Source organism: Tiliqua scincoides, chromosome 10, assembly GCF_035046505.1.
Source record: "Tiliqua scincoides isolate rTilSci1 chromosome 10, rTilSci1.hap2, whole genome shotgun sequence".
NCBI classification, from domain to species: Eukaryota; Metazoa; Chordata; class Lepidosauria; order Squamata; family Scincidae; genus Tiliqua; species Tiliqua scincoides.
The window spans coordinates 16,082,578-16,357,991 of NC_089830.1; the positions used below are offsets into that span (position 1 = coordinate 16,082,578).

The 275,414-nt window shown below is 47.3% G+C and overlaps 4 protein-coding genes and 2 pseudogenes across 7 annotated transcripts; all 6 read right to left on the reverse strand.

Moving 5' to 3' along the window:
* Window positions 1-1,037: 1,037 nt before the first annotated feature.
* SESN2 (sestrin 2) lies at window positions 1,038-63,344 on the reverse strand. 3 transcript variants are annotated; one of them, XM_066638662.1, is made up of 10 exons: window positions 62,987-63,344; window positions 21,469-21,534; window positions 16,354-16,551; window positions 15,447-15,629; window positions 14,653-14,865; window positions 13,538-13,688; window positions 10,548-10,663; window positions 10,038-10,228; window positions 7,077-7,221; window positions 1,038-5,680 (listed from the first exon to the last, which is right to left on the reverse strand). In XM_066638662.1, exons 1-10 carry the CDS (start codon window positions 63,170-63,172, stop codon window positions 5,594-5,596), a joined length of 1,536 nt encoding a protein of 511 aa, XP_066494759.1. In that variant the 5' UTR covers window positions 63,173-63,344; the 3' UTR covers window positions 1,038-5,593. The 3 variants fall into 3 exon arrangements, with proteins under 3 accessions (XP_066494759.1, XP_066494758.1, XP_066494760.1); XM_066638661.1 differs by having other exon boundaries at window positions 10,548-10,666; XM_066638663.1 differs by lacking the exon at window positions 62,987-63,344 and adding an exon at window positions 46,047-46,352 and having other exon boundaries at window positions 10,548-10,666.
* A 4,443-nt stretch (window positions 63,345-67,787) lies between these two features.
* On the reverse strand, window positions 67,788-91,659 carry FAM76A (family with sequence similarity 76 member A). Of its 2 annotated transcripts, XM_066638905.1 has the most exons (10): window positions 91,550-91,659; window positions 88,824-88,888; window positions 86,689-86,743; window positions 85,042-85,194; window positions 84,081-84,241; window positions 81,686-81,772; window positions 81,034-81,165; window positions 75,062-75,197; window positions 73,022-73,123; window positions 67,788-69,876 (listed from the first exon to the last, which is right to left on the reverse strand). In XM_066638905.1, the coding sequence occupies exons 1-10, from the start codon at window positions 91,628-91,630 to the stop codon at window positions 69,790-69,792; spliced, it is 1,059 nt and encodes a 352-aa protein (XP_066495002.1). In that variant the 5' UTR covers window positions 91,631-91,659; the 3' UTR covers window positions 67,788-69,789. The 2 variants fall into 2 exon arrangements, with proteins under 2 accessions (XP_066495002.1, XP_066495003.1); XM_066638906.1 differs by lacking the exon at window positions 81,034-81,165.
* A 2,641-nt stretch (window positions 91,660-94,300) lies between these two features.
* Window positions 94,301-180,212, reverse strand: ASAP3 (ArfGAP with SH3 domain, ankyrin repeat and PH domain 3). The gene is made up of 26 exons (XM_066638582.1): window positions 179,884-180,212; window positions 159,039-159,111; window positions 156,476-156,621; window positions 151,889-151,963; window positions 142,787-142,836; window positions 141,124-141,250; window positions 128,184-128,269; window positions 126,643-126,718; window positions 126,367-126,453; window positions 124,552-124,661; window positions 121,824-121,893; window positions 117,584-117,671; window positions 116,345-116,393; window positions 115,147-115,334; window positions 111,324-111,457; window positions 108,924-109,018; window positions 107,740-107,920; window positions 106,458-106,543; window positions 105,693-105,808; window positions 104,814-104,881; window positions 103,655-103,762; window positions 102,388-102,612; window positions 102,009-102,283; window positions 99,941-100,112; window positions 98,380-98,502; window positions 94,301-97,829 (listed from the first exon to the last, which is right to left on the reverse strand). The coding sequence occupies exons 1-26, from the start codon at window positions 180,007-180,009 to the stop codon at window positions 97,755-97,757; spliced, it is 3,009 nt and encodes a 1,002-aa protein (XP_066494679.1). The 5' UTR covers window positions 180,010-180,212; the 3' UTR covers window positions 94,301-97,754.
* A 25,982-nt stretch (window positions 180,213-206,194) lies between these two features.
* Window positions 206,195-251,296, reverse strand: E2F2 (E2F transcription factor 2). The gene is made up of 7 exons (XM_066638552.1): window positions 251,076-251,296; window positions 219,906-220,011; window positions 213,673-213,892; window positions 213,392-213,550; window positions 212,937-213,051; window positions 211,180-211,336; window positions 206,195-207,890 (listed from the first exon to the last, which is right to left on the reverse strand). Exons 1-7 carry the CDS (start codon window positions 251,274-251,276, stop codon window positions 207,643-207,645), a joined length of 1,206 nt encoding a protein of 401 aa, XP_066494649.1. The 5' UTR covers window positions 251,277-251,296; the 3' UTR covers window positions 206,195-207,642.
* Window positions 251,297-260,928: 9,632 nt separating this feature from the next.
* LOC136662064 (5S ribosomal RNA) lies at window positions 260,929-261,042 on the reverse strand (annotated as a pseudogene).
* An 11,713-nt stretch (window positions 261,043-272,755) lies between these two features.
* On the reverse strand, window positions 272,756-272,864 carry LOC136662054 (5S ribosomal RNA; annotated as a pseudogene).
* Between the last annotated feature and the right edge of the window lie 2,550 nt (window positions 272,865-275,414).

Sequence of the window (275,414 nt, forward strand, 5' to 3'; positions counted from 1 at the left end):
TGGTGGGGAACATACATAGATGCTTTATGATTTGATCCATCTAACCTAGCACTCTTTGGCAGCCCATGAATCTCCGGGGTTCTGACAGGGATCTCCTGCCAGGCTTATCTGGAGATGCCAGGGACTGAAGCTGGGACTTTCTACATGCTAACGCAGGTGCTTTTACTGTTGAGCAAAAGCTTCTCCCCATGGGAACAGTGTGGGATTGGGACAAGGACAGAAAGTGCGATCAGGACTGACTCTTCCACAAGGCCAACTAAGACTGTTGCCTCAGGAAACAGATTGGCAGACCTCCGCCTGTCCGCTCGCCTCTGTTCCTTTTCCCAATCCAAGGATTAGGAGAAGTAAGAGAGGACAGAGCAGAAAAGGAAGTGTGGAGGCAGTGGCAAATGTGGTGGACTAGAGTGTCAGACACTCTAGCCCACCCCTCCTCCACACTTCCTCTTTCAGTCCATCCACCCGCTGACTTTTCCACTCCAGTGAAAGAGATAGGAAGAGAGGCTGGCACAATAGCAAAGGAGGGCAGCATTTGACACGCCACGTAGCCCTGAGAGCAATTCTCTTCATATCAAATAGGGAGCAAGGAAACTATTTTAGCTTAAATAACATGTAACACACCAGTAAAAGGTGAGACCAAGTCCTCAGGCCAAACAGGGACAAGGATGGCAAGGAAGAACAGAATATGTACTGGCTTGTGCCAGTGACAGCTTGCCAGCAAGGGAGCAGCTGCAGCCTTGCCAAACAGCAGCACGTGGACTCCAGCTGCCAGCCTAAGCGTGTCCTATTCCCATAACAACCCTAGCCAGATAAGGAGGCATTGTAGGCCACTCTGCGCCACTGGGATACAACGAAGGAGCAACGTGGCTCTCGTTTCAACCAGATGAACTTTGGCCTCATCCAGCAATCGCGCCCTCGGATTCATAAAAGCCGGCTTTGAGCGAGAAGCAAGGCGGCACCCCCCTCCCCCCCGATTCAGTCGATGTCAACCCAGAATCGAATGGAGGAGACAGCTTTGGAAACAAGAAGGCAACTTTATTTTTTTTTCCAAAACAAAACAGAATTGGTAGCAAAGTCACAACATTGGTACAGTCAAGAGTAAACACATTTTTAAAAAATACACATTATAACTTATATGGAGCAAAGGTTCAGCCAAGGCAGTGGAGGGAGGCCTGCCAGGTCTGTATTGCTGTTCAGCTCTGGGGAGGGGTGGGGCGGGACGGCTTCCGGGTGGCAATCCAGAGTCATTTCACAGCAGCCGGCACTAGTGCAAAATGCATTGGCACACCAGGAAAAAGCTACAGACGTTCTGCTGTCTCTACCTGCCCCCCCCATCCCTGATTATACTGCACAAAACCTGCACCTCTCACGGTCAGCAGAGGGGGGGGGGGGAAAGTGTCACAAAGAGACCGATCCGAAGTGGACATGACAAAGAACAAACAAACCAAAAAGTAAATTTGAGATTGACAACACAATCAAGGCTTTACACTGTTTAAAGGTGAAGGGTATATTCACTTGGGAGGGGGGCGAATGGAAGGAAGAGGGATGAAAACCAGCTTGGAGGAAGAGTTGAGGCCAGCTCAGCTTTTCCCAGTCACAGAATAAGCCAGCCATTGAAATTCACAGTGCAATCCCTTTTCCCACCTGAAATGTGCAATTACTCAAGGGTTCAATAGAAAAGTAGCATTCATGTTCTGTGGGACTTCTGCAGAGCAAGCCACTCCAGCAAATTTTTAGATTCTCACAGAGTGATGTCCCGTCTCTTCCTTCCCTGCTCCCCCCACCCCATACACTCCAGTTTCACTTTGAAATGCAGGCTGTATATACAAAATTCATACATGGCTACCGTACAGAAGCTTTAAGCAGAGGAAGCCAAGCAGCTCACATTAAGACCCCAGCCTTCTCCCCTGGTTCAAATCACTCCAGTGAGACAGAACGTTCTGAAGGCACCTGTAGAGAGTCATGCTTCCAGGAACCTTCAAAATTTTACAAGGGGAAATAAATCCACCAAGCAAAATACACCTCCCAAGAATAATTAACTCGACACCAAACTAGATTCCTAAATGGAAATCTGTGGCTTTGTCACAAATTCACTTCAATTAACACACACCCCTTTTGGGTGGCATCTGATAGATGACTCAGGGTACCGAATGAAACTGGCTCTGTGGGCGAGTTATTCATGGATGCTTCTTGGTCATACAAGGCCTTCAGGTCTCCTACCTCTACCAGCTTTCAGTGGCATGAACACTTCCGAGGGATTGTACTGACAATCACATATTGCTGGCACTTGGACTAGAGGCCTCCAGTCTCAGCAAGGCTGAAAAGGAGGTGAGAGGAAGGGAGGTCCCTTGGCCCAGGGTATAGGACAGTCCTATAAATGTCACACTTTTTTCTTCCAGTTTCATAAGGCCAAGAGGAAAATTCTTCCTTGCCATTATGGCTGGCTACAGATGGAAGAGTTGGGAATCTTGGCCTAGGAGGAACTCTTCTCAGAAGAACAGCAGGGGACATAACTCCGAGGGCCACCCGTGCCATCATTCCAATAACACGACCAGATTGGACACCAAGAGAAAGCCTGAAGGACAGTCCTTTGGAAGAGCCAGTACCAAACTGGCCACAGCTGTGGCTAGTTAATTTAGCTTTTGTAATCAGAACCGAAGCATTCTGAGTAGACCAATTTTGAGAAACGTATATCCTCTCCTACTAATACAATGCCTTTCAGCCATTTTTAAATTCTTTGTTTGAGCTAGGGACCTATCTTCAAATACCGTCTTAAGCTGGTATCCATTGTGCAACAGCTACTGCAAGCTGAGGGAAGATTTCCTGCTCGCTTTCTTGAGTTCAGGACTTGCTACTCATCCAAGATTTTAAAAAAGTTCACCCATCTCTCTACAGTTTGCTTTAAAAAAAAGGGGGGGACTCCCACACATCCTTTTCTGTTTTCCCCAGCAGAGCTAACTGCAGCTGGGGTGATCATGATTGAGAAGACGGCAAGGAAGGACAGACACGTCCCACTGCCCACACACTGCACCATGATCTGAATCTCTCTGGGGCTGCATTTTGCAGAACTGTTAAAAGGGAGACAGGAGATCCAATGAACCTCTTTCTGGATATTAAGGAGTGGAATTTTTTAACCACTAGGATTTAAAAAGGGGCAGAGACAGAACACACCCAGAAGTATTGCAGGCATGTTCCAGGGGTTCACAAAAGTAAACAGTCACGGGGTAGCAACCCAAGAGATAAAAATCACAAGGCTGCAGATCACAGTGGCAAGACCACTGCATCACCTCTGATCCCCACTTTTTGAAATGTTAGACACTTTGAAACAAAGAAAACCAGCTCCAGCCTCTCTCCCGTCCACAAGATCAAATGAGGTGGTCGCCTCCGGTGACAAGCTGACAGGTGCATTTCTCTGCAGTGTTTCTCTTCTTCCCACTCCTTGGATTCAAGAAGGGAAAGGGGGAAGGAGTGGCAAAGGAAGTGTGGAGGAGATGAGTCATGGGTTAGAGCTCCTCCACACTTCCATTCCATTCCTTCCTTCGTGAATCCAGGGAGCACAGGGAGGAGAATCGGCATACCACCAAGTGGGGGAGTGGTGGCATTTGGTGATCCACCTCGGGTGCCAGAGGTCACGAGCCAGCCCTGATGCAGGAATTGTGGCCTGGCAAGAATAGTGTGCGTGCCCACCAAGAGCACCATTCCAGGGTATCTCCACTTTTGTTTCACTTGAGGGCTCCCCATTTCAACTGGGCAATTCAGCGTCACCTGTGCACTGAACACTGAAATGCAAGAGACATGAATAGGAATGTAAGAGAAAGTATTCGTGATGGCCATTGCCAAAGTTCTCCTCATTCCTTGGTCACCAATGATCTGAAGGAATCCTACCAGTCCACACATTAAGCAGGTTGGATTATTGGCCTGGGTGACAGATGGAGAATCAGGTGATTGAACCCTCAGATGGTCAGCACCACTTTGGACAGCAGTTGGGATGGGGTCATATCCTTGAATGCTTCCTTGCACAAGAATTCCCTGTAAGTTAAAAAAAGCTAGCACTTCAGGAAGGAAGGTTCTAGCCCATCCTTCCATGCTAGTTTTCTACTTACAGGGAATTTAAGTTTTATGTACAGAAGGGCATTTCAAAATGACATCTCTCACTTGCAGTCTAAAAGAATACAGGACCATTCTATTTCATTCCACTGCCCCACACAGTCCAGGCCTAAAACTTTGAGGAGTCCCATTTCGTCCCCAACTCTGGTTTATCTGGGGGGCAGCATTATTGCCTAACTGAAGAGTAGATAAACTCCCGAGAGTGGAGACATTCCCATGTCTAAAGCAAACAATTCAAGTGGTTTTTGAGAAGTAGGGGTGGAATCTAGAGAATATAACAGTTTGACCATTTAAATGCTTCAAAAGGACTGAAGCAAGAGCAGATCCTGGGGTCTGTTCTGTGAGAAGACAGCCAACCAAGAGCACACATGCACGCATTGGGGGAGGGAGCCTTTAAAAAAGGGGAGGGGAAAACGCCAGATATATTGCAACACACCTTGCCCTCCCCCACCTTCACCAGAAAGCATCCTCTCATTCCAAACCAAAAACATATTCCAAATTGGCTTCCTCAACTGGGGGATCTTTCCATCCCTTTCCAGCTATGAGATGCTTCTCCCCACTTTTCGTGTAGCCAAAAGACAACTCTGGGCAACCAAAACCCTCTAGTGTTGACCTAGTTTGACCTCTTTAAGCCAGCCACCAGTCAACTCAGGGGCTGGGAGACCTGCATTTGACAAACCAGGACAGTGTTTTGAGAGGTCAAAGGCCTCAAATGTGAAGCTTAGCAAACAAGAGATGTAGTGTAGCCACCAACTTCAGCGGCACAAATCTGAAACCAGTCATGTCTGAAACCCTCCCCACTCAGCACCTTTCCAAGTCTTCAATCCATCATAACAACACCCTCAAAAGAGTTATCGGTCACCGGTTCGAAACATTCAAAGCCTACAGTAGGCACAGGCCAGAGAAAGAGCAGCTCAGCGAAATAACTATTTGGTTAATCGTAACTTGATGGCTGCTTCAACAGCACCTCCGTTGCAAAGGCTGCAGCCACAAGAGCAGGCATTCATTGCGCTGATCATCAGTTTTTTTTGGGGGGGGGGCAGCTGGGAGGAGCAGAAACCCACCACCAAACTTGCCAGGCCAATTGAGGGATGTCCATTTGAGCAAAACAGAACTTTCAGGTATCCGGACAGTCGCTGGGCAGTCCCAGCTGGGAAACTTGACTGCTTTGCTCAGTGGCAGGGTCAAACCATATTGCAAGCCAACGACAGCAGCACCAGAGTCAACAGAGAAGGGAGGGCTTGGCCAGAGTTTGGTTTTCATCACACACGAGGCCAAACAGCTTGGCCTCTCCCCCATCCCTTGGCTCATCTCTTCGCACACAGTGCTCTCCCTGTTCAAATACACACACGTGCAACTCCAAATGCCAGAGGTAGGGCTGAGGAAACAAAGGCTTTCAGAACGCATTCCGGAAACAGGTCTCTTGGAAGAAGCTCCCCTGTCCAACAGCTGGTCTGTGCCTTGAAGGGTGAGGGAGAACAGAGCACCGTCAGGTCATGTAGCGGGTGATGGCTCGCAGTGCGTACAACAACGCAGCCTGCATACGGGCCTCCAGAAGAAGTAGATTGATGTGGACCTGCAAGACAAAGAGGGGCCAGTCAGAACCCAACTGGAGAAACAGGAGATCCCACAAGGTAATGTTTCATTCTATTCAGAAGTGGGAGACTTTTCCTTTTGACCTCTACCCAAAGCCAACACAGAGACCCAAATAACTTTTCCCCTACCAAGAGAAACTCTTTATTTCCCAAATGAGTTTGGACACATATCTGAATATCATTCATGTATACAGCGCTTTAAAAGGTCAGGTCCCTGCCCTGATAAGCTTACAATCTGAATCAGTGGTTCCCAAACTTTTTAGCACCGGGACCCACTTTTTTACACTCTATTGGGACCCACCTAGGTTTACTAGACTTTAAAAAAGGAGATCTAGAAAGAAACAATTTTATTTATTTATAAGTAATAATCAGAAAAAAAGACCCTCACACATTTATCTTCCTATACTGTATTTATATATGCTTGCAAACTTTAGGAGCTCAGCTCCTTGTGGGGCAGTTAGCAGCTATCTTGCAAACTGCAGGAGCTGAGCTCTTTGCGGGGTAAGTAGCAGCTACAATAGCTGATTTTTGAATAGCCTCAGGGTTGGAGGCAATGAGTGATTTGACTTTTCCATCACCCTTTGGTGACCCACCAGTGGGTCCTGACCCAGTTTGGGAACCACTGATCTAGATCACAACACAAGGGAGACAACAGAGGAAGGGAAATGGAGGCCAGGTAAACAAGGGAAGAATATATAATTATTTCAACTGCAGGTACTTAAGTTGAGTGATAGTGATGGGTCGGGTCAAGCCAAGCCATTGTGTCTTAATGGAAAAGGCTATTTTTAAAAGAAAAAAATCTGAAGATGCAATGCATTTCAATACACCCCACGAACTAAGTCTGTGGGCAACCTCAGAAGACTGCCTGAATTTCTAAGTGGAAGGAGGCAAGGATTCAGTTCTGAGCAGTTTCTTGTCTGACCCAAGACTAGCAAATCCAGAATTCCACAATATAGCAACAACAAAAAAACACAACAACACAAAGAAATCCTGCAAATGGGCTCCAAGCAGCATAATTTATGCTGGTGGTGGGATTCTGAAGCATTTTTAGCACTGAGGAGTCCAGAATTGGTCGAGGTCAACTTGTACATGCCACCTTTGCCAGAACTGAAATACAGAACTCTTGGGTGAGAACAGAGAAAAACAAAGTTTAATGCTGAATGGAAAACCCCAAACACACGTGGGTAGATTCAAAAGGTCTTTGGGAAAAAGATCAATCTATTTTAATATGTTTTGGACCACCCATGAAGCTACCATTCCCTGTACTGGCTTCTGTGCAGACAGCGGGGATTCCATACCAGCTTTTTAGCCCTGGAAGTGGGCAAAAAAAAAAAAAAATCACACACACCCCCCCAAGTACAAAAACGTCTGCTTTACCTTCTCCGAGTGTTTGAAATGTCTCCAGAAGTGCGTGTACATTCTCTTGGTAGTTTTCTCGGGGTAGCAAGCCACAGTTTTGATGTAGATTTTCAAACTGCGCTCCAGGAGTTGGTTCACCTCCCTGTAATCGTAGTCGTCGTACCTGAAAGTTGCAGAGATATAGAAACTGCTCAATATGGATTTATTTACCCATCGCTGGGCGGGCCCTAGGTGGGCAGTTGTTTTCCCTAGCTCAGGGTTGTCCAAACATTTTGGCAGCAGGGCCACATCATCTCTGTGACACTGTGCCGGGGGCCGGGGAAAAAAAAAAGAATAAATTTACATTTAAAATTTGAATAAATTTACATAAGTGAATATATTTGAGATTGAACATATGAATGAATGAAGGTATTGCAGTAGCTTAAGGCCTATAAAAGGCCTTGCACAAAGCAAGGCCAGCCTTTCCTTCACTGCCACTGCTGCATCACAGACATGAAACAGCAAGTAGTGGAGGGAACCCTCGTCCCATAGCTCAGGTGAGAGGTCGAACAGTCGCCCTCACATTGAGAGCAGTTGCGTCAGGCCAGCAAGGGCTCCAGCAAGTCTCTGGAGGGCCAGAGGTTCATTGGAGACTGGGTGCTCCCCGCGGGCCGGATTGGGAGCCCCCGAGGGCTGCAAGTGGCCCCCGGGCCGGGGTTTGTGCACCCCTGCCCTAGCTCTACTACTCAAGATCCTTTAACTAGTGATCAAGGCAGGCTTTAAATCAATTTGGCCAAATTGGACCTCACTCCAGGCCAGCAAATTGTTGGAGAGATCATTTCTAGGCAGCACAGTGCCAAGCTGGCAGAAGAGATGCTGCCTGGACCAAGTGAGCGCTGGCAAAGCACGCATGTCCTGCCCAGTCTCAGAGTCAGGGTCGGCCCTAGGATGATTTGATGAGTTTGGCCAAATCGAACCCCCTGCTTGGAGGGGTCCCAAACTGACAGCTGGCACCTTGTTCTGCAGGAGACACTCTGGCATGGAATCTTCCGTGCCAAGTCATCACAAGGAGAGGGCAGCAACCAGAGCGTCGCTGCTGGATGGCTCTCCCACCTGCCCCTGGCTCAAAATAGCCCCCCCCCCAAGATGTCACTACCACCTACTTCCAGGTGCCGCACTCTGCACAGAGCGTCATCAGCCCCGGGCTTGCCACTTTCATTCATTCTGGTGAGTAGTGGGCCCCTCGCAAAAAAAAAATGCAGTTGGGCCCTGCAGCTCCCACGGCTGGCCCTGCTAGAGATGTGGGGAGCTGAACCTGGGACTTCCCAAAGGTAAAGCTGTTACTGAGCCATGGCCCCTCCCCCACGGAAGGGCCCAGCTACTGCAGTCCCTCCTAAACAGAACCATGGCGCTTTTCCTTCCCACCTGTTCCCATGGCAGACCCAGCAAAGGTACGTAGCAAGAGGGCACGCACTGCCACGCCCTTCAAGCATGCCTAACACACAACTTCTCCATCAACTGGGATGGAGTCACACCAGTTTGGCAAGAGCCAGGGGAGGCCAGCCATGTAGCAGAGTCAGTCACCCAAGTGGATCCCGCCAAAAGAATGCAGCTTCAGTTCCAGATGGATATTAAAAAATAATTATAATAACAATAATAACCAGGCTACCAGTTTGAAAGGCATCCTGTGGGTCTCTGTGGGTGAATTTACATGCAGTGGCCAAATGAAGGCAGTGCCAACCTGCTTCCTCCCACTTGCCTGCTCTGCTTAGTCATTTCCTGATTTGTGGCCAGCAAAGCCCAGTTTGAGAGTTCAGATGAAACCACAAAGCTGGAGCGAATTAAGCAGAGTGCGAGGCAGAAGAGGGAGGGAGCAAAAGCATATAGACATGGCTGGCCCATTGGGGGAAATGATCTAAAGCAGGGGTGCCCAAACCCCAGCCCTGGGGCCACATGCAGCCCTCAAGGCTTCTCAATGCGGCCCTCAGAGAGCTCCAAGTCTCCAATGAGCCTCTGGCCCTCCGGTGATTTTTTGGAGCCTGCACTGGCCGGACGCAACTGCTCTCAACGAGAGGGCAGCTGTTTGACCTCTCACGAGAGTTGTGGGATGAGGGCTTCCTCCACTGCTTGCTGTTTCATGTCTGTGATGCAGCAGAGGCAGCAAAGGAAAGGCCAGCCTTGCTTTGTACAAGGCCTTTTATAGGCCTTGAGCTATTGCAAGACCTTCATTCATTCATATAAGTTCATCTTTAATATATTCATTTATGTAAACTTATGCAAATTTATTCAAATTTTAAATGTAAATTAAATCTTTTTTTCCTCTGGCCCCCGACAGTGTCAGAGAGATGATGTGGCCTTCCAGCCAAAAACTTTGGACACCCCTGATCTAAAGCACAGGTGGAAGATATTTGGGGGGTGATGACTGCCCCCCCAACTCAGGAGGTCACTGTTGGTGCTCATGCTCCATTGCTGTAAATAAGGTGGAGACATTCTAGGTCAGTACTCTTGACTTCCTCTGCTTCACCCCCCCCCTCCTCTTTTTCAAATCGAGCAGGTGGATTGGACCTTTACCTTCCTGGGGATGGCAGTAGTGACACCTGGGTGATATGATACTAGTAGTACCACTACTGCCATGCAATAAGGGGGCTAGTGGCTTTGGACATGCCATTTCAGGTGCCAAAATGACACAGGCCAAGTCCAGGGCTTGTTTTCATAAGCAGCACCAAACCACCATCTGGAGCAGCATGTAAACCGATCTAATGCGCTCCATCCCAAGCGTTAACCATTCATCCAGGCAAAACTCCAGAAAGGGACCGCAACTCAGGCCAAGAGGAAAAGCTAAAAGGAACAGGATACACAGAAAAAAACCTGGTGTTTAAGAGAAGGCTATTTGCTTCAAGGAAGGTAACGCTACTGTCTGCTGTGGAGTAGGCCCCTAAGAAAGCATTTGCTTTGGTGGGGCGCAACAGGCGGGGGAGGAGAGGATGTCAGGTGTCTCACCGAATGCCAAAAACGCAGTGAACATAATTCCAGATGGCCCGCCGGAGCATGGACGTGTCCACCCCACTGTGCATGGCGATTGTGTTGTACGTCAGGTTGTAGACCACCTGGAATTTCTCATCCAATAGCTGCCCCACATCCGGATACAGGCGGTTGATGAGTGAATAACCATGGTCTTCCCAGGTATAGTCCTGCAGGGAGAAGAAAATTGAGACCGCTCCAATGAGTGGCATGGCACTCGTGTTTTGCTAACTCCAGGATGCAAGCCTGCCATTTCAGTGCTGCACATGCCCAAATTGCAGAGTTTAACCCATTTCTGCCCAGCCCACAGGTGGACACATTTGGTCCCTGTTCCGTATATACGACGTTGGGCAGAAATGGCTTAAAGATAAAATTTACACTTTACTGGGGAGGGAAGGGGTTTTTTTTTTTTTTTGGAAGGAGGCTAGGAAAAGACCCAATACATGCAAGCAAAGCAAGGGTCCTAAAAGACATGCAGGTAGCAGGTACCTGAGCTCGGAATGTTGGGGGCGTCTGTTCACCTCTCCGAGTGAAATCCTTGTATCCAAACTCTGGATCCTCCACAAAACACAGGACGTTGGGAGGCAGAGAGTGTTCGGCGATATCTACTGGAGATGGGAAGCAAAGAAAGCGACATCATGTATTTTAACTAAGAACCAGCATCCTATCATCATCCTCTCTAAAATTAGCCCCTGAGCCACATTCATCTTAATCAGTGGTCTCCAAACTGGAGACTGCTGCATGCTGAAGACAACTTCCCCAGTGTGACCAGAGCTCACTGTTCTGCCGGGGAGCCTCTTTGTTCAAGATCTCCACGAACTTCACGCTGGCCAGCCACATCTGCCCAGAAATCTGGGCACAAATCCTGCTGGGCTGACCAGAGGCGGCTGTTTGCTGCAAGGTTTGGGGGAGATCGGGTGCAAAGATGAGAGGTAAGAACAGAACAGTAAGCTCTCACTTCTTCCCCACCCCCAGTTTTTCTTTTAACAAGGCATTGATGTGTTGCATACACAAATGCATAATGCCTAGTTAGACTGCCGGAAAAATACAGTCAGTTTTCGTTATCCACTAGGGTTCGGTTCCAGGAAAACCTAGTGGATACCGAATTAGCGGTACTGAATCATTGAGACTATGGGGAAAATGGGGTTCGGTTCCAGGGGACACTCTTCACCGTACATACTCTCTATGAACTAGAGCAGGGGTGTCCAAAGTTTTTGGCAGGAGGGCCACATTGTCTCTCTGACACTGTGTCGGGGGCCGGGGGGGAAGAATTAATTTGCATTTCAAATTTGAATAAATTTACATATGTTTATACATAAATGAATATATTAAAGATGAACTTATATGAATGAATGAAGGTCTTGCAATAGCTCAAGGCCTATAAAAGGCCTTACACAAAGCAAGACTGGCCTTTCCTTTTCTGCTGCTACTTGCATCACAGATGTGAAACAGCAAGCAGTGGAGGGAGCGCTCATCCCACAGCTCACTGAGAGGTCAAACAGTTGCCCTCACACTGAGAGCAGTTGCATTGGGCCAGTGTGGGCTCCAACAAAACATCGGAGGGCCAGAGGCTCATTGGAGACTGGGAGCTCCCTGAGGGCCACATTGAGAGGCCTCGAGGGCCGCAAGTGGCCCCAGGGCCGGGGTTTGGGCACCCCTGAACTAGAGGGTAGAGCCTCTGTTAGCCCGAAGATAACAACGGAAGGTTGCCAGTTCGAGGCCACCGGCAGTTCCCTGAACGGTGAGACCTTGAAGCAGCTGACAAGCCGAGCGGAGTTACTCCACCTGGCCGCCCTTCAAGTGAGAGATGAAGGAGCTGCTTGTCAGCCTGCGTGGGAGGCAACTGGAGGCCATAATGTGATACCAGATCAGAAAAGATCCATCTGAAATGTTGTTTGGTTCTTGAAAGAGAGAACCTTCTATGATTGTAAAAATCCCCTCGGGGGTTTAGAGATAGCCTGCCTATGTGAACCGCCTTGAATAAAGTCAGAGGAGTAATCCGATGACCAGGAAGGCAGTATATAAATACCTAGTTATTATTATTATTAAAACTTTATGAACCTGAATCTTAAGGTTGTGGCAATGGCAATTTCTCTGTGCTGGCTATCCCTCAACTCGCTGAAGGTTGCTGGTCCAAGAATGAGGCCTCAGAATTCAATAGTGGGGAGAGAGGTGCTTCACCTATCCTCCTGCTCCACCTGTCTTTTGGCTCCTTCCCTGGGCGTGCCCCAAAGCAGCCCTTAGGTAGCCTCCCACAGATCTCTCATCATCAGCTCCTGATCACCACCAGGGTTGTGAAGGTTCGCTGGAGTCCCCAAGATGGTGGGGCAAGTCTGGAAATGGACACAAATGTGTCTGAGAATTCTCCATGGGCTAGTACCAGTGCCTGCTCGATGCAGCTCCAGCACAGTATTTGTGGATAAGGAGAGGGAGGTGGCGATTCTGCCACTACAAGATAAGCAAATTTGCAGATATCAAAATTTGCATATAAAGAGAACTGACTGTAACTGTTTTATGTTTGGTCGCCTGCATCCATGCAAAGAGCACTCCTCTCCGTTCATTTACAGCAGATCTTGCTCCCAAGGAAGATTATCTACATCCTTGCATAATTAAGAGTTGACCCCTGTTTAGAAGATCTGTCCAAACCCTTCCACCCACCTGCCAATTCAAAGACCCCTCTCCCAGCAGTTAGCAATGCCCTCACTGGACCAGATATAAGACATAGTGGAAATGGAAAAGGTGCAAAAGAGAGCGACTAAGATGATTACGGGGCTGCGGCACCTTCCTTATGAGGAAAGGCTATGGTGTTTGGGCCTGCCTCTTCAGCCTAGAAAAGAGACGCCTGAGGGGGGACATGATTGAGACATACAAAATTATGCAGGGGATGGACAGAGTGGATAGGGAGATGCTCTTTACACTCTCACATAAAACCAGAACCAGGGGACATCCACTAAAATTGAGTGTTGGGAGAGTTAGAATAGACAAAAGAAAATATTTATTTACTCAGCGTGTGGTTGGTCTGTGGAACTCTTTGCCACGGGATGTGGTGATGGCGTCTAGCCTGGACGCCTTTAAAAGGGGATTGGACAAGTTTCTGGAGGAAAAATCCATTACGAGGTACAAGCCATGATGTGTATGCGCAACCTCCTGATTTTAGAAATGGGTAATGTCAGAATACCAGATGCAAGGGAGGGCACCAGGATGAGGTCTTTTGTTATTTGGTGTGCTCCCTGGGGCATTTGGTGGGCCGCTGTGAGATACAGGAAGCTGGACTAGATGGGCCTATGGCCTGATCCAGTGGGGCTGTTCTTATGTTCTTAACTACAATTCCCAAGAAGCCTTGCAGGTCTCTTGTTATCTGGTGCGCTCCCTGGGGCATTTGGTGGGCCGCTGTGAGATACAGGAAGCTGGACTAGATGGACCTATGGCCTGATCCAGTGGAGCTGTTCTTATGTTCCGATGCGTCACCTCTGCCTTACCTGAGGGAGTAACAAGCAAGCTCTCTGTCTTTTCCATCTCAAACCGGGTCTCCATCTCTTCCTGCGTGACCCCCTCCTCCTCCAGCTGGCACTCTTGCAGAAGCTTCATCCTCTCCATCAGCACTTCCACCTCCTCCATTGCATCTGTGCCCTGAGAATGGGGAGGAAAGCAGGATGGAAGGGGATGATGGGGGCAAAGGCAGCCATGGCAAAGCCCAAGCTTCATGTCCTTTTCTAGAGCTGCCTGGAATCTGATGTGGCTATTGTACAAATGCATTATATCATAGAGTCTTGTACAATGCAGTGGCAGTGAAGGATACATACATGGGAACATAAGGAAGTAGCTCCTCAGGGTTTCAGAGAGGAGTCTTCCCCTCCTTTACCTGGAGATGCCAGGGGTTGAACCCATAACTTCCTGCTTGCAAAATAGGCGCCTCTATCTTTAACCCCATCTCCTGATTGGAGTGAGCGGCACCCAAAGAGGAAAAGGACAACATTCAAATTATCTATGTCTCTGGCCTCGATGTGGAGGACTGGTAAGGCCCTGTAAGTAAGACCCATGGTCTACCAATGATCCTGCTTCGGACTTACAACAGCATTAACACTGCAGCAGATGAGAATTCTGCATTAAGCTGCATTCTCCTCCTCTTGCACCATCCCAATTTTTTTTTTTTTTAAATGAAGTCCAACAAGCAAAAAGAACAACCACCAACTGCTCCCACGGGGAGAAGGACCAAGTTCATACAGCCCTTAAGCCAGTGCTAGGTCCATTGTTAAAAAAAGAACTGGGCTATATTTTGCATGGAGCACACAGCTCTACATTCCATCACATGTTTCAGATCGGTTTTTCCAGGCAGTGGCATAATTATGCCATTTGGTAACCAGAGCAAACCATTTTTAATGCCCCCCAAAAACCAGATATGTATTTCTTCCAGCAGGCCTTCCGAGGCTCAGAGAGGCCACGTACAGCCTTCCTGAGTCTCAGAAAGGCATCCCCCTATGCTTCCCAGGTGTGGTGCCTGGGGTAATTGCCCCCCCAGCTCCTCCACAGCTACACCACTGTTTCCAGGGATTCTAAAAGTGTTAAGGAAACTAATCCGCCTTCCTTGACTTACACTAGAACTATTCATCCCATCCTCCGAGGCGGGGCTGCTATCGCAACTGCGTGGTGACGGGGGTCGGAAGATGTGGCCACCTTCTTGGTCAATCTCTAGATTGATGCCGCAACCGAACACAAAGGAGGCAAGCGAGTGGTAGTGAGTGAGGAGCACCAGGGCCTGGATAAGTTCTGCAAGGGACCAGCTGTTGTCACCCGTCTTCAGGAGGGCCTAGAGTTGGAAAAAAAAAAAAGAGACTAGAGAACGCTCTCCTGTGTTGACGTCAGGGAGGAATCGTCCTCTAAATGGAAAACGGATGCCAAAGAATTGCAAAGCCTACACCGACACAAAGATAAAGAATCACCCTTAGAGAGAGGCAGAAGCCCCCATCTAGCTGAATCCTGCAGCTCAGATCTGCTACCTGAGATCCCTCAATGTACAGTGGTGATACTAATACAGTGCTTAGCACTTCCTGTGTATTAGCCTAATGTAACTCTGATGCTACCCTACAAGGATGTTATCATATTGCAGCTGAGGATGAGGGGGACTGGCTTGCCTTAAGACTATATAAGGAGCTCAATGCAGAAGCAAGTTTTTAACTACAACTGTCCTGATCTTCAGCTCCATCTCTTTGCCACTCCAGCTCTCAAGCCACTAGCGAGTGAAGCCAGGGCTGGCAGCTCCAAGTCCCTTTCCTAGGAGTGGTTTCAGACAGCAACCTTCTAGCTCAGCTGAATTAGAAACAGCCAAGGGAGCGTTTTGCTGTGAGGCTCACAGCTCCAGGCATTTCTTGACCTGCCCACTGCGCTCACCTGGATATGGTCCTTAGTAATCAGCCAGGGTCGATGGGCCAGAATCTTGTTGATTTCATTGAGGTTCCTCAGCTTCTGTGGGGCATATTGCAAGCCTCGCAGCCACTCTGGATCCCCACCCACCTGCAGGAACTCCCCCATGTGGAAGCCAACAAGGTAGGAGCACTGGTGTCTAGCAGCAGCCTGAGGGGAGGGGGGGAGAGAATAAAGAGGAACACATACACACAAGATCACCCAGGAATTCACAATAGAATTGGTGGTTCAAAGATGGAGAACAAAGATGGGGAACAAAGGGCACTTTGGCAGGATTCAAGTGAGTTGGTGAGCCATCAACAGATTGGGAGGTGCATACACAAAGAACCATTGTCACCTATAAGACCTAGATTGGAAGTCCTCCTCCCACTGTGATATTAGACAGGTGGTGATTAGGGAGAAGCTAGGGATTTTGGGAGGGTGGGGGTGTAGGTCAATGGAAAATAACCTGCTTTTAATGCAGAAGGTTCCAGATTCAACCCCCTAGCATACAGCAGAGAAAATCCCTGCTTGGAACCTTAGAGAACTGGTGGTGCGATATCAAAGCAAATTTAGGACTATAGTCTGGAGGCACATGACACAGCCGCCTTGTTGAAGCTAAGCAGGTCAACATTAACCCAATGGGAGGCTGCCTGAGAAAGTAATGGATGCTGCCTTAAACTCCCTGATAAAAGAGAGGCAGAATGTAAAAGAAGTTTTAAAAGGTATTTATTGAAATCCCTTTCTAGAGATGCATGGAACTAAAGAAATGACATCTTGCACAGAAGGACATCTTTAAGGGGGAAACTAGTCAGGACAAGAGGCTCATACTTGAGACTCAAACACTGGTTGTCCATCAAATTCAGACACCCGAATCCCTGGCCTCCTCACTCACCATGATGGCAATGTAGTGGCGCTTGTGATATGGTAGAGGACCATCCATCCGCAGCAGGAGATACTGTGTCTTCCAGAAGCTTGTCAGATACTCTGGATGCAGCCCCATCACCATGGTTATATTATCCACTCTTCCCGTTGAAACAAATGCCTCAATGAAGAGGTGCCGCTGGGCACTCTCTGCTCCTTCTTGTAAGATCTAAGATAGGTAGAGGAAAGGGGAAAGACACTTGCTACTGACAGAGTGCTCTGAAGTTACTCAAAGCATTTTGTGTCCAATCGCAGTATATTTTTACATCCCTGTCAGGTAGGGATGTTGCTATTATCCTCTATATTGCAGAAAGATAGGGAGCTGGGCTGAGAGCTAGTTGCTTAGCATTACTGTATGGCAACCTTCAGTCTTGAAAGACTATGGTATAAGCCTACAGCACCCAGTAATCGCAGGTGGTCTCCCATCCAAGTACTAACCAGGCCTGACCCTGCTTAGCTTCTGAGACTGAGCTCATAACTTTGGAGAGATATGAACTGAGGACACAGCACCTTAGGCGCCTCTAAGCAAAAGCAGCTATTTGCTACTTGTGACTCTAGCAGTCCACAGATCTTCAGTGGTTCTCAAACTTTTTCTCACCGGGACCCATTTTTTAGAGAGACAATCTGTCAGGACCCACCAGAAGAGATGCCATGGCCAGAAGTGACATCATCAAGCTGGAAAATTTTTAACACCCCCAATACAACAAAATCAAAGCTAATTAATTAAAAAGTAAGTAAATTAAAAGTGTACAATAGGTTTAAACTTTTATTTAAAATAAAGAAGAACCCCCCTAACCCTCCCAAGCAGTCGCTGTTCTGGTTAAAAAAAATTCCCCCAACATCCCAAAGGCTGCAATCCTAGCCACACTTACTCAGGAGTAAGCCCCATTGACTGTCATAGTTAAACGCATATCTATAGCAGCCTGTTCAAAGTACAACTCTGTAACGTTTCCCTAAATGCAGTCACATACCAATAAAATACACATTGAAATGAATGGGTCCCATCTGAAACTGGCTTGTGACGCACCTAGTAGGTCCTGACCCACAGTTTGAGAAACACTGTTCTAGGCTATTACCACGGGTCAAAGACAAATAGGAAGCGGGAGCAATGAGAAGACTACTTAGCTCTGCTCTTACACACCTAGAGGGCCAGGCCACCCATGAGGCCAATAGAGGTGGCTGTGGTAACCTGACAGTGGGGGTGAGAGAGGAGAAAATCTAATAAAGCTGTGTTTCTCAAACTGTGGATTGGGACCCACTTTCAGGTGGGTCCCCATTCATTTCAATATTTTTTTTAAAATATATTAGACTTGATGTTACCATAGCATGTGACTGCACTGGGGAAATGCTACAGATCTGTACTTTGAATAGGCTACTCCAGTGTTTCTCAAACCGTGGGTCGGGACCCACTGGGAGGGTTGCGAGCCAATTTCAGGTGGGTCCCCATTCATTTCAATATTTTATTTTTCATATATTAGACTTGATGCTACCATGGTATGTGACTGCACCTGGGGAAATGTTACAGAACTGTACTTTTAACAAGCTACTATGTATATTCTTTTAACAACGATAATAAATGGTACTGACTCCTGGGTAAGTGTGGGTAGGACTGCAGCCTAAGATGGTTAAAATTCCGGTCATGACATCACTTCTAGTGGGTCCTGACAGATTCTCATTCTAAAAAAGTGGGTCCTGGCGCTAAATGTGTGAGAACCACTGGGCTACTCTGTATATGCTTTTTAACCATGATAGTCAATGGGACTTACTCTTGGGTAAGTGTGGGTAGAATTGCAGCCTAGGATAGTTAAAAATTTTCCTGTTTGATGATGTCACTTCTGGTCATGACATCACTTCCAGTGGGTCCTGACGGATTCTCATTCTAAAAAGTGGGTCCTGGTGCTAAAAGTTGAAGAACCACTGTAATAAAGGCTTTAAGTAACCCCAAAACTAGGCTACAGTCACTTGAGCACAGGACAAATGCTGCACACCCATCTTCTTCGTCAGTGGTAGAAAGGGGGTCACCCTCTCAGCTCCCTTAGGGTGCAGTCAACATGCAACAGTAGACAAACCTATTAGTCCCACGGCAGCTCATCTCTCCAACACAGTCCAGCTGTGTTTTCAATTCAGAAAATGTCCTTCCCACCAGCTCACCACACACCTCCCGTCCCTTTCCCCTCCAACAGGGAAGTTGCAGGTTGTCAGCTCCCAGAGTCAAAATCCCCCAGGGTGTTGTCTCTGGAAGCAGGAACCAGCTCAGCAGCCAGCATCACATTGCTGTCCAGGAACTCAGCTATCAACTTTCCAGCCTGACCGACAAGGGCTCGGGGGGGGGGGGGGGGAGACCCTGGAAATGAGGACAGCCAGAGAGAAAGCAGGTCACTGCCAAACTAGGTTCGCTGCCAGCAGACAAAAGCCAAAAGGTGCTGCCTGCCCCCGTTCTCTCCCGCCCCCCCCCGAAAGGCGAATGTTGGAATTTGATGAGTGGAATAGAAGCTGGAGAGATAGTTCACATGATGTTCCCTCTTCCATATTTTGTGTACAAAAACAGGGAGGGAAGGTCACTTGATAAACAAGGAGGTGATGACACCACAGGGCAATGTTACATGTGGGTCCCTCCCACCACAGCGGCCAGGAAAGGAACTCAAGGGCTCTCTCTCTGTTGCAATCAGCTCTCCCGTGCTCCAAATGTCAGAGACGCCTCCTTACTGAGTGGGCTGCCTGCAGAGGGTGGGGTGGCAACGAAGAACTGACACTTCCTGATCAATTGCAGCACCTGGGTCTGTCCCAACACTTGCCAAGGGGAAAGCACAAACACAAGCATAACCTCTGCTGCTTCGGTCAATCAACAGGCACACAGTGCAAGAGGCTGTGTGTGTGTGTGTGTGTGTGTGTGTATGTGTGTGTGTGTGTGTGTGTGTAAAGGAGTACAGAAATACATTATTTCAGTTTACAAGCCCTACTGTCTGTTCAGCAATTAAATTGTGGAGTCCTTCCCTCAAATGTTGCCCTGAAACACTGTTCTTATGTCTTCCAAAAAACCCCACACAAATACAAGAAAAAGCCTTGGGACACCTTAAAGCAGGGGTGTCATACAGAAGGCCCAGGGGCCGTATGCGGACCCCAGAAGCAATTTATCTGACCCCCATTGTAATCGGGCTCTCCCAGCTTGATAACTGGGCTCTCTCATATTCTGAAAATATGAACAAGTTTTGCACATGTTCCCTCCTGTCATTTGCAGCTAATGAGTTTCTATACGAGAACAAAGTACTTTTTTCCCCGTCATCCTCTGCTTCGGAAACTAAGCAGGGTCAGGCCTGGTTAGTACTTGGATGGGAGACCGCTTGGGAATACTGGGTGCTGTAGGCTTATACCATAGTCTTTCGAGACTGAAGGTTGCCAACCAACCATTTCTGCCTCACGACATCACTTCCTGCTTAATGATGTCACTTTCTGTTTCATGACATCACTTCCAGCCCTCAGCAGGCACCATGAATGCCAACTTTGGCCCTCTGCATGAAACGCGTCTGACACCCTTGAGCTAATGAGTTTCTGTGGGAGAACAAAGCACTTATTTCTGGCTACCATCTGCTTCATGATGTCACTTTCTGCTTAATGACGTCACTTCTGGCGCTCAGAAGGCACCATGAAGGTTAACTTCGGTTCTCTGTGTGAGACAGCTTTGACATCACTGCCTTAAAGGTTACACTCGTACATTTTGGCTCAACTCCCTCACCTAATCCAAAGTACATGCTCACAGTATAATTGCACAGTCTATCTCAACACCATGCCCCTCCGCTTCCTCTGCAGTCTTGCTTAGGTCTGTTCTGTTTCTCAACTGCAAGCCCCTCAGGGCAGGGACCTGACATCTCTTGTAAAGCACCTTTGGAACACAGGAAGCTGCCATTGAGCTCAGCATTGTGTGAAACTGAACAGCAGCAGCTACCCAGGGTTTCACAACCCAGGGATCTTTCTCTTCCCTGCCTGGAGGCGCCAGGGAGCAGACCCTTGTTCTTCTGTGTACAAAGCATGTGGTCTATGAAAGTGATGGGACAGCTGTAGCTAAGGGTGTTTCCAGTGAGTATACAGCACAAGTCTTGCTGAACACCATGGGCTTGCTTCGGAGTAAAATAAACAGTTTGTAAACTCCTCCAGCTATCGCTCTTCCCACTATGCACATTGATGGCGCTACATGAACAAATGACATAGGCTACAGGCCACCAAATCTTTTGTTATAATACATTATTAATTCAGTGTTTCTCAAACTGTGGGTCAGGACCCACTAGGTGGGTCCCCTCACCATGGTAAAGTTATTGGTGCTTCTCCCCAGTTTAAAACCAGGGTTTTTTTCCCCATAGTAATTCAATTCTGTAGGTTTAAGTTGCTATCTTAATGTTTCTTTGTGTTTGGCAGCATTCAGTTCATTGTAGTCGTTCACTCGAGTAGCATACAAATCTTCAACATCTCCTATAAGTTTAATTATTATTAGTAACAGTATTTATATACCGCTTTTCAACTAAAAGTTCACAAAGCGGTTTACAGAGAAAATAGTTGACTATGTAGTTGAGTTATTTGGGGGGAGGGGAAAGCCCTCCTTTCCTACAGAAGCCCACTCACCCCCTATCATAAGTCACCATTTCAGTAAGAAGCTGGGAAAGGAGGCTTTTGCAAGGAAGTCTGAGCGCAGCACTGGATGCTACCCAGTTAAGAGTTACTGACATTTACACATTCACTCGTACCTGTTATAGAATCCAGCCAGGTCTCTTGATACTTTCCCTCATTATGCACGCGCTGGTTCAATGTATTCATACACACACAGGTTCCCCCCCCCGGGGGGGGTGATAACTGACAAGTCAAGACATACTTCCCCCAGGTCTCCTCAAATCTCCCTGCAGCAAGTCCTTTTGCCCCGAGGTCATTCAACATTTGAAAGCGACCCCAGGTCCCCCATGCCTGTATGTCACTAGGCAAGTACAACAATTGCAAGCTGGACTTTTTTAGCAAACTAGGACTCAGGCTTTGGGGTGGGGACTGGGGAGGAGAGAGATGAGGAGGGAGACAACCAAGTTACACAAGCAGTGCATCTTACCTCTTCTACGGGGATGAAGGAGCTCGGTCCTCTCCCCAACTGCCGGGGGATTTTTATTCCTCTGTCCTGGGAACAGAAAGAAACGGATGTTAAGCACGCCCATTTGGGAGACACCCTCTGCTATCAGTCGTCCCTGCCGTCCTGCTGCCGGAGGGAGGACAGCAGCCAGAGACTGAACATCACACACACACAAAAACGGCTCTTGGGAGAGGGCAAAGCGGCAGACAAGGCAGGCAGGGAAGAGAGCCTGGAGCAAGGCTGCCAGATTTTCAGGGAGGCTCTGCTGATAAGACGTCTTTTCCTCAACTCCGCCTCCTCCAGAGCTACCTGCAGCAATAACCCCAGAGGGCTTGCATCAGCCACACCTGCCCCAGAACTGGTTATCCCAGCAGGCGCACTGAAATCTGTCACCCACTTGCTTGCCTCTGTGATCCTTGAAGATGAAGGGGAGGAAAAGGGCACCATTCCCTCCTCACTCCAAAAGGAGCATCCAATTCAAAAGGAGCAGCTGGTTAGCCCATATCAGATCCATCTTTTGACACAAGCAACCTGCTGATGAAAGACCGAAGCCCTGTTACAGGGAGAGATCTCTTCCTATGAGCAGAGCCTATGCTGACCTCAGCAGACTATCACCTTGCAATGCTCTGCTGCCAGGGAAGAAAGGCTCTTTGACCCAATTCCTTTTTCTTATTCCAAGCACCCATGGTGCCAAAGTAAAGAGCCTCTGGCAGCAAGACGGCCGAGCCTAGGAATCACCAGGGCCAACCTTGCTGAACTCTGCGAAATCATAGACTGAACAAATTGCCGATTCAGAGAAGGGAGCTCAGTGCTAGGCTGCGCTACAGGCCAGCAGCTTGGGAAAGGGGTTGTAGCTCAGTGGTCAAGAACCTGCATGGCACACAAAAGGCCACAGGTTCAATCCCTGGAATCTTTCCTGGAGAGGTGCTACCTCCAAAAATATGAACCAGGGGACATCCACTCAAATTGAGTGTTGGGAGAGTTAGAACAGACAAGAGAAAATATTTCTTTACTCAGCGTGTGGTTGGTCTGTGGAACTCCTTGCCACAGGATGTGGTGATGGCGTCTGGCCTGGGCGCCTTTAAAAGGGGATTGGACAAGTTTCTGGAGGAAAAATCCATTACGGGGTACAAGCCATGATGTGTATGCGCAACCTCCTGATTTTCGAAATGGGCTATGTCAGAATGCCAGATGCAAGGGAGGGCACCAGGATGAGGTCTCTTGTTATCTGGTGTGCTCCCTGGGGCACTTGGTGGGCCACTGTGAGATACATGAAGCTGGACTAGAAGGGCCTATGGCCTGAGCCAGTGGGGCTGTTCTTATGTTGTTTGACAGAAGCAACTCGGCAAAAGTCACATTTTGTGGCAACCTCGCTGTGACCTGCCTTCCGCCCAGCCCCACACCATCCCCCAAATCCTTAGCAATCCCCTTTTGTTACACTGTCCTTGTCCATCACTGCTCAGTACCAGATTCCCCCCCCCAATATATTTAAGTGTTGGCAGTCCTGCAACGCCCTTGGCCCCCCACCTCAGGTATCTCAATTTCAGGGATGCATCCAACCCAGCAGCCTTACTGCTGAACAGGCAAGCCTTAAATACCTTGTGGAACCAAATGGAGAGTCTGGGTGCCACCACAGAAAAGATCCTACCTCTTGTACCCATCCCTGAATTATCTGCTGAGCAAAAAATCATTTGGGAACAATAATTCTGCGATGACACAAGCATTTGGGGCAAGGAGGAGGAACAGATTGGAGACTGAAGATGGATGCCAAAAATGTCTACTAACTACAGTGCTTAATGGTGTTTAGTTCCTTTTTTGCAGGAATTCCAATACAACTTTATTGGGTGATTAATCAGACCGATTTGCCTGTTGCCAATCAAATAATTTTATTTTTTTTTAGAAGACATCCAATCAACAGCCCTAAGTTATGGTACCCAGCCTGCCAGCCTCCATCAGACATTCTGATGCTGAGCAGTGGTGTCACTAAAGTTTGTATCACCTAGTTCGGGAGGCCAGTACATCATACCTATGATGGATCTTCTACCATGCAGTGGGCAGGGCAACGCCCTGGGCAGTGGGCATGATGATATACCATTGCCCCTCACTGCCACTGGTTTTTTTGCTATAACTTTTGACAGAATGGAGATATTTTGACATGTTTGTTTCCTTGAACTCTGCATGAAATTACGCATTGACTGATATACAACATAACAGGATTATTTGAAAATACCAAGATTTAAATTTTTTTGGCCAGTAGTGGTGTCACCCCCCCTCTCCACGCATGTCACCAGGTGAGGCCCACACACCCTGTACCTCCCTAGCGACGCCACTGATGTTGAATCACGTTACTCAGTTACAGCTAGGAAAAGCTGAAACTTCTCTCTGGATCAGCTGCAGGCCTTTGTACAATGCAAAAGTGGACAAACCTGGGGGATTTGAGTCACAGGCATTCCACCAGAAATTCTAGTTACAGTGGATAGTCTAACTTTTAACTGGGGGCAAAGCATTCAGCCAAGAATGTTTATAGCACTTGCTCTCCCTACCCTGTTGTTGTTGTTGGCAACCTTCAGTCTCAAAAGACTATGGTATCGCGCTCTGAATGGTGGTTATGGAACAGCGTCTAGTGTGGCTGAAAAGGCCGATTCGGGAGTGACAATCCCTTCCACACCGAGAGCAAGTGCAGTCTGTCCCTGGTCTGTCTCCCAGGCTATGAGCCTTCCTTCTTTGCCTCTTTGCCTCAGACTGCTGGCCAAGTGTCTCTTCAAACTGGGAAAGGCCATGCTGCACAGCCTGCCTCCAAGTGGGCCGCTCAGAGGCCAGGGTTTCCCACCTGTTCCTCAACAGGTGGAAACCTCCCTACCCAAGTTATCGCAAAAAGATAATCTCAATGTTGTTATGCAAATATGCCATTTTTCCCCAAACAAAGAGTTAACAAGATGGCTTACACAGTAAAAATCTTTACACCCCTGTAAGGTAGGCCAATTACTCTCTCAGTTACAGATCAGCACCCCCCCAGGCCAACCATAGGTTGCCCAGTTAATTACTGGCTGAGCCATTTTGAACTGGGGGACCCCTTGGCTCAGTAGCGATCTTCTCAATCACTGCTAAATGAGCTCTCTCCTAGGAAATGAACAACTGCACAAGCACAGCAATTCCAAGACAGGCGCATGCAGGCGGCAACCACAGCTTCCCAATTTCTTCACTGCACCCAACTGCTCAGAGTAGTTGATTGCATCCAGTAATATGCAAAAGTTCGGCACAGCCTTGAGGCTTATAATGCATGTTTATGTGACTGTCAGCACTCATTTTGCTGTTCCCTGCAGAATTATGGGATGCAATTATAGGTAGAAGAAACTTTAGAAGAACTCACACAAAAAACCCGTTGATACCAAATAAAGGGTGGCAGGGAGAGAGAAACTATGACGGTTCACTATGCATTCTCCATGGCCATAACCTCAGAGATGTCCCAGTCACTGGGGTCACGCTAGCGAATGGACCAGTTTTGCAGGAACATAAGAACATATGAACATAAGAACAGCCCCACTGGATCAGGCCATAGGCCCATCTAGTCCAGCTTCCTGTATCTCACAGCGGCCTACCAAATGCCCCAGGGAGCACACCAGATAACAAGAGACCTCATTCTGGTGCTCTCCCCTACATCTGGCATTCTGACTTAACCCATTCCTAAAATCAGGAGGTTGCGCATACACATCATGGCTTGTACCCCATAATGGATTTTTCCTCCAGAAACTCGTCCAATCCCCTTTTAAAGGCGTCTAGGCTAGACGCCAGCACCACATCCTGTGGCAAGGAGTTCCACAGACTGACCACGTGCTGAGTAAAGAAATACTTTCTTTTGTCTGTCCTAACCCGCCCAACACTCAATTTTAGTGGATGTCCCCTGGTTCTGGTATTATGTGAGAGTGTAAAGAGCATCTCCCTATCCACTCTGTCCATCCCCTGCATAATTTTGTATGTCTCAATCATGTCCCCCCTCAAGCGTCTCTTTTCTAGGCTGAAGAGGCCCAAACGCCGTAGCCTTTCCTCATAAGGAAGGTGCCCCAGCCCCGTAATCATCTTAGTCGCTCTCTTTTGCACCTTTTCCATTTCCACTATGTCTTTTTTGAGATGCGGCGACCAGAACTGGACACAATACTCCAGGTGTGGCCTTACCATCGATTTGTACAACGGCATTATAATACTAACCGTTTTGTTCTCAATACCCTTCCTAATGATCCCAAGTATAGAATTGGCCTTCTTCACTGCTGCCGCACATTGGGTCGACACTTTCATCGACCTGTCCACCACCACCCCAAGATCTCTCTCCTGATCTGTCACAGACAGCTCAGAACCCATCAGCCTATATCTAAAGTTTTGATTTTTTGCCCCAATGTGCATGACTTTACACTTACTGACATTGAAGCGCATCTGCCATTTTGCTGCCCATTCTGCCAGTCTGGAGAGATCCTTCTGGAGCTCCTCACAATCACTTCTGGTCTTTACCACTCGGAAAAGTTTGGTGTCGTCTGCAAACTTAGCCACTTCACTGCTCAACCCTGTCTCCAGGTCATTTATGAAGAGGTTGAAAAGCACCGGTCCCAGGACAGATCCTTGGGGCACACCGCTTTTCACCTCTCTCCATTGTGAAAATTGCCCATTGACACCCACTCTCTGCTTCCTGGCCTCCAACCAGTTCTCAATCCACGAGAGGACCTGTCCTCTAATTCCCTGACTGTGGAGTTTTTTCAGTAGCCTTTGGTGAGGGACCGTGTCAAACGCCTTCTGAAAGTCCAGATATATAATGTCCACGGGTTCTCCAGCATCCACATGCCTGTTGACCTTTTCAAAGAATTCTATAAGGTTTGTGAGGCAAGACTTACCCTTACAGAAGCCATGCTGACTCTCCCTCAGCAAGGCCTGTTCGTCTATGTGTCAGGAGATTCTCATTCCTTCCTATCAGGCCATGCAGTTTCCTGCATTTTCAGAGGTGCGTGTTTCTAGGTTTTATACAAGCCAAGGCTGAGAAACCAACAAGAGGCTATCCATATACTACCTGCACTCTCCGGTCATCAGAGGGAGCCCTTCTGACTATTCCACCACCAGCAGAGGCGAGGGGAATGGCAGCTAGACTAGGGCCTTTTTGGTGGTGGCTTCTCTTCCCTTCCCCTGGAATTAAGAACAGCTCCTTCTCCAGAAACCAAATTGGCGGGGCCTTAAGACTTTTTTATTCCAAGAAGCTTTTAACTGCTGGCATCCTGGACTGGCACTTTTTTAAATTTAATTGGTGATCCATTGGTGTCAGATCTGTTTTAATTGTTTTAAGTTTATGTTATATGTCACTTTGGATGCCACACTGGGTGGTAGAAAAGCAGGGTAAAAATCCACAAAGTAATGATTTTGCATTTTACAACACGCCTATAGAATGATTCTGAAGTCTGTGATACTGAGGGATCATGCATTCACCAGAACTGGGTTGAATGAAAAAGGAGAATCAAGGAGGGGGGAAAAAATGAATGAGGTTCCAAGTTGCAGAGAAAATCATTGGCTGCCCTTCACTGCTTTGTCAACAGAGGTTCAGTTGCATGTTCCCCATCATCAGAACCCCATTCGGTGGCAACAGACAACAGAGTCTTTTCGGATGCAGCCCCCAAACTGGAACCTTCCAAGGTTTGTTTGGTGCTCCACCAATGGTCTTTCAGTGCCTGGTTAATAAGCCATTTTTTCTGGCCAGGTATTTGAGTTGGCTCGCGTTTCCCCTCTCCCCACACACCACCCCCATATGTTGGGATTTTTAAAAAAAGTTTCTGCTGATCTTGTGGTCTTTATTCACTGGTCTCCTCCCCCTTTGTGCTTGCATTTGATACAGTCCCTTCTGGGAAGAGACTGCAATGGAGGTGGAGAGGAAGACTCGGCAGCTGCGGCCACAGATGTGCTTCGAAACAGGTAGCCGACACTGCTTTCAGGAGTGTGCTTTATCCAAATGCTCAAACGGAGATATCTGTAAATAAAGTCAGTAGTAGTAGGCAACCTTCAGTCTCGAAAGACTCTGGTATCGCGCTCTGAATGGTGGTTCTGGAACAGCGTCTAGTGTGGCTGAAAAGGCCAATACGGGAGTGACAGTCCCTTCCACACTGGGAGCAAGTGCAGTCTGTCCCTGGTCTGTCTCCCTGGCTGTGGGCCTTCCTTCTTTGCCTCTTAGCCTCAGACTGTTGGCCAAGTGTCTCTTCAAACTGGGAAAGGCCATGCTGCACAGCCTGCCTCCAAGCGGGCCGCTCAGAGGCCAGGGTTTCCCACTTGTTGAGGTCCACTCCTAAGGCCTTCAGATCCCTCTTGCAGATGTCCTTGTATCGCAGCTGTGGTCTACCTGTAGGGCGCTTTCCTTGCACGAGTTCTCCATAGAGGAGATCCTTTGGGATCCGGCCATCATCCATTCTCACAACATGACCGAGCCAAATAAAGTCAATGCTGTAAAGAAACCAGAAGCTTCCAGAGATCTCTCCTCCAAAGAAGAGTTGCAGTTCCTAGAACATTTCACAGCTCAGAGCAAGCATGCAACAGTGTACTGCAAATGTGAGAACTAGCGAGCATGGGTTGCCAGGATGGGGGGGGGGGCTTACTCTGGACACCCCTGAACACAGCCCTGGTTATATAACAGACTCTATAAAAAAAAACCGGGGACACAGAGGGTTGCAAAACAGTTTCATTTACTCTCAAATGAAAGTTCGTGCAAGGGTAAAGGAATACTACCTTATTCTGCAAAACCTCAGAACTGCTGACTCTTGGAAGACATGATAAAAAAAAATGGATACAAGCCAAACTCTGGTCCAGAGGCACAATCAAGGCAGGACTCTGGCAGACTAACCTTTGTTGATCTCCTCTCTTCCCACTCCCCCCCCCACACACATCAGCAAGCCTAACTAAGTTGGAAAAATAAAGCCCTCCAGAACTGCAAACTCAGCAGACCTCTTCTCAGCTGGGCCAGGCGAGACGCACAGAGCTTTGATAAAGCAAGGGTGATAGAAAGGTCCGCTATAAGGAAGGAGGCAGGGGGAAAAATGGGGAGGTCAGAGGGTGCATGGCAAGCTGGTTAAACAATACTGTATGCTCAATCACCAGACTCCACTGTAAACCAATCACAACAAGATCTGCAAGGAGGTTTTAAAGCAATGCTCTTTTGAAATGGCTTGAACCATTTCCAAAGGTGGTATAAACCAATGCCGGTGGCCAAAAGGTTAATTTGTATTTCTTTCTAACATTTATGTCCTGCCCTTCTGAGGTTTTTCTCAAATTGTGGCTTACTTTTAATTACCGTGGTTTTAGATAACTCACTTTTGATTCCCTGCCAATTTTTGTATTTGCACAATTCTTAAGAGACGTGCTTGTATGCAAGTTGCGCTGAGAGTATTTTGCTGGAAATGGAAAGCATATATTTCAGGAAAGAAGGAAAATCCAATTTTGGCCCATCAGATTAGCACAGCGGCTCTCAAACATTCAGTACTGGGACCCACTTTTTAAAAAGACACTCTGTCAGGGCCCACCTACCTTTATGAGACTTTAAAAAAAGTGATCTAGAATGTAGTAATATTTTTTATTTGCAAAAACAAAACTTGATCCATTTCTCATAATGAGGCGGCCTTAATGAATAGCATCAAGGCTTGAGAGGCTTAGTTATGTGACCCAACCTTCACCTGCCCCCACTACCTGTCACTGATGGACTTGGAGAAAAAAAAAAAACAGCCCCCCCCCCAAAGATGCTCAAACATTAATCTCCCTAAATTTACACAAGCCTGCAAAATGCAAGAGCTCAGCTTTGCAGGGTAGTTAGCAGCTATCTGATTTTTGAACAGTCTCAGGGCTTGAGGCAATTAGTTACCTGATCTTTCCATCACTCATGTTTTCATTGGAGGCTCTGGGGGACCCATCAGAAATTGGGTCCTGACCCACAGTTTGAGAAATGCTGGATTAGCAGCCTTCACAGCAATGCTACCTTTTCTCACGCAGGGGTGCTTCTCGGGGCCAAGGAGGAAAAAGAGTACAGATGTATGCTGAAGCTGAAGACATTTTGGTGAAGGGCAATATGCTTTCTGGTGTGATTTGGGTGCAGCCAACAGGACAATACATAGGGCACTATTATCAGAGGCCTCAGAATCATAAATGCCATCATGCCCAATATCATGATGTTCTGCTCTGTACCATTTAAGCTGCAGCCATTGCCAACCCCTTCCAGTTTCATATTTGCAAATCACCATCAGGGATTGAACTTCTACCCTTGCCAATGAACGTGGGCAGCAAGTCCAGCTCTTTCTCCATTCTTTATCCTTTAACATCCTCTAACCACATTACACCAGAACCAGAACTATCAGAAAATCTGACAGTTTGTGGAAAAACAATTAAAAAATTAATAAAAAAAGAAAATCTACGAGGGTAAATATGATGTTTAAGGATGACCAGCACATTGGGGGGGCTACAATGTGGCAGGAGGCCCGCATTCCGTACGATACAATGGTCCTCTTAACATCCGAGTACAGTGGTACAGTAAGCTTTTTTCTTGGCCTACCAAAGCAAGGAGTAACCTACAAATCACACTTTCCCCTCAATAAGGTTTCAAAATCCTATATACACTTACCCGAGTAAGCCCCACTGAGTACAATGGGACTTGCTTCCAAGTAGAAATGCATAGGATTGTGCTGCAAGACAGCAAATTTCCCTGCTTCCCCTATATTAGCGATTTCCCCTATGAATTCAGCAGAAAACATTTGTCCAAGCAAAGCATTTGGTTGATGGTGCAATACATAATAGATAAGATCTTCTATATCCTGAAGGACAAAATACCATTATCCATAGTGGTTTCTCCCTACCTTCTCTCCAGGTGGTATTAATCTGAAGGGGAGAGCCACATGTGCTCTCCAGGCATCCAAAAATCCACTCACCAAGGGAGAAGACCCTCAGCTCTTTGGCGAGGATGACACCCAGGACCTCACAGATCATCCTCCCTCATTTTTCCTGCCATCTTTGAGAAAGTAAAAAACACTGCAGGAGTTCCCTCTGAGCAGCAGATGGCTTCCATCATTTTTTATCTTTCCATCCCAGTGCAGAGACAGAAGATGCTGCCTCTCTCCAAAGCATGACTAGAAAACGACTCACTGCGTGAAAGAGCGGAAAAGACACTAGCCACAAGTTATGGCCAGTAAGAAAAAGTCATGTTGGCATTTCTGGATCCCTTCCTTTCACTGCCCAATTCAAGACCCATTTGTTGCAATATCAACTAATATTGGAAGACCAATCAAAACTGAAAAGAGGCAATTTTTCAAGTGGCGCTCCTGGTATATTTAAGCAGGGGGAGAGTAACTGCCCCTCTTCACCCCAGCACGGTGTCTTTGCTAATGGCTGTTTCTGGTGGTTCTTCTACAACTTTGTGAGCCCCTTTGGGACAGGGGGCAATTATTCAAATTTGCCTGTAAACTGCTTTGTGAACTTTTTTATTGTAAAACAATATACAGTGGGCCCTAATTATCCACGGAGGTTCTGTTCCCAGAACTCCTGCAGATATAGAAAACTGTGGGTATTGAAACCTGTGGTTTTTGCCCCCACCCCGACCCAACTGAAGCTGGGCTCCATTCAGGCCCAGAGGGTTTCTGAAGCCCACAGAGGGCTCACACAACCACCCGCAGCTGCTACGGGCCTAATACCCAAAATAGCCCAAAAAAGTGACTTCCAGTTTTTATTGTAAAACCAAAAGTGATATTTTTATTGCCTTATAAAGCAGTGGTTCTCATACATTTAGCACCGAGACCCACTTTTTAGAATGAGAATCTGTCAGGACCCACCAGAAGTGATGTCATGACTAGAAGTGACATCATCAACTAGGAAAATTTTTCACAATCCTAGGCTGCAATCCTACCCACACTTACTCAGGAGTAAGTCACATTTACTATCATTGTTAAAAAGCATATACAGAGCAGCTTGTTAAAAGTACAGGTCTGCATTTCCCCAAATGCAGTCACATACCATGGTAGCATCATGTCTAATATATTAAAAATAAAATATTGAAATGAATGGGGACCCACCTGAAATTGGCTCACGACCCACCTAGGCGGTCCCAACCCACAGTTTGAGAAACATTGTTGTAAGGCATTATGAGGACCGAGCAAGCTGCGGGGTGGCTGCAAGGTGGGATATGCACAGCCTCTTCGGGCTTCAGAAAACCCTCCGGACCTGACCAGAGCAGTGCTCCTATCAGACTCTAAAGGTTGCGGGGGAGGCAGTTCAGCATTTGTGGATCAAGAAATCCATGGATGCCAAACCCACAGATAAATAAATGGGAACCCACAGGGCTCCCATATAAATATTCTTAATAATAAATAACCTCAGATGACTCATTCAAACTGTCCTAATTGGTTCTTGTATCTTACTCGCACAAGATATGCAGATAAGCCTGGAGTGCAATCCAAAGCAAATGAAAGATGAACCAGAATCAGAAGAAGGTCCTGAGGTTTCCTAGCCCTACGCTAACATCATACAAGGCAGATGACATTCACACTAGAGGACACATTCTAGGCACACATTCCAGAACCACTTGAATTTGGTTACAGTGGGACCAGGGTATCCATGGATCCAGCATCCGTGGGTTTGACTCGCAGCAGATGACAGTGGATATCAGGGTCCAAGTTTAAATGCCTTTAAAACAAAACCAAAAAAAGGCACAAAACTGGGGCTCCGTGACCCCACAACTGGGTCACACCACAACTTAAAAGAGATGGGTCATGTAAAAAAAAAAATCACAAGTGTTTAAGAAAGAAAAGAAAGAGGACCAACAAGGAAAAATCTGAAGAGAAAGAAATATATACGGTCAAAGGATGCCTCAAGTGTTCAAGGAATTAAAAACCACCTGACTCCAACAACACTCCAAAGAGCTCTCCTGCCTTTTGCCTAATGAAAAGTTCTGGTTAGCTTCACAAACCACGATCCATTTATTCCCAAGAACTTCTATCAATTCCTAAGAACGTGATCATTTTAAAATGACATTCACAGCATAGTCTCAGGGCACCAAATGCAGCAGCAACTTTGCTGGAGCTTAAGCATGTCTAAGCCTGGGACAGTGACTGCCTGGGAACACTTTATACCACCTTTTGAGTCCCCAAGAACAAAGGACGGCAGAAGAGAAAAGGTGATCAATAGAAGTCAGTGGATCAGGTTCAAGAAGACACAATCTATAGCCAGCCCCAACCAGTTACTGCCTGCAAGTCAGTCACAAAACAGCCAAGGTTATTCTCCTTACAGCCAAGCAGACATACCTTGATTGTAAACCTTGTTCAAAAGCTCCTTCCAATGCTCTCAACAGCAGCTCTGTCCTCATAGCTTACCATCCTCCGTGGCTTCTGTGCTTCCTGTTCTAACATTCTAACAATAGTACTGGATCTGCCCACTGATGTCTCACGTCACAAACCAGTTTCCTATGATGCAACCTGTTGTCATCGAGACAAGTGATGAAATGCACTCACTTAGTGCACCATTCTGGAAAGCAGGTAAATCAGAGGAACCAGATGGTCCTCTAAAAAGGAGAACAGCAGAGGCACTGACATTCCCCCACTCTCCTCCTCTTTGTCATCAGATTAATGCAAGCCCACTGTCCTGCTGTCACAGCAGCTGAACCAAAGACTTCTCCACGACAGACAAACCCTGCTCCCAAACCCCACACTCTGTCTTTTCTTCCAACACAGGCTTGAGGAAACCTCAATTGTAAATCCTGTGGAAGCAGAAAGATCAACTTGCAAACTGGTTCAAGTGCCAGCCTACCTGGCAGGGTGGCTGTGAAGATCACACACCAAGATTGCCAACAGTTGAGAGCTCTGCCTCAACTGTTTTTATTTAAAGCCAAGCATAGGGCTGTGTTGCCTGTGCACCTGCAAAACTGTGGTTTATTCAAACCTTGGTTTGTTCCCAAGCTCCAATTAATACAAAACACAGAACTGAGTAATTAACTATTTCACTACATGCTGAAAACAAAGGCTTTCACTCTCTTCTTGCACATGAAAAGAGAGGGTAAGGGAAGCTTGTGACTCTCCTGGCCTTGATCATATAGTAGTGGGAAACTAACGTTTCCCATTATGTCTGAATCAAACCAATGAGCCCTTGCTCCTTTTCCCTTATTATCAGCACAATCTTATACTTACTCAGAAGCACATCCTATTACGTTCAGTGAGGCTTACTATTAGGAAAGTACATAAAAAAACTGCGATCCAGTGTATTTTCTCCCTCTAAAGTAGTGGTTCCCAATCTTTATACGAAGGTAACAGAATAACTTCTTACCTACAGGCAGTGGTGTAGCCACGGAGGGGCGGTCCGCCCCAGGTACCAGCCAGGGGGGTGGGTGTGACACCACAAATGACCCAACATCACGAAGGTTACAAAAAACCCCATCATGCTATATACCATTGGATGCAGAATTTTCAGCAGAATGTAATGGAAAAAAACAGGCTGAAATATCTCCTTTCCATCAAACTTTATCGTCAAAAAACCAGAAACAAAAAAATGCATGCAGCCCTATGGAAAGTGAAACCGAGCCATATCGCATGTTTACTCGTGAGTAGGCAAACTTGCCTTAGTTCCTCGGAAAGGGCAGGCTGAGAGGAATCCAATGACACCAGAATGGTTCCTATCCAATGAAAGCAGCCCCCCAAATACACCCAACAAGGAGGTCCCTCCCCCCAAGCAGACGAATGTATTCAGCACTACAGAAAGGAAAACTAAGCCACATGGTTGCGTTTACTCATCAGTAAGCAAACGTGCCTTGGCTGCTGGTCAAGTCAGGCAAAGGGGAATGCAAGGCTAGCTAAATGGTCCCAATCTGATGAAAGTGGAGCTCAATAAATGCTCCAGAAGGCAGTACAGCCCTCCAAAGAACAAAACAGAGGCTTCAGCTGGTAAGGTGAATTTTTATTTGTTTTTAGACTTGTAAAGTTAGGTGGCTCCTGATAGTAATATGATGAAAGAAAAGAATTTACACTGAACAGGGCACTGGGGAGGGCTGAAAATCTCACTGATATTTTTGTGGGGGGTGTTATTGCAGGCAGGCTGAAGAGAAAATTCACTTGGTGAAACAGGGCTGACTTCCCCTTAATTATTTATTTTTCTTTAACTTAATTATTTATTATTATTATTAACAGTATTTATATACCGCTTTTCAACTAAAAGTTCACAAAGCGGTTTACAGAGAAAAATCAAAGAACTAAATGGCTCCCTGTCCCAAAAGGGCTCACCATCTAAAAGATGCAAAGGAATCCCAGCAGACAGCCACTAGAACAGACACTGCTGGGGTGAGGTGGGCCAGTTACTCTCCCCCTGCTAAAAAAGGAGCACCCACTTGAAAAAGTGCTTCTTACCCAATTAGCAGGGGTTATTTATAGTTATTTATTTTATTTTGCTTGATGAAGTCACTTCCAGAGGGTCCTGGACAGATTGTCATTCTAAAAAGTAGGTCCCAGTGTTAAAAAAGTGAGAACTACCGCCTTAACTCAAAACAGGCCAATGAGACATCCTCAGTGGGGGATGACACCCTAGTGACCAAAATTCTGGAAATCGTGGCTTTATGTCATGTTATATACTATCTGATGCAGAATTTCATCCATTGCTTGTGGGGAAATATTCACTGCATGTATTTTCTGGCCATTATTATTATTATTCACTTCATGTCGTGACTATTGCTATCTCTGTCTCACCTACCTCACAGGGTTGTTGTGAGGACAAAAGAAGGGGAGGAACCACGTACACCACCCTGAGCGGCTTAGAGGAAGGGTGGCACAAAAATGTGAATTAATTAATTAATTATATCGTATAGGATGACAAAAATTTCTGGGCCCCGGTATCAAATGACCTAGCTACGCCACTGCCTACAGGGCTGGCACAGGGTTGGCACAGGGTGGGGTGGAGACTTGGCAACGATAGCACTTTTGCGTTCGTGCCGCTGCCCAAGTAAAAAAAGGGGGGGTTCACACTTACCCAGCTGCAACAAAGGCGAGAACCCTGGTTTTGTGGCATTTCCAGTCAGTGCCTCTGGACAATTCGGAAACCCCCACTTTTTAAACTTTGGCAGCGCCGCAAACTCAGATGTGCTGCTGCCACCGTCCTACCAGTCACTACCAGTGACCACTCCTCTTAATGGGGAATTAGGTGTTTCCGGTTGCCCTGGGGGGGGGTAGCAACCCCCAGGTTGGGAAACGCTCCTCGAAAGAAACAAAGGATGTCGCTGGGTGATGTTTGAGAACTTATTGGCAAGTTTAGTTACTAAGGTCAAAATCTGACTTGCATTTACCCAGATGCAAGTTCAATGGAACTTGGTAGGGCTTACTTACCATGTAAGTAACATGGATTTTTCCTTTTGTTAATTTTTAACTTAAATTAACTTGTTAATTTTTATTTTTTTATTTTTTTTAAAGAAAAAGGATCCCAGCTGAAAACTTTTAAAGCTTGAACTGGTCAATGTACCACTGAGGCCTCCAGCCATCTGCACCCTGCCCTCCATCTCCTCCCCTCCTACTGCATTTATTGGAAAACAAAGCGGCTTCTCAGTTACTTTTCTCCTAACACATCAAAATCCAACTGAGATTACTCCCCCCCTCCACACCCCAGAACACAGAAACTGCATGGTAAAATGCCTTGGGATCGTAGTAAAGTTTATGAAAGGTATGTCCTCAGAAATAATTACAACTCCCTGAACCAGCAGCACATCCTCCTCTGGCTGTAATACCTATGCAGAAGTGGGGGGGGGGAACTGTTTTGGGTTCTCAGCTCACTTGATAGTAGCGTGCCCTGGGGGGACGGGACGACAAGAAATCCAAGCTTGCGTATTTTCACCTGAGAAGCGGCTCCACCAAATGAGATTCGACACTCAGGTTAACAAACAAGCCCCGGTGTGCTAGGTTGGGAGGGTGACGCTGCGCTCCGGCGATTCACGCTTAGTCAGGAATTGGCAAGAGCATACTTGATAAGCAAGTCAGGAAAGGTTAAGCAAATTATCAGCGGTGCTGAAAAACAAGATTATCATCGTTGTAAACGGGGAGGCCAAGAGGCCACAGAGCCTAATGGAGCCCTAATTGAGCCAAAGGAACCTGGGAAGTTTCTAATTCAAAAGGGCTACCGTGATCCTTCAAAACATTAGTATGGGGTGCAAGATACAGAAAAGCCACAACAGGACAATCAAACAGCAACCTGTACAGCTATACAAGAAGGACCACTGTTGCCCAATGATCCTGCAACCAGCTCCCAAGTCCTGATCTGTGGCCTGCCTCTGACACAGATTCAGTTGGCAGGCACCAGAGACAGAATCCATGTGGTGATGGTATCTTGTTTTTGCGGTTCTCTTCCCTGGAGGAATGTCTACCCTTTCCTTTCCTGCTTCTGACTGGGTGCTGAAAACCCTCCTCTTTCAAAAGGCATCAAATGGCCATTTTAACTGGTGTTGAAACCGACTTGTTCTTCTCATTGTTGGCATCCTTCAGTCTCGGAAGACTATGGTATCTCGCTCTGAATAGTGGTTCTGGAACAGAGTGCCCTCTCCAGTGCGCGAAGCCTGGGTAAAGTAGGTATGGAGGATAGGCTGTTACCCATGCAGCAAATCCCCCCTCTCCACGTCGCTGAAATGGTCCAATGGAAAGGCAGAAGCCAATACGGTTGGTTCCAGCGGTGTTGCAGGAGTTGCCAGAACGTGACTGTGTTCAGCCATGAACTGCCTCAGGGACTCCAGCTCCGGATTTTGCCTCGAGGTTGACTCCTGAAGCCTTTTCCATAACTGGATGTAGCCACAAGGCAGTGGAGGTTTGGGATCAGAGTTTTCCTTCTCTCAGATGAGCTGCCTTCCCAGGCTGACGAGTCCCATCTACCCGGTGGCTGTTTAGTCGCCTCTTACGACAAGTACAGCCAAACTGAATAGAATAGGCCCTCTTCTCATTGTATACCTGTGCTTTTGTTTTAATTCAAGGTTAGTCAGCCCAAGGGGGCTTGCCCTTAAAAGGAGGGACAGGTCTTTTAAATTAAAAAATGAGAGATGCCATACTAGCTCGAACATGTATCAGGGCAGCACAGCCACCTAAAAGACAGTGGGAGGTGCCCACTGGCCAGAATCCATGACGCTCTACTCTGCATGGCGACACATTAACTTTTGGAAAGTGCCATGCGGAGCAGAAAGATTTTAACATGCAGCTGGGGAAGAAAGGCATACCTTCAAATTATGCAGGGCACAGGTAGTTCAGGATTTTGGAAAGTCAGCACTGGTGCTCTGGATCAAGTCTGGATGCTTCTCAGGAGCCAGGGCAGTGGTTGCAAAATTGGCATTAAAAGAATCTAAACAGACACCTCCCGTCAACTATCTGCTGCTGGCCACATTCTGTACCCAAAGAAGTTGCTGAGCGCTTTTCCACGTAGCACAATGCAAAATTTCAAATTGGGACCCTGAGGAAACCAAGCGTGCCCAAGCCAAGGACACTCCAGTTCTCTCCCCCACACCCAGAGCTCTTTTGCACATGCCAAGAAGTGCTGAAATGTGCAGCACCACTTCTGTGACATTCAGAGGTGAAGCATGAGATGCACCACCGGAATGCACAAAAGGACCCTAGCTCTGTTCTGTGCAAGAGCTGGTGCGGTCCAGAGGAGAGCACGTTTGACAAACTTAAGGTGCAGCACAATCCTATATACATTTACTAGGAAGCAAGTCCCATTTGTATTCAGTGGGGCCTACACCCTAGTAAGCATATTTTGGATTGCAACCTTAGTCCCAGTGCACGCTTACGTGGGAATTACTCTAATGAGCATGTGAAAGATTGCAGGCATAAAGCTCCATGCTGTGGCACCCTCTGCTGGATGTTACACATCTATCTGCCTTTCTTCCATACGAGTAAACCCTGAGGTCCCCAGTCTGCAAGGAGCGGCTCCCAAGGGTGGCATGGTGAATGTGTGGGTCTTTGTGTGTCCCACTGCTGTCTAAGATGCAGCTCATGAGCATGTGCAACAGGGACTTCTCAGCAATGGCCTCTCTGAAACTTCCTCCCATATGAAGAACTGTTTGCTCCCTCCATCCCTATTGTATTTATTTTTCAAACTTTTATATTGCTCTTCCTCCAAGGAGCTCAGGGTGTTGTACATGGTTCCTTCCCTCCTTCTGACCTCACAACAACCCTGCCAGGTAAGGAAAGCTGAGATACAGTGACTGGTCCAAGGTCACCCAAAAAACTTCATGGCTGAGCAGGGAATTTGAACCCCCTGCTAACTGGGCACGAGGCACTTTTTCATGTGGCATTCCTCTTATATTTAGCAGGGGGAGAGCAACTGACCCTTTTTATTTCAGTACAGTGTCTTTTCTCGTAGCTGTCTGCTGGTGTTCTCCTGCATCTTTTTAAACCAGGGGTGTCAAACAAGGCTCATGGGCCAGACGCGGCCCCTGGAAACTTTTGATCTGGACTGCATTATAACTGGGCTCTCCCAGAGCTGTGCTGCTTCTGTCGAGGCTCTGAGAGGGACAGATGGAAGGAGGTCTCAGAAGGCAAGGACACTATGGGGATAGGGGTGAATCCAAGTAGGGTTGAATCTGTCTGAAAACCCTGGAGAGTGACAGACAACACCAAGTTAAATGAACCAATAGTTTATTTCAACATAAAAATCATCTTTGTTATTTGGCTCTCTTTTTGTATTTAGCTTCAGAAAATTTGCTGTTATCATATGCCTCAGCAAGAAAGCAGCCTTGAGACAGAGCCCTGATGTCTGTCCTCCACACTCTCAATGAACTCTAGACAAGACTCCTGCACTGCACACTTCAAGGGGCTACCTGTACAGTCAGTCTGGAAACTGCAAAAGCTTTGCAACTACAAGGAAGGGTCTGCATTGAATTCAAGGTGACTACAGGTGCAGCCGATTTATCCACGGATTTTTTATCTTCAGATTTGTCTCAACTCAGTGGGGTGGGGGAACCAAAAGCACACACACCTCTGCCCTGCACTGGTGTCTCCATCCATTTCCAGGCAGCCCAAAACACTGCAAAAAGGCTCTGCCTCACCCAGGCAGGGAAATAGCCCTGGAGCCCTGGAAGAGGTTCCCCTTGCAAAGGAACAGTAACACTCCTGGAGCCCCTGAGCCAGCAAAGAAGCTGAAGAGGGGAAGGGGGGGCCAAAAATCTCTGTAGCCAGAACACATGCAGCAAAGTGAAGCACTCTCACTCTCACAGGTGTGGTAGCAACAGAGGGGATTGCTTAAAAAAACCCAGGGAGTATTTGCCAAATTCCCTTGAGATGGTGCAGGCAATCACTAACACAAGCAACCCCCCCCCATGGTGTAGGCTATCACCGACACAAGCAAGCCTTCCCATTAAGCAAAGCATGAGATTTAGCCTACAATCCTCCCCACACTTTCCTGGGAGTAAGCCCCATTGACTACAATGGGGCTTACTTCTGAGTAGAAACACATAGGGCTGGACTCTTAAAAGCTCAACGGGACAGCTGGCAATGGGGAGGGCCAAGTACAGAGCGGAGGGGATTGATAACAGCTGCCTTAGTTTCCTTCCATCCGGAAGTGTCAGGCTGCAGTGTATTTGTGTAACTCTATTGAATTTAGCACAGCGCATTTTTTGTTAATCGCGCCAAGTCACGGAATGGAACCAACATGGATAAATAGGCTCCACCTGTACACATATGATCCCACCTACATCCCTGCCTGAGAGACCATTGACTTACACCAAGCCAAACTACCCACTTTGGGAGACATTAGCTGGACAAGTGGGGTGCAAACCTTAAACCATCTCACACCACACTGATGAGCTCCGGAATGTGTTAGGTGCACATCACAACTCAACACTTCAATAATGCTCCTATAGGAAGCAGGCGACAATCCCTTCTCTGAAGCCCTTCACATTTCAAATCTTGCAGCTCAATATGCATACACTGGGCTCTTCAAGCTGCTCAAGGCACACACAAACAGCAGCTGCAGTGAGAAGCCTGGCTTCTCTGTCCTTCTTCCAAATATACACTTACCTACTTCTACAATAAATACAAATTTCCTAGTGTGGTCTCTTCCCATAATTCTGTTAGGCCATCTGCCCTCTTTGATCATAGAAACCGCAATTAAACAAATCATACAGTTTGAAACCACACACACACACACACACACACACACACACACACACACCCATAAACAATCAGAGACACGGTGCTTTATGATACCCTGGGTACAAGCCAATCAGTTTTCTACAGGGCCCCTTCTACTTCAGTGGCAGAACTCATCCTGCCCCTCAGACCCACTTGATCCTGTACACACAACAACAAGAGGGTCTTCTGTTACTATGTATGTCTAGTCTAGATCAGGGGTGGCCTAGCTTGCTTAACGTAAGAGCCACAAACGATAAACTTCAGATGTTTGAGAGCCGTAATATTTAAGAAGCATTTAAATTCTTAAATATACTTATTCACCATTAACATTACTTGTGTTTTAATCCAGCCGACTCCCAGTTTATAAATTATAAAGCTTAAAAATTTCTTACAGACCTTTTATATTAATTGTGATGCAAAATGGAGCTCAGCCAACATATCTCTGAGAGCCGCACATGGCTACCCCGGCCTAAATTCTTTCCTTAGTACTGTTTGCACATTACAATAGTAGCACATGTCCACAGTGTACCCTGAAACATGGAAGCCTCCAGGGGCTTCCCAAGATCTACAAAGCCACGTTGCCAAGACAAAAATGAATATATATCAGTCTACCTTCTACTCCCCCCCCCCCCGAGTGTGGCAGTGGGTACAGCATCCCACCTACAGCACTGCTTTGCCCAACCTAAGTTATTTCCCTAGGTCAATAATTTTCAATCTTTTTCATCTCATGGCACACTGACAAGATGCTAAAATTTTTGGGGCACATCATCAGTTTTTTGATCATTGATAAGGCACACCATGCTGCTGGTGGAGGGGCTCACATCTCCAGTGGCCCTTCTAATAAATGGTCTCCCCAAACTCCAGTGACACACCTGCACACCATTCATAGCAGACCAATGTGCTATGGAACATTGGTTGGAAATCGATGCCCTAGGAAGATGCTGTAGTTCACTCATTTTCTCTCTACACCTCTGCCTTTTTTTTTTTAAATCATGGGACTGGGAAAAAGGGAAGGAACACAATAGAGGGTGGCAGAGCTCAGGCAGCCACAGGAGGAACCCCCACTGATATACCAACCAAGGTTGCCCCTTTGCCACACGGTCAGTAGTAGGCTGGCCATGGCCGCACTGACAAATACATGCAAGAAAGGTTGGCAGTGACCTTGCATGCCCTCACCCCTGTCCAAGCCACAGGCAAAAGGCTTTTTACCATCAACCCATTTGCCAAGCTGCAGAAGCTGTGTTACAGTTCACCCTTGCCCTTCAGGCAAGCTGAAACTGAGGAGATGCATAAGGAAAAAACAGTTTCTATTGCTGGTCACCGGGAGTAGGGGTGCATGCAAGGCGAACAGAGCCCCTTTGCCCGCCATCTGGAGCATTAGAAACTCTGTCCAAGCAGCCCGTTGCTGTCCGAAGGAAGGAGGAAGAGATTGAAAGCCCTTTGCCCATGCGTCCGTCCTCAGCGCCATTGCTCAACACTTGTGCAATTCAAAACACGAATACCGATAAACAAGCTTTTATGGCGCAGAAAGGTACTGTGTGATCACGGTCCAGGCTGGGGGTGGGGTGATGGAGGGAGACACAGAAGTGAAGCAGACAGCAGAAGCTTCAGATTATTACTTTTTCCTTGACACTGGATTAAAGGCCAGATTCACATGCAGTCAAAAACCAATACCAGTCAAAAACTTCTGTGTCCATTGGCCCATTGCACAGAAGGGGACCGGGCAGGGGAGTCAGAAGAGCCATCATTTAATTATTATAGCCCCAACCTTTGTCCAAGGAGCTCAGCACAGCATACACTGTACCCCCCTTTTTATACACTAAACCACCCTGTGAGGTAGACTACGCTGAGATATGGTCTGAGTTTGCTTAGTGAGCTACATGGTTGAGCAGTGACCAGAATCCCTCTAGCCCTAGACTAGGGGTGTCCAAAGTTTTTGGCAGGAGGGTTACATCATCTCTCTGACACTGTGTTGGGGGCTGGAAAAAAAAAAAGAATTAATTTACATTTTAAATTTCAATAAATTTACATAAATGAATTTATTAGGGATGGAATTTATATGAATGAATGAAGGTCTTGCAGTAGCTCGAGGCCCATAAAAGGCCTTGCACAAAGCAAGGCCGGCCTTTCCTTCGCTGCCACTGCTGCATCACAGATATGAAACAGAAAGTAGTGGAGGGAGCCCTTGCCCCACAGCTCAGGTGGGAGGTCGAACAGTCATCCTCATGCTGAGAGCAGCTGCATCGGGCCAGCACGGGCTCCAGCAAGTCTCTGGTGGGCCAGAGGCTCATTAAGGACTGGGGGCTCCCTGTGGGCTGGATTGAGAGCTCCCGAGGGCTGCAAGTGGCCCCGGGCCGGGGTTTGGACACCCCTGTCCTAGACCAACGCTCTAATCTTTGGGCCAACACCCCGGTGCCCCATGTGGCATCCCAAACGCTGTCCCCCTTACCTGATGGTGTGGCAGGGGCTCCTCCTGCTTGCTGGATTGGAAACCAAAGAGCAGGCAGAAGAAATGAGGAGCACAGAGTAGCTGGCTTGAAATAGAGGCACTCCTGCCACTACTCTCCTCCTCCTCGCTCTTCCAATCCAAGAAAGCATGGAGGGACCATGAAGGACACCTGCCATCCATTCAAGACCTGAGGCAGCTGCCTCAGTTGGCCACATGCACAGGCCTGCCCCAATTCCTCTGGATGGGCTAATAAAAATATAAGAGCCCCGCTGGATCAGGCCCAGGGCCCATCTGGTCCAGTTTCCTGTGTCTCACAGTGGCCCACCAGATGCCTCAGGGAGCGCACAAGACAACAAGAGACCTGCATCCTGGAGCCACTTCCTTGTACCTGGCATTCTGAGACAGCCTACTTCTAAAACCAAGAGGTTGCACGTACCCATCATGGCTTGAAAACTGTGACGGACATTTCCTCCAGAAATCTGTCCAAAGCCCTTTTAAAAGTATCTAGGCCAGATGCCATTGCCACATCTTGTGGCAAGGCGTTTCACAGACTAGATCTGTAGAACTGTGTGCTAGATGAGGCTCTGCAACTCTACAGGGACCAGCTGTGTTCAGATTGGGGGGCGAGGTCCCCTGCAACATGGAAATAAATCAGCAATTTTTTCCAGCGCCACATCCTGTGGCAGGGAGTTCCAGAGACCAGTTACACCCTAGGTGAAGAAATCTCTTTCTTCATTTCTTCACCCTTGTCTCACTTTTTCTTGCTCCCTCCACTTTTAATGTCCAGTTGTCCATGCCTGGAGACTTAAGCCCTGGGGATAGAAGTTTTTTTGCTCTATAAACATTATCACCAAGCTGGGGTCTCCACTGGGCAGTGCGAGACATGCCTGGACTTGTGTAGCAGCCAAGGGGGAATTCCACCCAATGAATGTCTTGAGGGAGGAGCCACTCCCATTGAGTCCACTTGAACGCCATGCTTGAGTTCAGGGGGCTGCAATCCAAATTCTGCTTCACTTAGAACATTGGGGGGGAAAACAGTTTCGCAGTACATACAAAGAGCAAGTCAGGCAGGCTCTCACAAGCTCCAGACAGACCAAATCAGTTTGGCAGCCTTTCTAAAGGGCAACACACCAAATTCTCTCTTGGGATTACTAGAGGCTGCAATCCTAAACACACTTTCCTGGGAATAAGCTCCATTTACTATAATGGGATTTACTTCTGAGTAGACAGGCATAGGATTGGGCTCTTAAACTGAAATCCTATACACACTTTCCTGGGAGAAAGCTCCACACAGTATAATAGGGCTTGCTTCTGAGTAGACAGGCATAGAATTGGGCTGCAATCCTATACACACTTTCCAGGGAGAAAGCTCCACAGACTATAATAGGGCTTACTTCTGAGTAGGCAGGCTTAGGATTGGGCTGTAAGGCTGCAATCCTAAATGAACTCTCCTAGGAGTAAGCCCCACTGACTATAATAGGGCTTACTTCTGACTAGAAAGGCATAGGACTGGGCTCTTAAACTGAAATCCTATACACACTTTCCTGGGAGAAAGTTCCACTGACTATAATAGGGCTTACTTCTGAGTAGACAGGCACAGAATTGGGCTGCAAGGCTGCAATCCTATACACACTTTCCTGGGAGAAAGCTCCACAGACTATAATAGGGCTTACTTCTGAGTAAACAGGCATAGGATTGGGCTGTAAGGCTGCAATCCTAAATGAACTCTCCTAGGAGTAAGCCCCACTGACTATAATAGGGCTTACTTCTGACTAGAAAGGCATAGGATTGGGCTCTTAAACTGAAATCCTATACACACTTTCCTGGGAGAAAGTTCCACACAGTATAATACGGCTTGCTTCTGAGTAGACAGGCATAGAATTGGGCTGCAATCCTATACACACTTTCCTGGGAGAAAGCTCCACAGACTATAATAGGGCTTACTTCTGAGTAGGTAGGTTTAGGATTGGGCTGTAAGGCTGCAATCCTAAATGAACTCTCCTAGGAGTAAGCTCCACTGACTATAATAGGGCTTACTTCTGACTAGAAAGGCATAGGACTGGGCTCTTAAACTGAAATCCTATACACACTTTCCTGGGAGAAAGTTCCACTGACTATAATAGGGCTTACTTCTGAGTAGAGGGGCATAGGATTGGGCTGCAAGGCTGCAATCCTATACACACTTTCCTGGGAGAAAGCTCCACAGACTATAATAGGGCTTACTTCTGAGTAAACAGGCATAGGATTGGGCTGTAAGGCTGCAATCCTAAATGAACTCTCCTAGGAGTAAGCCCCACTGACTATAATAGGGCTTACTTCTGACTAGAAAGGCATAGGATTGGGCTCTTAAACTGAAATCCTATACACACTTTCCTGGGAGAAAGTTCCACTGACTATAATAGGGCTTACTTCTGAGTAGAGGGGCATAGGATTGGGCTGTAAGGCTGCAATCCTAAATGAACTCTCCTAGGAGTAAGCCCCACTGACTATAATAGGGCTTACTTCTGAGTAGAAAGGCATAGCATTGGGCTCCTAGGCTGCAACCCTAAAGACTCTTTCCTGGGGAGTAAGCCCCACTGAATATCATGGGGCTTACTTCTGAGTAGACCGAGGCACAGGAGTGGGCTGGACCACAGCCTCAGTGAGTCCTCGCCTGGACAGCCTCGGCCACTTGGGACAGCTCGGGAAACCTCCGTTCACCCGGCGCTTGGAGAGACGCCTCTCTCCCCTGCTTGACCCAAGGACCGCAACAGCCTCGATCCCCCTCCTGCACCGCCCGCCCCGCTCCAAACCTCTCCGGCTGATGCAACCAGATCCCCGTTGTCAGAAGGGTCACAACAACAGGCGCCTTTACGCAACGCAGCCACTGGGCAGCCCCACACCCTCCTCCCCACGAGGCCAGAAAGAGCCCAAACAGCACAGCCCCAGGCTGCAGCCAAATGGGGCCACGATCCTCTCCACCCACCCGCCCCCAGGGACCTCACCTCTTTCCTCTTCAGAGGCGCACAGCTCTCGCAGCTCAGGTAGCCTTGCACCGCGGAGGAGCCGCAGCAACCCTCGGTCTCCGCCACGATCATGGTGCTGGAGTGTCCTCTGGAACGTGGGGAAAGGGTGACAAGGGACTTGGGGGGTCACCTGCAAGTTGCCTGCAGGAGTAGCGGCGGAGAGGGCGCGCGGGCAGGCAGGATTCGAACACAGAACCTCCAAGAGGCGCGCCGGGGTTCTAGAATGCCCAAGCGCCCCGGGGTTCCAGACCGCTCAACAGCTGCTCCATCCCTTCCAGCAGGGGCGCGCACATACACTGCCCAGGAGCAAGCAGTTCTGTTTTTCTACGAGCGGCTCCCTACATATGGACAGCGTGGGGCGGAGACTACAGTGCATAACGTCACCTGGGGGGGAGGTAAAGTCTGAGTAGCCCCATAGCCAATCATTCTGCAGCAGGAGGAGCTTTCCAGCTGCTGGAAGCTCAGACTTTCAGCAACCATCAGATAAGAGCAGCCAGCTTGGGGATCCTAGGAAAAGTAGTTTTTTTCCCCCCTCGGTGTGGGGTGTTTTTTTGGGTGTGCCCCCCCCCCCCGAAAAAAATCGTGGGAAAATTTGGCGATTCGTTCCCACGGTTGCAGACCCCTGATGTGAACGCAGCCGGTCCCTGTAAAGATGCAGAGAGCCTCAAGATTCTTTTCAGAAGTAGTCTGTGGAACTCCTTGCCACAGGGTGTGGTGGTGGCATCTGGCCTGTATGCCTTTAAAAAGGGGGATTTTTGAAACCTTTTTAAAACCTCCTGGTTTTTAGAAGTAGGCTACTTCAAAATGCCAGATGGGGGGGAGAAGTAACCCCCCCCTGCCCTGTTCAAAGGGATTCACTCCCTAGTGTGTATTTAGGATGGTAGATTTGCTTGTGTAATTGCAATCCTATGCATGTCATGTGAAATTGTGTTGAATGGGACTTACTCTTTGGCAACTATGATTGTAATCTTTGGTATGAGATTGCAGCAATTTCTAAGTATACCAAGTCGCCAGTCCTACACACTTATTCAGGAGTAAGTGCCATTGAGACTTACTTATGAGTAAACATGCATTGGCTGCTGCTGTCCATCAAACATAGTGGGACTTCATTCTGTGTAAATATGAACAGGTTACCCTATAAACCCCACTGAACGTAGCTTGACTTATTTCCCAGTATACACCATAGGACTGTTCCACATCAGAATCCAAAACCCCATTTCAAACAAAGCAACACCAAGTTAAACCTTTGGTACTTTGGGGAAAGCACATCTCTCACTTACAAGGCTTCAGGTGGCCTTGTCAATGTTTGAAATGTAATTTTTTAGGACACAATAAAGAATAAATGCGTTCAGCTTTACACCTGCCTATGCTGAAGTTAACGTTTACACTGCCTGAGCCATAACACAACTGGGATCAAAACATTCCACCAAGCCATACCAAAGGAGCAAGCTTGTAATAATTTCCTCCAGAGAAGCTCCACAGACACGTGTGATAGGAGCTAAAGGATGTGGTTTTAAGATAGTGATCTAAGTAATAAGTAGCCCGACCCACAATCTAGTTAAATTGGGATATATAAACGGGATTAGTCAAAGTCTCTGAGCCTTAAGTCTTTCACCGTGATGTTACTTGCCATTGTGGCTTCTGGGAGGGCACACCTTCAGGGATGCCAACCCCCCTTGCTTCGAGGTGCCACCATTCATGCCTGTCGCCTCCCCGCATTCTGAGGGCCAGAAAGGCTGTGTACCTTCTCCCACCTTCAGAAGGCCTTCTGGGGCCTGAAAATTGTCCTCCTGGTTTTCTGCTGAAAACCAGAAGTGACAATTTCCGGAGCCCAGAAGACCTCTGGGTGGGGGGTGGGGAATGTCACCCCTACCCATCTGCCACCCAGGATCACATGGTCCCCTGGACCCCCCCCCCCCCAGCCAGGTATACCACTGGTCTTACAGCCATGATTCTCTGCATATTTATCCAGAATTGCATTTCATTGAGTTGCACAAGACATCCTCAGCCAAGGGTTGCAATTCTTCAAACGCTTAAGAAGAAGCAAGGCCACCACCTTGAATCTAGCAAGGCTTACTTCTGAGTAAACATGAAAACGGGTGGGCTGTTAAAGTATTCCAGGGCAGCTGAAAATCCAGGCTATTGCAGCTTTAAACACGAAGAGGTTAATTATCTCCCTGTACTGTATTTACACAGCTATGACTCAGCCAAGAGCAGAAACCTCCTCTGAGTAACAAACAAGATAGGTGTCTATTCTTCTGTTCAGTTTCTGAGATGAGTTAAAAAAACAAACAGCCAGATCAAACTTGGGGGGGGGGGGGCTGACACTTCTTCCCCTTGGAATGTGCAAAACAACTGCAGGAAACAAATGGGAGAAGGAGAAAGAGAGTGTAGGAGGAGCCAAAGATGAGTGCTATTTAAATAGCATTTGTTCCTTGCGAAGACATGGAGCATAGCTCCAGAACTATACAGTTGCTCTCAAGGTAAGCAGGGTTGAAGAACCACAGGTAAAGAAGGAGTATCCTTATCGACAAAGTTTTCAACTGCCCTGTACGGTGGTGAGCAAGAATTTACACCTAGTCAGGGGTGACCAGGCATCCTCTTTTTCCAGGACATGTCCTCTTTTTGAGCCTTGTGTCTAGAAAATAACTTAAATGGTCTCCTTTTCCCTGTGAGCAGGCAGCACATAGTCTTCTTGGAATTAATTATAAATTCTATGTAATATAGTTTTAAATTTAAAAATAAGGAATATAGTGTTTAAATTCACCACATGAAATCCATATACGAATGTTTTCAGCTTTTATTTTGCCATGCCCTACATTTTTCTTGGATGTCCTACATTTTGGGGTGCCTTGACCTCTTTTGCGGTTATGACATCTGGTCACCCACTCTCCTAGTCCAAATTGGCCTATATGAAGCTTATAAGAACAGAGGCATAACTTGGGCAAAGCCTGAGGGACAATGTCATGACTGCCCCCAGGCTCTGCTTAGTCAACTCTGGCTGTGTTCTCCCCAGAGGTAGGGTGCTGTTGCAGTGCACCGAGTCCCTTTACTTCTGGAGGTTGAGAGCCTCCAAAGGGAAAGGGACGGAAAGGGGGGCATGAGAGGCTGCAGCAGTGAGTGCCCTGCTTTCCGGACAGAACCCAGAAGTGACAGCATGATATCGCTGCCCCTGGTGCCTGGGCAGTCCATTAACACCCTTGTATATGAAGCAGTCTTGAACTGAGCAAGATTGTGATCCATCAAGTCCAGAATTAGCTATTCTAATTGATCCCTCTAGAGCAGGGGTGCCCAAACCCCAGCCCAAACCCCAGCCTAAACCCCTCAAGGACTCCCAATGCGGCCCTCAGGGACACCCCAGTCCCCAATGAGCCTCTGGCCCTCTGGAAATTTGCTGGAGCCCGCACTGGCCCGATGCAACTGCTCTTAGCATGAGGGCAACTGTTTGACCTCTCCAGTGAGCTGTGGGATGAGGGCTCACTCCACTGCTTGCTGTTTCATGTTGGTGATGCAGCAGAGGCAGCAAAGGAAAGGCCAGCCTTGCTTTGAGCAAGACCTTCATTCAGTCATTTAAGTTCATCTTTAATATATTCATTTATGTAAACTTATGCAAATTTATTCAAATTTTAAATGTAAATTAATTCTTTTTTTCCCCCTGACACAGTGTCAGAGAGATGATGTGGCCCTCCAGCCAAAAACTTTGGACACCCCTGCTCTAGAGTCTCAAGTGGAAGACTTTTCCAACCCTTGCTACTTGAGATCTTTTTAATTGGAAGTATTACCATTGAGCTATGGTCCTTCTAATACACTCTAAAACAGGGGTGTCCAAAGTTTTCAGCAGGAGGGCCACATCATCGTAGGGGGCCGGAGGGAAAAAAATTAATTTACATTTAAAATTTGAATAAATTTACATAAGTTTACATAAATTAATATACTAGAGGTGGAACTTACAGGAATGAATGAAGGTCTTGCAATAACTCAAGGCCTATAAAAGGCCTTGCACAAAGCAAAGCTGGCCTTTTCTTTGCTGCCGCTACTGCATCACAGACGTGAAACAGCAAGCTGTGGAGGGAGACCTCATCCCACAGCTCACACAAGAGGTCAAACAGTTGCCCTCACTCTGAGAGCAGTTGCATCAGGCCAGTGCGGGCTCCAGCAAATTTCCAGAGGGCCAGAGGCTCATTGGGGACTGGGGTGACCCTGAGGGCCGCATTGGGAGTCCTTGAGGGCCACAAGTGGCCCCAGGGCTGGGGTTTGGGCACCCCTGCTCTAAAATAATCTCCCCTTACCTTGGGGGAAGAGGAAGTGTGGAGCGGGATAGAGTGCCTCTGTTCTTCCTCTTCTGCTCCATTCTCTTCCTTTTCAAATCCAGGAAGCGAAAGATCCTGTAGTCTTGCAGCAGCCGCTAGAGGTCTCCTTGGGGGAAACCCCAAGCCTTGCAATGGGGCTTCTCAAGTCCACACTGACTATTTTGCTGGCGCAGACTTGAGAGACTCCATGTTGGGCCTTCCAGCCTGAGACAAAGTTCAGGATCCTGCAAAGCAGAGCTCTGCCAGTCCCACCCCCTTCCTGCCCTGGTTCCCCCCACCACCCTGCCCTCTCCCACCCCGGAATGCTTCCCCTTCCCCCCCCCACCACCCAGAGCTCTTACCTACCTCTGGGTGGCATCCAGCCGGCGCTGGGCTCAGCACCGACTGGTGCTGGGCCGGCGCTGACTCGGAGCAGGGTATCATGGGTGCCACCTTACAGAATGTTTGCAACAGCCAGTGCCAGCGGTACACTTATACCACCAGCGCTGAAGAACTCAGGACTAGGCTTTTAATTATCCCAATTATGGAATTGGCCGTCTTTGCCACCGAACATTGGGTTGACACTTTACATAAGAACTTAAGAACAGCCCCACTGGATCAGGCCATAGGCCCATCTAGTCCAGCTTCCTGTATCTCACAGCGGCCCACCAAATGCCCCAGGGAGCACACCAGATAACAAGAGACCTGCAAGGCCTCCTGGGAATTGTAGTTAAGAACATAAGAACAGCCCCACTGGCTCAGGCCATAGGCCCATCTAGTCCAGCTTCCTGTATCAAACAGCTGTCCACCAAATGCCCCAGGGAGCACACCAGATAACAAGAGACCTGCAAGGCCTCCTGGGAATTGTAGTTAAGAACATAAGAACAGCCCCACTGGCTCAGGCCATAGGCCCATCTAGTCCAGCTTCCTGTATCTCACAGCGGCCCACCAAGTGCCCCAGGGAGCGCACTAGATAACAAGAGGCCTGCAAGGCTTTCTGGGAATTGTAGTTAAGAACATAAGAACAGCCCCACTGGATCAGGCCATAGGCCCTTCTAGTCCAGCTTCCTGTATCTCACAGCAGCCCACCAAATGCCCCAGGGAGCACACCAGATATCAAGAGACCTCATCCTGGTGCTCTCCCTTGCATCTGGCATTCTGACATAGCCCATTTCTAAATCAGGAGGTTGCGCATACACATCATGGCTTGTAACCCGTAATGGATTTTTCCTCCAGATCTTTCCTTTCATCAAGCTGTCCAAGAGCACCCAGAGATCTCTCTCCTGATCAATCACAGACAGCTCTGAACTCATCCGCAAACATCTGAAATTTTGATTTCTCACCCTAGTGTGCATCATTTATGTTTACTTACATTGAAGCACACCTGCCATTTTGTTGCCCATTGCCCCAGTTTGGAGAGGTCCTTCTGGAGCTCTAGACTTCACCACTTGGAAAAGTTTACACGTCCAGCCTTTTTATACATGGATTTTTTTATACATGGATTTAACTCAACAGGAATGGCCCCTGCAAATGAGAAGGAATGTGCTGATCCCTGGAGAAGGGGAAAAGTGCATCCCTTTAAAATCAGTTTAAAGAATGGAATAGTCCTTTAACAATAGCCTTGATAATGAGAGGGGGGGCAGCTGGCTGACCATCAAACCTTCTCTCTCCAGGCAACCCCTCCCTTCCCCCTGAGCAGGTGAAAGAAAGGTGATCACAGTTGCATTGGTGAAGGGAGGGGCTGAGTGAAGTGCCTTTCTAAGCCCTTTGAGGAGGACTGATTGATGGATTGTCTTCTTAATGACTCTTATCTTACATCACAAAGGTCAACAAGGCTGTTTTTAAATCACTGGAACAAATAAACTTTGTTTTTTTAAATTGATTTGTTATAGTGTGTTTTTTGCTATCCACTTGAGTGCTTGGAATGGAACCCACTTGAATAATGAGGCTCAACCTGTACTGTTATCTGCAAACTTGGCCACCACACTGCTTATTCCCCAACTCCAGGTCAGTTATGAACTGAACTGTTGGCAACCTTCAGTCTCGAAAGACTCTGGTATGGACTCTGAATGGTGGTTCTGGAACAGCGTCTAGTGTGGCTGAAAAGGCCGATTTGGGAGTGACAATCCCTTCCACACTGGGAGCAAGTGCAGTCTGTCCCTGGTCTGTCTCCCTGGCTATGGGCCTTCCTTCTTTGCCTCTTAGCCTCAGACTGTTGGCCAAGTGTCTCTTCAAACTGGGAAAGGCCATGCTGCACAGCCTGCCTCCAAGCGGGCCGCTCAGAGGCCAGGGTTTCCCACCTGTTGAGGTCCACTCCTAAGGCCTTCAGATCCCTCTTGCAGATGTCCTTGTATCGCAGCTGTGGTCTACCTGTAGGGCACTTTCCCTGCACGAGTTCTCCATAGAGGAGATCCTTTGGGATCCGGCCATCATCCATTCTCACAACATGACCGAGCCAACGCAGGCAATAAATTGAAAAGCACCAGTCCCAAAACTGATTCTTGGGCCATGCCACTATTCATCTCACTTATCCCCAGGAAAGCACATAGAGGATTGAAGCCTACATTCCTTTAAGTCAGATAACCTGAAATTTACATCAGTATCAGTGAGCGCCTAACTGAGCCCATCAACAGAAGCTGATACTAAGCAATTGAATTTCATGAAGGCATTCTCACAGACCTTCAACAGACCTTGGGTCATGTGGTTTCCCAGGGTTAACCAAATATTCCTTAAGAATGTTTGTTAACCTCTGTGTTGGTTGCACTCAATAGCGATGAGAAGCATTTAAAAACATTAGAAAAGAGACCATTGTGGGTGGGGCATTGGACTTTACACTCCAGTCTAAAAGATATTATATAGGAGTGAGTCCCAAAGATTTCATCATGTAAGACAGCTAGATCAGTGTTTCTCAAACTGTGGGTTGAGACTCACTAGATGGGTCGTGAGCCAATTTTAGGTGAGTCACATAGCATCTAGCTCAGCTGCCATAGAAAATACAGAACTGAAAATACAGGGTACAGAGCTGCTGGGCAGGACGGGTTCCCAGTGAGAGAGGCATGGTGCTTTGCCCTGAATAGGTGGGTAGATGGAACGCTGGAAAGGAGAGGGGGCTGTGTGGTAGGAGAAGGATCCAAGTCTGCTTTGACTTCGGAGCTGGAATGTTTGAATTACGAGCTATGCAAAATAACCCCACAAGCACAGGCCTTTGTCTGATCTCGCCTTCGACTGCAGCCATTTTCAACCACTGTGCCGTGGCACACTGGTGTGCCACAAGTGGTCCACAGGTGTGCCACAGGAATTTGGGGGAAGGTCATTTATTAATAGGGCTAATGGGAGATGTGAGCCCCCACTGGCAGCATGGTGTGCCTTGTCAGTTGTCAAAAACCTGGTGGTGTGCCTTGAGCATTTTAGTGCCTTATCAGTGTGCCATGAGACGAAAAAGGCTGAAAATCACAGAGTCTCAATTGATGAGGTCACTGCCAGCCATGATGACATCACTTCCGGGGGGGGGTCCCCAACAGGTTCTAAAAAGTGGGTCCCAGCGGTTGAGAACCGCTGAACTAGACTACGGCCCACCACTTAACACTGACCAGTTCCCATTACTGCTGGTTGCTAGAATTCTTACAAAGCATATTCAATCAAATAGACCTTGGTCTGATCCAGCAAAGTTTCTTAGACTGCAAGTGTGCAAACTCAGGACCACTAAACACAGATTAGTTATACATTAACTATTAAGAGATGTTGAGTATGCTGTGCCTAGTTGCAAAAGTTGCTTTTTCAAGGGCCCCACAACTAAATGCTTGCAAGCTGTCTCTGGTGAAATTGGCATTTCACAATCTGGCAAGCCTGTTGTTTACATGTCTGGAGACTACATGCTGCATGGTACATAATCGTCATTATATGGACATGGACGTCGTTAATAATGATGTGGATAAAAAAAATTCGCTCCAATTTAACTTTACTGCCAGCACAATGAGAACATAGAGCCCCGCTGGATCAGGCCAAGGGCCCTTCTAGTCTAGCTTCATGTTTCTCACAGTGGCCCACCAAATGCCTCTGGGAGCATAAAAGAAAACAAGATCCCTGCATCCTGTTGCCACCCACTTGCATCTGGAATTCTAAGTTAGCCTAGTTCTAAAACCAGGAGGTTGCACATGCCCATCATGGCTTGTAGTCTGTGATGGACTTTCCCTCCAGAAATCTGTCCAACCCCCATTTAAAGGCACCTAGGCCAGATGCCATCACCACATCATGTGGCAAGGAGTTCCACAGACTAATTACACAAAGAAATATTTTCTTTTGTCTGCTCTAACTCTCCCAACACTCAGTTTTAGTAGATGCTCCCTGGTTCTGGTATTGTGTGAGAAGGAAAAGAACATCCCTCTCTCCATTTTATCCATAATTGTGTAAATCCCATGTGCCTCAGCGCCAGCTTTCGCAAATGTCCTGGAAAGTACATTATGACAGCAGAAGAGTTTGAGGCTCCAGCAGGAAGTAAATAGTTTGTTTTAATATTATGTATTTAAAATTATGTTTTAATATTTCTGTGTCTTTTTGAAATTTAGGGCTCCTTTACAACATATGCTACAGGCTCTGTACTAGTTAACAGTACAAGCTGAAACTCATTCCACCCCCTGGTATAAGGCAAGGATGGCCAGTTGATACCCCTAAGCTAGGCTGGCAGCATCATGATGTGGTAACATTCTCTGCCACGTACCACTTGAGGCAGGTGGGAGAAATCACTTTTTAAAACCATTTCTGCCCAATGTTGCATATGCGCAATAGGGATCAAATGTGTACACCTGTGGGCTGGGCAAAAATGGGTTTAAAAAGGCAGGGGTCCCAGGGACTTCAGCTCTGCTTGAACAAGGAAGATTTAAAATCCGGAAAAGATCTCTGGGTAGCAATTGGCCCCAATTTGGAGAGTGTATGCAGCAAAGTCCAGAAAACAGAAACAGCTGCACAAACACCCCAGCACGCTCTTTCTCTCTCGCCTGGCAACAGCCTCCCTTGCTTGCAGGAGGAAGTCTGCCAATTAGATTAACATGTCTTTTGCACCTTGCCTGGGAGAGTTTCTCACAGCAGCCAATGAATGAGTAGTTGCAGGGAGAGAAGTGGCAGGCAGTAGTGTGTGGTTGGTGGAGAAAAGTCTGATCTCAGCCAATCTGGGTGAAAGGCACCCAAAGAGAAAAACCAGGAAGCTTTGTAGTCTAGTGCAGGCATGGGTGGGGAGGGGAAAAAAGGCAGGGTGCAGGCACCTTGGGGCTATTCTGAAACATGTTTCATCATAACATTACTCTGGCGAAACCAGGGTTACAAAGCAAGGAAGAAGGCGGTCCGTTAACACTTCTCCCTGCTGTTATGAATGGTGACCCTGCTTATCTTTTGCAGCTCTCTGACAGCACAAGCCTAGGCATAACCTCTCAGAAGTAAGCAGCATTGAATTCAATGGGACTTACTCTCGGGAAAGTGTGTATAGCAGGCATTTACAATAGATTACAACCACCAGTAGAGTGCCCAGTACGTCCCCATACTCCCTTTGCCAAATTGTTGAAATCATCATCACCAGCCCTCTTAAGTAGTACAAGTATGACTTCAAAAGATGTCAATAGCTTGGTTTTACTTTACATATGGATAGCTAGGAACAGAATGACTCAATCTGTATCAGGATTGGGGCAGGAGGTCTGGTCTAGAGGGTAGAGCCTCCATTTGCCTGAAGATAATATCCACAAGGTCGCCAGTTCAAGGCCACCGGAACCGTGCGACCTTGAAGCAGCTGACAAGCTGAGCCGAGTTATTCCATCTGCTCTGAGCGTGGGAGGATGGAGGCCAGAACATGAAACCAGATCAAGAAAGAAACATCTTGAATGTTGTGGTTCTTGAAAGATAGAACCTCCTTTCAATTGTAAAAATCCCTGTGGGGATTTAAATTGCCTGCCTATGTAAACCGCCTTGAATAAAGTCTTCAGCAAAGACCAAGAAAGACAGTATATAAATAACTGTATTATTATTATTATTATTATTATTATTATTATTATTATTATTATTATTATTATTATTATTATTATCCATAATGGTGATTGTTAACAATCTAATCCAGGGGTGGCCAACCTTCCAACTTTAGGGCTCCTGGACCCTAAACAATTATGTAGAGGAGAGAATTTCAGCAGGTGCCACTTGTCGTGTCACAGAGTTCACCAATGACAAGATGCACCTGCTGAAATGTCCCCCTACACAATTGTTAAAGGTCCAGGAGCCCTTGAAAGGTTGGCCACCCCTGATCAATACTTTTTTTAACAACTATTCAGATATCAAGTCCCGTACCCCCATTATTTGGTTCTTGTGCCCTCAAGGGGTATAGATACCCCTGGTTAAGAATGCCTGATGTACAGGATGGTAGCCTCAAAGCACAATCCTATGTATGTTTATTTAAAAGTAAGACTCACTGAGTTGAATGGTGTTTACTCCCAGGTAAGTGTGCATAGGATTACAACAACCATTTCCAACCTTTTTCATCTCATGGCACAATGAGAAGGCGCTAAAATTGTCAAGGCACATCACCAGTTTTTTGACAGTTGACAAGGTTCTCCTAATATATGACCCTCCCCACAAATGTCGGGACACAACAGTGTTCCATGGCACGGTGGTTGAGAATCACTGGATTGCAACCTAAGGATACTGTTGCAATGGTCAAGACTTCAAGATGGACACATTTCTAGTGGCAAAGGCGTATATTTCTTTCTCTCTGTTAAGGTTTCTGGGCCACTTTCCTTCTACAGTGGGGCCTTCAAAGAGGCAGGCTTACATTTAAAGTTGCAAGAAAACCAACCATAGCTAGGAACAGAGTGCAGGCAGCAGTGAAAATGCCATAGATAAATAGCAGCACAAAATGGCCATAGGTAGGGAAGGAAAGGAGATAATCACCAACTAAAATAAAAGGCCTGGAAAACTTGGAATCTTATTATCCTGATGGAAAATCTGGAGCAAGACCCTCCAGCAGGCCTAAATGTAGGTGCTGCTACCAAAAAGGCCCTATCCTGCATCGCCAACAATTATGGTTGCCACCCCTCCAGTTTACACCCAAAATGTGCAGCCCAGCTGACGTTCTGTTGTTGAGAACAGGTTCAAGAAGCTGTACATCCAAACAGAGAATCAACTGTGCATATGTCTGTGTGTGCACTGAACATCCCATCCCATCAGCTGCTTCTTTCTCCCACCTACCACTGGGTTCTCAATGCATGCGCCGTTAAAAAAAAATGTGCATCTGGAACCCTGCAGGAGGAGAAGTAACTGGAGCAGGGAGTGGAAAAAATAGCTGGTGGGGAAAAAAAGTTATGCACCACCACCCTGGCTGCAATTTCTATGCTCAAAACTGCAGTCTCCCATAAGTACTTTTCTTAACCACAGTGAACTGTCTCTCAAGGCATACTATAAATATGACACTTGACAGAATCCTAGGAGCTTGGAGGTCATCTAGCTCAACCCTCTGCTCAGGATAGGCAACTGCTATAGCGTCCCTAACAGGTGGCCATCTAGCCTCTGCTTGGAAACGTCCAATGCACAAAGCAGACTGTTCCAGTGCCAGACAGCTCTCAGAGGGAGGAGTGACAATCAGGAATTCATGAAGGGAGAGTATGTTGAAGGGTGAAGTCTACAGGGACTCAGCGCACTGGCATTACACCATAACCGTGATGGAGGGTGGCTTCATCATCTGAGTTTCGGAATCCTCAACTAAGTCCTTTTCTGGATTCCAAGGGCCAACTTACACATGCCCGATCTCGTCTGATCTCAGAAGCTAAGCAGGGTCAGGCCTGGTTAGTACTTGGATGGGAGACTGGCTGGGAATACCGGGTGCTGTAGGCTTATACCATAGTCTTTCCAGACTGAAGGTTGCCAACCTGCGTTTGGTGCGACAGGGTTGCCTCCTTCTGCATGAATACGAACAGCACACCCCTATGCATGTCTACTCAGAAGTACATTCCACTGTGTTCAATGGAACATACTGCCAGGAAAGTGTGTATAGGATTGCAGCCTTAGGGCCCAATCCTATCCAACTTTCCAGCACTGATGCAGCCGCAATACAGCCCCAGGGTAAGGTAACAAATGTTCCCGTACCTTGAGGAGGCCTCTGTGACTGCACCCCCAACACAGGAAGCAATGCATATCCCATTGGCACAGCAGCACCAACACTGGAAAATTGGATAGGATTGGGCCCTTAGTCATTTCACAGAAGAATTGCATAGGAAAGAGCCTCAAATACAGGGGGCCCCATATTTACGGATCCCGTATCCGCTGCCCTGCATCCCACCCCAGCCCGCCTTCCAAGGGCAAGGGAGCTGTGCTTTCCTCGCCTCCGGGGGGTATTCTGAGCTCTGCAGAGGCCACGTGCATCCACCTGCGGTCTCTGTGAGCCTCAGAATGACAGTTTAAAGCAAAAAAATAAAAGTGACTTCTGGTTTTCTGTCAAAACTGGAAGTGACATTTTTAATGCCTTGGTTCTGGCAAAAAAACCACTCCCCTTGGTTCTGGAGGGTTCCCTTTGGTCCAGAGGCGCACTGTGGATTCACGTATATGTGGGGGTTCCAGAACGGAACCTCCATGGATATGGGGGCTCTCCTGTATATCCTGGTGGCAAGGACATTTCATAGGGCAGACTACTGTGGAAAAGGGAGTCGGACCTCACGCTTGGCTACCCTGGAGTAGCTGCTTTTTGTGAATCTTCACAGGAAGGCAAAATAAGTTTCTCTGCAAAGTTTCTCCAGTGATAGTTAAGTTGTGGTTTTTTTTTTTTTTCAATTTCCACCGCTTTCTTTAGGATAGGCTACAAGGTCAGAAAGGCACCTTGTGACTCCCTAGAGCCAGCTAATGAGCCTTTAATCTTTTTGCTTTTATGGAACATTTGACCCCTCTTTGGGATGGGAAGAGCTTCCAATTGTAATAAGCAAGCAAGGTGTGGCTCATCAAACATTTGGGGGAATTAACCATTGTTTACAACAGCAATTCAGCATACCTCTTCAGGAAGCAAAAAAGACTTTGATCCAAACTCCACTGTGCAACACTGACCACCCAGGCATCTCACACTTGGCCAGGAGTGGAATGCTGTATTGTATCAGAGCAGGCTCTGCTCCAAAAAGAGAGTCAGTATCCCACCTAAAGCAGGATTTCTCAGTACCCATGTTCATATAGGCCAACATTTGTGGGCTTAGAGATAAGATGCTTGCTTGAAGGATGAGAAGTCTTGAGTCATCTTTCCCCGATATGCCTGCCCTCCCAGGAAAAGGGGAGATCCAGAAGGGCCACTAGGAAAGAATATGCTCTGAAAGGGCCGGCCCATTAGTGAGGCTAGCTGCAGCCGTTGCCTCAGGCAGCCAATAAGTTCTTATAAGATAATATCTCGCCATGAGGGAATTCAAGTAAAACAGGCCTTGTATTCCAGTGGTCCTTTATTTTCCAAGAATAGTCCCAGTTCCCACCTGTCCCTTGTAAATTATTCTCCCTATTTTGCTTTTGGGGCATCCCTAAAATTTATACATTATATGCATTTCGCCACAGTGCCAAATTTCCATCCCGGCCTATTTCTACAGTTCTGTTTGATCTGCACTGGCTGCCTGTTAGCTTTAGGTGTAAGTCAAGATGTTTGTTTTTTTTTTCAGCCTGAAAGTTCTAAACTTTTAAGATCAAATACTTTAAGGATCACATTCTTCTGTCTGTTTCTCCACTTACACATCAGAGATGTGGCCACGGTGCCAGAAGATTGGAGGATAGCAAATGTCACGCCTATTTTTAAAAAGGGAAAGAGGGGGGACCCTGGAAACTATAGGCCGGTCAGCCTAACATCCATACCGGGTAAGATGGTGGAATGCCTCATCAAAGATAGGATCTCAAAACACATAGACGAACAGGCCTTGCTGAGGGAGAGTCAGCATGGCTTCTGTAAGGGTAAGTCTTGCCTCACAAACCTTATAGAATTCTTTGAAAAGGTCAACAGGCATGTGGATGCGGGAGAACCCGTGGACATTATATATCTGGACTTTCAGAAGGCGTTTGACACGGTCCCTCACCAAAGGCTACTGAAAAAACTCCACAGTCAGGGAATTAGAGGACAGGTCCTCTCGTGGATTGAGAACTGGTTGGAGGCCAGGAAGCAGAGAGTGGGTGTCAATGGGCAATTTTCACAATGGAGAGAGGTGAAAAGCGGTGTGCCCCAAGGATCTGTCCTGGGACCGGTGCTTTTCAACCTCTTCATAAATGACCTGGAGACAGGGTTGAGCAGTGAAGTGGCTAAGTTTGCAGACGACACCAAACTTTTCCGAGTGGTAAAGACCAGAAGTGATTGTGAGGAGCTCCAGAAGGATCTCTCCAGACTGGCAGAATGGGCAGCAAAATGGCAGATGCGCTTCAATGTCAGTAAGTGTAAAGTCATGCACATTGGGGCAAAAAATCAAAACTTTAGATATAGGCTGATGGGTTCTGAGCTGTCTGTGACAGATCAGGAGAGAGATCTTGGGGTGGTGGTGGACAGGTCAATGAAAGTGTCGACCCAATGTGCGGCGGCAGTGAAGAAGGCCAATTCTATGCTTGGGATCATTAGGAAGGGTATTGAGAACAAAACGGTTAGTATTATAATGCCGTTGTACAAATCGATGGTAAGGCCACACCTGGAGTATTGTGTCCAGTTCTGGTCGCCGCATCTCAAAAAAGACATAGTGGAAATGGAAAAGGTGCAAAAGAGAGCGACTAAGATGATTACAGGGCTGGGGCACCTTCCTTATGAGGAAAGGCTACGGCGTTTGGGCCTCTTCAGCCTAGAAAAGAGACGCTTGAGGGGGGACATGATTGAGACATACAAAATTATGCAGGGGATGGACAGAGTGGATAGGGAGATGCTCTTTACACTCTCACATAATACCAGAACCAGGGGACATCCACTAAAATTGAGTGTTGGGCGGGTTAGGACAGACAAAAGAAAATATTTCTTTACTCAGCGCGTGGTCGGTCTGTGGAACTCCTTGCCACAGGATGTGGTGCTGGCGTCTAGCCTAGACGCCTTTAAAAGGGGATTGGACGAGTTTCTGGAGGAAAAATCCATTATGGGGTACAAGCCATGATGTGTATGCGCAACCTCCTGATTTTAGGAATGGGTTAAGTCAGAATGCCAGATGTAGGGGAGAGCACCAGGATGAGGTCTCTTGTTATCTGGTGTGCTCCCTGGGGCATTTGGTGGGCCGCTGTGAGATACAGGAAGCTGGACTAGATGGGCCTATGGCCTGATCCAGTGGGGCTGTTCTTATGTTCTTATGAGATCCTGCTCCCAGTTCCCCTACCAACTGAAGTATAAAAGAACTAGAGGCAGGAGCTTTTCAGTTGTGGTCCCCACCCCATTTGTTCACTCATTTGTTCATTGACCCACTTTTCAGCCTCTTAAAGCAACTTACAATTTAAATAAGTATAAATTTATAGCCCACTTCTCCAAGTTGATGGAGGTGGCCTGAGAATGCTATTTCCAGAAAAGCTGTTTTAGCTACATCTTTAAATTTGTTTTGCTGCCTGATTTTGTCTGATCTTGGAAGCTAAGCAGGGTCAGGCCTGGTTAATACTTGGATGGGAGACCTCCTGGGAACACCGGGTGCTATTGGCTTATATCATAGTCTTTCGAGACTGAAGATTGCCAACCATGTCTTCTCATGTGGTTGTCCCTAGAAGCTTTTGGGGGAGACAAACAGGGCTGCATATTTTCTACGGCTGCTTGGTGGGCGAATGGTCTCCATTTTTGCTGCATTGAAGACTTTGCAGTGCTGATCCTTAGATTACCACTGAAGGCCTTGCTCCTTTAATCTACATTCATTGGGCAGGAACCAGAGACAGGTCCTTCTTGACAGTGGCACCACAACCTCTCCTCCCAGGGAAACACAACAGGTTCCTTCTTTCCTAGTATTAAATAGTTGTGTAAAAACATTTATTCTGCCAGGGTTTTCAATGAATGTTGTTCTTCTCATCAGCTGCATAGGCTTTCAGGTTACTGTTTTTATTTCAGTCGGATATTTTTTATTGATGCGGTGTGTGAGCTGTTTTCACAAGAAAGATGAAACATACATTTTGACTGGAAGAAAATATCCCACTCATAAATTTAAGTCTGCGAGATCCCAGGAGATGAGCAGTTTATTTATATAACCTATGCCAGGTTAGAAGTCCCATCAACCAGGCAAAGTAACTCTGGGCCTGTGCAGAGCACCCCTTCAGCACTGAGCAACCACAGCCCACCTCCATTATAGGAATGTAAGGGATGCTGTGATTGGAGGCTCAGAACTTTAACCTTCTCAATGTACTAGTCCTCAATGAGGAGCTAAGCCTCTCTGTGTGTGTGCGTGGCATGACCAGATATAAAGGGGAACAAATTACTTTACTCATCAAAGTAAGCAAAACTCCTGGATTTCTAGGCAGGATTCCTAGATTGCTTTCAGCCTTGGAGCAATTGTGCTCTGGTTTACCAATAAGCCTGGAAAGATTTATAAGCATGTGCTGTGAAAAAAAGGACTGGAATAAGCTTCAGGTGGGTCATTTAGAGGGGGGGGCCTTGCACACAGGTCAGCAATTTTGCTGCCTTTCCAGCTTGCCTACCTGAGACCTTACCTGGGCAGTGTGCAGCATTTGCAAGCAGCGCTCTCTGACCTCTCTAAAAGGGCAGCTTCTGGAGAGTCTAAGCAGCAACACAAGCATCTGGTGGAGCTCCAGCATCGATGCTTCGGGGTGTGCATTTTTCGAGGCCTTGCAAGGCGGCTGAATGTAGCTTAGCAGAGCCTGGGCCAAAGCATCCATTGCTTCACCTCTGGTCTTTTCTCCTCGGCTCTGGAGGCCAACCCACTTCACTGGGTCTGAATTGGTCCGTATCACTGCTGCTGGCTGCTGGCTTCCCAGCTGGTGGGTGACCCTTGGCTGGGAATCTCTGGAGGGCTGTGGTCCTGCGGTGTGGCTCGTGGCATCAGCACAGAGCCCACTGATGGGTGTGCTTGTCATTTTCCAGTGCCAGGGTGTTCTGCTGCAGTGCTGTTGTCCCTCCAAGCTTGGATCTCCTAGAAACTTTTTAGCCTCAGTTCCTTACAACAGGGCAAACCCACTCACTGACATTCCGTTCCAGCAGTGACACTCCCCCCAGGCTGATATTACCAGGCATGCATTCAGTCCCCCCTCGGTGGATCCATTCTCTTTAAGACAAACACAGCCCACCAGATTTTTCAGGGACTAGAACTGCAAAACAAAAAAGCACCTCTGGCTGATGCAATCCGACTAATGCAGCAGGAAAGCCAAGGCAAAGCCACAAGCTGAGACAGGTAAAGGGAGAGCCTGGGGTGCTGGTGGAGTGGAGGGGGGGAAGTCAAGCCCTGGTGCATTCTGGGGGTTGTAGTTTTCCTTGAGAATGGGCCAACCAAACTGATCACACTTTGTTTGGTCAGATGCAAGCTGAAATATTCAAAAGGCTGGTGTGCTCCTCTGTCAGAGCAAACAGAAGCAGTGCCTTCATGGGGTTGCAAGGTTTCTTTTGGCTACAGTTACCAGATACAAAGTACCTGTACCTTTAACCATTGTATAGAAGAGGGGTTTTGGACAGGTGCAGCTCAACATGGAAGGGTTTAAAAAGTCACACCTGCCCAAATACCCTCTTCTATACAATGGTTAAAGGTACAGCCAGGCTGTTTGTCCCCCTTTATGTCTGGTCACACTACACAGACACACAAAGAGGCTTAGCTCCTCATTGAGGACTAGTACATTGAGAAGGCTAAAGTTCTGAGCCTCCAACCACAGCACCCCTTACATACCTATAACAGTACAGAGGCCCCAACACACACAGGCATAGGAAAACCAGATTCAAAGAGGGACAGAGTGCCTCTACCTTAACCATAGTATATGAGGGAATTTGGGCAGGTTCAACTTTTTAAACCCTTCCATGTTGAGCTGCACCTGCCCAAATTCTCTCTTCTATACAATGGTTAAAGGCACAGGCACTCTGTCCCCCCTTTGTATCTGGAAACCCTACTTTTTGGGGAGGGAGGTGACAGGGCAGGCAGAATGGGGCAAGGAAGAAGCAAAAGAGGGAGGGAGTGGGTGAAAACAACTGGGAAAATCTTTGGAGTCAGGGTCTATTGGGCTTTCTGATGCAGAGCCCAGGTCTACCTCCTCTCCCCACCCCTGGCATTGGCCGCTAGGTACAGTAATACAGAAAACCAAACACTTCTAAGCACCCAATTCTATCCAATTCCATCCAACTTTCCAGCGCTGATGCAGCCACGATGCAGCCCCGAGGTAAGGGAACAAACTTTCCCTTATCTTGAGAAGGCCTCTGTGCCTGCCTGGCCCTGCCAAATGCAACATGTGCCCCATTAGCATGGCTGTATTGGCACTGGGAAGTTGGATAGGATTGGGCCTAAGTCTCTCTAAAATCTTTTAGATATAGAAATTCATTGCAGAAAAAATAGCACCATTGTATTTAGGCTTACACTAGAATGGGAAGTGTCCTGTGTGTGCCAAAATAGTACACCACAATACATCTGGTACAGAGCAATCCTCAGCGTCAGTCCCGCTACCTGCAATGGGGCTCACTCTCAGAAGGGCGCACAGGAGTGCATCCTTAATCTCTTCTCCAGATCAGATGCCTCTCCACTGAAGAAGCTTGTGTTGTCCTCTGCACTTTGTTTTGTTACATAAGAGCAACACCTAGCCCACAATTTAAGAACCGCTGATCTAAGTTTATATAGGTGTGTGCCACTTAACAATGGGATACGGTCTACTATCCCCGTTGTTATGCGATTAGGTTGTTAAGCAAACATTCCATCCAATCTAGTGCCTTTGATGTGTAAACAGACACTTCCTTCCAGACACTTGCTGTCTGCACAGGCTACTGGAGATAGACTGCTTCTTTTTTTGCATTAAGAGCCTCTCTGTTGTGTAATAGACACACTGCTGCAGGCTATGGGAGACTTGATTGCCTCATTAAGAACCTCTTTGTTGTTCTTTTACCTCTGTCATATATTCGGTTCATTGTTATGTGGTCCGTTGTTAAGCCACGTGCACCTGCACGTCTGTATTTCAGCTTCATCGGGGAACAAATGGCCAGACAGAAAAGTTTCTCTGTTGTCTCTTGCCCCATTATTGTCAGAAAGCAATAACAGTGTTTCTCAAACTGAGGGATCAGGTGGGTGGGTTGCGAACTAATTTCTAGTGGGTCCCCATTCATTTCAATGTGTATTTTATTTTTAATACATATATTAGATTTGATGTTCCCATGATATGTGACTGCATTAGGGGAAATATTACAGATCTGTACTTTGAACAGGCTATGTATATACACTTTTAACAATGACAGTCAATGGGGCTTACTTCCAGGTAAGCATGGATAGGATTGCAGCCTTTGGGACATCTGGGGAATTTTTCTTTAAACCGATCAGCAACTGCTTAGGAGAGTTAAGAGGATTCTGCTTTATTTTAAATAACTTTTTACACTTATTATAAACTTCAATTTACTTATTTGATTTTAGTCATATGGGGGTAGTACAAATTTTCCTGCTTGATGAAGTCACTTCCAGCCATGACATCAATTCCAGGTTAATAACATCACTTCTGATGGGTCCTGACAGGTTGTCATTCTAAAAAGTGGGTCCCAGTGCTAAAAAGTTTGAGAACCACTGCAGTAACGATTCCCTGTTGTAGAAATACTACCAAGAATTCAGGAAAGGTGGCTTGTATCTTACTTTGCACAATCAAAGGAAAATAGAACTGATAACCCTTTGTCCTGCAATTTAATGTCATTTAATGTGCAATTTAATTTGCACCTAGCAGAGACTAGGCTAATGAGGGTGGCCTAAATCATCCTCCTATGTGCCATTTTAAGACAGTGACAAGCTGCAGACTTTGGGGGCTTTTCCATCATGCCCAACTTTGCTTACCCATCTACCCAGAGGCATTCTGGAGAACTCAAAAGCTTTCTCATGATGTTGTGATGTTTTAGGTGATATTCTTTGAATTTTGAGGAAGAACCAAGTTAAAAAGCCATATACAGCTGAATCAGCCCTTCAAATGAAGCCTCAGCTATGTGTTATATCCTGCTGCCAACCCATATCACCTTCCACGGCTCCCTGATGATGTTTCGAGACAACATGGGACTTGTCATTCTGCTCAAGTTCAGATGAGGACAATGAGGTATTCCAAGGGGCTGGAAAACAAGTGAGGAAGGGTTGAAGGGACTGGGTATGTTTAGCAAAGCCCAGTCATAACCAACTTTCCAGCAGTGATGCAGCTGCAATGCAGCCCCAAGGTAATGGAACAAACGCCCCTTACCTTGAGGAGGCCACCATGATTGTCGTCCCCTCCCAAGAATGCAATGTGTGCCCCATTGTCATAGCTGCATCACCTTTGGAGAGTTCCTTAGGATTGGGCTGTAAGAAGGACATCACTCTTCAAATAGAGCTGTCCCAATATCTGGAAGCCCATCACTCAGAAAGGGGCAAAGACTTGTTCTCAACTCCCCAGGGGGGAAGATTACATTTAGAGCCCAATCCTATGCCCTGGGGCCGCTGCAAGGAACGGCAGTGCCAAAATGGCCACTGCTATATCCTGTGAGGGCAGCGCAGCTGCTGGAGTCTCCTTGGGGTATGGAAACCCTTAACCAGTGTAGAACTGCAGCAGCCCCAGTGGGTCTCCTAGAAGCTGCGCAGAACCGAGGAAATCCATTTAGGACTCTGCAACTCGGGAGCGAACATAGGATTCAGCAGTAGCCTCTACTGCCAACTCCACCCCCTCCCCTCCCCCATTCCTCCAGCCCACCCTCCCCCACCCCAAAAGCCCCCCTGCTGCCTGGTGGGGTATTCACTGCCCCACACTTCAGTGATGGGTCCTCCCAGCGCCAACCAGCGCTAACCTCAGTGCTCTCAACGTATGAACCAGAGTGCTTTATTGGCACTTTTATGATGCGTAGAGCCGGCGGTGGGGGCAAGGAGCGTTCGCAGTGCTGCGCATAGGATGGGGCCCTTAATGGGCTTCAGTTAGGTAATGGTAAGAACAGTTTTGCAAAGGAATTAATGACCGAGGATAGTGGTGGGTTCTCCATTGCTGGAGCTCCTCTAGCAGGGGCTGAACAGTCAGTCATCTGCTGGAGATGCTTGAGCTCTGGATTTCTTGCATCTGCCAGGGACCTGGGCTAGGTGGTCTGCAAGGGCCCCTTCAACTCAATAATTATGTGAAAACAAGCCATTCAGCCCCATTTTTTGTAGAAGTGATGCTCTCAGCCAGTTTCTCTCATGAAACATTCTCACATGGCAAAATGATTGGGGCAAGTCCCTTTGGTAGCCACGGGGCAAACGTCCAAGCAAGCAGATGTAATTCTTTAAAATGGCTAAAGTGTTGTGATGAGAGCAAAGGAAACAGCATCAGTCAAGAAACCTTCATTACAGAAAATACTGTTTAATCATCTACGTACATCAAATTCCACAGTAGCACCAAAAGCTCTTTGTGCTTCACACCGCTGGCCTGTACCTGATCAAGTCCAAGCCAAAGGGGGAGGGGGAAATGGATTCTCTTTGCTGACAACCAAGAAAGGCATAGACAAAATATTAAAACATAAAACCACTGAAAGATTCTGTCCCTCCCCGAAAAACACTTTGTTTAAAATGTTTGTTTTGTACAAATTGAGGCATCTCTTAAAGATTGCCAATGTAACAAACATAGAAAGAAAAAAAAGTGTGACCATAAATCTCCCACTTAAATGCATGATCCAATTCTCACAAAGATATTTACAGAAAGAATTTTCTTATTTTTTTCGTAGTCAGAGGATGCTGATCCCACCTTCTTTTCAAAGTTTCCCTTGATCAGTTTTTCCTAAACACATTTTAAGTATAAAAAAAATTTTCTGTTGTCGCATTGCTTCTGGTGCAACAATTTCTTAACATGCCTAGTGTTTAAAAAGTAAAAATTTAAAAACAGAGCAAAATAACAAAAATAAATAAATAACCCATGGCAAAATACTCATTTCAATTGTCTTTTTCTCAAGTTCAAGGCTTGTAGGTCTTCAAAGTGCTATTGAAGAAACTCATCCTTATATGTACGTACATAAAAACTCATCTGCCGTAGAAGACCCTTATCTTATAAAAAGACTGAACTTCTCAACTTAGATTGCTGTGTTATTAAGCACTTGTGTCCACAGCAGGGTCTCTTTCTCCTGAGCTCGCTCTTCAGACGGAGCTTCACAAAGAGGGGCAACTGTGCTGGAGACCTACTTGCCGAGTTCTCAGCTGTCCTGCAAGAGGTACCCTGAGGGCAGGCCTCAAACAGCCACAGGGTTCATCTCATCTTTCCACTCATTAGGATAAGGGTCAGGAGTTTAGTTTCCCTGTTGACCTTACTGGAACTCTCGAAAGCCTCCTTCTCCAATAAAGTTGCAGCCGTTTCAGAGAACGTCCATCTCCTTTCCTAGAAGTGTCCCTAGTGTCCTTTTGTACTGCTACAAGTGAACTGAAGACAGGACAGCTGTCCTCTGGTTTGCTCCCTAAAAACTCTGCATAGCTGTACCTTTGAATTACTGAGGTATCACCACATTCGTTGAGAGTGGCCTCACCTTACATTTGATATAGTGAAAGGTTCCCCCCCCACGCACACTATAGAGAGGAGGAGAAAAAGAAGCCAAATCTTATTAATAGATAGAACCCTGAGGCCTCCCAATGGTTGCCCAAAAAAGGAAAAGTAAAAACTCAAAAAGCAGCAATATCATTAACATGATAAAAAGCAGAATAAGGAAAACCTAAATTAGTACATCTCCTTCCCTCCATATTTGTGTTCCCAGTTATTCTGACAAAAAACCCTTAATCTTCCAGAACTACAGAGGAATCTTTCACTTTTTAAGATATATACTGTACGTATATATATTTTTCAAAGAACTACCACTGTCTCAAACTCTGCACACCTAAGAGAAACAGGCTCCAAATACCAACCGCAGAGTTAATTATTTCCTTTTTTTTTAAAACGCAAAGAGAACAGTAAAATAGGCTTCAGCCTGTATAAGTCTAGGAAAAGAGGACGTGACAGAAGCTGGGGAGGGGGAACCGATTCCAACATCACTCTTGCTCTTTTGCAAACTGGATGGCAGTAATGATAAAACTCAATAAGGAAATCTCTGGGCTGACAGTGCTTGCTCAGGGGCCTGGAACAAGGTGGGTGCTGCAAGGCCTGCCACCCAATCACCTTCATCGTTATAGGACAGGAGACCTGGGTAAACACCCACATCTCAAGGATACCACCAAATGGCCACAAACAGGGTGTTTCACTGTTTCCACAGCATTAACAAATCAAAATGAGATTCTGGGAGATTCCGATAGAACCAGTGTGGGTTTCCAGCAAAAACAAAAACAAAACAAATACTCCTTAGTGTGGGAGGAGTTCCCATGTTGAGCTTAAGGGGAGGTTATGGCTCCAGACTTCTCTGGCTTTTTGCCCTTGGATAAAGCTGCAGCTTGTTTCAGGAGTTCTCTGTTCTTAGCCTGTTGAAAAACAGAGAAAGACATGCACTTTTCTGATGCACTGGAGCAGTGGAGCAGCTAGATGGTGCAAAGCACTGGTGCGTTTTACAGGGAGCCTCACTGCAGCATGCGAGTGGCCTCTGCCCTCCCCTTCAGAGCAATTCCAGGCATTCATTTTGCTCCCATCACCAGAATGGCTATGAAGGGGAGGGGGAGAAGCCGCTTGCATGCTGCAGTGAGGCTCCGTGCAAAGCTCAGTGCTTTGCACCCCCTCTAGCTATGCCACTGCACTGTACTGTTGCAACTCAAGAAGTGATGAAAGTGAGGCAGAATTCTAGATCTGGAGAAGAAGGAATCCAAGCAAGGCTGGATGCCTTAAATAAATTACCAAAAGAAATTTCTGCATCTAGAAAATTCTCCAATCTGTATATATGTATTTATATCTACATTAGTTTTGCAAATCTTTATTACTTTGCATGATTTATTCCAATTTTGCTGCTGGTTAGAGGAATGCCATGAAATCCTCCCTCTACCTCTTGAGATCTCAGCAGACACTGCACACACGTTTCAAATGGATCTTTTACAACCATGACGGCTAGAATTTGCTTAAAAATAACCACAATGAAAGTGAATATTATCAGGAGGCCAAGTCTTATGCTCAATCCTACATTCTGAATGTTTTTATCTCCCACTGGTCGCCGAAATGCGGCTAATATACAGCCAGAATCGGAAGCAATTTGATCTACCACATCCCCACTGGGACCAAGTCTGGTATCCCAACTCCATCAAGGAGCAATACAGAATGTTTCAGAGAAATGTACACACTCTTTGATCCAGTATTCCTTGTGATCTAAAAGCCCACCTGCACAGATCCTTGTGCTTGGGTGAGATTCCGACATGGGCTAAAAGGGAGGGGGGAATAAACATCGGAGAGACTGGATGTGCTGAAGACGGGCATTTTGGAAGCAAACATGATGAGAGGTAGACTGTCCTAACTGAATGGAAAGAAGCAGGAACAAATTTTGGAACCTGGGGCAGAGATCAATCTCACACACCTTGTTTACTTTCAGAGCAGACTGCTGCAACATCTACTGTGTGAGGCTGCCTGTGAAGTGTGTGGAAACTACCAGTGGTGCAAATGTTGTAGCAAGGCTGTTAAGAGGATCACTAACCAAAGTATGACTGTGAAACACAACCCTGGGCTCTCTGGAAAATGGTCGGCCCTTGACTTGAATATTCAAGGGCATCCACTGAAGTTATTCACTGAGGGGAAAGGAAGCAAGATAAATTCATTTTAACCTCAGGTTCCTGGCCTGACTTTCTGCAGCCTTTGTACCACTGCAGAACCAGACACATGAACCTCACAAAATGACAAGGGCTACAAGGATCTGTGCTGAGCCTGTATGGTAGCATACTGCGTTATAGAGTATACATTTCGGAAATGAACTACAGCAAACATTTCTTTGTCTATTTAACAAGAACACCATAAGGCTCTGGACAGACAGACATTAAAAACAGGAATCAGATAAGATTCAAGTCACACTCCCTGGGCTGCAATGATATTTTTCTAGGCTGGGATTGACAGGCAATAAGTTTGAATTTCTTTATTAATGTCTATTTGTCACCAAAAATAAAAAAAATCAGTAAATTTGGAATTAAAGGAATTCTACGCTGCAGTTCAGGGGATAAGAAATGGGAGATTAGAAATCATGAAGATGGAGGGGAGGAGTCCAAATGTATGCAGAACCAGCACATACAAATGAGACAATGTAGGGGGCTATATAACAGGGGAGAACATTAGCAGAAGCAACATTACATAAGAACATAAGAACAGCCCCACTGGATCAGGCCATAGGCCCATCTAGTCCAGCTTCCTGTATCTCACAGCGGCCCACCAAATGCCCCAGGGAGCACACCAGATAACAAGAGACCTCATCCTGGTGCTCTCCCCTACATCTGGCATTCTGACTTAACCCATTCCTAAAATCAGGAGGTTGCGCATACACATCATGGCTTGTACCCCATAATGGATTTTTCCTCCAGAAACTCGTCCAATCCCCTTTTAAAGGCGTCTAGGCTAGACGCCAGCACCACATCCTGTGGCAAGGAGTTCCACAGACCGACCACGCGCTGAGTAATGAAATATTTTCTTTTGTCTGTCCTAACCCGCCCAACACTCAATTTTAGTGGATGCCCCCTGGTTCTGGTATTATGTGAGAGTGTAAAGAGCATCTCCCTATCCACTCTGTCCATCCCCTGCATAATTTTGTATGTCTCAATCATGTCCCCCCTCAAGCGTCTCTTTTCTAGGCTGAAGAGGCCCAAACGCCGTAGCCTTTCCTCATAAGGAAGGTGCCCCAGCCCCGTAATCATCTTAGTCGCTCTCTTTTGCACCTTTTCCATTTCCACTATGTCTTTTTTGAGATGCGGCGACCAGAACTGGACACAATACTCCAGGTGTGGCCTTACCATTGATTTGTACAACGGCATTATAATACTAACCGTTTTGTTCTCCATACCCTTCCTAATGATCCCAAGCATAGAATTGGCCTTCTTCACTGCCGCCGCACATTGGGTCGACACTTTCATCGACCTGTCCACCACCACCCCAAGATCTCTCTCCTGATCTGTCACAGACAGCTCAGAACCCATCAGCCTATATCTAAAGTTTTGATTTTTTGCCCCAATGTGCATGACTTTACACTTACTGACATTGAAGCGCATCTGCCATTTTGCTGCCCATTCTGCCAGTCTGGAGAGATCCTTCTGGAGCTCCTCACAATCACTTCTGGTCTTTACCACTCGGAAAAGTTTGGTGTCGTCTGCAAACTTAGCCACTTCACTGCTCAACCCTGTCTCCAGGTCATTTATGAAGAGGTTGAAAAGCACTGGTCCCAGGACAGATCCTTGGGGCACACCGCTTTTCACCTCTCTCCATTGTGAAAATTGCCCATCGACACCCACTCTCTGCTTCCTGGCCTCCAACCAGTTCTCAATCCACGAGAGGACCTGTCCTCTAATTCCCTGACTGTGGAGTTTTTTCAGTAGCCTTTGGTGAGGGACCGTGTCAAACGCCTTTTGAAAGTCCAGATATATAATTAAGCCAGTCCCACAGTGTCCAGTGAATTGTGAATGTTCATCTGTGGACCAAGTGATGTACAGTTACCTGTAATTGTTCTGTGACTTCTTTGTGAGTCTTCTCCATTTGGTTCATTTTAACCCTCATCTGGGATTCCTGGTACTGCAGGTCAGCCTTGAGTTCCGTAATCTGCAGAACAAAGGAACAAGCGAACATGCTGTGGCCCAGAAGACAACAATGCAGTTTGAATTCTTTTGCTATGAATAAATGCCACACACAATACAAAGCATCCTTGCAGAAATCTGGCATGCTAAGCCAGGGACAGCTCCCGTCCCTGGGAATACACATGACAAAGTGTGTCACCCATTGATGGCTAGCTTGCAAAACTAAAGCAAGAGCCCAGCTCCAACTGGCCAAGTAGCTTGACTGGTCAGTCTGCTTCCATCCATCTTTCTACAACAGCAACTCCCAAAGGCACTGCGTGTAAAAATTGATAGGAGTGCAGGGAGCATCCAGTGAAGTCTTACAGCTAAAACATATCTGAGCAAGCAAAATCTGACTTTATAAATAACATAAGAACATAAGAACAGCCCCACTGGATCAGGCCATAGGCCCATCTAGTCCAGCTTCCTGTATCTCACAGCGGCCCACCAAATGCCCCAGGGAGCACACCAGATAACAAGAGGCTTGCAAGGCTTCCTGGGAATTGTAGTTAAGAACATAAGAACAGCCCCACTGGATCAGGCCATAGGCCCATCTAGTCCAGCTTCCTGTATCTTACAGCGGCCCACCAAATGCCCCAGGGAGCACACCCGATAATAAGAGACCTGCAAGGCCTCCTGGGAATTGTAGTTAAGAACATAAGAACAGCCCCACTGGCTCAGGCCATAGGCCCATCTAGTCCAGCTTCGTGTATCAAACAGCTGCCCACCAAATGCCCCAGGGAGCGCACCAGATAACAAGAGACCTGCAAGGCTTCCTGGGAATTGTAGTTAAGAACATAAGAACAGCCCCACTGGATCAGGCCATAGGCCCATCTAGTCCAGCTTCCTATATCTCACAGCGGCCCACCAAATGCCCCAGGGAGCACACCAGATAACAAGAGACCTCATCCTGGTGCCCTCCCTTGCATCTGGCATTCTGACATAACCCATTTCTAAAATCAGGAGGTTGCGCATGCACATCATGGCTTGTACCCCATAATGGATTTTTCCTCCAGAAACTTGTCCAATCCCCTTTTTTAAACTAAAATTTAAAATAAATTGCTTAAGTGCTTTATTTAAATTAAAATTAAAATTATTTATTTAAATTAAAATTTAAAATAAATTGCTTAAGTGCTTGGAAAACAACTGAACTGGCGCATATCCATAGTCTCACAAGCCAGTCCTGCTGTTCACCCTCCTCCCCTTTGCCTGTTGCACTGGGTGTGTATGGTACAGTCCCAGAGGCAAAATCAGGATAAGCCAGGCAGCAAAGCAAGAGCAGCAGGGAGATTCCACAGCACACTGGAATCAAGGTCACATGGTAAATGAGACAGGGTAGAAAGGAAACATTGGAGGGAACGAAAAGGCTCAGGTGTGATCATGACAAAAGATGATAAAGGAGTAACAGCAGAAAGGACCAAGATTAAAGAAGTGAAGGCATCACACAGGCCTCACTGCTCAGACTCAGCCTTGCAGAGTCACAGCTTCAACTACATTCTGTTTTATTCAAGGTAAGGACTAGCCCTCTTAAGTTCAACCCCCACTGAGGCAGAGCAAGGATCTCTCAAGGGATGGCCCTCAAGACCAAGCTGAACTCTGTGTCTGTCACCTCTGGCCCCACACACTGTCTTCCACTGGTGAGCAGGCAACACAGGGCAAAAGGGGAGCATGGCTCAGGTGGGTCTATCCTGGGAGGGGTCACAGTAAGGTTCCCAGCCCTCCTCCCTCTCAGGGCACAAAACAGAAATGTATAAAATGAAAAAGAACAAGCGAACAAGAGCTAAATCACTTTTTCAGACTGCATTCTGTTTCGACTATTGCGATTTTACTGCATGCACCTCATTCAATCCCGAACAATGCAATGCCCTGGGTTTGCTTTGTGAGAAAAGGTGAGGTATGCATATCCAAGATCAAATGCAATCACCTTCTTCTCCTTCTCCAGTATCAACTGATCTTTCTGGTGCAGCATTTTCTTGAGGGTGGCCACTTCCTCCTTCAGCTGGGCTATGATGACAAAGTGGTCAGTGCCCGGAGAGTCCAAGGCAAGGTCTGGAGAAAAACTATGAGAGACAAGAAGAGCCGGCTCATCATACACCCTTATTCCCCCTGGTTCCTATGGAGGAAAGTCACATGTGGAGGGTAAGACACGGAGAAGACAACCCAGTTCCTCAAAGCCACAGGCCAGGCAAGCAACTCAGGGATTGGCCAGCCGCGGCCACTCACTGAGATGGGCCATGTGATGCAATCAACATATGGACTGAAAAGAAGTTCACTCCAACCACCTTTTTGTTCAGCCTTTCCTTCCTTTTTAAAACTTTAACATGGAAGATTCCACCCCTTTGTTGGCCAGTGCAATGGAAAGCTTAGCCTGATATCTAATGTGTCTGCAACATTATGGGTTGTGTCCTAAGGCAGCGGTTCCCAATCTTTTTTCACTTGCATACCCCTGGGCAGCCCATTTCCATAAATTGTACCCCTCCTATTAGCAAACTGTTATTTCACATTTATATGTTGTAAAGGTAAATAAGTGGGCCAATAATGGAATTAAAAAGCAATGGAATATTTTTTTTTAATAAATCTTTTATACACCGCAAATGCTCAGTATGATCCTTAAGCTTGTTTGGAGGTACACAGTTTTTGGAAATCAGGTTCAACTGAGGTAAGATACAGTCTTAAACCTGGAATTGCATTCAGCTTACTCCTGTATTTCTCCATTACCTCCATATCCCGGTTTGTATAGCTGGCATGTTTCATTTGCAAATGCTGCAAGAGTAAAGGTTTCATGCAGCCACTGGATAATACTTCCCCACACACTACGCACTGGCACTTATGACACCCCTCACCTCCTATATATGAAAACCCATGCCTGCCTCTTCTTACCTGTCTGAAAAACTGAACACTATGGGCCAGTTTTTCAGTGCCAGTGCTGCTGTGCCTATGGGGTGTGCACTGAATCCTGTGGTGGGAAGGCAGTCACAGAGGTCTCCTTAAGGTATGGGAACGTTTGTTCCTTTATCTCAGGCCTGCATTGTGGCTGCACTGGTGTTGGAAAGTTGAATAGGATCGGACCCTGTGTCTTTTCACTGTTTTGCACCAAAGTGTGCAAAAGTGTGCAAAACACCAAAGATGTGTCCTGAAAAATTCTTGGTAACTGATCACTTTCCACGTTATGTTTCAGCTTTTTTACTGTGCTGGTTTTCAACCACCGATTCATATCTGATAATACATTAATTGATAACCAAAAACTAGTAGTTGGTGGGACTTTTGCAGTGAGCTAGCTGTCTTCCTTCCTGTCTTGATGGTCCTGCAAGGCATTCTGGGGCACTATGCCCTTTCTTGACATAATTCAATACTTTTTTGAGTACCCCAAAGGTCCTGGTGTGTATCCCTGGGGGTTACACATACTCCAGGTTGGGAACCATTGTCCTAATGAAGAGGGAGTGTGGAGGGCTGAGGAATGCCAACACCCTAGCACATCACACTCCTCTCCTGCTCAATCCCCCTCTTCCTAGGGAAATATTTCCAGGGGAATATAAACAGGTCACGTCTAAGGTAAGGGAAGGCAGCATTTGGCACACCACCTCAGGAGGTCTTGGGTCAGCTATCAGTGAGCATACTGATAATTCTTCATTAGGGATCCCAACACCTTACAGAATTATAGCTACCAGGATATCCTCAAAAGATGGGGGGGACGGGGACTCAAGAGTTTTATAGCATGCAGCCTTGCTCTCTTCCTCAGGTTCCTAGGATTTATGTGCTGATCACAGAGTTTCTTCATGTTGCATGCAGGATTCAAATGTTTAAATGAACATTTAAGGGATACATCTTAGCTCTTAGGTGGCTGATTTGGAAATAAGCAGGCATGATTAACAGTGCTGCATTACAAAGAAAAAAAATATCACAAAACTGACTTCAGTACCCTATGAACCACTGGAAGGAAAGGAAAACATAACATGCTGTTTGACTACTCCACACAAGGCCAACAAGTTTTGAAAAACAAGCACCTGTGGGACTCTGCAAGAATATACAACGCTAGACAACAGCTAGCATTCTTTGTTGACTATTCTCTTTAAATCAAGTCCTAAGCTTGCCTTTGTGCAGAGTTTGAGACATTTCCTGCTCTACCAGCTAAAATAAAGCTTGCTACAGCTGTGGCATGAGCCTTGCAGGTCTGGCTGGAGAACTCAGAACTCTAATTCCAGCCAGCTTCTCCATCAATCAGAACTCTTTTAATTAAATGACTATCTTGGTGTGTTTCCATCTGGTATTTGCCTACCCTCTAGTGGCAGTGAACCAAAATTGCAAGAGACTGATCCAGTCACTTGAACTCATTTCCAAGGAAAGTGGGCAAAAAATAAATTTATATCTGGGCTTTGCATCTCCTCTAGCTACACCACTGCCTTAAAGAATGGGGCTAGAACTCTCTGGGAAGAGCGGCTGCTTGGCACAAATAAGGTCTTGGGTTTAATCCCTGGTGGCAGTATCTCCACTTAGGGAAGGAAAGACCCCAGCCTGGAACTCAAGGGAGCTGCTGCCGGTCAGTGTTTACAGTGTTGAGCTAGGTAGACCAATGGCCTAACTCAGCCAGAGGTAGCTTCCTATGAGGGAAGGATTGCTTAAACCCAGGAGGGAAGGAAACAGAAGGAAGGGAGGCAGACGAGTTTTGTCTCTAATCCAGAGCAATGGCAAAGCTAGGACCTCTGGAACCCAGGGGCACATGTATTTTTGGCATCCCCATACATCCCCCAGGTCTAAGAAGGCCTCTGAAAACTGGAAATACCTTTCAGAGGTATCCAGGAGGCCATGAGTGACCTGCCTGCTTTGGGATTCACCATTGGGGGTGTGGGTTGGCACCCCCTCAAGACATGGTACCTGGAGCAATGTACCCCCTGTCCTCCTTAGCTATGCCACTGACCCAGATCTACCCCCTATCAAGTAGGAATGAGGCAGATCTTCACAGTAAAAGGGGTGTGTGAAAGAACTTAATTGTTCTCCTCTCACAGTCCTTTTTTCCTAGGCACTTTTTACTCATTTGGGTTCATTTCCAGTATTGGATCGGGGGCATGGGGGAGAAAGATCTGGCAACAAACTACAAAAGAAGGTTCAGTTCCCCTTCCCCCCCCTTTAAGATCAATCCCTCCAGGCAAACTTGATAATAGCCTGGTTCAAACTCTTCATATAGCACTACCTGGGTTTAAGCAAGCTGGGATGCTCTCACTGTATGTACTTTCAGCCTCAGACAGGATTTTGGCAGAAGTCTGAACCCAAAACCATCTGCAGCACTACATCCTCGTCACCTCTGAGCTCTGACTAAACACTATATGGTGCATTTCAAGTGCTCAGAGCAACTCACGTATACTCAGAAATTCTAACAAAAGCCCTGTAAAGTAGCGCCCCACACTGCAGATGGGGGTGGCAAGGCTGAAAGGGGGCAACTTGCTGACAGTTGAGTGTTGGGGGGGAAGAGTGTTGGGGGAAAATTAAATGTTATTTTTTTAAAGCATGCATTTCTAGTTTATGTTTAACTTTGCTGGTATTGGTATGTCTGTTTCAGTTGCTGTAATTGTTGGAACAGATTTGATTGTTAAAATGTGCTTTTAAGACTGTAATTTTCAAGGCATTTTTAATGACTTGAAATTTTTAAGAAAGGCAGGATAAAAATATTTTAAAACAAAATGCGATGTCACTGAGAAATGGAACATCAGTGCCAAGGAGTCTGTTTTTCACAAGGAATTTTAACGTTGGAAAGTCATAGCAGTGGGAAGTCGAGGAGGTGAGATATCTGAACCTCCTGCACTGGACAGACCAAGCACTGACTGGCAATCCTTCACAAGTACTCATTTTTAAGCTGTTGTGTTTGTAAGAGGGACTGGATTAAGGGGAGAATCAAAGGCAACTGAAGGCCAGGACTCATGCTGCTGGACAAGGTTTTATTTTTTCTTTTTCTGTGCCTGCTGTTTAATATAGATTGACATCAACATTTTTAGATTCTGCCTCCACCACTAGAATGGAACAATCTGTCAATAGTAATGAACTTGCAACATTATTCCAGTTTTTCTGGGCGCCTTGTTTTATTGTATGAGGAGGAGGGGGAAAAAAGAACTGCGCAAACAATAAATCAGTGAGGCCTGTCAATTCCTTCATAATTTCACAGCATACTTCTGCTGCCAGGCAAAAACACAGTCCTGCTCACATGCTGAACAACTTATATAGCCATCTTTGAATTATACAACTTCTATGTATCTGTAACAATTCTCCCTTCTCCCTCCCCCCCAAACCCAACTTCTGTCTAATGCTCTCAGTGCAATGGTTCCCAAACTGTGAGCCATGGCTCCCCAGGGAGCTGTGGAAATCAGCCAGGGGAGCCATGAAATCCTCACGAAAATCCCACCACCCTACACAAAGGATAGAATTGTAGACCTAATGGGGAGCCACGGCCAACTCAGTGCAACTGCTGAGCATTTACAAGAAGCCAGTGCAACTTCTGGTAACATTTTGCAGCATGGCTGGCTGGCGGTCACAACAGGATAGAATTTTCTAGGCTAGTTTTATCATTTATAGTCAACTACCTTGGAGGCAGGACACAAATAGTTACAACAGTGTTTCTGAAACTGTGGGTCATGTCCCACAAGGTGCGTCACAAGCCAATTTCAGGTGGGTCCCCATTCATTTCAATGTGTGCTTTATTTTTAATATGTTAGACTTGATGCCCTCCCTGCTACTTCAGATGCTGTGAATGAGAAATGTCACAACCAAGATTTAACCCAGTCCATAGTGCCTGGGCACCACATTGGGAGCAGTGCAGGCAAGGAAAGACAGAAGCTTTGATGGTGGAAGGGGAAGGGAAGAATAGAGGGGATGAGAATACATTCAAGTTTTCAGGGAGAATCCTGCATGTCTCAATAGCACAGAGGGACATTTTATCCTCTAGTTCAGTGGTTCCCAACCTTTAGGAGCCCGTTGACCAGGGAGGCAAAAACTGGAATCGTCAAGGACCACATGCAACCCGCATCCCCCTGCACACAAAAAATACAATTAAATTTGTAACAATTTGAGAAGACTTATTAGATTTATTATTTATAGAGAAGATTGGTGGGTTGGGGCTTTTGTTCTGGCTACGGCTGTGGGCAGTCCGTTCTCTGCCCTCTCTGGTGGTCTGTGACAAAGCACCTCCCAAGCGAGCACTCCCCCATGGACTACCAGAGAGGGTGGAGAACAGACTGGCCAGAACTACATCCAAAACTTTTAATGTTTTTTAAATTTCCTGGAACCTTGCATACCACTTCTCAGGGTCTCTCGGACCACCTGTAGTTCACAGACCACAGGTTGGGAACCAGTGTTCTAGCTGCTTTTTACAGAGTGTCCAACTTTTGAAAAGGTCAATTCAAAGACTCTGCAGTATTTGCCCCAATGTAACCCTTGACAATTCCATAAAGCTGCCTACTGTAAGAACTGCCTTACTGGGTTGGACCAAGGTTCATAAAGTCCCATATTCCGCTTCTTGCAGCTGCCAGGCAGATGCCTTTGGGCACCCACAAACTGGTGACCCACAAACTGAACATGAAGGTGATGACCTTCCCTCTTGGTGGACTCCCCAGCACCTGGCAATCCAAGGTACATGGCCTCCATAAATGGACATGCTGTGGCATTTCTGAAGTTCAGCACTCACAGACAATGACAAAGCGACAGAAAAGTTGTAACATGAAAATAAAACAGAGTCAAGTGAAGGCTAACAAGCAGTTACCAATGAATTAAGACACAGTTTTGAAGTTCTGGCCTACAACCTGGCCCAATGACCTTCTGGAGGAAATCCATCAGCATGGATTTGTTTCCATAAATGAGACAAATCCCAGGGTTGGGAAGGAAACAGGGGGAGAAAATGATAGGTGATCTCACTTCAGGATGTCAGTGCCTTGAGAAACAGGACAATCATGGGCACCGAGACTCTGTTGGGAAGCAGCCCACTGCACCAACACGGACGGGGCACTCTGGATAGGGGGGCAAAGCATCTCGGGAGAGGAAGGAACGCTGAGAATTAGAGAGGAAAGGGAGGAGTGAAAATATGCACATCAAGAGTGTCAAGCCTAACTACATCCCCCTCACTCTTTCTTGATAAGTGCCAGGAGACGCTATTATGCTATGTCACTTGCTACAGCCCTCTGAAAGTAATGGGGTGGTGGTGGTGAAAAACTGCTGAAAGCAGTTGTAGAACACAGGCTACCGCCTTCAGAGATGGCTGCTTCTTTCCTTTTCTCTGAACAAGGGAAAAATAAAAAGGGATTTTTGTATGCTGTTTAACAATAACTTCCCCCCCTCCCCTTATCCATTTCTATTCTGGACTGACTAATCTAAGACTATAGCCTGGAATCAAAAACCACATTGTACAACTAAATAAATACACCTATGGTCAAAGGTTTCCCCTGAAATGGCAAATTGGGGCCTGCAAGAGGAGATTTCCTTTTGAGCTGCTAAGCACTGTGACTTGCACTGAATTCAGTGAAGACAGATCAAGCCTCCCACCTGCACTTTCTAAATGTAACAGGCTCACCTGTCCCCGTTAGCCGATATGGCATCAAACTTGGGCTTCTTCTTTGGGATTTCATTCTGAATAGAAGAGGTGGACAGTGTTTTCTGGCTGCAAAAGGAAGAAACAAAGGCACAGGTGAGATGGCGGATGCTCGGCAGTTCCGGGCCAGCGTTCTGGATTACTCTCTTGTCCCAATCAGTGCTGCGTAATCCTTGAGACAAGGGTTCTTTGCTGGTTAGGAAGCCTTTCTTAAAACAACAACAACAACAGTATTTATATACCGCTTTTCAACAAAAAGTTCACAAAGTGGTTTACAGAGAAAATCAAATATCTAATGGCTCCCTGTCCCAAAAGGGCTCACAATCTAAAAAGATGCAACACCAGCAGACGGCCACTAGAAAAGACACTGCTGGGGTGAGGTGGGCCAGTTACTCTCCCCCTGCTAAATAAAAGAGGAGCACCCACTTGAACAAGTGCCTCTTAACCAGTTAGCAGGGGTTAAAAGAGAAGCAAAAGTGAGATGTCCTTTAGAAGCCCCACTTTAAAAGGCCTTGCAAATGATCTATTGCTACACACTGTATAGAAAGCTGACGAACTCAAGAAAGAACTCAGAAGTGGACCCAGCACTTAATCAATACAAATAGATGTGCAGGCTCTTTATTACATTCCAAAGTTTTGGGTTCTGTTAACTGGGATGGAAGAGACAACAGTGAGCACTTTAAAAGCACAGGACAATACATATTGAGAGCCAGGATGGTGTCAAGGTTTGGGAGCTGGCCTTAGACACAGAAGAGCTATGCCTGCCACGATGTCAGTATGCGCACATTCTGACAAACAGAATTCTGGAATGGTGAAAAAATATCAGGGGGAAGGGCAGTAACAGACTGGCAATTGTCTTAGAAGTTCTGTCTCTGGTCTTTGGTTACCGAAAAGCTCTCTCCTACAAACATAAGGTGCATCTACGACAGTGTTAGAGCATCGTGTCTCAAGGAAGAAGTCTGAAGTTCCCCAGCCCATGCTGACACTTCTCCTCAAGAAGATAGCTGCATGAGAAATGGGTAAGGTGAGCCAGACTGGGAGGTGGGACCAGCCTCTAGCATTTAGGTCAGATCCTAATCCCCCTCCCCCAGAGCAGCCCGGCATTACAGCAAGCCACTGGGATCTGTGCCAGTGATTTAGCTGGTGTAGATCCAAGTAGCCCCATTGAAGTGGCTGGGATATTCCAAAGTTCCCTTACTCTGAGTTGCACTATAGCCACCTCCTAACCTGTGCTGGATATGGGGCAGGACAGTTGGCCTGCCTACACCAGCGCAGGTCAGGATTGGGCTGATACTCAAATAATATTTGCATAATACATTTACATATTTTCCAGCTTTGAACATGGAAAAGTTCTGGTTTTTTTTGACTCCTGCTTTTTAATGAATCACGCTAGATGCATGCATACTAGTGATGTCACTTCTGGCTATTTTCTAGCCAAAAAATGAACACAGCCTATATATGCTGTCCTACAGTTCACTCCCTTGAAAGAACAACCAAGCTGCAAGATTAACACATCTTATTGAACCAATACCACACTAAAACACTCCAACACAGAGAGCTCTCACCGTCAAAAAATAACTTGGAGGGTTCATATAGACCACTGCAAAAGCACACCCACCATGTTTGAGGCACAAACCCTCTTCCCCTTCCTGGGGAGGGAGCTGTTTTTCTGGTTTGCAGCAACATCAGATCGGCACAGTTCTGATTTGTCAATCCTTGTGTCAGTTACAAAGTCACTCACCATCACCTTACAGAGCAGATTTTTTAAGCACAGACAATTTGAAGAGACATTAAAGCAGTAATTTTCAACCTTTTTCATCTCACGGCACACTGACAAGGCACTAAAATTGTCAAGGCACACCATCAGGTTTTTGATAATTGCCAAGGCACAACATGCTGCCAGTGGGGGCCTCACATCCCTATTGGCCCGATTAATAAATGACCTTCCCTCAAATTCCTGTGGCACACCTGTGGACCACTCGCGGCACACCAGTGTGCCATGGCACAGTGGTTGAAAATCGCTGCATGAAAGTGCCAAACCACTATTTGAGCCAAGAACAATGCAGCCATTTGAAAGGCAAAACAAAAACAGACAGTAGATTTGATGTTTGGAATGGCATTCTATTTAGGGTCAGGTAGGTATAGCCTTTTAGGAGCAAAAGTGAGGAGAAGTAGCACATACTTATACACACAATTTGACAGGCCAGTGAAAGAGGAATGGATTGATTACCACATTAATTTGGCCAGAAAAGCTGAGCCCATATTACCACTATGGGCGGGATCATCCTGTCTTCATATCTTATGGGGACAAGCAGGGAATAAAAGGAGTGAACTGCTAGGGAACAACATTGGAACAGGCCTAGTATGAGCGAACTACCTGTTGTAGTGGCTGCTGCTGCTGCTAAGCCGACCATACTGTTCCTTCTCTTGTAAGCTTGTCCGGGAAGAGGTGCTCAGGTGCTTACGCTGTTCTTTGGTCTTCTGCAACACTCTTTTATAGGACAGTGTGCAAAGCCAACACAGCAGTTTCCCATCCACCTGAGAAACCAGAAAGCAAAGGCAGCAACAACAACAACAACAAAGATATGATCAAAAATGTGCTATGAAAGCAAAGCCCATCAGCTCGGCTTGAACCGAGAAAGGGCTCTTCTGAAAGAGCGAATTTCTCAAGACAACGTTCAGTTTAAGCAAAGTATGCTACAGTTTTCCCACTCTCACCTATGCAGGAGGCAACAGTTCATAGGTAGGAATCAGAATTGGGGAGGAAGCCGATGGAGTTAGGTGTGCCTTTATAGCTTCAGAGTCCAGCTGGCTTGGAAGTGGAACAGCACCTTCTGGACATGGTATGTCCCAATGCACACTAGGAAAGGGATTTAAGCCTTTCCTCCAAAGGTGGAAGGAGAGAGAAAGGCAGCTCCTGAGCCAGAGGTGGTGTCAGGCCTTGGCCAAGCTCCAAGACAGGTTGGGATGCAGGTGGTCCACTTCGAGGGAGCCACAGATGGGGTTGAGACACTCCCAGAGGGAGGTGGTGGGAATGACCACTTGCAACAAAACATACTGCCTGAACAATGAGGTAGACCCCTCAGTCCCTATTGCTGAGAAAGCAACTGGGCACCCAAGTCCTTCCCTATCTAGCCAGACTAGGGTTTTATCCCTCAAGGCACACACCTCTTGTGGCTGTCATGACACCATTTAACAAAGAGCTAGGGTTGGCCAATACTCCCAGATGAGTACATCTGTACAGCATCTTTTAAAAATCCAATGTGTTCAATGATCTTTTGATGCTCAGAGTGTCTGGGCTTCTTCACATGCCATGCTGAATGGACACAGCTACTCACTTTTTTCCTGTCATCTTTCCTGTCAAAGGCACATTGCTGCTTGCACTGCTCACACGAATGTGGCGGCCCGTATTTCTTCTCCGAGTTTGTACAACGCTGGCACTTGTTGCCAATAAATGCAGCAATTATGTTGCAGTACTGGCATGGTTTGGGCTTTAAAGGGAGAGAGGGAGAGATCGGGAGTGAATTTTAATTCTATATGCATTTGTCTTCATCTGTTCAGATGTTCCCAATGGTGTTTTCTCTGACTTTTCTCAAGTAAGCTGGCTGAGTTATTTCGGAATGTTGCATGTATTCAACCCAAGTAATAGTGCAAGCCTAGGCATTTCTGCTCAGAAATAAGTTCCACTTACTTCAATGGAACTTATTCCCAGGTAAGTGTGTGATAGGATTGCAGCCTGAGGATTTCCTGTCCAAGCTAGTGGCATCATTTTCCTTGACTGAGGGTCCAATCCGATCCATCTTTCCAACATCAATGCAGCCCAGAGACAAGGGAACAAATGTTTGCTTAGCTTAAGGAGGCCTCCATGACTACCCCCCTCCTCACTGAAGGATTCAGTGCATGCCCTGTTGGCAGCGCTACATCGGAGCTGAAAAGCTGGATGGGATTGGGCCCCTAAACCCAAATTCTAACCAACTTTCCAGCACTGGTATAGCTGTGCCAATGGGGTATGTGCTGCATCCTGCAGCTGGGTGGCACTCATGGAGGCCAAAGTAAGGGAATGTTTGTTCTCTTACCTCAGAGCTGCATTGCCCTTATGGCGGTGCTGGAAAGTGGGTTAGGATTGCGCCCTTATTCATGTAAAATAATGTTTAATCAGCGCTAGTCTGATTATAGTCTTATGTGGTCACCTAGGAACACAGAACTCCCACAACATCTAAAATGCTGACTGTCCACCACCACTCGTTTTAAACAGACAAAACAAGTACATACAAGTGTTAATGAAAGGGCAATCTTGCCTAAGAACAACAAATCTTGTTGGATTAGATCAATCAACACCCACCTAATCCAACACTTTAGCAAGAAGCAAGCGAGACTGTCCAACAGAAATGAGATTTTGAGAATCTACCTTCTACCCATCCCTTTGTTAAGCCACTACAGCAGCAGATTTCAAACTCTCTGGGAGAGTTTGAGCTGCTCTAAGTCCCTGCAGGGGGAAGGCAGCAATGCGATCCCCAGGACTGAGTTGCTCAGGGGGCTGCAGGGGCTTGGCTGTACTTACCAGAGCCTCCTGCAGCCTCCCGTGGGTGCCGGGAGCCCTGCATGAGCATCTGCAGGGCTCCCCGAAGCTTAAGAAGTGAAAGTGGAGTGATCGTGCTCTTCCTCCACAAAACCGGAAGTGGAGCGCAATCGCTCCACTTTCACTTCTTAAGCTTTGGGGAGCCCTGCAGACACTCACGCAGGGCTCCCGGCACCCACGGGAGGCTGCAGGAGGCTCTGGTAAGTCCAGCCGAGCCCCTGCAGCTCCCTGAGCAGCATAAACCTGGGACCATGTTGCTGCCTCCTCCCTGCTGATGCCCCTTAAGGGGGCAGAGGCCAGGGCCCTCAGGCTGGGGCATTGTGACGCCCCAGTTTGAAAAGCCCTGCCCTACAGGAATTAAATTATACATTTTCAGATCAGAGAGGGAGAATATGTCAGCACCTACCGTCCCATAAAGTTTCACGTTCTGAGCACACTTCTTGCATATCGTGTTGGTTTTGCTAATAGAACAAGAAAGATAATTAAACGTGCAAAAAGGAAGGAAATGAGATGTGAAATAGTTTGCATTGACAGAACGGCTTTCATGAGTTAAAAGAGATACAACTCTGTGGCTTTTATGAGTTATATACCAATTATATACCATGTAAAGCAGGGGTGTCAAATTCATTTCATACAGTGGGCCGGACAGCATTCAAGATGCCTGCTGAGGGCCAGAAGTGATGTCATTAGGCAGGAAGTAATGTTATTAAACAGGTCAAAACCAGAAATAAGCACTCTATAGGAACTCATTATCTGCAAATGACAGAAGAAAAAATACACAAATCTTGACCATATTTCAAGATAAGGGAGAGGCCAATTATCATGTGGGCCACCCTTTCAGCAGTGACACCTCAGCATGGCTCAGCAGCTGAGAACTCGAGGGCCAGATGAAAAGCTTCTGCAGGTCACATCCGGCCTCTGGGCCTTATATTTGACACCCCTGATGTACAGACTCTGTTATGATTGCTGTGTAATCTGGGCTCAATTTCTGGAATATTTTAATTGAACAAGTTACAGAAAATGTGTAAGATATAAATAAAAAATGAAATTAAATTCCACCAAAATTATTGCAGGCTGAAATGCACTGAAATGCCTCCCACAGAACCCTGCTGAAATGAAAGGGACTGGTTCAACTCATCACAATTTAGGAGCAAACATTTCCACTGCATTTGCATCAGAGCAACTCAGGGATCTGCATCCTGCTGAGTCAGGTCATTGGTTGACCTAGTTCAGTATTGCCAGCACTGACTGGCAGCCCTCCAAGGTTGCAGGCAGGAATTCTCTCTCTCCCAAAGAGACGGCTAAGGATAGAACTTGGGAACTTCTGCCTACAATGCATGAGCTTTATCACTGAATTAGGTCCCCATCCTAAGCAATTACCACCATAAGTTTGGTGATACAAGTTTAGTGATCGCTACAAGTTTGATTAATTTTATGTGTTTCTGCAGCTCATTTTTATGTACTTTTAAAATCTATTTTTAAATTAATTTTATGTACTCTGACATCACTGGCGGTGCTAACATTCACAAAGGGCTGATATCTGGTGGATCACTTCTCACTGAGACAAAATATCACAAAACAAAGACACAACCATTTTGACATTACTAATGGTACAATCCAATGCACACTTACGGGGGAGTAAGTCCCACTGAATACAATGGGACACACTTCTGAGTAAACAGCACAGGACTTAAAGGCACAGAATCATATAGTTGGAAAGGACCTTCCAGGCCATCTAGCTCAACTCCCTGCTTGAAGCAGGAAAATTCGCTCTAGGTTCTCAAACTGTCATGATGCTCCAGCCTGAGAAACCCTGCCTCTGGCCACTTAAGCGGTGGAGAAAGGCAGCAATGCAATCCTCAGGATCGTTCCACTGTTGGGGACGGGAGGGGGCTTTTTTATTTACCTACAGCTGTGCAGGAGTCCTGAGTGGTGTGGTGGAGCTGAACTGACAGCATTTATGCCGCTTATGAATCTGACCAATGCTGCAATTCTAAGACCATAATCCTATGGAGTTATATCTAGAAGTAGAACTCCCAAGAAAGTGTATAAAGGACTGTAAACTAAGGACACTTCCTTGGACACAGGCTCTATGAGTTTCAGCAGGACTGCCAAGTTAACATACTAGCTAGTTAACAAACTAACCTCAACTAAGTTTATGTGTCACTGACTTCGCAATAACTCCCAAGTCCTGACTGACAGCCCAATCCTATGCATGTCTACTCAGAAGTAAGTCTCATTAAAGTCAATGGGGCTTACTCCCAGGAAAGTGTGGATAGGATTGGGCTGTGAATCACCCTGGCAAGGTAGCACACCACACTTATAGCTAAAACTAGTTCTTAAGTGTTTTGGAGTCCTGACAAGCAAAGGCACACATAGAATAAATACAAAGAGCTAAACAAGAGGCCCTTGTTTTGGAAACAAGAACAATTCAAGGCAGCTGCTTAGCTCATATTAAAGAAGGCTGTTCAATCTCCCCGCCCCCCCCCCCACAGTCCAGTGCTTACACAGTCCAGTGCTTATCCGGCCCCAAACATTTACCTCTCTTGCTGGAATTCAGTTCGACAGTAAGTGCATTTAACAATGGGGTGTGCAATCCGACATTCCTGAAAAAGAATAGATTTTTTTTGTATGTCTAGATTTCAATGAAAAGGAAAAAATATTTAGTCATCACTAATATCCCATAATCTCAAGGAAAGGGATACTAAGAAGGAGGATAAGAGAGAGAGAGAGAGAGAGAGAGAGAGAGAGATACTTCCTAATAAAGATGAAGATGTAATGTGGAATCCCAGTTGAACTGGAAGCCACAAAAGCAAAGAATACAGCATTTCACTCTGGTTTCATAGAGCAGAGACTGGACTGTTTAGCTCTGGCATTCTACAGACAGAGTTATAGAAGGAATCATCTGCAGCTCATGGCTTACACACCTCAGTCATAATAAGCATCCTTCAGGGTTCACCCATATATCGTGCTGGTGTTAGAGATTGGAGGAAAAGTGCACCACAGGTTACCAGCCTGGCTTTGGAAGTACACTAGGCTATTTCTGAATGCAAGAAGCAAGGGAATAGCAATAGGATACAGGTAACTTGGTGTCTTGCGTGCTCCTGGAGGCATCTGGTGGGCTGCTGTGAGATACAGGAAGCTGGACTAGATGGGCCTCTGGCCTGACCTAGCAGGACACTTCGTATCTCATATCTGGATAGCTGTGGATATCTCATAAGGATATGAGATATCCAGATATGAGATATCCAGAAGGAGACACCACAGATTCTCTCTAGTGTACAACTATATTTTCAAAAGGATTCATAGTCAAGCTCATGGTCCCCTATATTCCCCATGCATAGCTGGTGATCGTCTTGATTCACACAATCCATGCTCATCACCACACGTTTCTCCCCCACTTAGAAAGTGTTGTGTCTGACACATGTGTGCACAGACAAATTATAGGGGCAACCGAATTCACTCAAGCTGGACAAACAAAAAATGTGCTAAGGAAACCACTGGCCCATTTTAAGTTGTCTTGAGAACACACAGAGGAAGCCAAGAAACATCTGCTTACCTAATTTCCAATCACCCTCCTATGCAGCAACTCACACTTACATTCTTCCACAGTCCACAACCTGATCCTACCCATGTTTACTCAGAAGTAAGCCCCACTGAGTTCAGTTTCTCCTGCACAGGACCACAGGCAGGAAACTTACAGCCAAATTTCTTCCATTTATCTATCTCCTTCCATCCTCTGTCTTTCTCTTTGCAGCATCTCCTACCCTCCTAATATGGGGGGGGGGGAAGGAGAGCAAAAGAAGCCAGGTCCAGATATCCAGTATGGGGTACAGGATAGAAATGGACCCAGATGGAGGATGCCTGGATTTAAACCCGTACTAGGTCAAGAAACTCATCTTGGGCTGGTGTCATTCTCTGAGCAAGACCGGTCCATTCACGAGGCCAACTGAGGCGGTCATCTCTTCATCTCCCCTGCAGTTTGGCAGGGGATACTCAACTCTATCCATCCACTCACCTCCACTGCTGCTGCTGCTGCTCCCATACCCTGGATTGGCAAAGTAAGGGAAGTGCAGAGGAGAACAGAGTGGTGGGCTAGAGCCCCCGACACTCCATCCCCCCACTCTGCTCTCCTCTCCACACTTCCTCCTCCTATCCGAGGAGTGGGAGGTGCAGAGGCTGGCACATAAGAACATAAAAATAAGAAGAGCCCTACTGGATCCAAGACAACAAGAGACATGTGTCTTGCTGCCACTCCCCTGCATCTGGCATTCTATGTACACTTGCACCCCCCAACGAAGACACCAGACTGAAGCTTGGGCTTAACTTGGGCCACTTTATAAAACAAAAAAGATCAACTTTTAAGACACAAAACCTACTGAACACACAGTCCCTCCCTTGCCAATCTGGGGTAGGTGAAAAAACCGCCATCCACAGCCAATTCGGATGAGAGAAAAAAATTCCCACCTGGCCCCCATGATGAGCAACCAAGCAATCTCAGGCTGCACATACCCATCATGGCTGCAACCCGTGATGGAGTTTTCCTCCAAAAATCTGTCCCATTCCCTTTTAAAGGCATTTAAGTCAAACTCCATCACCACATCCTGTGGCAAGGAGTTCCACAGATTAATGACACGCTGGGTAAAGAAATGTTTTCTTTTGTCTGTTGTAACTACAAGTAGGCCAACAACAAGGTTGCACGTACCCATCATGGAGTGTAAACCTGTGATGGTCTTTTCCTCCATCAGTCTGTCCAATCTTTTTTTAAAGGCAGCCAGGTCAGATACCATCACCACACCCTGTGGCAAGGAGTTCCACAGACTTCCTCTCTCAATCTGTCCAATCCCCTTTTCAAGGCGCCCAGGCCAGATGCCATCACTCAATCCTGTGGCAAGGAGTTCCACAGGCTAATTACATGCACATGCCCATCACAGCTTGTAACCTGTGATGCACTTTTCCTCCAGTTCCCTTTTCAAGGCACCCAGGCTAGACCATCCTGTGGCAAGGAGTTCCACAGGCTAATTACATTCTGGGTAAAGAAATGTTCTGACTCCAAGCAGGCTAAACAACAACAGCCCTGCAAGGTAGGCCAGTATGATTCTCCTGCTTGTCTGGAGGGGGGAAGAGGCTTGCCTGAACTCAGGTCACCTGAGGAGAGGTGGGAGGAGGAGGGAGGGTTGGCTCACAGCTCCCGGTCTCAACCGCCACGGCCCCGCCCCTTTCCACTGTGGCCCCGCCCCCAGCGCCTCCTCCCCCGCGGCCCTGACCTTGCAGAGCTGCTGGCCTTGGCTGAGCGCCTCGAAGGGAAAGCGCTGGTGGCACTTGGTGCAGGCGTAGAGCGCCGCCATCCCCGCAGCCCTTACTGACAGGCGCGGCCTTCGCCCAACCCGCCGCAGCGGCCCCGCCCCTGTCCCCACCTGCCCGCCCGCCCGCCACGCGACGACACTATTGGCTCAGGGCGACGCCGCTCAACGGGCAGAGGCGGGCTCTCCAGCAGTGCCTGAAGGCGCATTGGTTCTCCAGAGACGTCACTCAAGTGGGGAGGGCGAGCGGGCGGGTTGTGTGTTGTGGGAAGAAGAGCCGGAGAAGAGCGGGAGGAGGGAGTCGATGACGTCACAGGGAGTGCCTCAGTCCGGGGTGGGCGGGGTCACGTGGGCAAGGAGGCCTCCTCCAGTTTTGCCCATAGAGATGGGGAAGGGCAGAACGGCCCGCGGAGCAGTCGTTCTCGGTGGCTGTGAGGGCAGAGCGGCAACCCGCTAGCTCTGGGTTGCAGAATGCGGGGGAAGCGGGAAGGGCTGTGAGGTGTAATGGGCAGAACCACCAACTAATTAGTGGGTCACTTGAGAGGATCCATTAATGTTTGAGAGCCACTGCTATACACACCTGCATGCACAGCAATTAAATAAAATCAATTAATTATTAATATGTTTAATTAATCAATTTCTCAATTAATCAATTTCTCAATAAATTAATCCTCAATTATTATTATTATTAATTAATGCTTAATTAATCAATTCCTTAATGAACTAATCCTCAATTATTAACTATTATTATTAATGTTTAATTAATCAATTCCTCAATTAATTAATCCTCAATTATTAACTATTATTAATTAATGTTTAATTAAGCAACTCCTCAATTAATCCTCAATTATTTATTAATTAATTGCTTAATGCTTGAGGACAGTGGCTACACACACTTGAATGTGTAACCCTTAATTAAATTCAGTTAATTAAATCCATCAATTGATTATTATAATTATTAGTTTAATCAATTCCTTTAATAATTAATAAATTAATAATTAATTCCTGACTGGAGGGCTTCATTACCTGCAGATAATGAGGCCTGACCTGTCATAGCATTTGCTGGCTGTATTTCGAGTAAAGGGGTGTTGGGAAAAGTTTTCAATCAGCAATGAATGGATGAACCTCACTGGCTATGAAGCTGCAGCTGTGCAGAGCTTGCCCTGGAATAGAACCTTTGTGCAAATGTCCTTCTCCAGACCTCCTTGGTGGAGTTCGCTTCATTCCTGGTGCCCCAATAATGTGGAATGACGGAAGGCAGGACTGTTCCAAGACCTGCTGGCACCTGAGGTAACATGCCAGATGCCCCCATCCGATGATGAACACTGCGAACTCATCAATGTTTTAGCTCAGCCCCCTTCTCCCCCCACATATCCCCTTCCTCTTCCCTTTCAAATGCAGGGAGTGGGAGGAGGAGGAGGCAAGCAGGTGATCAGAGCATCTCTGCCAGAGCTCTGCACCTCCCATCATTCTGCCACCTGAGGGCCCAATCTTAGCTCTGGTGCAACCTCAATGCAGCCCTGAGATAATGGAACAAACATTCCCTTACCTTGAGGAGGCCCCCATGACTGACTCCCCACCACAGGAAGCAGTGTATGCCCCATTGGCACTGCTGCACCGGCACTGGAAAATTGGATAGGATTGGGCCGTGAGATGACTGTTCCAGTTGGCCTGACGGCTGGACCAGCCCTGCTGTAAGGTGAGAATAGGAACCCCTTGTCCAGGTGGGTCCCCATTCATTTCAATATTTTATTTTTAATATTGGATGCTACCATGGGATGTGGCTGCATTTGGGGAAATGTGACTCACCTGTACTTTTAACAGGCTACTATGTATATGCTTTTCACAGTTATAGTAAATGGGACTTACTCCTGGGTAAGTGTGGGTAGGATTGCAACCTAGGATTGTTTAAAAAATTTTCTGGTCATTTCCAGTCATGACATCACTTCCAGTGGGTCCTGACAGATTATTCTAAAATGTCAGTCCTGGTACTAAAAGTTTGAGAACCACTGGTCTAGAAGTCTCACCATGGCTTCCTTCCCTTTTTGTGGTTCAGTTCTTCTGTACGCAAGAAGACTAGAAACAAATTTTCAGATAAATCACTAATATACTTAGGAAGTGCTGAAAACCATATTCTGTCATACACAGATAGCACACACCCATCCCAGCCAGGTTTTAAGATTTAGGGCACAATTGGCCTAGATGTCTTTAAAAGGGGATTGGACAAGTTTCTGGAGGAAAAATCGATTACAGGTTACAAGCCATGATGTGTATGTGCAACCTCCTGATTTTAGAAATGGGCTATGTCAGATGCAAGGGAGGGCACCAGGATGCAGGTCTCTTGTTATCAGGTGTGCTTCCTGGGGCATTTGGTGGGGCCACTGTGAGATACAGGAAGCTGGACTAGATGGGCCTATGGCCTGATCCAGTGGGGCTGTTCTTGTTCTTATCCTAACCAACGTTCCAGCATTGATGTAGCTGCCATGCAACCCCAAGGTAAGGTAATTAACATACCCTTACCTCGACGAGGCCTCCTTGACTGCCTCAACCACTGCAGGATGCAGTGCATACCACCTTGGCACAGCTATGCCAGTCCTGGAAAGCTGGTTAGGATTGCGCCCTTAGTCATACTTTGATCATAAAAACAAAATGTCCTAATGATAGCAGCTGATCACTCACCAACATTCTTACTATTCATGTTTTGGCCAGGTCTTTTTTTCTGTATTTTTTAATGAACAAATGGACGGTAGTTGAACTGCTGGTCTTTACCATTGCCTGTGACAGTAAGTTCCACAGGCATGTTGTATATATACAGTACAAAACATAAAACAGAAAGGCATGTAGATACCATACAAACATTGCACATGTTCTTCCTAAGTCTTTTTACAGCAGTGATTCCCAAACTGTGGGTTGGGATCCACCAGTAGGGTGTGACCCAATTTTTAGTGAAACTAATTTTTGAAACCAATTTTTGGTGAAACTAACAAGCTGATAACTGACAAGGACAATGTATTGAGCCCTTTGGAAAGTGAAACTGGGTCGCACGTGCAGTTTACTTAGAAATAGGTGAATGTGCGTTGGCTCTTATCAAAGGCCAGGCAAAGGGGAACGCAAGGCCACCAGAATGGTCCGGATCAAATGAATGTGGAGGTTAACAAATGCTCCAACAGGCAATCCCCCCACTGAAGTAAAAACAGAGACTTGAGTGTTAAAGTGAAACTTCTTTTTTTAGTCTCAGAAAGTGGGTCCCAACAGTGTTGTTTTTAGCACTGGGTTGGTTGGTTGGCAACCTTCAGTTTCGAAAGACTATGGTATAAGCCTACAGCACCCAATATTCCCAGGCGGTCTCCCATCCAAGTACTAACCAGGCCTGACCCTGCTTAGCTTCCGAGATCAGACGAGATCGGGCATGTAGCACTGGGACCCACTTTTAAAAAGTTTGGGAACCACTGCTTTACAGTCATTATGAGTTGTGATGCGAGAAATGATGAATAACCTTTCTGGGGGGAAAAAAACACACCTTCTCTTTGGAGAAGTTGCTTAGGCTGGCTAATCAGATGGTTTTTTACAGAGCCATTGCAATTTAGTTTTATCGCCCAGTTAATGAACAACCCTTCCCTAAAAGAAACATGCACCTGCAACAAAGAACAATGGATTCCATTCTGGTTGTACTGCAGTGCTATCCCATGCATGTCTACTCAGAAATAAGACTCACTGAGCTTAATGGGATTTATTTCCAGATAACATGTGTGGAAGCTTTCAGCCTCAGTTGCTGAAAAAGCAACCAAATAGTCAATTTTGTTTGAGCTGAGGTCTGGCTTGGTTCTGTTTTGAAATTGGGAAGTCCTGGGCTGACTGCTATACCCCCCACCCCCCATTCATTCTTACTTTGAAAATGGAAAAAAAAAAAATCAGTATGCTCACTTTGAAAGGAAACCGGTGACTGAAAGAGCCTGCCCTGAACAAAAGGTGAGACTACCTTTTGGTACACTTTTGGCACACTAGAGCAGGGGTGCCCAAACCCCAGCCCAGAGGCCACTTGTGGCCCTCAGGGGCTCCCAATCAGGCCCTTGGGGAGCCCCCAGTCTCCAATGAGCCTCTGGCCCTCCAGAGCCTTGATGGAGCCCATGCTGGCCCGATGCAACTGCTCTCAGCATGAGGACGACTGTTCACCTGAGCTGTGGGACAAGGGCTCCCTCCACTACTTGCTGTTTCACGTCTGTGATGCAGTAGTGGCAGCAAAGGAAAGGCTGGCCTTGCTTTGTGCAAAGCCTTTTATAGACCTTGAGCTACTGCAAGACCTTCATTCATTCATATAAGTTTCATTTCTAATAAATTCTTGTATGTAAATTTATTCAAATTTTAAATGTAAATTAATTGTTTTTTTCCTCCCCCCCCCAGTATCAGAGAAATGATGTGGTCCTCCTGCCAAAATGTTTGGACACCCCTGCACTAGAGAAAGGGAATAAATGAAATGGTTTATTTTTTTAAAAAGGACAAAACCAGACTTGCAAACCTGAAGACAAACTGAGTAGTTTTAACTGTAGTCATGGGGAGGTTCTCTCCCCCCCGGCAGCAAAAGTCTTAGCAGGATGTTGGCTGAGCCAGCAGTCTTGTCCCTCTCCTCTTGCCCACATTTTAAAAAAAGTTTGCGCTGTACAGATGGAGCCTCTGTACTCATGGATTATTAATCTGAGGACCTCCTCGGATCCGTGTAAAGTCAGAATTCCCCTGGACCCATGAGAAGCCAGACTTGGCCCACCTGAGCCCTCAGGAAACCAGAAGTAGCGTTCTTTTTCTGCTGTAAAGGCCATTCTGAAGCCCACTGAAGCAGCTGTGGTCTGCAAATTTTGGCATCTGCAGGGTGGGGGTCTGAGAACAGATCCCCCATGGATACCAAGGCCCCACCTGTATATGTATGTATGTATATATACCCTTCTTTTTTAAAAAAAAACAACAACCCATTAACACTTTAAAAAACTATTGCAAAACTATACTGGAAATGAAGGGGACTGAGAAGAGATGCAATGGTCATGGAGCCAATTGGTATCTCTCCACCAGTGTCTTTTTCCCCGAATTGTGTCACAGTCATGCAGAGCTTATTCCAATAGAGGAAAAAGGTACTCTTGTGCCAAACTCTGAGGGTACTTTTCAAATTGCAAGTGCTTTTAAAACACTGTATTCCAAGCTAGGATAGCAGAGGGGAAGCAATGGTTGTAGAACAGTACTCTGATAAGTGTCTGAGGAATCTCTCAGGGCACCAGAGTTTCCATAATGAGGAAACAGCTGACAGGAGACAGGCTTTCTGAAAAATAGCTTGACTGCCCTTGCCAAACTTTTCCTATGATACATAGCTGCAGTTGAATGGCTAGTGGGCACTTCCCATTGGCTTGAGAGGAGAGCTGAGCTCCATGGACTATTCCAGCGCCACTTCACCAACTGACAGAGTGCCAGCAGCTGCACAGATGTGCTTGGAAGAGCAGGTATGGAAAGGTTCCCTGAGGGATGGATGCGTGAACTCCACTGGGGGCAGGACAACAGGGACTTGTCGGACCGAGGCAGGAAGTGCAGCAACTCAAACCATTTTGGAGTCCTGCTAAAGCCGCCAGACTTTTCATGCTTCCAGCATAAAAACTGCTTTCAGTTTGGATGGAATGCTTCCAGCATAAAAAAACTTCCTTGCCCATTTTCAAACTCCTGCCAACCCAGGATCCATTCCTTATGGCTGTGTGGAAGTGGAGACTGTTAGGAAGTCAAACTGCGCATGAGGGAACTGGATGCCATGCTCCACAGTCCAAATGCCACATTCCTGGAGAGTTAAGAGAGCAAAGGAGAAAGGTAGAACATCTCAGTGGAACCTCTGCATCCAGCAAGAGACTGCACTATTCTGTCCCTCAGCTTTAGACGTAAGACACCAAACCAAGAAAGCAATTGATGGAAATGCCCTCTCACAATGGGCGCCCCGTGGACCACAGTATCCATCTTTCTGGTCCAGCTCAAAGAGGAGCAACACACAGAGCCAGTAGCTTCTTCCCAGGGACATCATCATGGAATCAACTGAGCGGATGACATCTGATGGTTTACAGCAGGCTCTGTGGAGGTTACATCCACAAAGCAACTTGTGCTGGTTCATCTGTTCAGTGAAAGCAAGGAAGGGGTGAGAATCCCATCAGTCTTGTAAGGGGTGGACAAAGCTGGATGGGAAAACCCCAGTCCTGGTGCCATCGCCTTCAATGAAGCCAACCTGGAAGACAGACCAGCAGAGTAACAAGATCAAAAATAGAGAAATACCGTAAACAAGGATAAGATGCACAAGGTTTGAATGCGCCAATATGATGCACCAATCATGATGCACAAAATTTGTGCATGTATAGAGGTGAGTCTGTGTATTTTTTTTTTTTTTGGCAGAGCTTTTGGTTTTCCAACTCTCCCTTAGCAAGGAGAAGAGAGACTCTCTCTTAGCCTCACCTACCTCACAGGGTTGTTGTGAGGACAAAAGGAGGGAAGGAACCGCATATACCACCTCAAACTTCTCAGAGGAAGGGCAGGATAAAATGTGAAAAACAGAGAAGCCAAATCATGTAAAGACAACCCTCCAGCAGGATGTCACATTCTGCTTCTTGTCAGTTTGCTCCAATATACATCTGCAATATATGCAGATGATGCGATGATGGTTTGGGTCAGAAAAACAAGAATCAGAATATTTGTGAATGTCATTCATTTCATATTAGAAGTTGGATGGAAAAGTGCTTACCCCCCCTCCCTTGTCCCACTGAGGAAGCAGCAGAACTCACCCAGCTCTGTTCGTCTTCTTCCCGCGTGACCACAATCACCTCGCCCTTTGAAAAAGTCAGCTCCCGGGCCTTGTCCCCCTTGCAGTCTGCCAAAGCCATCGCTCTCTTTAGCCGCCCCTTGGCCTGCAGAAGTCAAAGCAAAAGTCACCATCACTTCCTAGGCACTGTTGTGAGGTGGTGATCCAGGTTGCACTGCACCTGGTGGGGGCCTATTAGTAGTTGTGACTAACATAGACCAAAACCTTCATAGATTAAATAAAGCATAAGAACAGCCCTGCTGGATCAGGTACCAAGGCCCATCTAGCCCAGCTTCTTGTATCTCACAGTGGCCCACCAGGTGCCTGGAGGACCACAAAAGACACAAGAGACCTGCATACTGGTGCCACTTCCTTGCACCAGGCACTCTGAAACAACTTACTTCTAAAACCAGGAGGTTGCACATATCCATCTGGTCTTGTAACCTGTGATGGACTTTTCTTCTAGAAATCTGTCCAATCCCCTTTTCAAGGCATCTAGGCCAGATACCATCACCACGTCCTGTGGCAAGGAGTTCCACAGACTACTTACATGAGTAAAGAAATATTTCCTTTTGTCTGTTCTGTCAGGACACTCAGTTTCAGTGGAGTCACCCTTGTCTCCCACATAGAAGGAAAGGCCTGTTCAAAGGTGGGCCCTGCTGCAGTACATGTTTGCAGCCAAAGAAAAGTCAGTTTTCATCTTCAGAACTCTTGTTTATTCACTTGCAATTAAAAGTCATATATTAACTGACTGTGGTCAGATCAGCACATGTAGCAGAGGGTGGTGGGCTGACTCCTGAAGCAAGAATGCTGATCAGGAACCAACAGTGAAAGATTCAGGACAGACAGCACAAGTTCCTCACACTGTTTTTTGGAGACAACTTTCCACAAAAACGAACTATTGCTGGTACCCACAATGGCGTTCAAAACCATGCTCAAGGGCACATGCTCAGAACTCTCCTCCCCTCCACATTTCCTCCTCTTCCAGCTCCCTATTCCTTTTCCAATCTAGGAAGTAGCAGGAGGAAGGGGAAGCACAGCAAAGGCAAGTTGGTGAAGAGAGATGAGCATTCCCTCACCAATATACTGCCTCAGACAACTGCTTCAGTTGGCCCCATGGATGGGCCATTCCTGCCTCAATAGAGGAGGAGGCAGGGCTGGCCCATCTGTGGGACCAACTGAAGCAGTACATACAAAGACCAAGTACGTACTACTGAAATAAAACTTGTAGGCAGTGATAAACAAGACAAGAATACATTTCCACCACTTTTCTCTACTCGCTGTGCCAATTGTTAGATAGTAATTTCTTTGGGGCAGGGATCTGTTATCTCCCAGTTTGTAAAGTGACATGCACACTGATGGCCTTAATAACTACAGCACTGAAAGGAGACTGGAAACCACACGTGTACAGTTGATCCCAGATACTTTTTTTCTGCCAAAGGAGACGTGCTTGCTAAAGTGGGCGTGGAAGTTCCACCGCTGTGCAGAAGCTTGTTCAAAATGTGGCAAGAACAGACCACACCCCATAGTAGTATGCAGCTCACCGGAGCAAACCTTCGTGGCATGGGCACAGGAGGAGGATTTTGTGCCAGCACTGGAGCTTTGCAGGAAGGCAATTCTTCGGGGCAACCAGGGCTCTGCGGGGAAAGGGATGAGCTGGAAGATTTGCCCATCGAGCCACTACTGATCCGTCGGTAGGATCGAGTACTCTCAGAACTGCAAGAGAAAACAAACATGGCTTGAAAACAACAGTGGAGGAGGAAAATTCCTTCCCTTGAAGCTGCTAAAGTGGAATCTTGTTCTGCACAAGAGCTATATTTTCCTTGGGGCAGGGACCTGGCTTCTTGCTGTTAAAGGGCCATTTACATTGATGGTACTATATAAAAAAGGGACTTTCTGATTTTCTTCATGCCCCTTGAATCTACCCCTAGAGTCTAATCTCAACTGTCCTTGGGCATACTGGTTGCATGTGACCATTAGATCTATTGTGCGGTAGCTGCAATAGATCTAATGGCCACATGCAAAGGTAACACCTTTCTGAAAGCATCCCAGGGAGTGAAAAGTCCTACCTAATGGCAAAAGCTGGCACAGCCTACTGTAAAGCATGTATCAACTGGGAACAAGGAGACCAGTAGCCATGAACTGCCAACCTCTGTAAAAATAGGAATGTTTCTGATGTATCTCATTGGGTTGTAGTGCAAATAATAATCACTACAGTAGTGGTTCTCAAACTTTTTAGCACAAAGACCCACTTTTTAAAATGACAATCTGTCCAAGACCCACTGGAAGTGATGCCATTAACCGATAAGAGACATCACCAAGCAGGAAGTGCTTTCCTGAGAATACAGCAAGAACTGGCCCACAATTTGAGAAACCCTGCACTACAGATTGCTTTGCATGTTTAAAAAATACACATCACACAAAAGAGGGGCAAAGTTCATAAGGGAGGAAAAAAGGTTTAGAGAAGTAATGGTGGGAGGGAGATTCCCTTTCCCACTGGCAGGTTTCCCAGGGTAAACTGGCAGGCCACTGGGGGAAAGAGGCTCCTGAGATAGATAGACTCTTGACCCCATTCAACAGGGGCATTCTTAAGTTCTTCAACCAGATTGGTTTCATTTCTGAAGTGTCCTAATGTCCTAATAGGGCACTTTTATAAACAAAGTCATTCTGTTTTTTTCCTCCACCATGTCCTTGAAATCTTCCCCTCTTTTTGTGCCTACTGTTAGCGTGCCAAGGGCAGGGTGGGGAGGCAGTCCAACCCAGGTGTCAAGTGCGCTACTGAGTAGCTGGTAGACTGACACTGGCTTCCCCTGGGGATCTCGAGGTGGAGGCCAGCTCTAACTGCTTTGAGCAGCTGCTTGAAGCAAAGGGTACTCCTGGCCTCCACTTTGAGTTCCCCTGGCAGCGGTCAGATCTATGGGCTGCTTAGAGGTCATGAGTAGACCTGGCCTCTACCAAGGATCTCAAGGTGGAGGCCAGGTCTACCCTTCATTTCAAGTAGCCTCCCCTGTGTGTCCCATACCCTAGGTACACCATTGCTTTCACACCCTATGAGTTGCCACAATAGGAAGCCACTACCAACCCAAAAGGCAATCCATTTTCAGCCCCTGCTATAACACAGGCCTTAAAAAAGGATGTTTGATTGAGTTTAGGATGTTTTTTGGGATGCCGAATCCAAAAATGATATTGGTTTTGCCCATTTGGTTCTAGTTTTGGGGATATGGCATAGCCACCTTATATGCCGATTCAAGCAGCTTCCTCGTGAGGAAGTCGACACCATGGCTTTTTCACAAGGAGACTAGTTGAATTGGCAAATATGAATCGGCTATGGCATACTCCTAAAACTAGAGTCAACTGGGAAAAACCAATGCTATTTTTGAATTCAGCACCCCAAGAATATGGTTGGTTGGCAACCTTCATTCTCAAAAGACTATGGTATAAGCCTACAGCACCCAGTATTCCCAGGCGGTCTCCCATCCAAGTACTAACCAGGCCTGACCCTGCTTAGCTTCCGAGATCATAGTATAAGCCTACAGCACCTGCTACAGGGTCTAAATTTTACAACAACAAAACCTGTGTAGGCCTGTGTAATCGAAGGCTGGAGGATCCCACCTGAATTTGACTGGGGTTGCGTGGCCTTGCTCAGGGGAGGTGCCAGGAGAAGGCGGCAGTGTGGCCTGGCTGGGCTCTGATCTTCTTCGCTGGGACATGCTCTCTACCTCTGAGCGGGTTTCCCAGTAGGCCGTGCCTTTGACTTCTACAGAGCTGTGGGGGCTTGGTGGCTGCCACGATGTACTGCTATCCAGCTTGCCCGGAATGCTGGAGGTCGACGAATGCCGAACGTCAGGGACGTCCAATGATGGAGGCAAGGGCTCGGAACCATCTGGAAAGGAAGAGAACGCCATTCAAGCATGGGTGACAAGGACTGGAGAAGAGGCAATTGAGAGCAGAGAAGCAGCATTAGCAGCTTACCAACACTGCACTGCCCCAACTTCATCTTGCCGCTCCCTCTGGTGGGGTTTTTGATTGGCAGAGGTGGGGGTAGCTCCTCGCTGCTCGAACTTCGCAGGCCAGGCCGTGAGGAGGCCTGAACGGTCTCATAAGTCTTGTTGCTGATGTCCATGCCTGTGCAGCTCCACCGGTTCTGAGTCAAGAGAGCAGGCTGGCCTGTGGTCTGAGATGGCGAGGATCCAAAAGACTGCTGCAGCAGGCTCACCTATCCAAGGAAAACAGAGCTCTCGTTCAGGATCCCCAAGACCTCCTCACTACCTGCGACTGCCCTGTGCCTTTTTTGTTTTCATTTCATTCCATTGCTCCTACTCCAGCTCCCTCCAACCCATCTCCAAAGAGCCAGATCTAGGTCTCTTACAGCCTCTCCTTGTTCAACGCACCACAGACCCCTCCCATTTGAGAGGAGGGAAAGATGACTTGCAAAAAAGGATGCAGGCTGGAAAATATGGAGCCCCTCGCCATAGGATTGAGGTGATGGCATCTGGCCTAGATGCCTTTAAAAAGGGGATTGGACAGATTTCTAGAAGAAAAAACCAACACAGGTTATAAGCTGTGATAAGTATGTACAACCTCCTGGTTTTAGAAGTAGGTTGTCTCAGAATGCCAAATACAAGGGAGTGGCACCAGGATGCAGGTCTCTTGTCTTGCGTGCTCCCGGAGGCATTTGGTATGCCACTGTGAGATACAGGAAACTGGGCTAGATGGACCTTTGGCCTGATCAAGTGTGGGTCTTCTGTTCTTAATTTAATAGGTGTAGGGCTTATGTGCTGATCAATCTCAGCTGCAATCCTATCCAGTATGTCCCAATGACCATACTGGAACTTACTTCTGAGCAGACATGCATAGGATTGGACTCCTAATAAATTTTGCTTATGTTCTTAAGATGAACAGGACTATTGTAGAAAGAGGGAATGCTGGGAGCATGGCTGAAGAGAGAGACAGACCTGAGCAAAGCTGAACCAAGGGGGATTTGGTAACAGCAAGTAAAATGTGCCTTGGGAAGCAAAGGTTACATCAAGTCCTTTGTACAGCCCAAAGCTGATCATGCAAACCCAAGGAGCAAACTCTGGGAGATGGATGGACTCCCAACCTCTGGATCCTGATTGTTGGGGTTGGGACAGCCACCAAGGGCAACAGCATAACCTTTCTAGAACCTCAGTTCTTCTGTCTGGACATGGGACTGGTACACCTTGAGGCAGAAGACAGAAAAAAAGACATGTAGCTTTTTTTTTTTTTTAGCACAGCACCTTCTCATCCAACTCATCTTCACTGTCATAGGAGAACTCCTGAGGGGCTTCCCAGTCATAGTCCACGTGCATCACTGGAGGCAGCCTCCCCATTTGCGCCTGCTCAAGCTGTAATGGAGAAGACAGAAAAGATTTGTTGCCAGCTAGGAGGACCTCTGCTTCTTCAGAGAGTATAGGCCACAGAATCATGGAGTTGGAAGGGGCCTAATAGGTCATCTAGTCAACTCCCTGCCTTAAGCAGGAGATCCTCTTAGAGCATCTCCAACACGTGCTTGTCGAGCCTCTGCTTGAATATCTCTAGTGAAAGAGAGTCCACCACCTCTCTCGGCAATCTGTTCCACTGCCAAACTGCCCTGACCATAGAAGACCTTACCTTACACAAAGACCATAGAAGACCTTGCCTTACACTCTGGAACCGCCCAGACCTTACATAAAGAAGATCCAGATCGGCTCCTGTCAGACAATCCCAGTTTCCCCACTAGGGCTGGCTGAAGATGCCCGAGGTAGTGTGCCAATTGCTGCCCACCTCACTTGATGATGTACCAGTCTCTGCTCCTCCCAGAAGGAAGGAAGAGGAAGAGGACACAGCAGAAGAGGAAGGGTGGAGGAGAAGAGGTTTTTCCCCCATAGCAATTCAATGCTATGTTCATTTCTGTCGGTTTAAGTTGCTATCCCTTCTCAATATTTAATGTTTCTTCTTTGTGTTTGGCAACAGTAGGTCCATTGTAGTTGATCATTCAAGTAGCAAATCTTAAATGGCTCCTGTAAGTTTAATTCAAGTAGCTGACTACGTAGTTGTACTCTTTGGAGGGGGGTGTTTTATGCCTGTGGCTATATGTGCTGACAGTCACAGACATAAAATACATATATATTTTATGTAGTAGAATATAGTCTACATAAGTAGTCTGCCCCTACTCAGCTACACAATTAGCTATTAGCAGCGCAGGTCATGGATTTTGAAACTTCTGCATGAGGTAAGGAAGTCAGCCCAGTGGAATCCTTCACTCTTATTCTGTCCTCATTCAGACTTGGTTGCGTCCTATCCTATGCCAAAGGTTTCAAACTCCCACGCCACTCTCCCTGCAGTGTAGGCCACCACACCACCTTTCTCTATGAACAAGCAGGTGATGTTATACCACTTCCCCTCCACACCACCTACCAGGTCTTCACACTCTGCATGCTTGTACTTCCTTGCCAAATCCAGGGGTGTCTCTCCTATGGCATTCACTGAACAGAGACAGAAAAAAAAAAAACCAGTTGAACCGGTGCTCAGATGGCCCAAACATGTCCTCATGATCTCCCCAAGTGTGTTCAGAAACCCCCAGAAGCAATAAGCCATCCACATTGCAGCCTTGCTCAGCTGCTAGATCTGGTTATGATGGTCTATGCCAGGGGTGTCAAACCTAAGGCCCGGGGGGCCGGATGCAGCCTGCAGAAGCTCTGGCCCTCAGGCTCTCAACTGCTGAACAGTGCTACTGCTGAAAGGGCAGTCCACATGAAAATTGGGCTCTCCCATATCTTGAAATTTGATCAAGATTTGAATATTTTCTCTTTGTCATTTGCAGCTAATGAGTTCCTAAGTTAGAAAATGTACTTATTTTTGGTTATGACCTGTTTAAAGACATCACTTCCTGCCCTCAGCGGGCATCATGAATGCTATTTGGCCGTTGCTATGAAATGAGTTTGACACCCCTGGTCTATGTCCTAGTGACATGTCATTTAGACTACTGTAACACACTCTGTGTGGGGCTACCCTTGAGTATGGTTCAGGAACAGTAGCTAGTGCAGAATTTCAGTCCATTTGGTCACTGACTGACCACGGCTTTTTTAAAAAATGGGACTCGAGTCTTCTAGAGTCCCCAAAATGCTCTGGGCAACTCAGAAAGTCTGTCCCTTAGGATTTGTTTTTGAGTCAAGTTAAAGGGGGCAGAAACTCCACTCAAGTCAAGCTGCGCTGGATTTGCCCATCTCTGCTAATGGCTCATGTTAATACTACTAATCCTTCCTCCCCTCATCAGCAATTAGCTGGGCACTCTACCTGCATTTGTAGATGCCTTCCCTTTCAGCAGCAGCTTGAGGCAATTGGGTTGATTGTACTGGGCCCCATAGTGTAAAGCCGTGTTTCCACCCAGAGTCCGTCGATCCAGATTCCCCCTGCGTACAGAGACAGACAATGAAGGACAAGCTCCAGTTTCCCCTTAAAAAAGGGAGTTTGATTTAAATTATAAATATAAAAAGCCAAGTTTCTAGCTCTCATGAGTGTGGGAGAAAGTTTGTAAAAAACACCTACTACACTCTTCTACTCCCTCCATTCCTTTCTCTGTGTCCCCTTTCTTTATTAAACAAGGCCAAATTAGCAGAAACTTCTAAATCATGGAGTACATAAATTAACACCTGCAGAAATCCATTTACCATGTTTTTCACATTTTTATACAGCCCTTCCTCCAAGGTGCACCAAGGTGTACATGGTCCCAACCCTCCTGTTGTCCTTTAAATTACCCTGTGTGGCAGGCAAGGCTGAGAAAGAGGAACTGGTCCGAAGTCACCCAGAAAGCTTCATGGCTAAGCAGGGATTTGAACCTGGATCTTCCCAAGCTAAGTCCAATGTGCAAACCACCATGAATTCAGTGGAACTTAGTCCCAGGGAAGTGTGTATAGGATTGCAGCCTTCATCTGAGTGTACAATTCTCTGCAAAGAATTTTGGCTTCTTGGGCACAAGATGTGGGCGTGAGTGTCAGTGAGAGTATAAAATACACATTAGCCCTACCTGGGTTAGTTTCCCCCCTTCAGTTTGAGGCTTACCCATTCTGAATAATGAAATCCACCAGGGGAAGGGAGGATTTGTTGGCGAAGCGCACAGCCAGATGAAGAGCCAGTTCCCCTTGTTCCTAAGCAGAAGAAAAGCAAGAAGTGACACCTTACAGATCTTTCTGTGCCACAAACTGTATTCAGATGGGCTCAGCCAGATCAAGAAAGAAGAAAAAAAAAAAAAGAATCAAATGCAAATGACCCAATGGAAAAAAGAGTGTGCAGCTTGCATAGTTGTGGTTTTGAAAACGGCTTTCCCTTTATTTATTTAAAGTACAAGTCTGGCCTCCTAATCCACAGATTTGGGACCTGCGGATTTAACTCACCTTGGGTTCCAAACCCACAGTGGAAGGCTGGACCAGAGTAGGTGTTCTCTGGTCACATCTGGGAACCTTTCTGAGTCCTGCAGAGGCTGTGCATGGCCTTTATGGGCCTCAGAAAGTCCCCCGCCCCAAGGTATTTGTGGGCACTTCTGGTTTTTGGGAAAACTGGAAATGCCCATTACACCCCTGGGGGGGGGAGCTCTCTGAGGCCCACAGAGACTGCATGCAGCCACTGAGGACCTCAGAAAGACCCCCAGAAAAGTCAGAACAGCACTTTGGTGGGGCCTTTTGAGACCTGTGGAGGCCATGTGTGGCCTCCACGGGCCTCAAAACAGCTCAGCTTGCAACCGGAGTGAGTTTCTGGTCATGCCTAGACTCCCTACTGGACTGCAACCTGCAGATTTAAGTACCTGTGGGTTTTGATAGCCATTGGGGGGGGGGTCCAGGAACAGATCCCCCACTGATACTGAGATCCAACTGTAAATCTAATGAAATCTGAATCTTAAGAAACATAGCCTGCAAAAATCTTTTGCGGAAGGAAGTATGTCAGCCTTCAGGGCTTTGTTGCAATCGGTGCCACAAGCCGACAGGATTTCGGTTCAATAACCGAAGTTACTGAAGAAACTGATAACCCATCTTTCAAAAACTATGTTTCTTGAGGCAGCTAAAAAAAACACTGGAGCTCCTAGATACAAGTCAAAGTAGCAGAAGGAAACAATAACCAACAAAAACGCAGAAGGCTTCCCTATTGTAAGTGCACAAGCCTACACAACTCACTTAAAAGGGCCAACCAAGCCCTTCAAGCTTCTGAAACTGGTTGACCAACCCAGGGGTTGGAAAGAATATTGCTCTAAAAGAGAAAGAGGCTTTGCTCCACAAGTCCAATTCAAAGGCAACACTATTTATGATCCAACAAGAACCCCTTGTTCTTCAGATTGTTTTATTCCACTCACTTGGCCTTCAGGGCTGGCTAGAGGTTTGGAAAAATCATGGCCCTCGGCAAAGGCTTGGAGCAGCGCCAAAAGATCCCTGCTCCGGATTGCTTCCCAAAGGCAGCTAGGCTCATTCCTTTCAGCTTTCCGGACGTACTTGCGCTCCATGTATTTTGCCATGATGAATTCTTTCCGGGCATTCCTGCATGGAGGCAAAGGAAGGATTCTTCAGAACTGTGCTTGTGGACCTCAGAGGTAGTCACCAGAAGAGCTGTTCTAGCCCAGGTCAGAAATCTATTGGGTTCGTGTTCTACTTCCCACTGTGGCTAATGACACAATGGGTACGATAGCAGTAAGCTTGCACATGCAGAATTTGATAACTGGGTGCAAAATAACTGCTTGCTTATATTATAAGAAGCATTTACATTCATAAATATATTTACCCCACCACGAACATTAAATGTACGTTTGAATCCAGGGGACTCCCAGTTTATTCCCAGTGAATAATTCTAAAGCTTGAAAAGCTTTTCTCTTTTATTGTAACTGTGATGCAAAAAGGAGCTCAGCCGACAGCCTCACATTATTTATTTATATTTCCGAGAGCTGAACACTGTATGTCAAAGAGTACACGTGGCTCACAAGCTGCGGTTTGGCCACCCCTTTTTTGTCTTCAGATTTTGTCTTCAGAAAGCACAACTTCAGTCTTTTCCATAGCAAAACTGGGATTCTGTATCATTTAGGTCACAGGATGCCATTTTTCCCCCATCATAGATTTTTATTTTACTTTTTCAAATACACACAGCCCTGGTCATGCACACAAGAGCACATGAAGCTCCTTTGGATATCTGTGCCAGCCAGCTCAGACAGCTTCAAAGTGTTCTGTGGCACAAGGCTGTGTCCGTCAGTTACCCTGCACATGCCTGATCTTGTCTGGTCTTGGAAGCTAAGCAGGGTCAGGCCTGGTTAGTACTTGGATGGGAGACCACCTGGGAATATCAGGTGCTGTAGGCTTATACCATAGTCTTTCGAGACTGAAGGTTGCCAACCATTTGAGCATGTTCACCCTTTCAACAGAGACCACCACCAGATGGAGCTTCATACCTACCCTGACAGCACATGGAGGTCCATGTTTACCTCCCAAAGAGATGGAGCTCCATACCCACCATAATGAAACCCCTCCTCAATGCTCTTCAGGTTGTACTTACATATCGCTGCTTGAGGAGGGTTTGGGACTGCCTTGTGCCGTCAAGGTGGCCTCCATGACTCCATTAAACTTGGCATTGCCTATGCTGACCGCCAGCTGTGAGCAAGAAAAGGAATGCGCATCACTGGAAAAGAAGCCAAGCCCCATAAAGGGTGAAGGACGTTCAATGGAAAGAGGAGTTTGATTGCGATGCTAACTATTTGAATAGCTACAAATGGCAAAGGAGAGATGCTCAAATAAATTTTTGATGCTCTAGGGAGTTCTTGGAGGATTACCTGCTATGGGCAGGGGGTTAGACTAGTTGATCTCATGGGTCTTTTCCAACTCTTGAAATTCAGTTAGAATGTCACAGTATATGAATCTGCCTTTGCTAACTAATAACCAGGTTAGTTAATGGCCTGTGGTTGACCATAAGCTCTAACTGGCTCTATTCATCAGGGGCATTCCCTACAATACCTGTCTTAGGTAAATACGTGAGTTATTACTTCCTTGGAAGAATGCCTTGTTCAACTTGTATTAGTTGAAAGTCAGGATGGTGTAGTAGTTCTGGAGTTGGACTTAGACCTGGAAGATCCAGGTTCAAATCCCCGTTCAGCCATAAAACTTCCTAGGTGACCTTGGACCAATCACTATTTCTCAGCCTCGCCCTGCCTCACCATGTTGTTGTGAGGACAGAAGCAGGGAAAGAACCATATATACCATCCTGAGCTTCTTGAAGGAAGGGTGGTATAAAAATGTGAAACATAAAATATGAGTGCAAACTGCTAGGCAGTGGTTCCCAAACTTTCTCAACTGGAAGCTCCGTTGGCATACTGGGCCAACTGGCTTCGGCTCCCCATTAGGGCTAAAATCCTATACATTGCATAGGTTAGTGCAGCGGTGTCCAAAGTTTTTGGCAGGAGGGCCACATTGTCTCTCTGACACTGGGTCGGGGGCCAGGGAAAAAAAAGGAAGTCATTTACATTTCAAATTTGAATAAATTTACATACGTCTACATAAATGAATATATCAAAGATGAACTTATATGACTGAATGAAGGTCTTGCAATAGCTCAAGGCCTATAAAAGGCCTGGCACAAAGCAAGGCTGGCCTTTCCTTTTCTGCCACTACTGCATCACAGATGTGAAACAGCAACCAGTGGAGGGAGCCCCCATCCCACAGCTCACGTGAGAGGTCAAACAGTAGCCCTCACGCTGAGAGCAGTTGCATCGGGCCAGTGTGGGCTCCAACAAATCACCAGAGGGCCAGAGGCTCATTGAAGACTGGGAACTCCCCGAGGGCCACATTGAGAGGCCTCAAGGGCCGCAAGTGGCCCCAGTGCTGGGGTTTGGGCACCCCTGGGTTAGTGAGTTTCTCTTTAGAATTCCATGGCTCCCCTGGCTGGTTTCCCAGGGAGCCCCCAGGGAGCCACGGCTAACAGTTTGGGAACCACCATGTTAGGGGGTAGCCTGGAGGCATCTCTAGTGCACAAATGTATACATGCACGAATAGGAAGGCTTCATGAAATGCATATCCAGCCATTTCAACAGACTGAAGCTGCTGAGAAATCTCTTGAAGTATTGATTGACTGTAGAATATTTTGTGGTTTTCTAGCATATTCTTAGCAAAACAAAAAAAAACCCTCACTTCCCTTCTTCATTTTTAATTCCATGCAGGACTATTGGAGAGGAAACAAATGTAGAGTTGAACCTGCAACCAGTAGTGGGCCTGGCCTGGCAGCAGGGCAAAAGCCCCAGGTGCTGCACCCACTACGCCCCTGCCACCTCTGCCCGCCATGCCACCCGCCAGCCCATCGGAGTCATTCAGTAGACAGGCGAAACCCCGTATGGCTCCCTGAAGCCAGGAAACCGGAAGAGCTCCTTAAGATCATGCCAGAAGGCTTTCCAAGCGCTTTGGAGCATCATGTGAGGCTTCATTATGCCTGGGTAAGTATCACCAGGGAGACGTCGTGATGCAGATCTGCCACTACCCCTCGCCAGAGTACCATGGTAGCAGGTCTGTTACTGCCTGCTACAACATAACACATGTGCATCATCTAAAACCAAAAAGGAGTATGTTTTTTTTTTCCCCTTTCATAGTACTTCGTCAGATACAAATTAATGTGGACTTAACTGACCAACGCAATCCTATGCATGATTATTTGGAAGTTCCACTGGTTTCAATAGGGCTTACTCTCAGGTACGTGTGTATAGGATTGCAGCATTGATCATCCATGGCTGCAATCCTATGTCGACTTCCTTGGAAGCAAGCCACAATGAACCTGCTGATCCTTATTTCACAAGGTTCATATGCAGAGGATTAAGCTTATAAGATTTCTTTCATAGCATTACAGTTTTAAATCAAAGCTAAGCCACCGGCAAGACCAACAGCCCAGAAATTCAAAGACAGGGAAAGGGCTTACCAGCAGTTCAGAAGTGGTGAGCAGATCTAGCGTCAGCGACTGGATGCGGGAGTAGTGCACCCCCAACTCGCGGTGGATCCCTGAGCACTCAATACATGTCAGAATGCCAAGGTTGGTGGAAAGCCATGTGGGGTCTGTAAGAGAGCAGTGGGCAAAGAGATACGTCACACAAATCGTACTGCCTTCCCATCTTGACTAGTCCTTAAGCATAATCCAGTCACCGCTCCCACCCCCAGATGGAATCATTCCCGGTGGAAGTTTTGATGGGCCAAAGGCACCTTGAAATTGATGCAAGAGCCCATTAAGGCAAGAGCAATCCTTATCTACCTAAAACCAAAGGGATTGTTTCAATGCATTTTCCCCTTTATGAAGAAGGGTCTGCACATGGGAATCATTGGTTGGGGGGGGGGGAATAAACATGCTGAGGGCCAGTTTAAAAGGAATCCCATGCGAGAGTAGCAATCCAACTGTTGCAGCTTCCCTCAAAGAATTCTGGGAATCACTATTTTGCAAAGGCTGCAAATCCATTATTTAGACCAGGGGTGTCCAAAGTTTTTAGGGGGAGGGCCACATCATCTCTCTGACATTGTGTTGGGGGCCAGGGAAAAATTAATTTACATTTAAAATTTGAATAAATTTACATACGTTTACATAAATGAATATATTAAAGATGAACTTGTATGAATGAATGAAGGTCTTGTGATAGCTCAAGACCCATAAAAGGCCTGGCACAAAGCAAGGCTGGCCTTTCCTTTGCTGCTCTACTGCATCACAGATGTGAAACAACAAGCAGTGGAGGGAGCCCTCATCCCACAGCTCACACAAGAGGTCAAACAGTCATGCTCACGCTGAAAGCAGTTGCATCGGGCCAGTCCGGGCTCTGGCAAATCTCTGGAGGGCCAGAGACTCATTGGAGACTGGGGACTCCTTAAGGGCCGCACTGAGAGGCCTTGAGGGCTGCAAGTGGCCCCAGGGCCGGGGTTTGGGCACCCCTGATTTAGACCAGCGGTTTCAATACTTTTTAGCACCAGGACCCTCTTTTTAAAACAGCACTCTGTTGGGACCCACCTAGGTTTACCAGACTTTAAAAAAGGAGATCTAGAAAGAAATAATATTATTATAACCAGGAAGACTCTCAAACTTTATCACTCTATACTCACACATGCTTACAAACTGCAGGAGCTCAGCTCCTTGCAGGGCAGTTATCTTGCAAACTGCAGGAGCTGAGCTCTTTGCAGGGTAATTATTAGCTACAGTATCTGATTTTTCAGTAGCTTCAGGGCTTGAGACAATTAGTTATCTTGATCTTTCCATCACCCTTTGGCAACCCACCAAAAATCAGGTCCCGACCCACAATTTGGAAACCACTGATTTAGAGCAAGTTCCTTGCCATTGCATGAACCATTGCTGAGCCAGGATTCCTTAGGATGGAAGCCAGGACAGATAAACTAAATTATGGTTTGGTTGTAGGGGCTTAGCTTTACCCAAGACATTTTTGCACCAATCCAATCACACTTGAAGGCTTTACTTGTGCCAGAATGTGTAAATACATTCAGTTGCATTGAAAGCAAAGCTATGCACAGTAAGGCAAGCATTCCAACATGTGTTTGGATGTGCCTCGGATATATGCTCACAGTTCTCAATCCAACAAGCACCAGGATGGTGCAATGGTTTAAGAGTTAGATTTAGACCTGAAGATCCAGGTTCAAATCCCCGCTCAGCCATGAAGCTTCCTGGGTGACCTCTGGCCAGTCATTCTCTGACAGGGTTGTTGTGAGGACAAAAGGAGGAGAGCAAATATCCTTGGAAGAAGGGTGGTATAAAAATATAAAATAAATAAATTAAAATAAAATAAATAGGATCAGGGCATTTGTTTTTACTGAAAATAAATCCTGTTGCTTCCAATTCTTTAGACCAGGGGTGCCCAAACCCCAGCCTTGCGGCCCTTGAGGACTCCAAATCCAGCCTGTGGGGAGCCCTCAATCTCCAATGAGCTTCTGGCCCTCCGGAGACTCGCTAGAGCCTGTGCTAACCCAATGCAATGTGTGGGCGACTGCTTAACCTCTTGCATGAGCTGTGGGACGAGGGCTCCCTCCACTGCTTGCTGTTTCACGTCTGTGATGCAGCAGCAGTAGCGAAGGAAAGGCCAGCCTTGTTTTGTGCAAGGCCTTTTATAGGCCTTGACCTATTGCAAGACCTTCATTCATTCATATAAATTCCATCTCCAATACATCTGAAATGTAAATTAATTCTTTATTTGCCCGGCCCCCGATAAAGTGTCAGAGAGATGATGTGGCCCTCCTGCCAAAAAGTTTGGACACCCCTGCTTTAGACAGAAGCAAACCTCCTCCCTCCAAAGTCCCGTGTCTAACATGCGCTACTCTCACAAGACCCACCTGGCCATCCCAGGAATAGGTCAGATCTCATCATCCACAGATTTGACTCAAATCCTGCAGATGGGTTATCTGACCTGTGTTGAAGACCGACCTGTACTCTCTGAATGCGACCAGAGGTGGGCTCTGGTCACATCCAGAGGGTGTTCTGAAGGCCAGGGAAGCTGCGTGCGGCCTGTCTAGGCCTGCTAAGGCCTTCTGGGGGACCTTAAAACATCGCTTCCGGTTTCGGGGAGGAAACCGCAAGTAACGTCTTAAAGACCTTGCAGATGAGACTGGAGCACAGTGTGGGGAGGGCTGGGTGCCCTGACCTGTATATTTGTTTTACCATGGGTTTTGGCATCCATGAGGGTTGACCTGTAGTCATATTCATCAAGTGCTTAGATCCAGGAAAGAAAAATAGTGCATCAGAATTAATCCTGAACTTCAGATTGTAGAGGTATGGCCTGTTGCATCTTTTTTTAAAGGAAGTAGTCTTCTTGTGAACTGGAATGCTTGGGCAGAACTACCACTCCTTGCCTAAGATTCTGTCCTGCCTTCTTTGATTAACCAAAACCTGACAAAATATCTGTTTAGGGCAAACCACAATGGATACCAAGACACGATTCTATCATTATTTATTATTATTATTATTTTATTAATTTATACCCCGCCTTTTTGCCCAACGGGCACACAAGGCGGCTGACAATTTAAAAGTGCAACATGAAAAACAATTTAAAACAATTTACAATAATTAAAAAATCTAAAAACAAACCAACAAACAAACCCCGTGGATTTTCATATAAAAAGCAGGAAGCAAGAACGCCAGCCAGCCTGTCAACAATTAAAAGCTTTTTGAAATAAAAAGGTCTTCAGTCCAGCCGAAACGTTAGCAATGAGGGAGCAGTTCTCAGTTCTAAGGGGAGGGTATTCCACAGTTCGGGGGCCACCACCGAGAAGGCCCTCTTCCTGGCCGCCGCCCCTCTCACATCACTTAGTGGCGGCACAGTCAAAAGGGCCCCCCCCCAGATGATCTAAGAGCACGGGCAGGATTGTAGGGAAGGAGGCGGTCCCTCAAATACCCCGGACCCGAGCCGTAAAGGGCTTTAAAAGTCAAAACTAGCACCTTGAATTGGGCCCGGAACAGAACCGGCAGCCAGTGTAGCCGCTGGAGCAACGGCTCGACAGAGTCAAACCGACGTGCCCCAGCAACCACACGAGCAGCCGCGTTCTGTACTAGTTGTAATTCTAAATACCGTAAAAGATTCTAAATACCGTAACAGCAGTGGGAATAATCCACTGTAAACACCTCCTGTTGAAAATGCCTAGTGGAAATGCTCTTGCACAGCCACTGTTCAACAGAGCTCATCGGAGAAGTATCCTTTTTGAATTGGGAGCTGCATCTGCAGTTTGGCCCTGCAGCCAACGCTGCCTGGTGGCATCCAACCTACCTGGGGCTCCGCAATCACAGCACTGCCGGTTGCCAGGCATATTCTTCACCTCGCCAATGACATGCTTAGTGAGTTCTTGCAGACCACTTTCTGCCATGCCCCCAGCCGAGGACACGCAGCCTCCTGGATCCACCTTGAAAGCATTGCTTAGCGCTTCATCCTTGCTGTTCTGCAGTACCGACACCCATCTGGCCCACAGAAGAGAACACCAATCAGGGATCCAAGTGGTGGTTATGGGGGGGAATCATCACAGCACAGGGGAGGGAGTGCCAATGTCACACCTGCTTGATCTGGAGGCCGGAACCAGTGCCTACATGACTGGAGTTGCAAAATAAAAATGGGGGTGGCTTGGGCACGTTCACACGCTTAGCTACCCGGGCATACTAGCCACTGACCCACGTGCATATTCAAAGGGTATATTGGCAACTACAAGTGAGTTGCAAATTACTCTGACAAGATTTGGGACTTTTTCCAACCACTTATAGTCCTGGACTCAAATTTAGGCCGGCGGTATCATTTGGCGTGGTGGTGGTGGTGGATGAAGCCTCTCTCCGATTCTTGGCACATGCTGGATTCCCCAAATATGGAAAGCAGGTGAGAGTGTTTGAGAAGGAAGAGAGCCGTTTTCAACCCCCAGATTTACCAAGAATAATAATTCGGTAATTGTGCCCAGGCAGGGCCCTGATACCAATGTCCTAATAAAATGCATAATGGTAAAGTTAGGACATTCAAATTAAACTCTTCAGATAGCCAAACCCCGCCCCCCCAACTGATCCTGCACCAAACAGAATTCAATTGGTTTGGCATTTCTTTAGCGCACCTTAATGCAAACTGTCTTTTTATGCCCCATTTGCCCAAAAAAGAACATTCTCAAAGATCTTTGGCAAACTCTGGGTCCCAAGAGAAGAGAAATGGGCGACAAGCAATCTTGCATCTCTCTCTCTCTCTCTCCCTCTCAATTTTCTCAGTTCTATTGCTACATTTTCAATCCTCTCCGTACATTTTGCAGTACGAAGAATTCTACAATTGTGCTGGGGGAAGCCATGGCAGAAGGCACAAATACATCACCCACCTTCTTTCCTTTGCAAAGAAGGTGACTGTGCACCCTCTCACTAAGGCTACAATTCACGGCAAAAATGAGCAGCTGTCCAATCAAAGGAGTAAAGCTAAAGCAGGAGGACAGACACAAGAAACTTACACGATGCACTCCTGCTCATCCTCTGCTTGGAAGTGATAGGTTCTGTTATCTGCAGGGAGGAGAAAAGGAGAAAGAAAATTTTTTTTTCTTTTTTAAAACCAGATACTGGACTGTCAGTCCACAACTGCCTACTGTGACAACAGAGATCCAGGGCCAGGCATGTTTCCCAGTTCTGCTATCAGAGATATTTCAACTGGAGATGCCAGGGATTGAACCTGGGACCACTGAGTGATAACCTATCTTATTCTGAGCTTTCATTTAAAAAAAAAAAGTTTCTAGCCCTCATGATTACAGAAACAAGCTGGACTGTGTGCAGCGAATGCCTAGTAAAACATATGCAGTAGTTATGTAACCCACTTTTAAAACCATTACATCCTTGAAGTAACCCTGGCACAGGAGCAATCCTGGCATGGAGGTAGCATGCCAAATGCCACTGCCCCCCCTCCACTGTATCTTGACTCACCAAAATCTGCCCTCCCACCTGATGGCATACCAGCCACTACCTCTGCAGCTGCTCCTTTCTCTCCCTAGACTCAAAAAGAAAGGAGGAAGGTGAAGAAGGACACTTCAACCAACCATTCTCTTCCACTTTGGCAGAGGGGAACAGGTGGCCCTCATCACTCTGTCTCCTAAGGTAGCCACCTCAGTCAACCAAATGGATGGGATGCTCCCATCACAACTGGTTACAATGTTTAAGGAACTAAATTAACTTCTTACCACCCACACCCTCATTTTGTTCCCTAGCTAACATATGCGTAAGTCAGACTGGGGACAGTTATCCAATCTGGCCCACTGGATGACAATCCTGGTGAATTCACAGATTTTTCCTATCACAGGTAGCCCTGACTTCTAGGCAGCTGTGTCTCTGTTTTGTGCAGGCACAGCTTTGCGCTTTTGCACCTGCATGATAGTTCTGTCCCAACTTACGTTGGTTCCAACTTCCAGACAAACATCTGGAACAGAACCAGAATGCAAGTTGGGGACTGCCTGTATTGCTGCGACTATTTTGTGTTTTATTACTTTCTTATTATATTTGAATGTCCTATATTTGAGGGGTAAAAAGCATGATATATAAATCCTAAAGTAAACCTCAATTTCTTAACAAGATCAAATCAAAAACTAAACTTTACATGGAACAGATATTAAAAAAAATACACTATATCACGAGTTACTTTGTCGTAGTTCTTTGTCAATGGCAGGACAGGAAGTGCCTGGCATCATGGTAAGCTCTTCACTTACGTGTCACAAGGTCAAAAGACCTTTTATCCTCCGGATGAGGCCTCACTTGGCAGGTCAACAGGCTGAGCTTCACTGGAGGTCGGTTTATCTGTGAAAATAAGGAAGTGGGAAGTCGGACTCAGGGCTGGCCCATCCATGAGGCCAACTGATATGGTTGCCTCAGGCAGCAGACTGGTGGTGACGGTTTTCATCTCTGTGCAGTGCTGTAACGTACTTCCCTAGCACCTGGGGCAGTGACATCAACCTCCCTCCACCCTCCTCTGTTACTAGGGTGGAGTCTGATGGGGTAGTCACGTACACACACACACACGGTGTAATGCCCGGGGCACGTGTCTATCAGGCTCCACTCTAGTTGCGCCTCTATCTCTGTGTCTCTACTTACCTCCATTGCTCCTTCTCCTTCCACTCCCTGGATTAGAAAGGAAGAGGAGGACAAAGAGGAAGGAGTAATGTGGAGGAGGGGATTTCACTGGAGGTCTTCAAGCAGAGGCTCAACAGGCACTGCTCTACAACAGTGGTTCACAATATTTTTTCTCTTGGGCTGCCAAGGAATACACATTTCCATAATTGTGCCCCTCGTATTAGCCCCACAAGGCATTCTAATGCCGGCCTTGCAAGGCATTCCAATACAGACCTGCCTTTTTCTGCCATTATTCAATTCTTTTTCAAGTACCCCTAAAGGTCCTGGCAAGTACCCCTGGGGGTATACATATCTCAGGTTGGGAACCACTGCTTTAGGAGGATTTCCTGCTACAGGCAGGGAGCTGGACTAGATTCCAACTCTATGACTCTATGAGAATGCTGTGCTAGAACACTGGACAGTAAAAGGAGCAAAGGCTGCCACATCATTGGGTAAAGGGAGGCAACATTTGGAATGCCTCCTCAAGATTTCTTGGACCAGCCCTGGTCGAAATGTTGGATTCTGTGCCATTGAGCAGGGAATGGTCCAAATTTTTTGCATTGTGTCCCTGGCAAACTGCCATCCCTAATTTTACTTTTCAAGGATACCTTGCTACGTCCAAATTAAGGCAAGGTGCTAGTCTGGTCTCTCTTCGGGGTCAGCTCCATCCCCGGGGCCTCTCAGAATCTTGTAGCCCCTTAAAGATGAACAGATTCATCACAGCATGGAGTCTCACCAGACTGGAGTTTGACTTCCTCAGGTGCATGGTGTGCATCCAGCTTATTCTCCAGGGTTCACTCTGAGGTGGTAATCACCAGCTCTTGCCCAAATGTGTCTCCATACAACATCCATTTACCATCTAAGGACCAACTACACCTGACATTCCACCACCATTAACCGGCAGGTTGAATAGAGAAGCTGAACGAAGGTGCGTTTTCTCCATTAACCCATTTTTGCCTGGCCCACAGGTTTGATACCTGTTGCATACGTGTAACGTTGGGCAGAAATGGCTTAAACCAGCCTAGAACTGCAGTGTATAAGGAAAGGAATGAAAACTTTCTCCCAGTGTTATATTCTCTCCAAAAATCCCCCTTGAATTAAATATTTCCTGCACTGAGGGATCCCCTGGGGGCTGGGGATAAGAATAGGCCCTCGGTTTGGCTGTACTTGTCGTAAAAGGTGACTAAACAGCCACCTGGGAGATGGGACTCCTCAGCCTGGGAAGGCAGCTCATCTGAGAGAAGGAAAACTCTGATCCCAAACCTCCACTGCCTTGTGGCTACATCCAGTTATGGAAAAGGCTTCAGGAGTCAACCTCGAGGCAAAATCCGGAGCCGGAGTCCCTGAGGCAGTTCATGGCTGAACACAGTCACGTTCTGGCAACTCCTGCGACGTCGCTGGAACCAGCCGTATTGGCCTCTGCCTTTCCATTGGACCATTTCAGCGACATGGAGAGGGGGGATTTGCTGCATGGGTCACAGCCTATCCTCCATACCTACTTTACCCAGGTTTCACGCACTGGAGAGGACACTCTATTCCAGAACCACCATTCAGAGCGTGACACCATAGTCTTCCGAGACGGAAGGATGCCAACAGCACTGAGGGCAAATATCTCATGGAAGGGCATACCTGAGGGAAGGTCTGATTTTTGATGGAACAATGGAGAAGCATTTAACACACACACCCCCCCCACACACACACAATAGCATCCTGCAAGCACAAGTCAGCTCCCCGCTCTCCTATCCCACCCAATTTAGTTTTTACCAAGAAAAGTAGAAGGGGGCTACCTGATTAGCTGCCCCCCTGGCTCCTGCTGTTCCGACTGAGGTGACCCTTTCCCTAACTGCCACCAAAGGGCTAATGAGGAACCATTTGGTCCTGAGAGGGAGAGAAAGAACCCAATTTTAAAATGCAGCATGAAAAGATCTGACTTGGTTTTTCCCCCTGCTGCTTGTCTGCAGTTTTTCCTTGTTGCATACTGTTTTTATAAACGTTATGTCAATCACATTGTGAGGTGGACCTGAAACATGGTGGTGCTAGTGGTGGTGGTTCTTCCTCTTCCTGCTGGCGCTTGGGGAGCAGGTTGTCCTCTCAACCAATATGCTGCTGTAGGTGCAGCTGGGATCCATCTGTCATTCATGACACTCTTCCACTCTTTGAGATTGTTGGCAATATTTCTTGCCTCGTTGATGGTCCAACGTTGGTTCCTTAGGTCTTCCTCAATGTGTCTGAGCCATGCTTTCTTTGGTGCTGCCCGTTGACCCCTCCAGTAGGGAGGTCCCTTTCGCCAGAGAAGCTGGTGCAGCAGCCAGCTGGAGTTAATTCTGCAGACGTGGCCAAACCATGGCAGTTTGTGTTTTTGTGTATTTGCTCTTTGACTGATTGGTGACGACTGCACCTTATCCAAATTGTCTTGTTAACAACAGTGATCACAAAGACATTCACCCAGGATCTGACTCAAGCATTGCATTTGGAAGACCTCAAGCTTATTCATGTCTGATCTGAGCAGAGTCCATGTTTCAGATCCATTTAGGGGAATTAGCAGGATCAGTGCTCAGAAGAGGTGAATTTTGGTCTTGATGGAGATACTGACCTTCTTCCAGAGATACTGTTTTAGCAAGGCAAGTGCTGCTGTTGCTTAGCCAATCCTGCCGTGGACTTGATGGATGCCACTTTTTTCTCCTGCACAGCATTTCTGGTTCACTTCCTGCATTAAACCTGACCTAAGGACAGGCTTAATGTAGTATGTTATTTGGACTTAGATGGTAAACAGATGATCAAATGTACCTTCATATTGATAGAGCAGATACTGAACAACACAAGTGAACCCACTGGAAGACAGCCTTGGTAAACTCCTTGCATCCGATGATATAGGGGTCCAATACACAGAAACCTACACTGCAATGCATCCATTAGCCTTTGAGATTCCACAACATTCTTTCCTTTTTGAAAGTGTTTGAAGGATAGGGTTCATTCTGGCATTAATATCAGCACTCACCACATGAGGGCATGATCAGATAACTGAACACACAGAATGGGGGGGAGGAGTCGCATCATGTTTTTCCACCACATCAAAATGCAGCTCACAAATAAGGTTTGACACAAGGCAGAAGCAGGAATCTACAATAACCAGGGGCAAGTGGTTACAATGACTGCTAGGAACAGGGAAGATTTGTGGACCACACAACAAAGCAGTGGGGTTGGGTATGACAGAGGAAGCTGAACAAACAAGCACCGTTGAGAGAGAACAACGGGAGAATAATAAAAGAGAGGAGATTGAAGCACACTAAACACACAGACAGGATTCAAAGAGGTAGAATAAAAAGGGTGAAGGGTTTGGTCCCAGTTTCATGTCTAGGACACCTCCAGGCAGGAGCCACTTTTAACAAAATCACAACAGATGAGAGGAACAAGTTGGAAGAGGTAAAATATGTTATCCTGTGGGGGGAAGATATTCAAGGTGTGTTTTTGTGGTTCCAGGTAGTCTCTGACTGGTCCTCAAGCAATATCAAGAAAGTAGTGGTTACTATTTCAGCTAACATGTTGTCATGGTTCTCAAGGTTACCCTGCACATGCCCAATCTATTCTGATCTCAGAAGCTAAGCAGGATCAGGCCTGGTTAGTACTTGGATGGGAGACTGCCTGGGAATACTGGGTGCTGTAGGCTTATACCATAGTCTTTCAAGACTGAAGGCTGCCAACCATAGGAGAAAATGAAAACCCTCCAAGACAAGGACATGGGCACTGAGGTCCAAGTAGGTCCTCCTCGAGCAAAAGGTTTAAAAACCCTCAGGAGGCCTGTGATCGTCACATTTCACCCCACCCTCCAGCCCCACTTACAGTACTGTGCGAAATGGTGAGGTAGCCATACTTCACGCCACATTTTCTCTTCTGCCAGACTTTTCGAATCCTAAGACAGAGAGAGGGATAGCAAGGAGGCTCATTGTATCACAGACTGCCTCCCTCCACTGAAGGCCAAAGACTGCAATTGCTGCTCGTCCTCCCCACATTATACAGCTGTTACATTGGGATGGAGCATCTCATCTAGTTGACACCACAGGTCTTGGGACCCGACTAGAACTGATGGGGCCAATGCCCATGTGTCCGCCCCATTCACATGAAAGGAGGTGGTGAAAGCAGTCTCTCTTTTATGCATAAAGGAGCATACAGGAGAGGGAAGTGAAAACTCTTCCCCCACCTTGCCAAGCTGTGTCTACTGCTGTTAAAACAATTTCCCTTCAACCCAGTACTCCCAATAACAGAAGTGAACCTTCTTCAAACAATGGAGTACTGAGAGGCAAGGTGTGCAGTCCTTTCCATGTCACAGAATCTCTACTCCATATGTAAATACAGCATACCCAGGGATAATATACAGGCAGTTGCACCCGTTGCCTCTAGTTGAGCCCCAAGCATTTTATACTGCCCTTCCTCCAAGGAGCTCAGGATGGTGTACTAGTTCCTCTCCTCCTTTTGTCCTTACAACAGCTCCGTTGGGGAGGTGAGGCTGAGAGATGGTGACTGGCCCAAGCTCACCCAAGAAGCCGCATGGCTGAGCGGGAATTTGAACTTCCAGGTCCAGGGGATCTTCCAGGTCCAAGTTCAACTCCCAAACCACAACACCATCCTGGCCCTCTCTAAATGTGGACATTTGTCAAGGGTGTGGTGGCACACCTACAAAATGTGATGGGGACTTTCCATAACTTCAGTGACCTTACCTATGAAATCGCACTTGCACACGCAAGGGTAAACAGGGAAAAAATTAAAAGTTGAGCCCATGTGAACATGCAGAAACAGCATGAAAGTGCAGCTCTTCCTGAACCGTAGAACTTTAAAACACAGCTGAAAAATAGCATGACTGCCTATATGTGGCCTTCTCCACCTGCACCAATCATTTCCTAATCAAGGTAAGCCAAGATCAGAAAAAGATTTCTGACACAGGTGCAGATTGTTTTTTCTTTGTGGCAATTACATTTTTTTTAAAAGACTGGGGAGCATTCCAAAAAGGAAAGGACTCCATCACCCCTCAGAGCAGCTTTGGATGCAAGACAGATGAGGGGATGAATAAATCGGCACAGTTGCTTTGCACACCCAAGCTCCACACTTCTGCTACATCCAGACTAAAACACCTGTGAAGTCTCCACTGTGAAGTCGAGGCAGAGAAATTCTCACTGCAGGGACAGTTTCCTCATATCCTCAGGTTGAGGAGTAGGTGTGACAGTTGAGTGATCATGGTTCCTGCTCTCTCTTTCAGTGAACATCTAGCCAGGCAAGGCCAGGGTGGAGGCAGTCAAGAGGCAACCTTGACAACTGCAGTGAGAACCTATTCCTGATGCCCCCAAACTTCCCGATGTCCTATTCCCACTGACCCAAAATGAGAGTGGCTATGAAGTCATCTGAACCCTTGGAACACACTGGAACAGGCCTCGTGACACAGCTGTTTAAAAGAAGCATCAGATGAGACCCTGGAGATTCACACAAATCATAAGCAACCATTCCCAAACTTTGAATCATCCCTTTCTGTCACTCATCATAAGAGGAACTTCTCTCCCCCTGCCTTTAACACACACGTTGAGGAAGCGGGGGAGGGGGGGAGAAGACAGTCAACATCTCTTTAGCAGATGTCTTTTGTACTGGCATCAAAAAGACATGGGCAGATGTCTTTTGTAAGTCATCTGTTCATAAGAGTAAGATTCTGCATTAAGGGGAACTGAAAGGGAGATAAAGAGCCCTAAGGTATGTATCTTACGGGCAAGCAGAGCATAGTTACTCCATCTCAGGTGCAAAAATGCCTTGGATCAACCTTGAGAGTGCTCAAATGCAACACAGGTGTTTGTAGATGACCTGCCAGCAATTGTTAAAAGCAGGGGGTGGTGGTGGTGGTGGTGTTGTAACAATGAAATAGCAGGAGCAAGCCCTACAGCAAAAACAAACTTGGTGTGTTTGATCTGAAAGCACTTCCACTATTTATTTTTAAACCGCCCTTCCTCCAAGGAGCTCAGGGTGGAGTTCGTAGTTTCTCTCCTCCTTTTGCCCTCACAACAACCCTGAGAGGTAGGCAAGGCTAAGAGAGAGTGACTGGCCCAAGGTCACCTGGGAAACTTCATGGCTGAGCAGAGATTTGAACCTTGACCTTCCAGATCCAAGTCTGACTCCTGAACCACTACACCAAGGGCTATCAGTACCATTCAGATACTGGTTGTGTCTTATTATTCGTGAGGGTTCCGTTCCTTCCCAGAACTCACATGGGAAAAGCTAATTGGTTAAGAGGCACTTTTTTCAAGTGGGTGCTCCTTTTTTTAGCAGGGGGAGAGTAACTGGCCCACCTCACCCCAGCACTGTCTGTTCTAGTGGCTGTCTGCTGGTATTCATTTGCATCTTTTTAGATTGTGAGCCCTTTTGGGACAGGGAGCCATTTAGTTATTTGATTTTTCTCTGTAAACCGCTTTGTGAACTTTTAGTTGAAAAGCGGTATATAAATACTGTTAATAATAATAATAATAATAATAATAATAATAAATTTTAAAAACAAAGTCCCTTTGCTTCAGTGGTGAAACCATATGGTTCTTACCCATCACTTTTCTTGTGCAGAAAACCCGATTTCTCAGTCCCATACTGCTTGTTGCCTTGGTTCTGATGGATACTGTATCCACTGCCAGAGTTCTTCCTATTGAGGTTTTCCTGAGATGGCCACACACACACACACACACACACACACACACAACTGTTAGCTATTATTGAACACAGGATATCCTACCATGCCACAGAAGACCCTGCTCAAAATCCTTCAGAGCACCAACAGCTGAAGCACAAACGGGGTCATAGATGTAGCTGTTAAATTCATCAACTAAAAACCTTTTGATTCATTAAAACAAATTGTCCCAATGCAGTTGTTTCCAAACTGCAAGCTGTGACTACCTGAGGAGCCAAGAAAACCAACGGGGGAGCTGCAGAATCCTCGCGAAAAACTCGCTGCCCTATACAATGCATAGCAATGCTTCTCAAACTGTGGGTCGGGACCCACTATAAATATGTGGCCTGTTTAAAGCACAGATCCTATAACATTTCCCCAGATGCAGTCACATACCATGGTAGTATCAAGTCTAAGGTATTAAAAATAGCCTGCTAACTGGGTAAGAGGCACTTTTTCTAGTGGGTGCTCCCCTTTTTTTGCAGGGGGAGCGTAACTGGACCTCCACACCCCAGCAGTGTCTTTTCTAGCGGCTGTCTGCTGTTGATCTTCTGCAGCTTTTTAGATTGTGAGCCCTTTTGGGATAAGGAGCCATTAGTTATTTGATTTTTTTCTCTGCATTGTGAACTTTAGTTGAAAAGCAGTTCATAAATTCTGTTAATAATAATTATTAATAAAAATAAAATACATATTGAAATGAATGAGAACCCACCTGACTTGCAACCCACCTAGTGGGACCAGACTCACAGTTTGAGAAACACTGCTATACACTGTTTAGGGTGGTGGATTTTTGCAAGGATTCAGGGGCGTTAGCCACCAGAGCAAATGGAAGCACAAAGCTTTAGGGGCAGCAAACTTCTGAATGCCAGCTGTTTTGGAGAAGAGAAACAGAATAGATCTCCCAAGCCTGCCCTACTCAGGAGCTTCCTGAAGGTCCTTGGTTGGCCACTGAGGAAAGCAAAATCCCGGACTAGATGCATTTATGTATTATGCTTGTAGACCATGTTGAGCCTTGGATAAAGTGGGATAAAAATCTTTTCAGTAGATGATCCTTTGATCACAACCAACAGAGTTATTCTTTTTCTATTTACTATCTGGATTAAGGCTGTAATCCTATACATCAGTGGTTCTCACACATTTAGCACCGAGACCCACTTTTTAGAATGAGAATCTGTTGGGACCCACCAGAAGTGACGTCATGACCAGAAGTGACATCATCAAGCGGGAAAATTGTTAACAATCCTAGGCTGCAATCCTATCCACATTTACCCAGGTTTAAGCCCCATTGACTATATATATATCCTGTTAAAAGTACAGATCTGTGACATGTCCCAAATGCAGTCACATACAACGGCAGCATCAAGTCTAATATATTAAAAATAAAATATCGAAATGAATGGGGACCCACTTGAAATTGGCTCCGTTCCACAGTTTGAGAAACACTGCGATACATATTTATCTGAAAGTAAGTCCCATTGGGCTTAATGAGGCTTATTTTTGAGTAGACATGCATAGGATTACACTGTTAAGAAATTCATATGGTTCAGCAACTGGTACGTAAACTGAGCCCCAAATATAAAACAGAACCTACCCTGCTAGGGACCTTGAAGCTCACTGATCCTAAAGGCCCCAGCTGGGTCACGCCTCACTTCAAGCTCTCACTTTCCTCCCAGGAACTCTAAGCAGAAAACTCACCCCTTTGTTCTCCAGCTGCAGGATGCCTCGGAGGGAATCGCGGATCTGAGTGAGCTGCTTCACCTCCTCTTCCTTTGCCTGATGAAGCTGGAAAGGAAAGAAAAAGCTTAACAGCAGGCAGGGAAGCAATGCCTCTCTGGGTGGCTCACAAGCCAGCCCAGCCCATCGCCAGAGTGATGGCGATGATGTAGCAAAGCCATTCTTGGGTGCTAGTTAGGGTCAGGGCACTTTGGAAGCTCAGCATGGGGGGGGGGGGAATGATTAACAACTCCTTACCGCATGCAAAGATGCAGCCAGTTTCTCAATGAATGGGTACAAGTTCTGGGATGCCTTCCAGCCATCTTGGAAGAAACTGAAATAGGTTTTCATCAGCAGGGAGAGAGAGAGAGAGAGAGAGAGAGAGAACGAGCGCACATTCTGAAGTTACTTTGCAATAATACTTAAACAATTTTATAGTGCCTTTGACTGCTCACAGCAATTTACATGTTGTACACCTAGCAAGGCCCCCAACGTGGTGCATGAGGCAGGGTACGGAATTGCAGCATACCATTCTTGCAGTGCATAAAGCATGCCATGGCAAGTCCCCCCACATCTTCTCCTGCCCCCTGTACCCTCATTTCACCCTCAGTCTTCTTCCCCTCCCCTGATGGTGCGCTCTGAAGTGTACACCAACTCTCTACCCCCTGCAATCTCCCCTGTCCCCTCCCCTTGCCACTGCAACACGTCCCCCTACCACCCTGCCTTTTGAACAGGCAGAGGGCATGGTGGCATTGCTAGGGTGGTAAAGGCCACACCGGGTGACACTACATGTCCAGCCTTGTTATACACAGATTTTTTTATACACGGATTTGACTCAACAGGAATGGCCCCTGCAAATGAGAAGGAATGTGCTGATCCCTGGAAAAGGGGAAAAATGCATCCCTTTAAAATCAGTTTAAAAAACTGAACAGTCCTTTAACAATAGCCTCCTTAATGAGAGGGGGGGCAGCTGGCTGACAATCCATCAATCCTTCTCTCTCCAGGCAACTCCTCCCTTCCCCCTGAGCATGTGAAAGAAAGGTGATCACTTTACATTGGTGAAGGGAGAGACTGAGTGAAGCGCCTTTGTAAGCACTTGGAGGAGGACTGATTGATGGATTGTCTTCTTAATGATTCTTATCTTACATCACAAAGGTCAGCAAGGCTGTTTTTAAATCACCGGAGCAAACAAACTTTGTTTAGTTTAAAAAAAAAAATTTATTGAATAAAGATATGGGTACAGGAACTAAATATACATGGGTTGAAGGTAGTACAAAGGGAAAAAACATTGGGAATTCGCAGGACTGTAGTTATTACCATTTTAAATCACCATAAAGAAAACCCATTACTTAAATGACTCATAATCGTTTGTCTATCCATCTGTAAAATGGCTTCCATAATTGCTGTATTATTTCTATCTTGCCATTCTTCAATCTTTCAGTTAAGACATCCATTTCAATAATTTCATATAATTTCTTAATCCACATATCTGTAATAGGAATTACTGAGCTCTTCCACATCTGAGCACAGATTAATCTTGCTGCAATAATTGTATACAACAGAATATGTCTGGTGTCATTATCACAGCTTCCAGGAAAAATATTCAATAGGAAGAAACTTTGTTTTTTAAATTGATTTGCTATAGAGCGTTTTTTGCCATCAAAAAACCATAAGGACTGGCAGTTAGCTGAAACCATCTTGGGAGCAAAAGCAAACATCAGCAGTCCTTTAGAAATCCATCACAGGAAGAGAGAGGTGGCTTATAAGGAATAGTAAATTGGACTTCGCGCACCACTTACTTGTATTGGGCATGATAGAACTTGATCAAGCTCTGCAAAAAGTCTGGACCTTGCTTCGTTTGGCTTTCATTGGCTTTGAGAAGATACTAGATGGGAGAAAAAAGAAGCAAAGGCCAGCTTAGGTGTGGTGGTTTGGGAGGTGGTCTTACACCTGGAAGATCCAGGTTTGAATCCCACCTCAGCCACAAAGCTTCCTGGGTGACCTTGGGCCAGTCACTTTCTCTCAGCCTCACCTACCTCACAGGGTTGTTGTGAGGACAAACGCAGGGGAGCAGTTGTGTACACCGCCCTGAGCTCTTTGGAGGAAGGGCGGTATAAAAATGTGTAAAATAAATAAGTTCTAATAGCGTCTTTTCTAGTGGCTGTCTGTTGGTGTTCTTTTGCATCTTTTTATATTGTAAGCCCTTTCGGGACAGAGACCCATCAGTTATTGGATTTTCTCTGTAAACCGCTTTGTGAACTTTTCATTGAAAAGTGGCATATAAATATTCTTAAAAATAAAAGTTAATAATAATAAGTTCAAACCCCCAAATAACCAAGAAGCTCTCTCGGTGAACGGGATTCACTAGGTGAATAGGAATGGGATACCCACTCCCCTCAGAGGCCCACCCCCTGCCCATGCAGCCATGCCGCAAATGAGCATGACGTATCCAACGGGGGGTGGGGGGTGGATTGGGACGCTTTGAAGGAAAATTTCCTCTTCGCATTCTGTAAGCTTCTTGCTGCGCATGGGCCACCTCAGACCTGCACCGGCCCTACAGCTGGTCTGAGGAGAAAAAAGGGGTGGGGAGGTTCAAAAAAGAAGAGCTAGGATCTGGCGCATGCAATTGCTGCTGGATCCACCCCCTCCTGCCACCTTCCTGCTCTATTCCTCCCCAGTTTCGTCCCCTTCCTGCTGCTGCCTTATTTGGTTTGGCAGGCAAGGCTGGAGACAATGGTGGAGAGGTGCCACCTATAGTGGTGGCTTTCCACAATGGCCGCCAATGGGGCACCGTCTGCTCCGTCAGCAGCCATTTTACAACAGACTCTTCTGTTGTCATAAATCCTAATGGACAGGACTGGGCTGTTGGTCTCCTCTAACCTACTTTACAGGGCCGTTGCGAGGATAAAATGGGGGTGGGGGTTTGAGAGAACCACGTATGTCACCCAGAGGTCCTTAAAGAGGAAAAAGCAGGATAAAAGTGTTACTAAATACGAACTCTTCTAAAATGGCTAAAAATGTGCCAGAGTGTTCATCATGTTGTCAACCTTCAGTCTCGAAAGACTATAGTATCGCGCTCTGAAAGGTGGTTCTGGAACAGCGTCTAGTGTGGCTGAAAAGGCCAATTCGGGAGTGACAATCCCTTCCACACCGGGAGCAAGTGCAGTCTGTCCCTGGTCTGTCTCCCTGGCTGTGGGCCTTCCTTCTTTGCCTCTTTGCCTCAGACTGTTGGCCAAGTGTCTCTTCAAACTGGGAAAGGCCCAGAGTGTATGGCAGTGATTTTCAACCTTTTTCATCTCATGGCACACTGACAAAGCACTAAAATTGTCAAGGCACACCATCAGGTTTTTGACAACTGACAAGGCACACCGTGCTGCCAGTGGGAGCCTACAACCCCCACTGGCCCTACTAATAAATGACTTTCCCCCAAATTCCTGTGGCACACCTGTGGACCACTCGTGGCACACCAATGTGCCACGGCACAGTGGTTGAAAATGGCTGGTGTATGGATTAATTTCATATTGGGGTTTATATTCCCCCTGTTTTGCAGTTGCTTCAGGGAAGCTAACATTAAGAAGATTCACACTCACGAGCATAACCTGGCTACCATGTAAGCATCTCACATATTTATTGCATGTTATGTTAAGACTGGAAAGGAAAGCAAGAACCCACCTTTACGAAGCTGGAAGGTACAGTTCATCTCTCATGTCTCGGCTTGCATTCTGGCCACAAGCAAGAACCCACCGACACTCCTGCTCCTGTGATAACACACCCATTTCACCTGAGGCGTTCACAGATCAAACTGTGGACAAGGTGTGCAGTTCACTTGCAAAAGGCCCTTGTCCACAGTCGGATCTGTGCGCTCCACAAGTGTGTTATCACATGAGCAGGAGTGACGGTGGGTTGTTGCTTATGACCAGAATGCAAGCCGAGACACGAGAGATGAATTGCACCTATTCTCTGTCAAATGCATCAGGCATTACAGGGCAAGGGTCAACACTGTGGCCTTGAGGCCAGTAGCCACCTGGCTTCACACTGCAGAAGCCAGTTCCTTCCACCCACAGGGAAATCATTTGCCTTCAGCCAGGCAAGACCATTTCATCAAAAGCAGGATATGTGCACCACAAAAACAGCATGCCACCTTTTGCTTCCACCAAAATACTCTCTTCTCTCAAGATGGTGGGGACCAAATTGTGCATTAGGTTGGAACTCCATGGTTGAAATGCAACTGCTCTTGGAGGTGGGGGGGGGGGAGTCCTTTAATCTACAGATGGTGTATACAGCAAAACTGCCTATGAAGCGACTCAGCAAGTCTCAACTCCAGTTTCAATTCTCCAGCAGCCCTTTGCCTGAGACAACTGTTTCAGTTGGCCTCATGGATGGGCCAACCCTATAAAGCCCCATTGCCAAAGAGTAACATGCACATTTCCTGTGGGTGTGACAAGAGGCTCTACCTACACTCTCTCATGTGCCCCGAAGGACTTCTGGACTGGGGCAGCATGAGCCTTCAAGACAGCAAACTGCATACCAGACTCTCTGCCCAAGTCCTAGTGACTTTTTGTTGGATGAACACAGGATCCAAGATGAATTATTCCATCTGCTCTGAGCGTGGGAGGATGGAGGCCAGAATGTGCGGCCAAATCAAGAAAGAAACACCTGAATATTGTGGTTTCTTGAAAGATAGAAACCTTCTTTCAAATTGTAAAAATCCCTACAGGGATTTAAAAATTGCCTGCCTATGTAAACTGCCTTGAATAAAGTCTAAGGAGAAATCTGAGGACCAAGAAAGGCGGTATAGAAATACCGTATTTTTCGCTCCATAAGATGCACTTTTCCCCCCCAAAAAAGTGGGGGGAAAGTGTGTGCGTCTTATGGAGCGAATACTGCAAAAAAAAAAACAAAAAAAAAAACTCCGCCCCCGGCCCCTGCCCGCTCTGCTCTGCTCGCCTTCCCAGGAAAGTGTGGGTGGGATGGCAGTCTTGCTGAGCAAGCCCTCCTGTCTACTCAGAAGTAAGTCTCAGAGTCACTGGGGCTCACACCCAGGAAAGCGTGGGTGGGGTGGAAGTCTTGCTGAGCAAGCCCCTAGAGCAGGGGTGCTCGTTATGTCGATTGAGAGCTACCAGTCGATCTCCAGGCGAAATGAGTCAATCACAGGCTTCTCTCCCGTCCAAGCATCCCTAGGAGTGAGCCCCTGGCAGGCTTGTGAGCCCAGGGAGGGAGCCCAGGGAGTGAGCACCTGACGGTTCTGTGTGGTTCTGTGTGCAAGGGTCTGTGTGGTTCTGTTTTGCACTGGTCTTGCTGTGATGTCTATACAGAGATCTTCCCTCCCCCAAACCTTTCCCCTGCTTTTGCACTGGTATGTATGGAGATCTGCCCCCCCCCCCACTTCCATCTGTTGGTTCTGTGTGCAAGGGGTTTTGCACTGGTCTTGCTGTGATGTCTATACAGAGATCTTCCCTCCCCCACACCTTTCCCCTGCTTTTGCACTGGTATGTATGGAGATCTGCTTCCCCCCCCTTGTATTGGAATCCAGGAAGATCTGGTGAGGAGGTAGATGTGGTGTCAGCAGTGGCCCCTTTAAGGGTAAGGCCTGGGCATCCAGCAGAGTGTGCTGCACAGCTGCAGCCACTGGAAGGCAATAAGGCCCTCAGGGATATAAGGAGTACCAGAGGCAGAAAGGGTTTGTGGGTTTTGAAGGAGTGCAGGTTGGAGGTAGGAGAGGAGACTGACTGGGTTTATTGAATTTGGAATCTGACTGTGGATTGTGACTGGACTTGGATATCTTGATGGATTTGACTGACCTACCTGGAACCTGACCTTGGACTGTAATTTGGCTTATTGGCTCTGGACTCTGATTTGGTAACTCTGATTGATGGGACTGATATACTTAGCATCTGTGGACTGGAACTGGACTCACTTTTGCTTGCTGCACTGGTGAGTTGCACAAGGGGGACTGATCAGCCTTAAGCAGGCACGAGGCCCAGTGGATTGGAATTTGGCAGAACATCATTGTAGCAGAAAGATAATGTGATCCCCTATTTGTGTGCACCTGCTTTTGTGAGCTTCATAAATTCTGACTCTAGCGATGATGAGTTCTTGGGGTTTCCAGAAAACTAGAGTACTCAAACCTTTAAGTCTCTCCATTTGTTAATGACAGTGATAATGGTTCTTAATGCCACTGTTGACTGCTGTTCACTTTACATGGTTCAAATGTTATTCTGTTATAGTTTATTAAATATTTTTACACTATTTGGTTCAGAATATTTTTTTCCTTGTTTTCCTCCTCTAAAAACTAGGTGCGTCTTATGGTCAGGTGCGTCTTATGGAGCGAAAAATACGGTACCTGTATTATTATTATTGTTATTATTATTACTATTATTATTATGAACAAGCATCCCCAGTGCACACCTTGGAAGGCAGGTTAGCAGAACAGAAAAAAATATCTTCATTGTTTTATCAATGTTAAAACAATGAAGCTATGTTATTTTAGACCAGGGCAGTGTTTCTCAAACTGTGGGTTGGGACCCACTAGGTGGGTTGAGAGCCAATAGCAGGTAGGTCCCCATTCATTTCAATATTTTATTTTTAATAGATTAGACTTGATGCTACCATGGTATGTGACTGCATTTGGGAAAATGTTACAGACCTGTACTTTTAACAAGCTACTATATATTTATTTTTTTTAACAATGATAGTAAATGGGACTTATTCCTTGGTAAGTGTGGGTAGGATTGCAGCCTAGTATTGTTAAAAATTTTCCTGCTTGGTGATGTTACTTCCAGTCACGACATCACTTCCAGTGGGTCCTGACAGATTCTCATTCTAAAAAGTGGATCCCAGTGCTAAATGTGTGAGAACCACTGGACCAGGGGGTTTAAACTGTATCAACAGAGGAGAAAGTCTTGATCAAATCCCATCCCAGCCAATGCTAGTAATTTGAAACATGTTCAAGCTGTGCTATCAAATAAATGAAATGAAGAGCATAGGTTACTATGAAACAGCTAACACAAATCAAATCACAAGCCGACTCCCCCTCCACTGCCCCGACTCACAGGAAGAGGCCCCTTCCTCTCTGTTATCTGACACTACTCCAATAAACTGTTAAAGAGCAAGAGCCAAGTGGTTCAGCGGTTACTAGCAAGAGTTGGTGAACCAGGGGCCGACAGCACAGACCTCAAGGAAAACATGTGAAAGCCCATTCCTACATCTATAAAATGTTTCCTTTGGTAGATGCTAAGAACAGATCTAAAATAGCCCGGGGCCCCAATTTTTGCCCCCAGTTGTGATGCAACCTTGAGATCCAATAGACCCAAATTCTGCAAAATGTGGCAAAAAATGCTTGTTGTGCTGATGGCGAAAGCTAGAAAAATAATGCACTAAACTTAGGCTAGGGGAGGGCCAGCCCATCCATGAGGGCAGCTCAGGTGGAATGTTGCACTTTGATCTGGAAGATGCAGGTTCAAATTCCCACTCAGCCACAAAGATTCCTGGGTGATCATGGACCAGTCACTATCTTTCAGCCTAACCTACCTTGCAGGGTTGTTGTTAGGACAAAAGGAGGAAAGGTACCCTGCACACTACCCTGAGGTCCTTTAAGGAAGGGTGGTATAAAGATAAATGCTCATTTGCCCACTCTGGAGAGAACGATTGGCAAGGGGTACCAACTTTCATCTGCCTGCCCTCACTCCTTCTCCTCTTGCTCCCAGAACTTGAAAAGTAAGAAGGGAATAGAGCAGTGGAGTGGTAGGCTAGAGCATCTCTGCTCTTCTCCACACTTCTTCCTTTACAGTGCCAAGGAACAGGAGAAAAAAAGGAAAAGAACAGAAATGTGGTGGTTGGTACACTACTGGTCAGGGAGGAGAGAGAGCCTTGGGTGCACTGTCTCAGGCACTGGGGGTCTTAGGATGTCCTTGGATCAGACAGACCCTAGATTCAAATCTCCACTCACTCATAAACCACACTTGGCGACTCTGAACCAGATACAGAATTGAAGCCCGATTGTCCAGTTTGTTGTGAAGACAAGAGGAGGCAGAAGGGGAGGGAATCATGTGTACTTTGGAGGAAGAGGAGAACACAAATCTAATAAATATACCTTTTTAATGGCCCAATACTTGTACGAATTCAGTCCCTGCTCACTTTCCAACAGTACATTTTAAGAGTGAGTAGAGTGATGCCTGCAGCGAAATAGACAGGTGTCAGAAAGATTCCTAACCATTTGCCAGTTCAAATGTAGCATCAACATTATCTGTCTGGTGTTTAAAGGGTTGGCCAAACTACTAATTCTTAAAACTACTGTAATTACATACTTCAAAACTTCAGCTGATGCCTTTTTAAATCCCACATATTATCCAAATACTATTCAGGAAGAACAAAGGAAAGGGCTTTATCACAAGTTAGACCAGTGGATCCCAAACGTTTTAGCTCCAGGACCCATTTTTTAAAATGACACTCTTTCGGGACCCACCTAGGTTTACCAGACTTTTAAAAACTCTTCACAAGGTTATTAGCAGTTATAGTTTCTGATTTCTGAATTGTCTTAGGGCCTGAGGCTATCTGATCTTTCCATCCCCCTTTGGAGGTCCATAAAAAAAATCAGGTCGTGACCCACCAGGGGGTCCCGACCCACAGTTTGGGAACCACAGAGTTAGACCATAGGCTCATCCAGTTTGGTATCATCTCCTTTGATAGGCATCCCAGGGTGTCAGGCTGGGTGGGTATATTTCCAAGTCCTGACTGAGGAGACGCTGGGGACTGAGCTACACACATTTCCATGAAAAGCTGGTGCTCTCCCATTGAGCTACAGTCCCCTTCCCATAAGAAAATCGACATCTCTGTCCATCCTCTCTAGCCTCACACACAAGCCCATACTTGCCATCAGTTCCCATTGTGTTTCTGTGTGGGGTGGAGTCTCACATTGCAATCTACTTTTTAAAGCTGAAGTTGATTTATTACACCAAGCTTACCAAGTTTTAGCTTCAATTTTTTTTTTGGCATTTGTTCCCCTCTCCTTCCTTCAAGGAGCTCAAGATGCTCCTCCCATTGCCTTCAAACACCTTGAACTTTACAGGATTGGACACAATCGCCACAATCATTGGATCTATGACACATGCCTCATGTCTGTTTCCATTATTGCTCCTCTGGGAGCTAGTAGGTCCATAAGCTGTTATTTATTTAACAGTGAAGCAATTCAAAGGGATGACTCACTCTCTGGCTGGGCCCCAATTATTCCACAGAACCAGGCAAAAACCACAACAAGGACGGAAAGCTGTCGCCCTCCCAGTGCCACAGAAGTCTTTTACCCTTCTGCAAAACCCTGCCCCATTTATAAGAAGCCAACAGTCAAATTTCTTGCCATAACCACACAGCTGAAGATCACAAAAGCACAAGCAAAAAAAGCTCCAAGGGAGTCAAACCAGTAACCTGCTTCAGTGACATGCAAGGATGATTGCCTGGGGAGCTGGGTGGATTTTTTTCTATTTGCTCCCCTCTCTCCCTTGCTTCTGAGAAAGCTGCAACACAAACAGCATCCAGGATCTTAGAACTTCCACAAACTCTTCAACATGTCAGAGATGAACATGGAATCATGCTTGCAATACCCCACTCCAGTGGCATACCTAAGAGGGGGCAAGGGGGTCACATGCCCTAGGTGCCAGCCTTTGGGGCACGGCACCATGCCACCATCCACTCCCCCTTAGCGCTCAGTCGGCCACCGATAGTATCAATGCATTGATCTGAGGGTTGCTCCCTACGGGCCTCCCCCTTAAGGCTTTGAGGGCCAAGGAAGCCATGTGCAACTTCCCCAGTCCTCAGAATGCCTTCTAGGGGCCAAAAATTGTCACTTCCAGTTTTCAACTGATATGCATTCTAAGGGCATTGAAGGCATTCTAAGGGCCAGGGAAGCTGTGGGTGGCCTCTCTGGCCTTCAGAATGCCTTGGAGGGGGGGGAGAGTGAGCATGGGGGCAGCACCTTCAGGTGGGGGGGGTGGCACCCCTGGAGGTGTGGCCCCAGGTGCCACAGCAGCTAGGATGCCACTGCCCCACCCCAAACGTGAAGCATTACTGGTCAAGCACCCCATGCCTAAATTACATATTGCTAAATATTCTTTTGCTATATTGTATTTTGCTTACTCTTCAGCAGTATCTCCTACACTGGGAATGGCCAAACGTGCTTAACGTTACAAACCGCATATGAGAAACTTTAGCTGCTTGAAAGTTACAATATTTAAGAAGCATTTAAATTCTTAAATATATTTACTCACCCCATGAACATTAAACTTATGTTTTAGTCCAGTGAACTCTCAGTTTATATCCGGCAAATTATAAAGCTTGAAAAATTATTTGCCTTTTATAGTAATTGTGATGCAAAAGGAGCTCAACCAACATATCTCCCAGAGCCAAACCTTATACATCAAAGAGCTGAATGTGGCTCATGAACAATGGGTCAACCATTCCTATCTTATACCATCTCCTTAAAAGTCAAGGATTCATTTAACCTCCAAGTGCCTTGTCCACTTGTGGCACAATATAAATCAGGGCACAATCCTAACCCCTTATGTCAGTGCTTTCCAGCTCCGAGGTAAGGGAACAAACATTCCCTGACTTTGAGGAGGCCTCCATGAGTGACACCCAACTGCAGGATGCAGCACACGCCCCATTGGCACCACATTGGCTGGAAAGCACTGACATCAGGGGTTAGGATTGCGCCCTCAAGATAATAAATGCTAAAGGAACATAATAGTTCTGCTTCTAGACAGTGCTGGATTAACGTAGTAGCAAAAGTAGCATATGCTAGGGGGTCCGCATTTTTAAGGCTCCCCCCACTAAATGCTTGCAAGCTGTCCCTGGTGAAATCAGCATCTCATGGTCTGGAAATCCTGTTTACATGCCAGGGGAGCTGCATGGTATGTAATCATTATGAATATCTCCTTTCCCCCAAGGAGCTCATGGCACTATACACAATTCTTCCTTGTTTTATCTTCACAACAACCCTGGGGGGTAGGTCAGAGACACTGACACTCCTCTGCATGTCTACTTAGAAGCAAGTCCCATTCTGTTCAGTGGGGCTTTCTCCCAGGAAAGTGTGCATAAGATTCCAGTCAACTGGCTAACCTACTCCTGGGGTGAAGTTCAGGCAGCCATCGGGTGCCAACTCCCTTCCCTCCCAGCCAGCTGTCACAGCTCTTTCACACATTCCAATACGCAGTGAAAAAAACAGATGCAGGCTGCCTCTGGGATGAAAACAGCTGCAGAGCACACGTCCAACCGAGCCCTTGCTCCCATGCTGAGAGCATGATGTGCCAGGAAGAGAGGGCAAGAGGCCAGAGGCAACACTTCAGGGCCTTACCTCTTGCCTAAATAGCACTAGTTTCAAACATGTGTCTTGCAGACTGACTACATAACCAGACGTGATGTTAAGAGATCTAGGATCAGATCTCCTGCTTTTGGGGGGGGGGCAGCAATTAATAGAGGAGGGAGGGAAAATCCAATGTGGATAATGGTGGCAAGAAAGGGAGTGGTTAACTTTCCACCCATGTAGTTTCTTCTCAATTAAGCCATTTCTGCCCAACGTTGCATATAAGCAACAGGGATCAAATGTGTACACCTGTGGGCTGGGTTAACATTGCTTCCATCCTCTTCTCAGCTGCTATTTTCCCCAAGGGGGATATAAAGATACAAGTATAGGTTCCTGTAAATGTTATGCCATGGGGCAAAGGGATGGGAGAGATAGTTTTAATTTGAAGGAAAAAAAATGACAGAGAATGGGGAGGGGTTAAATTTCCTAGCATGTCCCCCCCCCCCCGCCGCCCCCGGTCATCACTATGATCCTGATTGTAGGGATGTAGATTCGAGACCCACGACTTGATACTATGTCGTGCTCATCCATCAAAAACTCAGACTTGATTTGGGACTGAGAGCCTGGGACTCACGACTCATAGCTATTTTTGGCACCAAGTCCCTATCTGTATAGCATGGGTGTGTTCGTGGGTGTTTATTAGTCGCTGCCAATCAGTTGGGTGGTGAGGAGGCAGCACCCAGAAGTGCCTGCTCCTGCCACCTAGCTGCTTGGTGGCAATGAAAGGATTTGGTTAAAAGACTCAAGAGACTTGGATTCGAGACTCAACTCAAAAATTTGAGCAAGGAGTTGAGACTCGACTTGGGACTTAGGGTTAGGGACTCAAGCACATCAATGCCCGATTACACCTACTCAGCCACACACCCAAGTCCATCCATTCTTGAAAACAGTCTTTGCCCACAGCCGTCCAGATGCATGTCTAGTTGTGCCCCAATTTCTGTTCTTCAAGGGCACCACTTGGGCTGCAGCACCAGACCTGCTCTCTCACTGAGCATTCTGTCAGTTGACCCCCCCCCCCGTGAGTCCCATTCTACCAGCCCTTTCAACTGCCAGCTTCAGCACTCCCTACTCAGTCTGAGCTGTTTTTCCTATTGGTGCTGCTCCCATGTAGCAGTGGAGGTACAGCCATATTCCACTTTTCCACAGCATTCCAGTTCAAACAGAAAGAGACAGATAACGTCAAGTGGAAGTGCAAAAAAAGAAAGAAAAAGAGCAGGACTTCACTGCATCGGTACATATTTTCCTAACACAAGTCCCACATGTCAGCTGCCTACAAGAGACAGGAACAAGTCTCGACACATATGAGGACTCGGGCTTTTCAAACAACTGGGTAGCACACAGCCACCGTACTGCTTTGCAGAGGACCTCTGTGCATTGCAAAAAAGACAAAGACAGGTTCTTTCAGCCAAATCAAGTCATTCTTTGGCAGTGTCCGGGTCGAGGTGGTCTGCTTTAAGCCTGCCACAAACTGTGTTACATCAAACCAGAGGAATCTCTCAGAATGCAATGGAAAAACTGAAAGAAAGGCAATCAGTGTTTGCTGAGTGGCTGCCAGAATTGGGAGGAGGGAGAAACACGACTTCCTCCAGTATGTGGATTCTACTGGCCAATCCGAAGGTGTTAATACACCTTTGGGACCATCCCGTTTCTTATGACTGGTTGCAAGAACACCAGGAGGGAGGCAATGCATGGCGAACCAAAAAACACTTCCAGCTGCTGGGGAGAATCAAGGCAGCCTGGATTCCTTTCTACAGAGGAGGCCACAATAACATGAGCCTTGCTTCTCTCTTCCAATCCCACCCTAGCCTTTCCTGAAGCAAGGCCTCTTCCATACATCCTTTCCAGATGGAAATGAGAAATGCACCAAGGGGACGTTTTGGGCTAGAGAGATTAAGCTGCCAGGAAAAGGCAGATAGGGAAGAACAGTGATGGCCCATCTATGCAGCCACCTGAAGAGGGCTGTAGCAGCAGCAGATCGCAAGGGATCAAGAGGAGGGGTGAAGTTCAGGATGCCTTTCTCTCTCACACACACACACTCTCACACATACAAAGCCGTGAAACCCAGAAGTGTGGGACTTCGGATTTCATTTGCAGAGAAAGCCCTGCATGTCTGGGTTTCATGGCACTGCATGAGAAGCTCAGTAAGGGCTTTGGGGGGAGGGGTAGCGCAGAAGAGGCAGATCTGAGATGGAATCAGGTAACATTCCGGGTCTATCCTGGGCAATCTTTCCAATGCCCTGACAAAAAAAGACCAGTTTTCTGGGACAAAAAAAAACCACATGATCACATTACTCATTTAATATAACAATTTGATTTGATCCACTAGAATAGGGGGTATGCAATCATAATCGGAGCGCAGCGTGCAAGAAAGAAGGTCTTGGGAAGTCCACACCATCCCTTGCCAAACGTGCCATTAGTCCTGGAAAGCAAACTTCCATTGGTTCAAATGGAACAGTCTCTCTCGGGCCTTTTAGCAGGTCCCATGGTATGGGAGGATGCACTCTATGAGGACTGTAGCATATGTTGAAAGGATTCAATCCTCCCTTCCCTACAGTTCCAACCCTGATCCTCCCCTTGGTGGCCATTCAAGCAGGAACTCCTGCTTCTGTGAAAGTTCAGTTAGGGTCCACTCTGTAGCATGCAGGCTAGTTGCCTGCACATTCAGTTCTTTAGTTAAGCAAGAACATAAAGGAAGAAACAGTGGGGTTGCAACCACGACTACAAAAATAAAAGGTACTTGTAAGGGGCGTGGGGGGGTGGGCACAATTTCTATAGTGTTCCCCCCATATCCACAGTTTCTTGTATCTGCGGAGGCCCAGGAACACATCCCCCACAGCTACCAGGGTCTGTCTGTATCAACTTAAGGTGAATTCAGGATATATCCAAGTCCTGAACCTGAGCTATTGCACTTGAGGTTCATGCAACTGAATGTACGTTCACATTGGAAAAAACACAATAACGTTGCACATAGAAAAATAGCATGTGAGGGATAATGGTTCCAACAGTGCAATCTTATGTGTTTACTCAGGAGTAAATCTCAATGTGATCAATGCAGCTTACTCTCAAGACAGTGCGTACAGGACTGCAGCTTAAGTGCCTGTACATAGAAAAAATGCATTTTGGGAGAAGGCAAGGCTAAGAACCCTTACCTTGCAGGTATGCAGCCTGAAAGTAAGTGAGAACTAGGTGCAAGTCCCACCAGGTTCTTAGTCCGACCATGGTTAAGTCGGCATGGGCATAGCCAAATGAGCATCAGGTTCCAATGAGAATCCATTGACTCAAAGGACACCAACATTGTTTGCCCAATAGAAAGCTTATTGTCAGGGACAACTGTGTGCAGTCAAACTGCCAGTACCCACAACTGAGTTGTTGTCACAAGCCCCCACCTCACACATCTGAAGCTGAAAGGCCCGGCGCTCTTTTTGTAGGTCCTCAGCCATTTCCGTTGCCATCGGTTCAGCCTGGATGACTCCAGATAACTTGGTCCGCTCCTTCTCCTTCTCCAACTTTGTGCTGAGGACAGAAGGGGAACCAAAGACAGGGTGACCACAAAACAGACCTTGAGATCAAAGTGTTCCATTTTTATTTTTGATAGTGTTGAGCCCTAGTAGTTTGCCGTTCTTTTTGTCAGAGGTTTGTAATCCTACCTTTCCACTGGCATGCTCAAGATGGCCAACAATTACCATTGCAACAAGGCAGTCACAAAAACCGCAGTACAAGATCAGCCAGGGCTGGCCCATTCATGAAGCCTACTGAGGTGGTTGCCTTAGGCCAGGGGTGCTCACACTTTTTTGGCTCGAGAGCTACTTTGAAAACCAGCAAGGCCCGGAGATCTACCAGAGTTTTTTTACAATGTTCGCGCCATCATAACATATAACATTTATGTGTACAATGTATGTTGGTGTACATTCATACATTGAATGAGCCCTTGAGCCCCACTGAGTATAACAGGACTTACTCCTGAGTAGACATGCCTAGGATTCGGCTGTGAGGCTGCAATCCTAGCCACACTTACCTGGGAGTAAGCCCCATTGAGTACAATGGGCCTTACTCCCGGCGTTTCCTCCCAGAGGCACCTGAAGGGGGGGGGTCGGCACTCCGCGATCTACTCATTTTGCCTCGCGATCTACCGGTAGATCGCGATCCACCTATTGAGCACCCCTGCCTTAGGCAGTACATCTCTTAAAGTCACCCACCTCTATCTGCCCATTCACGTCCACTGTTCCCCCTCCTCCCACTCCCTAGTTTGAAAAAGGAAGCGGAAAACAGAAAAGAAAGAGGAAGTGTGGAAGAGATGAAACCACCACTCTCTTCTCCTCCACACTGCTCTGTCCCTTTTCCAATCCAGGGAGTGCGACGAAGAGAGGATGGTGGATCACTGAGGAAGGGGGGGGCAGCATTTGGCCCTCTGCCTCAGGCACCAGGAAGTCTTGGGCCTGCCTGCCTTGAGATAGGAGTTCTCCTATGAAAAGTGATTTTTGCTGGAAACTTGGAGAGTTGAATTTGGTTTCTTTGCTAATGTCAGTTTTAAAGAGTCTCTCTCGAACGCAAAACTTCAGAAACATGCAAGGGCGAGTCTTCCAAAAGTTCTGGAGCTTTTGTGCATTTTTGCATGACTTCAGATCCCTCCATGGGGGCCTTTAGCCAACTTCTTCCCTTCCCATCCATTTGCCCCTATTGCCTGTCCAATGCCACTCCTACCACCACCCTGCTCTAGGCAATGAGAAATTTTCAGTCTAGAACTTCCACCTCAATAGACATTGACTAAATAAAAGCACTGTCACTGTCCGGGACCAAGTCTTGTTTCCTGGGATCAATGCAGCAATAATCAAAATCTTCCTTGCATTCTTCTGTTTAAAGCACAGCCACAAATGGCGATTGTGGTCCCTGGATGGCAGAGTGGCACATTTCAAAAGGCCAGTCCCATTGGCTGACCTGGGCTCCGCCACCTCCTGCGCACAACAGGAGGCCCACAACAAGACACTTTTGTTTGGAGAAGAGGGGAAAGAATTAGTCTTATTCCTGCCAGAGGCAGCAGGGGTTACTTACACTTTGGTCTCATAATCCTTCCAGGCCTTTTCAATCTGCTTCTTGGAGTCCTGCCAAGTGAAAGGGGAAAAGAGAAAGAGGATAGTTAGCAGCGGGGTCACTGAAGGAAAAACAAGAAGCCTGTACTGGTGGGCAGGGAATGCCCTACCAAGCCACCAGAACCCTACCTCTTGCCAACACCAGACACATACACAGAGTGTATCAGTTGCATCAAGGAGGAGAAGTCACAACTGTTAAAACAGCCTCTGCCGGAGCATTCCCTGTCCTGGGATGCAGGGCCTAGGAGAGGGGGGTAAAGGGGGTAATTTGTACCCGGGCCCAGGGTCAGAAAGGAAGCCCAGGAGTCACAGGAGGGGGGCCAGAAAGTTCCTGGGATGTGACATTTTCCACTTGGCCAACAGTCTGAGGCTAAGAGGCAAAGAAGGAAGGCCCACAGCCAGGGAGACAGACCAGGGACAGACTGCACTTGCTCCCGGTGTGGAAGGGATTGTCACTCCCGAATTGGCCTTTTCAGCCACACTAGACGCTGTTCCAGAACCACCTTTCAGAGCGCGATACCAGAGTCTTTGGAGACTGAAGGTTGCCTACTGCTACCCAAGCTCACTGCCTATGCACGATGCTGGGAGCACAACCAGGGGCATACAGTGGCAACTGCTGCTGCAAGCCATACACACTGGGCCCAGAAATGCGTCCACGACCCTCCTGAACACAGTGTCAAATCAGGGAGTACGCTGGCCTGCTACAGTAGCTCTTTGGCTTGTGAATCCGATCACCGTGAAGGAGTGTACAGGGGCACAGCTGCAAGGCTACAGAGTGAGCCCAAATACATTGATGCTAATTTTCAGCAATGATTTTCTAAATTTCAAAGATTTTAAAGAGACTTAGGAGTGTGTTTGGTTTTACATATTACTTTATCCAGCTGCCAATGCTGCATAGTTGGGAAGACCCGGGTTCCACATCCAGAAGCCTGGTAGACCTGGGCTTTGAAGACTATTCTGGCTGTCAGCACCCTCCCCCTGCCCTATTTTGCTCCCCATCCTGCCTTCCCCCATTGGCTCCTCCCCCTTTGGGAAGGGGCCCAAAAGAAGCTTTTTCACCCCCCTGATAAATTGCTCTCAGTGGCCCTGCTGGGATGCCAGGAGGTCAGAAATTTGGATCAGGTTTTCTGGATGGTTGGCAACCTTCAGTCTCGAAAGACTATGGTACAAGCCTACAGCACCCGGTATTCCCAAGCGGTTTCCCATCCAAGTACTAACCAGGCCTGACTCTGCTTAGCTTCACAAACCTTAACCGTTTCCAGACCGTAAGACCATGTGACAGACAAGGACATCTGTTTGGCTGGCCAACTGCCAGATGTGGCATGTCATGGGCAGCGTTGGAGGGGCAGCCACAAACAGAACCATAAAATAAAATTTCAATTTTCGTCAGTGCCAAATGTCTCGAGTATTTATCCATCTGGGTCTGACAGCCTTTCCATTGGCCTGCCAGACCCAAATGCCATCTAAGCCCCTCACTCTCTTGGGCGCCATCAGTAGCCAGCCTCTTTGCATGGGGCAGAGAGCAAAAGACCCTTCCCATTGTCCTGATGTGACAGCAATTTGTCCTGTCTTTCCTTGACTGATTCTCCTTTCCTTTACTGCTCTTCCCTTCCTCCCTAGTGTGCCAGATCTTTAGATGGTAAGTCCCAGGGTAGGCCACGTGTGTGTGTTCTGTGTGTAGCACCTAGCAATTTCAGGCACTTTACAAAGCCATCACCACCTCAGTCCCAACACCCACACTTTCGTGTCCATCTGTCACACAAAAGATCAATATGGTTACCCCTCTGGGTTTTGCAGAGGGATCCCAGAATGCCCAATAGCCCAAATTCTGCATTTGCACAAACATGCTGGAGGGTCATCCTCCCGGGTACCAAAGCAGAACACACAGAATGGGGTTTGTCAAGCACTGCAGACCATCACTGAGAGGCAGTTGCCACAGATAGGGGATGACCCCCACCCAAAAAGGGAAAACGCAAGGGAGCGTGGGAGAAGACCAGTGTCCAGGAAATGGTACCATTTCTAAAGTCTCTGTGTTTGTATTTGGTTCAAACAGACTTGCGGGCACCTCTCCCTCAGGACTGCCTGGGAGGAGCAGTGATGTCACTGGGCCCAAGTGTCTCAAGTAAAAGCCGTTCAACTGGATCCCAGGGCGAGGCACGAAGAGGAGAGAGAGTGTCGCCAACACAATCCAGACAGGTTTCAGACAGAAGTCTGCAAGGAGGGACACTCCTACAGTGCGAGGATTTCCTAAGATCCCGTCATTCAGCTTTCCTACGACTGGTTTAGATGCCTTCTTATTCCTCCTCAGAGAGCTCTTCAAGTGGCATGCAGGACAGAGGGCAGATGGGGCTTATTTTCCATCTACAGTGGAAAACTGTACAGACTAAATGCTGCATGTTTCACCTTGCAAAAAATGAAGAAGACTCTCTGTATCAAGAAGTCATCAATGTAGGCACTAGTCCATTCTCCATTTAAGCAACAACAGGATTTGTTCCACTAGTACGGTACAGAATTAGCAGCATAGCCACCAACCATTTCAGCCCCACCTTAATCCAAACCTATTGTCCCAATCCCAATTGTTTTTTAAAACATTTGTCTCTCTTCCCCAGAGTATATCCATGTGGCAGACATACTGACTTAACCGTCATTTCTCCTTCTTAGGTAACCCTGGGAATCTCAGTCCTGTAGTGGGAAGATTTCTAAACAGGGTTGGTTCCTTCCATGGGGCCAACGGAGATAGTTGCCTCAGGTGAAGGGATTGGTGGGGGGTGGCCACCACCTGTTTTAAGTCCACCTGCCCCTTCTTGAAGTTGAGGGGAACAAAGCAAAAAGAGGAAGAATGGGGGGAGCAGAGAGGCGGGCTGGCCAGAGTAGGGGTCTCCAAACATTTCAGCAGGAAGGCCACATCATAAACCTGACAAGGTGTTGACGGCCAGAAAAAATACATTTATATTTAAAATTTAAATAAATAATAAATATCTTAGAGAGGGAAAGAGGGGGAGGAAAAGATCTCCAGTTCAACCAGTTCAAAGCACACTGAAAGCAACAAAAGGAAGAGGGGGGAGGAAAGATCTCCTCGCAAACCAGTCCTAAACACTTTCAGAGCAAAGGAGGGGGAATTTCCTTACAAAGCAGTCCAAAAACCCATTCCTGCAGCCTCTCCAAGTGGAACCCACACGTTGCGTTTAAATTCTTGTGGTCGCGTGAGAACGCTGAAGAGCCCCACAGGTTGTGTAACCACTCTGAAGCTCCTGCAAGAGCTCTGCAAGGTTGGACTTTGCGGGCTGGAGGATCCCCTCAAGCTGATGAGTCTCTGTGGGCCTGCTGGACGGTCTTCACAGGCCAGATGTAGCCCGCAGACCATACTTTGGAGACTCATGGGCTAGAGCAGCGATTTTCAATCTTTTTCATCTCACGGCACACTGACAAAGTACTAACATTGCCAAGGCACACCATCAGTTTTTTGGCCATTAACAAGGCGCACCATGCTGTTGGTAGGGGGCTCAAATTCCCCAATTGCCCTACTAATAAATGACCCCTCTGAACTCCCATGGCACACCTGCGCACCATCTGCGACACACCAGTGTGCCGTGGCATAGTGGTTGAAAATTGTTGGGCTAGAGCAGGGGTGCCCAAACCCCGGCCCTGGGGCCACTTGCGGCCCTTGAGGCCTCTCAATGCGGCCCTCAGGGAGCCCCCAGTCTCCAACGAGCCTCTGGCCCTCCGCAGATTTGTTGGAGCCCACACTGGCCGGACGCAACTGCTCTCAGCGTGAGAGCAACTGTTTGACGTCTTGCATTAGCTGTAGGATGAGGGCTCCCTCCACTGCTTGCTGTTTCACATCTGTGATGCAGCAGTGGCAGAGAAGGAAAGGCCAGCTTTGCTTTCTACAAGGCCTTTTATGGGCCTTGATCTATTGCAAGACCTTCATTCATTCATATAAGTTCATCTTTAATATATTCATTTATGTAAATTTATTCAAATTTTAAATGTAAATTAATTCTTTTTTTTCCCTGGCCCCCAACACAGTGTCAGAGAGATGATGTGGCCCTCCTGCCAAAAACTTTGGACACCCCTGGGCTAGAGCATCAGAGATGGAATTGGAGAATGAAATGGAAGAAAAAAAAGACAAGGCTTCTTCTATCCTATTCCCCAATTCCTCACTGCATCTAGGAAATGAAGCGTGGAGGGACAAAAGTTGCTACTGACAGGTAAGCAGAGGGTTATTCCAAGTCTGGCACCAGGATGTCCTGTACGTGTGTCCAATAGAGGGTGGTCAAATTATACATTACCAAGATTTCTTTTTATGGTTGAAGAGAGGAAAAGAAGCCATTCTGGTTCAATTCAAACAGCACTAGTAGAAAATATGAAGCACACAGATGCGCCCTTCACTCTCTCTTCTTCCTCTCTCTTTTGAATTGTATTTTTTTAAAAATGTTTTAAGCAAATGATGTGGCACCTCTGGTGCGAGCCAACTTTAACCAGGCTGCCACCCATTTGCAGGTTCCACCCCCTCACTGAGCTTTAGAACAAAGTAAAGTAATTAGCAAGGCAGGGAGAAAGAAGAAAGTAGGGGTGGGTATTTTGCAATGCCTCTTCTGCAAGGAATTTGGCATTAGGTACAGCATTCAGCAACCTGAGGATTATCACTTTTTTGGGTGTTTAAAACATAAGAACATAAGAACAGCCCCACTGGATCAGGCCATAGGCCCATCTAGTCCAGCTTCCTGTATCTCACAGCGGCCCACCAAATGCCCCAGGGAGCGCACCAGATAACAAGAGACCTGCAAGGCTTCCTGGGAATTGTAGTTAAGAACATAAGAACAGCCCCACTGGATCAGGCCATAGGCCCATCTAGCCCAGCTTCCTGTATCTCACAGCGGCCCACCAAATGCCCCAGGGAGCACTCCAGATAACAAGAGACCTCATCCTGGTGCCCTCCCTTGCATCTGGCATTCTGACATAGCCCATTTCTAAAATCAGGAGGTTGCGCATACACATCATGGCTTGTACCCCGTAATGGATTTTTCCTCCAGAAACTTGTCCAATCCCTTTTTAAAGGTGTCCAGGCCAGATGCCGTCACCACATCCTGTGGCAAGGAGTTCCATGGACCAACCACATGCTGTGTAAAGAAATATTTTCTCTTGTCTGTTCTAACTCTCCCAACACTCAATTTTAGTGGGTGTCCCCTGGTTCAACATCCGGGAGGCATGAAACTTTGCAGAGCGATGACTGGCAAAAGTCACAGACACCTGACTGTCGGTGGGACAACAGGGCATCAAGGATGAGTTCCATTACTTCCCATACTCCCTTGAATCCATAAGCTGCTCTTTTTCCCCACATTATTCCCCCCCCCCCTTGTGGAATGAAGACCTTGGAACCCTGAACTGCATCATCAACACCAGGGATCAGAGAAGTCCCTGCAGAATGATGGAGCGGCTGCTTTTGTAGGCTCTGGGTTAGCATTTTGGCAATCAACCAGCCCCCTACTCCACCCCATGAATCCACCAGTAGCCAGGCTCCTGTAAATGCTTCCACCCAATACAGCGCCCCTTTTAATTACTATTTTAAAATTGCGACAACACAATCCTAGGCATGTCTAAGCAGAAGGAAATGCCATGGTTCATGGAACAAGCCTGTGGAGCAATCCAGTGAGGCTTGCTCCCAGGTAAGTCTGCATAAGATTCCAGACTAAGGCGCAAATCCTAACTAACTTTCCAGCACTGGCATAGCGGTTCCAATGGGACGTGCGCTGCATCCTCTTTTCATCTCACGGAGGCCTCTTCAAGGTAAAGGAATTGTTTGTTCCCATACCTCGAAGCTGCATTGCCCTTACCTTGGTGCAGGAAAGTTAGTTAGCATCGCTCCCTAACTTGCTTTTGAAGCCTGGCCAGGTTAAAAAGCAGGATCAAAATATACTGTAATAAAATATAATGACTCTCACTCTTTCCATTAGAAGCAGAAGGAGTTATGCAAAACAAAAGCAAAATTTACATATAATCCCATCTCTTGACTTCAAGGGGGTTTTCCAGAATCTCAAACTTCATATATAGTTCTAAGAGTTTGCATCTTATCCTGATTTTTACCTTTTGCAAGGCACAGTTGCCAATGTTCAACATACTGAGAAAATGCTTAGACAGTACAAAATCATGCTGGCGTGCTCTGCAGTGAGGAGATAAACATGCAATCTTTCTGTCTGAACAGCTTTCCAACCTCGTCACGCGCAGAGAGCGCAACACCTCCAGGGCACATGTGGGGATTGAAAAGGGAAGCCTCTTCTTCCTGATCTATGCCAAAGTCATGCTGCTGTATGCTGCTGATGTGACAAGAACAAACAGACTTGCCTTGAAAGTCTCCCTTATGGGGGCTAATTCCTCACAGATCTATGCTGTAGCATGGAGTCCAGGGGCTCAAGCAGATTAGGTAAGGTTTCCAGTTCAACCAAGAACAAGCAGGTACAGAGTTAAGAAAGTAAAAAGGAGGTTTATTTAAAATGGGTGGATGGATAATGCAACAAGAATATAAGAGACTTGGAAAATAACTAGGCGTTGGCAGCGCACACATGTGGAGCAGAAATATAAGCAGGCAGTTAAAGGCAAACTTAAAAGCAAAATAAGGCTCAATCCTAAAGTGCCCTTGGGCTGACGCAAGTCCCTTGCGCTGGCCCAGGAGGGTCACAAACATGCCATAAAGCATGTTTGTGGCTCCTCAGGAGCAAGCCATGACAGCGCATGGAGATGCGCTGGAGCACGGAGACTGCATCCAGCCTCCATGGCAGCTTGCCCCAGGTAGGTTGCATTTGTCCAGCTCAATTGATGCAGGGGTCTGGGGGGGGGGGGATGGAGGAAGCTGGACAGAGGTGTTCCAAGGGGGGGGAGAGCTGGGGGAGGGCAGTCCTGGGGGATGACAGGCAGGGATGGGACCCAGCAGATGTGCCAGATCCTAGCCCCTGTTCCTGAGCAGCGCAGAGCGGCCGCAAGCCACTCCACTCTCCTTGGACTTATGTCACCACCGGAGGTGGTGCAAGTCTGAGAAGACCCATTGGGGCTGTAGTGGCTTACCTGGGGTAAGGGGAAGAGTTTCCCCTTACCTCCAGCTAAGCCACTTTGAGCCCCTATCTTGCGCTGGATACAGCGCAGGCCTCCTGGCCTGCCTGTTCCAACACACGATAAGATTTTGCTGATAGTCTCCTAACCTTACATTTCACTGCTTCACTACATTGTACTTACTCCAAGTTCAGCCTGAAAAGTCCATTACATGCTTCTGATCCCCAGGAGGGGAAAGCTTGTCTACACACAGATGTGATCTTTGTGGGAGCCAAGCTGGAACACACAAGAGCATCCTCGGGCTTCACCTTAAGTAACCTAAGAAGTGATGTCACTCCTCCATCTGATTGGATAGTTTATGATCACCTGAATATCCAAGCTCAACAGATAAGACTAGACTAGCTCAGCTGGTGCATGCCACTCCAGGCAGGCAGGTTAGCTATTGTTCCATTGCACCCAGAAGAAAATGGCAAATCTACAAAACGACCCATCCGTCTGACCATGCAGCCTTTCTGCAAAGCACTGGCGGTCCTGGGGGGGGTAAACAGGGCAAATGCCCCGAGCGCCGACCCTCCAGGGGCACCTCTCGGACCCCCACCCCTGCCCCCGAGAAGCACCCAGGAGCACTGCGGAGAGGCAGCTTGCTGCCTCTCCGTCAGCACCTCGGTGTCGACTGAGCTGCCCCCCTCCCCTCCTCCTTTATAGGAGGATAGGAGACAGGTGCCCTAGAGAGGCACTGACGCTCTAGGGCACCCATCTCGTTACCTCCTATAAAGGAGGGGGGCGGCCCAGTCGGTGCTAAGACGCTGCCTGAGAGGCAGCTTCCCGCTGCCTGCCGGGAGCGCTCCTGGGCACTCCTGCTCCGCCTCTGAGGGCATCCCTCAGAGGCAGAGGGGAAGCTGCAAGCGCCTCCTCCATTCGGAGGAGACGTGTGCCGCTTCCCAGGTGCCCACAGAGCCTTCCACACTGCTTGCAAGTGGCGTGGAAGGCTCCGTGGGGGCCTCGGCTGCCTCCTCTGTTCCCCCTTGTTTTCAAAGGGGGAGCTGCGCGGAAGTAATTGCGGTGACAATGACATCACCGCAATTACTTCTGGGTCAGGTGTGGGGGGGCAGAGAAGGGGGGGCGAAACGGGGTGGGGGGCAGAAAACTGGGGGTTGCCCCGGGCGCAGGGACCCCCAGGAATGCCACTGCTGCAAAGTTACCAATTTCTAGAAGGGGAGGGACACAGAAGAAAGAGCACAATCACCACATATTTGTCAACAATGTATAGCGTAAACACAAACAGTGATTGATTAAACGGCATTGATGGTAGTGGGAAAACTTTTTCCTGTCCAAAAGTGGATGCTGTCCAAGTCCCCCAAGAGAAGAGGAAACTGACCGATCCTGTTAAACAGTATAAAGCAGACTTCCCAGTTCAGTCAGTTGCCTCTGAGGCAGGCCTAGGAGAAGAAAAACCACAGGGAAACAGGAGGAGATGGGAGTGCAACAATTCTCCATTTCCTATAGTTTGTGCATTCCAAGCTCAACAGAACCCTCAGTTCAGTGGATTTGGCAACTGGGTCTATACTGGCCACCTGTAAGGCTATAAATAAGCATTGGGTACAATATGCAGTTTACTGGGAAGTGGGATTTAAAAAAATGTTTACATTTCCAATCCCTACAGCAGGTGAAATCTCAGAAGCAAGGAGGAGACAGGCAGAGCCAAGAATGATTTGCCAGCAGGCACAGAATTTTATGCAAGAAACTCATACCCTGTCTTTGCCCTTTCTGTCAAGGACAGAACATCCATTTTGCATGCAGGAAGTTCCCAGATTCAATTTCTGATCTCCAAAGCAGGATCCCATCCAAAATCCCAGAGAGCCATTCTACCTCTTCTCCAAAGAGCCTCACCCCAAGCTCAGAAACACGTGTGGCTGAAGACCAAACAGCATCCAAGTGGCACATTAAGCCATCTAAGCTGGTTTCTTCTCTCCCTGCAACTTAAAGAAGGACACCCAAGTGTTTGGAGGACACTCACCAGCCGGCTGTCTTTAAGCTGCCCTTTCAGCAGACTGTCCAGAGGAAAGGAGACAATATTGTTCAGATTCTGCACCTGGAAGAAGCCAGTTGAACAGAGTTGTTTTTATTTTCCATCTTTATTCATGAATCGAAAAACAGAACCAAACCAAAGACAAAACAAAAGGAGAATTATACGTATGTAATATGCATGATTACAAAAACTAAGCACACATTAATCAACAATGTACCAAAAAATACTGATAAACAGGCAACTACCAAACTTTTTTCCATCCCCTGCTGGATGTTAACTATGTAAAACCTTTAACGACGTAAAAGGGTTTAGCTCATCTGATCTGAATGAAGAAAGTACCAAGTTCAAACCCTGGTAGTGCCAGGTAGTGCTGAGAAAAATTTACCATATATACTTGTGCAAGTCAAAAAATATGCCTTGAAATTGACCCCGAAAACCTGGGTCAGCTTATACATGGGTCAATGCAGTACACCCTCCTCGGCTCCTAAGAACAGCTGCTTGTGAGCTGGGGAGGAGGGGGGAGACCAGGCTGAGAAGTCGGATGTGCAAGGGGGAAAGGAAAAAAAAAAAGAGCTATTTTACCTTGTTCTGAAGCAGCTCAGAAGTGGAGCTATTCTCTAAACAATAAGGAAGGTGAAGGTGTTCATGGAACTTGTAGTTTTTGTGAGGGCTGCTGCTAAGGAAGTATAGGTATATAGCAGCAGTTTTCAAACTCTCAGGGAGAGCTTGAGCTGCTCCAAGTTCTTGCGGGGGCAGGGGGAAGGCAGCGGCGCAATCCCCAGGATCGTGCCGCTCAGAGGGGCTGCAGGAGCTTGAGTCCACTTACCTGAGCCTCCTGCAGCCTCCCGGGGGTGCGGGGAGCCCTGCGCAACCTTCTGCAGGGCTCCCCGCAGCTTCAGAAGTGAAAAGTGGAGTGATCGCACTCTACTTTTGCTTTAGCGGAGGCGGGGCGTGATCGCTCCGCTTTCGCTTTCAAAGCTGCGGGGAGCCCTGCAGAAGGTCGCGCAGGGCTCCCCGCATCCCCGGGAGGCTGCAGGAGGCTTGGGTAAGTGGACCCAAACCCCTGCAGCCCCCCTGAGCGGCGCGATCCTGGGGATAGCATTGCTGCCTCCTCCCTGCCTCCAGGCTGCCCCTGCCCCTTAAGGGGAAACAGGCTGGGGTGTCGCAATGCCCCAGTTTGAAAAGCCCTGGTATACAGTACAGAAACCACGGATATGGGGGGAACCCTGTATACAATATTCCGTGCCCCCCAGTGGCCCCCATACCCATTACCTTCATTTTTCTTTATTAGCAAAGGAAGCACACATTTTCTTGCTTAATAGAGGAACAGTTTCTCACTTAACCGAGGCAGCCTGCATGCTAAAGGAACACAGCCAGAGTGTTAACAGGAAGCAGGAAGCTTCCTGGTTAGTTTGGTTAATTTCCTTCTTCCAGCATGCAGGCTGCCGGCATGTATGTTGCGTTCCTAAGTTAAGCGAGAAATTCTCCTTGTGTTAAGAAAATGTGTTTTTCCACTGCTAATTAAAAAAACAACTAAAGTTAAGGGTATGGTAGGACAGACAAGAGAACCATAGATAAGTGAATCCAGGGATTCTGGATCCAAGGATATGAGGGTAGGCCTGCACTCCTCACAAACCCTACAAGTCCTTAAGCTTTCTTCCTGTTTGTCCCAACTACAAATGCTTTATTTCAACTACAAATAAGACTCTTCAATCATTCTCCAACCAATTTCAGAGAGATTTCAGAGCAAAACAAAAATGGGAACGGGGTGAAAGGCTTGAAAACTAAACCTTCCATTTCTTGCATGACCAGCCAGACCTTTTCCCTGCAATAGATGTCTCCTGGACAGCGTAAGATGTTGAGTGTGGAACTTGCCACAAGCCAGAGCTGTGTGAGGGCTGCTCCTTCAGGACCACAAATGCAGGCCATTGGCATTCTCTTCCCACTACCCAAAAGCCACAATCCAAAGCTGGACGGGGGAAGGGAGAGCTAGAAGATCATACAGCCAAAACTGCAACATGTCAAGAAAAGCAAGGACCACATTTTGCTCCAATGGCAACCTGGAAGCCTGCAGCACCATCTCAGCATCAGACACCATCTCAGGGAAACCTCCATGGGGAGAGGAGCTGTACAAAGAGAAAAATTAAGAAACCCACCACCAGAGCTGGAGGTCTCTCTCAAGAACCAAAATAAATAAACCCATACCACCCACCGACATGCTGACTGGGGAACTAAAAGCAGAGCCAAAGCTCTGTATTCTGATCAAGCACAGATGTACCTTAGCCACAGCTGGGGCAAGTGAAGCAAACACAGGGCGTGTGGTTTGCCTAAACCCAAGATCAACGTCTCCATTAACAGGGCTCCCAAGGTTCTCCATCAAACAGATGAAGGGTTTTAGCAGCAATCAAATTCAGGGGTGGAGAGGCAGGCAAACAGCACTGTACATTCAGAACGAACGGTCTAATCTTTTTGCCGTAGAATAGCTGTGGTTTCTGACCCAACCGCTTAACAGTAATAACAGTTTAAAGACTTCTATATGCAGGGCTGGCTCACCCATGTGGCCAACTGAACTGGCGCCAGGCCCAATCCTATCCAACTCTCCAGTGCTGGTGCAGCGGCAGTGCAGCCCTGAGGAAAGGGAACAAATATTTCCTTCCTGGAGAAGGCCTCTGTGACAGTCTCCCTACCTCAGGATGCAGCACATGCCCCTTTGGTACTTTGGAAAGTTTGGCAGGATTTGGCCCTCAGGCAGCAGACTGGCACCCCTTCGATCCACTTCCTTGCCTCCCACTGATCTTCCTCCTCCCATACTCCAGTTTGGAAAAGAAGAACAAAGCAGGGAGACAAAGCAGAAGCGTGAAATAGAGGAGAACAGTGGGCTTGAATGTAAGAGGAGCAAAGGCTGGCATATCACCAGGTAAGGGGACAGTATTTGGCATGCTGATCTTGAGCTGGCCCTGGTTCTATTTGCCAGCCTTATTTGCCTGATCCATGGGCCAATTCTGAGTTTTGGAGTGTGTTTCAGAGTGTTTCGGAGATGGAAAACGGGACTTTGCACTTAAGAGCTCAGACACAACTGGCTGTTCCTGAAAAAAAAAAACTGTACATAAAAATAAAATAGAGTTAAATAAAAGGATGGGCCTTGTGCCAATCTTTCCTCTCTCCACTACAGTGGAAAAGATGACAGTTAATTGGTTGCCTCAGACTCTTTTGACTTTGCTCCCCCTCCAAACTTTAAAAGTCAGATCTGCCCCTCCCCCCATCAAATCACTAGTTTTTGAAAATCCTGCAGATTTGTGAGTGGGTTTCCACACAGACTGCTGTTTGACAACACACAACTTGTTGCCTGGTCCTCTCAAATTCTATCCATGAGACACACAGTTCGTGTCTGGAGGCTTCTAATCCACTTTAGATCAACAAGGGTAGACTGGACGGGAGTGGGAGAGGACCGGAACAGTAACTGACAATCATTAACGGCAGTGGGGGGCAGAGATGCAGCCCATGGCTTTCCCCCTTCAAACTGGGGATCTTTGCCAAATAGGGCAAGGTCAATATTAACTGTACACTCCTGCTCTCTTACCCAACATCCTTCCCCTTCACCAAGCAAAGCGCCTTGAAACAGCCTGCACAGTAAGTGGGCTTTTGCATTGACTCACAGCACTGAACTGGATGTGTGCCAGAAAGGAAACTTGCTTTCCGGACAAGCAGTGGGTGAAATAGGAAGCTGTTGTCCCAGATAAGGCTGGCATATTCTCCACCACTTGGGCATTGCTAACCACACACCGCCTTGGTAGGATACAGTCTTTTGCACCCCACGGAGAAAGAAAGCCAGACCTCCTCAAGGGCAGGGGGACAGTTTGCCCCCAATCCACATTCTCTCTATTTTTATGAAATAAATGCACATTTGTTAGGTTGAATCCTTGCACTTTTGCACATGGTGGTGCTTTTACTGCAAGGGCTTCGCATTTGCCAAGCACAATATTTGATACCTGGAGGGAAAAGGAGATCATTCTCAAAGTGTGTGCATTCTCCACTTGTGCAATCATTAATGTGGACAGGAGGCCCTTTAGTGTGTCAGAGCTGGCCCAAGACCTCCTGGTACCAGAGGCATCATGCCAATGCCACCCTCCTCTTACCCAATGGCACACTGTTCAGTGCCTCCACGATTCCTGCTCCTTCGATTTGGAAAGAAGAAGGGAATGAAGCAAGAGGAGAAGCACAGAAGGGAGGAGAGGAAAGAAGACTGGTGTTCTAGAGTTTCTTGATGCTCTTCAAGGCTCCATGCACACCATCTGCTTGGCACTGGACCACTCTGCACACACACTGGTGCTCTGGGGCTTCCCTGAGACTCTGACCCTGTGCCAGCAGAGCTCCCAAGGACTCTGTTTTGGAGCATAAAGGGCTCTAGGGAACAAAACTTTTGAGAACCACTGCTGTGGCCCATCACACTCCTCCACATTTCCTCTTTCGCCCCATCACCCTCTTCCTGATTCCTGGATTCCTTTCGAAAAGCACTAGAGCAATGGAGTCGAAGCCCATGACAACCTTCACTTCCAGCCCCACCACGCCTCTTACCAAGTTCTTGAAGAGTGCCGTCACTTCCCGGGTGAAGACGGCGAGGTTCAGGAAGCCTGTGGAAAGCTCATGATTGTTCTGGGACAAGTGATTGTTGCCGAAGTTCTCCAGAGTTTCACTGTATTGCTCCTCATTCTCCACATGTGCTAAGGAAGGAGACATCGGTATGAAAAGGCCACCAGAAGCAATCCCGGTAAGGAAGAACCTTCTTCCAGTTTAGATTACTCTAAAAGGAAGCACGGAAATGCCATAACTCTGATCCATGAGAAAGCATGCTGAATTTGGACCCAAGTTCAAAGTTCATCATAGTTATGGACTCACTTGACGGTGCCTTGGTAAGCTGGCCTGGGTTTGCCGTCTTCCATAATAGCAGTGGCTTCCATGAGAAACTTTTAGAGGGGTAAGGACAAGCTCAGACTGTTCAGCATGCAAAAGGTGCCAATTTGTGGCATCTCTAGCTAGGTTAAGGGGCTATAACTGGGAACAAACCTGACCCTGGATACTGGTGAGCCCACTGTCAAGGTGGGGAGGTGCGCCTTCCCAGTAGGTTTCCTTCACAGACATCCACACAGTGGCATCACTAGGGTTTGCATCACACAGTAAAGGAGGCCAACATGACACCCATGACGGGCATCCTCCAGTAGTCAGTGGGTGGGGTAATGCCCTGGGAAGTGGGTGTGGTTATGCACCGTTGCTCCACCCCTGCTGTATTTTTGGCTAGAATTTTTGACAGAACAGAGATATTTCAATGTGGTTTGTTTCACTGCATCCCACATGAAATTACCCATCAATTGATATATAACATGATGGTATTATTCAAAAATACCAAGATTTAAAAAAAATTTTGGCCAGTAGTTCTGTCACCCCCTCCCCCGTGTGCCTTACCTGGTGTGGCCTGCATCCCCTGAATGATGCCACTGCATCCACAAGTACCACGGATGTGCCCTGATTCTGAGCTCATGTTCAGGATTATCAAATACAGATTAGTTCTGTCTTAACTTGTGAGATCCCGAGTGTGCACTTTTGGTGTTGTCATTTTCTTTTAAACAGATCATGCAAAAATGAAGTCAGCCAACAACTTTATTTAGGGCTGCACTCCTATACTGTACACACTTTCCTCGGAGTATGACGGCGCTTACTTACAGACATGCATAGGACTGTGCCAAAGGGCATTACCCTGCTGGCCAGTGCAACATCATGAAATAGCCACAACCATTTTTAGCTGTTGAGAAGGAAGGACTGGTCGTAGAATGCTCACAACAGAAAGCAAAGGCTTAAACTGAGGTCAAGAGAGAACAAGGGTGTGAGCGCTGTAGATGGATAAGAGGGCAGAATAGAATAGAGGGCAGATGGATAACAGGGCAGGAGGTCTGGTCTAGAGGGCTGAGCCTCCATTTGCCTGAAGATAACATCCGAAGGTCGCCAGTTCGAGGCCACCGGCACCGTGCGACCTTGAAGCAGCTGACAAGCTGAGCCGAGCTATTCCATCTGCTCTGAGCGTGGGAGGATGGAGGCCAGAATGTGCGACCAGATCAAGAAAGAAACATCTGAATGTTGTGGTTTCTTGAAAGATAGAACCTTCTTTCAAATTGTAAAAATCCCTACAGGGATTTAATTAAGGACTTGAATAAAGTCCGAGGAGAAATCTGAGGACCAAGAAAGGCGGTATAGAAATACCTGCACTATTATTATTATCATTAAGTTCCAAACAACTTCCAAACATAAAGTTCCAAACATAAAGTCCAAGCATAAAGTTCCCTACGGGGATTTAAATTTGCCTGCCTATGTAAACCGCCTTGAATAAAGTCTAAGGAGAAATCTGAGGACCAAGAAAGGCGGTATAGAAATACCTGTATTATTATTATTAGTTGAGAGACTGCACGATGGACAGCCAAGGGCAATGGTGTACCTAGGGGGAGTCAAGAGAGACAAGTGCCCCTGGGTGGCACACCTGTGGAGGTGACGGCACTATCCATTGCCCCCACCGCTGCCCAATTTTTTCAAAGCATAAGCAATTTGGCAGCATGGTCGGGGAAATGGGGTGGTCCTCAGATCAGTGCAGAATTGCGCTGATAGAGGATGAGATCTCACAGCTACTATGGTGTGCTTCTGGACCACACTGATTTGAGGGTCATCCACTTCGTGAGAAGTGGGCAGTCCTCAGATCAGCACAATAATATCGGACGTAATTACGGTAACATGATGATGTCGCCGCAATTACTTCTGGTCCGGGGGAGCACTTTATCCTACAGACCCGGGGCAGCAGGACAGCCAGGACCACCAGTGGCCAAGGGCAATATCTGTTCCTCAAGATGCAGATTGCTAGAAGTTAATATGTAATTGAAAAAAACAGGTAGTACACCTGGGCCAGAGGTCTCATATCCAGCCTGAGCCCGCACATTGTAAAGGACAGGGTGGGGAGGTGGAGAAATTCTTCAAAGCCTTGCGTAGTGGGTCAGTTTACACTTTGCTTATCCAGACACCTGCCAGCCACCTGTCCATACCCCACAGATCTCCCTGCTCTCTCCTGCCCTGTGCCAGCATGCATGGAGCATTGACTTACTGAGGCCAGAGGCATGAATGGCTTTCACATATTTTCTGATCCGCTGGAGAATGGCTTGGTCTCCATCCAGGCTCTGCAAGGCAAACAGACAAAAGGATTGTCAGAGTCTCTGGGTAGTGCCAAGCGGGGGGGGGGGAGAGAAGAGTGCCTGCCTGCCAGGCCACACGAAGTCCTTTTGAAGTTCCCCGCCCTTGGCAGAGGAGCAAGGCAGCTGCGGACTACCCAAGTCTAGAGAGCCTTGGGAGAGAAAGTGCTTTGAAGGCAAAGGGCAGAAAACAAGGCGTAGCCTCAGGCCACATCCACACTTTAGGCAGAGAGGCCATGTCTTAGTGGGAGAGCATGTGCTTTTCTGCGCAAAGGCCCTCAAAGTTCAATCGCTGGCATTAAAAACAAGCACTTGGAAAACCCCCTGCCGGAGAGAGCACCACTGCCAGTCACAGAAGACAAATCTGGGTGAGATGGACCACTTGGCTCAGACAGAGGGATGTGGCTAGAAAGGGGAAACTATACCCAGGCCCAGGGAAGCCTAGGCTGCAAGCCCATTGTCACAAATACAAATATAAGGCTATGTTGCAGATCACGCTTGAAGATGTTTATGCAGACTTCTTTCCCCTGTGCCTTTAAGATGTGCTCCAGCCAAAATAGGGGAAACTGGGGCTAGTGAGAAAGAGGGCAAGCGTACAGGAAATGCTCCAGCCTACAATTCCCTTCTCCTCTGCACTTCCTTTTGTGTTCCATCCCCCCATTCTTTTTTTCCAAACCAATGAGTGCAAGGAGGAGCAGTGGAAGTGGAGGTGAGTGTGTTGGCAGAGTCAGGCACCCCTTGACAATCTTTCACCTTAGGCAACTGCCTCAGTTGGCCTTATGGATGAGCCGTCCCTGCTTAGGACTTGTAGTCAGAGACAAAAAGAAATGTGCCTCCTATTGCAAGAAATAAATGTCCAAGTGTTTGTGATAGAACTTCCTGTGCGCAGGCAGGAGGAACCAGAGGGAAGTTGACAGCCGCAGAGTGGGACAAGCGTCATAAGAATCAGGGAAACTTAGCTTCAAGCACTGTAGTTGCTGCACTTCACATCCTTGGACTAAATCCTGAAATGAATACAGTAGTGCTTCTGAAACTATGTGTTGGGACCCACTAGGTGGGTTGCGAGCCAATTTCAGGTGGGTCACATAGCACCTAGCTCAGTCGCCAGTGACAATACAGAGCTGAAAATACAGACTACAAAGCTGCTGGGCACAGTTTGAGAGAGGCCTGGTGCTTTGTCCTGAATAGGTGGGAAGATGGGATGCTGGAAAGGGAGAGGGCTGTGTGGTTGGAGAAGGATCCAAGTCTGCCTTCTGCTTTGACTTCCAAGCTGGAATATTTTAATTCTGAGCTATGCAAAACAACAGCACGAGTGCACTGTGTAGTGGGACCTTTGGCTTATCACAGGTAGGTTTGAAGCCTAAATTGATGATGTCACTTCCAGCCATGACATCACTTCCAGGTTAACTCATTTCTGCCCAGTACACATTTGATCCCTGTTGCACATGTTGGGCAGAAATGGTTTAATGACATCACTTCCAGGGGGTCCTGACCGACTGCTATTCTAAAAAGTGGGTCCCGGTGCCAAAAGTTTGAGAACCACTGGAATACAGTATAGCTGTATTCCGCTGAACAGAGCAACAGCCAGAAAGGGACACCACTCATAAGAGGTGAAGAGGTTTCAATTTGTGCAAATTTAGCCCCACCCTGTTCTTCTCCAACCAGAAAGGAGGAAAGCCAGGGGGGGCAGGATTTGGCATGAATGCTAAGAACACCAGGTGTTCAGAAAGAAACCAGGAAAGACAACACAGCAGCCGGGACTTGAGCAGCAAAATGCAATGGACAAAGGACTGAGCCCTGTATTTGGACAACAGGAGTTGGCTAGCCTCTTCAGCTTAACTGACTCTGCCTCCATGAATGGGGGAAACAGGTCTATTGAAAAAGCCCTTCCTTTTTGCCATAGACACAGAGCTTGATCCAAAGATCAGGGCTTGGATGAGCAACAACCTGGGAAACTCACATAGGTTGCCTTGACATCATATATCAGAAACACTTCGCCCATTCAGAAGAGGGGCTATTCAAATGTTTAGTACTGTTATTAAGAAGAGCAAGGTACAGCAGCAATCCACACACACACACAAAAAATACACACTCCCTCTCAGGACCCAGATCTCTGCCAACACTAACCAGGAGGAACTGAAACCTAAAATTACAAATTGGAACAGGATTCTAAAGATCTTAATTTACACTGGTGCAAGAAGGTGAGCGGGGGCAGAAAAAGAGACATGATCTCCCAGTCTGATCACTGCAGACATTGCTATTTAGGGCTCACCCACTGCCTAGGGCAGCAAGAGACTAGCTGAGTTCACAGCACCAATGAATTCTGTTGCACCAATGAGTTCTAGTTCAATGAGTTCACAGAACCAAATGGCCAATTTTACCGCCATTTACTAAATGAATACCCAGGACCTCAACTAGCTATTGATCCAAATTCTAACACGTTTGCTTTTCACAACAGAGCTGCTAGAATGGAGGTTGGCAGAAGGCTGGTGCTGGAGCACCCAGTCGCCTTCAGCTGTCACCCACCCTGAGCCTTTGGCACAGAATGGAAAGCGAACAGGCTGTCTAAATGAATCCAAGTATTAGAATTCATGGCCTCATTTCACTTCGAGCATGAGTCAGTGGCTGGGAGCTCTGGGGCGAGAACTCCATTGTAGGACTTGCTCTGGCCCATAGAAACTGGGTGGTCCATAAAGTTAGCATGCACATTCATTTTGAATGCTAAGCCCCACTGCTTTAATTTCCCCACTCACTTAAGCCAGAAAAATAAATTGCAGGCCCCAGTTGCTGGTGGTGCAAGCGTCCGTCTGTCTTCTGCATTCCACCACCAGAAAAGCACCATCAAAGAGGGCATTACTGTGCAAGAAATGGCTGGAAAGGCAGCAGAAACCAAAGGCTCAGCAAAGAGTTAACCATAGCTTGGCTAAGGATCAGCTAAGAGCAAGTATGATCACAGCACTGGAAAATACTTGAAGGGTGTAATCACCAAAATAGGGACAGCAATTGTTTAGGGTCAAACAAGGGATAATGTGTGTCATCATGGGATGAAGCAAGAGAAGTTTGGAGGGCAACAAGTGACTGGAGAAACATTATTTGGGGAGGGGAGAAACAGAGGCTGCAGGAAGGTAAGCCATGGGTGGGGTGTCTGCTCACTGTGGTGCCATCATTTCAGCTTTTGCAGTTAAAAGACTACATTTTCACCCATACCTTCTTCTACACAGCTGGGACTATTCTGTGTTTGGGATGCTTAGGAGGATTCTTCTTTATTTTAAATAATTTTTTAAAACTGAAACTTTTTTATCCTGCCCCCTCACTTGCCTCCACTTCCCCTCCGAATGCGACCAGAGCAGTGTTTGCATTCCGTCACATCCAGAGGGTGTTCTAAGGCCTTTGGAAGGCCTTAAGAAAGTCACTTCTGGTTCGGGGAGACATGGACGGAACGAAGTGACGTTCGAAGGCATTACAAGATCTTCTGAGGCCCTAGGAAGCTTGAGTCTGATTGCATTCTGAGGGGGTAACCCAAGTCAGAGGGCAGCCCTGGACATTTTGCCCAGGGGTAGAATATCTTCCAGTTACACCGCTGTTGGGGAGCCCCACGTTGGAGTAGGCCAAGCAGATGGCAACCACTTATGGTTGCGCTCCTAGGAGCACAATTTGAGAATGGTGGGTTAGAATCTCTTGGGACCATGCCAACCTCCGATGTCAGCCCTACCTTGGCAAAGCTAGTTACCATCTAAGAACTTATAATTTGCATTGAAACATCCCAGTGCTAGAATTTCATGGAAGTTCCAGACTGAGGTTTGGAGATCATATTCTGCAGTATTCCAGACCCAGTTTGGGGTTCCCCCTAGAACCGCCTCATCCTCAGTACCAAGCTTGCACCAGCACAAACCGAACCAGGCTGCTGTGCAAGCCTCATGTGATATACCCAGCTACAGTTCAGCCTCCCTCAAATACACAACCCACCACCTCCTCCAGGATGATCAGCTCAGACACCAATGCAATGATGAAAGGTAAAGGAGGAAATTAGCTTTTCTCCAGAAAGAAGGGCTCAGAGAAGATAGCTCTGCACCTGCAGCTGGGGTGACCTCACCAAGTCCCCATCTGTGAAGACATTTGATCCGTCTTTGCTCCCGCAGAGCCGCTCCATGCAAGGATCTCATTTACACTCGGCACTCCAGAGACAGCCCTGAAACCCTTCCAAGTACACCCACAGAGTCGGAGAGAATCTCCACCGGCTATCAGAAAGGAGCCTCTTTGGAAATCTCCTCTTTATGTGCACTGGCCCTTAGTCATCAATGGCACCCATTCTCCAACTTGCACGGCTCAATGAAGTGGGAACTGGCTGGTACGGCTTGAACGGAGCCAACTGGCATGGCTGGCCCAAGAAGGAGGCGATGAAAGTTAGAATTATAGCAGCATAGTCACAGAGAAACCTCCAGGTTCAAGGGGCTGGCATGAGGCATCTTGGCATCTTGGCATGAGGAAGGCCTAAGCAGCTGGCACAGCAAAGAGGTCAAAAGTCTATAAGGAGGACGGACTATGGGGATGCCCTGCGCCAGCTCCGTCTCATGCTACTGGCATCACAAAATGCCAGGAGCTGCTACACACCAGTCCAGGTTTTCAGAGTTCTTATTTGCTGAGCTGGCTTTAAAGAGGGATTAGACCAATTCAGGCAATTGTGACTAATAGCTGCTGATTGTAAACAGCTGCTTGTGTCTTACTGTCGTTGCACCATTGAGAGTGTCCTAACCTATATCTTGCTGTGGTAAGGAAAATGCTCTGCAGGGGACAAAAAAGCTCTGCAGAGAACTATTAAGATCGCGCAGCACATCATCAACCTTCATCTACCAGCTTTGGAGGACATCTATACATCTCGCTGTCTGCAGAAGTCACATAGTATTCTGAGAGACCCCTTCCATCCGGCTCATAAGTTCTTTGAACTGTTGCCTTCAGGTAGATGACACAGAAATATCAGAGCAGCACCACACGACTCCTGAACAGTTTCTATCCCACAGCCATAATTACGTTGAATAATGCGATACAGTTGTTCCTATGCTCCTGGGCATTATGATCTGTTATAATGTAGTGTAGGCAACCTTCAGTCTCGAAATTCTATGGTATCGCGCTCTGAATGGTGGTTCTGGAACAGCATCTAGTGTGGCTGAAAAGGCCGATTCGGGAGTGACAATCCCTTCCACACTGGGAGCAAGTGCAGTCTGTCCCTGGTCTGACTCCCTGGCTATGGGCCTTCCTTCTTTGCCTCTTTGCCTCAGTCTGTTGGCCAAGTGTCTCTTCAAACTGGGAAAGGCCATGCTGCACAGCCTGCCTCCAAGCGGGCCGCTCAGAGGCCAGGGTTTCCCACCTGTTGAAGTTCACTCCTAAGGCCCTCAGATCCCTCTTGCAGATGTCCTTGTATTGCAGCTGTGGTCTACCCATAGGGCACTTTCCCTGCACGAGTTCTCCATAGAGGAGATCCTTTGGGATCCAGCCATCATCCATTCTCACGACATGACTGTTTTTATATTATGATGCATGTTGTATAGAATGTGTGGGTGAGTGTGTGATTGTTGGAATTGTAGTATATATTTATGCTTGTATCTAAAAGGTGCATAAATTTCATTGTGCTGTAGTACAATGACAATAAAGTTACTACTACTACTACAGCAGCAATTTTCAATCACTGTCTGCAGGAGTTTGGGGGAGAGACATTTATTAGCAGGGTCCCCCACGGGCAGTGCAGTGTACCTTATCAATTTCAGTGTCAATTTTTGAAACTCACCATCTTAAAGAAACCTCCAGAGACAGAAAGCAGTAGAATATGGTCTGAACTCAGCATCCGCAGGGGTTCCATTACTTAAACCCCTGTGGATTAGGAAAAGCATGGATAACTGAAATCTGCAGGTAGGGCTGGAATCTGCTCCTGGGAGGTGGTCAGAAGCCTGGGGAGGCTGCATACCACCTCCTTGGGCCTCAGAAGGCTTCTGAAGGCTCGTGGTAGGCCTTAGAAATGAACTTCCTGTTTTCTTTTTTTAAAAAAAATGGAGATGCATTTCTAAGGTCTTCCCCCCCCCCCCAAAAAAAAAAACGGAAGTGACCTTTTTGTTCTAAGGTTCAGTTTGAGCCCAGCACAGGCCACGGATGGACATGCACAGCCTCTGCTGGGCTCAGAGGACCCTCTGGAGGTGAAGGGAGCAGAACACCCCTTGCCTCCAGACGGGGCATGCACTGGGGGGGCACAGACTCAGTCCATTGATAAGTGAATCTATGGATACAGGATCCGCAGATACGGGGGGCTGTATTTCCTTTCTGTTCTGACTTTCTTGTGAGTTTTAGTGGACGTCCCTTGGTTCTGGTGCTCTGCAAGAGGGAGAAGTGCCTTTTTATCCACCCCATACATATTTGCATATGTATCAAATGAAAATGGCTCAACTGTAAAAACCTGCCTCACAGCACCCCTTGCAGGTAGTCCCTAACATAAATTGGCACCGTAAATGGGAAAAGGCACTATGTGCAGACAAGCATCCCATGATTTAGAAAGCAACAAAACTGCAGAAGGATCTGACAAAGAGCTGAGTGCTTTGGTTTCCAATGATCTCTTTGTTGCGGAAGGCCCAAGAAGCGGGGAAGGGGAGTTCCTACAGGATCTACAACCTACAGACAGACAGAATATAAGAATAACTAATGTTCATCTAATGAACAACCTACCACAGAGCAACAGGGCAGACCAAAAAAAAAAAAAAAGGAGGAATTCCAGGGTGGATTTGGAGGAAAGATAGCAAAACTGAAGTATGACTGACTGCCCCAGGAAGTCATGGAATAGAGCAGCTGGAACCGGGGAGGGGAAGGTGCAACAACTGAAGTTTTATAAACATTTTGCTTTTGGAATTTCAGCGAACCCATCAGGGACAGGACCCTCAAGCACTGTGAATAACAAGATTCAGGACAGCAGCTTACCAGAAAACAGTTGACTCAGGGCCTGGCTTGCTTCCAACAACTAAAGTGCAACTTTGAGCTGATCACTGTGCCTCATTTCTCAGCCACCCCCATCCGCAAAATGGGGGCGATGAAGAGTATTATATGAGCTAGTGCAGCCCTTTACAGAAACACGCTTCAAAGCTTAGACTCCTAAGGACTAGAAACCTTTTTTCTTTTTAAACAACAGCCGAGTTTCTGTGTTGTAGAGCAGGGGTGTCCAAAGTTTTTGGCAGGAGGGCCACATCGTCTCTCTGACACTGTGTCGGGGGCCAGGGGAAAAAAAAGAATTAATTTACATTCAAAATTTGAATAAATTTACATAAGTTTGCATAAATGAATATATTAAAGGTGAACTTATATGAATGAATGGTCTTGAAATAGCTCAAGGCCTATAAAAGGCATTGCACAAAGCAAGGCCGGCCTTTCCTTTGCTGCTGCTACTGCATCGGAGATGTGAAACAGCAAGTGGTGGAGGAAGACCTCATTCCACAGCTCACACAAGAAGTCACACACGCTGCCCTCATGCTAAGAGCAGTTGCATCGGGCCAGTGTGGGCTCCAACAAATCTCCGGAGGGCCAGAGGCTCACTGGAGACTGGGGGCTCCCTGAGGGATGCATTGAGAGGCCTCAAGGGCCGCAAGTGGCCCCAGAGCCAGGGTTTGGGCACCCCTGTTGTAGAGGCTTTCCTGCACATGCTCAGGAACATACAGTCCTGCCCTAGAGACAGAGTAGCATGATTAGAACAGAAGAAGAACTCTGTGTTAAAAGCTATTTTCTCTGCCACCCCCATTAGCCCATTATATTGAGAGTGCAACATACAGTATCCCAACGTGCAATGCAATTATTGCTTCCTGGTTTCTTCTGCAGTCAGTTATCAGAATCACATTTGGGCAAACTCCAGCAATCTCCTTTCCCATCATGACAACTCTTCATAAAGCTGAGCTTATCTGCCTAATTAGGGACAAAGGCAAATATACCCAGAAGAGAAGAGAAAGCCACAAGGCAAGGCAGCAGAGATTCAGTATACGATTCCAGGAGCAAGACTTTAATGGACTGTTTCCTCAAGTGGATCTCCCTGATGGGGTGCAGGAATGGTACCTTGGACTCCCAGCAGCATCACTTAAATGAGGGCAAAGCTACACGTTTGCAGGAAGTGCATCACCAAGAAGTCAGGCCGTCCTTCCTTTACTAAATAGTAGTCCCAGAAGGGGCAGAAGAATCTGGATTAGATAGCAGAATGGGGGGGGGGGGAAGGTTTTTCAACTATTTTCCTTGAACATTCTCACTGGAACCATAAGAATACAAAATGCTGTGTGCCTTATATTGACAAGTCCAAGTAACTGCGCCCAAAAACTTGTCCCCAACCATCAGCACTGATGCAGCCGCACTAAAATGGCACACACTGTATCTCATGGCGGGGGAGGGGGGGAGAAGAGGGTGACATGAAGGCAAGTAAAAAGATTTTTTTATTTACTTCCGTGTAAGCCCTGGGGTTGCCTGTGGGTCCCCTCATATGCCACCTACTTCAGTGGCATACATCTGAGGAGGGAAAAGGGGTGGGGACAGTAGTGTAGCCGGGGGGGGTTTAGAATGGTAAGTACTGCAGACATTGCAACCTGCCATGTAAGTGGCCCACTCACCATCAGAGCCATTCTGGGCAGTGACACCACCACGCAAGTGAACACATTGCTGTCCAGAATGGCTCTGACAGCGAGTTGGATGGGCCACTTACATGGCACGTTGTGGCTCTTGCAGTATTAACCATGCCCCCCCTCTGGCTATGCTATTGGGCAGAGAAATTTTCAAAAGAGGGGGATAAGATCCCACATGCGCTGCTACCACTGGATCCACCTGCCCCATCTCTTCCTCACCCCCCAGGCCCTCCCCAACCAGAAAGGCCTGTCTCTCCCATCTCCGCCTTACTAGGCACCGATGGACGGCGTCTCCACCAGTGGCAAGCACATGCAGCCACCAGCTGCTGCCCTCAGTGTGCTTGACATTGGTGAGTGCAACATCTTGCAACACACACCAGGATCTAGGCACTTCCACTGGGACGCTGGTGCTACCACCAGTGAAATGCATGTTCCAGCAGCGGAGCCCTGCAAACGGGATTGGGCTGCGAGTGTTTTTAACACCGAGTGGTAGCTCTTCATGGCTTTAGGCAGAGCTCTCTTTACCTGAAATCAACAGAAATAGAACTCTAAATCTACTATATGGAAATAAAGGGCTCTGAACCACTAAAGGATGGTCCCTCCATGAGCTAGTTTGTGTATAAAAAAAAACAAGTGCTTTCGCTCTGATGACACAGTTTGGCCCTTAAATAGAGTTCAGGGAGCCAATAAGAGTTGGAGTATGAACCCTGGTTCCTGACCTGGAGACTAACACAGGGATCTAAACCAAAATGGAATTCCACTGATAATCTAAAAGCTGGTCAGCTTCTAGGAAGAATGGGTCTCTTGGGTCTGAAGATCAAATCCCTCTTTGGGTGCAAACTCATGGGATGACCTTGGCCAAGTTGTTAGCTTTTCACCACTGCGATCTCTTCCACTGCGCTGTTGCCAAGCTTACAGCAACAACAGAGCGCAGGGTGCATTAGAATTGTGCTGGCTTTTGTCCCTATTGTGTGACAAAACTGGCCTGTTAGCACACTGCTTTAACATCACACAGAGTCTCCTTGTGTGGTCAGATTTCAGAATGTTTACAGAAGTAAAGATCGCAGGCTAAAGTTTCCACTGTGGGCAATTAAGTTACTAACACTCTACAATTTGCCTGCTCTGGACAGCCTGAATGCTTTGTTTCCTCTCCGAATATTGCCTACATAACATTAGCAAGAAAAGAAAAAAAACCACACACACCCCATCACCTCCCACTCAAGAAAAAAATAGACAGCAAACTAGCATAGGCTGTCTGGCACACAAGAAAGCCAGTTGGGAGACAAACTGGATGTGACATGGGAGCTCTGGGTTGGAATTCCCAAGTTTTTTCTTTCTCAAGAAGCAATTGGGAGCAATTTGGATAGGGACCAGAGCACGGTCGGAGAGGGGATTAACCCTTCGGCTCCATACCAGTTCCCTGTTTTCAATCACAGAGTTGCTCTCAGCTAGAAAGACTCTCTCTACAGGGAAAGACAGGGACATTGTGGGGGGGGGGAGCTGTTTATCCTTTTGCACAGGGTCAGTTCCAGGTACTTGGGGGGAGGGCAGAGTCCTGCGCTGAATGTTTACCTGCGCATATGGTGCGCTATGATCCACTAGCACCTCTATGGTGCACAAACAAATGTGTACACACATACTACAGCCCTTGCAGCCAGGAAATATAAAAAAAGGGGGCCAGATGGAAATGCTCCCTTCACGCTTTCCAGACTCTCAGGTAAAAGGGAAGATGGATCTCTGTTCCCTCAATGGCCCTGGAGAATGAAAGCACCCACCCATTTCCAGAGATGGGAACCAAACTGACAAGTTTGACTGAGCGATTGGCTCTGTGGTCATCTCCCAGTTCTGAAGGCTGATGTCTTCTCTGTTAGGCCACCGGGTTACCATGCCTCATCCTACCAATGTACTGCAATTGCTAGCATGGTGAGCATCCTAGAAGGTGAAAAATTAACATGACCCTAGTGTGCTAGAAGGAGGAGGGGAAAAGGTTTCTAGCACTGGAAGCTGAAAAACAAATGCAGCCTTAATCCGAAGCGAAAGTGTAGAGCAGAAAAATGTGGTGGGCTAGAACAGTGTTTCTCAAGGTTTGCCCTCCGCTGTACCACCTCACATGACAATGACATCATCATCAGTTACTTCTGGGTTGGGAGACCAGATGTAACATGACAACCACTAGTAAGAGGTGGTGGATAAGAGGGCTTTTTCGAGTACTGAAAAGCATGCTTTGGAGCTCTGCCCATCGAGTCTCCTACCACTGTTTGTTGCATCACATTCCTGGTCTCGCTGCTGGAGTCCAGGGGTTCAGACACCACTCAAGTACCACTGGTTGAGAAACACTGGGCGAGAGCATGAGATACTCTAGCCCACCACCTTCTTCTCTCGCTCCATTCTGCTCTTTCTTTACAAAAAAAACACAGGTAGGAGCAGACTAGTAGAAGCCGAGCAGATGCCTCCACTAATCAAGGTAGTTGCTTCTGTCAGCTTAATGGATAGATCAGTCCTAGTTCTGCAAGGCCTACATTTGCACTGTGACCTGAAATGCGTGTTGGCTAGAATATACAATTGGTTTTAAAATGAATTGTCTTGTGCATTCTGTCCTGAATGCACACTGTGAGGGCAAGAGGGGCTCATGGGAAGTTTTACTATCAAGTGTGAAAATGTCCCACGTTTTGAGATGTGCACCTAACTTCAGCTGTCATTGTAAATGCATTCGTGTGATGCTGGGGAAAAAACAACACAGAATTTATTTGTGCAGCGCTGTGCGGACCTGCCTCAGTTCAGTTCTGAGTCAGCTCAGTAATTATAAACTTTCTTGGGGAGTGTTTGGAAAAAAAACAACAACAATAGTGCTCGCAAGAGTTGTCTCCCAGCACGTGTGTTCTGATAATGGCTCTTACATGTGCCTTCTGGGAACTGTCGGTTCCATCACCAGTAACAGTAGAGAGCTGCTGAGAAATTCAGTTGTCCTGCCTCCTCCCCTGGGAACACACATACACACCTGGGAACAAAGCACAATTCTAGATGGGGCAACAATCGCATCAAGCTATTTACAGGAAACAAGAGGGGAAAATGTTTTTATTTTAAGGATTTTTTTTGTACCCCACCTTTCCATACAAATATTCTCAAGGCACCTTGCATAAACAGGCAGAGGGGGGAACTATTCCACAAAACGGGTTAGAACAAGATCTGCTAACAGAAAGCCAGTGAGAAAGATTAAAGACTACTTCAACTGAAGGCCCAACTTAAACAACCGCATCTTCAAAGCAGGACAGATTGCAGGCAAAACAAAGCCCCCCGAGGCAGGTTGTTCCCACATTCCGGAGCCACCAAGGAGAAGAGCATCTCATGAGCAGTCTCACAAGTCACACCTCTGGATGTCAAGCACAAGAGGTCCTCCAACTGACCACCAACAGCAGGACAGAGTCTTGGTGGGAGCAATTTTTTCAGCCACCCTTCTGGACCCTGGGAATTTATATCAGACTGTTGGGCCCTGGTAATTCCTCCAACTCTCTGTGGGCCTGACCGGACGGCGGAGATTCAGGAAGAAGCAATTCTTTGCCATGCTGGTTCCTTCCAGATCATTTCAGGCTTTAAAAAGACCACTGCCACCACTCTGAATGACACACAGAGTCGGTATCCACTAGCATTCTTTGCAACTGTGCCACCTGGGGGCAAACCTTCAGCGGTGTCTCCCTCACATTCTCCCTCCCCAGGCATTCTGAGGGCCAAAAATAGTCACTTTCAGATTTTGGCTGTAAAATTGAAAGTGATGACTTTAAGCCTCCAGAAGGCCTTAAAAGGCCTTCTTAGGGCCAGGGAGGAAGCATATAGCTTCCTCAGCCTTCAATATGCCTTGGGGGGGGGAGGCCCTTGGGGCGGCCCTCAGATTGGCATACCAATACAATTGGCAGCTAACTGAGTGCCTTGGGGGGATGCCACAAAGGGAGTGGCACCACACCCCCAAGCCTGGCACTCCCCCTTGCCCCCCTCAGGTACGCCACTGCAGGTAACACAACAGAGCAACAGGCTCAAAGAAAACTGGCTCCAATGAACGCATGTTGGCAGTAGCTTTCTGCACCCATGAAAGTTTCCAGGGGCAGTCCTACAATGACTACTGTAAGGTACCCTAACCAACCCACGTAGACGTCAATAAGAAGATGAGCACTAAACAAATGGCTGTAATTCTATACCCGATTACCTGGGAGTAAGACCCCCTGAACTCTACGGGTGTTGCTTCTGAGTTAACATGTGCAGGACTGCAGTCAAAGTTCATAGCAATAAAAAAAAACAGTCACTTGGGGTATCAATTTGGGAGAAAAACAGAGTCTAAATTGAATGAACAAGTAAGTACATAAGAACATAAATGAATAAGAGTAAATGAATAAGAGTCTCATCAAGGGTTAGGGGTTAATACAGGCAGTTCAATCCTATGCCTCAGGAAAAGCCATTCTGAACAGAAGGGGTATGGTGTACTCCCTGGAACGCAGCTGTGATGATGGTGACAAAGCCCCACTGTCACAGCCCACATTTCACTGACAGATAAACAGATGCCAACACAGGACAACTCCAATGTATTTTCAACACTTGTGCTTGAGCTCCCAAAAGAGGGTGGAGACCTGGGTAGGGCACGCAGGGGATGAGGAGGAGTTGGCTTACATCATATCTCAAACTCTGTCCAGATGATGAATTACACCCCAAATGTTGGCACAGTCTACCATGGGCACAGTGGCTGGTGTTGGAAGCAAAACACACATACACCAATAGGAAGGAAAAAAGTAGGCTACCAGGACTCGAATTTACCCAACTGCTTGAGGCGCCCCTTGTAGCTCACCCCAGTCCCTCCCTTGGCAAGAACCTTCCTTCTTTCCAGCTGGTGAACTCCCTGACAGGGGCTCAAACTCTGCCCTGGAGAGCCTTGTGCGTTTATTCTGCACGCCTCCCCTCTCCCAAAAGAACAGCCTTCCTTCCTTTGATATACCACAATCAAAAGGGAGTTTCTTAGAACTGTGCATTTGCACAAGTGTCATAAGGGAACTTGAACTCTGGGTACCGATATTCCTAGAGCAGGGGTGCTCACTTTTTTGGCTCAAGAGCTACTTTGAAACCCAGCAAGGCCCGGAGATCTACCAGAGGTTTTTTTACAATGTTCGTGCCATCATAACATATAACATTTATGTGTACAATGTATGTTGGTGTACCTTGAGCCCCACTGAGTATAACAGGACTTACTCCTGAGTAGATATGCCTAGGATTAGGCTGTGAGGCTGCAATCCTAGCCACACTTACCTGGGAGTAAGCCCCATTGAGTAAGCCCCACTTTCCTCCCAGAGGCACCTGAAGGGGGGGTGGGCACTCCGCGATCTACTCATTTTGCCTCGCGATCTACCGGTAGATCGCCCAAGTCACTAAGCTCAGGGGTCAAGTTGCAAGTCATAGTGTGTACCCATCACGACTTGACTTGAAAAAATTTCCTGTCCTTTTGAGTCAAGATGAGTCATGAATCCTTGAGCAAAAGTGCACATAAAAAAGGAAAGTTTGCGGCGGGGTGTGTAAATAAGCAACACACACACTAAAGAGATAGGGACAATTCATGTCAGACTCTTTTTGCAAGAGTCTGGACCAGTTGTGAGTCGAATCGGGGTCAGTGATGTTCATGACTCGAGTTGTCAAAAACTGTCACTTAGCACAAGTCGAATCAACCTGAGTCAAGTGCCCACCCCTGGCAGGTACCCTGTTACTCATTCCTAGGGGCCACAGAGTACGGGAGTGCCTTATGGAACCTGCATCTCTTGCCACCCTCTGCTTGATTCACTCTGTTGGCACTTCCCTGGGGTGAGTAGGCTGCACTGATTAGCTTCAAGCAAGGCCATCTGACGTGGGGCTATCATCAGGCTGCCCCCCCCCCAAAAAATAACAGCTGGTTCTGCTAAACACCCATTGTGCACGTGGAGAATTTTCTTTTCACTTTCTGAACATGGGGGTGGGGGGAGAAGGATGCTCAACTTGCATCATAGCAAAAAAACTTCCATCGTCTGGGCAAGTCCACACTGCAAACTCCAACAGCATCAGTACATAGCATACTAAGGGCTGTGTGTTGCAATGCCTTCCTAAAACCACTGGTGTCTTTACAAACACGCTCTGTGCCAGACTGTAGTAACCCCTGATTGACAGCTCCCACCCACGCTATATTAGACATCTTTTGCCTCCTAGCCAACTTGCAAGAATTAGATGCAATCATTCCACTGATGCAGATCTCTTTAGAGCAGTGGTTCCCAAACTTTTTAGAGGCCCTAGAGGCTGCTGCTGGATTTATAAATGCTGAGGCATATGGCTATAACAGCGATTGGGCAACACTGCTCCCCCCCAGCAGCTTGTTTAACCCTTGATGTACATAGCCTATCAGGGTGACCAGATACAAAGAAGGAGAAAGTACTTATACCTTTAACCAGTGTATAGGAGATTTTTGGCAGGGGTAGCTTTTTAAACCCTTCTATGTTGAGCTGCACCTGCCAAAATGCCCTCTTCTAAATGGTGCTTAAAGGTATAGGCATTCTGTCCTCCAGTGTATCTTGTAACCCTACACATAGCCTAATCTGCCCTGTACTTCCAAGACCCTGTACTTTCAAGACCTAAGTGCACATAGCCTAATCTGCCCTGCACTTTCAAGACCCAACAAAAATTGGGTCACAACCCAATGGTGGGTCCCAAACCCACAATTGAAGAACTGCTGCTTTAGAGAATCAGATAGATGACAGCATGATCTATGACAGAGCTTTTATTCCTCCCCCCAACACATATTGCACAATGCCAGAAAAAAAGCAGCATGTCAACATGGAGAAAGTTTGCTCTTCTAGCATGATCCCATACATCCCATTACTCAGAAGTCAGTTGTATTCTGTGCAATGAAGCTTACCCCTATGAGAATGTGTATGGGATTGCTGTCCAACAGGCCTAACCTTACACCAGAGAGAATGGTTTGCCATCTCCCATATAATTCCATAAGTACAGTATCTGTCTGGGTAGATCTATTTCTAAATATTGGTCTTGGTTCAGGATAGTTGACACAGAAATGTCAACATGGAGCATGTCAACATGGAGAAAGTTTGCTCTTCTAGCATGATCCCATACATCCCATTACTCAGAAGTCAGTTGTATTCTGTGCAATGAAGCTTACCCCTATGAGAATGTGTATGGGATTGCTGTCCAACAGGCCTAACCTTACACCAGAGAGAATGGTTTGCCATCTCCCATTTAAATTCCATAAGTACAGTATCTGTCTGGGTAGATCTATTTCTAAATTAGTATTAGTATTGGCAACCTTCAGTCTCGAAAGACTATGGTATCGCGCTCTGAAAGGTGGTTCTGGCACAGCGTCTAGTGTGGCTGAAAAGGCCAATCCGGGAGTGACAATCCCTTCCACACCGGGAGCAAGTGCAGTCTGTCCCTGGTCTGTCTCCCTGGCTAGGGGCCTTCCTTCTTTGCCTCTTAGCCTCAGACTGTTGGCAAAGTGTCTCTTCAAACTGGGAAAGGCCATGCTGCACAGCCTGCCTCCAAGCGGACCGCTCAGAGGCCAGGGTTTCCCACTTGTTGAGGTCCATCCCTAAGGCCTTCAGATCCCTCTTGCAGATGTCCTTGTATCGCAGCTGTGGTCTACCTGTAGGGCGCTTTCCTTGCACGAGTTCTCCACAGAGGAGATCCTTTGGGATCCGGCCATCATCCATTCTCACGACATGACCGAGCCAACGCAGGCGTCTCTGTTTCAGCAGTGAATACATGCTAGGGATTCCAGCACGTTCCAGGACTGTGTTGTTTGGAACTTTGTCCTGCCAGGTGATGCCGAGGATGCGTCGGAGGCAGCGCATGTGGAAAGCGCTCAGTTTCCTCTCCTGTTGTGAGCGAAGAGTCCATGACTCGCTGCAGTACAGAAGTGTACTCAGGACGCAAGCTCTGTAGACCTGGATCTTGGTATGTTCCGTCAGCTTCTTGTTGGACCAGACTCTCTTTGTGAGTTTGGAAAACGTGGTAGCTGCTTTACCGATGCGCTTGTTTAGCTCGGTATCGAGAGAAAGAGTGTCGGAGATCGTTGAGCCAAGGTACACAAAGTCATGGACAACCTCCAGTTCATGCTCAGAGATTGTAATGCAGGGAGGTGAGTCCACATCCTGAACCATGACCTGTGTTTTCTTCAGGCTGATTGTCAGTCCAAAATCTCGGCAGGCCTTGCTAAAATGATCCATGAGCTGCTGGAGATCTTTGGCAGAGTGGGTAGTGACAGCTGCATCGTCAGCAAAGAGGAAGTCACGCAGACATTTCAGCTGGACTTTGGATTTTGCTCTCAGTCTGGAGAGGTTGAAGAGCTTTCCGTCTGATCTGGTCCGGAGATAGATGCCTTCTGTTGCAGTTCCAAAGGCCTGCTTCAGCAGGACAGCGAAGAAAATCCCAAACAAGGTTGGTGCAAGAACACAGCCCTGCTTCACTCCGCTTCGGATGTCAAAAGGGTCTGATGTGGAGCCATCGAAGACAACAGTGCCCTTCATGTCCTTGTGGAAAGATCTGATGATGCTGAGGAGCCTGGGTGGACATCCAATCTTGGGGAGAATCTTGAAGAGGCCGTCTCTGCTGACCAGGTCGAAAGCCTTTGTGAGATCTATGAAGGCTATAAAGAGTGGCTGTCGTTGTTCCCTGCATTTCTCCTGCAGTTGTCTAAGGGAGAATACCATATCAGTGGTGGACCTGTTGGCTCGGAATCCACACTGCGATTCTGGATAGACGCTCTCTGCAAGTACCTGGAGCCTCTTTAGTACAACTCGGGCAAACAGCTTTCCTACAACGCTAAGGAGAGAGATGCCACGGTAGTTGTTGCAGTCACCCCTGTCACCTTTGTTCTTGTACAGCGTGATGATGTTTGCATCCCTCATGTCTTGAGGTACTCCACCTTCTCTCCAGCAGAGACAGAGGATTTCATGCAGCTCAGTGACGATGATCTCTTTGCAGCATTTTAGGACTTCAGCAGGGATGCTGTCTTTTCCAGGTGCCTTGCCAAAGGCAAGGGAGTCCAGGGCCACGTGAAGTTCTTCTAGGGTTGGTTCACTGTCAAGCTCTTCCAGCACAGGCAGGCACTCAATGTTTTTCAGTGCTTCTTCAGTGACTACATTTTCTCTGGAATATAGCTCAGAGTAGTGCTGCACCCAGCGTTCCATCTGCTGCGCCCGATCCTGGATGACCTCGCCTGTGGCAGACTTCAGAGGGGCAATTTTCTTCTGTGTTGGACCTAGGGCCTGCTTGATACCATCATACATCCCCTTGATGTTGCCCGTGTCAGCTGCTATCTGTATCTCGGAACAGAGCTGGAGCCAGTAGTCGTTAGCACATCTCCTGGCAGTCTGTTGGACTTTGCTGCGAGCAGTTCGGAGGACCTGCAGGTTGCGCTCACTGGGACAGGCCTTGTATGCTGCTTGAGCTCTCCTCTTTTCCTCAATGACTGGTGTCAACTCCTCAGAGTGGGCTTCAAACCAGTCTGCCGCCTTGTTGGTCTTCTTGCCGAATATGGACAAGGCGGTGTTGTAAACGGTATTCTTGAAATGTTCCCATCTGTTGGATGCGTTTGCGTCGGCCGGGCCTGGAAGAGATTCCTCAAGCGCTTGTGCAAATTCCTCCACTTTTCTCTGATCCCGGGTCTTGCTGGTATCAATGCGAGGTATCTCATTGTACAGTATCTGTCTGGGTATCTGTCTGGGTAGACAGACAGTATACAGTATCTGTCTGGGTAGATCTATTTCTAAATATTGGTCTTGGTTCAGGATAGTTGACACAGAAATACAACCAATTGGGTAGTAAAAAATAATACATCAGTCCTGAATAAAAACAAATCCTTGTTATCTGGTCCACATCATCCTGTGGTCATCAATGCAAATGACTGAAGTCACCCAGGTAGATAGAATATAACCATTCAAAGGAATGTCCTTGTGGCATGGCTTTGTTCAAGATCCCTGGAGTGACAAGATCATCATAGAGTTGGAAGAGATCCAGAAGGTCAATCTAGTAGTCCATCTGTTGCAGGAAATTCTCCTTGAGCATCTCCAGCAGGTATCTGTTGAGCCTCTGCTTGAAGATCTCCAACAAGGGAGAATTATCTTGACTAAAAGAAATCTTGTGGATTCTGGGGCAGACGAGCAACCCACAGATTAAATGAGGATTTTGCTCTACAGTCTTTAATTGACCCCAACCACAGTGCCCAAATAACATTAGTCATATGTGGTGGTCTTGTGGCTAGTGACCATGGAGTGTTGTGGACTCAGAGAGAAGAATTTGTTTCTTACTCATAATGGATGCAACATTTTGACTACCTGATTGGCTATATTTCTGTTGCATTTTTCCTTCTTCTTTATAGAGAGGCATTATTTTAGAGTGGAATAAAGAACTAATTCTTGCAGAAAGTTAGCTAGCTCCCCCTCCGAGGTGAGAGGGAAGGGATCTTGAAAATTCTTCTGTACTAATACAGGTATAGCATTTTACTTTTGTGTTTCTATACAAAGGCTTTTTATTTACTAGAAGTGAGTATTGCCTGTTTAAAAGTCTTTATGTATTTTCCTTATCTTAGAATATGATCTGCTAGTTATATATTCTAAAGACTTACCTGCATATCTCTATCTATAGCTAGACAAATTGTACACACAATGGGAGAGGGGTTAGAAAGATAATCAAAAGGTGTCTTTCTGCTGGCCTGAGGTTCCCAAACTGTGGGTCGGGACCCCCGCCAATGGGTCATGACCCAATTTTTGATGGGTCATGAAACTGACAAGCTGATACAACTGACAAGAAAAAGATGATGAGCCAAACAGAAACTGAAACAGGACTGCATGTGTGCATTTACTCATGAGTAGGTGCCTCAATCCACTTTGAAGGCTGAAGGGAATGCAACATCCCCAAAATGGCCGCAGTCCAATGAACGTAGTCCTAAACAAACTCAAGAATCAAGTTCCCCCCCCCCCCAGCTGATAAGGAAAAAGTAGTGAGCCCTATGGAAAGCAAAACTGAGCCACACATTCATGTTTACTCATGAGTAGGTAAGCGTGTCTCAGTCAAGCAAAGGGCGATGAAAGGCCACCAGCATGGTCCTGATCTGATGAACATGGAGCTTAAATGTTCCAGAAGGCGCCCCCCCCCCCCCAGGATGAAAGCAGAGGCCTGACTACCTGGTAAACCTTGTTTTTAGTCTTGTAAAGCTGGGTGGGTCCTGACAGAGTGGGTCCTGGTGCTAAAAAGTTTGGGAATCCCCTGGTTGAGTTGTGCAGGTTCACCAGCTCAGAGTGCATGGCTAGGTGAAACTTTTTTTTGGTTCCATAAAGCTAGGTGGGTTCCGATAAAGCGTCATTTATAAAAGTGGGTCCCAGTGCTTAAAAGTTTGGGAACCACCAGTGGAGTTGTGCAGGTTTACCAGGCCAAAGTGCAGATGGAAAGGTGTTGTGGGGAGGGGAAGGAGGGGAGGGGTGGGGGAGAACAGAAATGCTTCCAAACAGGCTAGGAAGGCCGCTATCTTAGAGCCCATCCTATGCGTGCCTATCCTAGAGTCCCATTATAGTCAATGCAGCCTTAGGCTGCGATCCTATCCACACTTTCCTGGGAGTGAGTTCCATTGACTATAATGGGACTTACTTCCGAGTAGGCACGCCTCGGATTAGGCTCTAAAATCGAAGCCTTCCTCGCCCAATCCTCTGCCTGCCTACTCAGAAGTAAGCCCCATTCTAGTCAGTGGGACTTACTCCCAGGAAAGTACGGGTCGTATCGCAGCCTTAGCTGAGATCCTCTCCGCACTTTCCTGGGAGTAAGTCCCATTGGCTAGAATCGGACTTACTTCCGAGCAGACCTGCCTAGGAGTGGGCTCTGGCACTCTTTACTCGGGAGTAAGCCCGGCTGAAGCCCGCCCGTTGCGAGGAAGCAGGCCACAGGTGGGCGCCAGAGGGAGGGTCGAGCCCCGACGCGGCTGAGGATGATGATGGCCAAGCTCTCGGAACGCGGAACTAAGAAGGTGCGCACACCCCACGACAGACAAAGGTGAGCCCAGCCCCGTCAAGGCGCCATCTCCCCCGGGGGGGGGGCAACTCCGTCGGACCTCCCTCCGGCCACTCACCTCTTCGAGCACCTGCACGGCCCCCCGGCACTTGTGCATCTTTGGGGCAAAGCTGGAGGCGGCCGGGCAGTGCAGATCCTCCGACGTGACAGCCACGAACTCCGAGACGCTGAGCTGCTCGGGCATGTTGGAAGGCAGATCGGGCGATGGGGGGGGGAGCCGTCGAGGGAGCTGCCGGGGGAGGGCGGGAGTCACCCCCCAGTGGGCAGAAGGCGAGGAGCGGCAGGGGGCATGGGAGCCAGGAAGGGATCCCCTCTTGCAAGCCCCTTCCACCGGTTCCCCCCGCCTGGTGGCTCGCAGATCACATCCCTGTTACGCTCTGCAAGAGCCTCTCCGCCGCTCTCCCTCGCAAGCTCCTTTTCCTCCCAGCCCAGCTGCCTGGAAGAGGCTTGCACGGCAGAGTCACGTGGGGATATATTGTTACGCGTCTTGGCCCGGAGCCTAGCCAGTTAAAGACACAGCGAGCCCTTTTCGCTGTTCCTCTTTCCCTCCGTTCTTCCCCCAGCGGGGCATCCCAGATATGAATTTTAACAGCGGGGCGGGACACACAGACAAAGTCTCTTTGGGGGGCCTTTTCTCAAAGGGGGGGAGGGAAGGGTGGTGATGAGGATGGGTAGAATGGGGGCAACAGCCCCCCCAGGTCTCCTGGGCTTCCCAATGGCAAGCCCAGGTGTACCTGCCCGCGCAGCTTTGGCAGCTAGATACAGTAATATGGAAAACCAAACACACTCTTAAAATCTTTTAAATATAAAAATCATCGCAGAAAATTAGCTTCGCTGTATTTTGGCTCACACTAGAACGTGTCCGTTGTGTACCACGAAAATTATGCAGGGGATGGACAGAGTGGATAGGGAGATGCTCTTTACACTCTCACGTAACACCAGAACCAGGGGACATCCACTAAAATTGTGTGTTGGGAGAGTTAGAACAGACAAAAGAAAATATTTCTTGACTCAGTGTGTGGTCGGGCTGTGGAACTCCTTGCCACAGGATGTGGTGATGGCGACTGGCCTGGACGCCTTTAAAAGGGGATTGGACAAGTGTCTGGAGGAAAAATCCATTACGGGTTACAAGCCATGATGTGTATGTGCAACCTCCTGATTTTAGAAATGGGCTATGTCAGATGCAGAGGAGGACACCAGGATGCAGGTCTCTTGTTGTCTGGTGTGCTCCCTGGGGCATTTGGTGGGCCGCTGTGAGATACAGGAAGCTGGACTAGATGGGCCTATGGCCAGAGCCAGTGGGGCTGTTCTTATGTTCTTAACTACAATTCCCAGGAGGCCTTGCAGGTCTTCTTGTTGTCTGGTGTGCTCCCTGGGGCATTGGGTGGGCCACTGTGAGATACAGGAAGCTGGACTAGATGGGCTTATGGCCTGAGCCAGTGGGGCTGTTCTTATGTTCTTAACTACAATTCCCAGGAAGCCTTGCAGGTCTTCTTGTTATCTGGTGTGCTCCCTGGGGCATTTGGTGGGCTGCTGTGAGATACAGGAAGCTGGACTAGATGGGCCTATGGCCTGAACCAGTGGGGCTGTTCTTATGTTCTTAATCAAGATGTACTTCTGCAGTTACTGTAGCCCTGCAGCTGTTTCCCTGGGCTCCCATACACCCCTTCATGGCAAGCGGATCTACATGCCAAAGAGCTACATGACACTTTCCAGTTTCCTCCCAGATGTGACACTGTGCAAGCCAGTTTCCTCCCAGATGTGACACTGTGTTAAAGAGTGTCATGTATGTATTCTTTGGCCCAGCACATATGGCTTTCGGTAGCAGCAGAAGCCGCACACCCAGCACTCTTCATGGGCAGTGAGTCCAGGTGAGATAGGAAAATATGAGATCCCAGGAAATTTCTGGGTCCCCTTCTTTGGCTCCTCATGACCCTGGACCTGGATACAAATTACCCCCTTTACCGATCTCTCATGGGCCCTGCTGTGGCCAGACCCCCATGAATGCTTATTCTGACCACACCCCAGTGCTCAGAGGCACTTACTCCTGAAGAAACTTGTGTGGCCCGATCCAGTGTGCACGATGACTGGGCAGTCACAGCTCCAGCCTAGGGATGTCTACTCAAGAAGTAAGGCCCATTCTGTCCAGTGGGGCTTACTCCCAGGAAAGAGTGTATAGGAGTGTAGCCTCATGGCACAATCCTAGCCATGTCTGCTCAGAATTAATGGAAGTCAATGGGACTTACTTCCAGGTAAGTGTGTATCACAGTGATTCTCAGACTTTTTAGCACAGTGACCCACTTTTTAGAATGAAGATCTGTTGGGACCCACTGGAAGTGATGTCATTAACCTGGAAGTGATGTCATGGCCAGAGCTGACATAATCAAGCAGGAAAATTTTTTTTCTTCATACAACAAAATCAAATTTAATTAACTCTGGATGGTGTACTTGGCACCTCACAACAACCTTCTGAGGTAGGCTAGCCTGAGACATGGTAACTGGCCTGAGTTGGCATCCTTCAGTCTCGGAAGACTATGGTGTCACGCTCTGAATGGAGGTTCTGGAACAGAGTGTCCTCTCCAGTGCGCAAAGCCTGGGTAAAGTAGGTATGGAGGATAGGCTGTTACCCATGCAGCAAATCCCCCCTCTCCACGTCGCTGAAATGGTCCAATGGAAAGGCAGAGGCCAATATGGTTGGTTCCAGCGACGTCGCAGGAGTTGCCAGAACGTGACTGTGTTCAGCCATGAACTGCCTCAGGGACTCCAGCTCCGGATTTTGCCTCGAGGTTGACTCCTGAAGCCTTTTCCATAACTGGATGTAGCCACAAGGCAGTGGAGGTTTGGGATCAGAGTTTGGGATCTAACTGGCAGTGGAGGTTTGGGATCAGAGTTTGGGATCTAACTGGCCTAAGATCCCTCAACAAGCATTCACCAATCACTACCACTCCTGCCCCAGGGAAGGGATTTTGGCCAGTGGTAGATCACATGGTTTGCATGCATATAGTCCCAAGTACAGTTTCTAGATAGGACAGAGAGGGGTTCCTATCCAAAACAGCGCATTGTCCAGAATACTGAGCTAGATGGACCATAAGCCTGACTCAGTATGAAGCAGCTTCTTGAACTGTGACTCAGATTCAAGGAATCCAAGAGATTTCAGATGCAGTTCTAGTTTACTGGAATAACTCTCCAAAGTAGAGTGTGGGGGTCATTGCAACTCCCTGACTTAACTGCCCAGACTATCAAAGCTACAAGAGTTATATTCTGGCTGTTCTGTGTGCATTTCCCTCCCGTACCTTCCACCCCCCCCCTTCCCTGCATAATTTCCAAGCCCTGGATGTGTGTTCTACATTGCAAAAACCAGTCTCCCCTCTTTAGCTACCAGGGTTGTGCGAACTAAATGTCAAGAGACTGTGGATCATTCCTTTCTCCTATTTCCTCATGTCCTGCAGCAAACCCTTCCCACTGGAATTTGCATGTAAACAATCTCTGTCCTGCAACAATATTCTTTCTCTCTGGGGTTTACCCTGAATCTGTCATATCTTGGCCAAATAGTACATGGTAATGGAGAGCACTCCCAAGTCGTCGTCCCCCCCAGTGTCAGCTTGAGCAGGTATACACACAAACACAGATGGTCAAAGACTAGCTATATAAGTGGTGCCACTCTGTGTTCTCCCACCTTTAAGGCAGAATGCAAAAGTTCTTTCTTTCGTTCAGGGCAGTGTGTATAGTTCCTTCCCCCCTTTTGTCCTCACAACAATCCTGTAAGGTAGGTGAGGCTGAGAGATAGTGACTGGACCAAGGTCGCCCAGCAAGCTCCTTGGCTGATCGGGGATTTGAAGCTGGCATCAGGAAAAGGTACATACTTCTGCAGGTGAACTGAATTCCCAAATTCAGTTTGTAACAGCATCTCCAGATCAGGCTGAGAAAGATTCTTGCCTAAAACCCTGGAGGACCACCGCTGGTTGGAGCACACCAGGAGGTGAACTAGATGACCTCCAAGGAATCTTTCAACTCTAATAGTCTGTGACTCTATATAGAGCTGGATAGATCAGTGGTCAAACTACCTGTATAAGGCAGCTTCAGATATTTTTAAAGGTACAGGGACCTTGTGTATATATAAACATACACCCCCAGAAGAGAGAGAGAGAGAGAGAGAGAGAGAGAGAGACTGTGAACATTTTAACCACCCCGTCCCTTGGAACCTGCTTATCTTTTGTGTACATTTGAGGTTGACATAGAAATGTCACAGGTTGTATTGCTTTCGTTTCATGGACTGGCCCCACTGTTTGCATTTTTTTTAAACACACCAGTGTGTGTTGTGTGTTATCTGCCATTTAAAGATAACATTTCATGCATTTCATAGCTCACAAGCCCATGCTGCAAAGGCACCACAGGTCTCCTTTTAAGTATGGCTATCTTAACCGAGAGTGACTTTATATTTATTCATAGGTTTTCATGGCCAGCAATAATCCAACAATTTAACATATATTTATTCAGGTTAGAAGACCACGGTTGTGTCAAAGAATTAGCATCCATATTGTTTAAAAAGTCTGTTTCGTTCTGTTTTTTTTTTCAGAATTTCATCAGGGAAAACATGCTGAGACAGGACGCGTTGCTAGAGAAAAAGCCAGCTCACTCTCAGAGAGTGACTTTATTTCCTTGATGCTTATCTAAAAGCATTTGTGGAACAGTGCGTTTTGGAGGGGGGGGCGTGTTTTGGAAGGGACCACTCATAGACTGGCTCCAGACTTGCCAGTGCCCAAGTTGGCATTGCCTCCCTCACCCACCCAGCAGCACGTTAGTTGATAACCCTTACTCTGTGTATGCGAGGATGAAGAGGGGCCTGGTGCAGGAGAGGAAGTGTGGAGGAGAGGCATGTGATGGGCCAGAGCAGCAATTTTCAACCACTGTGCCATGGCCACTGGTGTGCCAAGAGACTTTGAGTAGGGTCATTTATTAGTAGGGCAGTTGAGGGATTTGAGGCCCCTACCAGCAGCATGGTCAATGCATAACAATTTTAGTGCCTTGTCGGTGTGCCATGAGATGAAAAAAATTGAAAATTGCTGGGCTGTAGTGAGATGCTCTCGTCCAGGGGTGTCAAACAGAAGGCCTGCAGGCCAAATGTAGCCCCTGGAAGCAATTTATCTGGACTTTATTACGATTGGGCTGGCCCAGCTTGAAAATTGGGTTCTCTCATATCTTGAAAATATTAGCAAGATTTGCACATTTTCTTTTCTGTCATTTCCAGCTATGCGTTTCTATGTGAGAACAACGTGCTTATTGCAGACCTTTTGTTGGCAACCTTCAGTCTCGAAAGACTATGGTATCATGCTCTGAATGGTGGTTCTGGAACAGCATCTAGTGTGGCTGAAAAGGCCGATTCGGGAGTAACAATCCCTTCCACACTGGGAGCAAGTGCAGTCTATCCCTGGTCTGACTCCCTGGCTATGGGCCTTCCTTCTTTGCCTCTTAACCTCAGACTGTTGGCCAAGTGTCTCTTCAAACTGGGAAAGGCCATGCTGCACAGCCTGCCTCCAAGCGGGCCGCTCAGAGGCCAGGGTTTCCCACCTGTTGAGGTCCACTCCTAAGGCCTTCAGATCCCTCTTGCAGAAGTCCTTGTATCGCAGCTGTGGTCTACCTGTAGGGCACTTTCCTTGCACGAGTTCTCCATAGAACCATATTGCAGACCATTATTTGCTTAATGTCACTTTCTGCTTAATGGTGTCACTTCCAGCCCTCAGCAGGCACCACAAATGCAAACTTCGGCCCTCTGTATGAAACAGGTTTGACATCCCTGCTCTAGTCTGCCACTCTCCTCCCCTCCACACCTCTGCTTTGCTCAGTTCTCCATTGACCAGAGGGAGTGGAAGAAGAAGGGGGAGGGTGGTGGCTTCTGGCATCCTGCTACTGGCACCTGAAGGTTTTGGGCAAGCCCTGCTCTGGGCTATGGAACTGGCAGAATGAAGGTCAACAAAAAGAGGACAAGGAACTGGAGCAATGGCCAAGAGCCAAGGTTGGCAGCAAGGCAGGAATCGGCACACGTCATGGAGCAGTTAAGCAGAGGACTGTTTCTCCTCCGGAGTCTCAAATTGCCTGTCCCGCTGACCTTTACATTCCAGGGAAGTCCCCACTGGTACGGAAATCTCCCATTTCCTGTCAAGTTGAGGAAAGAGGAGTTTGTGCACAGAACTGAGATTGGCTACTTATGCCACAATACTCAAGCCCCTTGGTTCTCTTTGGATGGCTTAAAGGAAAATTGTTCAAGAGGTGCAAATGATATTCCTTTGCAATAACTCTCTCCCTGTGTCTCCTACTGTTAAACAGCAAGTTTACGGTCTCAGGTTACCAATACCTCTAATGGCATTTTAATTCATAGACACTGTCACCAACTACTGTAAAAGTCCATCCAAGGTGAAAAGCTTCACCTGAAAATTTCTATACCACCAAGGGTGATCTGATGTACCTGCATCTTCCTGTACAGGCTGATGATCGCATCAGGTAGCAGATCAGGGTAAGGGAACACCCACCCATTCACCTCCACTACTTTTCCTCCTCCTACCATGACTGGAAAAGGAAGAAATGGATGGAGAGAAAAAGAGGAAATATCAGAGAAAGAAGAGTGTTGAGCAAGAGCATCTCCTGACACTCTAGTCCACCACTTTTCTTCTTCTGCTCCTTCTTCCTCTTCCTTTACCAAGCCAGGGAGCTGGAGGAGCAGAAGGTGGTGCATCGCCATGTAAAAGCAGGAGCAGTTGGCATGCTGTCTTGGGCATCAGGAGATTTTGGGCCTGCCCTGTTGAATACCACCCCCCCCCCCAAAAAAAAAACCCACACCCCACAATGGTAATATTTACTCGTCAGTCAGTCCCACAATGTGGGAGTCAATGTGCCTAAGATTGCAGTTCTGAAATCATGTTGAAAGATTCAGGGCATGTGCTTAAGAATCGTGTTGGCATCAGCAAGATTTAGAATGGCTTTATTTTAATTACGGAACAATTTGTCTAAAAATATTTTCAGGCCTTTCACACCTGAAACATCCAAGACAATTAACAGAGCAATTCAACCAAACTCTGTGTGTGTGTGTGTGTGTGTGTGTGTGTGTGTGTGTGTGTGTGTGTGTGTGAGAGAGAGAGAGAGAGAGAGAGAGAGAGAGAGAGAGAGAGAGAGAGCCAACAATTTCACATAAAAAAACTAATTTAAAAATATGCACCAGCAGTAAAAGAAGAAATAAAACAAGAAAATGGAAACATGAAGATATTAGGTATGCCCTAATATAGAACATACTCTATGTTCTAGAATCATATGCAATCATATGGATGACCCAATCATATGCATATTTTCGGGAGAAGCAGAACCATAACTAGGATGGAGCCTGAGGAGCACCTGCCCCAGGCACTATGACAAGATGGGATGCATTACTGCTGCTCAGCTTCCATCCTAGTTACGGAGGAGGTATCCTCAGTAGTTTGCACCCCCAGTTCTTTCTCCTGTAGAGAAGTTGCTGCAGCCAGTGCACTTCTTCAGGGAGAACCCAGAAGTGACATCATGTGACATTGTGTCACATGAACATAAGAAGATAAGAACAGCCCCACTGGATCAAGCCATAGGCCCATCTAGTCCAGCTTCCTGTATCTCACAGCGGCCCACCAAATGCCCCAGGGAGCACACCAGATAACAAGAGACCTGCAAGGCTTTCTGGGAATTGTAGTTAAGAACATAAGAACAGCCCCGCTGGCTCAGGCCATAGGCCCATCTAGTCCAGCTTCCTGTATCTCACAGCGGCCCACCAAATGCCCCAGGGAGCACACCAGATAACAAGAGACCTCATTAGTTGTGACGTCAATGCCTCAGGGCACCAGGGAAGTGCATTACGGCTCCTGGAAGAAGTACAGCAGACACAGTCACATATGAGTCATATATTTGGGTCTGCCAAGGTTTAATGTACACATGCACCTTGTCAGGGGCAGTGGCATCACTAAAGGGGTGTGGCTGCACCGGGTGACATGCATGGGGGTGACACTACTGAGATTTTAAAATTTTTTAAATCTTGGTGTTTTTGAATAATACCATCATCTTATATATCAATCGATGCGTAATTTCATGCAGAATGTAATGAAGCAAACCGCCTGCATCTGTCCTCACCCCATCTTCTAATCTAGGAGGTGACTGTGGGATGGACAGTTGTGCATGCAAGAGCCGAGGCTTTCCACAGCAATCAGGAAGATGTTGCAAGGGCATGATTGGCGAAGCACCATGAAGAAAGGAACCTCCAGGGCTGGCCACCACTCTTGTGACGCAATCGCTCTGCAGACCGAGGCTGGCATGAGCGATGGAAGAACTGTTTACACAGAAGGAAACCGATCTGCTGAACCCCCATTGCTTGTGGTTTCATTGCTTCCAACAGCACCAGTAAGTGTCTTTTGAAAGATTTATTTCTTCTTCCGTACTTTCTCTCCCTTCCTCCCTCCCCCTACAACTGAGATTTCCTGTCTAACCTCATTCCCTTTCCTTGTGTGGCAACCCTGCAATGGCAGGATACTATTGCAGGAGCACCAGGAAGCCCAATGCTTTCTTCCCAATGGGAAGAAAATCCAAATGGCATATATATTTTTTCCATAGAATGCCAATGTAGGCTTGGCTCATGGGAGATGCCTGCCTCCCTCGGCCCACCACCACCACCAACAACAGTATTTATATACCGCTTTTCAACAAAAAGTTCACAAAGCGGTTTACAGAGAAAATCAAATATCTAATGGCTCCCTGCCCCAAAAAGGGCTCACAATCTAAAAAGATGCAACACCAGCAGACAGCCACTAGAAAAGACACTGCTGGGGTGAGGTGGGCCAGTTACTCTCCCCCTGCTAAATAAAAGAGGAGCACCCACTTGAAAAAGTGCCTCTTAACCAGTTAGCAGGGGTTAACTGCTAACTCCTCTTCCACTCCTCTTCCTCCTCCCTGGATTTGAACAGAAAGAGAGGTATCCAGAAGAGCATGGTGGGATACAGCTCTGTCACCCTCCTTAGTGGTGGCACCCTGATTATGGAGTGGTTGGTTGGCAACCTTCAGTCTCGAAAGACTATGGTATAAGCCTACAGCACCCGGTATTCCGAGGCAGTCTCCCATCCAAATACTAACCAGGCCTGACCCTGCTTAGCTTCCAAGATTGGGCATGTGCAGGGTAATGGAGTGCCTCCCCCAGAAAGGCCCACTGTGTGCTTTCCTCCCTGTTTTAGGTGTCAGGTAAGATCTCCCTATGTGCCTGCCCTTTTAACAAACAGGTAAATTTGATGTTGACTGCCAAGAACACTTACATGGGAAACGTTTGTACAGAGAAACACACTGCCTTCAATCATTTCTCTTTAAATGTCCACTGCACACACCAATTGCTCCTAATTGGGTCCCATGGCTGAGGAGGCCCCATGGTGTAATTTTCGTCTTGTCAAGTACACACAGCACAAATAAGAGTCAGGATGGTGTAGTGGTTTGGGAACTGGACTTAAACCTGGAAGATCCAGGTTCAAATCCTTGCTCAGTCATGAAGCTTGCTGGGTGACCTTGGGCCAGTCACTATCTCTCAAACTTGCCTACCTCACAGGGTTGTTGCGAGGACAAAAGGAGAGGAGGAGCTATGTATATCCATCTTGAGCTCCTCGGAGGAAGGGTGATATAAAAATGGGGGAGGGGGGATAGACGGACGATGACAACACATTGCCACCAACACCTACCATCACATTGGAGGTTTTATAGACAACACAACAATTTTAATGGTCTTCTGCAGTCAGTAGTGCCTGTTTTATATTTTGAAATTTTTTATTGTATTTGAATGGCATAATATGTTAATTATAGGACAGTGTAAAAATTTATTTCTCTGAAAGTGTTAAAAAGACAAATATGTAATTATGTGTGTAACATTTTTTTTTAGGATTGACTGCAGAGGCATCACTAGCGTTTGCGAGAGCATATTGTGTCACCCCCATGATAGTCTTCCTCCCGTACCAGACCATACAGAATAAATTACAATAACATACACACAACCTAAATGCAGTAGCATTGTTAAGGGTTGTATCACCCTCATTAACTTTTTTTTCTTAATATATCACAGTACAGGTCGCCCAGCATATCAGTAACCAACAAACTAACAACAGTAACCAGCAAATCAAACTAGTGCCCAGCTGGATGACACTCACACAACTGAGTAAGAGTTCTAGTATTAGCTCTAATACATGGAAATGAGAGTGAGTCACACTAGCACCTTATTGGCGTTCTGCTTTGTCAAAATAACACCTCATTGGCTCTTGGAGCAATCAGTCTCATTGGTCAGTTTTAAGTTAAGGAAAATCTACTTTTTGTTACATAAGGCAATTGCGTTTTCTAGTTATTTGGCTACACCTTTTGATAGACTATAGATATTTCAACATGGTTTGTTTCATTGCATTCTGCATAAAATTCTGCATCAAATGATATTATGTAACATGATAATATTATTAAAAAATACCAAGATTCTACCATTTTTGCTAGTAGTGGTGTTACCCACCCTTAAATGTGTCACCCAGTGTGGTCTGCACCCCATCTACACCCACTTAGCGACCCCACTGATTGGCTGTGAATCTGGAGCCTGAAAAAATGTTTCCAGTTGGACCCCACAGTTCCTAAGGACAATCCTGCTCTTCAGGGTTAATAATAGCCCTCCGCCTCCCACCACACTTTGCTTTATTTCACCAGCTCTGACTTAAGATGACTCAGCTTGTTCTGTACAGTATTTGCAGTAGTGATCAGATTGGTTTTTAATGCTCAGCTTGACCTCTGTGGCTTATTCCTTAGAGCAGGGGTGCTCAATAGGTGGATCGCAATCTACTGGTAGATCACGAGGCAAAATGAGTAGATCGCTGAGCGCTGTCTCTCCAAACTGTTAATATGTCAGTTTCATCTAGTGACTAGACGAAACTGACATATTTAGCTGACACTAAACTGAAACTGACACTTTAGCTGCTCTTCAGGCATGCAGCAACAAAACTGACGAAACTGACTAGACTCCAGCAGGGGCTCCATACATTAAAGGGGGTGTCTGTCAGACGCTTCTTTCCCCCCTGGTAGATCTCCGAGCCTTGCTGGGTTTCAAAGTAGCTCTCGAGCCAAAAAAGTGTGAGCACCCCTGCCTTAGGGTATACAACTTGCCTGGCCAGGAGTGTCTGCTTCCCCCTTTTACTTCCTGACCTTGAAGCGTCCAAGCCTCCCCAGTGGGGTTTCAGACTTTCCTGACCTGCTGGCCAGGAATCCTGGCATGCTCTGCTCAAGCCAAATGTCATCAGGAGGCCTCATAATCCTAGAGAAACAAAAGCTAAAGCCATTCTGTGCATTATTGCACTAATCCTTCCCAAATCCCTCTCTAAATTCAGCTTGCCAGAACTGGGATCTCTGGTTTTACCCCAACTTGCAGCAGGTTTTTAGTGAACATACCCCCTTTGCTTCTCTTTCTCTCTCTGTCCCCACTCCTTCTTTGGGCCAAACAAGCTGTGCATGCAATTGTGTGCTTTTGACCATAGACTTCCTGAATTAGTAATATGGGGAGAGGGGAGGTTATGCCAAATCATGACCTACAAACATGACTCTAGTACTCCAGACAGTGGCGTCACTAGGGTTTGCATCTCCCAGTGAGGGAGGCCAGCGCATCACCCCCGTGATGAATCACCTCCCATGCAGTGGGCAGGGCAATGCCCTAGGCAGTGGGTGTGGTGCCCTGCCCCATTGGTTTGTTGCCTATAACCTTTGATAGAATAGAGATATTTCAATACAGTTTGTTTCCTTGCATGCTGCAGGAAATTTTGCATTGAATGATATATAACATGATGGTATTATTTGAAAATACCAGGATTTAAAATTTTTTTTGGCTATTAGTGGTGTCACCCTGACCCACCCTGTGCAGTCAGTCAGTGTGACCTGCACCCCTGTACCCCCTGCAATGCCACTGACCCCCAACTACAACTGAAATAGCAATGTTGACCCTTGCAGGGTTATTCCCAGAAGCCTGAGCAAAGCCATGGCCTCCCTGCTTCCCCCATGGCAGTGCCCAGCTACCAGAAAAATGCCAAAGGGAAGCAGGTGGACATTTCTGTCTGCTTCTTTTTTAAACTGTCGTGAACGTCCAGGCACCATTTGTTGGTTGGACAGGGGCTTGCCTCCTTCAGTGGTGCTCAACCAGTTCATTCTTCATTTTTGATTTGTACCACCAGATTTTTGATTGCCACAGCCTTCATTTCTTTCTCTCTCTTTCTTCTCCCTGTAATCCTGATTATTCATGTACCCAGGCGCTCTGCACATTGATGCAACCCAGCAAGCCAGACATCCCACCATCCTGCCAAGCTGCTATGGTTAAAACTTACTTTTTTCCTTCCTGTTTCTGGAGGGGGGACATGATTGAGACATACAAAATTATGCAGGGGATGGACAGAGTGGGTAGGGAGATGCTCTTTACACTCTCACATAACACCAGAACCAGGGGACATCCACTAAAATTGAGTGTTGGGAGGGTTAGGACAGACAAAAGAAAATATTTCTTTACTCAGCGTGTGGTTGGTCTGTGGAACTCCTTGCCACAGGATGTGGTGATGGCGTCTAGCCTGGATGCCTTTAAAAGGGGATTGGACAAGTTTCTGGAGGAAAAATCCATTACGGGTTACAAGCCATGATGTGTATGTGCAACCTCCTGATTTTAGAAATGGGCTATATCAGAATGCCAGATGCAAGGGAGGGCACCAGGATGCAGGCCTCTTGTTGTCTTGAGCGCTCCCTGGGGCATTTGGTGGGCCGCTGTGAGATACAGGAAGCTGGACTAGGTGGGCCTATGGCCTGATCCAGTGGGGCTGTTCTTATGTTCTTACGGACAGATGAAAGAAGCTCTGATTTCCTGCATTAAATATCCATTTTTTTTCCCCTTCAGTCATTCTGTTGGAACCTGACCACCAATTCAAAGCTTACTCTAGGTGCCTCTGCCCTCTTCAGTCAGTTTCTCAGTTTATTTTCCATAGATCTTGTATCAATTTTTTAAAAAATTGCTGTTGTTTACAGTTGCCTGGGCCAACTTGAAACCTATCCGTCTAGAGCTGAACTGAAACTTAACAGAAACCATTTTTTCCTTACTGGCAACAATTTTGCAAGCCCACTTGAAACATAGCCAATGCTAAATGGAGGCCACAGGGGGTATTCACGGCCAGCCTGCCACAAGACCAACCGAAGCAGTCACCCCAAGCAGTGGTGTTACTAGTGGGGTATGGGGTGTGTGCAGACCCTGCACTTGGGGGGGGGGGGGAGGTGACACAACTATTGGCCAAAATTGTGAAAATCTTGGTATTTTCAGATAATACCATCATGTTATACATCATTTGATGCATAATTTAATGCAGAACGCAGTGATTTTTTTGTTGGTAATTGATTTGTTTGGTGACCTGTACTATTATAGATTTCAATAAATTGGGCGTTGGTGCCAATGCTAGGTGTTGCAAACACGTCCTAAGGCATATTTGCACCACCCCATGAGTAAACAGCACCAGCAGGGAGACCTGTGCTGCCCTGTCAATGACTCAGAGGAACCCCTGGCTGCTGGCAGAGAGGAGTTAAGCTCTGAGTGGTGCCAGAGCATGGGGAAGGTGGTGGGAGGAGAGGGCAGGTGTTTCAGGGCAAGGGGTTGTATTGGAATCATGGAAGATCTGGCAAGGAGGTAGGGTGCGGTGTCAGCAGTGGCCCCTCTAAGGGTAAGGCCTGGGCTTTCAGCAGAGGGTGTGCTGCACAGCTGCAGCCACTTGAAGGCAATAGGGCCCTCAGACATAAAAGCACCTGATGAAGGGAGGGTTCGGTGTGGGCAGCAGAAGGAGAAAAGCTTGAGGAAAGCCAGACTGAATTGATGGCTAATGATGTGTGAATGGACTTTGGAAGCTGCTGGAGCAGAAACTACTGGAGACACAAAGACTGGTGTTCGGCTGCTTTGCCCAAGACCTGCTGAGGACCAAGGGGCTGCTGTAGTGGTGGGAGACTGCTGGCAGGAAGGAGAACCTCTGCAGGTTAAACAGGTGAGCTACCCTGGTGGTGGGGTCCAGCAGTACTGCAGGGCAGAACCAGGGTCATTCTTGGGTAAACAAAAAGGGGTGCTAATTAGCTAAATGGGCATAATTCTCCAGGCACAGCTTGGATTTGGGAATTTGGCAGTGGGTAGAAGAGGGCAGAATGGGGGTGGGACTGGCCCAGAAAGGGGATGAGACCAGTGGTGGCATCCTCTACCACAGTGGTTCTCACACATTTAACACCGGGACCCACTTTTTAGAATGAGAATCTGTCAGGACCCACCGGAAGTGATATCTTCAAGCAGGAAAATGTTTCACAATTGTAAACCGCAATCCTGCCCACGCTTACCCAAGAGTAAGTCCCATTGACTATCATTGTTAAAATATACATAACAGCTTGTTAAAAATGCAGGTCTGTAACATTTCCCCAAATGCAGTCATGTACTATGGCAGCATCAAGTCTAATATATTAAAAATAAAATATTGAAATGAATGGGGACCCACCTGAAATTGACCTAGTGGGTCCTGATCCACAGTCTGAGAAACACTGCTCTACCAAATCTTAAATCTCTACCAAATCCATGGAAGCCTGACACTGGGCTTATCCAATAGCTGGCACAGACTGGAGAAGGCCCATTAAGCAGTCTGGGGCTTTACTTGGGGTAAGGTGACAAATGTCCCTTTCCCCCAAGGAGACCTCCTGCCTGCTTAGATCCAGCACAGGATCCAATGGTAGCCATTTGGAGGCGCCCTTCCTGTGCTGGATAGAGATGTTATGTATAGACTGCTTATGTATTCCATTTCTAGGATGTATTTTTCCCCTTTGGTTCCCCCCCGTTCTTTTTTTTTTTTTTTGTGAATTTTATATTCTGGATTTTGTTTTGGTGCATTTATTTACTAAGGAAGGAGAAGGAAAAAAGAGCAAGAAGGTTAGAATCTTGGGGCTTTTTAAACAAAAAAATTATTCTTGGAAGGTTGAATTTTGCAAACATCTTTGCTGGAACAGATGCATAACTGTTCAGTCATCCTACCCATATATAGGCTCTCCTTCATAAAGAAAACCATCTCCGCATGTCAGCCTGCGCGTATACCATGTGAACAGAACCTTTTTTGCAGTCCCAACCTGCCTTTCTTCAGTCCAAGAGAGAAGCCATCCGGGAAAGAAAAAGATGGCAAGAGCTTTTTTTGTCACTCAAGTAGTAGAGGGGCTTTGTGTTGTCCGTGTGGTTAGCAAACACACAGGTTATGGAACTTTATCCAAGTTTATTAAACAGTTAATAAAATGTTCATGATTCTCTCCCTGGTCACCACTGCTGCTTTCTAGCCAGAGGTTTTAGCTGAAAATTCACCACTACTAATGTATCACAGATGGAAATTCCTGTTGGGAGGGAAAACCCAAGTTATGGGAAGATGCCAGAATAGCTAATCTGGATTCCATTAATTGACAGTAATTTCAGTGCAAAACCCTGGATTCATCACATTTTTCTGGTAGCAGCAAATTTTAAAAAAGGGGAGGGGGTTTAAAACCTCCAAATGAAAAAAGAGGAGGAGGGGAAAAATATCCCAGCTTGTTTCTCGGATGCACATCCCTGCCAGAGAGGCTTTTAACAGCCTCTGGGTTGGGCCACTGGGATGCTAGGAGAGTTCAAGGAGGAAGTATTAGTATTGAAAAGGGAATGTGGGGCTTTTGGTTTTGTTTGGTGAAACCCTCTGTGGCCTAAGGATGCAGGGATCAATTTACAGGAACGATTACAGTCCTATTTCTAAATAAACATATTTAAGGTGAACTGAAGAATTGTTATTCCAGCGGTGGTATAGCTGGAGGGGGGGCGGATCACTCAGGCTGGCAGTGAGGCGGGCAAGCAGCCCCTCCCTTTGGAGCCATTTCCTGCAGCTACGCCACTGTATTCCAGCACTTTTGTTGCAGGCTGGGGAAGGAGGTTTGGAATTCAAAGAATATGGGAGCCATAAGCATATTCACAGGAAGAGGAACAGGCTGCCAGGAATTTTCATCTCCATTTCATTTTTCTCATTCCTGAGAGATGGGTGTAAACCCTTCTCTGGGGATATAATAGAGTTTTAATCTGTTTATTGCCCAGGGGGCTGCAATGGCCAAGAACTGCAGTTGTCAATCCTTCTGTTCCCCAAAAGGACAGCACACAGATAGGAAGGATGATGCATTTTCCAGCAAGCTGAGGGTTGGAAACTGAAGTCTCTAACATAGACTTCATAAATATGGTCCTTGGGACTAGATGAAATGTGGCATGGGAGCCCTTAGACTGTAAACCCTGATGACATTTTTTGCCTAATGGACCTGGGGAGGTTGGAGTGGTGGTATAGCTGAGGAGGGGGCAGGGGGTACTGGGATCCTGAGCAGCACTCTGGGGGGGGGCGGCAGCAATCAGTTATGGATTGGAGCCGTTGTCTGCCACTGGGAGCACCGCTGTTCAGAGTGGCGCACAACCTCTCTGAGTGGTTCCAAGTGGGATAGGTTCTCCTGACACGCAGGTTGTGTGGCATGGTTGTCATGCCCTCCCTTCCAGCAGTTGTGCATCACTCTGATCGGCCACCCATATTTTTTTAAAGGAAAAAAAGAGGTTGACCACTCAGAGTAGTGCACAACTAGAAGAAGTCATTATGGTGATGTCATCATGTCACTGCAATTACTTCTTGAGACCGGGGCGGCATTGGAAGAGACGGCCTTGAGCGCAACAAGAGCCAGGTGTGCCACTAGAGTAGTGGACCTGTGGCATTCATGTGCGTGTCTAACTCTTTCTCCCACCCCATGGCTTCAATTCAAATTGTCCCTCCCAAAATTGCTATTAGCCATGAAGGGGAAACCTTGCAAGAACTTGTAACCTTTTCCTTCATGGCTGCTTTGAGTGGGAGCGGGAAGTGCAGTTTAAATTTGGGAATCTCTATAGGGGTCAAATATTTGCACCTGTCCTGACCCTGCAGCCCTGATTAAAGTGGCCCTCACTTTCCACAGCTCTTAGAAAAAGACAGTCATCGGAAGTAACCTGCACTGGTCTGAACCTTTGATGCTTTTGACTGAGACATACAAAATTATGCAGGGGATGGACTGAGTGGATAGGGAGATGCTCTTTACACTCTCACATAACACCAGAACCAGGGGACATCCACTAAAATTGAGTGTTAGGAGAGTTAGAACAGACAAGAGAAAATATTTCTTTACTCAGCGTGTGGTTGGTCTGTGGAACTCCTTGCCACAGGATGTGGTGACGGCATCTGGCCTGGATGCCTTTAAAAGGGGATTGGACAAGTTTCTGGAGGAAAAATCCATTACGGGTTACAAGCCATGATGTGTATGCACAACCTCCTGATTTTAGAAATGGGCTATGTTAGAATGCCAGATGCAAGGGAGGGCACCAGGATGAGGTCTCTTGTTATCCGGTGTGCTCCCTGGGGCATTTGGTGGGCTGCTGTAAGATACAGGAAGCTGGACTAGATGGGCCTATGGCCTGATCCAGTGGGGCTGTTCTTATGTTCTTATGACTACTGTACTTACTGCCCTGAATTTAGGGTTCAGAACTAGAATAATTTGGGGTTCAGGACTAGAATAATCCCCCAGGACTAGATGGCCTCCCTGACTGGCAGCAACAGTGAGCCTGGGGCCAATCACACCCCGTGCAAAGAATGGCACCTGGAAGTAGGTGGCAGTGATATCACCACCAACAGCTTCTGGATGCCTGTTTTTGTGCCAATTGGACCCATGGGTGGGTGGGAAAGCTGCCCAAAGCTCTGTTTGCAACATTCTGTTCACGATGCCTTGACATGGAAAACTACACACCGGAGTGTCAGCCACAGAGTGAGGTGGTGGCTGTGGGCATTCTGCTCATTGCCCGGTGCACCCCATCTCCAGCCATGGGCCTCATTCAATCAGCCAAATTACCCTAAAGCTGGCCCTGGGAATCAGCATCTGGACTGGGGACTACTGGAGCAAGCCTGGGGATTTTAGCAGGGCTTCCAAGAATTTCCAGCATTTCATGATGGGGGGGGGGGGGGAGGGAATCTCTCCAACAATAACTTGAGTCAGAGTTGGGAACTCTGCCCAAATTCCAGGTTGTGGTTCAAGCCTTTGCTTCAGTAGTTTAGAGCCTATCACTCTTCTCTCCTTCACACCTCCTCTTCCTCAACACTTTCTATTCCTTTTTTGAATCTAGGGGGTGAAAGGAGAAGCAGTTCATGTACTCTGTTGATGCTCTTTTATAAATCATTCCAAAAATATTGCTGAAGCATAGTATAGAAAAGTTCATAAAATGATCTCCACTATTTTTCCCTCCTGCTCTTTTAAATAAGGAGCCACATGGTGGCAGTCTATGCCAAGATTCCCCACACTTTTTCCTTGGATCTCTCAGATCAATTGACCTCCACTCCAGAACAGACGCCCTTGGAGACAACAGACACCCTTGGTGCTGTGTCTGACCTAGAACTCCACTCATATGTGATAGCTATTGAGACTTAGATGTTCTTTTCACAAGTATTGTGTGAATGTACAAGCCATTAACCCACTTACCTGCAAGGTTGGTGGAATCACGTAGAGGGGCTCTCAAGAGTTCTGCTGTCCTGAGTTTTGCCCAGAGTAGCAGCTTGATTCCATACAAGGCTTTTTCCAAAAGTGATCAAGTAATTCTCTGTTGTGGTCATTCTAGGTAGGAGAAAGTTATTGTTTTGATCACATTTCCACAAAATGCACAGTTCCAGAAGACCCTCAACAAACTGGCCCACCTCACCCCAGCAGTGCCTTTTCTAGTGGTTCTCTGCTGGTGTTGCATGTTTTTAGATTGTGAGTCCTTTTGGGACAGGGAGCCATTAGTTATTTGATTTTTTTCTGTAAACTGCTTTGTGAACTTTTTGTTGAAAAGCGGTATATAAATACTGTTGACGACAACAACAACAACAACTTTTCCAGGTGAACTTTTTTTCTCCAATTCAAATAGGCCCATGATGCCTTGCTGATATTAAGAAGATCTTGTGTTGGGTAATACCCAGATGGGAATCCCTAGTAAGACACTCTTGGAATTTGGAAAGAAAGTAGGATATGCAGGTAGAACCTTGGTATCTACTGATTTGACTTATTGATACTGAAGTCCACCTTTAAATGCCTTGAAACAAGGGAAAAAACACCAAAATCCAATTTCCTACCTTCACGCTGTTAAATAATAATAATTATTTCATTCCATTAGATTCACCCCAACTAGTGGCTGAATGCAGTATAGTGTCTATACCAATGCATTCTGGGATGACAACAGAGGAGTAAGAAACCAGGAAGTGGGTCTTTATACCTATTTTTCCACTGATTTGATATCCACTGATTTTTTTTTTTTTTAAATCCACTGGGGATTCCAGAATGGAATTATGCAGATGGAAAACATGTCAGCAAATCCAAGGTACAATTTAACCCAAAATATTATAGTTTGCTTTAAATCTGTTATTTTGGATTGTGTTGACGTCAGCTTGTAAACTGCGCTGAATTTTCCTGTGAGTGGAAAAAGGATGGATATACATTTTCACAAATAAAACATTGATTGCAACTGGGAAGCAATTAAGTACTTGCTCTCTCTATCATTGACATTAGTGGAATGTAAAGAGGCTAATTTTGGCTGGGTCATATCCTGAACACCCAACTATACAACTGGCCTTGCAGAGGAGGATCTGTCCAACTGCTGCAATTTGGCACCAGTGGAATCTGGGGTGTGGGGGGCAAGAATACTTAAAGAATCTTCCACGCTGAGATTTATTAAGGATCTATCCCACTGATATTCCTTCATAAACTTTTGCAGACTAGAGCCCACTTCATCAGATGCATGGCATATCTTCAGTTGTCAACTGTGAGGTCACAGGGGTCTGGAATGGTCAGTGACCATGATCAAGTAAAGTCCAGAGACGAGTCTCGCTGGCTTGTGTGAATTAAGGCTGCAACTTTAGGCCCATTTAACTTGGGAGTAAATCCCATTGAATACAGTAGGGTTTACTACCAGCATGTATCCCATTGAATACAGTAGGGTTTACTACAAGGTTATACTGCAGTGTACTTAGGCAGAACCAACAATTTCCAGTTGCAGCCCACATGAATAGATCCATACCTGTAAAGCAAGGAGCTAAGAGCTCAATCCTATGCATGTCTACTAAGTCCCATTATAGTCAATGGGACTTACTCTCAGGTAAGTGTGGTTAGGATTGTGGCCTATATGGGCATGGAATGTTTGAAATCCTGATGAGTGGAGCTGAAAATAGGGCAACTGCAGGCAGGATTCCTTGTACTTGTCATTGTCCCTGAGCCATTTAGAAGCCAACTTATTAGGCTGATTGGGTAGCCATATTGGAGCTTCCAGAAGACTTACCAGGCACTAAAGTGGGTATTGCAGATGGCAGATACCAACGGCACTGAAGTCAGTCTTTACCCCAACTGAGGCCTTGCTGAAGATTCGGCTGCAAAAGTCACCATCAGGGTTTACACCTACAATAAAGCATGAGCAAGTTTAATGATTTCCTTGGGCCTGCTGGGTGAATTTCTGCTGGCGAGGGCAACGGTTCATGCCATGATCTTTGGCCAGGGAAAGAAGGCAAAGTTCATGTCTGTTGGACATTGGTGGACTTTCCCCCTGCAGTCACAGCACTTTTCAGAGGCAACCTGTGGCACACTCCCTTGGGGCTTGAGTCATGGAATAGGAAAATTAGTCTCTCTCTCTCTCTCTCTCTCACACACACACACACACACACACACACACACACACACACACACACACACACACACACGGGGGGGGGAAACCCCTTTGTTTAGCACCATGTTCCTCAACTGGTGGGGTCATGGCCACAAAGGGATTGTGAAGCCTCATTTGGGGGGTTGCGGTAACCTTTCAAAGCCTATGCAAGAGAAGGCTTGGATCAATCCAATCATGGTAAGTGACTAGAGAGCGACTAAGATGATTACGGGGCTGGTGCACCTTCCTTATGAGGAAAGGCCACAGCGTTTGGGCCTCTTCAACTTAGAAAAGAGGCGCCTGAGGATTGAGACATACAAAATTATGCAGGGGATAGAGTGGATTATGGACAGAGTGGATAGAGAGATGCTCTTTACACTCTCATATAACACCAGAACCAGGGGACATCCGCTAAAATTGAGTGTTGGGAGAGTTAGAACAGACAAAAGAAAATATTTCTTTACTCTGCGTGTCGTTGGTCTGTGGAACTCCTTGCCACAGGATGTGGTGATGGCGTCTGGCCTGGACACCTTTAAAAGGGGATTGGAAAAGTTTCTGGAGGAAAAATCCATTACGGGTTACAAGCCATGATGTGTATGCGCAATTTTAGATTTTAGAAATGGGCTATGTCAGAATGCCAGATGCAAGGGAGGGCACCAGGATGAGGTCTCTTGTTACCTGGTGTGCTCCCTGGGGCATTTGGTGAGCCGCTGTGAGATACAGGAAGCTGGACTAGATGGGCCTATGGCCTGATCCAGTGGGGCTGTTCTTATGGTACTGCCTGCTCAAAACTGAACACTTGATATAATCCCACACAGCCACTTCTCAGTTTTGCCCAGCAGCTCCTAAGGATAGCTCTGCTAAATCTGCTACCTCACAGGGGGGTTCTGGTGAAGACATAAGAGATAGGGGGAAATGGGTTGGGCATAATGGGTCTTGAGAGCAGGGCTGGTGGTGGGTCTCCAGTCTCATATTTTTGGGGGGCTGTGGCATGAAAAGGTTTGAAGACCACTGGTTCAGCAGATAGAATGGAAACCAAGTTCTAAATCCCTGTGAAGTTCTCCATGATGCTGTCCCATCATAAAGATTATTACTGAATGAGAAAGTGGTCAATCCTTCAAGCATGTATGGGGGGCTTCAACCCTAAGGGGGGGGGAGAAGAGGTGTGCTAGTTCCACAGCCAAACTGTGCAAGGAGCATAGTAAAAAACTGCTTTTGGGGGGAGGGGTAATTGTGTGTAGGTGGCATCATGTGGCGATCCAGGTCATGCCACAGCTGGAGGAGAGGCAGAATGCAAGAGTAGGGTCTGTGCAGAAGTATTCAAGGCCTCTGTTCATCTCTAATCCAGAACAACTTGCTCCAGTAGATCTATCCATGGTACTGAGATTGTGCCCTGGTCTTGCCCATCTGCACTTGTCCAGTCTTGCCTTTGTGGGCCTCCGTTTATGGTATGGTCACAACACTCCCCCCCCCAGGGCTTGGTCACCCCATTCACTGGTGGTGAAATTGAGGGATCAGTTAATGCAGTGGTTCTCAAAGTTTTCAGCACTGGGACCCACTTAGCTTTATGAGACTTTTAAAAAGGGTGATCTAGAAAGAAATATTCTTATTTACAAGTAACTTTTTTTTTTTTTGCAAAAAAAACTCAATGAGGCAGTCTAATGAAGAGCCTCAAGGCTTGAGGGGCTTTGTTATATAACCCAGCCTTCACCTGCCCCATTATTGTCATTGATGAACTTTGAAAAAAAAAAAAACACACCAGAAAAAATGCTCAAACATATATCTCCCTATATTTACAGCAGCTTGCAAACTTCAGCTCAGCTCCTTGCAAACTGCAGAAGCTCTGCAGGGCAGTTAGCAGCTCTCAGATTTTTGAAAAGCTTTAGGGGTTGGGGCAGCTAGTTATCTGATCTTTCCATCATCCATGTTTTCACTGGAGGTTCTGAGGGACCCACCAGAAATTGGGTCTTGACATCTTAATTATGGTTCCATGGCTTCAACAAAAACGGGGAGATTTGTACTTACTGTGAATCCCCCTTCTCAGTGGTCTCCATGGCCGGGTCAGTGCTCCTTGGGTAGCTGCTGGAAGGCGCACTGATGCCACTGCAAAGCCGGGAACAGGAGGCAGTTTCAACCCACACTCATCTCCTAACCCCCCCTCCCACATCTAGCCAGAAAATCTCTGAATGGAATTTTGGGATTGGCCTTGATTATACACAGCAACCAAAACCCATGCAAACAGACAAAAAGAATCATTGATCCGCTTGGTTCAAAAACATTTTATTTCCTTTTTGTGTTTCGTTCCTTGATCACAAAAAAAAAAAAAACATCATCAAGTGCCTCAAGTTTAAAAACAAAACCCGGACCCCCCCCTTCCCACCACACACACACACACATACACCCACCCACCTGGGCCAAGTCAAACGTCACTGAAGTCCCACCAACTACCTTTAAATATTTGATTCCAAACAAACCAACCCACACAGCAGAACAGCGTTAAAGAGGGTTTCTGTTATAAATACAGTGCAATCATTATGTACAACTTTTACAACATTAAGACAAGACCAGCTGCATGGCTGGGCCCAACAAACAGTTTGGAAGGATTTTTGTTTTTAAAGACAGTTTGTATGAGAAAAAGTACTGAAAAAAAAATCAAGCTGGCTTCCCCTAACCTTCTGCAAGGCCATTGAATTAAGACTCAAAAGTTGAGGGGCAGTTCATTGTAGCACACTCAACCCGCAATAAAAAAATCTAACCTGGGAAGCGAGTTCAAAAACAAACTACAAAAGAGGAACACAGAGAAGTCATCATTCTACAACAAACTGACTTCCAAGCAGTTTTCGTAAACCACACACAGCCAAACTTTGATACGACTGAACGAACGGTGGCACCCTGAAGTCACAACTCGGTTTTCTACGCACAAAAGGAAAGAAGTTCACCGACACAAAAACTAAGACAGATCTGCTGAGAAAAAGCTTATTCTTGAAACTAGTACAAACACGTAGCCCTTAAGTGTCTGAAATCTTGCAAAAGGAATGGACGAAAGCCACACTGTGGTGTATTCAGCTCTGGACCCCTTTCCAATCCTCCATCAAGGTGCATGCACCAAAACAGGAGTTATGAATTTCTGTAGCAGGGTTCGCAACCAGTAGCCCAAGAGCTGAATCCAGCCTGGCTTAGGTCAGCCATCTGACCCTTTTAGCTAGCCACAGTGCCTGCCATTGTTCACTGTCTCTTTGAGCAGTGGTGGGAACCAGGGGAGGTAGGGGAAAGCAACACTTAAATGCAACACTAGGATGAGCTACTGCAGAAGGCACTGTGGTGCGCTTGACATGCATGAGGCATTGGCTACACCACAATCAACCTATACATGCTGCTTGGGGCCTGGCTGGAACTGCTGCCTATTACTCAACTCTCAAAAGGGCAGTTCATAATTTTGGGGATGGGTCTTGGCAGCCAGCCCAAACACTGAGGTAGCCAGAACCTTCCCCAAGGGATGGGAAGGTTCATCCTTGATCAGGTGCTCTGCCAAAACTCAGTTCAGGATCAGGGCCATTCCCTTGCTTGCCACTTTGCAGGGGATTTTCTCCCAGTCATGCTGCGCTTTTGAAGGGCTAGGGATGCCCAACATCCCTCTAGAACTTTAATCTAGACAGGTGGATCACCTTGGCAGTTCCAGGGCACTCCAAAATTCCTCTAAAGCAAAGCGCAGTGGTGAGGCTGGTGTTCCATGCCCTCCATAGCTCCAAGCTTGAATTACGAGGGCTGGAGCCTGTGCAACACTGGGGAGAATCTGTCATCTCTTCCTCAACTCTCAAGGTTGGGAGAAAAATGGGGGTTTAATTGTGTTTCCCAGAGGGGGATAGGACATTTGCCAATAATTTGAGATACTGCCAGGCAAATCATGTACTTCTAACTCAAAAGGTGTTCTCTGAATCCTGCATTGCAAGTGGCACAAGTTGGACACCAGAGTGCTTTCAGAATTGGAGCCATCAGATACATGCAATGATGATGAAAAAGTGGAGGTCATGAGTCATACCCTCCAGTTACATAGTTAGCAGCTGTTGCTGTTACCCTTCCCAGCTGGCAAAGCCTTCCCCTCACCACTCCTGAGGGGCAACTGGTAGGTAGGATGTTCTTGGGCATCAAGTGAAAATGCATTCCTATGGAATACAGTTCTTTAAAAAAAAAAGAACATAACTTTTTATAGATTTCAGGCCATATTGAGGAGGACACAAAAAGTAGCGCATTACACAAGCAGACAAATTCACGCTCTTATTGCCAGGATGGGGTGATGTCATTGTGACCACAATGCCTGTTTAATATTTGGTCTCTCTTTATGTCAGTCCTGCCTGTTCCACTCCCCTGTTCCACTTTGGTTTAGTGCTATCACACAGAGGTCTGGCTGTCACCGATGATTGTGATAGTACACTAAAGCAATAGCACAGCTGAGGCACGGGTCTATTCTAGACTGCAGATGAGGGCTCATGTGCCATGATTGTTCTCTTTCTGTTGGGTGTTTAGACAAAAATCCCTTGACATAGAAAGCCAGCATGTCAGGGGAGAAGCCAGGCTAGAACCCATCACCTTGAACTGCTGGTTTTCAAAGTAAAGGGATTTTTTGTTTGAATGGCCAACATACAAAGAACTACCTGCAGCCAAAAATGATACAGCCCAGTTGCAGGTTTATTGTCTCTGGACAGCTAGATTTAAAAAAATCAACCACGGGAGGAACTCTAATCTGGTGTAGAGATACAGGCTCAAACCCTGTAAAGAGCTGAACAGATAGATGCCCAAATTACTCATGTTCAGTGTCACATGGGGGAAAAAAAAGATAAGCACCAACTCAAGGAGAAGGAAAGATCATCTGCGTGGCAAGTTGATGGATTGGGTAGGCTGCATAGCTAATATCTCAGTTTCCTAAAAAGAGCTACCTAGCACAAGATGGCACTTGCAATGGCAGACCTCTAATTAAAAATACTCCTCCTTGTGCCTGCTTGCTTTGAAATAAACAAGGTTGCGAGAAAGGTAGTCAGAAGCTCCAGCGTCAGGCATCGTCCTTTAAAATAAAATGTGAGCAAACCTGGACGTCCCAGACCACAGTGCTGAATCCAGACCTTGGGGATGGGTGGGGTGGATAGCTGGGTACTGTTGCTTCTTGCAAACTGGACGTGATATTGGGTCTCAAACAGCTTAGAAAAAAATTGATGCAACAATCCCCCCCCCCCCTGAGATTATGTGCACTTGATCAGAGAGGGCTGGCACCACAACAAGGTGGACCTTTGTCCAGGTCTACACAAGATGGACCTGTACGTTGCAGAAGGCATGCACCCTTGCTGAAAGCCATATCCCCAGGTCTAGGGTTTCCCCATTTCTCTCCTTGGGAACGTCCAGTGAAAGTTGCTGCTTTTGGTTAAACATTGTCATGCTGCAAGTTTCTGACTTAGGATGTGGAGCAAGGAAGTCAAAGATGTCATGCAACATGGCAAACCTAATTCTGCTTTCCAGGAGAGCTTTCCAAATTGCACAGGACTCATCAGGAAAACTTCTGATCAACAGCAAAAGCTGCATATGCACCTACAGGAGGAGATTTTGGTCCAAATGCCAAACACCTCACCCTGTTTCATGGATCACACCCTGTTTCATGGATCATGGAGGGAAAGTGGGGATGAATCACTCTGGCTCAGTAATGCAGAGCGGAGTAGCCAATCCTGTTTGACCGCCAGAGATAAAATGAGCTCCTGTCTGATAATCAAGGCTACATTATTTGAGGGCAACATGAATAAGAGACGCTTGAAAACATCTGGATGCAACAGGGAAGTGAGGGACTGAAATGCCATCTTTTAGGAGCTCCAAGCTTTCCAAGTGTGGACAAGGCTCATCTAACGCCATGGAGAAGGAACCTATAGGAGATCATCATCTGGTGCAGCTAAACTTAGAATGCAGGCTGATGGCAAGGATTCCCACTTTGCTCAATAAGGAATGGGGTTGGTTGGTCAAACAAGCAGTGCCAACAATGAGACAAAATAAACCAGGGTGGTGATGCAAATTGGTTTATCTGCAGAGATTCAGCTGTGTTATTGCAACCCCAAAAGTGCAGTTGAGCACCTTCATACGGATCTTAGCAAGGGATGCAGACTGCCCATTCAAGACCGTAAACCTTTACCCCTACACAAAATAGTTCTACCTCATTTTGTTTCACTGAAGAAAAGCAAAGAGTCACTTGGTGGGTTCACATCAAGACACTGCAATTTCACCCCAGGGCTGGGAGTTGTGCCTTCCACCAGGGGATCCAAGCAAAGCCAGGGAGATTCTTGATGTGGATCCAGTCTCAGTAGCTTGTGAGGTGTGAGCTGGCTCTGCATCAAGCATCACTAAGATGTACTTCCAGCTCAGATATGCGAGGCCTCACAATGCCATGGGAGGAGTGTGTCTCCCACTAGGCACAAGTCCTCCGGCAGATGGACACATACTTTGTGGAGGGGGCAAGAAGCAGAATGCACCAACTGCCTTCCCCCCCCCGGCCATCTTCTGTTGCGAGACAGCGCACTGATTTTGGGTGCAAAAGGAATGGTGGCAAGTGCCCTAGATCAACCCTTTCTGCCCTAGGGGGAAATCAAAGAAAAGAAGCATGTGAGCAGCGCATGCCATGGATCCCTAGAAAAGTCCCAGCCACCTCAGGCTACTCTTAGCCTGCCACATGCACAGGAAATGGGATGGAAGAATAATCACCCAGCTCAGATCTGTCAGTTGAGTGTTGCTCGAAGGAGTCTAAAGAGGAAAGGGGGGATGAAGGTTTGACGTTCTTTGTTTTCCTCATTGTACCCAGGGGCAGGCAAAGTCCTTGAGAGTTTTGGGAATGGCTGGAATGGATAAGAAGCCCTTTTAAGTTGTCCTTTAAGAAGCCCTTTTAAGGACAACTGCTCAGGAGGCCTCCTTGATCACATTCTGCCAGGCAACATGCAAACAGACACTTAAAAACTAGTGTCTTGGAAGGTGGGGCGGAGGGGCGTATTGGCACCATAACTGGATCTTGATTCAGTTCTTCAAGAGGTCGCCCAGGTCATAGTCTTCAAATAAGTCACTGACACCTTCGCCTTCCTCCAGGCCCCAGAGATAGTCCTCTTGGTCGAGGGGAGGGGAGAAGCTGACAAAGGGACCTTCATCACCGTAGGATACAGAAGGGAGCTGGTCTTCGGTCTGCTGCAAGAGGTGCTGAGGCAGTTCCAAGAACCCATCCTCTCCCTCCATTAAGCAGCTCGGCGGCTCTGTCTTCACAGATTCAGCTGGGGAAAAACCAAGAGAAAAGCTACGGGTGAGCAGAACAGGGAAATTTGCTCAGCATGAGTCTGGATTGGCATCTCCTAGCACAGTGGTTCTCAAACTTTTTAGCACCAGGACGCACTTTTTAGAATGACAATCTGTTGGGAAGTGACGTCATTAACCTGGATGTGATGTCATCCCAGAAGTGACATAATCAAGCAGGAAAATTAACACTCCTTTACGACAAAATCTAATCAAATCATTTAAGTGAATTAAGTTTTAATTTTCAAAATTTAAAATAAAGAACCCTCCGAACCATCTCAAGCAGTTGCTGATCTGTTTGAAAAATAATTCCCAAACATCCCAAAGGCTGCAATCCTAGCCATACTTACCCAGGAGTAAGCCCAACTGACCATTGTTAAAAGCATATACATAGTAGCCTTTTCAAAGAACATAGCTGTAACGTTTCCCCAAATGCACATACCATGTTAGCATCAAGTCTAATATATTTTTAAAAAAGACATTGAAATGAATGGGGACCCACCTGAAATTGGTTCATGACCCACTAGGGGGTTCCCAACCCACTGTCTGAGAAACACTGTCATAGAATAAGGCTCCCTTTTCCACCTAGAGAGAAACCTTGGAAACAGGGCACCTGTAGGGCCACTTGACCCTGTACAAGCCTGTCCAGTGGCCAAAATCAGGGGGTCCACACATTAGGGTTAGCCTCAGCGGCCTGCAAATGAGTTGTGGTTGCCAGGACTCTGCAATCCCTGTCCTTCCCCTGAGAAGGCGATTGTGTTTGACCTCTGACTTTGTACTACAGTTCTGTGGCTCCCCTCCCCACTTCCAAGCTTAAAGATGCCCCGTCTCCCTGGAAGATAGGTAATCTTTCTTTTCAGCAAGTTCAAACTTTTAAATATCTGGGGATTACCTTTCACTGGGATTACCACAGGGAACCATTTAGTTATTTGATTTTTCTCTGTAAACCGCTTTGTGAACGTTCAGTTGAAAAGCGGTATATAAATACTGTTAATTAATTAATTAACTGGGATTACCAGCACAGCTGGCTCCCTCACAGGAGATCTGTTATCTCTTTATCATCACTACACTTAAATGCGATTGCCCGCTGTCACTACTCTAGCAGCAACCAGTATGTCCTTGCTACTCTCCATATATTTAAAACTAAAATCCTTTCCCAATTGTTGTCTGGTGTCCCTATTTGGATAGAGGCCGCGAATCATGATTTGGATAAAGTTGCAGCCTCTTTCCTTAGACGAATTCTGGGGCTCCCCAATTCAATTAGATTATCCACCCTCATGCTTGAATTAGGGATCCACCTTCCTTCCACCATCGCGTGGTCCCTTACTTTCAAATTTTGGCTTCGCTTACATTTAAACACTCACTCTGAGTCCCTTTTAAAAGACCTATTAAAGGACTAATTTCTCTCCAAGTGGTTCCAACTTTTTGATCTCAAGCTTTTATCTTTGGATTTGTCCCCCGAATTTCTCCATTCTTGTTGGCATCCTTCAGTCTCGGAAGACTATGGTATCGCGCTCTGAATAGTGTTCTGGAACAGAGTGTCCTCTCCAGTGCGCGAAGCCTGGGTAAAGTAGATATGGAGGATAGACTGTTTCCCATGCAGCAAATCCCCCCTTTCCACGTCGCTGAAATGGTCCAATGGAAAGGCAGAGGCCAATACGGTTGGTTCCAGCGGCGTCACAGGAGTTGCCAGAACGTGACTGTGTTCAGCCATGAACTGCCTCAGGGACTCCGGCTCCGGATTTTGCCTCGAGGTTGACTCCTGAAGCCTTTTCCACAACTGGATGTAGCCACAAGGCAGTGGAGGTTTGGGATCAGAGCTTTCCTTCTCTCAGATGAGCTGCCTTCCCAGGCTGAGGAGTCCCATCTACCCGGTGGCTGTTCAGTCGCCTCTTACGACAAGTACAGCCAAACTGAGGGCCTATTCTTATCCCCAGCCCTGAGGGGAATCTCCCTGAGGGGAATCTCAGGGGAATCTCCATAGGGCCCATTCAATCATTAAATCCAAACTTTGGAAATCTGAATCCAATCAATTCTTTTCCAATCTTAATCCTATCTATTCCCCTCAGTTTTTTGGCCTTCTCCCCTCACTCGGCCACCCTTTTAACTATTTTAGTAAGTTAATTAACCCTTTTAAAAGGAGAGCGTTTATGCTCGCGAGATTTAACATCTTCCCATCAGCTGTTCACTCTGGCAGATTCTCCAAGATCCCACATGATTGCAGATTATGCCCTTTCTGTTCTCTAGAACCGGACACAGTGGCTCACATACTACTTCGTTGTCCAGCCCAACAAGCCCTCCGAGACACATATCTGAACCCTTTCCTGTCTTCTTTCTCTGGTTTCTCCACTGAACCTTTACTTGTCCTTTTAAGTGACAGCTCTGTAGCTATCGCTAATGCTGTAGCAGATTCTTTCAGCTGTTTCCAAGATAAAATTCCCTCCTGACATTATATTTTTTCCTTGTTTCTCTCCTTTCTTCCCTCATTAGTTCCTTGCTGTGATTTTTTCTTTGGTAACAAAGCCACTGTGTTGCCTCTTGTTATTACTGTTATTAACTGTTTTTAATGCCAATAAAGGTTTATGGATGGAAGCTCAAAGATGACCACAACGAAGAGCTTCATGGCACTGCCCAAGTGAGCCAAGCCATTGGTTATGGCCCTGCCTCATCACAACTCAAGGCTCATGCAGTCAACCCCTGGAATCTCAAAGGTAGAGAGGAGAGTGGGAGAGGAGGCTGTTCCCCCTCCCCCATCACTCTCTGCTTTCAAGGGGCCTGGCAGTGACTAGATATGTAGTGTGAAAAATGAGCATCAGTTTCTCTCTTAACTCTGGAGCTGGGGAGCAGACAAAGACAATCCCCACTGTTGCACAGGTAACCCAAGCCACTTGGAGCCTCTCAGGAGGAGAGACCCGCTACAGAGATGTTTCCTGCTCTCCAAACCTCTCTAAAATTTGGGGGAGGGGGAAGGCTGGGGCTTGGTGTGTTCACCAGAAGGCAGTCAGCCCAACACTACCACCCCTACCCTAAAAAGGTGCTAGAACAGCAGTTCCCAACTTGTGGGTCTGTGGCCCACAACCCAATTTTGGGTGAGTCGTGAAAACAACAAGGTAGATTAGACTATGTGCATCAAGGGTTAAACAACCTGCTACTGGGGGGGGGGACACTGCTGCCCAAACACCATTAAGCTAGAAGAGGTTTGTCTAGATGCTGAGAAGTTTGGGATCCACTGTGCTAGAGTATTTAGCCAAAACAGATCCAGTGCTTTACCTTTAACCATTGGGGGGTTGGAGCTGTGCCTACTCTCCTGGTGTGTCAAGGCTGGGATGCTGCTGTCCTTTGCAGGGCTCTCTTCCAGGATTTCCTCTGGGCACAGGTACACCTCAATGGGGCCATTACTGCTTTTCAGGTGGAGCTGAACATTCTCCTGGCCAAAAAAAGAGAAGGTATAAGACATTGTTGGCCCATCCACGTGGCCAGCTGAGGCTGTTACCTCAGGTGGTGAGTGGACGGACAGCACCTTCCTCTTTGTCTTCCCTGCTTCCACTGATCCTCCTCTTCTTCCTGTTCCCTGGATTTGAAAAGGAGGAGGAAAACAGAGTGCAAGAGGATGCACACTGTTGGGTTTGGCAAGAGGATGTACAAGAGGGTTGGCCTCCCTCTCTCCCTTTTGCATCCAGATCTACATACAGCTGGACCTCAGTTATCTGCAGGGGATGTGTTCCTGCCCCTCCCAACCTTTAGAGATACTGAAATCTGCGGGAAAACAAATCAGTCTAGTCCAGGGGCATCCAAAGTTTTTGGCTGGAGGGCCACATCATCTCTCCGACATTGTGTCGGGGGCCGGGGGGAAAAAAGAATTAATTTACATTTAAAATTTGAATAAGTTTACATACGTTTACATAAATGAATATATTAAAGATGAACTTATATGAACGAATGAAGGTCTTGTAATAGTTCAAGGCCTATAAAAGGCCTTGCACAAAGCAAGGCTGGCCTTTCCTTTGCTGCTGCTACTGCATCACAGACGTGAAACAACAAGCAGTGGAGGGATCCCACAGCTCACACAAGAGGTCAAACAGTCACTCTCACGCTGAAAGCAGTTGCATTGGGCCAGTTCGGGCTCCGGCAAATCTCTGGAGGGTCAGAGACTCATTGGAGACTGGGGACTCCTTAAGGGCCGCATTGAGAGGCCTCGAGGGCTGCAAGTGGCCCCAGGGCCAGGGTTTGGGCACCCCTGGTCTAATCCATTGGACCTCTGGATGCATCCAAAAATGTTCTCTGGTCGTTGTCCGGAGGTGTTTTGAGGCCCACAGAGGCCTCGATGTGCCTCGGAAAGGTCTCCAGAGGTGCTCAAAGGGCACTTCTGGTTTTCGTAAAAACAAGCAGTGCTTCTAGCACCTTCAAGTGCCTTTCCGAGGCCCACAGAGGCCTCAGTGAGCCTCGGAACATTTCCAATCGCGTCAGGGAGCTCAGGTTGTAAGCCACTTTGAAAAAAACGTGGGACAAATCTTTAAAATATAATCATAAGGCTGCAGCACAGCCTGTCCACACCCTTCAAAGCCTATTGCACCCCAACAAGGGCTCAGTTCTTGTTTTTACTGACTTCTTTGGACTACAAATGAGGGGTCAGCACCAGAGGCATGTACAGAAAGCTACTGAGCAGTAGCAGGCCACACAACTTAGACTGGTCATATGTGTTCGTTCAACGGCCTTAGTTGTTCGGTCGACCGCTGCATCCACATCACTATGGGAATGGCTGGCGAAAATCAGAACTGGCAAAAAGCAGAACATAAATGCTGTTACCCTGCACATGCCTGATCTTGTCTGATCTCGGAAGCTAAGCAGGGTCAGGCCTGGTTAGTACTTGGATGGGAGACCGCCTGGGAATACCAGGTGCTGTAGGCTTATACCATAGTCTTTCGAGACTGAAGGTTGCCAACCAAATGTGGGGGGGGGGGGGAGGAGAGAGAGAGAAGAGATGGAGGCAGCAAAATCCTATCTAACCACTGGGCAGCGTTGCTCACCTCACAAATGTCTGGCACTTCCAATCGGGTTTCCGGTGGGGCTCGGACCACAATCACAGTCTGTTCGTTGAAGTTGCTGATGGCACGAATATCCTGATACGTGACATAAGCTAGCGTAGATGGGTGGAAGTTAAAGGAAATGCCAGAGTCTGATGAGATTCACTTCCAAGGAACTGGAAACAGGACTAACCGCCCTCCCACTACTTCCCCAGTACTTTATCCCAAAAGAAGGGCGTTAATAGCATCTAGCTGCCCAGTTTCTGATCTCTTATCTGCCCCACAACGAATTATTTTTGTTGGAGATCCTTCACATGAGCAATTTCCCTCCCCTCCGCAGTATGAAGTGGTGCAGTCCAGTCGAGGCTGTACCACAAGGGGTACACCTGGGCACATCAGCCAGCTTTCAGGTCTCCCACCCAACCTAAGCCTCAACGTCCCAGGTCTCAAAAGGATATAGCTGGTTTGTTTCATCATCTGTCAGGTGCTTTAACTGCAGCGTACACTCCTGGATGAACTTGTCCAGCACCCTCTCGGTCTTGGAGAGCTCCGTCAGTTCTTGCCGCAACGACTGCTGCTTTGCCGTCACTGAGGAGTCCTCAAAAATCCCGGTCCCCCTGGGAGGCAAGCGCGGGAGATCAGTGGCGTTACCAGACGCACACAGATTCCCATTCACTATCTACGGACACCCTTTGGATAAACCGCTCTGGCCCTGTGCATTAAAACATCCATCACTTACAACCACTGGATGTTGTTTTTTGACTTCTTGCGAATGAGCTGAATCCCCTCCAGGACATTGGTAATGTCATAGATGCGCCTCTTCTGGACGTCAAGCACTTCGGCAGCCCGGTTCAGGTCCAGCACCCCATCTTCCGACTCGCTGAGGAGGTGAATAAACTTCTTGGTGAGCAGGCCAAGAGATGTATCATAGCGGGTCTTCTCTCCAGGCGATTTGGGAGCTAGGATGAAGAGAAGGAAATTAGTAAAAGTGCCTGAGAGCAAAAGGAGAGCAGGCCTCTCGTAGAACTAAAGGTAAATTTTAAAAAAAGGTCAAGGTTTCCCCTGCACAGTTGCGTTCGCCTCTAGAGGGCAGTGCTCATCTCTATCTCAGAGCCGAGCGAGCCAGTGTTGTCTGAAGACATCTTCCGAGGTCATGTGGCCAGCATGACTGAACACCAAAGTGCATGGAACACTGTTACCTTCCCACCAAAGTGGTACCTATTTATCTGCTTGCATTTACGTGCTTTTGAACTGCTAAGTTGGCAGGAGCTGAGGCAAGTAACAGCTCTGAGGCAGCACCGGGGTCTCAAACTCCTGGGCTGCCAACCTTCCAGCTGACAGTCCAGTGTCTTTAACCACTCAGCCACCACACCTCTCTCATATACCTAGGGTGATCCTATTCTGCAATTCAGCAGCAGAGAAATTAGGTTCAGTTGGAGTTCAGAGTTTCTAGCCCTCAATTGCAGCAAACCCCTCATCAGCAACTAGGTTTGCCGAAGGGCCACTTTGAGAAGGAGGTAGAGCAGTGTTTCTCAAACATTTTAGCACTAGGACCCACTTTTTAGAATGTCAGGACCCACATAAGAAGAGTCCAGCCGGACAGGCCCAGGGCCCATCCCGTCCAGCCTCCCTTATCTCACAGTGGCCAAACAGATGCCCCAGGGAGCACACACAAGATACCCACTAGAAGGGATTTCATGGCTGGAAGTGACATAATGAAACAGGAACATTTTTAACACGCCCCCTTACGACAAAATCAATTATTTTTAAATAAGTTTAAAAATTTATTTAAAATAAAGAAGAACCCTCCCAAGCAGTTGCTGATCTGTTTTTTAAAAATTCCCCAAACATCGCAAAGGTTGCAGTCCTATCCACACTTACCTGGGAGTAAACCCCATTGACTGTCATTGTTAAAAGCATATACAAAGTTGCCTGTTAAAGGGGGTGATCTGTAACATTTCCCCAAATGCAGTCAAATACCATGGTATGCGAGTCTAATACCAAGTCTAATGTATTAAAAAATACACTTTGAAATGAATGGGGACCCACCTGAAATTGGCTCGTGACCCACCTAGTGGGTACTGACCCACAGTTTGAGAAACGCTGAACTAGGGTCTTCCTCTTCTGCGATTCAGCAGAGCAAAAGTTACGCTCAGTTGGCGTCTATAGTTACTAGCTCTCAAATGCTGCAAAGACCTCATCCGTAACTAGGCTTACTGAAGGGCCAACTTTGAGAAGGAGGAAGAGGGTTGTGAGAGATAAGCTCCAATAGCTTGCAAATACGATCAATGCTCTCTCTTTCTCTCCACAACTTCATCTAGATTGACAACTGGACTGGGGGGCAGAAACAGTGCTCCTCAGGAGGCCAAGCATGGCCCAAGGATCACCCTTTGCCAATCCGTAGAGTGGCAGACCACATGAGTTGCAAGCAGAAGGTCTCAGGTTCAAATCACTGGCATGTCCAGTTGAGGCTGGGAAACACCAATATCGGAAACCCCGGAGAGCTCCTGCCAATCAGTACAGGCAACTGATCTAGATCAGCCATGGTGTGACTCCATGTGGCAGTGCCCCATTTTCATGTCTGTACAATCAAATCCATCCAGTCCAAAATTCTTCTCTCCTAAACCATTAAGCCCTGTGGCAGTTGCAAATTGTGATGTGCACCGCCTTCTAGTGGCCGATAGTTTTCCTGCAATTCCTACTTTTGTCAACACATCTCTCCTTACAATGACACAGGACACGAGAACCTGGATCAGGCCAAAAGCCCATCTAGTGCAGCTTCCTGCATCTCCCAGTGGTCCACCAGATGCCTCAGAGAGCACACAGTAGGCAACAAGAGGCCTACATCCTGGTGCCACTCCCTTGCACCTGGCATTCTGAAGTCGTCTACTTCTAAAACCATGAGATGGCATATACGCACCATGACTTGTCACCTGTGATGAACCTTTCCTCCATCAATCTGTCCAATCCCCTTTTCAAGGCATCCAGGCCAATGCCACCACCACATCATGTGGCACGGAGTTCCACAGACTGATTTTGTGGTCCGCAGGGCCACAAAATGACCACAGGGTGTGTGGTCATTACACATCGCTCAATGACCCCCAGAGAAGGGGCAAATTAAAACATTTACTTTTTACTATGAGATAATTAAACATGTGTTCGAAGATGCTCTCACTGGTCTTGTGGCCTGCAGCCTGATCTAGCAGAGCACATTCAGCCACTAAAAACTGTAGGAAGCAGTAAATAGGAGGTCATGTTTGCACAACAACTTTAAGCAGGTACAGGTAGAGCCCGTTTATCCACGTTACTTCCGTTCTGTGACTCCGCACGATTAACAAAAAACACGTTGTGCTAAATTCCATAGAGTTACGCAAATACGCTGCAGCCTGACACTTGGGGCTGGAAGGAAACTAAGGCAGCTGTTATCAATCCCCTCCCCTCCCCTCCACTCCACTCCTTCGCCTCCCCCACTTTCCGCTTCTTTCACAGGTGGGATGCTGAGCTTTTAAGAGTCCAGTCCTATGTGTTTTGACTCAGAAGTAAGCCCCATTGTAGTCATTGGACTTACTCCCAGGAAAGTGTGGAGAGGATTGTAGCCTAAATCTCATGCTTCGCTTGCTGGGAAGACTTGTTTCCGTAGGCTGGAGCATGGAGAGCCTGCACCAGCTCAGCGGGGGGGGGGGGGAATTCGGCAGTCCCCTCTGTTGCTACCGCACCTGCCCGTGTGTGTGTGTGTGTGTGTGTGTGTGTGTGTGTGAGAGAGAGAGAGAGAGAGAGAGAGAGAGAGTGTGTGTGTGTGCGTGTGTGTGAGAGAGAGAGAGTGTGAGAGAGAGAGTGCGCACACTCCACTTTGCAGCATGTGCTCTGGCTACAGAGGTTTTCCACCCCCCCTTCCCCGACTCAGGGGCTCCAAGAGTGTTACTGTTCCTTCGCAAGGGGAACCTCTTCCAGGGCTCCAGGGCTATTCCCTGCCTGGGCACAGTGGAGCCTTTTTGCAGTGTTTTGGGCTGCCTGGAAATGGATCGAGAGGACAGTGCAGGGCAAAGGAGGCAAAGGTGTGTGTGACTTTCAGTTTTCCCTCACCCCATTTGTGATGAATAAATCCGTGGATAAATAGGTTGCACCTGTACCATAAACCAGCATGTCAGTAGCAGTTCCCCTAAACACAATGAACTGCAGTGGCCAAACTCCCTTCTCCCATTTTTGCCCCCTATCAGCTTTCCTCTCCCAGTTATCCTCCCACCAGAAACCAGAATATGGAAAAGATGAGCAAGAAAAGAGATGCAAACTCAGTTGAAGATTCTCTGCTAATGGTTGTCAGATAGTACTGCTTCTTGGCCCTTTAGGGTGGACTACGGATGAACTAAGAAACCATCTTAGTGGTGGGCCATTGTGAGATACAGGAAGATAGTTGGGCTTTTGGTCTGATCCAGCCAGGACTGATGTTCGCCTGGACTTCTGGATAGGTTATTTGCCCTGTTGACACTCACAAAGCTGCAGGGAAGTATTGTAACAGAACAGGTACAGTAGGCGGGAATGCTGCCTGGTACAGATAACCTGGAAATTAACATTGGGTCAATGAAAATGGACCCTCTGTACCCTCGTGATGGCAAAGACTCATAGGACTTCATTGGAAGGAATCATTGCATAAATGATTCCAGAATCATTGCATAAATATGATGAGAACTGCCACTTCTTGCTCTTTTCATTGTGACCCATATGGGTGTCTGTTCGCTAGCCTCTTGGTCATTTTTCAACCATGTCTGTACAGGTACACCTCACAGAGCAGACAATAGACCTTACAACCTGTACCTGCACTGTACATGGGAATTAGCACAAGACCTTCTAGTGCTCACACCACAGAAAACAAGTCTTACACAAAAATGTCAGGATTCCAGAATAGTCTGGATTTCAGATGCCCGGATAAGAGGTAACCTACCTGTATTTGAGATTATCTGGAGGCAATTCCTCAACAAAACAGTTTAAGCTTCTTGAAGCACGTAGATACAGTCAGTTCTCTTTATATGCAAATTTGCTATCTGTGAATCCGCTTATCTGCAAGGGGCAGAATTCAGGCCTTTTCAAACTGGGGCATCCTGACGCCCCAGCCTGTGGGCCCTGGCCTGTTCCCCCTTAAGGGGCGGGGCAGCCTGGAGGCAGGGAGGAGGCAGCGGTGATTGCTCCACTATCACTTCTGAAGCTGCTGGGAGCCCTGCAGAAGGTTGTGCAGGGCTCCCCACACCTCCGGGAGGCTGCTTTACCTTTAAACCCCCCCCCCCCCGCAAGAACGTAGAACAGCTCAAACTCTCCCTGAGAGTTTGAAAACTGCTGGGCAGAATTGCTACCATCTCTTGTTACCTGCACCTCTGTTCTCATTACCTGCTATGCAGAGACCTTCAGAATGGTGTCTGTGACCAGCTCAGACCTTTTTAACATGCTTCTGCTGATTATTTTAAAGGGGTTTTCACTGGTTGTTGGGAGACATTCTGAAGATCCCTGCAGCATTCAGAGATATTCTGGCACTTCCTGCTGTACTCTGCTGGCTTCCCGAAGGTCTCTGCTGGATTATTCTGATGGTACCCCTTCCCTTCCTAGGGTATTCCTTGTACCTAACCTCACTGATCCCATAGGAACAATTGTTCATTATCTGCAAATTCAATATCCACTACTCTAGGATCTGAACCCTAGCAGATAATGAAAACAGACTGTAAACAGACTCAATATTTGAGACCAGTGATTCCCAGCCTGTGGGTTGGGACCCACTGGTGGTTCACAATCTGTTTTTTGATGGGTCATGAAGCAGAGTTTCCACTGTAAAGATCAGATAACTATTTGCCTCAAGTCCTGAGGCTATTCAAAAATCAGAGAGCTGCTAATTGACCTGTAAAGAGCTGAACTCCTTCGGTTTGCAAGGAGCTGAGCCCCTGCAGCATGTGTAAAAAAAGAAAGAGATAAATGTTTGAGCATCTTTTTTCCTGGTTATTATTACTTATAAATAAATAAATAAATAAATATACTATTTCTTTCTACAGCAGTTATCTTTTTTTAAGTCTCGTCAACACAGATGGGTTCTAATAGAATGCGTCCTGCTGCGAAAAAGTTTGAGAAGCACTTTTTACGACAGCTGATATACTTTTTTTTTTTGGCAACTGGCAAGTGAAGGATGATCACATCTGTATATACCTTTTCCCCTTTTGTATAAAGCAAAGCATTAAAGAAAGGGAGGAATGCTGCCCAATGCCCACTCTGGTCCATTGCCTCTGTGTTAGATATAAATCCAAAACCTTTGCCGTGCTCTGTGCAGCGGGGGACTTCTGGTTTCATTTAATCTCGTGCTGTCGCTTTAAATGACACTGGAAGTTCCAGGCTTCCAGGTTCACAGCAGTGCATGAAGAGCACACTAAGGAGGGGAATGCTCTGCTTGTTGCTCAACTGAGCAGGAAGCATGTCATTGCGGCTCGCACTGGCAGCAGGTTGAAGGGAGGTGGTGGCAACCCCTTGCAAACTGCAGCTAAAGCAACCCGTTTTGAGTGGCTTCATGGATGGGCTGGCACTGTGTACAGGTCTGGATACTCCTGCCACGTTCAGGACGTTACTTGCTTGGGTTACTAAGGACCAACAACTTGTGAACTGGGATGGAGTGCTTTGTTGACCCACAAGAAAAGGTGGAAAGAGAAAGAAAGGACAGAGATGGAACAGCCAGATGGTGGCTGTAGCATATATCGGTACTGGACTTGCTGATCTATGACAGTCACGTGTACATTAAAAAAAGAAAGAGGCTCACAGTGTCATGCATGCACTTTGAACTCTCACTGCTCGTGTGCTTATGCATGCTCTTTGAACTCTCTCAATGCTCATCTCTGCCTCTATGAGGGCTGGAAACTTGAAAACAAAACACAACTCAGTTGTTAATTTTTTTAAAAAAATGCTCCCCCACTTGCCCCGATTCAGAATCTTTCTGGTTCAACTTACTTTTCGGACTAGGGATGTGAGGAAGTGTCCTACCCTTGCCCTTTGGTGTCCGGAACTCTGGGGTGCACTGCTGGCCGGTCCCTTCAAGATCTAGCTTCCTTTTAGCCTAGAAAGGAGAGAGGGAGAGAGAGACTCTATCATGATTAAGTTACAGACATTACACTCACAGAAAAAAAAGAACAGGGCACAAAATGGATTTGCTTGTCACATTCATACCGACAGTCTTCCATGTCTTATATCGGTACCTGATTAAAATCTTCCGTTAATCTATATAACAACGAACAGAAACAAAAGAGAAGAACAGACCTAGAGAACAGAATTCAAAAGCCTTGGGGGGGGGGGGAGGTAAAATACATCAAACCTTTGGGTAAGATAAAGAAGCTTTCAATAATTAAAGTATACCCCTGCTAGTAATTATTTTACGGGCCTCACCTCAATAAGTTTCAGAAACAGAGGGATCAGCGTGTGCTCAGTGAGGCTACAAGGCTCAGGTGCTACACACTTATAGGTATAGAGCAGGGGTGCCCAAACCCCTGCCCAGGGGCCACTTGCGGCCCTCTGGTGAGCCCCCAATCTCCTATGACTTTTTGGAGCCCGTGCTGGCCCAATGCAACTGCTATCAGCAAGAGGACGACTGTTGAACTTCTCACCTGAGCTGTGGGACAAGGGTTCCCCTCACTACTTGCTGTTTCACGTCTGTGATGCAGCAGTGACAGTGAAGGAAATGCTGGCCTTGCTTTGTGCAAAGCCTTTTATAGGCCTTGAGCTACTGCAAGACCTTCATTCATTCATATAAGTTCCATCTCTAATATATTCATTTAAGTAAATTTATTCAAATTTCAAATTGTACATTCTTTTTCCCCAGCCCCAACACAGTATCAGAGAGGTGATGTGGCCCTCCTGCCAAAATGTTTGGACACCCCTGGTGTAGAGAATGGAGAGAGAAAACTACCATTTTACTATACTGGGAAAGGAAGTCACCACAGATAGACGGGGCATCCAACAAATAGTGTCTTTTGCAGTGGTGCTGAGCAATACGGGCAAGCATTTGGTGTCTAAGCACACAACTGAACCTCCTGATAGCTGACATTTTTAAAACACAAGTTTCTAGCCCCTAAGACGGTAAAAACATATGGATAAACATCTCACTATGAGTGTACATGGGATTTTAACTCATCAGGCACTAGGATACCCATGTCCTGCACAGCTCTGGCAAACGCACAGAACAATTTACACAATTTAAGATGTGGCAAAATTTGCTGGCATCCTTCAGTCTCGGAAGACTATGGTATCACGCTCTGAATGGTGGTTCTGGAACAGAGTGTAACCTCTCCAGTGCGTGAAGTTTGGGTAAAGTAGATATGGAGGATAGACTGTTTCCCATGCAGCAAATCCCCCCTCTCCACGTTGCTGAAATGGTCCAATGGAAAGACAGAAGCCAATATGGTTGGTTCCAGCGGCGTCGCAGGAGTTGCCAGAACGTGACTGTGTTCAGCCATGAACTGCCTCAGGGACTCCGGCTCCGGATTTTGCCTCGAGGTTGACTCCTGAAGCCTTTTCCTTAACTGGATGTAGCCACAAGGCAGTGGAGGTTTGGGATCCGAGTTTTCCTTCTCTCCGATGAGCTGCCTTCCCAGGCTAAGGAGTTCCATCTACCCGGTGGCTGTTTAGTTGCCTCTTGTACGCCAAGTACAGCCAAACTGAGGGCCTATTCTTATCTCCAGCCCCAGGGGATAATATGCAAAATATGCCTATTTTATTCAGATCACAACGTTCTCAACTTCTATTCTGTAGAATTCCAGGGAAGTCATAGCTGAGAGTGTGCATGTTTTTAAGATGCAGAGTAGACACAGCCTTGACTGAGACCTTCCCCTTCCATAATCAATTGCTGAATCTCAACACCTTTCCAAGGCAGCAGAGGGTCTGGAGAAAACGGAAAGGATCTTCTCTTACTGAACTTCAGCACAAAACTTGCCCATCTGCCAACAAAGTGTGATGTCCGGCGCCAATGCCACAAAGCCCAAGAAGAGGCTTACACAAGTCACGTCCTGTTGTAACAACTGCTTCCGAGAGCTTGCAGCTGTCAGCAGCAGAAGGGCAGGGGAGGGGAGAATGGGGTCCACTGCCATGTGTGTCAGACTCTGGAAGGGCATCTGTCATAACCCCTTTCCACTTGCGCAGAAAGTCAAAGCAATTTACAAGAAAGGCCAACAGGAAAAAGGAGTGAGGCACAAAGCAGCCAGATCTCCTATTGCTTCCTGGCCATTTCCTGCCTGGTGGCGAGGCAGCTCCCATGCTGCCTGCCATTCTCCTCAAGTGCTTCCTCTCTGCCTCCGGCGTGCTTCGGCACACTGCAGCGGTGGCTGGGAACTGGGAAACCAAATATCCAAGGGAAATAGGCCAAATAAGGAAAAGAGAACGCTGCGGTCATCAATCAGCGAGCCTCCCTGCAATAGATCTGAAACCTGCATAAGGAAGAAGGATAAACACTTGCTCATGTACAGCTTGGAAAAAATATATGTATATGCTTTTCCTGTTTACATGCAGCTTTCCTCCCACTGATCCTCAACGCACACTTCAGTACCTTTATTGGCATATTAAAAGTTTACAGAGAACAAATAGCATAGTAAAATAGAACAGCTTTGGTAATGTTAACTTCAAACTTTGGCCTTAGAGACTACCGCTAAAAATCCCGCCACCAGGTTGGTAATAGGAGGGGAATAATCACTGAGAAGAATTGGAAAAGGATCAACAAGGGAAACAGGAAGAGAAGAAAGAAAAGAATCAAGTAAGTGGGACCTGAAGTTGTGATGAGCAGTGCACCAAAGGAGGTTATGATCTAGAGCAGGGGTGCTCAATAGGTGGATTGCGATCTACCGGTAGATCGCAAGGCAAAATGAGTAGATCGCGGAGCCCTGTCTCTCCAAACTGTTAATATGTCAGTTTCGTCTAGTGACTAGACGAAACTGACATATTTAGCTGACACTAAACTGAAACTGACACTTTAGCTGTTCTTCAGGCATGCAGCAACAAAACTGACGAAACTGACTAGACTCCAGCAGGGGCTCCATACATTAAAGGGGGTGTCTGTCAGACACTTCCTTCCTCCCTGGTAGATCTCCGGGCCTTGCTGGGTTTCAAAGTAGCTCTCGAGCCAAAAAAGTGTGAGCACCCCTGATCTAGAGTATCTGGTTCAGATCCTCAACGCAGCATGATCTTAGGGCCTGGATCCCTGCTACTGAATTTACAATATTTGATTTACCAAATGACAAGAGGTTAGAGCTCACTGAGTCAAGAGCACTGTGCTCTGCAACTTAGAAGCTCTCCTTCAGAGTATAGACAGACAGGTAGCCGGTCTCCACAATTACAAGACCCCCCTCCCCTGGCAAGAGGTTTAATGGCCAGGATCCAGAGAGACACTTGGAAGGGAAGGGGGCAGTCTCCTAGCGCTTCCATCTTGGAAGCCAACGCCTATTTGCAATCTCTGTACAAAACAAACTCACATTCTCTCTTTGTCAAATGTCTATATAAATAGACAGTCGCAGGGCCACTTTCGCAGAGAGCCGATTCCTGTGCAGGCATTTCACTCCCAAGTCAATTAGATTTTTGATTTGCAGAATTGGGACAACTTCTTTTGGTGAAGAAAAGCACCTGCCCCACCAACACCCGCGTGTATCCGCATGCACAGTTGTAACAGCAAGAGGTCCTGAACATGCTCAAAATAATTGTGTCCTCCAGCTAGCATAAAGCACAGAGGCAAATTGGTCTGAGACAAAAAAAAAAAAAGCCACATTACGTGAAAATGAGATTCCAGGGATATTTTGGAGTCTGATCTGCAAGTCTTCGCTGGAAGGAAAGTCATTGCACAAAAGAAGCAGCAAGATGTGTTCTATTCCTTTGCATGCTGGAGAGGGGAGAATAACATCAGGTATTGCCTTTTTGGCTTGATGTTATTGCTACTCAAGGCAGCATATTAATTAAAGACACCAAAATGATGGGGCTGGGGCTGGAGGACAGAGGGAGGGCCCGTATCTTGCATGCAGAAGGCCCCAGGTTCAAATCCTTCCACCCACAGGCAGAGCTGGGAAAGAACAGCCCATTTGCCTACCAAGAAGCTTTGAATTCAGGTTTACTTTAAGATTGTGATTTTTGCCATCAGAAATATTCCTGCAGGGCGGCCACAAAGTAGCGACTATCCCTTCCAACTCTTAACGACTGTCAAAAATGATCGATGTAATAGGAATGGATAAATCGACTCATAGACAAAAAAAGAATGGCAATGTATTTGTTCATATCCATGACGGAGTTTGTTTTTTTGAAATACTCTTAGTATTTGGGGTAGTTCTGAATGAAACATTTGTTTTTGTTGGCCAACAAGCATCCAGTATTGTTTCTAAAGCACTTGCCACAAAACTGAAGTGTACAATAGACAGAAGCAGTCCTGTTACTGTAGTCTAAAGGAATGATTACAGAAGTCGGGCGATGACACCAACAACAGTGGGAATACCAGGGACTTAAACATGGTATAAAATCATTTATACAGCATCATCCATATAAATGGTGCCCTACATGGAATTCTAGGAAAGGCCCCTGCCCCAAGGAGCTTACAGTCTAGATACTCACACAAGGGAGACAACTGACAAAGGTAAGAGAAATTTAGGCAAGTAAAGAATGTATTTCAGCTATACATAAGAAATACATAAGCTATACATATACAAATAGCAGAGAACCAGGACAGAAGTGGAAAGGGAGGACAGCAATATAGTTGGATGCATCTTATGTGAGGTTGGGGTATAAAGCCAAAATTGCACATACAATCAGTTCTCATTATCTACTAGGGCAGGGGTGTCCAAAGTTTTTGGCAGGAGGGCCACATCTCTCTGACACTGTGTCAGGGGCCAGGGAAAAAAAGAATTTACATTTCAAATTTGAATAAATTTACATAAGTTTACATAAATGAATATATTAAAGATGAACTTATATGAATGAATGACGGTCTTGCAATAGCTCAAGGCCTATAAAAGGCCTTGTACAAAGCAAGGCTGGCCTTTCCTTTGCTGCCGCTACTGCATCACAGATGTGAAAAAACAAGCAATGGAGGGAGCCCTCATCCCACAGCTCACGTGACAGGTCAAACAGTCACCCTCATGCTGAGATCAGTTGCGTTGGGCCAGTGTGGGCTCCAACAAATCTCCAGAGGGCCAGAGGCTAATTGGAGACTGGGGGCTCCCTGAGGGCCGCATTGAGAGGCCTCGAGGGCCGCAAGTGGCCCCAGGGCCGGAGTTTGGGCACCCCTGCACTAGGGTCAAGTTCCAGAAAACCTTGTGTATACCAAATTAGCAGAAGCTGAATCAGTGAGCCTATGGGAGAAATGGGGTTATGTTCCAGGGGGACCCTCCACCTTACACTCTATGAACCTGAATCAAAACTTGAAGTTTATGGGGCTGGGTGACAGCGAGGGCTCATCAACCTCTCCCAACATCTGATGTTTCCTCCTCTGTGCTGAATATCCAATGCATTGAAGGTTGTGGGTGGTGGCAATTTCTCCATGCTGGCTATCCCTCGACTTGGTGAAGGTTGCTGGCCCAACAACAAGGCTTCACCCGTCCTCCATCTGTCTCTTGGCTCCTTCTCTGGGTTGCTCCAGTCCCAGAGAAGCCCTCAGGTAGCTTTCCAGAGACCTCTTATCTCTGCCTCTGCCATCTCTACCCTACCCCTTCCCTACCTCAGGGGTTGTGAAGTTTTAGCTGGTGTCCTCAAGATCGTGCCCAAGATCGTGCCAAAGGCAAGCCTGGAAGTGGACACAAATGTGTCTGACAATTGTCCGTGGGCCAATAGCAATGCCTGTTTGATGCAGAAAATTGACCCGATTCAGAAAATTTTCTTTAAAAATGAGAATTGGTTGGACTTGATTACTGCAACCCCCTCCCCATTGGCCATATACTGTATAGGCCAGTGTATAGCCTTTTAGCACCAGGACCCACTTTTTAAAATAAGACTCTTTTGGAACCCACTTAGGTTTACCAGACTTTTAAAAAAGGAGATCTAGAAAGAAATAATATTTTTAATTATGTATCCTTACTTATAATACTAACCAGAAAAAAGACCCTCAAACACTTATCTCTCTATATTTACACATGCTTGCAAACTGCAGGAGCTGTGATCTTTGCAGGGTCATTAGCTACAGTATCTGATTTTTGAATAGACTAAGGGTTTGAGGCAATTAGTTATCTCATCTTTCCATTGCCCTTTGGCAACCCACCCAAAACCAGGTTTCAACCCACAGTTTGGGAAGCACTGGTATAGGCATCTCTTCATCTCCCCTCTGCATGGGAGGCACTGCCTTCTCTTGGTGAGGCCACTCTCTCTTTTCCTCTCACAACCTCTTTCACCCCACCTGCCTGGTTGTAGCTGCACCAACCCCTCCTGCCCCAGTTGCACTGACACAGTATTTGCAAATAGCAAGAACAGAGTCACAGATAATGAGAGACAGGTGGCAATTCCGCCCCTCACAGATAAGTGAATTTATAGATAAAGAGAACTGACTGTAGCTGAAACTCCCTTAAATCCTAAAGCCACAATAAGAAAGACACGTAGGAACTGAGACAACTGAGGGAACAGCAGCTCCATTCTCCCATTTCAATCTTGCTCCGGAGCAAGTTGAATGGTGGGTGGAATCACTCTTTAAACTGCTGTTGTTCTCTGTCTTCTGGGGGGGGGGGCAAGCACATACACTTGGATTGGTGCAAGTCAATCATGTGTAAGAGGCAGGCCAACTGTATATGGTATGTATATATTTACTGTAGGATCATGCCTCAGGGATTAAAGGAGGCAGGTGCACTGCAAAACAAGAGAATTGCAATAACGGTGCATCTGAAAGTCAAGCGCAAGAGATCCCCCAACCCCCTTTGCTCTGGCAGTTAAGAGAGCCGATCAACTGAAACATTCTGTCTGGCACAAACAAGAAGTTGTCTGCTAATAGGACCAGATGCAAAGTAAGGGGGCACGACTGTGCATAACCGTTTAAAGCTTGTGAAGACGGAATTGCTCCAAACACAGCTTCAGCCCTGTATGACGCTGCACCTGCTGAAGTGCTCTTTTCTCTAGAATTACTGTTTTGTTTTTTAAACAGCTACTGCTTCCCTATCCACCTGCAGATTATCCTCAATTAGGGGGGTATATCTAGCCCTGTTTTGCCTTCCAGTTCCTAGAGCTGGATACCCTGACAAACTTAGATTTCACTCCCCACCTAACACACACACACACACACACACACACTTTTAGACCACCTCACATCAGCTTTCATAGTCAGCTTTCATAGACCGCTGTCCACATCAGGCCAAGGAAGCATGTGCTGAAATTAACTGGTCTGTCTCCATGACTCTGTTGGTTTTGTTGCAGGAAACCTGGGGTCTCCTAACTTTTCAATAGGAGGGCCACATCATAGCCACATTGTAAATTCTGTACATTTTTGCAGGGCAAAAAGAATCCATTTGATAAATGAATGGATGAAATTTAAATGAATGGTTTTATTTGGAACCTTTTTTGCAATCAGCGTAAGACGATTTGTAACAAAAGAGAAATGTGACAATTACAGAGAAATAATGCCATGCTTAAACTGAGAAACGATATATAAATGAGTAAAAATGTCACATATTAGCAAACACTCTGACAAAAAAGACAAGGTGCTGATGGCTGGATAAAATCTTGTGGCAGGTCAGATAGGGCCCCTGGGCCACAGTTGAGAGACTACTGCAATAAACCAACACAGCTACCCTTGGATGTTATCATGTTAGCCAAGATACACTGGAAGCTGTCCACACCCAAAAAGCACTTGTGTGTTCTGTATGGTGACTTCCTAATCCTGACCCCCTATTTGGTGTGTTGTTTTTTTTAATTTGAGTAAAGCAGTTCAGTTTTGATCTTTCCTCCAGCAGGCAGTTCCAGGTGATATTCTAGTTTTTCACTTTTGATAAGAGTGGTGCACATTTCCATCTAATGGCTGACTGCCTGCCTTGGACATCATTTGGAGAAAGGTAGAATAAAATCCACCATCAAAATACATTTTGCAGAGCTCCATTCCGTTTGTAGTGGTGGAAATTTATTTGCCCTGAACAGAATTAAGAGTCGTTGAGATTCACGGTGGAGAATTGTCTCGCACTGGGCAACAGGAGTTTCTTTTTTACTCGGTGCTGTCTCCTGACACCCGTATGTTCAATCCAGACACAAGGGAAGCACCTGCTAACCCAAGACACCCCGCACCGCAGGGAGGGGGGTTGTCCTGCTACACCTCCTCTCCCGCCTGCCTTTGCCAAGCTCACAGATCACAAACGAGGAAAGGTCCCTGAACATGAATGCTTTGGGCCCCTCCCATCAACAAACTGTGCATCTGTCAGCCACAAACTCAGAGGCAGCCAGAACAGGTGGCTTTGACAGGGCAGTCAATTGAGGGAGGAACCCAGTAAGCCCACCAAGCCAAAGATGACAACCTTCCTCCCACAATGCACAGCAAGACAATTGGCTGGGTGTCTACATTTTTTTTCAGTCTCTTGCACACTCCCAGAAGACAGAAAGAGGTTGTTACAAAGCTATTCTCTCCCTGCCACCTCCATTCAGTATTAAACGGGTGAAAGGAAAATTCATGAATGCCACAAATTTCCTCTTTTGATATTATGTACAGCTGCCTTTTGCAAAGTCCAACCTTTGGTCCATCGATGTCACTGCTTTCTGCACAGACAAGCGGCAACTCCCTAAGGTTTTTTTTTGGGGGGGGGGGGTCTTTCTTCCCCAGTCCTCCCTAGAGAGGCTACCAGGAACTTAACCCTCTACATGCAAACCTTCTGCATGCAAATGTCTTACCATTGAAGTATGGCCCTTTTGCCCATGACATACGGGAAGAGGTCATGGCTCAGGGCTAAAGCATATGTGGTGCATTGCCAAAGTCCCAGTTTCCAGCTATTTAAAACAGGGGTTCCCAAACTGTGGATCTGGACCCACTGGTGGGTTGTGACCTGATTTTGGGTGGGTCCCCAAAAGGTGAGGGAAAGATTAGATAAGTAACTGCCTCAAATCCCGAGGTTATTCAAAAAATCAAATACTGTAGCTGCTGATTACCCTGCAAAGAGCTTCGTTTCGAAAGATAGTTGCTACCTGCCTTGCAAGGAGCCAAGTTCCTGCAGTTTGCATGTATATTTACATGTGTAAATATAGAGAGAAAGTGTGAGGATCTTTAACAAATAAAGTATTTCTTTCTAGATCAGTTTTTAATGTCTTGTTAAGCTAGGTGGGTCCTGATAGAACGTTGTTTTAAAAAGTGGGTCCTGGTGCTAAAGTTTGGGAACCACTTATTTAAAAGGATGTCAGGTGATAGGAAAGAAGAGCCTGTCCAAGGTCGAGTGCTGCTGCTAGTCTGTGCCCAGGGCATATGTCTAGGTGGGTAAATGACTTGACTCAGTATGGCCATTTTATGTATATGCCCAAATTTTAATTTTAAGGGCTGCCAAATTAAGGCAGCCCATGCCAGGTTCCCAGATCGTCTCCTATTAAAGCACTGGCCAAACCCAGCCTGCTTAGCTTCAGGAAGGCTGTCACCTCATGTGTCTTCAAGACTGCCTCGGGATAGGTTGAGTAGAGGACACTTGCTCATCCTGTCCCAAAGCACAACATTCAAACACAGAACAGTCAAGAGCTTTCCAGTGATCACTTCCATGGCACCACTGGGGGAAAGACCATCATCTGTAGCCTCTCATCATATAGGGAAGCCCAGTGCAACCCACCAAACCACAGCCACTCTGTAATCTGGGGCAGCAGACAAATGCTTCCATGTGGTTGAAGGCAACACAGTGACTACCTGCCCACAGTGATATTTCTAAGGGAGCTGCTGCAGGGATCCCAACCGGGAGCAGGAGTGGATCCAAGGAATGCTGCCCACCAGGTTGGGGAGCGAAGTCAGGTGCCAGGGAAATGCCCACTGGACAGGGCGTTGGCGGCAAGATTGCACCTGGCCAAGCACTGGCTGGCCCGAGGTCTCGTGAGACCTCAGAAAGGTCATGTGGCCAGAAGGGGAGCTCCTCGACCCAGTGGCTGGGTTCATAAGAAGCCAGACCACCAAGGCGAGAGATTGCTTTTTTGGGAGCTCCATGGAGGCGACCTGGAGAGGCCTGCCCACTGCCCTTTCTCAGTTTCAGTTAAGGTAGTGCTCACGCCCCTCCCCAACCCTGGATTTGACCCTGATTGGGAGAGAACATGGGTGATCAGTCTCCACTTATCAATAGAGGTGTCTGGTTGCTGGTAAGACAGGATTGTGCCCTTGGGCTGTAATCCTATCTGGCGCTGGAACAGGCAAGCCAAGAGGAGCGCCAAGTAGAGCGTGGGAGGTGAAGGGCCAGAGAGAGGCCAGACCGGGAAGGAATTCAGCTGGAACGAGGAGTTCTATGAAAGACTAGAACTAGTCAATTGTAAAAATCCCTACGGAGGTTTAGAACAGACTGCCTACGTAAACCGCCTTGGATTAAAGTCTGAGGAGAAATCTGACAACCAAAGAAATGCGGTATATAAATACCTGTATAAATAAATAAAATATCCAGCACAGGATAGGGGACATAAGTGGCTCAGCCAGAGGCAAGGGAAAACATTTTTCCTTACCTCCAGGTAAGGGCCGCTGGCCCCTATGGGCCTCCTCAGACTTGTGCCACCTCTTGAGGTGGCGCAAGTTCAAGGGGAGTGGAGCATGAAGCCTCTCCATTCACCCTGGGAACTGGCATTGGGATCCAGCATAACCGCCAAATCCCAGCCCCACCTCCAGCAAGGCCCACCCACCCCCGGGGCCGCCCACTGCCCGCCCTCTCCCTGCCCAGGAACACCTCCCTCCCACCTACCTTTCCTCCTTCTGTTGGCCCAGCTGGGTCGACGCAAGCCAAGCAGAGGAAGCCGGCGCGGAGGCTTGCATTGGCCTCTGTGGGCCGGCACTTCTGCAAGTGCCGGCCTGGCTTCCTCCTGAGGAGGCGCAAACGTGCCTTACGGCAAGTGAAGGGCAGGATTGCACCGTAAGTCTTACTGAACACAATGGACTTCTAAACAAAATAAATACGGTCAATACTCTTTACATGAGAATTTATGAATCGGAAAGGGGTAGAATGGCTACCTACCTCTTGTTCTCCGTGTCTCTGTTCTCATTACCTGCTATGCAGGGACCTTCAGAATGCCACCTGCGACCAGTGCCAACCCCTTTAAAAAGGAGGCTCAGCATTTTAAAGGGGTCGGTGCTGGTTGTAGGTGCCATTCTGAAGGTCCCTGCAGCACTCAGATCTTGTGGCACTTCCTGCTGGACTCTGCTGGCTTCCAGAGGGTCTCTGCTGGATTCTTCTGTTGGCAGGTAAGGTACTCCTCCCCCCCCCTTGCACCTAATCCCATTGATCTCATAGGATCAATGGTTCATTATCTGTGAATTTGCTATCCATTAGGGCAGTGGGGACTGGGGATAAGAATAGGCCCTCCATTTGGCTGTACTTGTCGTAAGAGGTGACTAAACAGCCACCGGGTAGATGGGACTCCTCAGCCTGGGAAGGCAGCTCATCTGAGAGAAGGAAAGCTCTGATCCCAAACCTCCACTGCCTTGTGGCTACATCCAGTTATGGAAAAGGCTTCAGGAGTCAACCTCGAGGCAAAATCCGGAGCCGGAGTCCCTGAGGCAGTTCATGGCTGAACACAGTCACGTTCTGGCAACTCCTGCGACGCCGCTGGAACCAACCGTATTGGCCTCTGCCTTTCCATTGGACCATTTCAGCAACGTGGAGAGGGGGAATTTGCTGCATGGGAAACAGTCTATCCTCCATATCTACTTTACCCAGGCTTCATGCACTGGAGAGGACACTCTGTTCCAGAACCACCATGCAGAGCGTGACACCATAGTCTTCCGAGACTAAAGGATGCCAACGAAGGGCAGTGGTTCTCAAACTGTGAGTCGGGAACCATTAGGTGCGCCGTGAGCCAATTTCAGGTGAGTCCCCATTCATTCCAATATTTTATTTGTAATATATTAGACTTGATGCTACTGTGGTACGTGACTGCATTTGGGGAAATGTTACACATTTGTACTTTTTACAGGCTACTATGTATATTCTTTTAACATTGGCAGTCAATGGGACTTACTTCTGGGGAAGTGTGGGGCGGATTGCAGCCTAGGATTGTTAAAAATTTTTCCTGCTTAATGTCTCTTCCGGTCATGACATCACTTCCGGTGCGTCCTGACAGATTCTCATTTGAAGAAGTGGGTCCCGGCGCTAAAAGTTTGAGAACCATTGCATTAGGGTTTCCAAGAATCTAACCCTACTGGATAACGAGAACCAATTGTAACACTGTTTTCAAACATGTCTACTTATCAGGATACACGTTGCGAGATAAACCACTTGCCCACCACCTCTGCTAAACAGCAAGGAGAATTCTACACCTTCTGTTTGCCTTGATTTTTGATTCGGTAAAAGAGCAGGGGAAGGTTCCCCCCCCCCCCCGCAGGACGAAGCAGATGACCAGCACACCCAGTTGCAAGATCTGCACCAGGTAACTGGTAATGTGGCAATGGTCCTAAGAAGAGCAGAGCAGTCTAATCCCTCCTGGATCAGGTCCATCTTGTCCTGTATCCTGAATCTCAGACTGGCCAATCAGATGCCACCAAGCAAGCCCACTAAGAAAGCATGGTGGCAATAACCTTTGATCATGCCACTGACCAACCCAAGGGCCAGAATAGGCCTGTTAGGGAGGGGTAGAAGCTGCTGCTGACACCAAACTGGCAATCTGGGGGAGGCTACACTGAGGAGTATGTATAACCAGGGGCCCACATCCAGCCTCCCCTATAAACTGCACAGCTGGAATCAAAGCCCTGCGCAGCTTCCATCTCGGCATGATGGTGCCGATGTCATTGAGTGCTCTGGAGCCACCATTGAGCTCTGTGGTCCCCCCCTCATCAGAAATTAGATAGGAGATTAGAACTCGAATCCCCCCACTGTCCCAGCACAACCTGGTGCCAAGGTCTATAGGTAAAATCACTACCAAATCATCTGCACACCAGAGAAGAGGGTACCACAATTGTTAGCTTGACTTAGAAGTTAGCCATTTGTTAGCCATTGACTTAGAAGTTACAGAGACAAGGCCCCACCTCTCCCCAAGCTCTCTGGCATGTGCAGAGGTTGAGGGGGGGTAGGAAAGAAGAGACAAGGCCTTATTTGCAGGGATGCTTGAAGATGACAAGACATAACAGGAGTCTCTCCAGCTGCTTGGAAAAAGACTCTCCTCTGTGCCCTCTAAAATGCAGTGCGAATGAGAGCTGGGGGGGGAGAGAAATCGGTGTAATGCCAGCTGCCTGCTTGCCAGTGGATCTATGGGCGCCTGGGGCTGGACTTCCGGTCTCAAAACATGTACCCATAGACAGCAAACTCCTGCAGACTGACTGACCTACTTTTAAGGCATGCACCGCAGGAGGCCCAGGGTGGGTTAAGCTCTTAAGAGCACAGGCATTCCAGGGAGTGGGCTCAGACCCCTCTTGATCAGCTTCTGGAAAATAAAAAAAGAACGGGGTGGGGGGGAGTAGGTACCATTCCCCCCAACTCTGCAAGAGGGGGTGCGACACACCATGCGCGCAAGGCCAGGGTCGCCAGCACACACCCGCCATCGCCTCCAAACAGGGAGAACGAGGCATTCGAATCCCCAGGGGTGCCTTGATGGTGGGAAAAGGACAAAGGAAGTCCCAGAGCAGCTGTTTTGCTTGGCCCAATGCAGCACGATCCCGTCATTCCCCCACCGCCAGCAGGATTAGCCGCTCGACAGCTGGCCAGCTAAGCTGCTGCGTTGATAATGGAACAGAAGACGGCCTGACAGGCCCAGAGCCAAAAGGAATGGCGATGAAAAGCGGGGAAGGGAAGAAGCCAGCCACGCAGCAGCTCCTTTGGTCCGCGGTGGCAAGAGCGGAGACTGGACAGCAAGTTGGTCCCAAGAAAATGTTTTATGGAAACTGTTGGGGGGGAGGAGAGGAGTGGGAATATCCTTGGCTCCTATGACCCCCCCCCCCAAAACCAGGTATACTTTCAACAGAAGCATTCCTTCAAACATTTATAAGGTGCTCCTTGGCAGCTCTCCCATAATCCTGCAGGGCAGGTGATGAGAAAGGAGCAGAACTGTACCCAGGCCAAGAGACTCGTGCCTGCCTTCCCTCAATTCATAACCAAAATGAAGGCCAACTCCAGCCCTGAGGTAACATAGATTAAAAAAGGATTCCAGAGTCAGGAGTACAACAGGGACATGTGATGCTCCACCCTTGCCCAGGCAGACAAGTTCTGACGCCCTTTCCTCCCCCCAACACACACACACACACACACACACACACACACCCTGAAGGGCGTGGGAACCCTTCAGCTAGGTTATCACAGAATACCATAGCTTATGCTTGGCACACCCTCTCTCTTGTTCTTGCACACAGACAGAAGGAAGGGAAAACAGGAGCTCCGCAGGAAAGAAGCAAGAATATCTTCTCCCAACAACTTCAAAGAACATTTAGTCCCACATGCCGCCTGAGAAAGCCAACGAATAGCTCCAGGCGGTCTACAGCTTTAAGCAGACAGAAGTGTGCAAGGGTCCAGACAGATAACGTGCTTTTTATGTGCTCCCCCCATTCACATATGAAGCCAGGAAGTCTAATTTGAGGGCATGGGCCAAAGGCAAGCCACTCATTGCAGAAGCTCACTGGCCTAGGTCTGGATGAGACCATCCAGGAGTCCCCCATTATATGCCACTCAAGATCGAAGATGGGAAGGATATAAAACATAAGAAAAACAAGGACACACTAAAGGTGTGAAGCAGTCTGAGAAACAAACACACCCTTTGCCATTTTGAGCTGCAGATAAAGAAAGACCAATGGTTCATTCTGCAGAACAGACCAATGCAGAACAGAACAGTCTGCAGAACCAATGGTTCATTCTGCTCCCACATCTTGTATCCCACAGTGTCCTTTCAGATGCCGGCAAGAAGCCTTCAGTATCCTTTCCTTCCTATTTGCTTCCCAGCAATTGATACCCAGTGGCTCAATCTCTCTCCAAATGGAGATTCCATTCAGTCACCACAGCCATCGACAGACCTCTTCAATGGTTGCTCTAACCCTCTTTTAAAAAGGCTGGCAGCCATTGCCACTTTCCATAAACTCAATGACGCTTTGTGTGACGAAACACTTCCTTTGGCCCGTTCCGAAGAGATAGCCAAGGAGTTTGCATTGCGTTATGAGAAAAGGAGTGGAAAACACTCTTTATCCTTGCCTCGCAGAACATTTTATACCCCTCTATCTTCCTTCTGCGCTCAGGAGAAAGTTCATTTGAACTCGTTCCCACTGCCTGCAGTCAAAGACAATTTCATCAGCTAAAGTCCGCTCATTAAATAATAAATTTTAAAACCACCAACGAGGCAAGACAAAAAAAAAATCTTAAAATACATTAAGCTCGCAATCCTATATATGCACAGGACACAACGAGGCTCGTTTCCGAGTCAATGTGCGTATTACCCTGGGAAAATCAGGTTTTGCTGTTGCGTTTTTGTACATTTCCTACAAGATTCCGACAAGTTAGTGAGCTGCAAGAACAATTAAAATCAAAGTTGTAACTGAGCAGAGGCTTTCTGCAGTCTAGGAACAGATTCACAAACTTTTGGACATATAGTCAACATACACCTTTTGCACTACACAATTCTAGAACAGGGGTGTCAAACATAAAGCCCACAGGTTGAATGCAGCCCAAGAAGTAATTTATCCGGCCCCCATTACCAGTGGGCTCTCCCAGCTTGATAATTGGCCTCTCTCATATCTTGAAAATATGAACCAGATTTGCACTCTCTCTCTCTCCTGTCATTTGCAGCTCATGAGTTTCTATGCATGTACAAAGTGCTTATTTCTGACCATTGTCTGCTTAATGACGTCACTTCCGGCCCTCCGTGGACACAGTGAATGCTAACTTTGGCCCTCTGTATAAAACGAGTTTGACATTCCTGCTCTAGAGTTAACTCTCAACGATTCCTACAGGAAAAGAAAGAATGAGCCTAGGAAGTCCATGGCACTTAATGTTGCTTATCTTTCTTTTGGCTGCAATATGCTCTAAATCAGTGACTTTCAACCCTGATGCTACAGCACATTGGTGCACCACAAGTGGTCTGCAGGTGTGCCACAAAGAGTTTGATGAAGGGTCATTTACTAATAGGGCCATTGGGGGATGTGAGCTGCCCACCGGCAGTACAGTGCGCCTTGTCAACTGATGATGCATCCTGACAAGTTTAGTTTCCCAGTGAAGTAGATTATTCCCATTTTAACAAATGAACGAAGATGGAGATGCACTGAACAGACATGCACAGGATTGTGCCATAACACTAGCTATGATGGTGTTGGCAACCTTCAGTCTCGAAAGACTATGGTATCGCGCTCTGAAAGGTGGTTCTGGAACAGCGTCTAGTGTGGCTGAAAAGGCCGATTCGGGAGTGACAATCCCTTCCACACTGGGGGCAAGTGCAGTCTGTCCCTGGTCTGTCTCCCTGGCTATGGGCCTTCCTTCTTTGCCTCTTTGCGTCAGACCGTTGGCCAAGTGTCTCTTCAAACTGGGAAAGGCCATGCTGCACAGCCTGCCTCCAAGCGGGCCGCTCAGAGGCCAGGGTTTCCCACCTGTTGAGGTCCACTCCCAAGGCCTTCAGATCCTTCTTGCAGATGTCCTTGTATCGCAGCTGTGGTCTACCTGTAGGGCGCTTTCCTTGCACGAGTTCTCCATAGAGGAGATCCTTTGGGATCTGGCCATCACCCATTCTCATGACATGACTGAGCCAACGCAGGCATCTGTTTCAGAGACACTAGCTATACTTTGCCCCAATTTTGCATCTCATGGACAAACACTGTTCTGCTATATAACTGCCAGCCTCTGCTTCTGGGCACTTTTGAAGAATCGAGGCCCAAGTAAATAAAAGAATTGTAGAGCTGGAAGGGAGGCCATCTAGTTCAAGCCCCTGCCTGAAGCAGGAAAATCATCTCCAAAAGCTGTCAGGCATCTTCTTGAAGACCTCCATGTAAGGGAGAACCCACCACGTCCCTCAGTCATCTGTTCCACTGCTGAACTGCTCTTACCGTTAAATGTTTCCTGATATCCAAGCAAAATCTCCCCTGTTGCAGCTTAAGTCCATTAGATCTAGTCCTACTCTTTGAGGCAGGGGAGAACAAGATACTTCCCTCTTCCATGTGACGGCACTTCAGGTATTTGAGCAATCTTGGTTTCCTTTCGTGTGTGACATGGTTCTGAAGAAAGGAACATCTCCACGGTTAAATATCCAGGGAAAGATAAGAGAGGCTCGTTTCCCACCTTTGCTCGGGAAACATCTCAGCAATGCGATTCAGATGAAAACCACCAGAAAACCCACATCCCAGGCTTGCCCCAGTCCTGACCACACGGACACCAAAGTCAGGGACCGGTCACGGTGCAGGCACCTTGCAAAAGAAGAAGCTGCAATCAAAGGCAAAAAGCTTCCCATAGTCCTCAAATGACTTTCTCCTTTCACTCCCCCACGCGCAACCCCTTATGTAACACCATTCGCCTGCCTAAACCCACAACTTCCTCTCCAAAGTGCTCCTGAAGAAACACAATTTGCAGAGTCAGATAAAGCATCATGATGAAAGACCCCACAATGCAATCCACACAGTGCAACCTAAAGACAGACAGAAACAGGTGGCCATCTTCTGAATCCCCTCCACCAACTGAACATGAGAACTGCTATTCTCATAGCACTGAAATAATTTCTTATAGTTAGGGTTCTGATGTCATCAATCACATCCGGCTCCTGTATCCCTAAACAGACTAGCAGGAGCATCATTCCATGCATCTATTGTAAATGTCCTTCAGAGCAGAAATGAACATCACCACACAGGTTGTGAAGGCAGCAGCTCACAGGGAGCAGCAAGACCAGTTTGGACAAAATATGCTCAGCACCTGAATGCCAGCCCAGCAGAGGGCCATGCAAGCAAACCATAACAGCCTCTCCTCCTGTTCTCTTCCTTAACTTTAACAAAATCACATTTCTTACTGCTAGGAATTCAATAAGTCTTATTACCACATTAGTTAAGCAGCACTGTAACCCACCAGACTAGAGATTCCCACTCCTCCAAATCTCTGCATGGAGGATTGGGAACAAGCCATAGGTTCTTGTGCTCCATGCATACTCATGTTCAGTTAGTTACTTCCTCATTAAGCGCAACCTACAGTTTCCTGGTTTGGATGCAACTGCAACTTCCAGTTTGTGCTTCTTCTTGAAACCAGGATCAGATTGTGGTTTGCAAGTGATGCATAACATTTAGCATTTGTATGGCACTGACAAGTATTTCAAGGGGCTTCCCATGTGCTGTCTCCTTACAACCTTGCAAAGTTCAGTATTATCCCCATACTACAGCTGGGGAGCCAAGGTCAAGAATGAGTGGCTTTTGTGCATATAGCAACTCACTGAAGCCGTGTGAAAGGCTGAGCCTCATTCATGTGTCACCAAACCATGGCTTGCTGTTCCATGTGAACCATTAATATAAAGCAGCAGGAGCCAAAACCTGACCCATGAGCTGGATTCAGCGTTTGAAAAATGCCTCTCTCAAGCAGTGCGTGCTTACTGTTCTGTGCCACCACCGCTTATCTTTCCAGCCGATCACCCCAGAAACTTGTGCCAGGTAGATGCTTTTGCCCGAAAATCCAGGCACACAGCCTGCTGGAGCAAAGGGCAGTGGAAGTAGCTGCCTGGCACGAGTTTCTGGGGTGATCAGCTAGAACAGGGGTCTCCAAACCCCGGCCTGGGGGTCAGATGCAGCCCACGGAGTGCCTCTATCCGGCCTGCGGCCAGCCTCTGATCAAACTCTGAGAGCCTCTGGCCCAGTTGACCAAACACAACCAGAGCTGTGCTTGTGGGGTGGGGGAATGGGGGTCCATTTAAATGTGTGCTTTATTTCTTGAGCTGTGTTTGTGCTTGGAGAAGACCTGGCCATTTGAGCCTATTCATTATTCATTCATCTAAGTTCCATCTCTAATGTGTTATTTAAATTTTATATTTAATTTTTTTTTCCGGCCCTCGACACTGTACTAGATATTTGATGCAGCCCTTTGGCTGAAAAGTTTAGAGACCCCTGAGCTAGAAAGATAAGTGGTTGTAGCGCAGAACAGTAAGCATTATAAAGGCATTTTCGAAACGCAGTGGTCTTGCAGTTTGGAGACTGCTGGTAAAAAACTAAAGAGGGACTGGGTGTGGTTAGCTCACAACATCTTTTGGTGGTTTTATGCGCGATTCACCTTGCTTTGCCAATTCATCACCAACAGAAAGTTGACCACATTAGATTCTGGCTGGATCTTGAACTCAGTTGTGATTTATTTGTATTTTGAAGATAGATTTTGTAGACTGCATAACCTTCTAGTCTCATTTTGCATAGACACCCATCTCTTTTCTATCCACACACTTGCTCCCCATCCATATGATAAAAGCGAGTTCAGGCCCATGGCAGACTGTCACAATAAACGTGCTACCTTTTACGATGCCACAGGTCTCTGCTGCAACACAGATTTTTTGTTGCAGGTTTTGGCTGCAACACAGATTATCAGGGTTATCCTGTGGGAACGCAGAGGCCCCTTAATAGGTCAAAGGAGGGAGTACTACAATTTAAAAAAGGGAACCAAATGCTTAGACCAGAGGGACTCAGAGGCTCTTCATGGGAAAAGTTGACAGCCTCGACATTTAAAAGATTTCCAGAGACAAGAAGTTTTAATTCAGGCGTAGGACAAATCCAGAAGCTAAACCAAATTAAAATGGACATGCATTTGTTTGCTCAGCAGGAATAATACAGGTCTGCCAAACTGAGGGTCAGACAGAATTTTCATCAAAATTTATGGTGGTTTTTTTATGAATTTGGGGTGCCAATTCCAAAAATGGCCTCAGCTTTGCCCCATCACATCTAGTTTCAGAGGTAACAGCACAGGCTCATTAGTGAATGGTTCAAGTAGCTTCCTCATGGGGAAGCCTAGGCCACGGCTTCCCTGCCTGGGGTTCCTTGCCCAAAGCAGGGGGTTGGACTAGATCAGGGGTCTCCAAATATTTTGGCCAGAGGGCTGCATCAAGTATCTGGCATGATGTTGAGGGTCGGGAAAAAATTTAAATACAAAATTTATATAAATAAGAGATGGAACTTAGATGAGTGAATAAATGAATGAATGGGCTCATTCCTTCAAACTCTCTGGCCCTTAGAACACCCTCCAGACGCAACCAAAGCACAATTCCAGTCATGTTTGGCCAAGTGGGCCAGAGACTTTCAGGGGACAAGAGGCTGGCTGCGGGACGCAACTGGCCCCCAGGCCGGGGTATGGAGACCCATGGACTAGATGACCTATTAAGGCCCCTTCCAACTCTATGATTCTGCGATTTGTGTCATGAGTGACCCAAGGATCCCAGCAACACACTGGTTGAGGGGATGACCTGCTCCCCAACTGCTAGCTAAGGACTAAAGATGTTCTGTGTCATGTACCAGCCCTGTGTGTGCACAACCATCCCACAGAGAGGCAGAATACATGACCCGAGTGAGAGAGAGAGAGCAGCAATCCCAAACAGAAAGACCATCAAAGCTGACTTCTCACCCTCCAGACCACACCCATCCTGTCCCCAGCACACTCTTTGTGCAATTCTGAGTTAAGTGATTTGCACTTCAAGTGCTGACCCAACATTTTCCTGTACAAACTCTGCAGTGTCAGGCCTCTGAATCATCGCCTTCAAGGGCAGTCTAGAGAGAGCAGAGAGTTCCAAAGTACAGAGATCAAGAGACTAACCAACCAATGCTGCCAAATTAAGAGAGACACAGATGCCTGCCTCTAATCTATTTAAGGGCCCAACCCTATCCAACCGCCAGTGCTGATGCAGCCAAGCCAATGGGACATGTGCTTCAACCTGTGGTGGGAGGACTCACACAGAAGCTTCTCCAAGGGACCATTTGTTCTCTTACTTCAGGGCTGCATCACTGCTGGAAAGTTGGATAGGACTGGGCTTCAAGTTGCCCAAAGGACAAGCATGTGAAGCCCTGGTAGTTCACAATGCGGTTTTGAAACAGCAAAATAAAAATCAAAAAATGGTTCCCTGTCCCTGAAGAGCTCACAGTATGAAAAGATGCAGAAGAGACACCAGCCACAAGATAAGGCACCATGCTGGGGTAAAGGGCAGTTGCTCTCCCTCTGCTAAATATATTATTATTATTATTAACAGTATTTATATACCGCTTTTCAACTAGAAGTTCACAAAGCAGTTTACAGAGAAAAATCAAATAACTAAACGGCTCCCTGTCCCAAGAGGGCTCACAATCTAAAAAGATGCAAATGAATACCAGCAGACAGCCACTAGAACAGACACTGCTGGGGTGAGGTGGGCCAGTTACTCTCCCCCTGCTAAATATAAGAGGTGCACCACTTTAAAAGGTGGCTCTTTGCCCAGGTGGCAGGGGCAATTTGCATTAGGTTTAGACCCCATTTGTCAATCCTCAGGTACTCAACATTCTAAAACAGGGATGTCGAACTTGTTTCAGGCAGGGGGTCAAATAGAATTCATGGTGCCTGCTGAGGGCTGGAAGTGACATCATGAAGCAGAAAGTGACATCATGAAGCAGATGATGGCCTGAAATAAGCACTTTTGTTCCAGCACAGAACACTAGTAAGCAAATGTCAGAAGAGAAAGTGTGCAAATCTTGATCATATTTTCAAGATATGAGAGTCCAATTATCAGGCTGGGAAAACCCAATCATATCAGGGACCAGATAAATTGCTTCTGGGAACCATATTCAACCCATGGGTCTTTATGTTTGACACCTCTTCTAAAATGTGACATAAAGTAGGAAGGAGTTGGATGCTCTTCTACATGGGGTGCCTTTCATTGGCTAGTATGACATGGCCATAGCTTGGGTGATGTGCTCCCTATATCCTTCTTCCTGGGGCTAAACCAGTGATTTTCAATCTTTTTCATCTCAAGGCATACTCAAGGCTAAAGCCATCAAGGCACACAGCACTGCTGGTAAGGGGCTCACATTCCCCAATGGCCCTACTAATATATGACCCTCCCCCAAATTCCCAAACACAGCTGCAGGCCATTCGTGGTATACCAACATGCCGTGGCACAGAGGTTGAAAATCACTGGGCTAGATTGTTCGAAGGACCACAACAACTTCAAAGAGACAACTTCAAAGAGACCACCATCACTGACAACATGCTTTGGTGCACCTCAAACCTTTGCCTTGAGCCACAGCAGACATTACCACTAAAGCATTTCATGTATCAAACTGTGGGCATTAGCAGAGCTGCAGCTAATCTACCCAATGGACTTCTTCCTTATTGGAGCTGTCTTCAAAGTTCAAGGCTAGAAGGCAACGCGTATTAGGAATCGGAGAAGATTTCCATTTTGTGCTGTCTTTTCCTTTCCAGAATCATCCAGCGTTTATAAGTGACAAAGAAAAAAAACCCACACAAACCACCCCAAAAACTTCACCTTGCAAGGTCACCTTAGTTCTACACCCTGCTACACACACCACCACCTTCTGGTTTCAACACAGGAAGGTCTTAATCCAACTGGTTTCACTTGCACAAGACCTTCAAGCTTCCAAGTACTGAATACAGAAGTTGGCAGGCAACAAGGAAGCTCTTTCAAGCAGGTCTACCCAATTCTGTTTGGCTGGCAGATAACTTTCATGACGGCCCACCTCATACATGGAAGGTCTTCCACTTTCTCCTCCCTAAAACTCTCTTAAAGAAGCTTTGTTTTTTTTAATCAATTTTCTCTCAGAAACACGACTTGTTTCCTTCCATGCAGTTTCTCCAGCACATCCACACAGAGAGTAAATGGGGAAATTGCTAATAAACTACTCAAGAGGGAAACTGACAACTCACACTATGTCGCCTCAGAAGGTCCAGATTACACAATGCCACAAGGTCAGTGCGTGCTCCGATTCTGTGTGGGTGCCCAAAATGTCCAGCATAATTGTATTAACACGCAACATCAATTTGCAGTTCCAACTCATGCAGCCCCTTCTCCCCTTGGACACCAGGGCAAAGCTCAGTTTGCTCTCACATCTTAGCAGAGCAGCTACAGTTTGCTTGCCATGATCAAAATGGGGTCTGGGATCCTAATGCAAGAGAAATGAGAGTTTTGGCAAACCCTGGTATGCCCTGCTCAGATGCAACAGCAAAAATGTGGTTTACAGACAAACCAGGTTTAGAAATCCCTGGAGGAGGAAGAGGGAGCAGCAAGCCCAAGTTTCAGCATTTCTCATGTGCATATTGACAAACTGTGGTCTTCAGGGCCTCCGATGCCAAGACTGAAAGTGCACAGTCCTTCATACAGCACTGGTCAATACATCAAGATAGTGGGTCTACAGAGTGGCACCCAAGATGCATGGATGGAAAGCAATGGAATGCAGAGTGGCGCTCACAATCTGGTTCTTCAGCTCCTCAATCAACAGATAGGAATGCGAAGACATTTGTAGGCACTCAGCCATGACCACCAACACACCCAGAGTTGTTATACTAGTAGCACCAACCTCTGGATGGTGCTACCAGGCTAAAGCAGTTTAGCCAAATCAGATGTAGACAGAGTAAGCAACACAGGGACAGGGCACACAGTCCATTGTACAATTCTGTTTTGCACAGTGGCCAACCAGATGTTACCAGGAAGTCCATAAACAAAGGACAAAAGCAACAGCTGTAGCGACTGGCAATCAGTGGTATACTGCCCCTGAACATGCAGGTTTCATTAAACCATCTGGACAAACAGGCACTGCTAGACCTCTCCTCTTCCACAAAATTGTCTAGACCCCTTTTAAAGGCAAGGCCAACTGTAGACACATCTGCAAGGCCAAGGAAGGCAGGCAGGCAGACACACCATCAGTGCAATATTGCAACCCAGATCAAGAATACCAAATGTCTCTGTACAGGTGCGTAGCCCAAAGAAAGCTAGCTAGAAGTACAAGGCTTAGCAGCTCAAAGTACCCACAGAATCACTCCTATCTGCGAGTATGCAGAAAAGTTCCTGAAGAGCACAAGGAGTTTCAGGGTCAATTTAGGCAGCACTGCTGTTCTGGACAGATAAACCAGAGTGGTCGCGGGATACACGAGCAGCACTTCCATGATAAAATATTTGCTCACAGAGGCAAGTGAGAGTCGGAAGCAGGAAGTGGGTTAGATGGGTGAGTCCTGCTGAGGAGTGGGCCTCCAAGAACCATTGGGGGCAGAGATGTACAGCAAGACAAGAGAAGGTGATGGAACCTTCTCTTGCAGAAGTGTATACCACAAAGGAAGAAGAGCTCAATTAAGCCCAGGAGGCACCCGCATGGTTAATGAGCCAAGTTAGATAGGCCGTAAAGGGCAAGGAAGCTTCCTTCCGTAAATGAAGTCTTGCCCTAATGAGGAGAATAAAAAGGAACATAAACTGTGGCAAAAGAAATATAAGAAGGTGATACAGGAGGCCAAGAGAGACTATGAGGAACGCATAGCCAGCAACATTAAGGGGAATAATAAAAGCTTCTTCAAATATGTTAGAAGCAGGAAACCCGCCAGAGAAGTGGTTGGCCCTCTGGATGGTGAGGGAGGGAAAGGGGAGATAAAAGAAGATGGCAGAGAAATTAAATGAGTTCTTGGCATCTGTCTTCACGGCAGAAAACCTCGGGCAGATACCGCTGCCTGAACGGCCCCTCTTGACCAAGGAATTAAGTCAGCTAGAGGTTAAAAGGGAAGATGTTTCAGACCTAATTGACAAATTAAAGATCAATAAGTCACCAGGCCCTGATGGCATCCACCCAAGAGTTATTAAGGAATTGAATTAAGTTATTATTATTATTATTAACAGTATTTATACACCGCTTTTCAACTAAAAGTTCAAAAAGCGGTTTACAGAGAAAAATTAAATAACTAAATGGCTCCCTGTCCCAAAAGGGCTCACAATCTAAAAAAATGCAAAAGAATACCAGCGGACAGCCACTAGAACAGACATTGCTGGGGTGAGATGGGCCAGTTACTCTCCCGCTGCTAAAAAGGGAGCACCCACTTGAAAAAGTGCCTCTTACCCTCTTGACTAAAATATGCAACTTGTCCCTCAAAAGGACACGGTGCCAGAGGATTGGAGTTGGTTGGTCTGTGGAACACCCTGCCACAGGATGTAGTGATGGCATCTGGCCTAGATGCCTTTAAAAGGGGATTGGACAAGTTTCTGGAGGAAAAATCCATTACAGGTTACAAGCCATGATGTGTATGCGCAACCTCCTGATTTTAGAAACGGGCTACGTAAGAATGCCAGATGCAAGGGAGGGCACCAGGATGCAGGTCTCTTGTTGTCTTGTGTGCTCCCTGAGGCTTTTGGTGGGCCACTGTGAGATACAGGAAGCTGGACTAGATGGGCCTATGGCCTGATCCAGTGGGGCTGTTCTTACGTTCTTATGAACATGGCGCTGAACTGCCCAGAGAAACTGACACATAACTTGTATTAGGCCCATGCAGAGTCCAACAGTCAGAGCAAGAATTCCAGGAACCGAAAGAAAAAGTAGCAAGGGCCACACACCCACAGACATAGGGAGGGGTGCTCACAGCCAAGTCCACACCTGCCAGGAGGCATCAACACTTGTCAAGGAAGACACAGAAACCGGAGACTTGATTCAGCCCTTGGGAGGACAGAGGGTTACGGAAGAAGCTGAAACAGTTCCCAGGACTCAAGAGGAGGTGGGCGGGGGAGCAAGTCCAGGTTTCCCTGCCAATTAGGATCACTGGTCAAAGTCTTCAGGAGACACTCCTCAAGGGCCTACCCAGAAAAGGAAAAATCCATTACTGGTTAAGCCATGATGTGTATGCGCAACCTCCTGATTTTAGAAATGGGCTATGTCAGATGGAAGGGAGGGCACCAGGATGCAGGTCTCTTGTTATCTGGTGTGCTCCTTGGGGCATTTGGTGGGCCGCTGTGAGATACAGGAAGCTGGACTAGATGGGCCTATGGCCTGATCCAGTGGGGCTGTTCTTATGTTCTTAAAAGCCACCGTTATTAAAAAAGGCAAAGCATGACCATGCTGAGAAGGGCAGTTAGAGAAAGTGCTACTGATCAGCGGTGTATTGGCCTGTTCACCTAGAAAGGAGCAGGGCCTATAGCTGCAGAGCAGGGAGGAGCAGAGGAAGAGTTAGCAGCAGACAAGGTCCAGAAGCTGCCACTTTCCCGAAAACCAGAAGTGACGTTTTAAGGCCTTCCGAGGCCTCAGAGCATCATTCTAAGGGCCAGAGAGGTGGTGCATCGCCTCCTTGGCCCTCAGGTCACCCTATGGACATGGCTGGAGCACAACTCCGGCTGCATTTGGAGGGGCCAGTCCTGGAACTCCAGACCTTGCACCATCAGCCCTAAGCAGGTGCCATGAATCCGATGTGGCCCTTGGGATGAAGTGAGTTTGACACCCCTGCTCTAGCCCATCACTCTCTTCTCCACTTCCTCTCCTTTTCAACTCCAGTGCGGGAGGTGTAGAATGATAAGGCACTCTTTGCACCTGCTGGATGGTGGTTTGCAACCCACTACTGGTGCTTTTGCATTTTTCCCCACCATTGGTCACAGCCCAAAGAGCAGATTTGGGGGGGGGGGGGGTCTGCCTGCCTAACACCACAGCAATGCAATTACCGATAACTGTGCCAACACAACCAGAACCATGCAAGTTTCTAAACTGCTGCCTCTCCCCCATCACACAGGGCATCCAAGCTTTATGCCACACCACACCCTGTGATTCATGCATCTTGAACAATGAGCAGGGATAGCGCAGCCCCACAGATCAGGGCTCACAATTCAGGATTCTCAGTGTCAAACCTCCCTGCCAACAATAGATGTCTGGATTGTATGGGTCTTTTCTTAAGATATGCAACATGCTGTCTTTGCCATACTACCTCCCATTGGGCCATAGCCACAGGATCCTGTAATGCACAACTTGGGGGGGGGGGAGTGGTGGAAATCTAGCCTCTTAAAGAAAAATGAAAAATCTAGTGAAAGTGCTATAGGGGGAAAGTATGTTCATCACTTTCTTTTGTTGAGGAAAAAAAATCTAAACACCCCCACATTTGGTTGGCACAGGAAAGTAGCTACCCATCTCCAAAGAGTTTGTGGAAGCAGAGGTGTTTTACCACTGACATCACAAGAACTGTCCAATGGGGACGGCAACATTTCCAAAACCACAGTTTATCCAGCACTCTCCATCACACCAAAAGTGTTGGCAGGACTGGAGGAGGGAAGGAACTGCATTTCCCAGTTAGTGATACTACTGTCTTGAGGGCTCAAAAGATGTATCGCGACTGGAAGCTGCAAAATAAAGAATTCTAGATTTTACCACTTCAAACTGCAGGGAGAGTGCAGTCATTCTCCAATGCTCCCTTACTTAATAGGCACGCTGCACATTAGAAACCAATACACAAGTTTTACAGTAACTATCTCCCAGAGGTACTTGTTTATTACATGGAACAGTTCTTTCAATGCACGCATGATGGAGCATTCAAAAATGTGACCTTCCCACCTGCAGTGTTTTGTGGTGCTGCTCACAATTCCTCTATCTCAGTGGTCTCCAAACTTTTCAGCGCTAGGACCCACTTTTCAAAATGACACTCTAGGACCCACCTAGTTTTACAAGACTTTAAAAACATCTAGAAAGTAGTAATATTTTTACTTATTTACACATAATACCCTGAGAAAAGATGCTCCAACATTTTTCTCCCTATACTTATACATATTTGCAAACCGCAGCTACTTGCAAACTTCAGCTCAGCTCTTTGCAGGGCAAAAAGCAGCTGTCTTGCAAACTGAAGGAGCTCAGTTTTTTACAGGGCAGTGAGTAGCTATCTGATTTTTGAAAAGCCTTCGCCCCTAGGTAATTAGTTATCTGATCCTTCCATCACCTCTGCCACCAAAAATCAGATCACTACATGACCAATCAGTGGTTTTGGAGCCACAGTTTGGGAACCACTGCTCTATCTTATTCTGCAATCGCATGTGGAATAACTCTGAACTGGCTTCTACAACCACAGATGTTTAGACAGGCTACAACCACCAAGTCAGCTGCACATTTTGTGGGGCTTAACACTCATAATCTAGAAAAGGCTCCTTGTTAAGTTCCGGCATACACAAAGTTGTTTGCGTGCAATATATGCTCCAAGTCTATCCTCTCATTTCCCCCTCCCCAAATTAGATTCTAGAGCTGAAGCCTACTTGAGGTTCTCCAAACAGCCTTCACATTCAATTATGCACAAGGAGAACAGCAGCAGTTATGTGGGGAAAGTACTCTGCACATGCTTACAAGATACTGTCACAGCACGTTTCTTTACCAAGCCCTGAAATTGGAGGGAGGGAGTGGGAGAGAGAGGGAGAGAGAGAGAGAGAGAGAAATAACAGGTTTGGAACTCAGCCCTACTGAACTTGGGCAGACTTTATGCCTTCCTTCCAGGGCAGCTGTAAATTACAACAGTTATATTCAGCATAGCCCTTAAAACGCAATAGCTAGAATTGCATATTGGGCTGAAAGCAAAATAATAAATGCTATGTGTGCTTTTGATGACACACATCCTGGCCTCTCCTCTTACTTTTTGGTTATTTTTCTTAATTTCTTTTAAGATTTAGCAATGAATGTGGTGGGGTAGTTCAGATGAGCCCCCCTACAAAATGAATGAAACAAATGAATCAGGAAACAGAGGGGTGGGGCATCTAGGACATGCAGGCCTCAAGAGCATGACTTTTTAAGTTCGCACGAATGGTTGGAGAAAGACTGTCCAATCTAACCATCACTGATGGATTCAGCTGCAACTATTATTTGCAATTGCCACAAACTGGGAAACGAGGGAGAGAACAGGTGTACGCGAACCTGAAGGACAGCGCCAACAGTCAAACCATTGCATCAGAACTAGTGGAACATGGAGCCGGGTATGGTGCAAAGATATAGTCTTGGAACACATGATGGAGCTGTGGTGATAAAGCTAAGCAGGTTTTGGAACTGGTCAGTACCTAGAGGGATGGCCACAAAGGGACCCCACGTACACATCCTTGAGTTTCAAAAAGAACAGATGGACAAAATATAAGCATAAATACATTCACTGCTGCAAGAGGTGAGAATGGCTACTGGCCTTGATGACTTGAAAAGGGGGAAAAAATCACACAGATTTTTCTCCATAAATCTATCAACTGCCACCAGTCACAATGACAGTATGCTGTGATCACGTTGAGAGGCAGGTACACATCTGAACAGCAATGCTGAGACACAACAGCAGAAGAAAATTTGCTTGCATGTCCCATCTATAGGCTTCCCAGAGGCATCCAGTTGGCTATGAGATGATGGACCTATAATCCAATCCAGAAGAGCTTTTCCTAGGAAGGGCTCCACATTTGCAGCTACTCTTCTGGCACTAAATCCTGCACAAAGTCAGTAGCAGAAACGGTTTCTAGACAGAGACAGACAGGAATGGCTGCTACCAAGACTGGATGATCCAGTTTTAGCCTTCCCTCTTCCAATCAACCTACCATCAGCGCCCTTCTAACAGATATCAGAATGGCCTGTCCTCAGAGGAGGCTATCTTTGTTGATCTCTGCATGAGCCACAGCTATAAGAGTGCCTTCTTCCAAACAGCAGGCACCACATCCAGGATTTAGGGAGAAACCCAGACTGAGATCCTTTGAACAAGGTTTTTCAAACTGGGGCGTCATGACGCCCCAGCCTGAAGGCCCTGGCCTCTGTCCCCTTAAGGGGTGGGGGCAGTGAGAAGGCAGGGGGGAGGCAGTGATGGGATCCCCAGGATCACCTCACTAAGGGGGCTGCAGGGGCTTGGCTGGACTTACCAGAGCTTCCTGCAGCCTCCTGGGGAGCCGTGGAATGCGATTGCTGTGCTTTCACTTTTGAAGACGGGGAGCCCTCAGACACTCGCAGGTAAATGACAGACCCTGCAGCCCCCTTAGTGACATGATCCTGGGGGTTGCACACTGCCTCCCCCCACCCCCGCCAGGACTTACTACGGGGCTCAAACTCCCATGGAGTTTGAGAACCACTGCCTTTGAAGATAGACCATTCTTATGGGTCAAGTTCTCTGAGACTGCGGTCCTACAAACACTTACCTGAGATTGAGCCTCACAGAAACTCACTTTTGAGTGAGCTGCCACAAGACTGTTGTACAAAGTCAGCCTTTTTCATGGTTCCTTTCAACTGAGAAAAAGCAGTACAGTTTGGAAGTGTCTTAAACTTGGTTTAAAAAAGTGCACTGAAACCCCTACTTCTTTTCTTATAGAACATCTCCTTAGCCACACTAGTAGAGAATTTCTGCATTTTCAAGTACTCAGGTAATTACTGTATGTTTAAATAAATACCGTCTTCCTGCCCCAGCAGAGACATCAGGCTTCGGCATGGTTCTTGACACAGGCATGGCTCTTTGGATGGTAAGGCTGCAATTCTAGCCACTTACCTGGGAGCAAGCTCCACTGATTATAATGCAACTTACTTCTGAGTAGACATGCTTAGGCTTGGGCCCTGAGGCTTCACCAACCTGAGTTAGAACTCTGCGGGTTGGAATTTGACTCAAAATAAGACCTATTGAGACAGACTCCTCTTGAGTCCAGGGCTCAATTTGGGTGAAATACTGGGGAAAAGCAACAAAATGACAACGCAACACAAGAGAGGAGCTTTGCAACATGCCTTATTTTTCCCCCTTTGTCTCTAGAATTAAAAGCTTCATCTTAGAAAATTAAAAGGCCTGGAAAGGATCTTATGATGTCCGGCAATGATTTCTGCAACAACAACAAAAAGGAGAAGTAGATACCAACTTTGTTGTGGGGTAAAGTACAGGGAAGTTGAGAAATGAGAAAGTCACTCTATTGAGATTCACCTTTGCCTGGGTATGCTAGGACACATACCTGTCCTTGCTGCGCACATCCTAAATGCAGTACCTGCTTAACCCACCCCATCCAACCAGATCTTCATCAGGTAGCCAAGGCTTTGAGCTAGGCGTAAGCAAGTATCACAAGCAAAGCCTACCCACCAAGAAACACATACAGGACCAAGACAGGTGTCAGGGCTGGTGGGAGGAAGAGCAAGGGGAAGAAAAATGGGAAGGGAAAGATTTGTTTTTTTACCGGTAGTCTTCCTGTGGAAGCAGAACGCATTGTTTTGACTTCAGGTCCATGGGGAGTGGCGTAGAGGCAGCTGCCCCTAGGCAATGGGGCGACCACAGCTGTCTGGGGATACACCTGAGCGAAATAGGTAGTTGGGAGCACCCGCATGGGAGGGCTGCCAAGGTTGGAGGTCACAAGGTCTGCAGAACTCATCACAGGCATGATTTTCTTTTGCTGCTGCTGCGGAGGAGCCAAAGGAAGTGGGGGTGCTCTTCCAGGACCCGAAGGCCCAACCTTGGGGATTCTCAGCATGGCCAAGCTCTCCTCTTCAGTAGCCCCAAAGCTGCCCCAATCTTAAAAGGAAGAGTCAGGAAGGAGGCAGAGAAGAGCCTGAAAGTCAAAGGAGAATTCTTTGCAAGGCCTTGGAGAGGTGGTGGAATAGGACTGCTCTTAGCCATTGAAAACAGCCATTGGCCCCCAATGCAACTCCAAAAAAACAAAATGATCCAACTTTCCTTTTTTGTTTTACACTTCAGTTTGGGCCTGGCTCAAACAGCCCCTTCCAGCTAAGCAAGTTCTCACAGTCTTTTTTCTGGAAAGGGGAGCCATAGGATGGCCAAGCAACTCCCCCTAACCTCACCCCTCAAGCTGGGGAACAATTGCCTTTCAAAGGGAAAAGATACATAAACATATATTGCAAAACTGGCTTGCAGAAGAAGCCTTAAAAGAAGTACCCCCCCTTTGCAAGTTGCTCTTGGGGGGGGCACCAAGGGAAAAATGTATATATATATATATATATCAATTGCAAACCAGACTCACAGAAGAAACCTTATAAACAGCCAAGTTGCTTTTGGGAGGGGGCACCAAGGAAAAAATGTATATATAAAAAATGCATATATATATACATATATATAGCAAAACAGGCACCCTTCTCTTTGTAAGTTGCTATTGGGGGGGGGCACCAAGGGCAAAATTATATATATAAATTGCAAAACAGGCTTGCAGAAGAAGACTTACAAGAAGCCCACACCCTCTTTGCAAGCTGCTGTTGGGGGGGCACAAGGAGGGGAGAGTTCGGCTCCAAAGGCTTGGCACGTCCCTTCCTCTCCTCCCCCCAAGCAAAGGCAGCCCAGCTTTTGTGGCGGGGGGGGGGGAGCTGCAAGACAAAAGCCCGGGTGCGTTTTGCAAAACGGATCTTTGCAGGAAAAAAAGCCTGGCTGGGGGGCCCCTCGCTCTGACTCCTTGTCTCGAGATCCCAGGGCTGGAAGGGTTCGAAGAGCCACCCGGGGAGGGCTTGCGCACCCGGCCCGGGCCCTACATCTTCTCCGCGCCCAGGCGCCTCTCCTGGGGGTCTTCAGCCGGCAATATAGGCCCCCTCGTCTCCTTGGGTCTCCCGGCTAGGCTGCTGCAAGGATCCAGGGCGCTGCCAGAGGCGACCAGAGCAAGGATGGATCCGGATTGCGGGCAATGGCTGCCCGGCCCTTTCTCTTTCCGTTCCTCCTCTGCGCTGCCTCTTTTTTTTTTTTTTAAGCGCCAAACTACGTGCCGCGAAATTCGGATCTCCCGCGGAAAACCCCGCGCTCTGATTGGCTGGCGCAACACCAAGCCCTGCCCCGCCTACCGGATTTGATACATTTTAGCAAGCGAGACCGGAGGTTCTGCTCTTAAAGGGGAAGCACTGGCAGGCGCCCGATTGCCCTGCGGCTGCAATGGGCTGTCCAGCCTTCTCCCGCCGCCCCCTCCCTGCCCAGGGTGAGCGGGCGTGGCTATGCAAATCTACCCGCTTGAAAGAAGCAATTCCAAAGGGTTGAGTTGGAATGGGAGCCCAGGTGTACCCAGTAGAGTATCTGCGCTCCAAGTCCAGGTGGGAGCCCATGTCTACCCACCCAGCAAACCTTAACCACGGAAGCCAGGGGTGTATTCAGGGGGGGATCCATGGGTGCGTGCCCCCCCAACTGTCACACCAGCATGGAAAGGCACCCACCGGATGCCAAGCAGCCTAAACACAGGCAGGAGCCCAGGTCTACCTGCTTGGAAGAGGCGGCTCCAGAGTGTTGAGTTGGAATGGGAGCCCAGGTTTACCCAGCAGGTAGATCTGGGCTCCAAGTCCAGGTGGGAGCCTGTGTCTATCCGCCCTGCAAACCTCAGCCACAGAGGCAAAAAGTTCAACCTGGTTGACCAGGGCTTTGGAATTAAGGTAGTGCGCATGCCCCCCCCAACACAAACACTGGATCTGCCCCACTTAGGGGTAAGGTAACCCACAAGCAGGGATGAACTGAGATGCTCTACACATAATGTGCTGGGGTTTTTTTGGAGGAGGGGGGACAGTCCTGCTTTGCCTGAAAGCACAAACCCATTAAAGCAGGAACTCGGAAGTGAGCAACTTAGTAGATGGCAAACAAAGGCTGGGGGTATAGGCAATGCTCACCAGGAGTTGTATGGGGGGTGGGGGAGGTTTAGAAAAGTCCCCCCTGGAAATGGAGGTGGGGGGAGCTCATTGTTCCTTCTTTCCCTGATGACCCCAGAGTTGTCCCCCCACCCATAAGAAACACCTTGGAACCCAATACAAGACTGAGCATCCCTGATCCAGACTACTTAGGATGGGAAGGTGTCTGGATTTTGGATTTGTCTGGATTTCAGAATCATTGCATAAATCTAATGAGAACTGCTTCCTCTCGCTCTTTTCACTGTTACCCATACAGGTGTTTGTCTTCTGGCTTCTTGGACATTTTTCAACAATGTCTGTACAGGTATACACACCACAATAGAACTCACAGCCTGTACCTGCCCTGTAGGTGGGAATGAGCACAAGACCTTCTAGTGTTTACCCTACAGAAAGATTTTTTTTTTTAAAAAAGGGCAAAAGTGTCTGGATTTTGGATAAGGGGTAATTACCTGCGAGTGATTCCACTTGTTGCTTGGATATGTGTGTGTGTGTGTGTGTGTGTGTGTTTGGCTGTTGTAGGTGCTTACCATTAATTCATAACTAGCCTCAATTTGGAGAGTTCAGAGGGAAGGCTTACTTCTTCGAGGGCTAAAGTTTTGAGGTCTTTTACATCAGGGGTCTTCAACATTTTTATGTGCCACAACCCCAATAAATAAGTAAATAAATAACGTATGAGACTGGGGACCCACTATTGATCCTGCCCCCTTCGCAGGACCCTATCCACCCACTTCCCACCCTTGTTATGCCTGCCCAGCACTGTTCACAAAATATTCTTATTAGAGAGAGAACAGAAAAAATTACCATGAAGTCACCTGGCACTAGCAAAAGCTATTTAGTGCTAAGAACCTGAGTAGGACCGGGACACCGTTTCCTAGTACCTGAAGGGGTACACCAGATGCCTCCCCCTTTACCTCGTGGTGCTCAAGCCCAGTGTTTTTCAACCTTTTTCATTCCCATAAGTTGCCGCAACCCTTCAATGGAGGCTTCGCAACCCCATTGGAGTAATGACTCCAAGGTTGAAGAACACTGTTTTACATGTTTTCCTGATCTGAATAGATTCTGTACACAGCAGTGCAAATAAGAGCCCTGTTGGATCAAGCCAAAGACCTTCCTAGTCCAGCTTCCTAAATGACATTGCCATCATGTAAACAGTGATAGACTATTTTTCCATAAATCTGTTCAATCCTCTTTTAAAGGCATTTGGTCTAGTGCCATCACAACATCCTGAGTCAAGGAGTTCCACAGATTAATTATGCTGAATACAAGCATACAGTCATTATCTGCTAGTGTTAGGTTCCTGGAAAACTAATTGCACATGCCCAATCTCGTCTGATCTCAGAAGCTAAGCAGGGTCAGACCTGGTTAGTACTTGGATGGGAGACCGCCTGGGAATACCGAGTGCTGTAGGCTTATACAATAGTCTTTCAAGACTGAAGGTTGCCAACCAAGTGGATACCAAATTAGCAGATACTGAATCATTGAGCCTATGGGGAAAATGGGGTTAGGTTTCAGGGGACCCTCTTCATCATACCAATACCAATGCCATTTGATGTGACACCAGCACCAGCAGATAACGAGAACAGAGTCGCAGATAACGAGAGATAGGTGACAATTCTGCCCCTCTCAGGTAAGGGATACAATGTGGCCTTACCACCTATTTGTTTAATGGTTTAATATTGACTGTCTTATTCTCATTCCTTTATAATGATCCCAAGCATGGAATTGGCCTTCTTCACAGCTGCTGTTTGCTGGGTTGACACTTTCATTGAGTTGTCCAACATCACCCCAAGCTACCAACCACAACCATTGCTCCTGATCTACCACAGATAGCTCAGAATCCATCAGTGTATATGAGAAATTTTAATTTCTTGCCCCAATTGCATCTCTTTACACTTACTTAACTTTGGGCACAATCCTATCCTGCGCTGGAACAGGCAAGCCAGGAGGCTTGTGCTGTATCCAGCACAGGACAGTGGCCAGAAGCAGCTCCGTCAGAGGTAAGGGGAAACATCTCCCCTTACCTCCGTGTAAGGGCTGCTGGTCCCTATGGGTCTCCTCAGATTTACGCCACCTCTGGAGGTGGCACAATTCCGAGGAGAATGCAGCGACTTGAAGCCGCTCCATTCTCCCCAGGAACAGGGAGAACGGGATAACTGCCAGATCCCAACCCTGCCACCTGCTGCCCGCCTGCCTGCCTGCCCCCGGGGGCCGCCCACCGCCTGCCCTACCCCACCCAGGAACGCCCCCCTCCTGCCTCCCTCCCACTTCCCCCACACCTAACTTTTCCTCTTGCTTTGGTCCAGCCGGGCCGACACAAGACTCAGCGAGGAAGCACCACGGAGGCTGCATTCAGCTTCCGTGTGTCAGCACATCTGGATGCGTTGACACAGCTTCCTCATAAGGAGGTGCAAATGTGCCTTATGGCACGTTTACGACCCTCCTGGGCCAGCGCAAGGGACTTGCGTCGGCCCAAGGTTCCGTTTGGATTGTGCCCTTTGAAGCACACCTGCCAATTTGCAGCCCATTCCCCAATTTAGAGAGATCCTTCTGGAGTTCCTTGCAATGCATTCAAGATTTGACTATCCAGAAAACTTTAGTGTCGTCCTCAGACTTGGCCACCTCACTGCTTATCCCTTATTCCACATCATTTATGAACAAATTGAAAAACACCAGTTCCAAGACTGATCCTTGGAGCATGCTGCTTTTCACTTCTCTGTTGTGAACATTGCCCATTTATACCCATTCTCTGGGTGCAATCCTAACCTGCAGTTGCGCTGGTAGAACGACAGAAGTGCTGGCGCAACTGTAGGTATGCCGGCGGAGCGGCAGCATAACCATCCGGCACACCACAGGTGCCAGCACAAACACTCTCCCGGGCGATGGGCCAACGCAACTCGGGAGAAGCGCTGCGCCGACGCAGGAAGCCCGGCGCAAGGACCGTTCCAAGAGGCATGCTGGGGGCATGCTGGGGGCTGGAGGCATGCTGGGGGTGTGCCAAGGGTGTGCCGCAGAGCAGAGCAGCAGAGCCGTATCCAAACCCCTGTTCCCCAGTCAGACACATCCCCCAGATGCCGACGGTCGCTGCGCCAACGACGGAGGTGGCACAGATTCGAGGAGACCCATAGGGGTCCATGCAAGGGCCTACAGCGGGGAAAACACTCAGCTGCCACAGACTGGCTCAGCCACTGCCCTGGCCAGACAAGGTTAGGATATGGCCCAACTCTGGCAACCCATCCCAATGCACCTGCCTCCCCATAAAAGCCCCACCCTAGGGCCTACACTCCCTCAGAGAACAGGGTGTGTTGCCTGGGGCTATGGGGGGGGCTTAAGTGGTGGGGTGCACTCCTTGCACACACAAACACAAACACCCCACCCAGGAACTAGGTGCTAACCACACCATGTTTGTCTGTCTGTTCAGTCCTTCTGTCTTTGCAGGTTTGCTCCAACAGATCCTCCAGCCAGGTAAGGGGGGGGGGGAGATGGGACTTAGGTGGTGGGGAGCACTCCTTGCACACAAATCCCTCCCAGCAAGGCACTGGGAGTGGGCTTGCAAACAGATCAGATGCTGACTGACCAGGCTACTCACCATGTCTGTCTGTCTGTTCAGTTCTTCTCTCTTTGCAGGTTTGCTCCAACAGACCCTCCAGCCAGGTAAGCGGAGGGGTGGGCAGGGGGTACTGCAATCCTGTGCCACACAGCAGCAATCTGGGAGGGGGGGGTGCATCCAGGCCTGGCTGCTGCTGCCCCCCATGGACAGCAGGCAGGTGGGGTTGCAGCTGGCCCTGTTCCCAATCCCCCACCTCCACAGTGTCCCAAACCCAGCCCAGCAACTGCTGGCTGTGAGCAGGTGCCTCCTATTCCCCATCAGGGCTAACCAAGGGAGCCTGATGCGGCACACCAACCCCAGAGTAAGATGGGACCTGCCCTGGAGGACAGTCTACAAGGGCTGACAGGTGAGTATAGTGTGGCTGCCCTGACTGCAGGCTCCTCTGTTGCTGCTGCCTGCTGTCTCATTCTCCCTGCAGGCTGCTGTCCCACCGGGAAGGATCCTGCCAGGCTGCCAGAGACCTCCAGGTGCAAGTTTCCATTGAACCCTGTGGCCACAGGTCCAATCTAGTTTGGACAAGCACACCACACACAGTCTCCACGAGGCAGTGGCGTCACTAGGGTTCGCGTCACCCAGTGCGGGATGCCAGTGCATCACCTGCCATGCAGTGGGCGGGGCAACACCCCAAATGGTGGGCGTGGTGATGTGCCATCACTCCACCCCCACTGTTGTTTTGTCTGTACCTTTTGACAGAACAAAGATAGAACACATTCTGCCTGAAATTACACATTGATTGAGATGTAACATGATGGTATTATTCTTCCAAATTAGGATTTTAGTGATTTTGGTCACTACTGGTGTCACACACGCCCCCAGGTGTCAACTTACTAATATCTTATTGCAGCAGTTCTCAAACTTTTAGCACTGGGACCCACTTTTTAGAATGACAATCTGTCCAAGACCCACCAGAAGTGATGTCATGGTGGAAGTGACATCATCAGGCAAATTAAAATAAATAAGTATAAATAATTAAAGTGAAACAAATAATTAAATAAGCAGAAGCCAGCCCTGATCCACCAAGTGAATCTCCTCTGTAGCCTGCCTGCAATAACACCCCCCCCCTCTCCAAAACCAGTAAGGTTTTCAGCCCTACCCAGTGCCCAGTTCAATTGAAGAACTTCTGTTTAAACCAGAACACTGTCAGGATCCACCTGGCTTTGCAAGTCTCAAAGAAGTTCACCTTATCAGCTGAAGCCTCTGTTTTGATGGGGAGGGGAGGCTGCCTTCTGGAGCATTTGTTGAGCTGCAGGTACATAGGATCAGGACCATTCTGGTAGCCTTGCACTCTCCTTCACCTGATCTTTCACACCAACCAAGGCATGTTTGCTTACTCGCGAGTAGACGCGACCATGAAGGCTTAGTTCTGCTTTCCATAGGGTTCAGTACATTCATCTGCTTGGAGGGAGGGACTTCCTTCTCAGGTGTTTTTGGGGGCTGCATTCACTGGATCAGGACCATTCTGGTGTTGTTGGATTCCTCTCAGCCTGCACTTTCCGAAGGACTAAAGCACGTCTGCCTACTCATGAGTAAACATGCGATACAGCTCGGTTTCACTTTCCATAGCGATCCATGCATTTTTTGTTCTCCAGTTTTTTGGCCCTAACTTTTGACAGAAATGAGATATTTCACTCTGGTTTTTTGCATTGCATTCCGCTTGACATTTCACATCCAACGGTCTATAATATGATGCGGTTACTCCTAACCACCGCAATTTTAGTATGTCACCCCCCCAGTGCGCAACACCCTCTGTGCATGTCACCCCGTGCGGTCCGCACCCCCCTAGCGACACCACTGCCACAAGCACACAGTCCTACTTGAAATAAAGTGATTAACACAGCTCCACAAGCCCAGCCCCATGTCTGCGCACCCCAACACCGATCCCAAGGGGGTGCCATGGATGGGAGCTGCAAGGCCTGGCCATACATGGGCCCGTTTAGCCCAAGGGAGGCTAGCTCCACCCACCAATCAAGTGCCCTGGTTAGGGGGGCTGGGGCTGCCTTTGTGGCGGGGGAAGGCTGGTCACATGCCCGGGCAAGGGCTGTCGTGCCGCCCCGTCATGCTGGGTTGCAACACTCCACTCGCGTGCCGGCAACGACAGGCGACCATGGAGCGACCGTGGCACGCCCTTCGCCCCTTGGCACGCGATGACATCATCATTGCGTGCCAAAGGGATACTCTGGTGGAAAATGGCTGGGCTGGCCTGACACACCACAGGGCCTGGTCCCTGGAGGCTGCTGGAGCGCTTATCCGTACTGTCTCCAGGAGCCCCCATCTCCCTACCCTGATGGTCAGCACCATGGTCCCCAACAGGGCAGCGTGGCAGGAGAGTTGGCATGCCATGGGCCTGTATGGTGCCAATTGCACAGTAGGCCAGTTTCGGGGCAAGTGGAAGGCCCTGAAGTCCGAGTTTTACTCAGAGCTGGCCTACCGGGCCCAACATGGCTGGTCCAGCCCACCTCAGCATCAGGGCCATCGGGCCATGCAGCCTCCCCCCAGCTGGGCACCAGTGGAATGGGCACAGCTGCCACTGAGCTGCCACGCACCCCTTCGTCCCCATCATCAGGTATCACCACGGGCTCTGGGCTGCACTGCATGGGTGCGGAGGGTGGTGCCAGGGTATGCTGGCATGCCCTCTGACTCCTCCATTCCTGAACGGCAGATGCCTCCTCCCCCCAGGGGCATGTGGAGAACCCTGCCCTCATGCAGGTGGACTGGCCATGGCTGCTGGACATCCCCATCATCACAGCTGAAGCAGGCGCTGTCGCCCAGGCAGCAGAGAGCAGCATTTCCCAGGCAGAGGAGGGCATTGTTGCCCTAGATCCTGCTGACAGGGCAGCGGAGGGCACAGCTGCAGATCCTGCCCTCCCCCCTAGGGAGCGTGACATCCGTCCCTGGCCCCGGGCCAGCCCAGCCTGTGCCCAGGACAGTGATGGGCATGTGGGACCAGGTGGAGCAGGCATGCCTGGAGACCGGACACGTGGCAGTCAACCATGGATGCCAGCCGTGAAGGGCACATCACCCTGCTTGGTTCCCTGGAGAGGCTGGGGCGGACCAATGAGGTGCCAGTCCAGGGGGTGAACACCATGTCCGGGCACATGGTGGACCTGCTGGGAGCTGTGCGGGAGAACAATCGCCTCCTCCTCATGATCCACGAGGGGATGGCCACATGAGCTGCTGAGGCAGCTGCTGCCCCACCACACCGTCCCCCTGGGCAGCAGCCTGCACATGCCCACACCAGCACCCTAGTGCTGCGCCGCCGTGAGCCCTGTGATGCGAGTGGGTGAGGTGCCCTGTCAGCAGCCTGCCCCAACACAGGTTCCGACATGGAGACAGCAGTGGCAGCAGCCCTGGGAGCTAATGCCATCACCATCTCCTTCAGATGCCCAGAGGCCCAGGGTGCCCTGCTGGGGTGTGTGGTGGGAGCGGGAGGTGGGCCTGCTGACTGTCCATGCCACACTCCTGCCCCCCTCCTGGCCATGACATGACTGGTTGCGAGGGATGCTCAGGCTCGGTCGCCTGGCAGGTGCTGCGCAGGTGAGCCCCAGACACTGTGCTGGCACCGCCCCATTCCCTGTGTGCCTTTTCCCTCCATCTCCTTTGGTGTTTACGCCAGTCAACTGCCCCAGCACCTTTGGCTGGCAACCTTCAGTCTCGAAAGACTATGGTAGAAGCCTACAGCACCCGGTATTCCCAGGCAGTCTCCCATCCAAGTACTAACCAGGCCTGACCCTGCTTAGCTTCCAAGATCAGACGAGATCGGGAGATAGTGTTCAGTATAGGGAGATGGCTGGCAACCTTCAGTCTCGAAAGACTATGGTATAAGCCTACAGCACCAGGTATTCCCAAGCGGTCTCCCATCCAAGTACTAACCAGGCCTGACCCTGCTTAGCTTCCGAGATCAGACAAGATCAGGCATGTGCAGGGTAACAGTCGCCCAGCACCTTTGGATGTAGCGCAACTGTAGCCTCTGGGTATGGCCTACACTATGCCAGCACACCTAGGCCACTGCCTTTGGGGTAAGTTAGGACTGTGCCCCAAGAGTGATAATGACCTTTCATACACAAAAACCACACAATTCAACACTTTATTATTCTATTTATGAATCTGATGCCAGCACAATTCTGAAAGCTGATCAACTGCATCCATTTCCCTATGAACATTGTGTTCCTTTGTCCAGTATCCATGTGGTTCTGCAAGCAGTTTCTTTCAAAGTGCAGTTGACTCAGTGATGCCCAAACTGGGAGAATGTCAAGCAAAGAGATCTTCCTCTGCATGCACACCAATCCCAGGCGGGATGGGAATTGCTGGACCCAGGGTTGTAGCATCTTGTCGCCTTAGAAGAGAAGCTCATAGTCTCCCCCCTTCAGAAGACCTCTTAGCATCTCTCCATTCAAAACACTATAACATGGTAAAAATGAGATTCAAAACCCAGCAATTACCACTGATAAAGGCAAAGGTACTTATCAAAGTTCTGTTTTGTTGGGCGAAAGCCAAGCCAAAAATGCTTTTTCCTGGACTTGAGCTCAATGCCGCGTACAAGAACACCATAATGTGCATGTCCTCTGACACGTCCTCTGACGTGGCACCTACTTCTGCCAGCGTGGAAAGAGTCAGTACTCTGAGCCAAAGCACGGACTCTTCTTGGGAACTCTGGGACAGCTCTGTTCCTGTCATTTATTCCTGGCTTGCTTCTCCGGAATGATGCTTCAATTCGAGAAATGTTCCTTGAGTCCCGTGTGTATGGTGAAATCTCTTTCCTTAGCTAATGAGGTTTTACAGTCAAGAATTTCTGAAATGCCAAAATGCGACTTCTTGGACAAGACCTCCATGCTGGAGGCTATCCTGGCCCCACGGCCGTCCTTCCTGTGATTCCGCTCCTGCCACTTGCTGACTGCCTCCAGCTTCTGGCATTCCTCTGCAAGGATGCTACTTTCTCATGATACGTCATCTCTGAAGTCCTGATCAGGGGTTTTTGGCTTCTTGATCTACTGATTTTTTAGAGGGCTTTGGGTTGGAAGAAACAAAGAATCTATTATTTCAGATCTATTATTTGCAGTGCGGGATCTTGAGTGGATTAACAGGCAAGTAGATCTATATTTCCATTCCCTGGTTAGAGAAGTGTGAGGTCCTCTAGCTCAGTGATTTTCAACTTTTTTTTTCATCTCATGGCACCCTGACAAGGTACTAAAATTGTCAAGGTATACCATCAGCTTTTGACCACTGACAAAGCACACCATGCTGCTGGTAGGGGGCTCAAATTCCCCAATTGCCCTCCTAATAAATGACCCTCCCCAAATAAATGTCCACCCACAGCATACAGGGTGCCACAGCATGGCGGCTGAAAATTGCTGCTCTAGCAGAAGGCCAAAGGGGATTAGGGGCACAATCCTAACCCCTTACGCCAGCGCTTTCCAGCACTGACATAAGGGAAATGCAGCTCTGAGGTAAGGGAACAAACATTCCCTTACTTTGAAGAGGCCTCCGTGAGTGCCACCCAACTGCAGGATGCAGCACATGTCCCATTGGCACCGCTATGCCAGTGCTTTGAAGGTTAGGATTGCACCCTATGTTAAGTGGGAACATAAAGCAGAGCTCTGGATAGCAAGGCTAAGGTCCATCTGTCTTAGCATCTGCCTTCCAATAGAGGCCAATCAGATGCCTCCAGGAAGCCCACAAGCCATGAAGACAAAAGCCCCCACGCCTCTTGCCATTGTTCACCACCTAGTGTTCAGAGGCATTATTATCTCTGAATATAATAAGAAAAAAAAGAAACCAAAATGGAGAAAAATATGCAAACTTTTCTAAAGACCTAAGCTGCAATCCTATTCTTACTTTTCTGGAAGTAAGCCCCATTGAACAGTTTGGTAGACTTGCCTGGGCTTGCACTGCTAGTTTTCTACATGCAGGGAAATTGTTTTAAATAAACATAGAGGGGCACTGAATACTGCAGTCTGAAGAGATCCACTGTACCATCCCAACCCTGCCACATTCTCCTGCATGTGCACTAAGCTTCACGCTTAGGCCAGATTCTGATACCCTGCTAAACCATGGTTTGGAGATTCCAAACTCTGGTTTGGTAACCAGAGTTACCAAACTTCATGTATGAAGTTCCATTTTGGTTTTAAAAAACTGGAATTTGTTGTTGCATCTGAAGTTGGCATAGATCCAGCCCGTTCTGACCAAGGTTTATGAACAAGCCAGAATATAAAACCATATAAGCTCCTGGAGTCTTACAGAACTGCGACGACTTCGGCTCCTCTCTGATCCTTTTTGCTAGAGGGATAGAGAAAGAAAGAATACATAAGAGGACTGAGAAAAGTCTGAAGTCACAAACCAAGCCCTTTCCAGCTTGCGCCAGGCCCTCCTCCTCTCAATCTCTAATGTTCTAGCTCAGCCCTCTCCTTCCCTCCAACATTTTCTCTTCCTCATTGACCCCCTCTTCTTTTTCCAGTCCAGGGAGTTGAAGGAGGAGTGGTAGCTGTGGAGGCAAGTAGAGAGACAGGAATGGGTGGCCCTCACCCTTCCTCTGCCTGACGTGACTGCTTCCAACGGCCTCATGTATGGGCTGGCCCTGCTTGTCACTTTTGCTTTTGTTGGCAATTCCACCGTTTTTTCCGGTGTGTGAGTCAGGCTGCAATCCTAACCACAATTTCCTGAGAGTAAGACCCATTGAACAAAATAGAACTTACTTCTGAGTAGACCTGGTTAGGCTTGTGCCCTCAGTTTTTAATACCCTCCTGTATTAGAAAAACAAAATACAGCTCCCGGGAAAGAAAAAAAAAATCCTCTAGCATAGCAAGGAGAAAGGTTCTATGCCAGCCTGCTCCCTGCTATGCTACTTTAAGACTTGGAGGGAGAATCCTTTCTTGTTTGATTTTCACTTCGGGGAGAATTCAAAATCATGACCCTCACGATTCAAAGTCTGAAGCAGGATGGGCCACGCTACCACTTCATTCTACTGCTTCACAGCCTGCAATCCCTTTGTGTCCACCATCAGCCTGTGCCCAAACCGTGCAATTGCCCATGGTTTGCTAAACAGCAAGCCCACTGCCACACAATTGGGTATGTGCACGAGCACATTCTGGCCACCCTTCCAGCATGCATGCCTAAATACTAGTTTAATCATGTGCCCTTGGAATCTTACCGAGCTCAATCGATGCCTCTGGCTCTGGACTGAAGACTTTTTCAGCTGGGAGGACCAAGAAAGAAGCAGACGTACAACTTAAGTAGTGTGAAGCATGAAAGTGCACCCTTTCTAGCTCCTCATGCATTCAATTTGCAAGGGAAGGAGATCCTGGTCCAAGATGGGGTTGAAGCTACTGATGTGCTCTGCCTTCTGGTTCAGGGCCCAATCCTATCCAACTTTCCAGCACTGTGGTAGAATGGGGGAGCAGTCACGGAGACCTCCTCAAGGTAAAGGAATATTTGTTCTATTACCTTGGGGCTGCATTGTTGCTGGAAAGATTGGGCCCCCCTTACATATTGGTTGGTATTTGCAACCTCCACTCTTGGTCTTGGGATCTGCCACTCATTAGCATGCGCTGAGATTGTTCCACTGCCAACTGTCACATAACCACAAGCATACAATCCAGGTGTCTTCCAGAGCCCCCCCATTGTACAATTAGCTTGTACTTTTGATCAAAATACAGCTGGCGTGCACCCATAGCAGATCCATTGCTACCTTTTTGTGTACTCTTTTTTATGCACGTTCTTGAGTTGTCTGCAAAGGTGTATTTGTAAAGAGTTCAGAATTGCCCAGCAAGTGTTGAAAAGGGCCCCTCCCAATGGTTTAAGAATGAATGGGCTATGTTGAATGATACTGTCGGCGCCAGTTCCTCAGAGCAAAGTCAGGAACATGCCAATTCCCCTCCCAGTTTCAACTGGACCAACCCATCACATGCTACCGAAATTATAGTACAGATGCCCTTGGTGTCCACAAGGGTTCCGTTCCCAGACCCTCCACAGATACAGAAACCCATGGATAATGAAATCTATGGGTAGGCCATCAAAGGTGCATGTCGGCACCAACGACGTGGGCAAGTGTAGCTGGGAGGTCCTGGAGGCCAAATTTAGGCTTTTAGGCAGGAAGCTGAAAGCCAGGACCTCAAAGGTAGCGTTCTCTGAAGTGCTACCTGTTCCACGCGCAGGGCCAGCTAGGCAGGCGGAGATCAGGGGTCTCAATGCGTGGATGAGACGGTGGTGTAGGGAGGAGGGGTTTAGATTCGTTAGGCACTGGGGAACGTTTTGGGACAAGCGGGGCCTGTACAAGAGGGACGGGCTCCATTTGAACCAGAATGGAACCAGACTGCTGGCACATATTAAAAAGGTGGCAGAGCAGCTTTTAAACTGATCCCTGGGGGAAGGCTGACAGGAGCCGAGGGGCATCCGGTTCGGGACTCCTCATCCCTATGGGATGAGGATGGGGAGGTTAGAGAACAACAAGACAAAGGCAGGGTAGGAGAAGAAATTGGGAAAGGTAGCGTGATGGGATGTGATAGACGGTTTGGCACAATGAGAGGATGCGGGGACAAAGGAGCGAATAAGCAGCCCATCCTGGGGCATTCCATGTATAAATGCTTTTATGCGAATGCCCGAAGTCTACGAGCAAAGGTGGGAAAACTGGAATGTCTGGTGACAAGGGAAAATATTGACATAGTGGGCATAACGGAAACCTGGTGAAATGCGGAGAATCAGTGGGATACCGCAATCCCGGGCTATAAACTCTACAGGAGGGACAGGCAGGGGCGTGTTGGAGGTGGGGTGGCCCTTTATGTTAAGGAAGGAATAGAATCCAGCAAAGTAGAGATTGAATGTGGGTTCGACTCCACCGTAGAATCTCTGTGGGTTAAATTACCAGGCTTGTGCAGCGATGTAATACTGGGGGCGTGCTATCGTCCTCCAGACCAGAAATCGGATGGGGACCTTGAAATGAGGAAACAGATCAGGGAGGTGACAAGGAGGGACAGGGTTGTAATCATGGGGGTCTTCAATTATCCTCATATTGACTGGGTCAATTTGTGTTCTGGTCACGATAAGGAAACCGGATTTCTTGACGTGCTAAATGACTGTGGCTTAGATCAGCTAGTCACGGAGCCCACCAGAGGACAGGTGACTCTGGATTTAATATTGTGCGGTACGCAGGACCTGGTTAGAGATGTAAACGTTACTGAGCCATTGGGGAACAGTGATCATGCTGCGATCCGTTTTGACGTGCACGTTGGGGGAAGAATACCAGGCAAATCTCTAACAAAAATCCTTGACTTCCGACGGGCGGACTTCCCTCAAATGAGGAGACTGGTTAGAAGGAGGTTGAAAGGGAGGGTAAAAAGAGTCCAATCTCTCCAGAGTGCATGGAGGCTGCTTAAAACAACAGTAATAGAGGCCCAGCAGAGGTGTATACCGCAAAGAAAGAAGGGTTCCACTAAATCCAGGAGGGTGCCCGCATGGCTAACCAGCCAAGTTAGAGAGGCTGTGAAGGGCAAGGAAGCTTCCTTCCGTAAATGGAAGTCTTGCCCTAATGAAGAGAATAAAAAGGAACATAAACTGTGGCAAAAGAAATGTAAGAAGGTGATATGGGAGGCCAAGAGAGACTATGAGGAACGCATGGCCAGCAACATTAAGGGGAATAATAAAAGCTTCTTCAAATATGTTAGAAGCAGGAAACCCGCCAGAGAAGCGGTTGGCCCTCTGGATGGTGAGGGAGGAAAAGGGGAGATAAAAGGAGACTTAGAGATGGCAGAGAAATTAAATGAGTTCTTTGCATCTGTCTTCACAGCAGAAGACCTCGGGCAGATACCGCTGCCCGAACGGCCCCTCCTGACCGAGGAGTTAAGTCAGATAGAGGTTAAAAGAGAAGATGTTTCAGACCTCATTGATAAATTAAAGATCAATAAGTCACCGGGCCCTGATGGCATCCACCCAAGGGTTATTAAGGAATTGAAGAATGAAGTTGCAGATCTCTTGACTAAGGTATGCAACTTGTCCCTCAAAACGGCTACGGTGCCAGAAGATTGGAGGATAGCAAATGTCACGCCTATTTTTAAAAAGGGAAAGAGGGGGGACCCGGGAAACTATAGGCCGGTCAGCCTAACATCCATACCGGGTAAGATGGTGGAATGCCTCATCAAAGATAGGATCTCAAAACACATAGATGAACAGGCCTTGCTGAGGGAGAGTCAGCATGGCTTCTGTAAGGGTAAGTCTTGCCTCACGAACCTTATAGAATTCTTTGAAAAGGTCAACAGGCATGTGGATGCGGGAGAACCAGTGGACATTATATATCTGGACTTTCAGAAGGCGTTTGACACAGTCCCTCACCAAAGGCTACTGAAAAAACTCCACAATCAGGGAATTAGAGGACAGGTCCTCTTGTGGATTGAGAACTGGTTGGAGGCCAGGAAGCAGAGAGTGGGTGTCAATGGGCAATTTTCACAATGGAGAGAGGTGAAAAGCGGTGTGCCCCAAGGATCTGTCCTGGGACCGGTGCTTTTCAACCTCTTCATAAATGACCTGGAGACAGGGTTGAGCAGTGAAGTGGCTAAGTTTGCAGACGACACCAAACTTTTCCGAGTGGTGAAGACCGGAAGTGATTGTGAGGAGCTCCAGAAGGATCTCTCCAGACTGGCAGAATGGGCAGCAAAATGGCAGATGCGCTTCAATGTCAGTAAGTGTAAAGTCATGCACATTGGGGCAAAAAATCAAAACTTTAGATATAGGCTGATGGGTTCTGAGCTGTCTGTGACAGATCAGGAGAGAGATCTTGGGGTGGTGGTGGACAGGTCGATGAAAGTGTCGACCCAATGTGCGGCGGCAGTGAAGAAGGCCAATTCTATGCTTGGGATCATTAGGAAGGGTATTGAGAACAAAACGGCTAGTATTATAATGCCGTTGTACAAATCGATGGTAAGGCCACACCTGGAGTATTGTGTCCAGTTCTGGTCGCCGCATCTCAAAAAAGACATAGTGGAAATGGAAAAGGTGCTAAAGAGAGCAACTAAGATGATTACGGGGCTGGGGCACCTTCCTTATGAGGAAAGGCTACGGCGTTTGGGCCTCTTCAGCCTAGAAAAGAGACGTTTGAGGGGGGACATGATTGAGACATACAAAATTATGCAGGGAATGGACAGAGTGGATAGGGAGATGCTCTTTACACTCTCACATAATACCAGAACCAGGGGACATCCACTCAAATTGAGTGTTGGGCGCGTTAGGACAGACAAAAGAAAATATTTCTTTACTCAGCGTGTGGTCGGTCTGTGGAACTCCTTGCCACAGGATGTGGTGCTGGCGTCTAGCCTAGACGCCTTTAAAAGGGGATTGGACGAGTTTCTGGAGGAAAAATCCATTATGGGGTACAAGCCATGATGTGTATGCGCAACCTCCTGATTTTAGAAATGGGTTAAGTCAGAATGCCAGATGTAGGGGAGGGCACCAGGATGAGGTCTCTTGTTATCTGGTGTGCTTCCTGGGGCATTTGGTGGGCCACTGTGAGATACAGGAAGCTGGACTAGATGGGCCTATGGCCTGATCCAGTGGGGCTGTTCTTATGTTCTTAAAGGACCTCCGGATGGAACTGGCTGCACCTTCTGGTCACGTCCAGAGGTGTTCTGAGACCTGGAGAGGCCTTGCACAGCCTCCCTGGGCTTCAGAAAGTCTCCCAGACATGACCGGAGACACTTCCAGTCGCGTCCAGGAGGTCATGTGGGGCCCTCCAGCACAGGTTTGGAACCCCCACCGAGTCATATCCACAGGTTCCCAACTTACAGATAAAAAGGGCCCAGCCGTATATACATGTGCCTTTGGAACCTTACCAAATTCATCCGACGCCTCTGCAGCAGGGATGAAAGATGTTCTGGCTAGGGGGCAGAGAAAGAAGAAGATAACAACCCAATCTTTATCAACCCCCCCCCCCCCCGCTGATGTATGTGAGCCAAGGAGGAGCACACTGCATCCTATGGTGGGAGGGCGGTTGCAGAGAATTCCACAGGGTAAGGGAATTTTCCTTCCAAACATTTGGTGCAGCACAATCCTATCTTGTGCTGGAACAGGCAGCCCAGGAGTAACCAGTGCAAGATAGTTGGAGGTAAGGAGAAACTCTTCCCCTTACCCCTGGGTAAGCCACCATAGCCCCAGTGGGTCTCCTCGGACTGGCGACACCTCCAGAGGTGGCATAAGTCTGAGGAGAGTGGAGCGGCCTGCAACCACTCTGCGCTGCTTGGGAACAGGGGCTAGGATCCGGCATATCTGCTAGGTCCCAGCCCTGCCTCCCGCTACCTGCCCGCCCACCCCAGAACTGCCCCCCACCCACCCTCCCCCTACCCTGGAACGCCTCCCTCCCGCCTGTTCCCTGCCCTCCAAAGACTCCTGCTGATGCAAGCCTCCCCTTCGAGGCCGGCGTGGAGACTGGATTCAGCCTGCGCTGGGCCAGCTGACACTCGAGGACGTTTGCAACACTCCTGGGCCGGTGCAAGGGACTTGCCCAAGGCGCCTTAGGATTGCACCCTTCGTCACACAATGCGTGCAGGAGCCAGGCAATTCTACTGATGGAATGCGCGTTCCACCAGTGTGCCTATCAGATAGAATTGGGCCATAAGAAAAAATGGTGCATTCACAAGGCAAGCATAAATGAGTGTAGGTGTGCAAGAATTCACAGACCCCATCCAAAAGCATGCTTTGATTTGGTGCCCCTGCCAATGGTTAACTAGTCAATGTGATGCCAAATACAGCATGTGCCCCCAGAGTCTTACCAAGCTCGACTTGCTGGATCTGACTGACTTGGACTTCTGTTCATGATCTGATGTGCCTTCCGACTAGAGGGTAGAGAAATAAAGAAGAAAATTTGAAACATGACTCAGATAAAGTAGTGCTGTAACAAAGCAAACCCTTTACTGCAGCAGTTCTCAAACTGTGGGTCGAGACCTACCAGGTGGAACGCGAGCCAATTTCAGGTGGGACCCCATTCATTTCAATGTGTATTTTATGTTTAATATATTAGATGTGATGCTACCATGATAAGAGACTGCGGGTGCAATCCTAACCTCTTATATCAGTGCTTTCCAGCGTGTGGTCACTCAGCATGTGATCGGTCTGTGGAACTCCTTGCCGCAGGATGTGGTGACGGCATCTGGCCTGGATGCCTTTAAAAGGGGATTGGACAAGTTTCTGGAGGAAAAATCCATTATGGGTTAAAAGCCACAATGTGTATGTGCAACCTCCTGATTTCAGAAATGGGCTACGTCAGAATGCCAATGCAAGGGAGAGCACCAGGATGCAGGTCTCTTGTTATCTGGTGTGCTCCCTGGGGCATTTGCTGGACCGCTGTGAAATGCAGGAAGCTGGACTAGATGGGCCTATGGCCTGATCCAGTGGGGCTGTTCTTATGTTCTTAACTACAATTCCCAGGAAGCCTTGCAGGTCTCTTGTTATCTGGTGTGCTCCCTGGGGCATTTGGTGGGCCGCAGTGAGATACAGGAAGCTGGACTAGATGGGCCTATGGCCTGATCCAGTGGGGCTCTTCTTATGTTCTTATGACATCAGGGCAATGCAGCTCTGAGGTAAGGGAGCAAACATTCCCTTACTTTGAGGAGGCCTCAGTGAGTGACATCCAACTGCAGGATGCAGCACATGTCCCATTGGCACCGCTAGGCCAGTGCTGGAAAGTACTGACATAAGGGGTTACGATTGTGCCCTGCACTTGGGAAAATGCTCCAGATCGGAACAGGCTACTTTGTATATCTTTTTAACAATGATAGTCAATGAGGCTTACTCCTGGGTAAGTGTGGGTGGGACTGCAGCCCTTGGGATGTTTGGGAAATTCTTTTAAAAAGATCAGCAAGTGCTTGGGAGGGTTAGGGTTTTTCTTTATTTTAAATACATTTTTAAACTTATTGTGAACCTTTTCAGTGTTTCTCAAACTGTGGGTTGGGACCCACTAGGTAGGTCGTGAGTCAGTTTCAGGTGGGTGCCCATTCACTTCAATATTTTATTTGTAATATATTAGACTTGATGCTACTATGGTATGTGACTGCATTTGGGGAAATGTTACAGACCAGTACTTTTAACAAGTTACTGTGTATATTCTTTTAACAACAATAGTAAATGGGACTTACTCCTCAGTATGTGTGGGTAGGATTGCAGCCCAGGATCGTTAAAAAATTTTCCTACCTGATGATGTCACTTCCAATTATGACATCACTTCCAGTGGGCCCTGACAGATTCTCATTCTAAAAAGTGGGTCCCAGTGCTAAATGTGTGAGAATCACTTAAGTTTAATTTACTAACTAAGGGCCCAATCCTATCCAGCTTTTCAGTGTTGGTGCTACTGTGCCAATGGGGTGTGCACTGTATCTTATGGTGAGGAGGTACTCACAGAGACCTCCTCAAGGTATGGGAGCATTTGATCCCTTACCTTGGGACTGCATTGAGGCTGAACTGGTGCTGGAAAGTTGGATAGGATTGGGCCCTTAATCAGATTTAATTTGTCGTACGGTGTGTGTGTGTGTGTGTGTGTGTGTGTGTTAAAATTTCCTTGTTCTATGATGCCACTTCCAGCCATGACATCACTTCCAGGTTAATAGTATCACTTCTGGTGGGTCCCAACAGATTGTCATTCTAAAAAGTGGATTCCGGTGCTGAAAGGTTTGATTATCTCTGCTTTACTGGGTCTCCACGACATGCCTTGGGGTTAGACTTGCTCCCCCCCCCCATACCATCTAGAAACATTCCTCATGTTATCTTTTTCAAAAAGCGGAATCAGTTTTAAAGTAGTTGAATAATTGCTTTTGGGAGGTGAATTGGTGATGGAACCACTACTAGCCATTCGGCACTGTGCGCAAACAGCATCAGCTACAGACACCCTGCTGCAAACACTCAGCTTCAATTTCCCCTGTGTTCAGTACTTTAGAGAACTTTGGTCATTTGTAATAAATGCAGTTAGTGGCCTTCTACAGAGGTCCCACCATTAAATTACATGCATTTTTAATGCAATACGTGTGCATATCTGTCTGGGTACATGAGTGCATACAAAGCGTTTATAGCTTTCATGTCACTCATAAGCATGCCCGGATAGATTGGCAAGGCACCAGCGGCATCGCTAGAAGGGCGCAAGCTGCACTGGATGACACGCACAGGGGAGTGACACCCACTACTGGCCAAAAATTATTAAAAACTTTGTATTTTCAAATACCTTCATGTTACATATTATTTGATGCGTACCTTCATGCAGAATGCAATGAAACAAACCACACTGAAATATCTCTCTCCTATCAAAAGTTATAGCCCAAGAAACCAGTGGGGGCAGGGCAATGGCGCATCACCACGCACACCACCTGGGGCATTGGCCCCCCCAACTGCATGGGGGGAGTTCCATCACAGAGATGCGGTGCTGGCCTCCCACAACAGGTGATGCAAATTCTACTGATGGCTCTGAATCGGGGCAACTTATCAATGTGCTATGACTTTCAGTTCCTAGTTCATAACAAAGCAAACCTCTTATTGGTACTCCAGAATGTGCCATGGGGTGACACCCCACTCTCTCCCCCCAACTAATACCATCTAAAACCATTTATTCAATTAAATATCCATTCCTTGCATTATCTTTTTCAAAACATAGGTGGTTGGCAACCTTCAGTCTCGAAAGACTATGGTAGAAGCCTACAGCACCCGGTATTCCCAGGCGGTCTCCCACCCAAGTACTAACCAGGCCTGACCCTGCTTAGCTTCTGAGATCAGGCATGTGCAGGGTAACATGTTCATAGAATCGGTTTTAAAGTAGTGGAGTAACTGCTGCTGGGAGGCAAGTTGGTGATGGAACCAGTTCTAGCCAATTGGCACTATGCACAGCCAGCTTTGGTGGTTGACCACCTGCTCCAAATATGCAAAACCAAAATTTTCATGTGCACAATCCCATGGAGAAATTTCGACGTTTGCATAAACTTCAGCTAGTGGGCTTGTGCAGAGGTCCCACCTTTCAAATTATATATGCTTTAATGCACTCTAAGTGCATACCTATGTGGGCATATAAGGAGTTTAGAACTTTTCATGTCATGCATAAGAATGTACTGATATGGTATTAGGAGGCAACTCATCAACATGATGCGATTCTCAGTATATGCTCCAGAAGTCTTACCTCTGACTCCTGGGACTCATGTGAGGTTTTTTTTGGCTGGGGGCAGAAAAGGAAAGAAGAAAATACAAAATGTGACTTGGAGAAGTTGTCATGACAAAGTAAGCCCTTTACTTGCTCTTCGTGTTCATATTTGCTGCAGATTCGCTATGTCTTTTCCTCTCACAGGTTGAGTATGGCCTCCCCCCCCTGTCTAAACCAGGGGTGGCCAACACGCAGCACACCATGTGACTGCCCCCCAACTGTGGGATGCAGCACATGCCCCACTAGCACAGCTATGCCAGTGCTGGAAAGTTGGTTAGGATTGCGCCCTTATTCTCTGTCTCTGAACACTTGGGAAAAGAGATGGCCTAGACCACCAGTCTCCAAACTGGAGACCACTGCACAATGGGAAAAGCGTCCCAGTGCAAACGGTGCTTACTCTTCCGCTGGGGAGCCATCCTTCCCTGCCACCGATCTACCTCGAACAGTCCAATCTGCTGTACTTGGGGGGGGCGAAGCTCAGTTTGGGGGAGATCGTTGGCAGGGAAGGACAGCTCCCCCATGGAACAGGAAGAGCTGTTCACACGGGGGAGGGAAAAGGCAGGGCTCTGGATCCAGCCTGTGGGACAGGATCTGGAGAGCCTTGGCCCAGTCATTAATATATGCCCCTAGGCAAATTTCTCAGTCTGCTTTCTGCGGAGCCTGATGCTTTTTCTTGCCTGAAGTCTTCTAGAGAAAAAGTTTCAAAGGCAGCACCTGGGTGTTCCTGCTGATGACACCTCTGCTCCTTTGCACCCCTCCCCCATTACACCCTTTGCAACACATAACAAAAGAATATAAGACCTAGAACACAATCCTGAGATTATGCTGGGCCAGGGAGTGTCACAAATGTCTGCGATGACTTCAGAGTTGGGGAGGCTGGCTCAAGGATGTGTGTCAGCCTCCCCACGCTGGAGCAAGCCCCAAGACCGGAGAGCCCCCATGCCCTCATGGGGAGGGCGGAACTGGGGTGTTCCAGGGGAGGGCAGGTGTTCGACAGGCCAGGCTCAGGAGAGGGGTGGGGCTAGGATCCAGCACTTAGGTCAGATCCTACCTCCCCTCCTGGGCAGCCTAGCCTAGCGCCAGGCTGCTCAGATCTGTGCCACCTCTTTAGGAGGCACAGATCTGAGCAGCCCCATTTGGGCCCTTACCACGTTACCTGGGGTAAGGGGAGATGATTCCCCTTGCCCCAGGTTGCACCATAGCCAGCCCCAACCTTGCACTGGATACAGCGCAGACCAGCCAGCCTGCCTGTTCCAGTGCAGGTTAGGACAGGGCTGTGATTCTGTTAAGGGATCATCCCCGGACCTGCAGGTAATTTGCAGGCTGGATAGTATCAGGCCCTGAAGCCTTGGCCTGACTGCGCACAGCATCATGGGAAGAGATGATGCAACATCTGGTGATGCATACCAGGTGACTGTCACCAGGTATGTCACCCCATGTGCCATCAGAGTGACTAAGCACTTTCTAGTTCACTCTGATTGGCCGTGGCAAGTATATACTCCAGCCAGGGCAAGCTGGGTTGTGGGAGATGCAGAGTGGAGTTTGTGCCGAAGGCTACGTCAGTGTGATCCGTGAATTGTGTGCTATCTGGACTGTTGCTGTATATATTGTACATAGTAAGGAGACGTTTGGTGGAGGACTTCTGCCGTGTGTCATCTTTGTTCCCTCAAGTGCCAACGCTCTGGCCTTGAGAGACAGGTGGAGAGTGCAGCCGGACAGCTGTTTGCTGCGGAAACTATACCCGCACCGTAACAGATTCACTCAAGCAGGACCCCATAAGTAACTAATGTCACATCTCTCTAAACCGCTTTGTGAGCTTTTAGTTGAAAAGCGGTATATAAATAGCAGTTTATCACCCATAGCCAAAGGACAACTAATAAATGTGATGTGAGCTTCAGTTCCAAGCTGTCCTTTCGCCTATGGCTCTTATCTGCTGGTGGCTGGGGTGGAAATAAAGGGGGAAAATGCAAATTGTGATGGCGGTTCAGATGTGATTGTTATTTCCCATATAAGACACTGCATGTTCAAGTCTCTGCTTCATGAGTTCCCCCTCCCCTTCCTCATATGGGGCAGATGACTCATGGTCTACCTAGGTTGTCAAAGCAATGTATTGCATTGGGTTTTTGTGGTGGGCCAAAGCAGGGGAAAACATTGACAAAA

What these genes read in the sequence shown, in the direction of transcription:
- E2F2 (XM_066638552.1), bottom strand. Translation starts at nt 251,276, where the DNA reads ATGCCTGTGATGAGTTCTGCAGACCTTGTGACCTCCAACCTTGGCAGC. An exon ending in CTTCCACAGGAAGACTACCG is followed by an intron (nt 220,012 to 251,075) that starts GTAAAAAAACAA and finishes TCTCCTTTCTAG; the next exon opens with GCTAAAAGGAAGCTAGATCT. An exon ending in GATGATGAAACAAACCAGCT is followed by an intron (nt 213,052 to 213,391) that starts ATATCCTTTTGA and finishes CCACCCATCTAC; the next exon opens with GCTAGCTTATGTCACGTATC.
- FAM76A (XM_066638905.1), bottom strand. Translation starts at nt 91,630, where the DNA reads ATGGCGGCGCTCTACGCCTGCACCAAGTGCCACCAGCGCTTTCCCTTC. An exon ending in ACGTGAAACTTTATGGGACG is followed by an intron (nt 85,195 to 86,688) that starts GTAGGTGCTGAC and finishes CTCCCTTTAAAG; the next exon opens with CCCAAACCATGCCAGTACTG. An exon ending in ATATCGGCTAACGGGGACAG is followed by an intron (nt 81,166 to 81,685) that starts GTGAGCCTGTTA and finishes TCTAATTCTCAG; the next exon opens with CGTTCCTTCCTCTCCCGAGA.
- ASAP3 (XM_066638582.1), bottom strand. Translation starts at nt 180,009, where the DNA reads ATGCCCGAGCAGCTCAGCGTCTCGGAGTTCGTGGCTGTCACGTCGGAG. An exon ending in AAGGATTATGAGACCAAAGT is followed by an intron (nt 141,251 to 142,786) that starts GTAAGTAACCCC and finishes TTCTGTCCTCAG; the next exon opens with CACAAAGTTGGAGAAGGAGA. An exon ending in GTCTTTTGACCTTGTGACAC is followed by an intron (nt 116,394 to 117,583) that starts GTAAGTGAAGAG and finishes TCCTCCCTGCAG; the next exon opens with ATAACAGAACCTATCACTTC.
- SESN2 (XM_066638661.1), bottom strand. Translation starts at nt 63,172, where the DNA reads ATGGATGCTTTGGCCCAGGCTCTGCTAAGCTACATTCAGCCGCCTTGC. An exon ending in TTACTAAGGACCATATCCAG is followed by an intron (nt 14,866 to 15,446) that starts GTGAGCGCAGTG and finishes TTCCAACTCTAG; the next exon opens with GCCCTCCTGAAGACGGGTGA. An exon ending in ATGGGATGAATAGTTCTAGT is followed by an intron (nt 13,689 to 14,652) that starts GTAAGTCAAGGA and finishes CCCCATTCTCAG; the next exon opens with GGCACAGATGCAATGGAGGA.